Consider the following 288358-nt stretch of genomic DNA (forward strand, 5'->3'; position numbering starts at 1 on the left):
GACTTTGATTCTTCACCATCAAAATAAACCCCAAAGTTTTTGTTTCCTAACTCAACCTTCAGGGCATTTAAGGTGGAAAATGGGAGTTGACAGCCTTGCACATGGACCATGGTTTGACACCATAAGTAAGACATAAGCTTCAATAGGATGGGAAAGATTCACACTGCGTGAATGATATTTCTGTTCCCCATGTTTTTGAACAGAATTCTTCAGAACTAAGCATCTGGAAAAATGAAACCGTCTTTCATCCGAACACCAGACTCAGATTTCAAGAAATGACTTTTCTTGAGGGAATTAAAGAAAGAGAGAGAAAAAAACTTATCTATAGTCATCACATTGAAGGGTTGAAAACCAGGCTGCTGGAGATAAAAAAGAACAATTTAGTGGGCACCATCTTAGAACTGTTCTCTACGCTTGGACTGTCATCAATAAAATATTTTCCATTTTAGCTATAACTAGTTTAAGATACCTCAGCCTGCTCAACAGTAAACACAAGGCGCCAAGAGAATAATTTTTTATATTCATTCATGGGACAGGAGCGTCGCTGGCTGGCCAGCATTTATTCAGGGCTCAGAGCCTCGAAAGCTTGTGTGGCTTTTGCTACCAAATAAACCTGTTGGACTTTAACCTGGTGTTGTTAAACTTCTTACAGCATTTATTGCCCATCCCTAGTTACCTGAGGGCAGTTGAGAGTCAACCACATTGCCGTGGCTCTGGAGTCACATGTAGATCAGACCAGGTAAGGATGACAGATTTCCTTCCCTGAAGGACATTAGTGAACCAGATGGGTTTTTCCGACAATTGACAATGGTTTCATGGCCATCAGTAGGTTCTTATTTCCAGATATATTTTATTGAATTCAAATTCCACCAACTGCCGTGGCGGGATTCGAACCCGGGTCCCCAGAACGTTAGTTGAGTTTCTGGATTAATAGTCTAGCGATAATACCACTAGGAAATCAGCTTTCCTTCTGCAGCAGTTACAGTAGCTCCTTGCAACAATTTTATCCACAGATTAAAGGTCTGCTAATAATGTTTCGAGCCTGATAAACAGTTATTCTAACCAAAAACCAATATCTTTATTGAAATTATATACTGTACCGGGCAGATTGAAGTTCAGGTTCGGTTGATAGGTGCGCCAATGACTGTGTTGAGAGTTATGGCAGCAAAAAGTTCCTATTTTTGAATTTTGGTTGGTTTGAGCTGCATTAGCCCATGAGGCAGCATGGTCTGTTCGAATATAGGAGGGCACTTCTGCAGTTAAATACGTAGAGGCTTTTTATGTTGAATACAGCTCCCTCCAAAACAACCAGAAATGTGCAGGTGTGAGAGCCAGCGGTTCTGCTCACATTCTGGTTATCTTTCAGCATTGGGTCTGACCACAGTTAAACTATACCTTAAAATACATGAATAGGATGGGAATAGAGGGATATGGTCCCCGGAAGGGTAGGGGGTTTTAGTTCAGTTGGGCAGCATGATCTTTGCAGGCTTGGAGGGCCGAAGGGCCTGTTCCCTGTGCTGTAATTTTCTTTGTTCTTTGTAGTAGTGTAAGCTATCAAACACGATTCCCATTGTCCCAAACCCAAGATGGATGTGATTACCATGGAGACTGTCTGGGGGGCACTTTAACCTGGAGGATGGGTGGGGTGGCTGTTAAAACAGGCAAAAATATGAGTTGGTCTGAGAAACAGCTTCTCCGTAAACATTTATGGATGACACAGTGGTAAGCACTTACTTTAAAATTTAATGACCAAATCCACCAGTTTTCTGGGCCTACTGAAACTCGCCAGTGACACCAATGTAAGAATACAATATCATTAGAGAGAGAATGAAACTCTGGAAACATGACAATAGTCAATAATCACAGCTGATTTCTTATCTGTTGTTCGTAAAGGATTTGTTCACAGTGATTTTGCCGAGAGCGTTCTTTTTTTACACTTTGGAGTTTTCTTGAATCTCAGCAGGATGTGCGGCTCTTCAGCTGTCTTCGGTTGGATTTCAGACTTGTCCAATGTATCCAGCACTAGATGCTATTCAGCTGTCTGTAAGTGGTCAGCATAGGGCAGCTGAATGGGAACCTGTGAAGGGGGCAGCAGCAGAGAGGTACACCTCACAGCAGGCATCACGGACACTGTTGTAGGGAAAAATTCCTTGTACCAGTGCATTCAAGGAGGTCGAGTCGCAAGGCAAGGTTCAAAGCGTTTTTCTTTATTGTACAATTACTGGGATCCCAGGGAGACCCCCGTAGCCAGCTCAGAAACAGTGGCTTGGCCACGATGATCTCAGTAGTTACACATTTGCTCTGGATATTTATAGGAATCCAAATTCGAGCGGGAACATTTGCTCATACATTTTTACAATACCTAAAAAGTGGCCTATCTGGTCAGGAAGTTCCCTGGTAGACTTTGTCAATTTGCATCTGTATGGTGTGTGTCCGTGTTAATGGGACTGCCTGTTCTTGCCCCGGTGTTTTAATGTGTTTCCCATTATCCTCTCGATGTGTCCCCTTATCTAAATCGACCTCTGATGTTTTGTGTCTGTATTCTATGCTTGCGAGATTAGGTGTTAATGTCATTTTGTCCTGCTGGGTGTAGGGAGGGGGATTTAATCTAATCTTTTATTCTTTTTATCCTGGTTTAGTAACTTTCTTTGCCTGCCTTGGCCATTTTATTCCCATAATATTTTATTTACAGTACAGTTATGCCATATATCCCACTGCCAGGTCTTGACTCGCAGATAACCCGATCTTCTGGCCAAGGGCCATTTTAAAATGCAGCTTCGTGCTGTTGCTGGGCAGAATAAGGATCTTTTGTCGACTTTGAAATTAAAGGTCTCTCAGCTGTGCAGAGCTTCGTGCTGTTGCTGGGCAGAATAAGGATCTTCCATCAAACTTGAATTAAAGGTTTCTCAGCTGTGCAGAGGGGGATTTAAACAAATGTCCATTCGGGTGTTCCCCTCTGCATTGTGGGCACATTATGAATGGTGCCAATCAGTCCAATAAATGAATATGTTTAATGAGGTGAATATTGATGAGATAATAAAAATATGGCTTTGGAAAATGGCCTACTTCAGGCACTGACTAAGTTTCCTTGATGCATTAAGTTTAAAGTTTATTTACTAGTGTCGCAAGCAGGTTTACATTAACACTGCAATGAAGTTACTGTGAAAATCCCCTAGTCGCCACACTCCGGCGCCTGTTCAGGTACACTGAGGGAGAATTTAGCATGACCAATGCACCTAACTAGTATCGCGGACAGTCGGAGGAAACCGGAACACCCGTAGGAAACCCACGCGGACATGGGGAGAATGTGCAGACTCCGCACAGACAGCGACCCAAGCCGGGAATCGAACCTGGATCCCTGGCGAGGTGAGGCAGCAGTGCTAACCACTGTGCCACTATATCTGGGCACTGGTGTCTCAGGAAGGTCAGCACAATACATCAGGTGGCTGCAGGATTGTGCAGCCTTGTAGAAAAAGACTCGGGGTGGGATTCTCCTGCCATTCATGCCAGCAGGATTCTACCGTCCTGCTGTAGTGAACGGAGATCTGGCTGAGCACCAAATCCTCTGCCCTCTTTGGCAGTGGCGGCGGGACGTGAATGGCTAGAGAATTCCGGCCACGCTGTCTGCTCGAGCTGGAGGCTTCAAGTTACCAGTGACTGTCAAAGTCACCACCAACCCCAACATTTTAGCTTCCAGATCCTTCCCATAATTCTATGTGGCAGGGCATGGACGGATTGTTTGCCAGCAATTTGGTCAACTTTGCCGACTCTGGTGCCAGTCAGAATGGATAGGCTCTTGGATTCATGTCTTTGACTGGTTTCCCTTGGGTACAGGACATTATTGACTGAACATACATGGCAATCTGCGTGGCCAACCCCTGCCTCCTAATCAATAGGAAATATTCATCAACCACCCAGGCTTCCAACCCATTGATGTGTAGCTTGTGTTCCTCACAGAAATTACACTTATACAGATGTGTGCAAGAATCCCAGAGAGCTGTTATGACGCGCTCATCTGTGGTGGTCCAGGTTCCCTGATGTCTTAAGAGATGGCCATTAAGAGAGAATTTCCAGAAGGCATTCAACAAGGTGCCGCACAAAAGGCTGTTACATAAGATAAAGGCGCACAGTGTTACGGGTAATGTATTAGCATGCATGGAGGATTGGTTAACTACCAGAAAACAATGAGTGGGGACAAATGGGTGTTTTTCTGGTTGGTGATCAGTGACTAGTGGTGTGCCTCAGCGGTCAGCGTTGGGACCGCAATTGCTTACTATTTACATAGATGATTTGGAGTTAGGACCAAGTGTAGTGTGTCAAAATTCGCAGATGACACTAAGATGAGTGGCAGAGCAAAGTGTGCAGAGGGTATTGAATGTCTACAAAGGAGCATAGATAGTCTAAGTGAGTGGGCAAGGGTCTGGCAGATGGAGTAGAATGTTGGTAAATGTGAGGTCATCCATTTTGCTAGGAATAACAACAAAGTAGACTATTATTTAAATGGTAAAAAATTGCAGCATGCTGCTGTGCAGAGGGACCTGGGTGTCCTCGTGTGTGAATTGCAAAAAGTTGGTTTGCAGGTGCAGCAGGTAATTAAGAAGGCAAATGGAATTTTGTCCTTCATTGCTAGTGGGATAGAGTTTAAAAACAGCGAGGTTATATTCCAGCTGTATAAGGTGCTGGTGAGGCCACACCTGGAGTACTGTGTACAATTTTGGTCTCCTTACTTGAGAAAGGATATACTGGCATGGAGGGGGTGCAGAGGAGATTCACTAGGTTGATTCCGGAGTTGAGAGGGTTGGCTTATGAGGAGAAACTGAGTAGACTGGGGCTATACTCATTGGAATTCAGAAGAATGAAGGGAGGTCTTATGGAAAGACATAAAATTATGAAGGGAATAGATAAGATAGAAGCAAGGAGGTTGTTTCCACTGGCAGGTGAAACTAGAACTAGGCGGCATAGCCTCAAAATAAGGGGAGCAGATTGAGGACTGAGTTGAGGAGGAACCTCTTCACACAAAGGGTTGTGAATCTGTGGAATTCCCTGCCCAGTGAAGCAGTTGAGGCTACCTCATTGAATGTTTTTAAGGCAAAGATAGATACATTTTTGAACAGTAAAGGAATTAAGGGTTATGGTGAGCAGGTGGGTAAGTGGAGCTGAGTCCACGAAAAGATCAGCCATGATCTTATTGAATGGTGGAGCAGGCTCGAGTGGCTGGATGGCCTTCTTCTGCACTCTAGGGATTCTGTGGATTCTTCTATGAGAAGGGATAACCACTTTCAACTTGCTGATCACGCCAGAAACCAGACTAATGAAGCCCAGAACTACAATGAATGATATATCAGCACCAGATTTTATTTATTCATTCGTGGGACATGGGCATTGCTGGCTAGGCCAGCATTTATTGCCCATCTCTAGCCGCCCTTGAGAAGGTGGTGGTGAGCTGCCTTTTTGAATCACTGCAGTCCTTGTGGGTTGACCCATGATACCGCTAGGGAGGGAATTCCAAGATTTTGACCCAGCGACTGCAAAGGAACGGCGATATATTTCCAAGTCAAAAGGGTGAGTGGCTTGGAGAGGAACTTGCAGATGGTGGTGTTCCCATGAAAATGCTCTTTCCAGGTGGATGAAGTTGCATATTTGGTTTTCAGGATAGAAGCTAAAGGTTTACAGCCATTGGAAGATAAAGTTGAAGCCATTAAGGAAATTCCACAGCCGAAAAATGATTCAGATTAAAGTCATTCCTCGGAATGTATCTGCCACCTAAACCCCACTTCACCAGCTATTTAAAGAAATCATAGAAATCATAGAAACCCTACAGTGCAGAAGGAGGCCATTCGGCCCATCGAGTCTGCACCGACCACAATCCCACCCAGGCCCCACCCCCACACATTTACCCGCTAATCCCTCTAACCTACGCATCCCAGGACTCTAAGGGGCAATTTTTAACCTGGCCAATCAACCTAACCCGCACATCTTTGGACTGTGGGAGGAAACCGGAGCACCCGGAGAAAACCCACGCAGACACGAGGAGAATGTGCAAACTCCACACAGACAGTGACCCGAGCCGGGAATCGAACCTGGGACCCTGGAGCTGTGAAGCAGCAGTGCTAACCACTGTGCTACCGTGTCATACTTGCCCGGATTAAACGCCATCTGCCATTTCTCTGTCCATATCTGCAGCTGATTGACATCCCGCTGTATCCTTTGACAATCTTCTATACTATCCACAACTCTACCTACCTTTGCGTCATCTGCAAACTTACTAACACACCCATTATGTTTTCATCCAAGTAATTTCTATATATCACAAACCGCAGAGGTTCAACATTGGAGCTAAAGATAGGAACAAAATGTGTTTGCAAAAATTAAGCAACTTCTGCAGTCTTGGCAATTTTGGTGCTCTTCAATCCAACCAAGCCATTGGTAATTACCTGCAATGCTTCCACCATATGGAGTGGGAGCAGTTTTGTCCCACAGGGTGCCTGATGGAGTGGAGAGTTTTCCTAGTTGATGTTCTGGTCAGAAACTTTGAAGCAGGACTAACATAGGCGGCTGGAATCATTGTGGAAAGCACGGGACCGGTTTCCTGTGTTGTAGGGAACCGTAGCTACAGAGGAGACAGCGGCTACAGAGGAGACAGTGGCTACAGAGGAGACAGCGACTACAGAGGAGACAGCGACTACAGAGGAGACAGTAGCTACAGAGGAGACAGTGACTACAGAGGCGACAGCAGCTACAGAGGAGACAGCGGCTACAGAGGAGACAGCAGCTACAGAGAAGACAGCAGCTACAGAGGAGTCAGTGGTTACAGAGGAGACAGCGGCTACAGAGGAGACAGCAGCTACAGAGGAGACAGTGGCTACAGAGGAGACAGCGACTACAGAGGAGACAGCGGCTACAGAGGAGACAGCGGCTACAGAGGAGACAGCGACTACAGAGGAGACAGCGACTACAGAGGAGACAGCGGCTACAGAGGAGACAGCGGTTACAGAGGAGACAGTGGCTACAGAGGAGACAGCGACTACAGAGGAGACAGCGACTACAGAGGAGACAGTAGCTACAGAGGAGACAGTGACTACAGAGGCGACAGCAGCTACAGAGGAGACAGCGGCTACAGAGGAGACAGCAGCTACAGAGAAGACAGCAGCTACAGAGGAGTCAGTGGTTACAGAGGAGACAGCGGCTACAGAGGAGACAGCAGCTACAGAGGAGACAGTGGCTACAGAGGAGACAGCGACTACAGAGGAGACAGCGGCTACAGAGGAGACAGCGGCTACAGAGGAGACAGCGACTACAGAGGAGACAGCGACTACAGAGGAGACAGCGGCTACAGAGGAGACAGCGGTTACAGAGGAGACAGCGACTACAGAGGAGACAGCGGCTACAGAGGAGACAGCGGTTACAGAGGAGACAGCGACTACAGAGGAGACAGTGGCTACAGAGGAGACAGCGACTACAGAGGAGACAGCGGCTACAGAGGAGACAGTGGTTACAGAGGAGACAGCGACTACAGAGGAGACAGTGGCTACAGAGGAGACAGCGACTACAGAGGAGACAGCGGTTACAGAGGAGACAGCGACTACAGAGGAGACAGTGGCTACAGAGGAGACAGTGGCTACAGAGGAGACAGCGGCTACAGAGGAGACAGCGACTACAGAGGAGACAGTGGCTACAGAGGAGACAGCGGTTACAGAGGAGACAGTGGCTACAGAGGAGACAGCGGCTACAGAGGAGACAGCGACTACAGAGGAGACAGCGGCTACAGAGGAGACAGCGGCTACAGAGGAGACAGCGGCTACAGAGGAGACAGCGGCTACAGAGGAGACAGCGACTACAGAGGAGACAGCGGCTACAGAGGAGACAGCGGCTACAGAGGAGACAGTGGCTACAGAGGAGACAGCGACTACAGAGGAGACAGCGGCTACAGAGGAGACAGCGACCACAGAGGAGACAGCGACTACAGAGGAGACAGCGGCTACAGAGGAGACAGCGACCACAGAGGAGACAGCGACTACAGAGGAGACAGCGGCTACAGAGGAGACAGCGACCACAGAGGAGACAGCGACTACAGAGGAGACAGCGGCTACAGAGGAGACAGCGACTACAGAGGAGACAGCGACCACAGAGGAGACAGCGACTACAGAGGAGACAGCGACTACAGAGGAGACAGCAGCTACAGAGGAGACAGCGGCTACAGAGGAGACAGCGACTACAGAGGAGACAGTAGCTACAGAAGGGAATATCGACCCTGGGTTGATGAGTTTGACTTTCGCACCCATCCATTCAGATTCTTCATTTCCAGAAGAGTACAAGAATTGAGACGTTGTACCAAAGCCCAGAAATCCCCAGACCGACTTCACTGAGGATGAGTTTTCCTGGGTTATTCCCGATGTCTATTGTAATTTGCATGTCCACGTTAATGATGTTCTTTTTGTTTCATTCATAGGTGAACTAAGGAGTTGGGGGAATAAGTGTGGTAGAGTGGCCCTTTTAAGGAGGCAATCCCTGAGGGCCACATGATCGGGCTGGACCCTATGGAGTATCAGCATGGGAAGCTGAGCCAATCGGTGCAAGGTCACATGTCCCGGGTCGGGGAAGATTAATTGGAGCCAGGTGGGGGCGGGGAGGGGGAGGGGGTGTGAGGGGGGGGAACTAGGGGGCGGGGGGGGGGGGTGGAAGAGGAGAACCGTTGTGCATTTAATTCTGTCAGATCTTTGTATGTAAATATTTATCATTAGTAATAAACCTTTTGTACCTTGAGCCACAACCAGTTGCCTTCAATCTATTACACAAATGTACTCGCCTTGTCTTGGATGTCTCATTAATGCATTTTCTGCACTGAATGTACGAGTCTGGCAGTAGTCTCCTGCTCATCCCTTTGCCCATCTCCAGCCATGCCTTCCTGATTCCTTCATCCCATTGCTCAGACAGGCCATCACTCTCTGACTCTTCATCAACTCCAGCAGCTCATCAAGAGAGGAATGAATGAAGCAGGGCACAGCCTCACCATTCTAGTATCCAAACTTAAACTTTCACCTGGACTGTTTACAATTCCTCCAAATTTTATCTTCAAATTGGCCCTTTAAAAATTTGATGGTGCAGAGAGGATGTTCCCAATGGTGGGGGGAGTCCAGAACCAGGGGCCACAGTCTGAGGATTCGGGGTAGGCCATTTAGGACAGAGATGAGGAGATGAGGACGGTACGGTGGCACAGTGGTTAGCATTGCTGTCTCACAGCGCCAGGGAGCCAGGTTCGATTCCTGGCTTGGGTCAACTGTCTGTGTGGAGTTTGCACGTTCTCCCCGTGTCTGTGCAGGTTTCCTCTGGGTGCTCTGGTTTCCTCCTACCGTCCAAAGATGTGCTGATTAGGTGAATTGGCTGTGCTAAATTCTCCCTCAGTGTACCTGAACAGGCGCCGGAATGTGGCAACTAGGGGATTTTCACAGTAACTTCATTGCAGTGTGAATGGTCTACTTGTGACAAATAAATAGGAGACATTTCTTCACTCAAAGAGTAGTGAGCCTGTGGAATTCATTACCACAAGAAGTAGTTGATGGCAAAACATTGAATGTATTCAAGAGGCGGCTAGATATAGCACTTGGGGCAAATGGGGTCATAGGCTATGGGGAGAATGCAGGATTAGGCTATTGAGTTGGACGATCAGCCATGATTGTGATGAATGGCGGAGCAGGCTCGAAGGGACAAATGGCCTCCTCCTGCTCCTATGTTTGAGTACTGTCATTCTGATGGTGCCATGTGGGCACTCATCATGTTCGCTGTCACACATTGGGCGCCAAACCCAGAATTAAAATGCTAATGGAGTAAAAAAAGGTCACCGACAGACTGGTATTAGGATTGGAACTCATCTGAGGCCTATATGGGGTAAACAGAAGATATCCGTTTAAACCCTTTGGAACCCATTTTATTCATAGTTACTTTTGAAAAGATCCTATTAAAATGATGAATATATGGTTTAGCAGGTGCGTCGCGTCATTACAAGACTCATTTGCCCACTTGGGCTGTATTGCTTTATTGACTTAAATCATTCCGAGGGAGCGCAGTGGAGGTTTAGTGCATGAACAATGAATTCAGCTATTTATAATCTCCAGGAGCAAGCATTTCTGTGCAGTAGATACAGCATATTTCGATTAATAATCTGTCACAATCAGTATTAACTTGCGACATTTCATTCCGATAAAGCAATATTCCCAGCTTTGCGCAATTCACACAGCACGGCCCTGGGATCAGCCAGCTTTGACCAGACAGTTTGATTACTGGCAATGCAAAGTGATTGACTGCTGGGATGAGGAAGGAGAAATTGCAGAAGATGGCTTTGGAAGACTGATGAATACACCCGGCAACAGTGAAAAAAAATTGATTGAGCGATCGAGGTACGAGGGGCGTGGGGGAATTTTGCCTAACTGTCACGATTCAGATAGTGGAATCTGCTCGCCAGATGTGTAAACGGGAAGAATTAAAGGTTGGACCGAGGATGGATTTTCCTCAAAAATAACACTGCGTGATAGACAGGTGCAGTCTGACGACAAGAAACACAGCCTTCAGGCCAAAATTGAAGGCTGGTAAACTCATTTATAAATTCACTTACTTAAACTCATTTCCATTCCATCTGACGAAGGAGCAGCGCTCCGAAAGCTTATGGTATTTGCTACCAAATAAACCTGTTGGACTTTAACCTGGTGTTGTGAGACTTCTTACCAAACTCACTTAGCAACAGAGCTTTCCACGGTGAGTTTTAAATGAAGACACGTTGTGACGACTTCTCACAATCGCATTGTTGGTGTGAATTGCGGCCAGGTTGCTGGTTAAACCTTTATCTTCAGGGACAGAAAGAAAAATCAGCTTCTATGAGGTGAACGTCTGATAAAAGAAATGATTTTGCTGTTGTCAGGACCATGTGAAATTTATTTTATTTATCGAGAGCAATTTGAAAGAGCAGTTGTACGGGAAAGCACATTGGAATCACATCGGTCAACTCGTGGCTATTATGGGAGCCATTGTCTGAAGACAGTTTAAAACTTGCAAGAACGTAAAAGTCACCTCAATTTTATATGTTCCTCACTGGACAAGCAGGTGATTTATATCTTTAATAAAAGCAGAAAATGCTGAAAACTCTCTGCAGGTCAACTGCAGCGAGAGATAAGAAAGTCAACAAGTTAATCAGAACTTTACTTCCAGTGAGGTACCAGCTAAATTCTGATTAGCAATATTCTGATGTGAGACATGAGGAATTCTGAGAAAATTGCCCTCAATAGCAATGCAAAATCAGTGACAAAGAACAAAGAAAATTACAGCACAGGAACAGGCCCTTCGGCCCTCCAAGCCCGTGCTGATCATGATGCCCTAACCAAACAAAAAACAAAAGCTTCTGCCCTTCAGTCCGTATCCCTCTATTCCCTCCCTATCCATGTATCCATCCAGATGCCTCTTAAATGTTGCTAATGTGCCTGCTTCCACCACCTCCTCTGGCAGCGCGTTCCAGGCACCCACCACTCTCTGCATGAAAAACTTCCCCCGCACATCTCCCTTAAACTTTCCCCCTCTCACCTTGAACTTGTGTTCCCTTTTAATTGACACTTCCACCTTGGGAAAAGGCCTCTGACTATCCACCCTGTCTATGCTTCATAATTTTGTAGACCTCTATCAGGTCTCTCCTCAGCTTCTGTCTTTCCAATGAAAACAATCCTAGTTTATTCAACCGCTCCTCATAGCCAACGCCCTCGAGACCATCCTGGTGAACCTTCTTTGCACTCTCTCCAAAGCTTCCACATGCTTCTGGTAGTATGGTGACCAGAACTGCACACAATACTCCAAATGCGGCCTAACCAAGGTTTTATATAGCTGCGACATGATTTCCCAACTCTTGTACTCAATGCCCCAGCCGATAAAGGCAAGCATGCCGTATGCCTTCTTAATCACCTTGACCACCCATGTTGCCACTTTTAAGGAACTGTGGACCTGCACACCCAGATCGCTCTGTGTGTTAACACACATACAGTATAACATACATAATATTATACAAACATGCCATTATTCTCATTGCTGACATGATCATTTTTCCTCTAAATAAATACCTTTTTCAGAACAGTCTTCCAGGTACAATATGTGCTTCAGGTCATGGTGACCTCATGCATGACTGTTTCCTGATGCTTATGCAGCTTAAATGAACTGGAATCCACTGTAGATGATAGTTGCTGGACTGGCCTTGTGACAGATGAGGAGAGAATGAATAAAAGGGAAAACCTATTTGAACTTTCCCTCACCAATCCACTTGTTGCAAAAGCATCTACCCACGACGGTATTGGGAAGTGACCACTTCGGTGACCACCACACAAGTCTGGTTTTCACACTGAGAACACCTACCATTACCTTGTGTGGCACAACCACAGTGCAAAATGTGATAGATTCAGAACAGATCAAACAGCTCCAAACTAGGCGTCTGTAAATTGCTGTGTGTTAAATCCTGTTGTCCTGAGGCTTCCTCAATAACTATTCCACAGACAGGTGTCAGGGAACACAACTCTTTATTATGTATACTTGCGCCACACTTCAAACGTCAATTGCCCAATCTGGTGGATTCCAACAGTTCACGCAAACCCGAGGTTACATGGCTCGTTCCCTTAAAGGAGTTATGCTCCAACATCAATAACCATAACACTGGGATGCCATTATCAGAAGAATTGTATTCCATCACAATCTATAATCTCATATCCTTCACTCTACCACAACCAAACTAGAGGGTCAACTTTGGTTCAATGAGGAGAATAGAAGAGAATGCCTGAAACAGCATCCCTAAATGTAAAGCATCAACCTGGTGAGGCTATAACACAGGACTACATGAATGTTAAACAGTGGAAGCGACATGCTATAGACAGAGTTATGCTCTCACGTGTCTCGTCTAAATAAATGAACACACAAAATGTTTACGTAATCACCTATGAGTGATTGGTGCCTTTATATCATTATAAACACACAATATGGTGCACAGTGATGGTCAGACAGCGTGGCAGCAAAGTTGGGTGTAGGATGAACAGCCTTCGATCATGCTACATGGCACAAGATGAACCTCGATGTTCTGGTCAGACTGCATGGAGTTTGCAGCATTAGTGGCTGCACTGAAAAGCGTTGAAGACACAGACTGGGATAACGCTCCAGTCAAGAACTGATAAGCAGCTCTGACTCCCCCTTCCAATCCTACCCCCTACTCAGCCCACCCAATCACATCACCTATTTACCACCCTAACTATTTGCCATCTCACCCACCTGCCATCCTATCCACCCACCACCTCACCCACCTGTCATCTGACCCATCCTACCTACCTGCCCACTTGCCTGTAAGATCCCTGTTGATGCTATAACTGGACAGGAATTCCCAGAATACATCCTTGGCTCAAAGGACAATAACTTTTATGCTTTTTCAGAGTCAGGGACCTCTAATTAGTTTTAACAACAAGAAAAAAACATGAAATAATTGAAAGGTGATACAATATTCCTTTACCACCTCACCACTGCCTCCACCACCGCACCCCCTCCTCCACCTCCCCCCCCCCCCCCCCCCACCACCCACAGCTTAACAAATACACACAGATTTTAGGATTAATGTAGATTACAAAAAGTATCTTAAACTACAACGGTCACAGTGATGGCCGTGGTCAAATACACTTTACACTCTGAACCTCAAGTGAATGTCAGTGGATTTCTTCTCAGAATCCCCCCAGATGATTGGCACGTGAGAACTCCTCTCCCAAGAAAATCTGCCTGAAAATATTTTCACAATGAATCTTTCCATTAGCGGTTTGCAGTCCAAAATCCAGTCCGGGTTTTCCAAATGATACTTTTAAGCAAAGCTTCACTCCACTGTTACCAGCAAATCTAGTCTATGTTTTGCACCAGCCCCCTTCTTTGTCTTGACTGCTGTACAAACTGAACAAAAACTTTAACTCTCGATTTCAAGGCTTTAATAAATGGCATCAAAAGTTTGATTAATCTCTGAAGTCTGCTGTCCCACTTTATACCTGATTGTTGTAATTGTCTCTTTAACTCTGAATCCTTTGTTTATTCTTCCTTAATTTCTTCTGAGCAATACCTTGGTCTCTGTTCTCTAAACTCATTTTAAGACGTTCTTTCTCTTCCATTTTCCTGGTTCTCTGAATTGTAACTTGTTCCTCAGGAAACCTGCAACATTGCAATTGCCTTGACCAGCAGAGTTGAGAAATATTCACTCCCAGGTGTCCTGTCTCCAACCGCAATATATCCAGCTAAAACTAAGAACAAAGGGCCTTAAAAGAGCCTCCAGTGCTAAGAAATGCCCACATACTTCTGTTGACCTATTTACTCTTTACACCATAGCTCTCTCTAAGCACAATAGAATCACAGTGGGAATTGAAACCAACCCCCACACATGCAAACACCGTTGTCTGGTATGAATCTAACTATAGAGTTTTACCCTTCAGGACGCAGAAACATTAAGTGAGACCACTTAAAACTATGGGCCCAATTTTACCAGATGCGAAAACATGGTAAAGTCGGGCCATTAACGTGATCTGCGCCCGCGTCCGCACAGATGCCCACTTTACCGAGGCCGGGAATGGGCGCAATCCAATTCACACCTGAAACGGGTGCAACAGCGATTTAAATGTATGTGCATGCATTTAAATTGAATTAGTGAACTGCCCGCCCAACTTTATCAGCATTTCCCCCTTTACCACTGCCTTCGCCAATCGGGGAATCGGGCCGAAATGGACATGCTAAATAAAAGTTTGCTTCGGGCGCTCCAGCTGCTGAAGAGGTGCGTTCAGTGCTTCCAACAGCTCTCTGACTCAGATCGGTGGTGAGGGAGGGAGGGGCAGGTGGCCCACATCATCTTCTGGTTGGGGGGGGTGGGGTGGAAGGTGGCGGGCCTGATCTTTCTCTGGTTGGGGGGTGGATGGAGGGAGGAGGAGGTGGGTCAGATGTACCTCTGGGGGGACGGGAGGAAGGCAGGATCGTTCTTGGGGTGAAGGGGAGTGAGGCCAGATCGTTCTCTGGGGAGTGGGGGGGGGGGGGGGGGGCGGGGGGGGCGGGGGGGGAGTGTCATAGAGGTCATAGAGCGATAGAGGTTTACAGCATGGAAACAGGCCCTTCAGCCCAACTCACCCATGCTACCCTTTTTCTTTAAAAAACCCCTGAGCTAATCCCAATTGCCCACATTTGGCCCATATCCCTCTATACCCATCGTACCCATGTAACTGTCTAAATGCTTTTTCAAAGACAAAATTGTACCCACCTCTACTACTACCTCTAGCAGCTTGTTCTGGACACTCACCACCCTCTGTGAAAAAATTGCCCCTCTGGACACTTTTGTATCTCTCCCCTCTCACCTTAAACCTATGCCCTCTAGTTTTAGACTCCCCTACCTTTGGGAAAAAATATTGACCATCTAGCTGATCTGTGCCTCTCATTATTTTATAGACCTCTATAAGATCACCCCTCAGCCTCCTATGCTCCAGAGAAAAAAATTTCCAGTCTATCCAGCCTCCCCTTATAACTCAATCCATCAATCCCGGTAGCATCCTAGTAAATCTTTTCTGCACTCTTTCCAGTTTAATAATATCCTTTCTATAATAGGGTGACCAGAATTGGACACAGTATTCCAAGTGTGGCCTTATCAATGTCTTGTACAACTTCAACAAGACGTCCCAACTCTTGTATTCAATGTTCTGACCAATGAAACCAAGCATGCCGAATGCTTTCTTCACCACTCTGTCCACCTGTGACTCCACTTTCAAGGAGCTATGAACATGTACACCGAGATCTCTTTGTTCTGTAACTCTCCCCAATGCCCTACCATTAACTGAGTAAGTCCTGCCCTGGTTCAATCTACCAAAATGCATCACCTCGCATTTGTCTAAACTAAATTCCATCTGCCATTCGTCAGCCCACTGGCCCAATTGATCAAGATCCCATTGCAATTGGGGATTACTTTCTTCACTGTCCACGATGCCACCAATCTTGGTGTCATCTGCAAACTTACTAACCATGCCTACTAAATTCTCATCCAAATCATTAATAGAAATGACAAATTACAGTGGACCCAGCACTGATCCCTGAGACACACCATTGGCACAGGCCTCCAGTTTGAAAAACAACTCTCTACAACCACACTCTGGCTTCTGTCAAGAAGCCAATTTTGTATACATTTAGATAGCTCACCCTGAATCCTGTGAGATTTAACCTTATGCAACAACCTACCATGCGGTACCTTGTCAAAGGCCTTGCTAAAGTCCATGTAGACAACATCAACTGCACTGCCCTCATCTTCCTTCTTAGTTATTCTTTCAAAAAACTCAATCAAATTTGTGAGGCATGATTTTCCACTCACAAAGCCATGCTGACTGTCCCTAATCAGGACTTGCGTCTCTAAATGCCTGTAGATCCTGTCTCTCAAAATACCTTCCAACAATTTACCCACCACAGATGTGAGGCTCACTGGTCTGTAGTTCCCAGGCTTTTCCCTGCAGCCCTTTTTAAACAAAGGCACAATATTTGCCACTCTCCAATCTCCAGGCACCTCACCCGTGACTATCGATGATTCAAATATTTCGGCTAGGGGACCTGCAATTTCCTCCCTTGCCTCCCACAATGTCCTGGGATATACCTCATCAGATCCTGCAGATTTAACTACTTGATGCGCTTTAAGACCTCCAGCACCTCCTTCTCTGTAATATGTACACTCCTTAAGACATCACTATTTATTTCCCCAAGTTCCCTAACATCCATGCTTTTCTCAGCAGTAAATACTGATGAGAAATATTCATTTAGGATCTCACCCATCTCTTCTGGATCCACACTTGGATGACCTTGTTGATCCTTAAGAGGCCCTACTCTCTCCCTTGTTACTCTTTTGCTCTTTATGTATTTGTAGAGGCTCTTTGTATTCTCCTTTGCCTTATCTGCCCTCCTGATTTCTCTCTTAACTCTACTCCTACACCCCCTATACTCTTCAAGGGATTCTCTTGAGTGAGGCCGGATCGTTCTCTGGCGGGGGAGGGGGGGGAGGCAGGTAAGATGTATCTCTGATTGGGGGGGGAGGCCAGATGGATCTCTGGTGGGGGGGGGGGGGGGGGGGGTGCGGGGGAGAGAGGCCAGATGGATCTCTGGTGGGGACGACGTGGGGGGGGCCAGGGGGTGTCCGCTGCCACTCTCTGCGGGCGATCGGTGGGGGGAAGGAGGCAGGGGGTTGTGATCAGCCTGGGTAGCAGGGGTGGGGTGGGTGGATAAGGGGGACAGTGATGTCTGTGGGGGCCATCGCTCCCGCTTTTCGCTCCCGGGCCGCTTTCTCCGCTTTCTGCGGCCCGGGAGCGATCTGACACGGGCGCGCTTTTTCAAATTTTTTTCTAACTGCGCATGTGCAGTTCAGAGCTCCGATCGTTTCGGGCGTGCTAAGCCCCACCCACAGCGCGATTCAGACCCGCAATTTTCTTTTCAGACTGAGTGCGTATGTGGGCGCCTGAAAGCAGATTTCCAAGTCGGATCTGAATTGTGCCCGGATTCAGCACTTAGAAAGAAAACAGTAAAATCGGGCCCAATATCTTATTTCTAATGTTTACCAGTAAAAATATCAATTCCTTAAAACCATTTTTGTTTTCCTCACATTTGTTTACCTCAACCATCTTCCACATTTACTCACTCACCTAAGACTTCACCCACCATCCGTCTTACCCACCTGCCAGCATACTCAGCTGATACCTCACCCACCTACCTCTTCACCCACTTACCACCTCACTCACTTTATGTACACCTACCCACTTACCAATTTACCTCAGCCACCTTTACCACTCACTCATTCAACCTTTCTCTCACAATCACACTGCAGCTTTACACTTATCGTACTGCACCGAGTGCCATAAAAAGAGGACATGTCCTGTCTTCCCCTGGCTGTACTGAGATCCAGTGGCATTCTCCGAGGGATGGACAATGCTGGACTTCTGGAAAATCTGCAGTTTGACACCAAGGATTAAAGGGACTGTATCAGCACGGATAAGAAATTGGTTAAGGGACTGAAAACACAGAATAGGAATAAAACTATACCAGGATTTTTTTTAAATCATAGAATAACTACAGTGCAAAAGGTGGTCATTCAGCCCATTGAGGCTACACTGGCAACCATCCCACCCAGGCCCTATCCCGTAACACATGTATTTAACCTGTTAATCTCCCTGACACTAAGGGACAATTTAGCCTGGCCAATCAACCTAACCGCCACATCTTTGAACTTAAAATATTGAAGAAAGGAACTATTACATTCTCAAATGCTATCTAATTGGACTGATATACAGACAATTTGATGTTTGTGATTATGTAAATATGTTTGACTGGGAACTTGAACCATTAAATCAAATTTGAAAAGCAGCTCAATTTTGAGTGCACTTTGCACTCAGATGGCTGATTGCGCAACAAGGCAGAAACTGTACCATTTAAAAAAGGCAAAACGCCTGAAGTATGAGACTCCTTTTCCCCAGCAATCAGTTTGTTAAATCATTAGAACAAGTTTCTCTTGCAGCCCTTTTAGTTTTGTGGTTCTGTACTTTTTTTCTCATTATTGGCTCACTTCCTGTCGATGCGCCTTACTTCAACCTTTGTTTTGTTTCAAGATTTCCATGGATTTGACCGAAAGATCATTAGAATCCCGACAGTACCCTGGAGTTTGACCGATTAAAGGGAGAGTATCAGAACGGATAGGAAATTGATGAAGGGAATGAACGTACAGAATAGTGATAAAGCTGTATCAGGAATATTTATTTAAAATCATTGAATCACTATTGAAGGAGGCCATTCAGCCCATCAAGACTACACCCACAAGAATCCCACCCAGGCCCTATCTATCCCTGCAACGCCATGTATTTACCCTGTTAATAGCCCGGACACTAAGGGCCCAATTATACCATCAAGTTGTGCCCATTTTCGGGCGCGAAAACTTGGTAAAGTTGGGCATGAGGCGATCCGCGCCTGCCTCCGCATCGGTTCCCCCTTCACCAAGGGACGAAAATGGCCGCCGTCGGAACCGCGCCCGACAGCGGCCATACCGCAGACATACTCTCTTTGGGCTGCAAGCCCAAACTTACCGGCACTTCCCCCTTTACCACCCCGTTCGCCCGTCCAGATTCGACACGAAACAGACATGGTCTGCAAAGGTCTTATTCGAGCGCTCCAGCTTCTGAGGAGGTAAGTTCAGAGCTTCCGGTGGCTCTCTGACTCAGATCAGTGGTGGTGGGGGAGGGGGGTGAAGGTGGGTCAGATGACTCTCTGGTGGTAGGAGAGGAGGGAGGCGGGTCAGATTGCTCTCTGATGGAGCGGAGGGGGGTGGGTCAGATGGCTCTCTGGTGGGGGGGGAGGGAGGCGGGTCAGATGGTTCTCTGGTGGGGGGGGATGGAGGCGGGTCAGATGCTTCTCTGGTGGGAGGGGTGGAGGTGGGTCAGATGACTCTCTGGTGGGGGGGGTGGAGGCGGGTCAGATGGTTCTCTGGTGGGGGGATGGAGGTGGGTCAGATGGTTCTCTGGTGGAGGGGTGGAGGTGGGTCAGATGGTTCTCTGGTGGGGGGATGGAGGTGGGTCAGATGGTTCTCTGGTGGAGGGATGGAGGTGGGTCAGATGGTTCTCTGGTGGGGGGATGGAGGTGGGTCAGATGGTTCTCTGGTGGGGGGATGGAGGTAGGTCAGATGGTTCTCTGGTGGAGGGATGGAGGTGGGTCAGATGGTTCTCTGGTGGGGGGGAGGGAGGCGGGCCAGTTGGCTCTCTGATGGGGGGGAGGGAGGCGGGTCAGATGGCTCTCTGATGGGGGGGAGGGAGGCGGGCCAGATGGCTCTCTGATGGGGGGGAGGGAGGCAGATCTGGTGGCTCTTTGACTCAGATCGGGGTCTGCTGCTACTCTGTGTGTGATCGGTGGGGGGAAGGGGGGGAGGGGCCCACGATCAGTCTGGGTGGAGGGGGGTGTGGGGGATAAGGGGGTCAGTTATGTTGTTGGGGTGGGGCAATATCTGTGGGGCCCAAGGGGAGGCATTATCCGGCCCGGGATCGATGTGGAAGGGGAGCGCTTCTCTATCTTTTTTTTCTGCACATGCGCAGTTGGAGGTGCTGATCGGCAGCTGCAGGATTTTGACTGTGTTAAGCCCCGCCCACAGGCTTCTGCAGCGCGATTCGCAATCGCTGCTATATTTTCAGGCAGAGTGCAAATGGGGGCCTGAGAATGGGTCTAAAAGTCAGATCTGAAACACTCCCAGTTTCAAGTCTGCCCAGCACTTAGAATCAAAATGGTAAAATAGGGCCCTAAGGGGCAATTTCGCATGGCCAATCAATCTAATTTTGCCAGCCTAATTCCTCAACATCCCGAGGATGTCAGTAACATGTCTGTTACTGGTATAATAAATAAGTTGAAATATGTGGGCAAGGGTCCTTTGTGTAGTGATCCTTCATGGCAGTTAAAAATCTAATATGATTGGTGTGCTGCCCTCCTGCTAACTCCAGATCAATACAGACAACTGGTGCACCATTGACTGGCTGTACATCCTGATACCTGGCAAAAGATGACACAGAATTTGAAGACCGAGATTGAGATAAAATAGACTTCATCTGTATTATAAGTGACAGTTACAGAAATAATGTATGAATCATCAGCAGTTAAGTCTGAAGTTATGGCTCGCAGACTTAAAAGGGTGTGCTGGAACAAATGAAGTTAGATTTTAAAATACATGCACTAACTCATAGATAATAACCGCCTTCAGATATGTGAATATTTCAGTTCCTTCATTTTCTCGACTGAAAACCTTGCCCTGAATTCAGTCCCTGCCCTATTTGGAGGGCCGAAGGGCCTGATCTTGTGTTGTACTTTTCTTTTCCTAGCGAGAAAGTCACTTCCTACCGATTGCTTTTGCTGTTCTTGATGCAATTTTTAAAAGAATGTTCCGGAAGTCTGGCCATCCATCGTCTATGGGGTGGAGGATATCCACCTTAGCTGAGATTTGCAAATCATGAAGATTCCAGTGCAGCATAGAAGTCCACCTCACTGGACCCTCAATGTGGTCGAAGAGATGATGCTGTTGTTCTATTTCGGAGTTAGAAGCTCCAAAACGACAAAACGCAAGTTAAGAAAGTCCACCAATCCCTCTACTTTCTCAAGAGGTTAAGGAAATTTGGCATGTCCACTATAACTCTCAGCAATCTTTTACAAATGCACCATAGAAAGCATCTTTTCCTGATGTATCACAGCTTGGTATGGCTCCTGCGTAGCCCAATCCATCACGCAAACCAGCCTCCCGCCTATTGACTCTGTCTACACTTCCCGCTACCTTGGAAAAGCAGCCAGTATAACCAAGGACCTCACGCACCCCGGACATACTCTCTTCCACCTTTTTGTATCAGGAAAAAGGTACAAAAGTCTGAGAATATGTACCAACCGACTCAAGAACAGCTTCTTTCCGCTGCCATCAGACCTTTGAATGGACCTGCCATATATAAAGCAGATCTTTCTCGACACCATAGCTATGACTGTAACACTATATTCTGCACGCTCTCCTTTCCTTCTTCCCCACGTATTCTATGAACGGTATGCTTTGTCTATATAGCGCGCAAGAAACACTATTTTTCACTGTATCCCTACACATGTGACAATAATAAATCAAATCAAAACATGGAATTCCAACAGTGTCACAGAGGTTGGTTTTCACCAACAGCACTGGGAGGAAGTCCCTTATCCTGGTGCTAAATCCTGTGGCGGGGACTGGAACGTTGAGTGTTTCATGCTGCGGAGGCCGGCGGGATAGCACGCCAAAATTTCCTCTTATTATAAAGCCGGGAGGGGGTGGTTTTTGCCATATTAAGTGATGAGGCAGGCATGGGTGGTTCGCACTTCTCCATCCTACACGCCATATTGAAAAGATATCCAACATCACTGCCCCACTATTGAAGAAAGAAGGTAGACCTCCTGAGAAAGACGATGGATCTCCAGGGACATTCTAAAGTTGGAATATGGACCCCATCCTGGACACCAAATCTGGAATGTCCACCTGGAGATGATGTCCTCACCGACTGTTGTGGTTCTCTGAGTTCCAGTTTATTGGCGGCCTCCATCTTGCGCTCCAGAGGCAGCCCCAAGCATTGGTCAGGTCAGTCCTGACATTCACTTGCCACACTGTTCCGAACATGTTTTGCACTGGCGTGTTTTCCCGCTGGTGCTGCAGAGAATCGGGAGCAAATGGTAGGGCCTTCATCTGCATCCCATTAACGGGATGCAGATGAATTTCCCACCAGCCTCCAGTGGGTTTCCCAACACACCAGGCGGGCACCAGTGGGAGATCCTGTGGGAAATTCATGCCAGTGTGAAACCGATTTTCGGGTCCCATCCTGAATTCTCCTCAACCACCCCCCCCCCTTTGAACTCACGAAGCAGACATGGAAGCATTCCAGTCATTATATCCTTACAGTATTCCAAAATTAAAGTTCAGTTAACAGATTCTAAAATTGGAGGAAGGAGCACTCTGGGTCATTTATACAGCTGCACTCTGGGTCATTTATGCGCAGCATGGATTCATGAGAGGAAAGTCGTGCAGCATGGATTCATGAGAGGAAAGTCGTGTTTGACGAACTTACTGGATTTTTATGAAGATGTGACTAGTGCGGTTGACGGAGGGGAACCGGTGGATGCGGTGTTTTTGGATATCCAAAAGGCATTCAATAAGGTGCCTCACAAAAGGTTGCTGCAGAAGATTGGGGCACTCGGAGTTGGGGGTAGGGTGTTAGCATGGAGTGGGGATTGGCTATCCAACAGGAAGCAGAGTGTTGGAATAAATGGGTGCTTTTCTGGTTGGCAGATGGTGACTAGTGGTGTGCCGCAGTGATCGGTACTGGGGCCTCAACTGTTTACTATTTACATAGATGATCTGGAGGAGGGGACTGAGTGTAGGGTAACAAAGTTTGCTGATGACACAAAGATAAGTGGGAAAGTGAATTGTGTGGAGGAAGCGGAAGGTCTGCAGAGAGATTTGAATAGGCTGAGTGAGTGGGCGAGGATCTGGCAGATGGAGTATAATGTTGGCAAATGCGAGGTTATTCACTTTGGAAGAAATAATAGCAAATTGGATTACTATTTAAATGGAAAAAAATTACAACATGCTACTGTGCAAAGGGACCTGGGGGTCCTTGTGCATGAGTCTCAAAAACTCAGTCTGCAAGTAGAACAGGTGATCAAGAAGGCAAATGGGATGTTGGCATTTATCGCGAGGGGGATAGAATATAAAAGCAGAGAAGTCTTGCTGCATCTGTACAAGGCATTGGTAAGGCCGCAGCTGGAATACTGTGTGCAGTTTTGGTCCCCTTACTTGCGAAAGGATATATTGGCCTTGGAGGGAGTGCAGAGAAGGTTCACCAGGTTGATACCGGAGATGAGGGGTGTAGATTATGAGGAGAGATTGAGCAGATTAGGTTTGTACTCGTTGGAGTTTAGAAGGCTGAGGGGTGATCTTATAGAGGCATATAAGATAATGAAGGGGCTGGATAGGGTAGAAGTGGAGAGATTCTTTCCACTTAAAAAGGAAACCAGAACTAGAGGGCACAGCCTCAAAATAAAGGGGGGTCAGTTTAGGACAGAGTTGAGGAGGAATTTCTTCTCTCAGAGAGTGGTGAATCTCTGGAATTCTCTGCCCACTGAAGTGGTGGAGGCTACCTCGTTGAATATGTTTAAGCCATGGATAGATGGATTTCTGATCGGTCGGGGAATTAAGAGTTATGGGGAGCAGGCGGGTAAGTGGAACTGATTCACTCCAGATCAGCCATGATCTTATTGAATGGCGGGGCAGGCTCGAGGGGCTAGATGGCCTACTCCTGCTCCTATTTCTTATGTGCTTATGTTCTTATGTTTTTGGCTGTCAGCTTTTACCCTTGAACTGAGTGACTTGCTGGGCCCTTTCAGAGGGCAGTTAAGAGTGAACCATATTGCTGTGGGTCTGGAGTCACATGTAGGCCAGATCGGGTAAGGAAGGTAGGTAGTAGTTTCAGAAGCAGGAATCCTGGCGGGCGATTCTCCCAAAAAAAACTAAGTGCTCAATGGATGGAAATATGGGAGTTCTTCCCCATCCGGTCTTTGGGTGAGCTGAATGGAATGAATCTCCGGGACTCTGTGCTGAATTCTAAAATCCTTGCAATCCTATACTTTGGGAATGGTTATAAGCTGTTTCCTTCTGTCAAAAATTACATTTAACTTTTCTTGTTAGCCAGAGTTGTGTGATATGGTACAAACTAATAATGGCATGATGGGAAAAGTGGCTACTTGCTCGAGGTGATACTAACAAAAAAACCACAGAACAAAGCAGTTGCTAAACCATTTGACCCTCGCCCAAACTAGTAAGGTCAAACTGAGGCTAACTCTGCTTATCTTAGGGAAGGGAAGTAATAAAACATAAAACAAGGCCAACTGGCCTTGTCTCAGGGTGTTTTGACAAGTACCCTAGATCTACATGTATAAACAAGATAAGGTCGTAGGTGAGGGAGTCACCGAACCATTTTGTTCCTTCCAAAGACAGGATAATGTTACTATTGATAAGACCGAGGGGCCTCGGAAGTCACGGTGAGATGCCACTCGTATTGATATTGCCACTAATTGTTTTATTGCTCATTTTCCCACGTAAGCCCTTGTCACAAATCCTGATACTGATTTTGTAGAAATTGTGGACTGTTTCTGGGGCTATGTGCGGACTTGGTGGAGGAACTAGCAGCTGTATCAACTGCTCTCTGACCTCAAGTCTTAGCCACCTTCTGCATGCAGAGCTTCGTTATTAAATGCTTGTTATTTTGACGAGAACGAATTTGTAGAGTCTGTCTTTTACAAGTAATTTGCAGAAAAAAAGTTACACTTCAACAGTTGGATCCCTTTTTTCTGTGGAGATTTTGTTCCTGAAGATGAATTATATTTATTTCAAATGATAAATCAATTCTTTACATGATTGTTATTGCTTATCTATTTAACATAGTTGCCCAATCTTCCCGAACCAACTTCCCCCTCACTGCTACATAGTTTGTTTTGCTCAGATTTGAGAACATAACTTCTGACTTAAATAAAAGGCTTAGGGCGCGACCTTACCGGTCGTTGACACCATGCTCCCCTTGCATCGAGTTTGGTGAACTTGGCGTCCTGCCAAATCTCTGTTCCCTGCAGCGGGTTGGGAAAATCCTGCCGGTGTGAATGGTGGTAACATTCCAGCCTTTCAATCTCAATATAAATTCTATCTGAATGTGATATGTATTCTCCCCTTTACTACAAGATTATTAATTAACCCCTTCTCTTCGCCAAAAGTTTGATCCAAAATATTCGCTTCACTATTTGGCTCCTTTAAAATAAGAACATAAGAATTAGGAAAAGAAGTAGGCCATTTGGCCCCTCAAGCCTGTTCCGCCATTCAATAAGATCGTGGTTGATCTTTTCATGCACTCAGCTCCACTTACTGCCCGCTCACCATAACCCTTAATTCCTTTACTGTTAAAAAATGTATCTATCCTTGCCTTAAAAACATTCAATGAGGCAGCTTCAACTGCTTCACTGGGCAGACAATTCCACAGATTTACAACCCTTTGGGTGAAGAAGTTCCTCCTCAACTCAACCCTATATCTGCTCCCCCTTATTTTGAACCCATGCCCCCTAGTTCTAGTTTCACCTGCCAGTTGAGACAACCTCCCTGCTTCTATCTTATCTATTCCCTTCATAATTCAACATGTTTCTATAAGATCTCCCCTCATTCTTCTGAATTCCAATGAGTATAATCCCAGTCTACTCAGTCTGTCCTCATAAGCCAACCTTCTCAAATCTGGAATCAACCTAATGAATCTCCTCTGCACCTTTAGATGCTTTTAGATCTTTAGATGCTGATTTAGAAAACTGTCTTGTGTATATTCCACAAGCTGATCTTCCACACCTGCAAAGTGACAGAAAGATAAAGGGAAAAAAAAAACTCCTGGAGAAGGTGAAAATGCAGAACAAAGGTTAAACATTTTGCTCTGCTGTATTGAGAAAGGAGCATGCGTAATCTTAAGAGATACTCATGCATCTTAAATGGCAGAAGGCATTGGCTATTTTTAACCTGGAAGCAATGAGACTGATATCACATGATCTTGGGTCATATGAGTCACTATTATTTCTATGTGTTAAATAATTAATTGCACAGATACGATTATGAACTTGAGTGAAAGCGAGCATCAAAAATCATTAATTAATGGTGCTATGAAGTACACAGTGCTCTCTTCCATCTCCAGTCACTTCATGTCAATACTTGTGTTCATGTAAGATGGAACTGGATACTTTAGAAATGAATGGCATTCAGCATTAGTAGAGAATGCTTTCCCTTTCACTGCCTTCTTCTCAAAGTCACACTGGAGACGAAAAGAAGTGTGAATATTCATGGGGTTTGAATAGCGTTATGAGTGAACACTTTTCCTATCAACAGATGTTTTACACTCATTTAAAATTGTTATCCTTCGATAACCAAATGATTATTTCAGCATTTTCAGAGTACACTTTGAACATAATAATGATATTGCCAGCCAATCAGGTCTTGCCTCATGGGCATCAGACGATGGCTGTTTTGATAGCACCATCCAATTGCCTTTAATACATAAATATCTTGAGCTCAGTAATCCCTTCAGAAATATGAAATTTGCCTCTGAAAGCAACAGCTCAAGTGGGGAACAATTAATGGAACAAAGCCAATTCTTCTGACTTTGACAATGCCAGACTTGTATCGCAAAATAGAGGTGTAAAGTCTGATAATTGGGAGCACTTGCAGCAAGGAAATCAACACCTCCACAGAAAATGAGTGAATAATTCCTCATTAATAGCCAGAGATACAGCAGCTTTTTTTAAAGTAGTCAGCTGTGCTACACAACATTTCCAGTCAGTAATTCCTTTGAATACGCAATGGTCCCTCTGCAATTTTGCCTCCCTCTTCTCCAGAAGGGAGTTGGATGGGTACGGCTATATTGCTAGCAGCCTCCACACCATCATACCAGCCCGGAGTGTCATTTCCTTATTTGTGAATCTATCTTTTTCTCAGGGTTGGGGAATCGAGAACTGGGTTTAAGTTAAGAGAGGAAAGAATTAATGGGAACCTGAGGAACAACGATTTTTTTACACAGAGGGTTGTATGTATATGGAATGAGCTGCCGGAGGAAGTGGTTGAGGCAGGGACATTAGCAACATTTAAAAGGCATTTGGACAGAAACATGGATTGGAAAGGTTTAGAGGGGTATGGGCCAAATGGGGTTAGCTTAGATGGTCTTTTTGGTTGGCATGGACCAGTTTGGGCCGAAGGGCCTGTCTCCGTGCCATAGATTCTATGATCCCAGTGAGCCTAACCCTAACCCTAATGCAAAAGTCAGGTCTATTTGAACATGCTTCGTCACCTCAGCTTGGTTAAACTCCGCCCTTTCCTGATGCCCATGTATCCAGTATTGGACAGCCATTTGGAGTGGTAATCCTGTCTAGATAGCCAAGTGTTCGTTGCTGAATCGCCACCAAGGGAAGGGGTGAAATCAACAGCTGCAGAGCAAGAGGAAGGTGGTGGCATAGTGGTATGTCACTGGACTAGTAATTCAGAGACCCAGGCCAATGATCTGAGGACCTGGGTTCAAGTCCCACCATAGATTGGTGACATTTGAACTCAATTAAAATGAAATTACCATGAAACCATTGTTGAAAAAAATCTAACTGGTTGACCAATATCCTTTACTCTTCCACCTTTACCTACATGTGACTCCAGATCAAAAGCAACATGGTTGACTCTTAACTGCCCTCTGAAATGGCTCAGCAAGCCACTCAGTTCAAGGGCAATTAGAGATGGCCACATCTGTTCTGTGTAATCTGTAAATTCCTGTGTGAGAAATTGAGGATTTCAGGGTTACTGAACCTTGAACATTTAGTTTCTCGATGGTTAGGTCGGCTGAATTGGACCACAGTAATGCCACCTCCAGCCATTTGGAATAACCAGCAACATCAGATCCTCTAACGGGCCAGCAGAATCACTATGGACATGTTACCACAGCATCTTGGGCCATTCCCAGGGGTTTAACTGACAGTGGCGGTGCTTTCCTGATTTTGGCGCAAGCTCGGCACGAACTGACTTTTTCCTCAATCTGCGCATCCAAACCTGGCCACCAAAATAGCCCCTGGTGAGCTCCTTCACCCTCACCACCCCTGGATGGCCCTAGTGCTATTGCACCTGTATCTTAAGTTCGGAGGAATCATCACCCATGTCCCTCATAGTAAGCAGCCATTCAAATGACAACTCCCGCCTCCAGGACATATATGGCTTCAATTTCAGATGGTTCCTAGCAGCCCTTCCTTTGGGACCAGGTCCATCACCTGGCTCAGAACAGAATCCTTTTTGGTATCATTCTTCACTTGTGCCACTGTCACATTTTCAGACTGGGAGAAGTAGAGAATCTTGAACCCACACTGGGTCACCTTCCGCTCAAGGACAGCGGCAGCCTGGACAATCCATCCACGTTTGAATTTTGCTTCAACTGCCAATATTTGATATTGTGCGAGTGAGCCTGGAGAAGTGGGGCCACTGCTGAAGCCTGGTGGTCACCATTGAGGGGATCCCTGATTACGGGTCAAAGGTGGACCTGAGTGGATAATGGTCTATGAGCAGCACCAAGTGTTGGCTATTAAAGTCGTGGTAAAATTTCCACACACCGAAAGTGATGCTGAAGGTCTCCTTCCCTCGAGCGTATCTCGTCTTTGCACTAGTTACAGAGCACAAATCAAAGGTAGTCGGCCTCCCCTCACCACTGGTTAGGGTGTGCGACAGCACTGCATCAGTTCTGTAGAGTGAGGCATGATGGCACAGTGGTTAGCACTGCTGCCTCACAGCATCAGGGATCCCCTGCTTGGGTCACTGTCTGTGAGGAGTTTGCACGTTCTCCCCGTGTCTGCGTGGGTTTTCTCCGGGTGCTCCGGTTTCCTCCCACAGTCCGAAAGATGTGCTGCTTAGGTGCATTGGCCAAGCTAAATTCTCCCTCAGCGTACCTGAACAGGCGCCAGAGTGTGGCGACTAGGGGATTTTCACTCCGGCGCCTGTTTGGGTACACTGAGGGAGAATTTAGCATGGCCAGTGCATCTAACCAGAATGTCTTTCGGACTGTGGGAGGAAACCGGAGCACCCGGAGGAAACCCATGCAGACATGGGGAGAATGTGCAGACTCCACACAGACAGCCACCCAAGCTGGGAATTGAATCCAGCTCCCCAGCGCTGTGAGGCAACAGTGCTAACCATTCTGCCACCATGCTGCCCCTATAATACGTAACATAATTAATTTATCCAACGAGAGAGATCGGCTGCAAGTTTGCAAAATTTGAACTGCTTATGTCTGACCTGATATGGTTTGAACATTAAAAATAACTCCCAAATTGCTAAAAATGCAGCTTTGCCTAATGTTGATCATCCTCAGACTCACCAAACAACATGATCAATTAATATTTAACTTTTTAAAGCATCATATTCACAATGATCCTCATGCTGCACCCAGTTCTGTTCAATGATCTGGTTTAAATAAGACCAATCATGACATTAATTCCGACAGAATAATTAATTCTCTACTGGAATCTGAATGAAGTTGAGGTGAGTATGGATCAAACTAACCAGTTTCTGGACAATTGGTGCATTGTCTTAAGTATTAGAGAAAGGAATTCTATATCTCTATTAAGATAAAGTGATTACGTCAATCTCCCCCTCCTATCCTCTTCCCTTATCACTTGCCAAAGTAAGATAACTCCCTCCATCCATTAAGATCAACAATGAGATCCTGGAAAATATGAACCATTTCCATACCTTTGGAGCCTCCTCTTCATAAAGGTAGACAAAGGTAATGAAACTCATCATCATCTCCAATGTTCCAGCCCTACTGATTGAGGAAAAGAGTATTTGAGGAACAGGATTTCAAACCCGAGATTAAGGTCATAGTTTACTTCATACACTTCAGAGACTTGATTACTTGACCACCACACCCTTTACAAGCAATGGTGTTATCATCACTCAATTCCCCTACGTCAACATCCTTGGGGTTACCATTAACCAGAAACTCAACTGGACTCACCACACAAACATAGTGGCCACAATTCCAATCACACCACAGGCTAAACGACTTCCAGCATTTCCTGTTTGAGTGCTCTCCTCATCTCCACCTTTTCCCAAGAGCAGGTCAGAGGCTAGGAATACTGCAGCGAGTAACTCACTTCCTGACTCCCCAAAGCCTATCCACCATCTACAAGGCCCAAGTCAGGAGTGTGATGGAATACTCCCCATTTTCCTGGATGGGTGCAGCTCCAATAACACTCAAGAAGCTTGAAACTACTTAGGACAAAGCAGCCCGCTCGATTGGCACCACATCTACAAACATCCACTCCCTCCACCGACGCTCAGTAGCAGCAGTGTATACTATCTACAAGATGTACTGCAGCAATTCAAAGATCCTTAAACAGCACCGTCCAAACCCACAACCACTTCCATCTAGAAGGACAAGGGCAGCAGATACATGGGAACATCACCACCTGCAAGTTCCCTCCCCAAGCCACTCACCATCCTGACTTGGAAATATATTGCCGTTTCTTCACAGTCGCTGGGTCAAAATCCTGGCAGTCCCACCCTAATGGCATTGTGGGTCAACCCACAGCATGTGGACTGCAGCGATTCAAGAAGGCAGCTCACCACCACCTTCTCATGGGCAACTCGGGATGGGCAATATGCTGGCCAGCCAGCGGTACCATTGTCCCACGAATGAATTTTAAAAAATACAGAGGAGAATGCCATCTTTGCAAGATCTTCCACATCCAGTGACATGAAAGGCAGTATCGTTGCCCAAGCCAATATGCCCAACATCGAGGCACTAATCACTCAAAGCCAGCTATGCATGCTATTTGTATGCCTGACACAGTTGCCTTAACTGCAACCTGATTATCCCAGCTGTTACTGCGGGAACACTGTGAGATATAAAAATCTCTGTGCATGGAGCTCAGAAACTTATGTCACAAACCTTTAGAATAGGATCTTACATGAATTACATTATTAATACATGACCCATTTGACCTATCATGTTTGTCCTGGCTCTCTGAAAGAACTTAATCCTTCCCTCCTCACATTTCAAATACTTACTTAATTCTCTTTTAAAAGCTATTGTGAATTCTGCTTATAAAGTGGCCCCCAGTCAACTGCGGCTTAGTTTGCTGCACCCTCAGCTCTGAGCCATAAGGGTTTCTGCTCCAGGACTTAAGTACAAAAATCAAGGCTGATAATCCACTGCAGTATTGAGGGAGTGCTGTACTGTTGAAGGTACTGACTGGGATATTCTGGGCCCATTCGGTGTAGGCACAAATCCCATTATGGCCGGCAACTCTCGCAAGAGGGACAGAACGGGATTTGCACCAGGAAGATCTCAGGATGGGATCTTCTCTGCCACCCATCAATGATGTAATCAGCCTCACAGTCATCGAGGGCGTGAACCTGGTACCATCAATTTAAAAGGATAAAAGTTAAAGTAACCGTTGTCCCAGATGACCATAGGCTGCCCTCCTTTGAGGGAAAGAACAGGCTGGTGGTGATTTTAACCTGAGGATCACCACACCTGGGGCAAGAGGCAAGGTTAATTTTGAAGGTGTATCCTTCATAATTAACCTCAGCCGGTACGAGAATTGAATCCATGCTGTTGGCGTCGCTTTGCATCATAAACCAGGTGCTCAGTGAACTCAGCAATCCGCTCCCATAACATGCCTAAGTGGCATAATGCCATATTTGCCAAAGACGTCAGATGTTCCCCTGTGCTGGTGTGACATCACATATGTAGGAATCACCACTGTCTCCAGCCACGATGTTAACTATGGTTGACTCATCCATAATATTCATGCTAAGGGAGCCTCACTCTTCTTTATCTGCGTATACTTACACGTCGCCCGAGGACTGCACAATGGCTCCTATCTTAACAAAGAAACATGAAACATTAGCGCAATTTTCCTATTTCTATTAATAGCAACAGCTTTCATTGGCTATGTTCTCCCATGAGGACAAATATCCTTCTGAGGCAATACAGTTATTACTAACCTTTTGTCCGCATTTCCCCACGTTGGGAATATATTAGTACAATGAATCTGAGGGTGCTTCTCAGTAGATAACGCCACCCTCAAACACTTCTTAGCCTTCCACTTCCTCCTCCCATTCCTCATCCTCACAATAACAGTCATTCACCTTCTATTTCTTCATGAAATCTGCTCCAACAACCCTCTAGGCATTAATTCTGACGCAGACAAAATCTCCTTCCCCCCCTACTTCTCATACAAAGACCTTGTTGGCTTCTTTGTTATAATCTTTTTCTTAACCATATTAGCCTTATTCCTACCTACCTTCTAGGAGACGCTGAAAACTTTATCCCAGCCAATCCTCTCAATGTAGACCCCTCCCCATGCCCCCCCCCACTGATGGTCAGAGACATGGGAGGGCTCCTAGCACCTTGGTAGTGCCAACTTGGCAGTGCCAGGGCAGAGACATGGTTGGGGCCAGGTCAGAGACAGATTCAAAGGGCAGGGCAGTGATGAGGGGGCGGGGGGGGGGAATCTGCCAGCAACAATGAATGGGTGGAAGGGGTGATTGCTAGTGACAATAACGTATGGTGACAATGGTGGGGAGGGGGCTCCTGATGTCCATTGCGGGGATGTCAGTGGGCCTGTTTCTTAGTGTTGTGATCATGGTGGCCTTCCGATCTCTGTGGAGCTGGTCTTGCAGCATCTTTAGGCCGCTTTCTGCACTGTAAGGATTCTATGATTCTATGGCTGCAATTAATGGTATGAAGATGAATTTGCAAATTCCAGCAGCTGATTGGTACAGCAGGGTTTTGAATTGAGAACATTGAACTGGTTAATGATTGGACAGATTCAATGACCTTTGAGTACGCAACATATTCCACACCATTTGATGGCATAAGTTACACTCAATGTACATTAATCCACAAGATTGATGCACTGGTCATCATTTTGTTTGACTTTGCTTCCAAATTCTATGCATTTAAATGAATATATGGATTATACTGCTGCATTATGGAGACATTGTGCTTTATTTAGTGACAAGGTATGTGCAATGGACAAATTATATTAACACATATTCTGGGGGCATGCAAGACGTTATAGAATTTACTGTGCAATAGGAGGCCACTCTAGCCTGTGCAAAATAAAGTGAAGAAAATAATCCCTCTCTTACATCCAGCACAAGACAAGATAGTCTCCATATGACTGTACTGATAGCCGGGTTCACTGGAGGAAAAGACTGTCACCTGCGAGGGAACAATACAGGAGCAGCTTGATGTCAGCTCCATTTTGCATGCAGTTTGAGTCTGGAAGACTGGCCCACAGCGAGAAAAGAATATCTCCTTTTGATGTGATTTGATTTATTATTGTCACATGTATTAGTATACAATGAAAAGTATTGTTTCTTGCACGCTGTACAGACAAAGCATACCATTCATAGAGAAGGAAACGAGAGGGTGCACAATGTAGTGTTACAGTCATAACCAGGATGTAGAGAAAGATCAACTTAATGCAAGGTAGGTCCATTCAAAAGTCTGATGGCAGCAGGGAAGAAGCTGTTCTTGAGTCGGTTGGTATGTGTCCTCAGACTTTTGTACCTTTTTCCCGACGGAAGAAGGTAGAAGAGAGGACGTTTCGTGAGTGATGCAAATGTATTCAGCACTTCTCACTTATCCCTGCACCGGCCCAGAATGAGAAAAAAATATCAATGATTTTCTGCAATGGAAAACGAGGCTGATACCAGGCAGTAAGAAGCCCCCTGGATTTCTCTCCGAAGGCTTTGCCTTTCAAACTCAAATTGTATGTAGAGTGGAAATTTCCATCATGCTGGCTGCTTTCTCTCCTGGGTGTAAATGCAAGAGTTCCTGTATTGTTCACTCATATGTGACACTTTCATTCTGCGCCTCCTGCTGTCAATGTATTCAACAAAAAAAAGATGGACTGAAATGAAACAATTCTAAACTGAGTTTTTACTGGTTGATTGCAAGACAACGACAAATTGCAATATGTAAATTTGTGTAACCGGGGGCAAGATTTTTTTTTCTTTGCTCTTTCACTTGTCAGTAACAAACAAATATTGGCAGCCTGAAATCACATTTGGAGACCATACAACCCCTGATGCTGATCTGAGCACAGGAGTTAGCAATTACTTACTATATTTCCTAACTGAATTGGAAAGATAAAGTCATGTTGCTGCGAGCAAGACATCAGCTGAAGGAAATTGTGGTACAAATATCATGCAGAGTTTGTGTGTGTGTATTTGTATGTGTATGTGTGCGCATGTGTGTACGTGTGATTGATTTGATCTATTATTGTCACATGTATTGGTATATATGTATTGTTTCTTGCGCACTATACAGACAAAGCATACCGTATATAGAGAAGGAAAAGAGAGAGTGCAGAATGTAGTGTTATAGTCATAGTTAGGGTGAAAAGAAAGATCAACTTAGTGCGAAGGTAGGTCCATTCAATACCCTTATGGCAGCAGGAAAGAAACTATTTGAGATGGTTGATATGTGTCCTCAGACTTTAGTATCTTTTTCTGGAAGGAAGAAAGTGGAAGAGGGTACGTCTGGGGTGAGTGTGGCCCTTGATTATGCTGGCTGCTTTTCCGAGGCAGTGGAAAGTTTAGGCTGTGTCAATGAATGGGAGTCTGGTTTGTGTGATGGACTGGGCTTCGTTCATGACCCTTTGTAGTTTATTGCAGTCTTGAACAGATCAGGAACCATACCAAGCTGTGATACAACCAGAAAGAATGCTTTTTATGGTGCACCTGTAAAAGTTGGAGAGAGTCGTAGCTGACATGCCAAATTTCCTTAGCCTCCTGAGAAAGCAGAGGCACCGGTGGGCTTTCTTAACGGTAACGTCGGCAAGCAGCGATGAGGACAGGTTGTTGGTGATGTGGACACCAAAAAACGAAGTTCTCAACCATTTCTACTTCGACCCTATTGATATAGACAGGGTCATGTCTTCCACTATGCTTCCTGTATTCGATGACTATCTCCTTCATTTTGTTGACATTGTGGGAGAGGTTACTGTTGTCGCACCAGTTTCTCTCTCTCTTTCCTGTACTCCATCTCATCATTGTTTGAGATCCAACCCACTATGGTGGTGTCATCAGCAAACTTGAAAATCGAGTTGGAGGGGAATTTGGCCACACAGTCATAGTTGTCTAAGGAGCATAGTAAGGGGCTGAGGACACAGCCTTGTGGGGCACCCCCAGTGTTGAGGATGATCGTGGAGGAGGTGTTGTTGCCCACTCTTGCTGACTGCGGTCTGTGGTTTAGGAAGTTCAGGATCCAGTCGCAGAGGGAGGAGCCAAGCCCCAGGCCATGAAGTTTGGAGATGAGTTTCGCAGGGATAATGGTGTTGAAGGCTGAGCTGTTGCCGATAAATAGGAGTCTGACATAGGTGTCTTTGTTATTTAGGTGTTCCAGGGTTGAGGGTAAGACCAGGGAGATGGCGCCTGCTGTGGACCTGTTGCGGCAGTAGACAAACTGTAGTGGATTTAGGTAATCTGGGAGGCCGGAATTTATTCGTGCCATGACTAACCTTTTGAAGAACTTCATAATGATGGATGTCAGAGCCACCGGACGATAGTCATTAAGGCACGCTGCCTGGCTTTTCTTTGGAACCGGGATGATGGTCGACTTCTTGAAATAGATAGGGACAAAGTGAGGTTGAAAATGTCTGCGAATATCCCTGCGAGCTGGTCCGCGCAGGATCTGACTGCTTGTCTGCATGCCCTATCCGGGCCAGTCGCTTTCCATGGGTTCACTTTCGAGAAGGCTGCTCTGACGTCTGCAATGATGACCTCGGGTACAGGTTCGTCCAAGGCTCCCAGGGTGGAGGGCATGCTCTCGCTGACCTCTTGCTCAAAACGGGCATAGAATGCATTGAGCTCATCAGGGAGCCGGCGATTTTACATGCCTTCATCTTGTAGCCTGTTATATCTTGCAGACCTTGCCATAGTCGATGGGATTCTGTGTGGCTAGTCTGGGACTCTAGCTTGGTCTGGTACTGTCTTTTGGCATCTTTGATGGATCTCCATAGGTCATATCTGGCTTTCGTGTATAGTAAGAAGTTTAACAACACCAGGTTAAAGTCCAACAGGTTTATTTGGTAGCAAAAGCCACACAAGCTTTCGAGGCTCTGAGCCCCTTCTTCAGGTGAGTGGGAATTCTGTTCACAAACAGAACTTATAAGACACAGACTCAATTTACATGAATAATGGTTGGAATGCGAATACTTACAACTAATCCAGTCTTTAAGAAACAAAACAATGGGAGTGGAGAGAGCATCAAGACAGGCTAAAAAGATGTGTATTGTCTCCAGACAAGACAGCCAGTGAAACTCTGCAGGTCCACGCAACTGTGGGAGTTACAAATAGTGTGACATAAATTCTGATTCTAGGATCGCATGATAAAGACTCAGGAGGAAAAAAGCAGAAATATTTATGTGAAATAGTGTGACATAAACCCAATATCCCGGTTGAGGCCGTCCTTGTGTGTGCGGAACCTGGCTATCAGTTTCTGCTCCGCGACTCTGCGCTGTCGTGTGTCGCGAAGGCCGCCTTGGAGAACGCTTACCCGAATATCAGAGGCCGAATGCCCGTGACCGCTGAAGTGCTCCCCAACAGGAAGAGAACAGTCTTGCCTGGTGATTGTCGAGCGGTGTTCATTCATCCGTTGTCGCAGCGTCTGCATAGTTTCCCCAATGTACCATGTCGCAGCGTCTGCATAGTTTCCCCAATGTACCATGCGAGAACCTCTCCGGCTATGTCGAGGGCATCCTGAAACCCATTGTACAAAGAACCCCCAGCTTTTGTCGCGACACGACGGACTTCCTACAGAAACTCGGCACACATGGAGCAGTTGAACCAGGAGCGCTCCTCGTCACAATGGATGTCTCAGCACTCTACACCAGCATCCCCCATGACGATGGCATTGCTGCAACGGCCTCAGTGCTCAGCGCCAACAACTGCCAGTTTCCAGATGCAATTTTACATCTCATCCGCTTCATCCTGGACCACAATATCTTCACCTTCAACAACCAGTTCTTCATCCAGACACACGGAACAGCCATGGGGACCAAATTTGCACCTCAATATGCCAACATCTTCATGCACAGGTTCGAACAAGACTTCTTCACCGCACGGGACCTTCAACCGGTGCTATACACTAGATACATCGATGACATTTTCTTCCTTTGGACTCATGGTGAACAATCACTGAAACAACTCTATGATGACATCAACAAGTTCCATCCCACCATCAGGCTCACCATAGACTACTCTCCGGAATCGGTTGCATTCTTGGACACGCGCATCTCCATTAAGGACGGTCACCTCAGCACCTCACTGTACCGCAAGCCCACGGATAACCTCACGATGCTCCACTTCTCCAGCTTCCACCCTAAACACGTTAAAGAAGCCATCCCCTACGGACAAGCCCTCCGTATACACAGGATCTGCTCGGATGAGGAGGATCGCAACAGACACCTCCAGACGCTGAAAGATGCCCTCATAAGAACAGGATATGGCGCTAGACTCATTGATCAACAGTTCCAACGCGCCACAGCGAAAAACCGCACCGACCTCCTCAGAAGACAAACACGGGACACAGTGGACAGAGTACCCTTCGTTGTCCAGTACTTCCCCGGAGCGGAGAAGCTACGGCATCTCCTCCGGAGCCTTCAACATGTCATTGATGAAGACGAACATCTCGCCAAGGCCATCCCCACACCCCCACTTCTTGCCTTCAAACAACCGCACAACCTCAAACAGACCATTGTCCGCAGCAAACTACCCAGCCTTCAGGAGAACAGTGACCAAGACACCACACAACCCTGCCACAGCAACCTCTGCAAGACGTGCCGGATCATCGACACAGATGCCATCATCTCACGTGAGAACACCATCCACCAGGTACACGGTACATACTCTTGCAACTCGGCCAACGTTGTCTACCTGATACGCTGCAAGAAAGGATGTCCCGAGGCATGGTACATTGGGGAAACTATGCAGACGCTGCGACAACGGATGAATGAACACCGCTCGACAATCACCAGGCAAGACTGTTCTCTTCCTGTTGGGGAGCACTTCAGCGGTCACGGGCATTCGGCCTCTGATATTCGGGTAAGCGTTCTCCAAGGCGGCCTTCGCGACACACGACAGCGCAGAGTCGCGGAGCAGAAACTGATAGCCAGGTTCCGCACACACAAGGACGGCCTCAACCGGGATATTGGGTTTATGTCACACTATTTCACATAAATATTTCTGCTTTTTTCCTCCTGAGTCTTTATCATGCGATCCTAGAATCAGAATTTATGTCACACTATTTGTAACTCCCACAGTTGCGTGGACCTGCAGAGTTTCACTGGCTGTCTTGTCTGGAGACAATACACATCTTTTTAGCCTGTCTTGATGCTCTCTCCACTCCCATTGTTTTGTTTCTTAAAGACTGGATTAGTTGTAAGTATTCGCATTCCAACCATTATTCATGTAAATTGAGTCTGTGTCTTATAAGTTCTGTTTGTGAACAGAATTCCCACTCACCTGAAGAAGGGGCTCAGAGCCTCGAAAGCTTGTGTGGCTTTTGCTACCAAATAAACCTGTTGGACTTTAACCTGGTGTTGTTAAACTTCTTACTGTGTTTACCCCAGTCCAACGCCGGCATCTCCACATCATTTCGTGTATAGGTCAGGGTCGCCTGACTTGAATGCCTCAGATCTGGACTTCAGCAAGCAGTGGATATCCCTGTTCATCCATGGTTTCCAGTTGGGAAACACATGGATTTGCTTTTTTGGTACACAGTCTTCTATACACTTACTAATGAAGTCAGTTACTGTAGTGTGTGTGTGTGTGTGTGAGATGAGTCACATGAGAGGTTCCTAACAGATATCCTATCAAATGCTGCCTTATGTGTGGGAATCCCAGACCATCTGTCCTGTTGGGCCTTACAGATCATTTGTTTTTACACTGGGGTCCCCAGAGTTAAGGTGGTGCTGGAGAGCATCCCAGAGGTTCTTTCAGTTTACTAAATGATATTTTCTGCCTGCCGTTGGATTTCTCTATTTATTGACATATTCGCATATAATTTCTGCTGTCGTATGCTAATCATAGATCATAGAATCCCTACAGTGCAGAAGGAGGCCATTCGGCCCATTGAACCTGCACCAACAATCCCACCCAAGCCCTATCCCTGTAACCCCAGGTATTTACCCAGCTAATCTCCCTGACATTAAGGGAAAAATTGGTGTGGCCAATCCACCTAATCTCTAATGTACAGTGACAGTGTTGCTTTACTTTGTACAGCTCACATTTCATTTCTATATTTCCAAAGAAAAATCATTGAAATAGCAGAGAAATTCAGGTAACTTCATAGGAACACGATCAAAGAAATGTATGCCATGCCTCATGAGGAGATAGTCAGTGAAGCAATAGGTTTTATGGTTCACCTTGAAAGATGAGACTGACAAGGAGAGAAGGAGAGGACTAGAAAACAAGTTTCAGATCTTCGGACCTAGGCAACTAAAGGCGTGGGCTGGAATTTTACCACCCCACCTGCCACGGGAATCGGAGTGGGCGAGGGGCGGACAATGGAAAGGTCCGTTGACCTCGGGTGGGATTTTACCGTTTCAGGATGAGCGAGGCCATAAAATCTCACCCATGATGTTCACGATGATGAGGTTTAATAATTGCATGCAGCTATTTTAAATTTTGCACAAGAGGTTCCGTTTTTAGAGAAGGCGCTGAATATATCAAGAAAATAATATAATTGATCTTCTGTTGCAAACTCAGCCTGTTAATCTCTAAGTGGATTAAAGATGTAGAATCATAAAATCCCTATAGTGCAGAAGGAGGCTATTCAGCCCATCGAGTCAGCCCTGACCACAATCCCATCCAGCCCTATCTCCAGAACCCCATGCATTTACCCTAGCTAGTCCACCTGACACTAAGGGGCAATTTACCATGGCCAATCCACCTAACCCACACATCTTTGGACTGTGGGATGAAACCAGAGCCCCCAGAGGAAACCCACGCAGAAAGGTGGAGAACGTGCAAACTCCGCACAGGTACTGACCCAAGCCGGGAATCCAACCCACTCCCTGGCACTGTGAGGCAGCAGTGCTAACCACTGTGTCGCCGTGCTGCCCCATGCATTGTAAAACAGTTCTTAAAGAGGCAGAGGTATTTTCAATGATTTGTTTTCTATTTTCACAGTAATTATTTTGCGTTTTTCTGTGTTTCTCAGTTCTTGTCCTCTTGGCTAAGTTTACTTCATGTGGACTTACTTTGGAATCTTCTGCTAGACTTAGCTTCTCTCTGCTTCACCTCTCTCTTGTCCATGAGATCTTTCTCTTGTCCTCTTTGAGGCAAATTTATTGAACTGCTGACCACTCAAATACCTTTCCTGACTATTAAATTCCCTCACCTCAGGTACTGTTATCTTCTTTTTCAAAACCGTCTTCACCATCATCTCCCCACCCATTACCCACCTCGCTTCGTAGTGACTCTCTCATCCGGTCTGTCCTTGCAAACTCCTGCGCCATCTCCAACCTTTCTTCCCCAAACCCTTGAATGCACTGTCGCCACCTAAATAAATACAATGCATCTTCCTCACAGTTCCAATCAACTTTCCACTCTCACCTCAGCTCTCAAAAGGTACAAAGTACATCTCTCTGACCGTAAACACGATGCTCTATCGCTCTTCATTCTTGTCGACCTCTCTGCATCCTTTGATATGATCCTTCTTCAGCCCTTCTGCAATGCAAGGTTCAATGGGACCACCTTTAGCTTTTTTCAACACTTCCGTTTCAAAGGATAGTCAATAGTTTCTCTTCCAACCTTCATGTCGTTACTGCTGTATTTCTTCCATCTTTCAATCAATGTTGTAGTCTCTTCACCCATTTAATCACCACCTCCTCATCCACTGCCTCAAATTAAAATCAGCTGTTTTCAACCTTCTTGTCCAGTTTCTTTTACCAAGCTTTTGGCAACATTGCCGAATATCATAGAATCCATACAGTGCAGAAGGAGAACATTCGGCCCATCGAGTCTGCACCAACCACAATCCCACCCAGGCCCTATCCCCATACCCCATGCATTTACCCTAGATAGTCCCCCCTGACACTAAGGGGCAATTTAACATGCCCAATCCACCTAACCCTGCACACCTTTGAACTTCATATCTTTCTCTTTGGCTCTGTTTCTGTCTGATTGTTTTAAATCAGGTTCGGTGTATTGGCCATGCTAAATTCTCCCTCAGTGTACCCGACCAGGCGCCGGAGTGCGGCGACTCAAGGATTTTCACAGTCACTTCATTGCAGTGTTAATGTAAGCCTACTTATGACACTAATAAATAAAGTTTAAACATGATGTGACAGTTACCAGAGCTTTCCTTTCATTTCTTCATGGAATATAGGGACTGTTAGCAAGGCTAACATTCATTACCCATCTCTAGTCACCAGTAAGAGTGGCATTCTGGACCATTTCATGGAGTAGTTAGGGGCTATCCCCTTCGCGAGGGTCTGGAGTTAATCCAGACCAGGTAAGAGCAGCAGATTTCCTCTCCTAAATGGTTATTTGTGAACCAGATGGATCCTCACGAGTCTGGCAGTTAGATGGTCAGCACAGCTAATGCCAGTTTTATTTATTCCCGAGTTATTAATTGAATTTAAATTCCCCCATCTGCCATGGTGGGACTTACCATGCCTTTGGATAATTTGTCCTGGCCTCTGGATTACTGGTGTAGTGACAGCACCAGTATGCCAGTGCACCCTGGACTACACAACTTGGTGTTGCTATTTCACAACATTTTTCAAATATTTATTTCTAAATGGATTTCCTGGCTGCAAAAGCCCCAGAAACCTAACTGTAATTGAATCTTTCATATGTGTTCAGTACATAAAGGGATATTAAATTCCAAAAATTTATTCCTGTTCAGAGTGAAACAAGCAAGAATCCATGCTGGTTAACGCAACAATTTCAGGTTATGATAGGAATTATTAGTAAAGCATTCCGATTTCATTACTTTCTCAGGTCAAAGAGTAGCAAAAAAGAAAATACATGTTATGGAAACCAAATGGCAGAAGAATCAGATCTCCTTCCCCTGGTTGGAAAACCAACCTGATAACATTGATGGTGACAGATTTCATAAGCTTTGTATCATCACGGCACATATATGTGAACAACTCTATTCGGGTTGGTTATCATAGAATCATAGAAACCCTACAATGCAGAAGGAGACCATTCGGCCCATTGAGTCTGCACCAATATCAATCCCACCCAGGCCCTATCCACGTAACCCCACATATTCATCCCACTAATCCCTCTAACCTACGCATCCCGGGCAACTAAGGGGCAATTTAGCATGGCCAATGCAACTAACCCGCACATCTTTGGACTGTGGGAGGGAACCGGAGCACCCGGAGGAAGCCCACGCAGACACAGGGAGAACATGCAAACTCCACACAGACAGTGACCCAAGTCGGGAATCAAACCTGGGTCCCTGGTGCTGTGAGGCAGAAGTGCCAACCACTGTCTTGAAGTCACTTTTATGATCAAGCTTACTATTTGAACCCCCCCTTCTAGGTTGATATGTGCAATCCCCTCATAGCTTAGCTCCACCATGTCTATGCAACCTCCTGCAGGGCTGCAACAAATACTGAAAGGCCGAGATAGAGTGGGGAAGATGTTTCCATTAGTAGGAGAGACAAGGATCTGAAGGCACAGCCTCAGAATAAGGGAACAACCCTTTAGAACTGATTTGAGGAGGAATTTCTTCAGCCAGAGGGTGGTGATTCTATGGAATTCATCGCCACAGAAGAGTGTGGAAACCAGGTCATTGAGTATACTTAAGACAGAGATAGATAGGTTCATGATTGGTAAGGGGATCAAAGGTTACGGAAAAAGGCAGGAGAATGGACTTGAGAAACTTATGATGTGGAGATGCCGGCGTTGGACTGGGCTGGGCACAGTAAGAAGTCTCACAACGCTAGGTCAAAGTCCAACAGGTTTATTTGGAATCACGAGTTTTCGGAGCGTTGCTCCTTTATCAGGTGAGTGGAGTCCCCAAATAAACCTGTTGGACTTTAACTTGGTGTTGTGAGACTTCTTACTGAGAAACTTATTAGCCATGATTGAATGGCGGCGCAGACACGATGGGCCGAATGGCCTAATTTTTCTCCTATATCTTATGGTCTGATGTTCTTAACACCCCACATCCTGATACCCCTCCTGTTCTGCCTTCTTCCCCACTTTTCATCAGTATTGATGACCGTGCTTCCAGGTTCCTAAGCCCCAAAATCTGGAATTCTCCCCCTAAACTTTTCCCCTTTTTGCCTCTCATTTCTTCTTTAAGACACTCCTTAAAACCTTGCCTCTTTGAGCAAGCTTTTGGTTGCCTTCCTCGTGTCTCCTTGGTGTCAACTTTTGTTTGATAACAATTCTGTGAAGTACTTTGGGCCATTTCAAAACAGTAATGGTATCCCACAAATTCACATTGTTGTTGTTCCACCCAGTGGGGTGACTACACATCACACATTTAAGAAAACAAGCAGTTGGCACATTACTTTGGATAATCAGCTCTTTCATTTGTATACTCACCGTGCAGCAGCAAAACATTGAAGTTTCCCATAAGGAGGGGGTCAATGCAGCCATGTGCTCATTTTAAGCCTCAGTTTGCTGATCCTTATGGTACCACCTCTTGCTTGCTACCCCTCAACAGTGAGCTGTGTTACTTATGCAGCTCAGGGGGATTGTGCCAGGGGAAATCAACCAGGGGGATTGTGCAGCAATGTTGTTACTTTCTCCAATGGTCAGAAGTTAATTTTCTTTTTTATTCATTCATGGAATGTGGGTGTCACTAGCTGGGCCAGTATTTATTGTCCATCTCTGAGGGCATTTAAGTGTCAACCACTGCTGTGGATCTGGAGTCTCTGCAGTCGCATGGAGGCCAGACCGGGTAAGAACGGCAGATATTAGTGAACCAGATGGGTTGCGACAATTCACAGCAATAACGTGGTCATCATTAGACTTTTATTTCCAGATATTTTTTATTGAATTCAAATTTCACCATCTGCTATGGTGGGATTTGAACTTGGGTCCCCAGAACATTACTCTGGGTCTCTGGATTACTAGCCCAGTGACAATACCACAATGCCACCACCTCCCCTAACATGGTTTGCAAGATACTGCCTTGACCAGAGCCTTTATAACTGCTTGTTGCTCCTGCTTTAAGCCTATAATTGAAGCAAAGGAACAAATGATAGAAGCCTGCTTCCAAATATACCTTCCAACATAGCCAACATGCCAATCTTTTAACAGCGGGACATTTGTGAACTCTTATCCTTGCTTTTATGGTAAGTGAGTTTGAAGAGGAACAAGGTACAAGAACTAACTTGTATGTAGCCTGCTCGTGGAGAAGGTCCATGACTTTGACTTTGCCCATGTAAGACTATCCAGGGTGCCTCTTTCAAAGAATTAAAAGATTAATAATCTCAATCCTCCACCAATTTGAGCCTGGCTGTGGGTATTCCCTATCACCTCATCAGGTAATCATTATAGTAATTATGAGGGGTCAAAAGTTAAAGGACACCTGCATTGTCAAAGTCAAATCCAACCTGCAGTTCATCTTCTGTGTCAGTCAGTGACTGTGCATCATGCTGCTTGATTCAGTGATAATGAAGACGTGTGTGCCAAGGCTGATTCACAGCATGCTGTATATTGAAGTGAAGCAAATCTACTAGCAGAGGGCAGCTGCTGGCCACAGCATATCTTATTGTGTCTGTAATAACTCAGGATGGATGCTGAATTTCATTTCCTATGTTCTTATTTCACTATTGCAGTGATCCAGCCTGCTGCCTTACCCTGAGATGAACCAATTGTTGACTGGGCCACTTTTCTCAGGAGACTTAGGAAATTCGGCATGTCCACTATGACTCTCACCAATGTTTGCAGATGCACCATCAAAAGCAACTTGGTATGGCTCCTGCTCTGACCGACATCACAAGAAACTCCAATAACTTGTGAACACAGCCCAGCCCATCACGCAAACCAGCCTCCCATCCATTCACTCTGTCTACACTTCCCACTGCCTTAGAAAAGCAGCCAGCATAATCAAGGACCCCATGCACCACGGACATTCTCTCTTCCAACTTCTTCCATCAGGAAAAAGATACAAAAGTCTGAAAACTCATACCAACCGAGTCAAGAACAGTTTCTTCCCTACTGCCATCAGACTTCTGAATGGCCTTATCACATATTAAGTAGATCTTTCTCTTCACCCTATCAGCAACTGCAACACTGTGGTAAACCACTGTTAGCTTATTACCTGTATATGGAAGCCCAAATGACCTCTGTCTTGGGAACCTTCATTGCACGTGTACCTGAGTTCCATTGTAGTCATCAGCATAGTGAACTGTAACCAAAATTGCGGACCACTCAAGTCAACATCTGCAGCATGCTGCTTTGCATGGTTTATGATGATTGGACTAACATCTGGTGCTCGGAGAGCAATTTTCTTTCACAGTCAGGGTTCGTGGGTTTTAAATCCTCTTGCCAATTGATTGATGTGTATTAAATGGTGCTGTGGACAACAGGCTCCTTTTTGTCCTTTGCTGACAAGCTCTTGCTTGCTCACAATGAGTGTTCACTGTCTAAGTCTCTGGGTGGATGTATCGGAATTGTTGCTTGGAAAGGATAGTGTGAGTGAGTGACAGCGTGTGCTGTGAAGAACTGCCATACTTAGATATGTTTGTGCATAAATTGGCTCCATATGGCCCATTAAGGTTATAGAAATCATAGAATCATAGAAACCCTACAGTACAGAAAGAGGCCATTCGGCCCATCGAGTCTGCACCGATCACAATCCCACCCAGGCCCTACCCCCATATCCCTACATATTTTACCCGCTAATCCCTCTAATCTACACACCTCAGGACACTAAGGGGCAATTTTAGCATGGCCAATCAACCTAACCCGCACATCTTTGGACGGTGGGAGGAAACCGGAGCACCCGGAGGAAACCCACGCAGACATGAGGAGAATGTGCAAACTCCACACAGACAGTGACCCAAGCCGGGAATCGAACCCAGGTCCCTGGAGCTGTGAAGCAGCAATGCTAACCACTGCGCTACCGTGCCGCTTTGGTAGCTTTGGTTATCCACTTTGGGAGCAATAATGGGATAATATGCAGATTATTATTTGAATGGTGTAAATTAAGAGAGGTGGTTACTCAGCAAGACCTTGGTGTCCTCATGCATCAGTCACTGAAAGTAAGCACGCAAGTACAGCAGGTAGTAAAGAAGGCGAATGGAATGTTGGCCTTATTGCAAGAGGATGACTATAGGAAAAGAGATGATTTACTATCAATTGTATAGGGTGTTGGTGAGGCTACAGCGGGAGTATTGTGTGCAGTTTTGGCGTCATTATCTGAGGAAGGATGCCCTTGCTATCAGGGAGTGCAGTGAAGGTTTACCAGGCTGATTCCTGGGATGGCAGGTCTGTCACATGAGGAGAGACTAAGTCGGTCCGGATTATATTCATTGGAGTTTAGAAGAGTGGGAGGGGATCTCATGGAAACAAATTCTAATATGATCAGACAGGGTAGATTCAGAAAGAATGTTCCCGATGGTGGGGGAGTCCAGACTAGGGGTCACAGTTTGAGGATAAGGGGTAAATCTTTTAGAACTGGGGTGAGGATAAATGTCTTCACCCAGAGAGTGGTAAATATGTGGAATTCACTACCAGAGAAAGTAGTTGAGCCCAAAATGTTGTGCGATTTTAGTAAAGCGTTTGACAAAGTCCCTCATGGTAGGCTAGTGAAAAAGGTTGGATCCCATGGGATAAAGGGGGAGGTGGCTAGATGGGTGGAGAACTGGCTTGGTCATAGAAGACAGAGGGTGGTAGTGGAAGGGTCTTTTTCCGGCTGGAGGCCTGTGACTAGTGGTGTACCGCAGGGCTCTGTATTGGGACCTCTGCTGTTTGTGATTTATATAAATGATCTGGAAGAAGGAGTAACTGGGGTGATCAGTAAGTTTGCGGACGACACAAAACTGGCAGGACTTGCAGATAGTGAGGAACATTGTCAGAGGCTACAGAAGGATATAGATAGGCTGGAAATTTGGGCAAGGAAATGGCAGATGGAGTTCAATCCTGATAAATGCGAAGTGATGCATTTTGGTGGGAATAATGTAGGGAGGAGCTACACGATAAATGGAAGAACCATAAAGGGTGTAGAGACGCAGAGGGACCTGGGTGTGCAAGTCCACAGATCTTTGAAGGTGACGTCACAGGTGGAGAAGGTGGTGAAGAAGGCATATGGCATGCTTGCCTTTATAGGACGGGGCATAGAGTATAAAAGTTGGGGTCTGATGTTGCAGATGTATAGAATGTTGGTTCGGCCGCATTTGGAATACTGCGTCCAGTTCTGGTCGCCACACTACCAGAAGGACGTGGAGGCTTTGGAGAGAGTACAGAGGAGGTTTACCAGGATGTTGCCTGGTATGGAGGGGCTTGGTTATGAGGAGAGATTGGGGAAACTGGGGTTGTTCTCCTTGGAAAGACGGAGGATGAGGGGAGACTTAATAGAGGTGTATAAAATTATGAAAGGCATAGATAGGGTGAACGGTGGGAAGCTTTTCCCCGGGTCGGTGGTGACGTTCACGAGGGGTCATAGGTTCAAGGTGAAGGGGGGGAGGTTTAACACAGATATCAGAAGGACATATTTCACACAGAGGGTCGTGGGGGCCTGGAATGTGTTGCCGGGCAAGGTGGTGGAGGCGGACACACTGGGAACGTTTAAGACTTATCTAGACAGCTATATGAACGGAGTGGGAATGGAGGGATACAAAAGAGTGATCTAGTTTGGACCAGGGAGCGGCGCGGGCTAATTGTTCCTGGTTTCTCGTTTCAAGGCTTCATTCTACGATCATCTTGCTGGTGCCAGTACAGAGTGAGACTGCGGATAGTTGGGAACCTGTCTTGGGGGCAGGGGATTCATATGGTGTTCGTGGAAGTGGAAATGACTCGGGTTGGGAAGCATTTTCCGATCGGGGCCATTGTGATCTCCTGGACTCGTTTTGATCGCCTCAGGGGGTCGGAGAGGAATTTCCCAGATTTTTTTTTCCCCATATTGGCCCTGGGGTTTTTCACTCTGGGTTTTCGCCTCTCCCTGGAGATCACATGGTCTGGAATGGGGGGGTGGGGGTAAGTTAATAGGTTGTAATGAACAAAGCATCGTAGCTGTGAGGGACAGCTCGGTGGATAGGATATTGGTATGTAGATAGGCTGGAAAATTGGGCGGGGATCCTGGATTCAGGATTCAATCCTGGACCGGGGAGCGGCGCGGGCTTGGAGGGCCGAAGGGCCTGTTCCTGTGCTGTATTGTTCTTTGTTCTTTGTTCTTTGATTTCAAGAAGGAATCAGATATAGCTCTTGGGGTTAAATGGAACAGAGAATACAAGGACAATCTGGGGATTGAATCATCCATGATCATAATGAATTGAGGAGGACACTCAAATGACCGACTGGCCTATTCCTGTGTCTATTGTCTATGTATGTTTTTATATCGGAGAGATTACAGTCATTGTGAGCAACATTCATATATAACTTTCAGTGGAAGGAGTGACTTCATAGAATCCCTATGGTGCAGAAGAAGTCCATTCGGTCCATTGAACCTGCACAATCCCAACCAACCCTTATCCCTGTATTTACCCTGCTAAATCCCCTAACCTACACATCTTGGGACACTAAGGGACAAATTAGCATGACCAATCCACCTAACACGCACATCTTTGGACTGTGGGAGGAAAATGGAGCGCCCGGAGGAAACTCATGCAGACACGGCGGGGGGAATGTGCAAACTCCACACAGACAGTCATCCGAGGTTGGACTAGAACCCGGGTCTCTGGCATAGTGAGGCATCAGTGCTAACCACAGTGCCACCTGCTGCCCACTTGGTGAAGTGTTTCAATATGTGTTTCATTACTCGGAAAGGAATTAGAGTATAAACTGAGAAGAAGAACACAAGCTGTAGCCTTCCTACTCCCGTGTTCAGCACCCTCAATAGCCTGCCTCTCCAGTCTGTGTACCATTTCCTTTTCGCATGGGGCGAGAAGATGAGTACTAGAGAATCCATCTCCTTTAATCACTTTGCTTTTATCTTCTCCTTAAACAGAGTCGAAGAAATGAGAAATTCCAACTGTCAAAGTGACATGCAAGAACATCAAATTGTCAGCACGCAGCATTACTGATTGTTTCACGTAACAACCCTCACATTCAGCCAAATCAGATGAGAAGTTTATTTATGCAGTGAATGCAAACTGTTACATAATAGGCATTTATGGTAAAAATTGACAGCAGCTTAAGTGAATGCGGAGGGGTAATTATAAGTATCATGCAGGTTTAATATTCTGCATTAGTGTAAGATATTAGTAAATTCTCACTGATGGAATGGTGAGTTCTTTCATCATTGTTTCCTGATGTATTAAGTCATAATTCCTCCATTCTGCCTTTACTACTCCCAGTGGAGTCATTTAACCCTCACTGCTAGAAAGGCTGGAATTTTACTGTTCCGCCCGCCACGGGAATCGGAGCGTGCGAGGCGCGGACAATGGGAAGGTCCGTTGACCTTGGGTGGGATTTTACAGTTTCAGTTGCGCCCACCATCCTGAGAGTTGGCACTGGTCACATCACCAGTGACTTTGACAGGCCTGTTGCCATTTTAAGTTCAATTGAGCATAGATTGACAACAGATGGGACTTCTATTCGTCCTTGGACGGAAGTCTTGCTTTGGAGAGCTGTTAGCCAATCAGATTGACTGACAGTTCTCCAACCCCACCCACAATGCTGTAGTGGCCAGAAGAGGTATTTCAGTGCTCTGCCTGAGCCTCAGTTCCAGAACTGCACTTCAGGTTAGTACCTTGGATCCCAGGGACGGGAGGTAGTGAATGCCCTGGGGGTTCAAGAGGGAGATGATCTCAGTGTCAAGGGGCAGGTCAGGGGTGGAGGGAGGGCTGGAGCTACCAGGCCCTTGAGAGAGCGCTGTCCAAAATCTGAAAGGGCCTTCAGACTGAGGCGCCCCTTCCTTCTCGCCTGAGGTCGAGAAAGTTCACTTTTTCTATTCGGTGCCTGATACAACCAGCATACGGCAGCTTAAAGATTGAGGCTGGTGGGAAAAGGCCACTTAAGAGCTTTGATAGGGGCATGGGTGGCCTTACTGTCTGAGGCCGTGTCTGCCCTACTGTAGTTCTGGAGTCACATGTAGGCCAAACCAGGTAATGACGGCAGATTTGCTTCCCTTAAGGGTATTAGTGAACCAGACGGGTTTTTACGGCAGTCTATAATGGTTCCATGTTCATCAGTAAATTCTTAATTCCAGACATTTTTTTAAAATTCAAATTCCACCATCTGCCGTGGCAGGATTTGAACCTGGGTCTCCAGAACATTAGCTGAGTTCTTGGATTTATAGTCAAGCGGTACTACCACTAGGCCAGTGGTTCCCAAACTTTTTTCACTGAGCCGCACTTTCGGAATAAAAATTTGCTTGTGCCTCACCAAATCTTTTATTGATACATTCAAAAAACAAAAAAAAACAATTCCTAGCAGTGCTTGATTCATAACATAGAACACAACTACTTTATAATATGATCATGGGATATCCAGAAAGTATAAAACAATGCTTGTTTAAACCATGTTTAAATATTTCTTTGATTGTCCTTGAATTTTCCCGCCACACTTGCCATCCTCTCTCGCCGCACCAGTGTGGCGCGCCGCACCCCGTGGGAGCCACTGCACTAGGCCATTACCTCCACATAAATATGCTGCCTGAGAGTGGGGTGGAGGCAGTTTCAATTGAGGCATTCAAATGAGAAGTAGATTTTTCTTTGAAAGGAGGAACGTGGAAGGCGGCAGGGAAAAAGTGGGGTACTGGCGCTAGGTATAATCTCTGAGGAAGAGGCGGCGCAGACATTACGGGCTGAATAGTCCCTTTCTGTGTTATAGCAATTCTGGGCAATGCTACTGCAGTGCAGGGAACCTAAAGGGTGCACAGCAGCAACTCACCAAGCCTGCTATAGCCACCCACCAAGCAACGTAGCACCTATCAGCAAAAGAACAAAGTAAGAAGTCTCACAATACCAGGTTAAAGTTCAACAGGTTTATTTGGAATCATGAGATTTTGGAGCGCTGCTTTTTATCAGATGAGTGCCTGATGAAAGAGCAGCGCTCCGAAAGCTCATGATTCCAAATAAACCTATTGGATTTTAAACTGGTGTTGTGAGACTTCTGACTGTGCACACCCCAGTCCAACGCCGGAATCTCCACATCAAAGGAACAAAAACAAAATTGAAAGGCATTACTGCCTGCAAGCTCCCCCCTGAGACACAAATCATCTGAAACGAGACATGTGCTGTCTTTGTTGCATTAAAATTTGGCAATTCCTTACCCATTGTTACCATGAGAACACCAATACCACAAATACTGGAGAGGCTCAAAGAAAGGCACACCATTACTTATTATGGTTAATCTGTATTGGCAATAAATGCCATTGTGCCAGTATCACCCATGCTTTGTTTTTATTAAGAATTTGATTTGATTTGATTTATTATTGTCACATGTATTAACATACAATGAAAAGTATTGTTTCTTGCGTGCTATAGACAAAACATACCGTTCATAGAGAAGGAAATGAGAGATTGCAGAATGTAGTGTTACAGTCATAGCTAGGGGTGTAGGGAAAGATCAACTTAATGCAAGGTAAGTCCATTCAAAAGTCTGACAGCAGCAGGGAAGAAGCTGTTTTTGAGTTGGTTGGTATGTGACCTCAGACTTTTGTATCTTTTTCCTGATGAAAGAAGGTGGAAGAGAGAATGTCCGGGGTGCGTGGGGTCCTTAATTATGCTGGTTGCTTTGCCGAGGCAGCGGGACGTGTAGACAGAGTCAATGGATGGGAGGCTGGTTTGCGTGATGGATTGAGCTACATTCATGACCTATTGTAGTTCCTTGCGGTCTTGGGCAGAGCAGGAGCCATACCAAGCTGTGATACAACCAGAAAGAATGCTATCTATGGTGCATCTGTAAAAGTTGGTGAGAGTCGTAACTGACATGCCAAATTTCCTTAGTCTTCTGAGAAAGTAGAGGCATTGGTGGCTTTCTTAACTATAGTGTCAGCATGGGGGGACCAGGACAGGTTGTTGGTGATCTGGGCACCTAAAACCTTGAAGCTCTCAACCCTATCTACTTCATCCCCATTGATGTAGACAGGAGCATGTCCTTCTTTATACTTCCTGAAGTTGATGACAATCTCCTTCGTTTTGTTGATATGAGGGAGAGACTATTGTCTTTGCACCCAGTTCACCAGATTCTCAATCTCATTCCTGTACTCTGTCTCATCATTGTTTGAGATCTGACCCACTATGGTGGTGTCGTCAGCAAACTTAAAAATCAAATTGGAGGGGAATTTGGCTGCACAGTCATAGGTGTATAAGGAGTATAGTAGGGGACTGAGAACACAGCCTTGTTGGGCACCGGTGTTGAGGATGATCGTGGAGGAGGTGTTGTTGCCTATCCTTACTGACTGTGGCCTGTGAGTTCGGAAGTTCAGGATCCAGTCTCAGAGGGAGGTGCTAAGGCCCAGGCCACGGAGTTTGGAGATGAGTTTCATGGGAATAATAGTGTTGAAGGCTGAGCTGTAGTCAATAAATAGGAGTCTGACATAGGTGTCCTTATTATCTAGGTGTTCCAGGGTTGAGTGCAGGGCCAGGGAGATGGCGTCTGCTGTGGACCTTTTGTGGCGGTAGGCAAACTGTAATGGATTCAGGTAGTCCAGGAGAATTGTCTTCAATGTTACAAACTGTCTCTCGGCGAGGACTTCAATTTGTTATGATTCAGGATGTGATACCCCGACTTGGTTATGCTCCTGGGTGAGCTAAGATGAATTGGCTTCCCGTCTTTATTTGACCCCCTTGGTTTGTCACAAGGTTAATTTAAAAATAATCCATTTTCTTATAGACACCTTCTCCCAGTCTAAAATATATTTACATTTTAAAAGGAGCCTGTGGTGAACCATAGAAGGTTACCACTATGGGTACTTGTATATATGTTACTCTCATTGCTGTTGGGGTTAGGGTTGTTGGGTGTTCCACCTGTTATTACTGTTTATGTGGTACACTCCGTTCGGCTCCGCCTAGGACTCCGCCTTCTTACAGGAGTATAAAGGTCACTGCTACTTCCTAGTAGTCTTTAGTCTGGGATAATATTGTTGAGTAGTGTGCTCCTATTTGTAGTGAATAAAAGCCTTTATTCCCGGGTACGTTCGAGCCTCCCGTGTGAATCAATCGCGCATCAGAGCCCATTCAACCAGGTGTTTTTATGTTCTAGAAAGAGTGAATTTATTAGTAACTAAAAAGTGAGAAAAATAAAAACACTCTCACATAAACACAGATTAGAAATGAGAAGTGAGTCCAAAAATAAAAAAAGTTATACAATATGTATGATTCGATCTTTGGCTCACCCATGAGGACTAGTTGGTGAAATGTTGCAGCTGTTAAGTTGGGTGATTCTGCTAGTTTTGACTTTGGCAGCAGAGCAATTGGTTTGGAGATTTTGGGTTCTGCAGGTGGAAGAGGTTGGTCTGTTAGTCTCTTTTCGACTGTGACATTGCTGGCTCGTGATTTGCTTTCAGTAATTACAGAGAGAGCGAGGGACTTTATTATCTGCCAGTGCAGGGATGTTCTATGCAAGATAGTAGGTGTTCTTCAGCTGTGGCCTTCACAGCACACACTAGTACAGTAGAACTAGAACCCTAGGCGAGCACACAGAGGCCATTGTTTTTTAGCCAATTTTCTTGTGCATTCTTGGAAGTGAAAAACACAAACAAGAACTGTTTTCTTTCAACACACATCATGTTCACAGTCTGAGATATAACTCACAGGAGCTGGTTTCTGCTGAGTTGGTAATTAACTTCCAAAATGAGAATATGGCATTGAGATAGAGAATCAGCCATCATCATATTGAATGGCAGAGCAGGCTTGAAGGGCTGAATGGCATACCCCTGATCCTAGTGTCAATTTCTATCCCTGCAAGAGATTACAGTTCTGTTTTTGTATTGCATTTCTTCCTTTGAAGTGTCTCTGTCTGAAATTGAGTGCAACATTCTGCTGTTTCTCTCAGGACTGTATAATCCACACAGTCAGTAAACTACATTCCAGACAGTCAATGAATTATACTCTCAGAATATATATTCACAGGCAACTTTGGCTCGTATGTCCTTTTTAAAAAACACATGTCTTGCTGAGAAGTTCACCATATCCGTAAGTAATTTGAGGTCATGACCAGTTGTCATGACAATAAATAGAATTTTTTGATTTGCTCATCCAATCCAATCAATCTATTTCATCGTTTGGAGGGTTCAGTCTTCCAGCGCTTGCAACTGCATTTCAGATAGACACTGATGGACAAGATGAAAATGATGTTTGCAATCCTGTCAATAAAGTCATATTCAGTTTTGGTAGAGATATTTCATAATCAGTGTTCCTCTTCGATTCCAGCTGGCAAGACAAGTAGACATTAATAAAAATAATAACAAAATGTCCTTACTTTGTTTGCACTTCACTTTAAGAACGCACTTCTCCAAATATAATAGTATCCACTCTAATCATTTAGGTGCAGATGGGAGAGGATGTTTTAACAATCACCTCTTAAAGGCATAAGGTTAATTTTAATCATTATCAGTATAAATATTGCAAATATGCATTCCATTTGCATGCAGTTTAATGGGAACTTGGACAGGTTCTACATCTGCCTGAAATGGAAGCTTTGTCACGGTAAATCTGAGAATCAGAACTCTGGAACGATAAAGCAGAGAAAGTGGGCATTTGGCCTACCATACTACTACTAGCTCTTTGGTAGAATTATCAAAAATAATTCCCACTCCTCTGTGGAACTTCTGGCCACCCACGCCCCAAGACCAGAAATTCCCGCCCGAGGTCAACAGATCTTTAAATGGTCCGCCAAATTTTCGTCCCGCCCAAGACGATTCCCAAAGCAGTCGAGATGGGAAAATTCCACCCTGTGTTAATTCAATTATTTACCTAATTCCCTTTGAATGATGTTATTAAATATGCTTCCACAGTTCATCCGGCAGTAAGGATACTTAAGTTGCGAGCAATAAAAGAATTAACTTCACAAAGTGAATCAAAGAAAAGGGTTTAATAAAGAAAGCTTCATTACACCAGCACGCACAGTGGTTAGCAGCAGTGCTAACCACTGTGCTACCTTGGGCGGCACAGTGGTTAGCACTGCTGCTTCACAGTTCCAGGGACTCGGGTTCGATTCCTGGCTTGGGTCACTGTCTGTGTGGAGTTTGCACATTCTCCCTGTGTCTGCGTGGGTTTCCTCTGGGTGCTCTGGTTTCCTCCCACAGTAAAAAGTCTCACAACATCAGGTTAAAGTCCAACAGGTTTATTTGGTAGCAAAAGCCAAAGTGGCTTTTGCTGCCAAATAAACCTGTTGGACTTTAACCTGGTGTTGTGTGGTGAACCATCGTTGGTTCCCACTGTGGGATTGTTCTAATGTTGTTGTTGGGCTAGGGTGGGATTGATACACCTGTGGTTGTTACTGTTGTGGCACATCCCAGTCGGGCTCCGCCTCCTGGGAGAGGTATAAGACCCCCTGCTCGGGCGGGACCTCTTCAGTCTGGGATAGTGTGTTAAAGTTCTGATAGTTCCATTGTTAGTTAATAAAAGCCTTCTTTTACCGAAGCTTTGTGCCTCGTGTCCAATTGATGTGCATCAATTTTATTAACTAACATTAAACTCTCGACGGAAGAAAAAAAAGAAAGGAGAGTATGGAGCAAATCCTAAAGCCAGAACGTCTGACGCTAGATCCACGTGCGGTGGGCGTTTCTAACACCTTCGACCACTGGCTGAAGTGTTTTGAAGATTACCTGGCAGCCTCCGCAGCGGTCACCACAGATGATGACAGACTCCGGGTCCTCCATGCGAGGGTAAGCGACACAGTCTACCTCGCGATCCGTGCGGCCACCACTTACCCGAGGGCCCTCGAGCTTTTAAAAAAGCACTATACGAAACCTCCTAACGAGATCCACGCTCATTACCTCCTCGCTACACGACGTCGGCAGTCGGGCGAAACCATGGAGGATTACGCCAATGAGCTCTTGCAGCTAGCCAGGGGCTGTGACTGCAAAGCTGTGTCGGCTGAGCAGTACATGTACGACCTCGCCCGAGATGCGTTTGTGGCAGGGGTAGGGTCTTCGTACATCCGTCTCAAGCTGCTAGAAAAGGGAAATCTCAACCTGACCCAAGCTATGGAATTAGCTGAAATGCTTGAGGTGGCTTCGAAGAGCTTGGTCCTGTATCCGGAGGACCACGTGGCGACAACGTGGCAGGAGCAGTCGCAAATCCCTCCTCGCCCCACGGGCTCGAAGTGCAGTGTTATGGCGTGCTCCCATGTGGACCAGACGATGGCTGCAGCCCCATGCGGCCCGCGGTGCTACTTCTGCGGAGGAGCCAAGCATCCACGACAAAAGTGTCCCGCTAAAGCGGTAGTCTGTACTTTATGCGGTAAAAAGGGGCATTATGCGAAGGTGTGCAGATCGAAGCCCAAGAACGGCAGTGCAGCCTGTGACCCTTCGGAACGGGGATCATCACCATCGTCGTCGAAGTGCTCACGGGGTTCGTCCACGTGCGAGCCCAGGACGACGCCATTGAGGTCGACGGAGTCGGAGGAGGATGACCACCAGGAGTCGCTACGTTTGGCGCCCTCACCCATGTGCGATTCATGGGGGCGACCATTTTGGTCGACGATGACCATGAGCGACCAGCAGGGGTCCTCAGCATCGACCTCAGCTGCCTGCAGTGACGTTCACGGACCAACGGTGGCGTCGATCACCCTGGACCAGGCTAAGCATCACAGGCTTGATTGTTCGATGATGGATATGCAGGTAAATGGTCGTGCAATTTATTGTCTGTTTGACAGCAGGAGCACTGAGAGCTTTATTCACCCTGACACTGTGAAGAGGTGTGGACTCCAGATTCAACCTGCCAAACAGACAATCTCTATGGCATCAAGGTCCCGGTCTGTCCCTGTGCTAGGACGTTGTGTGGTAACTTTGAAAGTGCAAGGCACAATTTACGAGCGATTCAGGCTCCTTGTGTTGCCGCATCTTTGCGCACCAATTCTCCTCGGACTAAACTTTATGGTCCACATGAAGAGTGTGATCCTACAGTACGGTGGGCCACTCCCTTCGCTGACAGTGGGGAACAGCTGCAGTCTCCAAATTGTCCAAAGCGCCCCGCCTGCAATCTTTCTACGTTAAAGATCACCACACCCTCTTTATTTCAGAATCTGGTACCAGGCTGCAAGCCCATCGCTACTAAAAGTAGGCGTTACAGCACTGAAGATCGGATCTTCATCAGATCTGAGGTTCAGCGACTCCTCAAAGAAGGGATCATACAGCCCAGTGTTAGTCCGTGGAGAGCACAGGTTGTGGTGGTCAAGAGCGGGAACAAACCCCGGATGGTCATTGATTACAGTCAGACCATTAATCGATATACGCAGCTGGATGCGTATCCCCTCCCGCGCATATCTGATATGGTCAATCAGATTGCGCAGTACCGGGTGTTCTCCACCATAGACCTTAAGTCTGCCTACTGCCAACTCCCCATTCGCCCAGAGGACTGATACTACACGGCCTTTGAGGCGGATGGTCGTCTGTATCAGTTCCTTAGGATTCCATTTGGTGTCACCAATGGGGTCTCGGTCTTCCAGCGTGCTATGGACTGAATGGTGGACCAGAACAGGCTGCGGGCTACCTTCCCGTACCTGGATAATGTCACCATCTGCGGCCGTGATCAGCAGGACCATGACACAAATCTCCAGAACTTTTTACGCACTGCATCTCGCCTGAATTTGACCTACAACAGGGAGAAGTGTGTATTCCGTACGCGCCGGTTAGCCATCCTGGGATACGTGGTGGAAAACGGGGTCATTGGCCCTGATCCAGACCGTATGCGCCCCCTTGCTGAACTTCCCTTGCCCGCTAGCGCAAAAGCACTGAGAAGGTGCCTAGGCTTCTTCTCCTATTATGCGCAGTGGGTCCCCAACTACGCGGACAAAGCCCGTCCGCTTATTAAGTCCACGACTTTTCCACTCACGCCAGAGGCCCAATTGGCCTTCAAGGAATTGAAACACGACATCGCGAAAGCCACGATGCACGCGGTAGACGAATCCATCCCTTTTCAGGTGGAAAGCGATGCATCTGATTTCGCCCTGGCTGCCACACTAAACCAGGCGGGCAGGCCCATCGCGTTTTTTTCCCGCACCCTCCAAGGCCCCGAAATTCGGCATTCAGCGGTGGAGAAGGAGGCCCAGGCCATTGTGGAGGCCGTCAGACACTGGCGCCATTACCTGGCGGGAAAGCGGTTCACCCTGATCATGGACCAGCGGTCCGTGGCGTTCATGTTCAACAACACGCAGAGGGGCAAGATCAAGAATGATAAGATCTTGCGGTGGAGAATTGAACTCTCCACCTATAACTACGATATCATGTATCGTCCAGGGAAACTCAATGAGCCCTCGGATGCCCTCTCGCGCGGAACATGCGCTACTACGCAGGAGGATCGCTTGAACGCCCTCCATAATGACCTGTGCCATCCTGGGGTCACTCGGCTCTACCACTTTGTCAAAGCCCGCAACCTGCCTTACTCGGTGGAGGACGTCAGGTCGGTGACAAGGACAAGGATTTGCGCGGAATGCAAACCGCACTTTTACCGACCTGACCGGGCACATTTGTTCAAGGCCACTCGCCCCTTCGAGAGGCTGAGTGTGGATTTTAAGGGCCCCCTTCCCTCAACAGATCGGAACGTGTACTTTCTGAACATAATAGATGAGTACTCCCGGTTCCCGTTTGTTGTCCCCTGCGCGGACACGTCGGCTGCCACGGTGATCAAGGCATTCCGTGATCTTTTTACCCTGTTCGGGTACCCCAGCTATATCCATAACGACAGGGGCTCGTCGTTCATGAGTAATGACTTGAGGCAATTCCTGCTCTCATACGGGATTGCCTCTAGTAGGACCACGAGTTACAACCTTAGGGGTAATGGACAGGTGGAACGAGAGAATGCTACAGTCTGGAAGGCTGTCCTATTGGCGCTGAAGTCCAAAGGCCTTCCAGTCTCCTGTTGGCAGGAGGTCCTCCCTGATGCGCTTCACTCCATTCGCTCCCTCCTGTGTACGGCAACCAATGCTACTCCCTACGAGAGGATGTTCTCATTCCCTCGGAAGTCGTCCTCGGGGATCTCTTTACCAGCCTGGTTGACGTACCCGGACCCGTCCTCCTGCGGCGACATGTACGGGCCCGCAAGTCCGACCCCTTGGTCGAATAGGTCCACCTCCTCCACGTCAACCCTCAGTATGCCTATGTGGCATATCCTGACGGGCGAGAGGACACAGTCTCGATCCGAGACCTGGCGCCCGCAGGGGACGTAGCAACTCCTGTCGCTCCCATACCCCCAGTGACGAATCCCTTATCCCTTATTTCTCCCCCGGACGTGGCGCGGACAGCATCGGGACCTATGCTTAACAGTCTTACCCCAATGCACAGCTTGCCTGAGCCCCGAAGATCGTCGCCATCGCAGAATGTATCGGGATCCCCTGCGCTACCGTTTCATCAGGGTCAACCGGCCTGTGAGTCCGTGGGAGAACAGCTGGACGCTGTTTTGGGGAGAACGCCACCGCAAGTGCCTACTCCGGTGTCACCACCGGTATTGAGGAGGTCACAACGACGGTGCGGTCCTCCAGACCGTCTGAACTTATAATCTGTTGACATTTTAGTCTGTTTTCGTACCCCGCCGGCCTTTGTTCTCAAAGGAGGGGTGAATGTGGTGGACCATCGTTGGTTCCCACTGTGGGACTGTTCGAATGTTGTTGTTGGGCTAGGGTGTTCCCACTGTGGGATTGTTCTAATGTTGTTGTTGGGCTAGGGTGGGATTGATACACCTGTGGTTGTTACTGTTGTGGCACATCCCAGTCGGGCTCCGCCTCCTGGGAGAGGTATAAGACCCCCTGCTCGGGCGGGACCTCTTCAGTCTGGGATAGTGTGTTAAAGTTCTGATAGTTCCATTGTTAGTTAATAAAAGCCTTCTTTTACCGAAGCTTTGTGCCTCGTGTCCAATTGATGCGCATCATGTTGTGAGACTTCTTACTGTATTTACCCCAGTCCAACACCGGCATCTCCACATCACTCCTCCCACAGTCCAAAGATGTGCGGGTTAGGTTGATTGGCTATGCTAACTTGCCCCTTAGTGTCCCAAGATGCGTAGCTTAGAGGGATTAGCGGGTAAATATGTACGGATACGGGGATAGGGCCCAGGTGGGATTGTGGTCGGTGCAGACTCGATGAACTGAATGGCCTCTTTCTGCACTGTAGGGTTTCTATGATTTAGGCCACAACCTGGGCCACACAAGCTCCTCATAATCCCCCTCTGCTTTCTATTTATACCGGGTCAGCTGATCAGCTGTTCACCACATCATTTTGCCATTGGTTACGTTGTCTACTGGGTCAGCTGACCTGCACAGCATGCTACCATTGGTCACATTATAATAGCTGCCATCCTTTCAGTTAATGCATTCCAGATCATAAATGGCTGTGTGAAAACAAATCCTCATGTCGCCTCTTTTACCAGTCACCCGAAGTCTGTGTCCTATAGTTACGAGCATTTCTGTCAGTGGAAGCAGTTTTCGCTTTTGTTACTCTGGCAAAAACATTCCTGATTTTGAGCACCTCAATCAAATATCCTCTTAACCTTCTTGACTTTAAGGAGAACAATCACAGTTTCTGCAATCTCTCGGTGTAACTGAAGTCCCTCATCCTTGGTAGTATTCCAATAAATCTCGTCTGCAATCTTTCTGAGGCCTTGACATCCTTTCTGAACTGTGGCACCTCAAAAATGAACACAATGTTTTGTAAAGGTGCAACATACCTTCCTTGCTTTTATATTGAATTCTTCTATTGATTAAGTCAGGGGTCACAATCTGAGGATACAGGATGGACCATTTAGGAGAGAGATGAGGAGAAATTTCTTCACCCAAGGAGTAGTCAGTTGTGGAATTTGATACCACAGAAAGTGTTTGAACACCGCTCGACAATCACCAGGCAAGACTGTTCTCTTCCTGTTGGGGAGCACTTCAGCGGTCACGGGCATTCGGCCTCTGATATTCGGGTAAGCGTTCTCCAAGGCGGCCTTCGCGACACACGACAGCGCAGAGTCGCTGAGCAGAAACTGATAGCCAAGTTCCGCACACACAAGGACGGCCTCAACCGGGATATTGGGTTCATGTCACACTATTTGTAACTCCCACAGTTGCGTGGACCTGCAGAGTTTCACTGGCTGTCTTGTCTGGAGACAATACACATCTTTTTAGCCTGTCTTGATGCTCTCTCCACTCCCATTGTTTTGTTTCTTAAAGACTGGATTAAATAAAACAAATCTCACAAATATACTAAACATTAAAGAGAATTGTAAGATTTCAAGGGGGAATAGACAGACTGGTGAAATAGGTAGACATATGGCAGATTAAATTATAGTAAGAAGTTTAACAACACCAGGTTAAAGTCCAACAGGTTTATTTGGTAGCAAAAGCCACACAAGCTTTCGAGGCTCTGAGCCCCTTCTTCAGGTGAGTGGGAATTCTGTTCACAAACAGAACTTATAAAGACACAGACACAATTTACATGAATAATGGTTGGAATGCGAATACTTACAACTAATCCAGTCTTTAAGAAACAATGGGAGTGGAGAGAGCATCAAGACAGGCTAAAAAGATGTGTATTGTCTCCAGACAAGACAGCCAGTGAAACTCTGCAGGTCCACGCAACTGTGTGCTGGCCAAAAACAAACTAGCCACTAATCCCACGTTCTAACACTTGGTCTTACAGGATCCAGCACTTCAGCTGCATGTATAGATACCTTTTAAATTAGGTGAGCATTTCAACCAACTTAAGCCATGAATTCCAGATGTTCACTGCCCTCTGGGTTAAAAGGCTTTTCCTTACGTCCCTTCAAATCCTTCTATCAATCACCTTAAAAATATGCCCCCTGATAATTGACCCCTCAGTTAAGGGAGACAAGTCTTTCCTGTCTACTCTATCTAGGCGCCTCATATTTTTGTACCCCTCAATTAGGTCGCCGCTTAGCCTCCTTCATTCCATGGAAAACAACCCTACCCAATCCGATCTCTCCTCATTGCGGCAATTTTCAAGCCCGGGCAAGATTCCTGTAAATCTCCTCTGCACTCTCTCCAGAGCAATGATACCCTTCCCGTAATGTGGTGACCAGAACAGTACACAAGATTTCAGCTGTGGCCGAACCGTTGTTTTATACAGTTCCAACATTACATCTCTGTTTTTTGTATGTAATGCCTTGCGCAATAAAGGAAAGCATTCCATCGGCTTATCTACCTGTCCGGCCAATTTCAAGGACTTATGAACATGTTTTAAAGTTTATCTATTAGTGTCACAAATAGGCTTACATTAACACTGTAATGAAGTTACTGTGAAAATCCCCTCGTCACCACACTCTGGCAGCTGTTCGGGTACACTGAGGAAGAATTTAGCATGGCCAATGCACCTAACCAGCACGTCTTTCAGACTGTGGGAGGAAACCAGAGTACCCGGAGGAAACCCACGCAGACACTGGGAGAACATGCGGACTCTGCACAGACAGTAACCCAAGCCGGGAATCAAACCCTGGTCCCTAACGCTGTGAGGCAGCGGTGCTAACCACTGTGCCACAGTGCCGCCCCAAGGTTATGTTTGGACATGCTGTCCAAGGTCGCTCACTTCTTCAACCCCATTCAACAGCTTCCCGTTTATTAAGTATTCCCTTGCTTTGTTTGCCTTCCCCAAATACATTACCTTACATTTTTCTGGATTGATTTGCACTTGCCACTTCTCTGTCCACTCAACCAAACCACTGATATCATTCTTGAGTTGATAGTTATCCTCTTCATTGTCAACTGAATGGTCAATTTTTGTCATTTGCAAATTTTCCAATCATGCAGCCCACATTTAAGTCTGAAGCATTAATATTATACAAAAAACAGCCAGAGTCCAAACACTAAGCCCCATCAAACTCTACTGCAAACGGTTTTCCATTTGCAAAATACATTCATTGCATTGAGTGTGGGTAGAAGGGGGGCTGTGGTGAGAGAGTCACAGTGAAGGGGAAGTGGGTCAGAATCAAGGGCATGGGGGTGGCTTCTTGGGCATGGATGGGAGGGGAAGTGTAGCCCCTTCCCGATGTCAGGTCCTATGATCAGGTGCGGAGTGCCCATGAGTAAGATACCCTCCCATCCCTCATTAAGTCTACAACAAAACTAGACATGATGTAAGGAAAACTTTGGTAGCTTTGAGAACCATAGATGCAAAGTCACCAATTCCTTGCAAGCATGCCATAGTTACCACTCAACATGCCTTAAAGAACTCATACATTGTATACCAAAATGTTATTTTCACTGGGAAAACTCCCGGTTCCTTGTCAAAAGAATGTTATGGGATCTTTTAAACTACCTGAATAAACACGTGTAACCTCGGCTCAACACTTCATCCAAAAGATGGGCTGTAACAAACATGGTCAACCTACAGCACGTGGACTGCAGCGATTCAAGAAGGCGGTTCACCATCACCTTCCCAAGGGCAACTAGGGGTGGGCAATAAATGTTGGCCAGCCAGCGACGCCCATGTCCCACAAATGAATGAATTAAAAGATTGCAAATGAAGAGACATTGAAAACCGTGGAGTTTATCCAGTGGAATGGCGATAATTAGTGAAGTGTTCAAAGTTTCGAAAGGATTCGAGAGAGTAAATGGTGAAAAGTTATTTCGACTAGTTGGCGAATGTGCAGTGTTAATTCAGGATTTTGAGCATTGCAGCCCAGTTTTAATAAAAGACTTGAACTGTCAGGATTTGAGGAGTAAGCTGTTTGCCGAGGGATTTGTTTAAAAAGGGGAATTATCTCCAGCAGCTCAATATAGTAATGAAAAGAAGATTATAAGGTAACCACTCAGGACTAACACTGAGGCACCTGTCATGCCACATAACAGTTCTCTGTGATTTGAGATCATGATTACTGAAATGTAGAGATAGTTTCTTAATAACTTTTATATTAAACATTATGCACAGTGGAGGCGTATTACATTACCGCATGTGTAGAAGATTCAAGTTCCTATATTGAAGATCTTGTAGCACCTTAAATAATGCGTTAATTCTTTTTCTGTCTTTGTTGACAATTTTCTCCACTTCCTGCTCTTGAAGGTGTTGCTGAGGCAGAGTCTTTGGAGTGGGATTTGAACCTTTGCTTTTCTGACTTAGAGACAAGAGTGCTTCCCACTGGATGACTATAACTGTGCCACAGGACTAAATTGCAATATGCCTGATCTTGGCCGAGCTAAGGTAAACTAATTTAATGCAGACTGGGAGCTGAAGCTAGTCATATTGCTGGATCTCATGGTCTAATCACATGGGTTTTTAATGAAGACTTTTAATAAGAAGTCTTAAAAACATTACTGTCAGTTCGTATCTAAACAATTACCTTGTATTACAATTTCCAACTGGACCTCAGGTATTTTTAATATTAGTGAAGGTTAATTGTTGGGTCTTCTTTGGTGGATTATTGAATTTATAAGGGGGTCGGTTAGCTCAGTTGGCTGAACAGCTGGCTTGTGATGCAAAACAACCGCATGGGTTCGATTCCTGTACCGGCTAAAGTTAAAGTTAAGTTTCTTTATTAGTCACTAGTAAGGCTTACATTAACACTGCAATGAAGTTACTGTGAAATTCCCCTAGTCGCCTCAGTCCAGCGCCTGTTCGGGTGAATGCACCTAACCAGCATGTCTTTCAGAATGTGGGAGGAAACCGGAGCACCTGGAGGAAGCCCACGCAGACACAGGGAGAACTTGCAAACTCCATACAGAGAGTGACCCAAGCCGGGAATCGAACCCGGGTCCCTGGTGCTGTGAAGCAGCAGTGCCAACCACTGTACTACCGTGCCGCCCCTGAGGTTATTCATGCAGTTCCCACCTTCTCAATCCTCCCATTGCCTGAGGTGTGGCGATCCTCAGGTTAAATCACCATCAGTCAACTCTCCCCCTCAAAGTGGGGAACGGCATCTGGGACTATGGCGACTTTACTTCACTTCATTGAATCTGATTGGTTCCATGTCCAGTCTCTGAGTGAATTATAGCCTGGGAAATGGTAGGAGCAGATCAAATGCCTTGATATATTTGGGTTTGGAAAGAGAAAATTCCTCAAGGTTCCTACAACTGGTATTCATCCGGTGACTTCTGTGCAAAAAGACATGAGTGCGCAGGGGGAAACTTATCAGGCTCTGCAATGTCCCCTAAAATATTGGGTAGCCTGCCATCACTTAGTCATGGCAAGTAACATCAAGGAAGTGGAATCTCAGAATAAAAATAGAAATTAGCAAAAAGAAATTCATAAATGCCAGAAAAAAACTCCTTGGCCAGAATTCTCCGATCTCATTGACCACCACTGCCAGTGAGGATGGAGAACTTGATGCTCAGCCAAATCCCCATTCACTGCAGTGGGACTGGAGAATGGGCAAAGTCGGAGAATCCCAGCCCTTTACTGAACAGAGGGTGGAATTTCTCCAGTCGGTAAATGAACTGAGAAAAGTCAGTGCAGTGCGGAGTTTGCACATTCTCCCGTGTCTGCGTGGGCTTCCGTCAGGTGCTCCATCTGGTCCCACAGTCCAAAGATGTGCGGGTTAGGTTGATTGGCCATGCTAACTTGTTGCTTAGTGTCAGGGGGATTAGCAGGATAAATACTTGGGGTTATGGGCCCTGATGGGATTGTGGTCAGCGCAGCCTCGATGGGCTGAATGGCCTCCTTCTGCGCTGGAGGGATTCTACGATTCTAAGTACTATCCTCTCTTTTGAAAAAATAAAATCAAAGGGACCTGTCCATCTGTGACTTTGACAGTCACAGAATGTAAACAGTTCAATGCTCACTTAATCAGCAAGCATATTCTTTTTAAAAGTAAACCTGTTGTAAACAAGAAAGGGGGAAAAAGTGAAGCTGTTTGACCTCTCCCCATCTCATTGTAGCAGTTTGGGCTAATCACAGAGAAAAGCAGCGGAGGAAAAAACATTTATGTTAATCCAAATATAAAGCTATACAGGTGGAATTAATGCAATCGAGAGTTGAGCTTCAATGGGTTGATTGTTTTTTTATTCTCCTTGCGCCTGACCTTCTTCTCAGCTGAATGTTTATGATTCAATTCACAAATATTGAAAATGAAAGATTATGAGGGAAGGAAAATTCAAACTCGGGAGTTCACTTTATCCCATAAATCCTGATTCGTGTGAGAAGGATAGGTTCATGTTTCAAATGTGCGTTTCCAATGCAGACATTATATAGCAGGAACAGAAGCTCGGAGTGCACAGGTGCTCTGACTCCTCATCTGGCTGTGGGCCAGATCTGTGATGTGTTTTCTTACTCTGCCGGTAAAATTGTCTCGGGAAAGAGGTTATATTTAAAACCGTCCTTGTTTACAGACAGGGTCAGTACTTCCAGCTGACTGACTACAAGCCAATCAATATTTCATTTTATATAATTGGCACATTCAATTTGACAGCACAATAAGTCCATAAGCCCCTTTCTGACGCAGTGGTTGAAAGCAGAAAAGAAAAACAGCTTCTGCAACGAAAAAGAATTGGAGCAAGGAAATTCTGATTTACACAGATGCTATCTGCCGTTTTTGGCTTTCGCGGGGCGTGGGTGTTGCTGACGGGTCAGCGTTTACTGCCCATTGCTAATTATCCTTGAGGAGATGGTGGCGAGCCGCCTGCTGTCGTGTCATCCCTGTGGTGGAGGTACACCCACCGCGCTGGTTGGAGTTCCAGGGTTCTGAGTTAGTGCTGGTGAAAGATTGGCAATATTTGGGTATATTTCCAAGTCAGGATGGTGCATGGCTTGCAGGGGAACTTGCAGGTGGAGACTGCCCTTGCTGCCCTTGTCTTTTGAGCTGTTAGAGGTCGCGGGTTTGACAGGTATGGTATGCTTGGATGAGGCACTTCACCTTTGCCCCAATTCATTGTGGTTTGTTTTCAAAGTTATTCTGCAGATTTGTGACGCGGGGTCCTTAAAAGTACAAGAACAGGGACCTCCTCAGAATGAGTAGTGCCAACATCTTCTGATCATGAGTGTTCTCTTTTACTGGACGAAGCTCTGTATAGTTCAAAGCGGGAGCAATATGGCAAGGTGCCTCTAACTTCTCTTAGCTAGATTGCAATGTACCACCCACAGCTACTACATATTGGAATGAGATGCCCTGAGCAGCTTATACTTTCTTTATAGCGGTCTAGAAATAATAGGTCACTCATACTCAGCAGGAAGTGAAGATTGCTGGCAATAACACTTCTCCCTCGACCTGCTGAAATTTCATTTCGATTCTTTCAAAGATGAAATCCACACAATTAATTCAGAGGATGACTACATGCCCTGAACTTACAACCCTGTAAACAACAGGAGACTTTTCTTTTGCTACTTTGTAATGAGGGTTTGGTGTTTGTGTGTGTGTGTGTGTGTTCAACTGTAATCACAATGTATCATTTAACAATTGACCGGAGCACCTAGATTTTCTGTGTATCGTGAAGGAGTTGTTAGCTATTTGTACCAATCTCAAGAGGACTTGAATACCAAAGGAATGTCGTACTGAGCCTTGGAGAGACCCCCCAACTGGAGTATTGTGTTCACTTCAATAACCTATCTAAACCAAGTTGATGCTAAGACTTGCAGAATGGTAGCAAACTTTTTAGTCCAATGCAGCAACATCACTTTCATTTATGCGGTGCCACTAAAGTAATAAAATGTCTCAAGGTAACAGAAGTATGAGGGAATTTATTAAAGTCTTGCTTGCTGACAGTTTCAGGGAAATTGCTATCCCCCTTGGCAAGCAATTTTGTGAACTTTTATCCCAAGTGAATACAGAAGCAAAGGCCAATTTTATAGAAATAAAGCTAGCCAGTGATCACGAGTCAAGATTAGAAGCTCAATTTTGGTTGAAACCATACTATTGTTATGCCCAGTACATCCACCACCGAAGTACAGTCACAGTCGTGCCATCTACAAGAGGCACGACAGCAACTCACCAAAGCTTCTTCGACAGTACCTTCCAAACCTGCAACACCTACCACCTCAAAGGACAAGGGCAGTAACTGCATGGGAACACCAGCACCTGCAGGTTCCCCTCAAAGCCACTCACCATCTTGACTTGGAAATATATCGCTGTTCCTTGACTGTTGCTGGGTCAAAATCCTGGAACCCCCTCCTAAACAGTAATATGGTGTGTACCTACACCACATGGATTTAAGTGGCTCAAGAAGGCAGCTAACAACTACCTTCTCAAGGGAAATTAGGGAAAAAACTAGCCTAGCCAGTAACATCCGATGAACAGATAGTCCTGGAATTTCCTTCCTAAACTTTATCCCCACTCTACCTCTCTCTCTCTCTCCCATTTATTATTCCTTTAAGATCTAATCTGACCTTGCTCTACACCCTATCTGTAACTGCAACATAATATTCTGCACCCTCTCCTTTCCTTCTCCACTATGTACTCTATCAATAGTGTGTTTTCTCAGTATAGCGCACAAGAAACAAAACTTTTCACTGTATCCCAATCCCAATATATGTAACAATAATAAATCATATCAAATCTATCTCTTTGATCAAGCTTTGCGTTACCACTGCTAATATCTCCATGTTGGTTGGTGTCAAATTTAGACTTTAAAGCTCGTATGATACATCTTGAAATATAAAAGATTTACTCAGGGTTGGCACTCTGGTCTCTGACTGGAGCAGCACTGAGAGATTTCACACTGGAGAAAAGCGTTGCTCTCATCCAACATAATTTATTCATTTCCTTCCTTCTTTCCTTCCTGCCTCCCTTCCTTCCTTCTCTGTCTCTCTCCCTTCCATCCTTCTCGCTCTCTCTCTCTCCCTTCCTTTCCTCTCTCCCCCTCTCCCTCTACCTCTTCCACACTTCTCTCTCTCCCTCCCTCTCCTCCTTCCTTCCTTCGCTCTCTCACTTTCTTCTCTCTCTCTCTTCCTTCTCTTTCTCTCTTCTCTGGGTGGGATTTTACGGTCTCACTTATCCCGAAACCGGAAAATCCCACACGAGATCAACGGACCTTTCCATGGTCTGCCCCTCACCTGCTCCGATTCCTGTAGCAGGCGGAACGGGACATTTCTGGCCTCTTTCTCTCTTTCTTTCTTCTCTTTCTCTATCCCTCTATTCTGCTTGTTGATGGGAGGTCTGCAGTCAATGTTCCAATCACAAACACATCAAGCTCAGTAAAGTTGTCAAAATGAATGATTTCAATTCCTCCCCCAGCACTGCACCTGACCGCAAATGTCCAGAAAAATGACAGGGTTAATCTGGACCTGACAAGAGTTCAGTGTGCAGGTTAGGTATATGAATTAACACGGAGCAAGATTTGATAAGCGAGAGATCAGTCAGGATGTGAAACTAGAGAGTGTGAGAGTTATGCAGGATGTCAGCGGTAATGAATACAAGTTGTCAAAGCAGCCAAATGTTAATGTGGCTATAAATGCAGAATTTACGTTCAAATATCAAGGGGAATACTCGACAGAAAAATGTTGAAGATTATTATTCCACGTAATTCTGGAGTGATAGTCTTCAATCAGTGCCTGTACACCTCCTTCACAAGAGCAATAAACTGTAATCAGGCAGCATGGGAAATCCAGCGACTAAAAAATAAGCTTTTCAAGGGGGAGAGGCACCGCAGCAGGTGGAGGGGGTTGAAGCGAGCATGTGGACTGGTAGCAAGTGGGAGATTTCTAAGAGACCAGAAGCAGCAATACATTTCCTTCCCATCTTCGATTTCCTTCCAATATAATCAAAACCAACATGATTTTGAGACAGGGAAATTGTGCTTGACAAATTTACTGGAGCACTTTGAGGATGTAACAAACAGGGTGGATACAGTGGAACCAGTGGATGTAGTATACTTAGATCAAAGGGTATTTGATAAGGTGCCACTTAAAGGTTACTGAACCAGACAGGAGCTCATGGTGTTTGGGGCGACTTATTAGCATGGGTAAAGGATTGGCTCACTAACAGAAGGCAGGGTTTAAAGTTTATTTATTAGTGTCACAAGTAGGCTTACATTAACACTGCAATGAAGTTACTGCGAAAATCCCCCAGTCGCCACACTCCAGCGCCTGTTTGGGTACACCGAGGGAGAATTTAGCATGGCCAATGCACCGAAGCAATATGTCTTTCAGACTGTGGGAGGAAACCGGAGTACCTGGAGGAAACCCACACAGACACGGAGAGAATGTGCAGACTCCGCAAAGGCAGTGACCCAAGCCTGGAATCGAACCCGGGTCCCCCTGGCGCTGTGAGGCAGCAGTGCTAACCACTGTGCCCCGTGCAGAGAATCAAGCAGGAGACCCAAAATGGCTTTTACACCAGCGAGATTTCCCTGCGGAAATCTAAAACTCGGGGACAGAGTTTAAAAGTAAGTGATTTTCCATTTGAGACGGAGATGAAGAAGAATTTCTTCTCTCAGAGGGTCAGTCATCGTTGGAATTCTCTTCCACAGAGCACAGTGGAGGCTGGGTCATTGGTTATATTCAAGACTGAGTTAGATTTTTGATTGGAAAGGGAGTTAAGTATTATAGGGGAGAGAGGTGGGGGCAGGAAGCAGACAGCAAAGTGGAGTTAAGGCCACAATTAGATGAGCCATTATCTTAACGAATGGTGGAGCAGGCTTGACGGGCTGAATGGCCTTTTCCTATTCCTATTTATAATGATATTACAATCTCTATTTAATGTGGGCTAGTTTTAGCATCAATTTAGTGAATGGAAAAGATGGGAGATTATTACAACACTCTTCTGGGGGAATAGATACTCAAAACATGGGTGATTCTGCAAATCCTCCTGAAAGCTCAGTCTCATATCTTATCTACAGCTTTGTTACCTTAAGAGAGGCTCTTTGGTCAACTCCAGGGATCAACAAGAGATCAACTCTCAAATCAGAATTCAGGCCTGTGTTTAGTTCTCAGTTCTTGCAATTTTCCATCTGTTTACATAAGTGGAAAATAGTCCAGATCCCAACCTGAATTCCAGACCTGCGCTCTCGATGCAGGATACCTTCTTCATTTGAGTGCGGAATTTTACAGACCCTCCTGCCAGTGGGATCCTCCAGTCCCACCAAGCCAATGGGCTTTTGAATAGCTCACTGCATTTTCAGGTCCCATTCCCCAGCAACCCAAGAAGAAACCTTCAAAGAGGTTGCTTGAGTTGCCTGCCCTCTACAGGAATGTAACTGACACAGCAGGAGCTGCTGTCATTGGAACCAGGCCAACTAGTTTCATTTATATTTATTTATGATTGTCACAAGTAGGCTTACATTAACAGTGCAATGAAGTTACTGTGGAAATCCCGTAGTCGCCACACTTCGGCATCTGTTCAGGAACAGTGAGGGAGAATTTAGCATGGCCATTGCTAAATGGACAGTGGGAGGGAACCAGAGCACCCCGAGGAAAACCCACGCAGATATGCGGAAAACATACAAACGCCACATAGACAGTGACCCAAGTTGGGAATCGAACCCAAGTCTCTGGTGCTGTGAGAACAAAGGACAAAGAACAAAGATAAATAAAGCACAGGAACAGGCCCTTCAGCCCTCCAAGCCTGCACCGACCATGCAGCCCAACTGAATTAAACCCCCTCCCCTTCCAGGGACCATATCCCTCTATTCCCATCCTATTCATATATTTGTCAAGATGCCCCTTAAAAATCACTATCGTATCTGCTTCCACTACCTCCCCTGGCAGCGATTTCCAGGCACCCACACCCTCTGTCTAAAAAACTTGCCTCGTACATCTCTTTTAAACCTTGCCCCTCGCACTTTAAACCTATGCCCCCTAGTAATTGAATCTTCCATCCTGGGAAAAAGCTTCTGACTATCCACTCTGTCCATGCCCCTCAATCTTGTAGACTTTTATCAGGTTGCCTCTCAATTTCCGTCGTTCCAGTGAGAACAAATCAAGTTTCTCCAACCTCTCCTCATACCTAATGCCCTCCATACCAGACAACATCCTGGTAATCTTTTCTGTATCCTCGCCAAAGCCTTCTCATCCTTCTGGTAGTGCGGCGACCAGGATTGAACACTATGGGCCCTATTTCACCATATTAATTCTAAGTGCTGGGCGGACTTGAAACTGCGAGTGTTTCAGATCCGACTTTTATTCCCGTTCTCAGGCGCCCCCAAACGCACTCTGCCTAAAAAAAATCAGCGATTCCGAATCATGCTGTCGAAGCCTGTGGGCGGGGCTTAACATGCCCAAAATCCTGCAGCTCCGATCGACACCTCCAAGCCTGAGCATGTGCAGAAAAAATAAATGATAGAATGCGGCTCCCCTGCCACATCGCTCCCGGATGATTGCCCCACCCCCCCAACATTACTGACCCCCTTATCCCCCCACCTGCCCCGCCACCCAAACCGATTGCAGGTCCCTCCCCCCCTTCCCCCTCACGGATCTCAGGCAGAGCGGCAGCAGACCAACCCCTCCCCCACCGATCTCAAGCAGAGAACCTTCAGCACTTACCTCCTCACTAACTAGAGCGCCCGAATTGGACTTTAGTGGAGCATATCTGCTTCACGCCGATTCTGGATGGACGAACGCGGTGGTAAAAGGCAAAGTGCCGGGAAGGTTGGGTGTGCAGCCCATTAAGTCAATCTAATTGCATGCAAATGCATTTAAATGGCTGTCACACCTGTTTTGGGCGTGGCCCGAATCGCGGCCATTTTCGGGCCTTGGTAAAGGGGGAACTGGCACGGAGGCGGGCGTGAATCATGCTACTCGCCTCATGCCCAACTTTACCACGTTTTTGCGCCCGAACACGGGTGCACCGCGATGGTAAAATCGGGCCCTATATTCCAAAGTGCAGCCTAACTAAGGTTTTATAAAGTTGCAACTTGACTTGCCAACTTTTAAACTCAATGCCGCGGCCAATGAAGGCAAGCATTCCGTATGCCTTCTTGACTACCTTCTCCACATGCGTAGCCTTCCCCCAATTTATCACCTTTACTTGAGGACTACACTTATCTTTATCCATCAGTACCTTAAAGCTGACTGAATTGTGGTCACTTGAGGCACCAGTGCTAACCACTGTGCCACCTATCTTTAAGCTGCTGCATATCTCCGTGTATTAAGCAACTGCTTCTCGGCCTTTTGGCTAAGATCAAGTGTAGTATGGGTTGCCTGCGCTTGATCGAGGTCATTAGGTCACATTATAAACTTCATTTTCATATGAAGCAATTTTTATCAAGCGACATCTCGGCCTTTTGGCTAAGATGCAAATAAAATCAAGCCTTGGAGAAGGAAGACCTGCGCCTCCTCCAATCAGCTTGGCTCATGTAGATCAGGCCCAGGACAGGGTAAAGGGTCGCTTGCCCTGTCTTGTCAGCCTGGATCGGAAATGTCTCAACTTGTTGAGACTCTGAATTGGACTTGATTTGATTGAATTGGAAAAGTATAAAAGAAAAACTGCAAAATACTTCCAGAGCACCAGCAGCAGGGAAAGAAAAATCGGAAAATAACTCTGCCTGGCTGTAAAGATCTTTTGTTATCTGGAATGTTGTCACTGAGTGCTGCAATCCGTACACACAATTAATAATCATTTACTGAAGCATAGTTGCTGCAACTTGTGGCCAACATTGGGAAACGTGTGGTTTGGTCTCTAGATAGTAATAAAAAGGACCCATCTTACTCCATCATCTTTAGTACAATTTCTCCAAGCTTGTCTTTTCTTTCAAGTAGGCTGTGGGGAACATGTGAGTCCAGGACAAGGGGGAATAAATGTAACAGATCAAATAAATAATTTAGATGGAATTACTTTAGACAGAGAATGCAGACGTTGCTACCACATGGAGGGGCTGAAACGGATGGTACTGAAACATTTAGGAGGCTTGACGTACACAGGTGGGAGAAGGGTATATTTTGGGTTGGGGAGTGGCAAGTTGGAAAGAGTCAGTGAGGGTGGGTGTCGACTTATCCATAGAATGCCTACAGTGCAGAAGGAGGCCATTCAGCCCGTCGAGTCTGCACCGACCACAATCCCACCCAGGCCCTATTCCGATAACCCGCATTTACCCTGCTAATCCCCCTGACACATGGGTCAATTTAGCATGCCAATCCAACCTAACGTGCACATCTTTGGACTGTGGGAGGAAACCCACACAGACACGGAGAGAACATGCAAATTCTCTACTTGTGTCGAGAATTATCTCCATCGGGGACGATTTGGGTTGAATGACATGCTCCTGTGTTGCAGATTCAAAGTCATTTTCTTTATCTTTTTCTCAATAGTTTCCTACTGCACACTGTTCTTACAGAACAGTGTAGGCCGAAGCACAACTGTTTCCCCTCCCCTGGGGTGGCACTGTGGTTGGCACTGCTGCTTCATAGCGCCAGGGACCCGGGTTCAATTCCCAGCTTGGGTCACCGTCTGAGCGGAGTTTGCACGTTCTGCCTGTGTCTGCACGGGTTTCCTCTGGGTGCTCTGGTTTCCTCCCACAGTCTAAAAGATGTGCAGTTTACGTACATTGGCCTTTCTAAATTCCCCCTCAGTGTACCCAAACAGGCGTCAGAGTGTGACGACTAGGGGATTTTTCACAGTAACTTCATTGCAGTGTTAATGGAAGCCTACTTGTGACACTAATAAATAAACTCCTTGTTTTCTTCAGAGGCTTTCATTTCTTCCTTTCTCACTCTGTCTTGTCATTCACTTCATTTCCAGTCCACTTTCCCCATCTCTTCTTCCTTTTTTTCCGTTATTACCTCTATCTTTTGGTCCTCAGTTAGTTTCTGACATATTGCTGACTCGGGGCTACAATATCTAGAGGAAGGTCAAAGGCTTTTTTAACATTGGTCTACAATGAACTCATTAGACACACCATCTGAATACTTATCAGCCTCTTTGCAACACAGAGAATAGTTTCAGATGAATGAGAATTGATAGCGGCATCCTTAAATTAATAATGATATGCAGAAGGCCCAGGGAATTCTTTTTAATGAGTAGACCATCACAAAAACTTATAGTCTTGAATATCTGTGGAATTTATAATGTTGTCTTTGATACCTAATTTGTGGTTTGGCCATTTTTATGCAAATTACACTCCTGTATAGCTAAAGGGCAGACAGAGGATACAAGGGAGAGAGAGATAAAGTAAAAGTAAAGTTTATTTATTAGTCACAAGTAAGACTTACATTAACACTGCAATGAAGGTACTGTGAAATTCCCCTAGTCGCCACACTCCAGCACCTTTTCGGGTCAATGCACCTAACCAGCACATCTTTCAGACTGTGGGAGGAAACCGGAGCACCCAGAAGAAACCCACGCAGACATGGGGAGAATGTGCAACTCCACATAAACAGTGACCCAAGCCGGGAATCAAACCCAGGTCCCTGGTGCTGTGAGGCAGCAGTGCTAACCACTGTATCACCGTGCGATGGACTGAGAGAGGGAATAGAAAAGAGGAATAAAGCCACAAAAAATAAAGATCAATGCATTTCTACATCATCGTTCATCAGTTCAGCAAGTCCCAAAGTGTTTTATAGCCAATGAAGTACTTTTGTCATGTGGTGTGCACAGCAAGATCCCATAAACAACAATGCAACAATGAGCCCATACTCTGTTTTGAATGATGTTGGCTGAGGGCTGAATCATACAATTCCTGCAGCACAGAAGGAGACCTTTTGGCCCATCGAGTCTGCACCGTCTCTCCAAAAGAGCACCTTACACAGGTCCACCCCCCGCCACCCCCATAACCCTACACATTTACCACAGCTAATCCACAATACTATGGATACTAAGGGGCAACTTAGCATGGTCAATTCCCCTAACGTGGACATTGATGGGCTGTGGGAGGAAACTGGAGCACCCGGAGAAAACCCAGACAGACACAGGAAGAAGGTGTAAAAACCACACAGACAGTCACCCAAGGCTGGAATCGAACCTCGGGTCCCTGACGCAGTGAGGCAGCAGTGCTAACTATTGTGCCACCGTGCCATCCTGGATGGGGAGAACTCCCCTTTGGAATGGTGCCGAGGGACCTTATATGCCTGCTTAGGGGGAACACGTGAGGCCTCCATTCAATGTCTCGTTTGAAAGATGAATTCTTCAGTGGTGTAGCACTCTCTCAATAATGTATTAAAGTGTCTGGGTAGGTTTAGTGCACAAGTTTCTCAGATGGGGCTTGAACCAACAACCTTCTGACTCAGATATGAGTGTTATTCCTCAGGACACCCATGTTAAATATGTTTCTCAACAAAATCACTGGGTAATCTCCTCTTTCGATTATTACGCGTAAAGCTCCCTATTTTTCCTTTGAACCTCGCCTGCTTTACATTTTTTATTTCTCTTCTTTTTCCCGCTTTCTGCAATAAATGAATGCTTCGTAAATAGTGGGGGAGAATCACTCTTTTCATCTTTTTTTTAACAACGATTTGTCAGGGTGCTTTTGGAGGTCTTTGGACTTGGTCCAAATCAGCTCTGACCCACGGCGGAAATAATCCCATCAATCAAAAAATCTATCCTAACAATCTAAGTGAGGTCTGACCAGCGCATTATAGAGCATAATCTCTGTTGATTTATATGATTCAATGCTGGCTATGTATTCTGGAATTCAATTTGCTTCTTAATTCCTTCTCCATATACCGTGACATTAAATCTTCCTCTGCTAATTATTTTTGCAGCATCCCTGTGTCACTCTGTTTTTCATTCAGTGTAATCGTTTACCATTGCTCTGAAATTTAGATTGCCATTTCAACTTCCGATTGCAGCACTGATCCAACTCCATTTGCGATGTTTTCAATTGCATCCTCTGCCCACACTGCTCAAACTATTTGAATGATTTGTGTTAATTTCACAAGGTTGCAAACTCATTTCTTCACCTAGACTGTTGAATGTAGATAAATGTAGATAGACTGGGGCGGCACGGTGGCACAGTGGTTAGCACTGCTGCCTCACAGCGCCAGGGACCCGGGTTCAATTCCAGCCTCCGGGAGTCACTGTCTGTGCGGAGTCTCACGTTTTCTCCGTGTCTGCGTGGATTTCCTCTGGGTGCTCTGGTTTCCTCCCACAGTCCAAAGATGTGTGGGTTAGGTAGATTGGCCATGCTAAATTGACCCTTGTGTTAGGGGGATTAACAGGATAGATGTGTCGGGTTATGGGAATAGGGCCTGGATGGGATTCGATGGGCCAAATGGCCTTCTTCTGCACTGTAGGGATTCTACGACAACAGACTACGAGTGGCCAAGCATTGTGATATTTCTCGAGGTGCCTCACCAGATCTGTCCTTCGACAGATACGGGCGGCACGGTAGCTCAGTGGTTAGCACTGTTGCTTCACAGCTCCAGGGACCTGGGTTCGATTCCCGGCTTGGGTCACTGTCTGTGTGGAGTTTGCACATTCTCCTCGTGTCCGCATGGGTTTCCTCCGGGTGCTCCGGTTTCCTCCCACAGTCCAAAGATGTGCAGGTTAGGTCGATTGGCAATGCTAAAATTGCCCCTTAGTGTCCTGAGATGTGTAGGTTAGAGGGATTAACGGGTAATATATGTAGGGATATGGGGGTAGGGCCTGGGTGGGATTGTGGCCGGTGCAGACTCGATGGGCCGAATGGCCTCTTTCTGCACTGTAGGGTTTCTATGATTCTATGATTCTATGACCTCTCAAGAGCATTCTTGTAATTCCTGTTTTCATTTGGTAGTAAACACACTGTTTTTACTGCAAACTCTGTTTACCCCAGTCCAACGCCGGCATCTCCACCTCATTTGGTAGGACAGAACTTGAGTATTGCTGAATAAAGAGACTTGATTAGCACTGCTACCTCACAGCGCCAGGGCCCCATGTTCGATTCTCGGCTTGGGTCACTGTCTGTGCGAAGTGTGCATGTTCTCCTCATGTCTGCATGGGTTTCCTCTGGGTGCTCCGGTTTCCTCCCACAGTCCAAAAGACGTGCTGGTTAGGTGCTAAATTCTCCTTTGGCGTACCTGGACAGGCACCAGAGTGTGGCGACTAGGTGACTTTCACAACAACTTCATTGCAGTGTTAATGTAAGCCTACTTGTGACACCAATAAATGAAGTTAAACTTTTTTTGTTGAACCTTTTCAGTCTTGCGTTCACCAAGACATTTGCAAGAATACAATGTAAAGTAAAATTAACCAAATTATTTAAACTAATTATTTAATTTATATTAATTATATATCTAATATATATTAGATATTCATAATATTTTATTTTTATTTTATAAAAATATTTTATAATACATATATAATAAAAACATACAATTATAATTGATTATAAATATAATAATTAAAAAATAACAAACAAAAAACTATGAGATTTCCCTTACATTGTGTTCTGATGAGTGCAAGATGAAAAACTTTGACAAAAAGTATCTTTTTCAGCAATCCATGTTTTGATACATTTACTTTCTCTTATGTTTTGAGAAGGATTCCCTTGCGGATCAGGGTCACAGAGCTAACACTATACTAGCCTCTGGCACAAAATATTAATGCTTTTACATACTGTGTCTTTAAAGAGTTTGCATATTTACCATTTAAATGATTCAGTGGAGAAAATAAATCTTTCTTAACTATTAATAAAGTGTTTTATAACTTCTAATTCCTAAATAGACATTAATGCACCAATGACAGAGTTAAATTAGATTTATGAATCTCTCGTTCCCTGCAATGTTGGGAAATTGGCCTTCTGGGTTTTCTTTATCTCATTGATTAAATACGTCATGTGCCTTGGCTTAATCTAGTCTTCAGACTTCAGTATTTCCCAAATCTTTCCTCATAGTTTATCCTCCTTGCATTTATCGTTGACTCATGGAGTACATCTTTGTCTTCACTGTCTGGTGGAGTGAAGCAGCTACCCCTTCCAGAGTCTTACCTGATTTCCTGTCCCTTATATTGAAATTGATGGATTGGAAATCAGATGGATTCGCTGAAGGGTGACAGATACACTCCGTTAGAATTAAATTTTAATCCATCTGTATGTCACAAAAAGAGCTTTCCAGCAAACTCACATCTCAGTTGTAGCACAGATTAAATGCAGCAAAACAAATCTCCTCAACTCTATTTTAATGTCCTACTCTTAGAAGAACACTACCTACTGCCCCATTCTCCATTTCTTACTGATTTTGAGAATATTTGCATTTTTTCTTAATTAATTCATGGGACATGGGCATTGCTGGCTGGCCAGCATTTATTGTGTGGAGATGCCGGCGTTGGACTGGGGTAAACACAGTAAGAAGTTTAACAACACCAGGTTAAAGTCCAACAGGTTTATTTGGTAGCAAAAGCCACACAAGCTTTCGAGGCTCTAAGCCCCTTCTTCAGGTGAGTGGGAATTCTGTTCACAAACAGAACTTATAAAGACACAGACTCAATTTACATGAATAATGGTTGGAATGCGAATACTTACAACTAATCCAGTCTTTAAGAAACAAAACAATGGGAGTGGAGAGAGCATCAAGACAGGCTAAAAAGATGTGTATTGTCTCCAGACAAGACAGCCAGTGAAACTCTGCAGGTCCACGCAACTGTGGGGGTTACAGATAGTGTGACATGAACCCAATATCCCGGTTGAGGCCGTCCTTGTGTGTGCGGAACTTGGCTATCAGTTTCTGCTCAGCAACTCTGCGCTGTCGTGTGTCGCGAAGGCCGCCTTGGAGAACGCTTACCCGAATATCAGAGGCCGAATGCCCGTGACCGCTGAAGTGTTCCCCAACAGGAAGAGAACAGTCTTGCCTGGTGATTGTCGAGCGCTGTTCATTCATCCGTTGTCGCAGTGTCTTTATAAGTTCTGTTTGTGAACAGAATTCCCACTCACCTGAAGAAGGGGCTTAGAGCCTCGAAAGCTTGTGTGGCTTTTGCTACCAAATAAACCTGTTGGACTTTAACCTGGTGTTGTTAAACTTCTTACAGCATTTATTGCCCATCCTTCATTACCCTTGAACTGCTAAGCCATTTCAGAAGGCAGTTGAGAGTCAACCACATTGCTGTGGCTCCGGATTCACATGTAAGCCAGACCAGGTAAGGATGGTAGATTTCCTTCCCTAAAGGACGACAGTGAACCAGATTGGTTTTTCTGACAATTCGTGATCATCAGTAGATTTTCAATTCCAGATTTTTTTTATTGAATTCAAGTTCTACCATCTGCCATGGCAGGATTCAAACCCTGGTCCCCAGAACACTTGCTGAGTTTCTGGATTAATAGTCTAGCGATAATACCATTAGGCCATTACCTCCACGTGGACCCATGTCATCAAGAAACTAGATTGGTGTTGCCTAAAGCTGGTGAAGGGGATGATAATTTGAAGTTTAGAATTGCAAAGGCAATGGGACATTTTCCTAAGGTGTGAAACCCACCCAACAGCTGTAAGTCTCTGAAAAATGCCAATTTGTAAATACAGTTAGGTCAGTCCAGTGAAATAATGAGTCCTGCAAGGGGATAAATCTCTTCAAAGCTAAGCTTTGACTGTCAGCACAGACTCAGTTAGTAGCATTCATGCCTCTGAGTTACTAAGTACCAGGCTCAAATTCCTCTCCAGGGCTTCAAAACAAAATTCAACAATGACACTCTAGTGCAGCACTGATAGAGTGGCAAAAAAATAAAAAGCTCACTGTTTATGAGCCGCCACTGTTAGAATCCATAGAATCCCTACAGTGCAAAAGGAGGCCCATTTGGCCCATCAAGTCTGCACCAACCACAATCCCACCCAGGCCCTATTCCCATAACCCCACATATTTACTCTGCTAATCCCCTGACACCAGAGTCAATTTAGCATGACCAATCAACCTAACCCCGCACGTCTTTGGACTGTGGGAGGAAACTGGAGCACCCAGCGGAAACCCAAGTCAACACGGGGAGAATGTGCAAACTCCACGCAGACAGTGACCCAAGGCCGGAAGTGAACCTGGGTCCCTGGTGCTGTGAGGCAGCAGTGCTAACCACTGTGCCACCGTGTCACCATTGGCGGTTGAGGCAGTCCTTTGTGGTCCTTGTTTTTTTCCTGAAAATGCTACTTTGGAATTTTGAAGTGTCCCTTACAACAACTTTGTCTGTTGCCCCACTATGATGTCATCAGGCCAAGTTCCTTTAGATAGAATTTCTCTACATCAATGATGTATTCCAATAAGTAACAGTGATAGGACTCTGGACTTAAGATAGCAAGGAGAAAGATAGGGTCACAGCTCCATTTTCAGACTTCTTCTTCTTATACAGTAGCCCAAAGAGAAACCTTATATCATAGCTTTTCATAAAGGGGTTTTGGTCATGTGACATCTGCCTTTCATGCACAATGTGGGGGGGGGGGGGTGATCCATGTTAACAAAATGAGCTTTGATCTCCCATTGTCAAAGTTATCAAGATGCCATCAAAACAGGTAGGTGTCCTTCTCATCCTCCATGTATGATAGCTTTATTAGTTCTCCATTGTTCTTGGTAGTTTCTATCGTCAGAAAGTGTAGTCATTGCCTTTACATTTTGTAATGAGTGCAGACAATGTCAGGTACAAAGTCCATCATCCGGACTGCCTGTAGCCATGTCTCCTGACAAATCCAAGGTAGATTCCAGACTTGGCCAATTTGTAGGTCAGGTGACTTCTGCAGCCAGCCTAAATTCAGTGTCTTTGCTTGGCAGAAATCCTTTCAAAGATGTGCAATGTGGGTGGAATTCTCCAGCCATTCACGGCCACGATATTCTCCCACCCTGCTGCAGTGAATGGCTGGAGATTACCAGCCTCTTTATCTCGCCAACCAACAAAATTAAAGATTAGCATTCCACATACACGCGTCACATCTTCATGACAAGCCCATTGAGATATCCTGTGGTCATGAAAAATGCTTCTTTAATGCAAGTCTTTCTTTCCTACCTTTTTAGAGTCAAGGGTGTAGATACAACAACGTTTAAACATTAGACTTTAAAAAGAAATAGGCATAAAAAGACAAATAGGATTTTTTTTACACATAGTCGGCATTGAGTATAAATTCATCAATGTAATGTTAAACGTCTAAAAGATGTTGATTAGATCAAAGTTGAAGTACTGTGTGTAACTCTGAACAGTTCACTTTAATATGATGTCTGATCTATGAACAAGTCATGATGTAGAGATGCCGGCGTTGGACTGGGGTAAGCACAGTAAGAAGTCTCACAACACCAGGTTAAAGTCCAACAGGTTTATTTGGTAGCAAATAGCTTATGGTAGACAAAGCTTATGGTATTTGCTACCAAATAAACCTGTTGGACTTTAACCTGGTGTTGTGAGACTTTTTACTATGAACAAGTCACAGAGATTATGCACTGGAATGTCTCAAGATGCATGAGGGGGTTATCACTGTGAAAAAAGGTGCAACAATTGAGTCTTAGAGAAGGTTGAGAAGTGACTGTAACATCACATCGAAAAAAAGTGAGCATTTGCAAAGAAAGCAGACAGAGAAAGGGTAAAGAATTGGTATTCGGACAGGTATGGGGTGGCAGTGTGGCACAGTGATTAGCACTGCTGCCTCACAGCGCCAGAGACTCTGGTTTGATTCTCGGCTTGGGTCACTGTTTATGCAGAGTCTAAACATTCACCCGGTGTCTGCATGGGTTTCCTCCGGGCGCTCTGCTTTCCTCCCACAGTCCAAAAGATGCGCTGGTTAGGTGCATTGGCCATGCTAAATTCTCCTTCAATGTACCCGAACAGGCACCGGAGTGTGGCGACAGGGGGATTTTCACAGTAACTCCATTGCAGTGTTAATGTAAGCGTACTTGTGACACTAATAAAGAAAATTAAAACTTCAAGAGATTTTTCCAATCACAGGCGTCACAGACCGAGTGACCTGCGTGTTTTATGATGCAGAAAAATTTCAGGCACAGAGTAGCAATTACAAAGGACAGAAATTTGAAGCAAAAACCAAGAACAATAGAAATACAAAGCAGTGATTTTAGCCCCTTAACATTTCGCAATTCCTCAGAAACATTTGTTTGCCTTTTGTGTTGAGTATTCCCTGCCTGGTGTAAGTGCTATTTAATATGCTTCACTCAAACCAGCCAAGGATATCGAACAGTATTGAACATCTTGCTTCCAGTCACTGTATTGACAGTGGCATTTGAGTGAAATGTAAAATAATATAAAAAGATAGAATATGGGCTCAACACCGAACAAATGAAGAGCGCTATTACCAACTGTCATAAAACAGAATATATTTCATTCATCAGACTCAACCTGTTGGATTTTAAATGAGGCACCTCAGAGTTGAATGGGTTTACCTTTTTGCCATCTTTACATACTGAAACTCACGTGAACATAGCAAAATGTGAAGGGCAAACCTCTTTGTAGAAGGCCATGTTGTAAAGATCAAGGTAAATTTATAAACACTATTAGAGCAAACCCCCCCCCCCCCCCAAAATATGTTCTGAAGCCCGACTAGACCCCAGCAGTTTTTCTATTTTTGGCATGTGTGTGAGGATAAGGGGTTGGGGAGGGGAGTGGGGGGGAGGGGGTGATTCTCCCAGCCTGCTGCACTGCTCGGGTAGCGCAGCAGACCGGGAGACATCAGTGGGGGGCCTGTAGCGAGACTGGCAAGAACTCGTTTAATTTGATTTGATTTAATATTGTCACATGTATTAGCATACAGTGAAAAGTATTGTTTCTCGCGCGCTATACAGACAAAACATACCATTCATAGAGAAGGAAATGAGAGAATGTAGAATGTAGTGTTACAGTCATAGCTAGGGTGCAGAGAAAGATCAGCTTAATGCAAGGTTGGTCCATTCAAAAGTCTGACAGCAGCAGCGGGGGAAGAAGCTGTTCTTGAGTCAGTTGGTACATGACCTCAGACTTTTGTATCTTTTTCCCGACGGAAGAAGGTGGAAGAGAGAATGTCCGGGGTGCGTGGGTTCCTTAATTATGCTGGCTGCTTTGTCGAGGCAGCGGGAAGTGTAGACAGAGTCAATGGATGGGAGGCTGGTTTGCATGATGGATTGGGCTACATTCATGACCTTTTGTAGTTTCTTGCAGTCTTGAGCAGAGCAGGAGCCATACCAAGCTGTGAGACAACCAGAAAAAATGCTTTCTATGGTGCATCTGTAATGGTTGGTGAGAGTCGTAGCTGACATGCCAAATTTTCTTAGTCTTATGAGAAAATAGAGGCGTTGGTGGGCTTTCTTAACTATAGTGTCGGCATGGGGGGATGTGGACTGGTTGTTGGTGATCTGGACACCTAAAAACTTGAAGCTCTCGATCCTTTCTACTTCGTCCCTGTTGATGTAGACAGGGGCACTACGCTTCATCTCCTTCATTTTGTTGACATTGAGGGAGAGATTTTTGTCACCTCACCAGTTCACCAGATTCTCTATCTCATTCCTGTACTCTGTCTCATAATTGTTTGAGATTTGTCGCAGTGTTGTGCTGGAGTCATCACAGACAACAGGGCATAGAAGTCAGCAGATTGTTTCTATCAGTGCTGTGGATGACAGGGAAGAAGCAAGCTGTAGTGACAGGGTTAGGAGGGTCAGGAAATAATAGGAGTGTGATAATGACACAAGTGTTCATCGCATGCATATGCGTTCCACCCATTAAATATAATTGCACCCATTCCACATCTCTTGTGTATACCTCCTCTGCATACTGGATTGTGTTGTGGTCCATCAGGGGGTCACACCACATTCCCTCCCCCCTGATTATCGCTGATCTTGCATCATGTACGGGCAGCATGGGGGCACAGTGGTTAGCACTGCTGCCTCAGAGCGCCAGGGACCCGGGTTTGATTCCCAGCTTGAGGCACTCTCTGTGCGGAGTCTGCACATTCTCCCCACGTCTACGTGGGTTTCCTCCCACAGTCCGAAAGACGTGCTGGTTAGGTGCATTGGCCATGCTAAAGTCTCCCTCAGTGTACCCGAACAGGCACCGGAGTGTGGCGACAGGGGGATTTTCACAGTAACTCCATTGCAGTGTTAATGTAAGCCTACTTGTGACATTAATAAATAAGCTAAACTAAACTAAACCTCTGTTGTGTGAAGCCATCTATGTCACAGTGTGACCCTTCCCATCTCTTTTCCGACAGCAGTGAGCCGTCAACCTCGACATAAAAAATGGCTGTGTGAGACATCCTCTTGAGCAGTGCGGGTACAAATAATAATCATTCATAGCTATGTAATCATAGAATCGCTACAGTGCAGAAGGAGGCCATTTGGCCTATTGAGCCTACACCAACCACAAGCTCACTCAGGTCCTATCCTCTTAACCCCATCTATTCACCCTGCTAGTCCTCCTGATACTAGGGGAGAATTTAGCATGGCCAATCCACCTAACCCGCACATCTTTGGAGTGTGAGAGGAAATCGGAGCACCCGGAGGAAACCCACACAGACATGGGGGAGAACGTACAAACTCCACACATACAGTCACCCGAGGCCGGAATTGAACCCGGGTCCCTGGCACTCTGAAGCAGCAGTGCTAACCACTGTGCCACCCATTAAGATGCAAAATGGAACTTATGCATTCCCCCAACTCATCTGCATGGTGGAAAACTGAAGGTGTCATGTAGATGGGGAGATGTCGATGAACGTGAAGAGGGGTAACCTCTTCTTTATCTCTGTGTACTCTCTGCCATTCCTGAGTGTCTTCAATCTAAATGGCCAGAGATTGTGTATGCGCCTGTCTGCCTTGCGATGATGTGGAGATGCCGGCATTGGACTGGGGTAAACACAGTAAGAAGTCTCACAACACCAGGTTAAAGTCCAACAGGTTTATTCGGTAGCAAAAGTCACTAGCTTTCGAAGCGCTGCTCCTTCATCAGGTGATGAAGGAGCGATGATGCAGGCAATATGAAATTTAGCTTTCAGTTTCCTCACGTTCTCCTCTCTATTGGATCATAGGGATAAAAGCATAAGTTACCAGCAGTCTCCAAAAGTTATTTTTATGCTACTGACAAGTGAATGGCTGTGGTTTTCAGAGATTGCTGACTCACCCCTACCAGCCAATGCAATCGTCGCCATAGCTATGGATGCTCTCAGTTTCACAGTATCCTTTGCCCGCAACAAACCCCACCTTCCCTCCTTGCCCAACCTCAGTGGATGCCCTGCTATGAGATGGACATGGGCAGGCATTTGCATGGTCTGCATTTATTCCTGTTTGCACATTATTTATTCAGTAAACTGAGTGACTACATACTTTGCAATGCACAGGAGGGATGATGGTCTGTGAGGGCAGGAGATTCTTTTTGGGGACGGGAGTGGGAGTGGGGGGCGGGGGGGGGGGGGGTAGGGGGCTGGAATTCTCATCTCTGAGCCTGGCAACTAAAGTTTAAAGTTTATTTATTAGTCACAAGTGGGCATACATTAACATTGCAATGAAGTTACTGTGAAAATCCCCTCGTCGCCACACTCCGGCACCTATTCGGGTACACGGAGGGAGAATTTAGCACGGCCAATCCACCTAAACAGCACACCTTTCAGACTGTAGGAAGCAACCGGAGCACCCGGAGGAAACCCACACAGACACGGGGAGAATGTGCAGACTCTGCACAGACAGTGACCCAAAGCCGGGAATCGAACCCGGGTTCCTGGCGCTGTGAGGCAGTAAGGTTCTGAGTTGTTGTTTTCAAAAGGCTTCCCCTGCTTGACCACATTCCACCTTGTGTTTTTGGAGTCACCATGACAGAGGGGAATGATGCACGTCAATCGAACTCAAGACACAAGGCTTCGGTAACTGAAGGCTTTTATTGCCTAACAATGGAACTACTAGAACGTAAGTACACCACCCCAGACTTACGAGGTCCCGCCCGAGCAGGGGGTCTTATACCTCTCCCAGGAGGCGGAGCCCGACTGGGATGTGCCACAACAGTAACAACCACAGGTGTATTAATCCCACAGTGTGAACACCCTAGCCCAACAACAACATTAGAACAATCCCACAGTGTGAACACCCTAGCCCAACAATAACATTAGAACAACCCCACAGTGGGAACCAACGATGGTTCACCACAGGGAATAACCACAATGGTAGTAAAAGGTCACTTCACAGAGATCAATAATTGGAATGAATGAATCATATAAATGCTTTTTTACATTGCTGGCTCATTATTACCTCTTGGGGCAGGGATGCGCCTCACATGCCTCAGTTGTTATTCCTCATCATTTGGGAATACAGATTTTAATTGGCTGTCCTTTTAATCATCCCCCCCCCCCCCCCCCGGCTCCTCACTCCAATGCTCCTCCCAGAAGCTCGAACAGCCCTCTCCAACAGCACTGTTTTTGGTTTCACTTTCCACTACCCAAAAGGAAAAATAAAAACTGGGAATAAGAAGACTGGTCCAAACTGTTTATTTCCTGTTGGGTGCCCCATCGCTTCAGGTTCCAAGATGGTGGTCCTCAGGTTTTATGAGCAGACCAACTTGGACCCTCCCCGTTTGATTGGGGAAATCCCACCCATTGTCCTGGGGGTAGACAACATTCAGATTTCTCTCCCTTCTGTTATTCTCAGATTCCATTGCTGTAGTGGTTCATATCCCTGTGTTGTCCCTTGAGTCATTCAAAGTGGATGTTCCAATGCCCTGTGTAGACCTTATCCCTCCCCATTATTGATTCCCACATCCTTCCATGAGTTCCTGTCCCTGCACTCCCTGTTCCCAATCTACAGGCTGGAGATGCAGCCAAGTACAATGTCACAAACCCCCTAGACTGCACTGTGTGGAGTGCTGACCATGTCATAGAATCCCTACAGTGCAGAAGGAGGCCATTCATCCCATCGAGTCTGCATTGACCACAATTCCACCCAGACCCTTTTCCCGTAACCCCAATATTTACCCTGCTAATCCTCCTGACATGAAGGTCAGTTTAGCATGGCCCATCAACCTAATCCGCACATCTTTGGACTGTGGGAGGAAACTGGAGCACCCAGAGGAAATCCACGCAGACACAGGGAGAATGTGCAAACTCCACACAGACAGTGACCCGAGGCCGGAATTGAACCCGGGTCCCTGGCGCTGTGGGGCAGCAGTGCTAACCACTGTACCACTGTGCGGTCCCGTGTCCACTATGCAACATATTGGGCATTACTGAATGGACTGACATCCCTCTCCCTCCCTGACTGGAACAAATGTCCCTTCAAGCTCAAATCATTACTTACGAGCTTCTTTAATCGGCTGTCTTACTATTCTGCCTGGGACCTCCTTTGGACTGCTGCCTATAACTCTCTTTACTAGTTGACCATGAGATGGCTTTGCCGTGGCCTTCTCCACAACTGAAAATTATTGCAACCTTGACCTGAGGTAAATATAACCCGCTGGAGGCCCCAAACCCCCAATAAGAAGCTGCGGCCATCTTTGAAGAAGAGTGGGCGGGGCTTCAGTGTCCCCATGACCAGGAGACAAAATTATTGATTAATTGATTTTTGGAGTCAAGATAAATGAATATTCCGGAGACCCTTCTCTGAGATCCTGTATATACACTTAGATAAAATGTTTCCTCTCAATTAATTACAAATCAAATCAGTTGTTCATTGAATTTGTGGTTTCAATCCTTGCATTTTGTTCGAGATAGGCCCTCACTGGAAGTGAACCAGAAACCTCAGCTTAATTGAAAGAATAACTGGAGCTTTAGAAACAGATTTATGGTTTCTGGGGTAACTGACCCTGGGTGAAACTGGGTAAAAGAACACAAGGGCGGCACGGTAGCACAGTGGTTAGCACTGCTGCTTCACAGCTCCAGGGACCTTGGTTCAATTCCCGGCTTGGGTCACTGTCTGTGTGGAGTTTGCACATTCTTCCTGTGTCTGCGTGGGTTTCCTCCGGGTGTTCTGATTTCCTCCCACAGTCCAAAGATGTGCAGGTTAGGTTAATTGGCCATGCTAAATTGCCCCTTAGTGTCCCGGGATGCGTAGGTTAGAGGGATTAGCGGGCAAAATGTAGGGATATGGGGATAGGGCCTGGGTGGGATTGTGGTCGGTGCAGACTCGATGGGCCGAATGGCCTCTTTCTGCACTGTAGGGTTTCTATGATGCTGGAATTTTACCGCCTCGCCAGCCCGAGGCTCGCAAGATCCCGCCTGATGCCAATGGAGAATGCTGTTCTGTGACCCTCGCCCACCCCGATTCTGGGGCTGGCGAGACGGTAAAATTCTGGCCACAGAGTCATTCAAGCACAAGTGCAGGTGGTGCAGCACAGGTAGGCTGACCAAGGTGGAGGCTGGGTTCAGGAACAGAGAATAGGCAAACACTCATTTACCGCAGCTGCTCTGTTACTTGCGGATAACATTAGTGCATTTGCACCATCCGGAATACTGGGGCCAGAGCTGAGGAGGTTCTACAGAAACGTACCACTTTGATGCAGAATGTGCAGACCCTGGAATTCGGGTTGGTTGGGTGCTGCTGTCGGCTGGAGATCAGGATGAATTCTTGAAGCAAAGGAGCAGGAATTCTGTCAGAGAATGTTCAGAGCTTTGAAGGGTCTTGTGGCTGAAATTATACACTGAATGGACTGCCCAGTAAACCAGTGAGATTGATCTATTTTGTATCTGCTATTTATTGTGTAATTTATAGTTTATGTTCAGTAAGAAGTCTCACAACACCAGGTTAAATTCCAACAGGTTTATCTGGTAGCACAAGCTTTCAGAGCGTTGCCCCTTCATCAGGTGAGTGAAGAGTTCGGTTCACAAACAGGGCATATACAGACACAAACTCATTTTATAAGATAATGGTTGGAATGTGAGTCTTTACAGGTAATCAAGTCTTTTCAGGTGCACACAATGTGAGTGGAGAGAGGGTTAAGCACAGGTTAAAGAGTTGTGAATTGTCTCCAGCCAGGACAGTTAGTGAGATTTTGCAAGCCCGGGCAAGTCATGGAGGTTACAGATAGTGTGACATGAACCCAAGATCCGGGTTGAGGCCGTCCTCATGTGTGCGGAGCTTGGCTATCAGTTTCTGCTCAGCGATTCTGAGCTGTCGTGTGTCATGAAGGCCGCCTTGGAGAACGCTTACCTGAAGATCAGAGGCTGAATGCCCCTGACTGCTGAAGTGTTCCCCAACAGGAAGAGAACACTCCTGCCTGGTGATTGTTGAGCGGTGTTCATTCATACACTGTTGTAGCATCTGCGTGGTCTCCCCAATGTGCCATGCCTCGGGACATCCTTTCCTGCAGCGTAACAGGTTGACAATGTTGGCCGAGTCACAAGAGTATGTACCATGTACCTGGTGGATGATGTTCTCATGTGAGATGATGGCATCCGTGTCGATGATCCGGCACGTCTTGCAGAGGTTGCTGTGGCAGGGTTGTGTGGTGTTGTGGTCACTGTTCTCCTGAAGGCTGGGTAGTTTGCTGCGTACAATGGTCTGTTTGAGGTTGCGCGGTTGTTTGAAGGGAAGTAGTAGAGGTGGGGGGATGGCCTTGGGAAAATGTTCGTCTTTATCGATGACATGTTGGAGGCTCCGGAGAAGGTGTAGTAGCTTCTGTGCTCCGGGGAATACTGGACGACGAAGGGTACTCTGTACGCCATGTCCCCTGTTTGTCTTCTTCGGAGGTGTGGTGAACCATCGTTGGTTCCCACTGGATAGTACTGAGCCAGGGCTGGCCAGTACTACAAGGATGTACATATGTTACTGTTGGATTGTACTACTGTTGCTGTTGGGTTAGGGTGGGGTTGTTACACCTGTGTTTGTTACTGTTGTGGCACATCCCAGTCGGGCTCCGCCTCCTGGGAGAGGTATAAGAGTCCCTGCTCTGGCCGGGACCCCTTCAGTCTGGGATAGTGTACTAAAGTTCTGATAGCTTCATTATTAGTTAATAAAAGCCTTCATTTGCTGAAGCTTCGAGCCTCGTGTCTAAATTGATGTGCATCAGGAGGTCTGTGTGATTTTACACTGTGGCACGTCGGAACTGTCGATTGATGAGTTGAGCGCCATATCCTGTTCTTACGAGGGCGTCTTTCAGCATCTGTAGGTGTCTGTTGCGATCCTCCTCATCCGAGCAGATCCTGTGTATACGGAGGGCTTGTCCATAGGAGATGGCTCCTTTAACGTGTTTAGGGTGGAAGCTGGAGAAGTGGAGCATCATAAGGTTATCCATGGGCTTGCAGTATAGTGAAGTGCTGAGGTGACCGTCCTTGATGGAGATGTGTGTGTCCAAGAATGCAACCGATTCCGGAGAGTAGTCCATGGTGAATCTGATGATGGGATGTCATCATGTAGTTGTTTCAGCTCCAAAAGTTCGTGCCACCAAATAAAGCTGTTGGACTTTAGCCTAGTGTTGTGAGACTACTTACTGTGCCTACCCCAGTCTAACGCCGGTAACTCCTCATTATAGTTTATGTTGACAGCACTTTGCTTGTTAATTTATGTTTGGGTTATTTTGTTCATTACAGTAAGGTTATAAAAGTGAATTTTTTCTTTCTTTTCATATTAGGGTTATTTGACAAATTTGGTAAGGGTATAAAAGCATAGAATCCTACAGTGTAGAAGAAGGCCATTCAGCCCATCAAGTCTGCACCGACCACAATCCCACCCACGCCCTATTCCCGTAATCCCATGCATTTACCCCAGCCAGTCCCCCTGACGCTAAGGAGCAATTTAGCATGGCTAATCCACCTAATCCGAAGGGTACGTCGTCCACCGTGTCCCATGTTTGTCTTCCAAGGAGGTCTCCGTGGTTTTTCACTGTGGCGCGTCGGAACTGTCGATCGATGAGTTGAGCGCCATATCCTGTTCTTACGAGGGCGTCTTTCAGCATCTGTAGGTGTCTGTTGTGATCCTCCTCATCTGAGCTGGACTTTGGACTGTGGGAGGAAACTGGAGCACCCAGAGAAAACCCAGGCAGACACGGGGAGAATGTGCAAACTCCACACAGTCACCCAAGCCAATAATTGAACCCGGGTCCCCGGCGCTGTGAGGCAGCAGGGCTAACCACTGTGCCACTATATATAACAGACATTGATATAATGCCATGAGTTTATTCCCCACTGACCAACAGCAACAAAAAATATATTTATATAGCATCTTTAGCAGAATAAAATGTCCCAAAGTGCTTCAGGGAACATTACAATGCAAAATTTCACACTTCAAATTAAATACGTTATGAAAATCATTAATATTAATTGCAACAATAGTATAATGCAGTGTTCATTTATATATGTCCTATAGGTGATCCCAGCTTGACCATTAAACAATCAGAAAGTACACATTTTACTCTTATAGGGTCATGCAACATTGTTTAAGTTGATCGAAAAAATATACCATTAGTTAATTATAATTATGTGGAGATAACTCTGCCTTTACCCTCATTATTATGTTCTGCACTTTGCAGCATATGGGCATGGAGACAGTCCATTCATATTTGGGGGAAAGATTCAATCCTTGCAACCCAGGAAACCTCTCAAGGTCTTTTTTGTTCCGCCAAAATGGAAGAAGACCTTCTCCTGCCTGGGCGCCTGATATTATTCAAAATAATGATTGCATACAAAGGGTGTAATTTGATTCTATTTAGTCAGTAATCTCTCAGTTTATACAGATCAAATGATTCATGAAAGTGGGATGATTAACAACATAGGTTTTCACTGTCAGTGAGAAGTGTTGGAGCCCTCAGGTGTCTGTGTGCGACATGATATTTAAGAAGTCAAAGGACAAAATGATTCACAATTGTTTCTGTGCTTTCATCATCAGCATGTCTAAAGACTCTTAGAATCATAGAATCCTACAATGCAGAAGGAGGCCATTCGGCCCATTGGGTCTGCACCGACCACAATCCCACATAGACCCTATCCCCATATTCCCATGCATTTACCCCAGCTAGTTCCCCCTAACACTAAGGGGTAATTTAGCATGGCCAATCAACCTAACCTGCACATCTTTGGACTGTGGGAGGAAACTGGAGCACCCGGAGGAAACCCACGCAGACACGGGGAGAACATGCAAACTCCACACAGACAGTGACCTAAGCCGGAATTGAACCCAGGTCCTTGGCGCTGTGAGGCAGCAGTGCAAACCAGTGTGCCATCATGCTGCTTCTCACTACAATATATTTTCAATATCTACTGTGCAACACAACTTTATCTTGATATTTCAATGCCTCAAAAAAAGTAATACAATCACAAAGATAGAATGGGATAAGAGGTACGTAGACAAAAGGACAAGATTGAAGTCAATAGAACAATGCTCATGAGAAATTATGTGCAGTGTAAGCCAGGTTACTGATTCATTCTGAGCCTATGACACAGTTCTGTCCTGGTATGTTCACCCCACAAATCCTGGTCAATAAATTTTCATTTGCAATGGAATAAATAGAACCCCAGCCATGATTCCACTCTTTGTTCACAAGATAACTTTGGATGCCAAAGGACATCCAGAATGACACACAAATATATAGGGTGGTATTTTACGAGATTTTTTCTAAGTGTCCAGCCAGTGTGAGTTCCTGATCCATTTTTCGGGTGAGTTTTCACGCACAATCCTATGCACTCAGTCTTTGAAAGTATGGGCTAGACCATTTCTAGCTGATAGAGGCAGTGGGCGGGGCCTAATTCACCAGACAGCCAGCAACTCAGATTGGAGCCACAAACTGCGCATGCGCAGGAAAAGCGGAAAAACCCCCCAACTCTGCTGGCAGAGACCCCCCCCCACCCCCGGGCCAGATACAGCCTCCCCCTCCCCCATGGACATTGGAGACCCCCCTCCCAATATCACTGACCCCTTTATGCACCCCCCCACCCCTCCTCCCGGACCCCCTTGTATATGGCCCCCTCATCACACCCCCCTAGCCCCATTGCTGACTGACATGACCCTTTCTCTCTCTTGCTCCCGATCATCACAAATCCGAAACAACGGGCGCGTGACTCACCCAAACTGCCTGCAGCTGATCTGCTCTAACAAGGGAAAACTCCATAAAAACCCCAAGGATGGACAGGCAGGCAGTGCAGGAAGAAATGGCCTGACAGCTCTCTGTTTTTCGGATGCAGGGGTGTGGCTAGGTTGCCGGGGGCAGTGGAGGCAAGTTGGGACACTCTTTTCCCCCCAGCAGGATGCCGTCCCAGAGGAAGGGATGGAAACGCAGCCTGGGAGGAGGTGGCAGCATGCGTTAGTGCCAGGGCACTGGCCAGGAGAACTGGGAAGCAGTGCTGCAAGAAACTGAATGACCTAACCCAGGCAGCAAAGGTGAGTGTTTAACCTCATCTAGCATCTTCCCCCTAAATGACCCCCAGAACCCTGCATGCATCCAGCCTCTGACCCCCAAGCACCTCCCTCCTCCTCCCAAGAGTATCACAACCCTTGGCCTCTGAGAGCCAACCCCCTCTTACCCTTCAGGACTTGTTTCATCAGATTTTACGTTGCTCCTTCGGTCCCCACAGGAGAGAGGATGAAGACACGGGGTGGTGTGCCTGAGATTTGGGTCCTCAGCCACTTTGAGGAGTGGGTACTGGAGCTTGCGCAAGAGGAGGTTATAGCGACAGTATGGTCGGGCTGGAGCATAGAAGTGGGCACCTGCCAGCCCTCCATTTGTTGGAGAAATCTCAAGTAAGTTGCATGCCTATCATAGGCGGTGACTCAGCTGACCCCAGGCTACATGGCGGGTCTCTGAGATCACTTTTCTCTCAGCTGCTGGAGATGCAGCAACAGAGCCAAGGAATGTAGATGGGGCTGACAGCAACACTGGACTGACTGAGAGTCCCAAAGCTTTCAGATGGACCAGCTATTGCCTGCCTTGTGTGGTTTCCAGGTCAACACTGCAAGTGTGGGGCAGGAAATCCTCAAGTCTATCAATACCATGAGTAGCAGGTTCCAAGCGATGGCCGAGTCACAGCAGGCCACAGCTGAGGGCCTCAATAGTCTTTGAGATTCTGCAGCCCATGGCTGAGAAGCTTGAGAGCTTGAAGGAGACCCAGCAGGCTATGACTACAGCACTTGAGAACATGGCCCAGTTGCAGAAGGTCATGGTTGAGAGGCTGCAGAGCATGGCTCAGTCTTTCAGGGCACTTGCTGCTATCATTGACAGGTAGGCCCCAACTCAGAGGGCCATCGCTGAGGGCTCAATCACCATGGCAAGAACGCAGGTGGCCCCCCAGGACTGGCAGGGCCAGGTGATACCGGAGCTTTTGGAGCTCACTGCAGAAGCTGCGCCATCCCATGGAGTGACCCGGGGCCCACAGAAACCCCAAGGGAGGCGGAAGGGCTCAAGCCCATGCCAGAGCCTTACACCCAGGGGAGTGCAGCTCTGGCTACACCTACTGACTCCTCCCTTCCTGACACCAAGGCATCTTAGAAGCAGCGGGATGAAGAAGGTATCATGGATACGCCCCTGACACCTGGAAGCCGACCAGGGCCCTCAAGGTCCAGGCCCTCCAGAGAACAATCGCCAAGGGCATCACAGGCCACAGTGCATGGCAGACAGCAGGCTACTTCCACCTCCAACGTACATCCTGGAGAGACACTGAAAGGTAGTTGTAGGGCACATAAGGTTAAGAAGTTGTAGCGACTCTAAACTGGCACGCGTGAAGGGCAACACTAGGTAGATAGTGACAAGGCGTCATGGCAGGTGTCATTAGCCAAGTCGGAAGCGGGTACCCCATGCACTCCACGATCCATCCCTGCACCCTGGGCTCCTCCTCAAAGACCTCCAGGATATCAAAACTCCTCAATTTGAGGCTATCATGCACACTGCCGGGGTGCCTGGTGCAGACATGCATGATATTCAGCTGATGGTCACGCACCAATTGCACATTTATTGAATGGAAGCCCTTTATGTTCATGAATTTTCCTGGATTCTTCACCATGAGGGTGACGTGGGTGCAGTCTATAGCCCCCTGCACATTTTGCATTCCCACGATGGCCGCAAATCCTGCAGCCCGGGCTTCCTGCTGGGTCTGGTCCAGGTCAAGTTTAATATATCGGCCAGCCTGGGCATACAGGGATCATGACCTCATTGACACACTTGTGGACGGATGGTTGGGAAATGCCACAAAGGTCTCCACTGGCAGTCTGGAATGACCTGGTGGCATAGAAATTAAAGGCGGCCGTCACTTTCATAGCCACCGGGAGTGGGTGCCACCGCTTCCCCCCGCTCCTCCCCATGCCCCAAGGTGCCACATCCTGCAATAAATGGGACAGGTGTCACACTGTCTTATTTTGGAGCCAGAGCCATCGGCGGCACAGTTGCTCGAAGGACATCTGTGTGTGGAACGGCTGGGGTCTCTGCTCCTTCTTTCTCCTGCCTCCCCCCCCCCCCCCCCCCCCGCCCGGCGAATGGCGGCCACATCCTGCTTCCAGTGGCCATCTCATTCTACTCCTTCGAGTGGTAAGGCCTGGGCCTCCTCTGCCTGCAATTTATCCTCCAGCTCCGCCTCCTCAGCTCCAGCAGCAATTAAAAGAACAGCAAGATCAATGGGTTACATTGCAAAAGCCATCTCGTCAGTCTGAAGTTCGGGGGTTATTTCGAGAAGGGGAGAGATAGATGAAGAGGTTAAAGAACTCTGCTCACCCTCAGCCCAGCAACACACACTCCCCATTCCCCCCCTCCCACAGACCCCCAGCAACACCCACTCCCCATAGCCCCCCCACAAACCCCCAGCAATGCCCACTCCCCATTCCCCCCCTCCCACAGACCCCCAGCAACACACACTCCCCATTCCACCCCCACAGACCCCGCAGCAACACCCACTCCCCATAGCCCCCCCACAGACCCCCAGCAACGCCCACTCCCCATTCCCCCCCAGAGACTCCCAGCAACACACACTCCCCATAGCCCCCCACAGACCCCCAGCAACGCCCACTCCCCATTCCCCCCACACAAACCTCCAGCAACTCACACTCCTCATATCTCCCCCCCACAGACCTCCAGCAACACACACTCCCCATACCCCCCCACAGACACCCAGCAATACACATTCCCCATACCCCCCCACAGACATCCAGCAACACACACTCCCCATAGCCCCCCCACAGATCCCAGAATGGCAACACAGCACCCCCATTCCCCCAGTCACAGACACCCTGAACCCATGCAGTAGTGGCCACAGACAGTGCTGCTTGACAGGTCCTGAGGCTGCAGCACTGCCATTTCAGAGAGTTTCCAACCCATCCCTCACCTACCACAGTGCTTGCTGCTGCCAGCACTAGGACCCAGAGTCAGCGCTAAGACCCGAGGTCAACGCTCTGACCCGGGTCCGTGCTGAGAGTCTAAGGTTGCACTCTGTGGGCAACAGCAGCACCCCCCACCCCCCCCCCCCCCCACACACACACACACACACACACTCGCTGGCTCTCCCCCAACCCGAAATACAACATGACCACCACAAAATGTCAGAATTAACCGATGATAACATTGGATCTGTTGTGGTGTGACCAATGGTATCAAGCTGTAAGGGTCAGCTGACCCAATAAACTATGTAACCAATGACAAAATGATGTGATGATCAGCTGACTCAGTATAAATAAGAAGCTGTTGGGAATTGATAGATTGTTGGGAATGGCCCAGGGTGAGCCCTCAAGTGTTGGAGCAATAATGTTTTTTTATTAAACCTTTTTCTTTGAGTTATCAGTTGGAGTAAGTTTTGTATTATTTAATTGCCTACACCCAAAGAGTTCTCACTATTTTCCCATAAACATTCCAGAAGGAAAAACACAGTAAAATAGGGAAATACGAATACTGCTCTGAACTGGTCATGTAAGCTTGAAAATGGAACCCCAGTCGAACGGGTAATGAGAATACTGGTCTGAATTGGTCATAGAGTCATAGAGGTTTACAGCATGACCCAAATTATCCATGCCGTCCTTTTTTTTTAGTGACTAAGCTAGTCCCAATTGCCCGCGTTTGGCCAATATCCCTCGATAGCCATCTTACTCATGTAACTGTCCAAACGTTTTTTAAAAGACAAAATTTCTTATGGGGGACTTGAAAATTGAACCCCAGTAAAACAAGAAAATAGGAATATCAGTCTGAACTGCTTTTACCTTCTGGGATTGCATTTATGGCCAATGCTTTGCTAAACTCTCCTTTCAGAGATAAATCATAAACTGAATAAAATGGCTAATTCTATGAATTCAACGTTCTTTTCTGAGTTCTTCCTCATAACCAATCAACAAAAGCTCATTAAAGGTGAACTGCTTCATGTTGTAGAGTTTATCAAGTGTCCCGTATTGGGACTCCAGTGATTTGCAAATTCTGTCACTGAAGAAAAATACTGTGCTAAGGAAGAGTTACGTGAAATTTTGAAAATCCCTTCTTGCAGTACATTATTTTTCTTTACATAGACATCTGGGGCATTTTTTCAGGTTATGTAACTTCTTCAATTCCACTAGTCAGTGTTGTATATTTTATATATCTCAGATGGCACCGGCTGGTATCAGGTTTATTCACGAGTATTTTAAAATGGTGTTTGTTTACGTTACTGAGTTCACACAGGCTGAAACAATCAACTACCATGAGCATGGATCAGTTATCAGACTCGCATAATCAAACACAGAACAAACAAACGATTGAACTTTGCAGTCAAGTCCTCAGAATTTTCACCTGTGTGTTGGGTTTATCTATGTCTTCCTGCCATGTTACTAATTCTTTATGAAGTTAGGACAATTCTCCCCATCAAGATTCTACTCAAGTTACTGCATGGCATTAGTTACCGGTGCATTAAGGTCTGTTAATCAGGTTATTTGCTGCAAGACTCTTTCTCTTCTTCAAATTACATACTTCGCAGCATTTTCTGACATTTAAAACAATTAATTACCAGTTTGCTGCCTGACTTTGACAGTGTTTTGATGGAGGACTATCAGCATTTGTTGACATTCCCCCTCCTACGCTAACTGCAACTTCAGGCAGAGGCAACATAACATGGGAATGCTGAAGTTATGGGTCTGTCACTAACTGCTCCACTACAGCCTGCACTGTGAACCTGACCTCCTCCCCCACTGACCCTATGGACCCAGTAATCATTGGAATATTGCTGTTAGAAACCCGATTTAAAAAGTTACACCTTGTTCATCCCACCATGGAAGATGGAATTTGAATTCAACAAAATCATCTGGAATTAATGGTCTAATGACCAAGGAAATAAGAATACTGGCCCGAACTGCTTTTTCCTTCTGGGATTGCACCCATGGAGAGTGCTTTGCTAAACCCGCCTCTTTTCAGAGATAAATCATAAACTGAATAAAAAGGCCAATACTATGAATTCAGCATTCTTCTGAGTTCTTCCTCAGAACCGATCAACAAAGGCTCATAAGAGAAACCCATCTGGCTCCTTCGTGACCGTTAGGGAAGTGTTAAATCCATTTCACTGAGGCTTCTTCTCAATAACTACTCCACTGCCAGGGAGCACAGCTCTTTATGATGTCCACTCGCTCCACACTTCAAACTTTGACTGCTCAAGTTGGGCGGTTCCCAACTGCTCACCCCACACCTGATGTCACATGACCTGTTCCCTTAAAGGGACTATGTCCCTACATACATAACAGGAAGGAAATCTGCCATCCTTAACTGGTCTGGCCTACATGTGACTATAAACCGACAGCAATGCCCTCTGAAATGGGGCAGCATGGTAACACAGAGGTTAGCACTGCTGCCTCAGTGGGTTTGATGCCAACCTTGGGTAACTGTCTGTGTGAAGTTTGCACATTCTCCCTGTGCCTGCGTGGGTTTCCTCCGGGTGCTCCAGTTTCCTCCCACAGTCCAAAGATGTGCAGGTTAGGTTGATTGGCCATGCTAAATTGCCCCTTAGTGTCCAAATATGTGTAGGTTCGGTGGATTAACAGGGTAAATATGTGGAGTTACATGGGATAGGATGGCGGGGGGAGTAAGATGCTCTGTTGGAGAGTCAGTGCAGATTTGATGGGCTGAATGACCTCCTTCTGCACTGTAGGGATTCTATGAGCGGTATGTTACAACTGTGTCGCGTCCTTATTTGGGCGTGATGCAGTTGTAAAGTGGGGCGTAAAGCGATTAGCGCAATTGGCACCAGTTTTCGTGACCAGCACCGTTTTACGGTAACAGGATTTCTGGCACGGTCAGCCTCTCACTGAAAATGGACGAGAGGCAGGTTAATTTATTGAAATATATTGAAATAAGCATTTAAATGTCATTCGTGAGCCCGGCACCCAATCATCCGGGCTTGCCTGCCTTTTTGATCTCACCGGGAGAGGTTCTTGCCGGCGAGGAATAGACACACTCCCCATGAACAGGGAGCAGTCGACGTGGCCTCACCGGTGGAACCAGAGACCATTGAGGCCTCCCAGGGAGGCTGAGGGCAATGGGGGGGCCCTTGGGCAGTGCCACCCTAGCACCTGGGCAATACCGCCAGGCACCTGGGCAATGCCCACTGGGCATTGCCAAGGGGCGGGGCCAATGGGGGAGGACAGTGGGGGTGGGGCTAATCGGGAAGGGGGCTCGCTGCTACACTGCAGCGATCGGTGGTGGGAGGGCAGCAGAGCCATGATCGGCGGGGTGAGTGAGGGAGAGGGGGCCCGCTGCCTCTCTCCAGCAATCGGTGGGGGGAGGGTAGCGGGGCAGTGATCGGTGGGGGAAGGAGCATCTGCGATCGGTCTGGGCGGTGGGGGAGGGTCGACGGGGGCTGCATCTGCAGCCACGGACCCCCGCAATCGCGCAATGGGGATGGAGCTGCTTCAGCCTGCCTGCAGTAGCAGGGGTCTGACAGCTCCCTCTTTATCTGTCAGGCCCCTGCAACTGCTAATGTGCATGTGCAGCATCAGAGGTTTGCACATGAGCACTACCCCCGTCTGCAGGCTTTTGGGTGCGTTAAGCCCCTCCCAGGGGCTTTTGCAGTGAGCAACAGGCTTGCTCAGAATTTTGCAGGCATATGGGGGGGGCGGGGGGGGGGGGGGGGCAGCTTGAAAACACGCCCAAAAGATGGATTTGGAACTCTCCCAGTTTTACGCCTGCCCGGCACTTCGGCTATCTATGGTAAAATACCAGCCTTTGTCTCTATGTCTTAAGTGACCTAGCAAGCCACTCAGTTGTGGGTGCATTCTGGGTCATGTGCTGAATTCACTAATGAGATTGAAATGCAGTGAATCTCATGCTAATCAGCCTCACGTCCTTTCTGGACGTGAATCGGTTCACACCTTTAGAAAAGGGAGTGGGAGAATTGCAAACTGTTTGGCGCCGGACGTGAAACAGAATTTTAGGCTCGCACGCTATTCTCTGCTATCAGTGCAATCTAATAAAGGACAGAAAGGTCAGAGAACCCCCCCTACCCCCCAATTAAAGAATGTTACCATTGATTGCACAGCAAGAGGGGTAAAAAGTTTTCAGCATAGATGTTGCTGGAAAATGCGACTTTCTTCAAGGTTGGTGGCAAACGGCCTTCCTTTACCGTGACTGTAAACTCCAGGGCCTTCATTATAGGGAGGACTGCGATTCGCTGATTTTCTTTCTCGCACCAGCTAACACAATGGACCTCCATAGAATGAGTACACTTTCAAAGCTCAGGTTATTACAAGCACATTAGCGGATTGTTAATTTCAATTAAAAATCCGTATTCAACAAAAGCAACTCTAAAGATGCGAGGGTTAGGTGAATTGGCCACGCTAAATTGCCCCTTGGTGTCTGGGGGATTAGCAGGATAAATATGTGGGGTTACGGGGATAGGGCCTGAGTGGGATTGTTGTCAGTGCAGGATCGATGGGCCGAATAGCCTCCTTCTGCACTGTAAGTATAGCATGGTACGGTACAATCAAGGTTGCACTGTTGGCAAAATACTGATTGACTAAATAAGAACAATCTGAGCAGAAGCAGATGCTTTGATACAGTCAGGGCTTTGCTTTGTTCGTGTTTTATCTGTAACACTGTAAGAGCCAAAACCCTGACAGCCAATGTCGTAACCCGGACATTTACTGATGAAGTGAGGTGGCAGCAAAATCTTTTTAAAATCTATACAGCTGTTTAAAACTTGTTCCATAAGCAATCGCCCAGTAAATGGCTTGTGCCATCACACAAAGGTGGAGGGTTCAGGGGATAATGGTACTACATCAATAATACATCCTGTCATAATTTGTCAAGCTGCTAAACTCATCAAGGCCAAGAAAAGTTCATTATCATAAATCCACTCACCATTGCAGTCAATGGTTTTCATGCCTTAATTATTATAGATTTTTAAAAATTATAGAATCCCTACAGAGCAGAAGGAAGACATTAGACCCAACAACAATGCCACCAGGCCCTATCCACCTATTACCCCAGGTTTTGACTTTTGAATGGACCTTCCTTGCATTAAGTTGATTTTTCTCTACACCCCAGCTATGACTGTAACACTACATTCTGCACTCTCTCATTTCCTTCTCTATGAACAGTATGCTCTGTCTGTATAGCGCTTAAGAAACAATACTTATCTCTGTGTGCTCATACATGTGACAATAATAAATCAAATCAAATCAAATATTTACCCTGCAAATCCCCCTGACACTAAGGGGCCATTTAGTTTGGCCAATCAACCTAACCCGCACATCTTTGGACTGTGGGAAGAAACTGGAGCACCCGGAGGAAACCCATGCAGACACAGGGAGAATGTGCAAACTCCACACAGACAGTAATCCAAGCCAGAAATTAAACCCAGGTCCCTGGCGCTGTGAGGCAGCAGTGCTAACCACTGTGCCACCATGCTGCCCTCATTTACAACCATTTAATGTCACAGTCAGTTAGACTGAAAAATAATGGTGCAGGTTGCCTAGCGTTGGAATAATTTATGACGCTCACATCACTCACAGCTAGAGGGTCAACAATTAAGGGCAGGTGGTAGGTGTTGTCACTGGATTAGTTATCCAGGGAATGGTCTAGAGACCCGGGTTTGAATCCAATTGGAATTAGAATTCAACCGAAATGAAATTGGTAAAAATTAAGAGTCTAATGATGACTATGAGACCATACTCAATTGTCACAAAAGTCAATTTGGTTCTCAAATATGAAATCTGCCATCCTTATCTGGTCTGGCCTATGTGAGCCTCTCAGCAATGTGGTTAACTCTGAAGGGTGGCACAGTGGTGAGCACTGCTGCCTCACAGCATTCGGGACCTGGATTCAATTCCGGCCCAGGTCACTGTCCGGGTGGAGTTTGCATATTCTCCCCGTGTCAGCGTGGATTTCCTCCGGGGTGCTCCGGTTTCCTCCAGCAGTCCAAAGATGTGTGTGTTAAGTTGATTGGCTATGCTAAATTGCTCTTTAGTGTCAGGGGGCTAGAAAGGTAAATACATGAGGTTAAGAGGATAGAGCCTGGTTGGGATTGTGGTCGGTGTGGGCTTGATGGGCCGATTGGCCTCCTTCTGTACTGTAGGGATCCTATGATTCTATTTAGATTTCAAGACCTTCATTCTTTCTGATGCGCGATTGATTCACACGGGAGGCTAGGACGTACCCGGGAATAAAGGCTTTTATTCACAACAAGATTGGAGCACACTACTTAACAATACTATCCCAGACTAAGGGCTACTAGGAAGTAGCAGTGACCTTTATACTCCTGTAAGAAGGCGGAGCCGAACGGAGTGTACCACATAAACAATAATAACAGGTGGAACACCCAAACCCTAACCCCAACAGTAACAAGAGTAACATATGTACAAGTACCCATAGTGGTAACCATCTATGGTTCACCACACTTTCTATGCATTACGATGAGCATTGCAATGGCCTATGTAATAATTTGGCTCCTCCAGTTATGAACGAAATATAAAAGTTTATTAACAACAACAACTTTTTACAGGGTGATTCAATTCTTCCAAACTTGACTGCAGGATCTAACTGAGCAAAATCCAGTGCTCTGATTGGGTAATCCCATGCGTTAGATACCAATTGGACGAGTGGAAGACATGCCACTGCCTACATCAACAGGGACGAGGTGGGAATGGTCAAGGGCTTCAAGTTTTTAGGCATCCAGATCACCAATAACCTGTCCTGGTCCCCCCATGCTGATGCTATAGTTAAGGAAGCCCACCAATGCCTCTACTTTCTCAGGAGACTAAGGAAATTTGGCATGTCTACTACGACTCTCACCAACTTTTACAGATGCACCATAGAAAGCATTCTCTTTTGGTTGAATCACAGCTTGGTATGGCTCCTGCTCTGTCCAAGACCGCAAGAATCTACAGAGGGTCGTGAATGAAGCCCAAACAATCACGCAAACCAGCCTTTCATCCATTGACTTTGTCGACACTTCACGCTGCCTCGGAAAAGAAGCCAGCATAATCAAAGACCCCACGCACTCCAGACATTCTCTCTTCCACCTTCTTCCATCAGGAAAATGATACAAAAATCTGAGGTCACATGCCAACCAACTCAAGAACAGCTTCTACCCTCCCATCAGACTTTTGAATGGACCTACGTCATATTAAGTTGATCTTTCTCTACACCCTCGCTATGACTGTAACACTACATTCTGCGCCCTCTCCTTTCCTTCCCTACGTACAGTATGCTTTGTCTGTATAACGCGCAAGAAACAATACTTTTCACTGTACATCAATACATGTGACAATAATAAATCAAATCAAAACTGACACTCCAGAAGATTGCCTCCTGAAGGGACCGGCCTAGCACAGCCTTTCTAGACAAAGGGCGGAATTTTCCAAAACCTCCCGCCACGGGAATTGTAGCGGGCAGGACACAGTTCATGCAAAGGTCCTTTGACCTTGTGGAGGGGTGGGGGGGGGGGGGGGGGGGGGGGGGTGGGGGGGGGGGGGTGGGGGGGGGGGGTGGCGGGGGGGAGGGGTGGCGGGGGGATGGTTTCCGGTCTTGGGGTGAGTTGGCCAGAAAAATTCCATCCAAAGTGTCTAGGGAACCAGAGCAGACTAGTTCAAGAAGAAGGATAACCACCATCTTCTCAAGGTAAACCTAGGGATAGGCAGGAAGTAAATGGCGGCACTGATAGGAACACCCTGAAAATTAACTTACTGACAAGTTTAGCATCATATATAGTTCTTAATTGCTTTGTATTCTTTCCTCGTCCTTCGAACGTTGAAGCTGGAATGGCCTATTCCTGCTTCTGTTTTCTATGTTTCTGTGCTATTCTGTGCTCCTTGCACAATGCAAAACACCTCATTGTCACTTTCATGTCATTTCAATTCTCTTACACTTCAAGGGACATGAAAAGGCTCCTAAGAAGGGGGTTTTGTCAAACCATAAATTCTGCAAATCATTTGCGATTGTCACAGTTTATCGATTGCTTTCAGCTCTCCCAGTCCCAAGAGGAAACACAAGTAACACATGAAAGGAGAAGACGCAAACTAACACAATAATAACAATAAAAAGGAGCCCTGAGGTGTAAGCCGTTTTCCTAATTTCCCTGTCCATGCCTTTGCTGCAGTGCATTCACATGTAAATCCTTACATTCATGTGCTTTTCCATTTATCCAGTCAATGGGTAATCTAATTAAAATCTTCACAGCACGAGAGCACACACTGGCCCCCATTGCAAAAGTTGACTTGTTTCCATCAGATGATACAGCAAAGAGGCTCATGTTCATGTTTGCTGAGAGAAAAGCTGCTGCAATATCATACTGACGGAACATTGTGTACTTGTCAACTTCTGATTATTTATTAACTATTATTAATGCAGATCAAGATTAGAATGGGGGTTGCTTGCCAATGGAGCACTCTATTTCTGCACCGTAGGGTGTAAGTCATAACATTCGTAATGAAACCCTTTCATTCTCCATTTTTAACAAAGGTTTCAATACCTATAAATTAACTTGTTTGTTGAAAAAGCAATTTGGTAGGAATCTCACTGACATTCCACTCCCTACCCATGTGTTAGAATTAAGAACTGCAAATACAAACTATTTGTTAAATTCAACTGTGGGACACATGGGCATCACTGGTTGGCCAGCATTTATTGCCCATCTCCAGTTGCCCTTGAGAAGATGGTGGTGAGCTGTCTTCTTGAAATGTTGCATTCCATGTATTGTGGGTTGACCCACAATTAAGTTAGGGAGGGAATTCCAGGATTTTGACCCAGCCACTGCGAAGGAACGATGATATATTTCCAAATCTGGATGGTGAGAGGCTTGGAGAGGAACTTGCAGGAGTGGTGGTCCCATGGATCTGTTGCCATTTTCCATCTCGATGGAAGTGGTCGTGGGTTTGGAAGGTGCTGTCTAAAGATCTTTGGTGAATTCCTGCAGTGCATCTTGTAGATAGTACACACTGCTGCTACTGAGCGTCGGTGGTGGAGGAAGTGGATGTTTGAAGGTGTGGTGCCAATCAATTGGGCTGCTTTGTTCTGGATGGTATCAAGTCTCTTGAGTGTTGTTGTAGCCGCACTCATCCAGGCAAGTGGGGAGAATTCCATCACACTCCTGACTTGTGCTTTGTAAATGGTGGACAGGCTTTGGGGATTCAGGAGGTGAGTTATTCGCTGCAGTACTCTTAGCCTCTGACCTGGTCTTGTAGCCACTGTGATTATGTGGCGAGTCCAGTTGAGTTTCTAAAGTAAAGTTAAAGTTTATTTATTTATTAGTCACAAGTAAGGCTTACGTTAACACTGCAATGAAGTTACTGTGAAAATCCTCTAGTCGCCACAGTCCGGCGCCTGTTCGGGTCAATGCACCCTAACCAGCACTTCTTTCAGAATGTAGGAGGAAACCGGAGCATCCGGGGGAAACCCACGCAGACACGGGGAGAACATTCAAACACCACACAGACAGTGACCCAGGCTAGGAATCAAACCCGGGTGCCTGGCGCTGTGAAGCAGCAGTGCTAACCACTGTGCTACCGTGCCGCCCAGCTGGTCAAACCCCCAGGATGTTGACAGTGGAGGAGTCAGTGATGGTAACACCATTGAATGTCAAGGAGCGATAGTTAGATTGTCTCTTATTGGTGATGGCCACTGCCTGGCAAACTGAAAAAAAGAAGAATGGGAGGGACATTAGGAGCAATACCAAGAATTGGGAAGATGGAGGGAAGGAGTTTAATGCAGATTTAAAAGCATTTGGAGAGGACAGTTACCCTTATGTCATTCATTCCAAACGGTTGTTCCTGTTTCAGAAGATGCACCTTCTAATCTGCCACAACTTGTCTTACCCCTAAGATCAAAAGACCACACTAGATCAGTGTGTACCACATGGAGTTCTGTGGTGATTATGTTACTTAACTAATAATCCAGAGAATATAAATTCAAATCCCGCAATGGTAGTTGACATTTTGTATTCGGTTTATAAATTGGGAAATTTTGAAACAAGCTGGAGGGAGATCCACAATGATGGGTGAGTTGGGGATTAGGTGGATTGATTTTCGCATTCTGATTGCAACCTGGCTCCAGTCAGAAAACTTTTGAGTTTAACAGAGGCTTATTTGGATATCTGAGTAATCTACTCACCACAGTCAGGACTTTAATTAGTGCAGGATAATTATTGGGGCAGTTAATGTCTTTTTAAATCCAATACCACTAAACTCTGAAGTTAATCTCTCCAGACTGTTTCCCAGAGTTGAGGAAAGCCAGCAGCTGAATTAGAGAAATTAGGAATATCTGGATGAAATTGTTAAGTTGCTTCCCCAAAGCCACGAGCCAACCCGAAACCCCTTCCCTCTCCTCCTCCTCCTCCTTCCCTTCCCTTCCCTCCCTTCCTCCTCCTCGCTCCTTCTCCTCCCCTAAGCCTTGTGAACCAGCCCACAATTTGAATTCCTCCAGCAGTCAAAAATCCTCTGCAATCAAGCCTCTGCTATTCTTCTCACTCAAACTCCATTGTCCAACTTACCTCTCGGGTTTGTGGGATCTGGGGAAAGGGTCTCTCATTCAAAGGCACATAGTGTCTGATTGAGGGGTCCTGCCAAGAACCAGCCCCGTGCCCTTTCTGCCAACCCCATCAACCCTGCGACCTCCTTCACACCTCTGGTTTGGGATTCAGCAACAATCCTAGGCCTCATGTGGGTGCCATACCAGCAGCAGCCACTGCCTTCCCACTGGTGCTGTGAATTGGCGAGTTTACCACAGTGAAAAATCCATCCCCAGCGGTGGAGAGAAAGCTGTTCATGCAGGGAGGAGTGTCAGACACAGAGTGTGAATAATTGATTAAAATCTTTAGATCTGACTGAGCAGTAAGCACAACTGACGCAGTCATCAATGTAGTGAAAATAGGTTCAGACGAAGATCTGAAGAGTGTGGGGCAAAGGGTGTTCAGTGGATCTGACTAACAACCGGGTATATGGCTGGGTGCCATGTGAGTTCCCATGAGGAAACCTTTTATTTGGAGGAAGTGCGTGAGTTTGCTTCAACTTTGAACTGTGTAAAGACAGACAATTGGAGAGTGTGATAAAGCCCAGGGCTTGCATTAGGAATCATTGATTGACCTCCCTGTAGGACTCATTGAATACAAGCTCCCTGGGGACTGGTAATTAACTCAGCAGTTGGAGCTCGTATACCAAGCCTTACATAAAGCAGGCCCCTGAGTGGGTCAATTGATGTATTGTCCTGGTTAAGTCCTGTTTGTGTTCATCACAGGCTTGTGGTTTTACTTTATTTTGTGCAATAAAGCACTGTCCCTTTACAGCCGACTCCTGGAGTTATTATAGAGAGACTGCAAGACAGTGGGTGAAGATGGCAGAGTCAGGGCATCTTGGGAGCAGAGTAGGCCTCTAAAGAACCCTTGGTTTAAGAGGGGAGAGAGGCTGTTGCTAGGAAGCTCTCAGGATTCGTAAGACTAAGCAATTGCTCCTTCAGTTCCTATGCTGAATTTCTCCTAAAATTATTTCTGCTTGAATCGTTATTTCCTGAAAGGAATCTCTTCTGAAATTACTTGATGTTAGCTTAACTTTGCTGTCCTTTTACTCTTGAACATAGAATCCCTACAGTGCAGAAGGAGGCCATTCAGCCCATCAAGTCTGCACCAACTCTCTGACAGAGTACCTTGCCCACCCTATCCCCATAACCCCATGGGGCAATTCTACTATGGCCAATCCGCCTAACCCACACATCTTTGGACTGTTGGAGGAAACGGCAGCACCTGGAGGAAACCCACGCAGACACAGAGAAAATGTTCAGACTCCATACATACAGTCACCTGAGGCCAGAATTGAACCCGGATCCATGGCACTGTGAGGCAACAGTGCTAACCACTGTGCCACCTTGCTGCCCTTGCCCTAAAGGAGAGCTTCTATATTGTCACCCTAATTGGCCTGTAGGGACGAGGTAGCGAATTCCTTGATCCACATTTCTGAGGCAAATGTCTGTGGAGATTTGCAATCGTTTCATTATGACCTCCCACCACTTGAAGCACTGCAGCACCTTCACCAAGGAAGAGTGCAAATACAATGAGCGGGGTTTTCCGGCCTCCACACCAGCAGGAATCATTGCGAAAATCCTGGCTCGTATGTGCAGACCAGATGAGTAGAAGGTGAACTGACTCCTCTCTTTTCCCATTCCCTGGTTGGTCCTGACAGAGGTTTAAATTTTTAAAAAAGGATGAGATATTGCCAACAGTATATGTACCTGACTGTGTGCAGACCTGTGAGAAATGAGCTATGATGTGGAGATGTCGGCGTTGGACTGGGGTAAACACAGTAAGAGTTTTAACAACACCAGGTTAAAGTCCAACAGGTTTATTTGGTAGCAAATGCCATTAGCTTTCGGAGCCCTGCTCCTTCGTCAGATGGAGTGGAAATCTGCTCACAAACAAATGAGCTGGACAGGTATCCCTGAGTTAAATGTATAAGGAGTTAGTTTAATTGCTGAAACTCATCCAGGTTTAAAATATTTAAAATATATGCAATTATGTCGTACTTCGCACTAACACACGCAAACACACATTCAAACACAAAGCATACAGCAAAAGTACAACTTCACAGAGTGTCAGATGTTAAATTTGGCCAAGTAAAATGCAAATAATAAAGCAAAATAAATGAAGTTTCGCTGATCGTATCCAGACTCTGGTTCTTTGCTGAAGCACTTTATTTTCGGTTGTGGCTGATAGATCCCCTTTATCCCTGGAATCATTGTTGTGGATAATCCAGAGCTTTTCAACAGAGAGTCCGTTTGCTGCAGGGGTGTAGACATTTTTCCTCAGGCAAAAAAGATGTAGGCTGAGATGAAATGTTGTGGAAGGAGAGAGGAAGACCCCTGCTGCCTTCCTGATCTCTGTTTCCATCCCAATTCATAGAAATCATAGAAACCCTACAGTGCAGAAAGAGGCCATCTGGCCCATCGAGTCTGCACCGACCACAATCCCACCCAGGCCCTACCCCATATCCCTACACATTTACCCACTAATCCACGCACCTCAGGACACTAAGGGGCAATTTTGGCATAGCCAATCAACCTAACCCGCACATCTTTGGACTGTGGGAGGAAACCGGAGCACCTGGAGACACGAGGAGAATGTGCAAACCAGGGACACCAGGGACATGTCTTGACATCATCACACACTCGTGTAATATTTCAGTCGACCGGTACAAGAGTTGGAAGTGCACCACTGACAATCAAGCAGGCAATTTAGCCCATGGATGGGCCAATTCTAGCATGCACACTCAGAGGTTGTATCACATGACCCTCCTCTCCTTGTTGGTGGTGTATCCCAAAGTCTACAGAGGATTAGATCGCATCTTGCATCGTATCCCTTTAGCCATTGCTTCATGGCCGAAGTAATCAACTTTCTTAATGTCCCAGCCACTAACTCCCAAATGATCCACCCACAAGCCTGTTGAGATCGGAAGGAGCTGTTTCTAGGGGAGCCATTATCTTTGTTGGGGGTCTCCCATTGTCCATGCATCTCCATGGAATGGATTGTAATATTAGTGATGCAAATTGGCAGCTTCTAATTGGTGTTCTTTAGTGTGGGTGGCACAGTGGTTAGCACTGCCGCCTCACAGCGCCAGGGACCCTGGTTCACTGCCTGTGTGGAGTTTGCACATTCTCCCCGTGTCTGCATGGGTTTCCTCCAGTACTCCAGTTTCCTCCCCCAGTCCAAAGATGTGCGAGTTAGGTGGATTGGCCATGCTAAATTTCTCCTTAGTGTACAAAGGTGTGTAGGTTTGAGAGATTAGCCATGATAAAAGTTAGGTTGAGGGAGAGGGTCTCAGTAAGATACTTAGCCAGAGAGTAGGTGTAGACTTGTTGGCCCAAATGGCCTCTTCTGCACTGTAGGAATTCTGTGATTATTCTATGATTTAGTGAAAGTGTCCTTTTTAAAAAAGAAACTCATCAACTAGATGAGCAGCTGATGAAATTCGCAAATTAACACTGTCGTCATAACGATTATGTATGTGCACATAGGTCATCATTTTATGTTGCTCAGGCAGCCGTGTGCCCGACCTGAAGACACGCAAAATTGCATGAAAAGACACCAGGGACATGTCTTGACATCATCACACACTTGTGTAATATTTCAGTCGACCAGTACAAGAGTTGGAAGTGCACCACGACAATCAAGCAGGCAATTTAGCCCATGGATGGGCCAATTGAACACAATTTTATGCGGCCCATCTGTTGTTATGGTTGGCAAGTGGGCCGATTGTCCAGGCAGCCTTTACGTTTTAGATGCAACCTTGATCCAGGCGGGATGAACTGTTAGGGCTGAATTGAATTTAAAATCGTATCTGGGGACTGATGTTTGTGTTTGTATTTGGGGCCTCGACACTCTGCAGCATCTTTCGATTGCAATTTTTTTTTGTACAGGCCATTAGCTCCCAGAGACAGCTCCCCCATTGGCTGTCTACCTGAGGGAGCACGTTAGTAGCGCCAGCCCGCACACTCCTTTTCCTCGGTACCCAGCCTCTTCCCACCCTCCCCAGCATGGATGCAGCGATTCAAGAAGGCAGCTCACCACCACCTTTTCAAGGGCAACTAAGGTTGGGCAATAAATGCTGACCAGCCAGCGCACCCATGTCCCACAAATTAATTTTAAAAAGCACCAAATCTTTCCCAGTGCAAGCTTCACAGTGGCTGCCCGTTAATTGGCCAACCCAGCATAAAATCGCGTTCCAGGGCCTCTTGTGGCTGGAAATAAGTTTTGCGCCCACTTCCATGCCTGCCAAAAGCACTTGCTTGACGGGCAAAAACTTAGGTTGTAGTGACTGATAATGAAAAAAACTGACAGAAAGATGTAACAGCTGCAGGTGTGACACTTTAATATCTTACAGAAATTATAGATATGGATTGTATTAACAATTTTCCTTGGATTGCACTAAATATATTGAGACCCGGTGGCTTTTAGGAGCAAAAGGGGCTGAAACTGGAATATCTAAAGCAAAGTGAATCTTAGAGAGAAATAACTCCACTTGTTCCTATTGAAATAATCTTGGGAACTGTGGCAAAAACATTTTATTTTGCTTTTCAGTCCACTTACCCCAAGTTGGCCAAGTGTTTTGGGGATGTATTATTAATTGGTGTCTTGTATGAGTCACTGAAATACAAAATACAGCAATCAAACCGGTATTTGTGCTTAATATTCAGCAAGACTTCAGCGTTTTGGGGGCTTGCTCAGCCGAATCCATTTTGCCTTCAGCAACCAACTGGAGAATCTAAGAGCTTTGGCTCCGGATGATAATTACGGCATTCCCTCAGCTATCAAGTGTTTTATTAGGGATGGGAATTTCCAGCTCTTCACTACCAACTGAGCTCCAAAGCTCCAGCTATGAAACCAAGCCAAGCGTATAGCCAAAGGCACAACTAAGCTGCCTAAATGTATGTCTGTGTCGGCTGAAAGGTTCCAGATACTTTGCTGAGCAGAGATCCTCATGAAGCAGTTCGTGGAAGAATGTAGGCCTAGTAAAATGGAGCCACTATTTCGAGCGCAGGTGAAGGAGACGGAGAGATTTTAAACCATTGCAAACATTAGCAACTCATTGGATGGGATTTCCTGATCTCATTCATTCCCGCCCCACTGCTAGTGAGAATTTGGCACCCACAGCAGCACTGCAGCATCCCAGCCGCGGACGAGGTCGGAGGCTTCCAGCGATTGTCTGTGACTACCCCATAATTCCATTTCTTAGTCACCCTTTCCATCCCCTTTCCTGGGTGCTCAAATCAGCCTTGGTGCTTTGTTTGACTCAGAGCCAAGCTTCCCATCTCTCCGTTTTCAAGACTATCCACTTCCATCTCCATAATGTTAGCTGTCGCCAGCCCTGCCTAAGCTGCAGGAAGCCTTAAGTGGTATGCTCGGATTTTATTATAGTGCCTGCTCCCCAACCCCCCAAACCGTCTTCCACCCACCATGACCTGGAGATCATCTAAAACTCAGTTGACCTTCTCCTAACTTGCACCAAGTTCCATTCGCCCATCACTCCTGTGCTCATTCACCTACACTGGCATCCAGCACACTAACACCTCAATTTAAAATGTTCATCTTTCAAATCTCACTGTTTTTGTAATCCCCATGTGGAGATGCCGGCGTTGGACTGGGGTAAGCACAGTAAGAAGTCTCACAACACCAGGTTAAAGTCCAACAGGTTTATTTGGTGCACTCCATCTGACGAAGGAGCAGCGCTCCGAAAGCTTATGGTATTTGCTACCAACTAAACCTGTTGGACTTTAACCTGGTGTTGTGAGACTTCTTACTTTGTAATCCCCTCCAGACTTACCAACTTTCCAAGAACTCTTTCTTTTAACTCTGGTCTCTTGTCCATCCCTGCATCATTGACCCACTGTTAGCAGCTGTGCTTTCAGCCATCTAGATCCTAAACTCTGGAATTCATCTTCTGAATTTTGTATTTGAGCCTCACTCCCTGAATGCGTGATTTCCACATTCCCACTGTTCTCAGGGTCAGTTTCTGGTGAATTCCCTGTTTGATTTCTTAGTCATGTTGTGGAGATGCCGGTGTTGGACTAAGGTGGGCACATAAGAAGTCTAACAACACCAGGTTAAAGTCCAACAGGTTTATTTGGAATCACAAGCTTTCGGAACTCTGTTCCTTCATCAGGTGAGTGGAGAAGCAGGTTTCACAAACACGGCATATACAGGCAGAGACACAATTGCAAGATAATGGTTGGAATGCGAGTTTTTCAGGTAATTAAGTCTTTACAGGTGCAGACAATGCAAGTGGAGAGGGATAAGCACAGGTTAAAGAGGTGTGAATTGTCTCAAGCCAGAAAAGTTAGTAGGATTTTGCAAGCCCAGGCCAAATTATGGGGATTACATGTAGTGTGACATGAACCCAAGATCCCGGTTGAGGCCGTCCTCATGTGTGCAGAACTTGGCTGTCAGTTTCTGCTCAACAATTCTGCGTTGTTGTGTGTCTTGAAGGCTGCCTCAGAGAACGCTTGCCCGAAATTTGGAGGCTGAATGCCCTTGATTGCTGAAGTGTTCCCCGACTGGAAAGGAATGCTCCTGCCGATTATCGCGTGGTGTCCTTTCATGCATTGTCATGGCGTCTGCATAGTCTCACCGATGTACCGTGCCCTCGGGACATTCTTTCCTGCAGCATATCAGGCAGACAACATTAGCCAAATCGCATGAGTATGCACCGTGCACCTGATTTCTAAGTGACTGTTCATTACTGATAGGTGGATAATTTTATAATTCCACAAATCTTTAGGGTTTGTAACATATTTGGATTTTGTTCTTAAATGGTTCCGTTTGAATTTCTGCTGCTTGTAATTCTTTACAGACACACAGTTGTTTGTGAAAATCAGTATTGTTTTGCAACTTTAAGTTCTGAAGCAGACCAGCTGTATGTCCACGTTACAATTAGGTGGAGGTAGTTTTTAAAAAAAATCAATTTAAAGGATAGGCTAAAACCCTCTGAATTTAGGATGACATTTTATCTTTAAACAACCCATACATTGCTTTGAGTGATCTGTGCCTGAAGGAAACTTTTATTTTCCAATATCTGTGATACTTGCGTTAAAATATGTTGACAAGAGAATATGACTTTATTCATGACTATTCTGTATTTAAAGGAAATGTGACGTTTGCCTGTAGTAGAATCTCAGCTTCTAAGGAAGTAAGAGAGAACTTCATCTCAACTTACAACCCAGCAAGCAGGGGAAAAGAGCTGAATACTTGTCTTTAGTCTATATGGCTCGAGTTACAGAGGTGGGTTGGCACAAACTGATTTGCATCCTATAGCCAAAAGAAGGAATAATGAGAAATTAAGGGATAAAAGTTGGCAAAATATAGTATTTTTTGGCCAAGTGATATCATGGCTTCTGGAGTAAGAATCTTCTGGGCACAATTCAACATCACTTAAAGACAGGCCATTGCCTGTGCTGGCAACATGAAGAACCCTATGATCTTGACTGATGAGAAACCTCTATGTTGTCTTCACTGCTTCTTGTTAAGTGCAGATAAAATATTGCTTGATAAATTCTACTTGATTCATTAACGCTAGTTATTCATACCTTGGAGGTCAAACACAACTGAAGACCCGAGTGTTAGAAGTTAAGGGGGGAATTTTCCCACCCTACCTGCCATGGGAATAATAGCGGGTGGGGGGAGGACCATGCTAATGTCCGTTGACCTCGGGCAAGATTTTCGGGTTTTGGGGGTGAGCGCAGACGGAAAATCCCGCCCTAAGAATTTGAAGAGTTTTTTTTAAATTAGAAGGATTTTATATCTCCAAACCCTAAGCCTTACATGTCCTCTAGTTTATCTCTTCCTCACAAGTGGAAACATTCTCTCTGTGTCTATTCTATCATACCCTTTCATAATTTTGAAGACTTATGTGGCATCACCCCTCATCCTTCCATTTTCAAGATGTTTCCTAATAGGTATTACCCTGTAGTTCTGATACTGTTCTTACAAATATTTTTAAACCCTCCCAGCCCTCTTCAATATTTTTTTAATAATACAGTGAATATAATCCATGGATACTTCAATTGTGATCTAACTAATGTTCAGTGAATGTTCCATGTAACCTCTCTATTTTTCAAATTTCTCCCTGAAGAAATAAATCCTAATACTTGTTTATTTATGGCCTCATGAACCTGCATTGCAACTTTTTGTAATTTGTCTATTTCTGCTCCTATTTCCCTTTGCTTTTCACTGCAATTAGATTCTTATTTCCAAGTATAACATGAACTCATTATTTTTCTTTCCAAAATGTAATACCTCACATTTATCTCTGTTAGAATTCATTTGCAAATTATATGCCCATTCTACAAGTTTATTAATGTCTTCTTTTAACATATTACAGTCCACCTCAGTATCGACTAATTGTGGGCTGAATTTCCCAGGGCCTGGGGAGACGGGTTTTGAAGCGGAATAGGGGGGATGAGGTTGCCCGGGGATATGGTGGAGAGCTGCATCAGGATGTCTCCCCAATGCATCCCCATCTCCAGGGAGACTTTCTCTGAGGCAGCCTGAGAACTGGGTCGCCAGACTGGGAATCAGGCCAGCTGCTGACTCCATAGAGACAATTCCCCATTAAGGCCCCATTTTGGGTCTATTTTGCACTGGCAGTGGTACTATACTTGTTAATATCCTAACTAGGTTAGGGGTTGCGGGTTTAACGCAAAGGAAAGAACGTGGTTTGCACGCGTCAATTCAAACTAACAACAGCATGGTTCATTCATTCCCGCCCCACTGCTAGTGAGAATTTGGCACCCACAGCAGCTCTGCAGCATCCCAGCTCTGCAGTGCAGAAGGAGGCCATTCAGCCCATCGAGTTTGCACTGAAAATAATCCCACCCGGGTCCTATCCCTGTAATCTCATACATTTACTCTACTAATACCCCTGACACTAAGGGTCAATTTATCATGGCCAATCAACCTAACCCACACTTTGGAGTGTCGGAGGAAACCCACGCAGACGCGGGGTGAATGTGAAAACTCCATACAGACAATCACCAAGGCTGCAAATGAACGTGAGTCCCTGGTGCTGGGAAGCAGCAGCGCTAGCCATTATGCCAGGACCTCTTGCCTGTACAGAGTCCAAACTGAAACCATCAGCCTGTGAAACACCCTAATGCCATCACCATCGAATCATGTGATCAGCTCTTTTTAAAGTTTATTTATTAGTCACAAGTTGGCTTACATTAACACTGCAATGAAGTTACTGTGAAGATTCCCCAGTCACCACACTCCGGCACCTGTTCGGATACACTGAGGGAGAATTTAGCATGGCCAACCCACCTAACCAGCACATCTTTGGACTGTGGGAGGAAACCAGAGCACCCGGAGGATATCCATGAAGACACGGGGAAAACATGCAAACTCCAGACAGTGACCTAATTGAACCCGGGTCCCTGGCACTGTGAAGCAGCAGTGCGAACAACTGTGCCACCGTGCCGCTTAGAGCAGTGTGCAGCCTTTAAAATATATAACAACACTAACAGCCTCCCACCCCACTGCTCCCCCGCCGATATGAATCTGACATCAAGATCTTTTCTGGGCAACAGGTGGCACAGTGGTTAGCACTGCTGCCCAACAGCTCCAGGGATCCTGGTTTGATTCTCAGCTTGGGTCACTGTTTGTATGGAGTTTGCACGTCCACCCTGTGTCTGCGTGAGTTTCCTCCGGGTGCTCCGGTTTTCTCCCACAACCTGAAAGACATGCTGGTTAGGTTGATTGGCCATGCTAAACTGCCCCTTAATGTTAGGGGGATTAGCAGGGTAAATATGTGTGGATAGAGGGAAAGGGCCTGGTGGGATTGTTGTTGGTCCAGACTCGATCGGCTGAATGGCCTCCTTCTGCACTGATTCCATGTTTCTATAATCCCTCCACGCACCAGAAAAGTCAATCTTGTGGTTTTGATTCCAAAGTCTAAATCATGAATATAAATTATAAATAGCATTGGTCCCATCACTGAGCCTTGTGTGACCTCACTTTCCACCTTCTGCCATTCTGATTAGCTACCTTTTCCCTCTACTCATAGAATCATAGAAACCCTACAGTACAGAAAGAGGCCATTCGGCCCATCGAGTCTGCACCGACCACAATCCCACCCAGGCCCTACCCCCATATCCCTGCATATTTTACCCACTAATCCCTCTAACCTATGCATCTCAGGACACTAAGGGGCAATTTTAGCATGGCCAATCAACCTAACCCGCACATCTTTGGACTGTGGGAGGAAACCGGAGCACCCGGAGGAAACCCACGCAGACACGAGGAGAATGTGCAAACTCCACACAGACAGTGACCCAAGCCGGGAATCGAACCCAGATCCCTGGAGCTGTGAAGCAGCAGTGCTAACCACTGTGCTACCGTGCCGCCCACTCACTACATTCAGTCTCAAATCCAATTAGCTATCTGTCCTCTACTCATGCCGTGACTCCACTCCCTTCAACCTATTGCATGGCCCCTTATCAAAAAGCCATTTGGAAATCATAAATAAAACATCTATTGCATCACACTTCTTTACATTTTCAATGACTTCCAAGATTTCAATACATTTGGGTCGCTCAAGAATTTGCCTTTTGAAAAACATGCTGACTCCCTTATTCTAATTTTGGCTTTTTAAAAAACATTTTCTCCATTAATCGGGATTCCCTGCTGCCTCGGAAATGCAGCCAGTATAATCAAGGACTCCACACACCCCAGACATTCTTTCTTCCACCTTCTTCCATTGGAAAAAAGATACAAAAGTCTGTGATCACGTACCAATTGACTCAAGAACAGTTACTTCCTTGCTGCCCTCAGACTTTTGAATGGACTTACCATATGTTAAGCTGATCTTTCGCTGCGCCCGATCTGTAACTGCAACATTACATTCTGCACCGTCTCCTGTCCTTCTCCCCTATGTACTCTATGAGCAGTATGCTTTGTCTGTTTAGCGCGCAAGAAACAATACTATTCATTGTATCCCACCACACATGACAATAATAAATCAAATCAAATCAAATTTTGATATCTTTCCAATCACAGATGTTAGGCTGACTGGTCTGTAGGTCCCGGGACATGTTCCATTTGGTGAAACATAGGCATATGATGTAATCAAATGGCACTTTTAGATATTGTGCTTTTTCCTGTCTAGAGGGTGTAAAGTGGTTTGGAAGACGCTTCATAGGAACATTCACAGATTCCTTCCAAATTCAGGATCTGCTATTTTTTTTCTTCCTACTTCATCTCCTGCATCTGGGTGGGAATTCTGGCTGTGATGGTTGTTGGCACAAATCCCAGTGTTGGATGGGGTTATGTTTATATTTGAAACAATTGTCCTGGGCTGATGATGTGCCAGAGATGAGCCCAGCAAGACACAGCAGCAGCAACCACACACACTAATGGGAGCCAGAGGCCCTAATCAGGTTGTGGAGGAGGACTTAATATATTTTCCTCTCCAAAAGGTCTGCAATCATTGAAACATAGAAAATAGGAGCAGGAGTAGGAGGGGGTAGGGCCTACTGGGGGTGGGGCCAATTGTGGGTGATTGGTGGTGGGGAGACCCACTGCCATTCTGCAATCAGGATCGGTGGGGGAATGAGGGCAATTGGGGCTGGTCATCTGGGTGGGAGGAGGGGTGGGGACTGCCGGAGGTGGGTCGGGGATGGTTATCGGGAGTGGGGAGATTGGGACTGTCAAGGGGGCTGTTGGAACTGATGGGAGGGGGTGGGGGGGGGGGGGGATCAGGGCCATTCGGATTAGGAGGGGTGGTGGGGGGGGGGGAGCAGTCGGGACTGCTGGATGGTCAGGGAGATCAGGGCTGGCCGGGGTGGGGGTTACATACGGGCTGGCCTGGGGAAGTCCGGGAGGCCAGCGATTGGTGGCTGGGGTGGTCAGAAAGGCCAGCAATTGGGGGTTGCGGGTTGGCCAGCACTCGCGGTGACCAGCGATTTGAAGGCTGGCAACCGGGCGCCAGTGCGCATGCGCCAGTCTTGGCACTGACAGATCAGCGCATGCACGGTGGCCTGCTCAGTGCTATGCTGCCAGCCTCTCGGGTCAGAATAGGCTCCGCCCATAGATTTCCAGAGTGAATCCTGCCAGGGCACTCTGATGCACAGATTGTGAGAGATTCATTCTGGAAACCTCGCTTAAAAAAAACAATGGGATTTACTCCAGTTTTCCCGCACATTAGGAATTCAGAATTTTTGGGGGAAATCCCTGTTTGGTTCCCTCATCTAAATCATTGATGTATTTTGTGAATAGCTGGGGCCTAAGCACTGATCCCTGTGGGACCCACTAGTCATCACCTGCCACGTCAAAAAATGACCGATTTATTCCTACTCTCTGTTTCCTATTGCCAACCAATCCTCAATTCAGGCCAATATATTACTGCCAATCCCATGCAGTTTAATTTTGTACACCAAACTCTTATGTGGAACTTTATCAAAAGCTTTCTGAAAATCCATGTTGACTTTGTCTAATCCAATTGATATTTTCTACATGTCCTGTTATTGTATCCTTTATAATAGACTCGAGCATTTTCCCCACTACTGACATTAGGCTAATGGTCTGTAATTTCCTGTTTTTGCCCTCTCTCCTTTTTTATGATGTGGAGATGCTGGCATTGGACTGGGGTGGGCACTGTAAGAAGTCTCACAATGCCCAGGTTAAAATCCAACAGGTTTATTTGGAATCACGAGCTGGAGCAGCGCACCGAGAGCTCGTGATTCCAAATAAATTGTCTCCTTTTTTAAACAGTGAGGTTACATTTGTGGCCCTCCAATCTGGCAGGAGTGTTCTAGAACCTACATCATTTTGGCAAATGACAAGCAATGCATGTATTATTTCCATTGCCATTTCCTTTAGTACCTTGCGTTGTAAATGATCAGGCCCTGACCAGTACTGCATGCAATATTCCAAATGCGGCCTAGCCAAGGTTTTATATAGCTGCAACATGATTTTCCAACTCTTGTACTCAATGTTGTCGATGAAGATCAGTTGTTATCACATTGAAGGAGCAACTTCCTGCTCTGGGATTAATTACTATAGTTCCGTTGTGCTTACATCATTGGGTAAACCAGCAGGAAATCCATACTTGTTCCCAGAATGTGTTGAAATGATTGGGCCTAAGCACGGGGCACTAAGTAGAATTGTTGGGATGATCATTGGCATTTAACCAAACTGTAGGACACAGAGCAAATGAATTGGCAAACTGGCAGATCTGGGTTATTTTCCAGCACTCCCATGGTTGGTTTTCCTGCAGCAGATGTGGCAAGCCTTCAGCTCTGCCAGTCCCACCAAAGCCCCAAGGCTTTTGCATGGCTCACCCACCCAGCCGCTGGGGAACCCGTTGCAAGAGGTCGTCCTTGGTGGCACCAGAAGATCCCGCTGGTGAGAGGAGGCAGAAAATCCAGCCCATTATTCCCTGGAGAATCTCGAACATGGGAACACAACCTCAGGATAAGCAACCGATCATTTATGAGATGATGAAAAACTTCTTCACTGAAAGGCTTGTGAATCTTTGGAATTTTTGACTCAAGAAGGTTATGGATGCTCCATTCTGTTGAAAATGTTTAAGGCTGAGATGGACATACGTTTGGTCTCTGATGGTCTGAAGGTTGATGGGCAGAAAAGTGGTGTAAAGAACAAAGAAAATTTCAGCACATGAACAGGTGCTTTGGCTCTTCTAGCCCATGTCGATCATGATGCCCCAACTAAACTAAAAAAAAACCTTCTGCCCTTGCTCGGTCTGCATGCCTCTATTCCCTCCCTATTTGTGTACCCATCCAGATGCCTCTTAAATGTTGCTAATGTGCCTGCTTCCACCACCTCCTCTGGCAGCGCATTCCAACTTCCCCTGTACATCTCCCTTAAGCTTTCCCCATCTCACCTTGAGCATGTGCCCCCTTGTAACTGACACTTCCACCATGGGAAAAACCTCTGACTATCCACCTTATCTATGCCTCTCATAATTTTGTAGACCTCTATCAGGTCTCCCCTCAGCCTCTGTCTTTCCAATGAAAACAATCCTAGTGCATCCAACCTCTCTTCATAGCCAACACCCTCGAGACCAGGTAACATCCTGGTGAACCTTCTCACTCTCTCCAAAGCTTCCACATCCTTGCGGTAGTGTGTCAACCAGTACTGCATGCCATACTCCAGATGTGGCCTAACCAAGGTTTTGTATATCTGCAACATGATTTCCCAACTCTTGTACTCAATGAAGATCAGTTGTTATCACATTGAAGGAGCAACTTCCTGCTCCTATTTCTTGTGTTTTTATATCCATAGATTCACAGAATCCCTACAGTAAAGAAGGAAGCCATTTGGCCCATTGAGTCTATACTGACCACAATCCCACCCAGGCCCTATTCCTATAACCCTCATTTACCCTGCTAATCACGTTGAGATTAGGGTCAATTTAGCATGGCCAATCAACCTAACCCGCACATCTTTGGACCGTGGGAGGAAACCAGAGTGCCCTGAGGAAAGCCATGCCAATATGGGGAGAAAGTGCAAACTCCACACAGACGCTGACCCGAGGCCAGAATTGAACCTGGGTCCCTGGCACTGTGAGGCAGCAATGCTAACCACTGTGCCACCATGCTGCCCTATTATGTGAGCTCTCATTGGATAATGGCCAGGATTAGATTCTCTAATGAGATCAATTAATTTAGTAGGCTTTTCCACACTAAGTTAAATACTTGGTAAGTGAAGTGTGCCATTACGGGAACACCAATACCCTTTCATAAATAATCAATATTAAAAATGTACTCCATCAATAATTCGGTATTTTTCTATAGTTGTATTTTTTTGTTGAATAGATCTCTTTAGTGAGTGCTAATGATGTCCTGAGGGCTGAGGTGGCTCGGAGAGTTAGTGAGCCTTACAGAGGAGGGAAATTAAATTAAATGAACATTTTAATGAGTAACATTTTTTGGGGAATAAGCCTTTGCATTAAACAGGATATTGCCAATGATAAGCTCTAACCTGCAGAATTCATGAATAAATAAGAACAAAGAGGAGGTTTTACAACAAGATGGTGTATGTTGTTCCATTAATAATACAGGAATTTCATTGAAGTTTAATCTGTTGTTGCTTGTCACTGCAAAAGAGGAAGATTTGCAATTAAAAATCACTTTTCATAATATTAAGATGCCCCGAAGCATTTTACTGCCAATTAAGTGCTTTAGAAGTGAATTCCCTGTTGTAATGCATAAGAAACATGGCAGCTAATTTCCACACAGCAAGTTTCCACAAATGGCAATGGGATAAATGATCAGGTCATCTGTTTTAGTATATCTGGTGGCCCATAGCTTCCGTGTTCCCCAGCATCGCATTTTGGGGGGTACCTCACTGATGCGCTGGAGAATCCCTCCAGGAAGTTCCCATGTAAGGGTTTATCCGACAACTGCCCCGAAGACTTAACTCCTCCTGGACAATTGTGCTGGGCTGGGAACCATCCGACAGGAACAATTTAAATCTCTAACTTCAGTTGGTTCTGCCAGTTGTACGCTGATAATTATTCCGAAAGAGTTAAAAGGGGAAAAGAAAACTTCTAACTCCAGAGTAACTATCGAAGCACGCAGACCCAGCCTCACACAGGATACCCTGCGCACACAGGACCTGACAGGAGACCCACAAAAACACCCTCAACCCCACGCCTGATTCGACCCACTCCTCCCGGTCCGATGTCCCCTTTAGGATCATACAAACCAGAGCTCCCTCTGCTCCAACCCAGCCTGCTGGCCCACGCTAGCGAACCCCGTCCCTCCGCCCTGGTCCACCACCCCCCAACCCCCCCCCCCCCCCCCCCCGCCCCCCTCCACCCATCTCCTCTGCACAGCCCCCCCCGCCCTTTGTTCCGACCCCTCTCCATTCAACTCTGACCACCCTCCTCTCTGCTCCGAACCCCCACCCTGCGCTTCGGCCCACCCTCCCTCTGCTCCAAACCCCCTCCTCTGCTCAAAGCCCCCCCGCCTCACTCCAACATCCCCTTCTGCTCCGAACCCCAATCAATTCCGACCAACTTTCTGCTCCAACCCCCCCACTCCACTCCGACTCTTCCCTCCACTCCAACCCCCTCTCTGCTCCGAACCCTCTTCACTCTAACCCACGCCCACTTCTGCACTGCATACCCCCTTCATTTTGCCCCCCCCCATTCTGCACTGAACACTCACTCTGCTATGACCCACTCCCCTTCCACTTCCACTCCCCCATTTGAGTCTGACCCACGCCCCCCCCGCCACTTTCTGACACACTCCCCTCTGCTCCAGCTCCCCCCACCCCATGTGCTCTGACCCACCCTCCCTGGTTGACCCCCTCTTCACTGATTCAGGACATTTCCTCCAGTCCACCTTGCCTTCCCCCCCCCTCCCCTCCTGGTCACCCCCTTCCTCCTCCTGGTCTCCCAGTCTCCCCCTGCTTCCACCTCTCAGTCTCTCCCCACCCTCCTGGTAAACCACTTACTTGTCAAACCTACCCCCTTTAAACTGTCCCCTGTAAACATCCCTTTCACAGCAGCTACTGGACTTGCCTCTCTGTGCCCCAGTCACTCGACGCCAATGCTGCCAGGGGGCGGTTCACCTGAGTGGGGAAGGTTGGGGTGGGACAGGAACTTTGGAATCCCAGTGAAGCTCAGTTCATTCAGAGCGGCAATCTGACAGAGATTGCCACTCTGAGAAAGTTACAGGCCGTACTGGGTCAGGACACAGAAGACCAGTCATGGTCACAGAAGACCTGTCCTTCGAACAGTATCAGGGAAACTTTTACTTCCACTTGATAGGGAAGATGGAGAGTTTCTCTTGCAACATGCTGTAGAAGACCTGGATGCAAAATACAATCATGCAAGCATTGACAACAGCAGCACATTTATTCTTACCCTTAACAGAGAATCATAGATTCCCCGCAGTGTGGAAGGAGGACATTTGGCTCATCGAGCACCAACAACAATCCCAACCAGATCCTATCCCCGCACTCCCACACATTTACCCTCCCAATCCCCACTAAGGAGCAATTTAGCATGGCCAATCAACCTAACCCACACATCTTTGGACTGTGGGAAGAAACTGGAGCACCCGGAGGAAAGCCACACAGGCATGGGGAGAATGTGCAAACTCCACACAGACAGTGACCCGAGGCTGGAATTGAACCCGGGTCCCTGGCTCTGTGAGGCAGCAGTGCTAACCATTGTGCCATCATGCCGCCCAGAGACTCCAGTTGAAATCCTGATAATCATTGCTGAAGCAAAGTTGCAGCGTGTGCTACATCATGCGTTCAGAGAGAAAACATGTAAATAATAAAATTATATAGAACTAACAAGCAATTCTGCTTTATGGAGATGTGAACTTTTAACATCTGCAGCTGACATCAAATCACACGCCTGCAATAATTGAAAGCGCGTAAAAGCATTTTGCGGTTGTTTAACTTGCAATGACTCATTTCAGTTTGGAAGGATACAATTAAAAGGGACTGCATTCAATGCACGTGTGGCAGAGTGGTTAGCATTGCAGCCTCACAGAGCCAAGGACTCAGATTCAATTCCGGCTTTGGGTGACTGCCTGTGCGGAGCCTGCACATTCCCCCTGTGTCTGCGTGGGTTACCTTTAGGTGCTCCAGTTTCCTCACACACTCCAAAGATGTGTGGGTTAGGTGGATTGGCCATGCTAAATTGTCCCTTGGTGTCCCAAGATGTGTAGGTTAGGGGAATTAGTGGGGTAAACATGTGGGGTTACAGGGATAAGATGCTCTGTCGGAGAGTTGGTGCAGACCTGATTGGTTAAAAGGCCTCCTTCTGCACTGTATGGTTCTATGAAATAATAGTCCAATGATGTGCGAGTTAGGTGGATTGGCCATAACAAATTGACCCGAGTGTAAGGGGATTAGCAGGGTAAATATGTGGGGTTTAGCATTTATGTTGAGAGGGCTAGAATACAAGAGCAGGGATGTACTTCTGAGGCTGTATAAGGTTCTGGTCAGATCCCATTTGGAGTATTGTGAGCAGTTTTGGACCCCATATCTAAGGAAGGATGTGTTGGCCTTGGAAAGGGTCCAGAGGAGGTTCACAAGAATGATCCCTGGAATGAAGAGCTTGTCGTATGAGGAATGGTTGAGGACTCTGCATCTGTATTCGTTGGAGTTTAGAAGGATGAGGGGGGATCTTATTAAAACATATAGGATACTGCGAGGCCTGGATAGAGTGGACGTGGAGAGGATGTTTCCACGAGTAGGAAAAACTAGAATCTGAGGGCACAACCTCAGGCTAAAGGAACGATCCTTTGAAACAGAGATGAGGAGGAATTTCTTCAACCAGAGCTTGGTGAATCTGTGGAACTCGTTGACGCAGAAGGCTGTGGAGGCCAGGTCATTGAGTATCTTTAAGACAGAGATAGATAGGTTCTTGATTAATAAGGGGATCAGGGGTTATGGGGAAAAGGCAGGAGAATGGGGATGAGAAAAATATCAGCCATGATTGAATGGTGGAGCAGACTCGATGGGCCGAGTGGCCTAATTCTGCTCCTATGTCTTATGGTCTTATGGAAATAGGGCCTGGGTGGGATTATGGTTGATGCACTCTCGATGGGCCTCATGGCCTCATTCTGCACTGGGGGGATTCTATGATTCTATGAAATGATACTCAGGTATGGAATCAATGGAGGCTCTGGGTTTCCACATAAGAATAGGAGAAAACCATTTAGCTCCTTGAACATCCATGCCCCACTCAATTAGATCATGGTTCTGTCAGGCTGTTCAATTGTAACATTTTAGTGTTAAAAGGGAGTCTTTTAAGGAACAGTTGTTAGGGCTGCAGGACAGGCATGTGCCTGTAAAAAAGGATAGGAAGGGTAGGATTCGAGAACTGTGGATAACCAGGGAAATTGAGGGACTGGTCAAAAAGAAAAGAGAGGCGTATGTTAGGTCCAGGCAGCTAAAAACGGAGGGAGCTCTGGAGGAGTACAAAGAAAGTAGGAAAGAACTCAAACGGGGAATTAGAAGGGCAAAAAGGGGTCACGAAATGTCCTTGGCGGACAGGATTAAGGAGAATCCCAAGGCATTTTATTCATACCTTAGGAACAAAAGTGTTGTCAGGGAAAAAAATCGGACCTCTCAGGGACAAAAGTGGGGAATTATGCTTGGAGCCCAAAGAAGTAGGGGAGATCCTAAATGAATACTTTGCGTCGGTATTCACAAAGGAGAGGGATGTGTTGACTGGGAGTGTCTTGGAGGGGAGTGTTGAACCGTTGGAGAAAATCTCCATTACAAGGGAGGAAGTGTTAGGTTTGTTAGAGAATATAAAGACTGACAAATCCCCAGGGCCTGATGGAATCTATCCAAGGCTGCTCAGGGAGACGAGAGATGAAATCGCTGGGCCTCTGATGCAAATCTTTGTCTCGTCACTGGACGTAGGTGAGGTCCCAGAGGATTGGAGGATAGCTCGTGTGGTCCCGTTATTTAAGAAGGGTAGGAAGGATAACTCGGGTAATTATAGGCCGGTGAGCTTGACGTCCGTGGTGAGGAAGTAGTTGGAGAAGATTCTTAGAGATAGGATGTATGCGCATTTAGAAAGGAATAAACTCATTAACGATAGTCAGCATGGTTTTGTGAGAGGGAGGTCATGCCTCACTAACCTGGTGGAGTTTTTTGAAGAAGTGACCAGAATGGTTGACGAGGGAAGGGCCGTGGATGTCATCTATATGGACTTTAGTAAAGCGTTTGACAAAGTCCCTCATGGTAGGCTGGTGAAAAAGATTGGATCTCATGGGATAAAGGGGGAGGTGGCTAGATGGGTGGAGAACTGGCTTGGTCACAGAAGACAGAGGGTGGTAGTGGAAGGGTCTTTTTCCGGCTGGAGGCCTGTGACTAGTGGTGTTCCGCAGGGCTCTGTATTGGGACCTCTGCTGTTTGTGATTTATATAAACGATCTGGAAGAAGGTGTAACTGGAGTGATCAGTAAGTTTGCGGACGACACAAAATTGGCTGGACTTGCAGATAGTGAGGAGCATTGTCAGAAGCTACAGAAGGATATAGATAGGCTGGAAATTTGGGCAAAGAAATGGCAGATGGAGTTCAATCCTGATAAATGCGAAGTGATGCATTTTGTTAGGAATAATGTCGGGAGGAGCTACACGATAAATGGCAGAACCATAAAGGGTGTAGATACGCAGAGGGACCGGGTGTGCAAATCCACAGATCCTTGAAGGTGACGTCACAGGTGGAGAAGGTGGTGAAGAAGGCATATGGCATGCTTGCCTTTATAGGGCGGGGCATAGAGTATAAAAGTTGGGGTCTGATGTTGCAGATGTATAGAACATTGGTTCGGCCGCTTTTGGAATACTGCGTCCAGTTCTGGTCACCACACTACCAGAAGGACGTGGAGGCTTTGGAGAGAGTACAGAGGAGGTTTACCAGGATGTTGCCTGGTATGGACGGGCTTAGTTATGAGGAGATATTGGGTAAACTGGGGTTGTTCTCCCTGGAAAGACGGAGGATGAGGGGAGACTTAATAGAGGTGTATAAAATTATGAAAGGCATAGATAGGGTGAACGGTGGGAAGCTTTTCCCCAGGTCGGTGGTGACGTTCACGAGGGGTCATAGGTTCAAGGTGAAGGGGGGGAGGTTTAACACAGATATCAGAAGGACATATTTTACACAGAGGGTGGTGGGGGCCTGGAATGCGCTGCCGGGCAAGGTGGTGGAGGTGCCCACACTGGGAACGTCTAAGACTTATCTAGACAGCCATATGAACGGAATGGGAATGGAGGGATACAAAAGAATGGTCTAGTTTGGACCAGGGAGCGGCACGGGCTTGGAGGGCCGAAGGGCCTGTTCCTGTGCTGTATTGTTCTTTGTTCTTTGTTCTAGTCAACAGCCTTTCCTCACCAGAAGCCATACATGGATCAGTGGATAATAACTAGAAGCTCTGATCCTGGCTGAATCTTACCCTCTGCAATTGCAGCACCATTATTGTCACCTTGTGATCAGTTTACTTCGCAAAGGCAAAGAATCAAAACTATGGACAGATCCTAGGCTTGTTCAAGTGGTGATGAAAATCTATCCAGCACAAAGACATCGCAAGACCCAAAAATCAAGAGGGAGACGATCAATGCCTCAGCCTAAAGCAACCTGACGGAAGTGAGGAAATTCCAAATGAAGTTCACGATCAATTTGGAAAATTTTTACACGTTCAATTGAATTCCAGAATGTAGGAGCACATAAAGTCAGCTGTACCAAACTCCTGTGCCCAGACCATTGGGTTCAAGCATTAAAGTTTATTTATTAGTGTCACAAGTAGGCTTACATGAACACTGCAATGTAGTTACTGTGAAAATCCCCTAATTGTCACACTTAGGTGCTTGTTCGGGTACACTGAAGGAGAATTTAGCATGGCCAATGCATCTAACCACCACGTCTTTCTGACTGTGGGAGGAAACCAGAGCACTGGGAGGAAACCCACGCAGACACAGGGAGAATGTGCAGACTCTGCTCAGGCAGTGACCCAGGCCGGGAATCGAACCCGGGTCCCTGCTGCTGTGAGTCAGTAGTGCTAACCACTGTGTCACTGTGTTTTCACTTGGGCTGGTTTAATGGCAGCAATGCTGAAATATGTGACCTCCGAGAACAAAAGTGACAGCATTATGGGCGGCACGGTAGCACAGTGGTCAGCACTGCTGCTTCACAGCTCCAGGCTCCCGGGTTCGATTCCTGGCTCGGGTCACTGTCTGTGTGGAGTTTGCACATTCTCCTCGTGTCTGCGTGGGTTTCCTCCGGGTGCTCCGGTTTCCTCCCACAGTCCAAAGATGTGTGGGTTAGGTTGATTGGCCAGGTTAAAAATTGTCCCTGAGATGTGTAGTTAGAGGGATTAGCGGGTAAATATGTGGGGGTAGGGCTTGGGTGGGATTGTGGTCGGTGCAGACTCGACGGGCCAAATGGCCTCCTTCTGCACTGTAGGGTTTCTATGTTTCTATGTTTCATTCATTGTCTGGCAGAACCCAAGGCCATAATTCAAGAAGGCAACATTCCAACAGCTCAAGACTGACACCCAAGGACATGTCTGAAAGATAAGGGGCACTTGGTGGGAAGAGAAAATGTGGAAGATCCAACAACTAGCTTACCATCATGATATGCAAAGCTTTTTCAAAACCACTAGGGTCGTTGATAGAGCAAGAGCAAATGGACACATCCATTTCACTCATGGGGTGGTGTTTCTCTACCTTGACAGCCACCTCACTCAAGAAGCCACTGGCAATTTAATCTTTAACCCTGATGCTGCTTCTCCCAGCCTTCTAATATGCAAAGTGTGAGGACCCACAATTTTTTTCTTCTTAGAATCTTTCTTCGATGTTCATGAGGAATGAAAATCCCATCCTTGTCGCCAATTTTCTTTCTGTAATGTCCTAACTATATTAGGGGTTGTGGGTTTGAACAGGAAAAGGAAACATGTGGCTTGCAAATGTGGATTCAAAGTAACAACAACAGATTTATTTTGGGAGCTTTTTGCCTGTACAGGGTGAAAATGAAACTAAAACAGCAGTCTTTGCAAGTACTCTAATGACATCACCACCAGGTCATGTGATCAGCTCTTAAAGCAACCTGCAAACCTTTTAAATAAAGAATAAGGCTGACATAATTTCCCGCTGATGTTGAATTGGACAGCCTGATGAGAGTAGATGTTTTAATGAGTATTCATGAGATGCAAATGAATACAAATGGCATGCACACCACCAGGTAGTGGGAAAACTTCTCTGCCTTTAACCCATAATTGGGAGAATTTCAAACTGTTTTTCGGAAAGTCAGCAAGCTTCTGACTTTTTCTCTCTCTCTAGATTCTCTGCTCCTTCCAATCCACCAAACCTGCTGCAGGCGGGATGGGAGAATTCCACCCTTAGGGCCCGATTTTACCATTTTGATTCTAAGTGCTGAATCTGGGCGCGATTCTGATCCGACTTGGAAATCTGCTTTCATACACACTTAGCCTGAAAAAAAAATTTGCGAGTCTGAATCACGCTGTGGGCGGGGCTTATCACGCCTGAAATGCTTCAGCTCCGATTGGAGCTTTGAACTGTGCATGCGCAGTGAAAAAAATTTGAAAAATGCACCCCTGTCACATCACTCCCAGGCTGCAAAAAGCAGAAGAAGCGGCTCAGGAGCGAAAAGTGGGAGCGATGGTCTCCACAGACATCACTCCACCTCCCACAACATAACTGTCCCCCGTATCCACCCACTTCCCCCCCGCTACTCTGACCGATCACGACCCTCTGCTCCTCTCACCACAACTGATCGTCAGCAGAGTGGCAGTGGTCCCCGTTCCCTTCGCCGATCGCCCCAGAATGGCAGCGGTCCCTCTGCCCCTCCGCCCACCCCACCAAAGATCCATCTGGCCTCCCTCCCCCCCCGCCCCCCCACCAGAAAATGATCTGGCCGCCCTCCTGCAAACCGCCCCCCCCCCGCCACCAGAGAGCGATCGGGTCTCCTTCCTCCCACCCCCTGCCCCTATCAGAGAGTGATTGGGCCTCCCTCCTCTCCCCCCCCCCACCAGAAAACCATCTGGCCTCCCTCCCCCACCCCCCCCCAACCAGAGAGCGATCTGGCCCCTCTCCTCCTTTCCCCCCACCAGAGAATGATTGGGCCTCCCTCTTCGCCCCTCCTTCACCCATCCCCTCCACGCAGAGAGCGATCTGGCCCCTCTCCTCCTTTCCCCCCACCAGAGAATGATTGGGCCACCCTCTTCGCCCCTCCTTCACCCATCCCCTCCACGCAGAGAGCGATCTGGCCTCCTTCCTCCCTCCACCCCCCACCAGAGATACATCTGACCCGCCCCACCTCCTCCCTTCCTCCCACCAGAGAATGATTGGGCCTCCCTCCCCCCGCCACCAGAGAATGATCTGGCCCCATCTCCCCCCCCCCCTCCCCCCCAACACCGACCTGAGTCAGAGAGCCGTTGGAAGCTCTGAACGTACCTCTTCAGAAGCTGGAGCGCCCAAAACAGACCTTAGCCGAGCATGTCTGTTTTGCGCCGAATCTGGATGCAATGGTAAAGAGGGAAATGCTGATAAAGTTGGGCGGGCAGCCCATTAATTCAATTTAAATGCATGCGGATCACGCTAATCACCTCACACCCGACTTCACCAAGTTTTCGGGCGTGATGCAATGGTAAAACCAGGCCCTTAGTGTCAGTTTTTCCCAATTAAGTCATCAGTTTAACCACTGACAATGGTTAACAATCCGGCTGGAATATTTTGAGATGCTACAGCAATTTTCTTTCTATGTATATTTTAATTTTGGATAGGGAATGCAAAATTACACCTAAATTAGCTGTGGTGGCCCTGTATACAATAAATGTAACCACAAATGTAAAAGAATTCCTGTATTTGCTGTTCTGTGCTGCCTGCAGATATTAATCTGTTCACTGGTCAATAGTTAAGATTGGAGATGAAAGAATTTCAACACAATTTTTGCTTTACTTAAATATTGCATAGCATGATTTCAATCTAAATATTTAAAAATTCTTGATGCCATTAATTATGAATATATCCTTTTATATACATGTAGGCATCAATTTTTAAGAAGGTTTTGGTCATTGACCCGAACTTACTGAATCCTATTTGTGTGACTTACAGGAACTTGAGAGAGCAGACGCCGGAATTCAAGCAGCTATGGCTGACTCATTTAAGTAATTTATGTAAGAATCCTTTGCACATTATTTTAATGCATGTCATTGAATCTACTTATTTTATGAAGGTGTAGAGAAGATTGTCACTCCCTTACATGAGACAGTTATGATCCATTACCATCACCATTACCATTTAGATCTCCAAGAGTTCAACTCAAGACCTGAGAAGCATATTGAGGTATTATTCCATGATTCTGCCATGTCGTTACTTTGTTGTACATGACGTTGCATACATCTATGCTGTCAAACCTGTCCAGATACAATCTGAGGATACATGATATTTCTTCTATATCTAAGGAAGGATCTGATCTGCTGGCTTTGGAGTGGGTCCAGAGGAGGTTCACAAGAATTATCCAAGGAATGAAGGGTTTGTCACATGAGGAGAAGTTGAGGAGTCTGAGTCTATACTCGATGGAGTTGAGAAGGATGAGGGGGGATCCAATTGAAACTTACAGAGTACTGAGAGGCCTAGGTAGAGTGGACTTGGAGCGCATGTTTCCATGAGTGGGAGAGACTAGAACTCGAGGGTACAACCTCAGAGTGAAGGCACGCTCCTTTAAAACTGAGATGAAGAGGAATTTCTTCAGCCAGAGGGTGGTGAATCTGTGGAACTCATTGCCACGGGGGGCTGTAGAGGTCAGGTCATTGAGTGTCTTTAAGACAGAGACAGATAGTTCTTGGTCAATAAGGGGATCAAGGGTTATGGGGAGAAGGTAGGAGAATAGGGATGAGAATCATATCAGCCATGATTGAATGGTGGAGCAGATTCGATGGGCCGAATGGCCTATTCTTCTCCTATATCTTAGAGTCTTATTTGCAAAGTTTCAATGGAAGGGGATCATATTGCTCCTTCAGAGGTTCCCTGTTTTAAATTTGTATTCACTGTTCAAAGTATAAAATTATGATTTTGCATGACTCCAGATCACATTACTTTCACACGAAATCTAATTTACTACAAGCATAAATATTTGAATTGATATATTTTCTCTGGCTAACAGTGATTTATTGAATAGAACTTCATGTAACTTTTAATCAGTGTCAAATATTTTGCATGCAATTTTATTTTGTTGCTTCTTAGCAATGAAGTTCCTGCGCTCCCTGACGTATTTCATTTATTGGGTCCTGGGGGTGTTTAGTTATGTTTGGACTCAACCTTTGCGAACAGTGCAAAACTTGCCCACTCATGAGTTTTTGTGTATTGTATACTTTTGTTATCAGCTTTTGTTATCTGGAGGATAAGATCAGGCCATGGCCCTTTTGTTCTTTACCAACCTACTTCACCCAGACACTGCCACCAAACACCACGAGGGAGTAATTTTTCGTAGTTTTGTCTTCAACAAACAATCTACATAAGTTACCCCTCCCTCAGCCACAGGATCCAGCTGCATCCCAGTCTCCCATTCACTTTTGCTCCACATCATGGCCGGGAGTCTCCGGCCTCATCAGCAGCTGGGATTCTTTGGTCCTGCTGCTGTGAATGGAGATTTGGCTGAGCACCATATTCTCTGTTCTCACTAGAGGCAGCGATGGGGTGTATGACACTAGAGAATTCTAGTCCATGTCTCTTTGAGGTTTTTCCATCTTCATCCGTTCAAATTGCCTGTGAAACTGTCTTGCATCTGGCCTGTGTGGGAATGATAGCCAGACATGGATAAATCACGCTTTCCTCCAGCTTGACATTAGAAAAACAAAAACCATTGTCCTCAGCTTTCCTTTTGATGTTTTCACACTCCCCGGCCAGGATATTAGGCTCAGCTAGGATATTTGACATCCTGTTAGACCCTGAGCTTAGCTTCAGTACAAAGATCTTCATCAAGACTTCCTCCTATTCCGTCTCTGTGACATTCCATCAAATCTACTTATGGCCCCCTGCTGCCGTTAGGGTTTCATTGTGTATACATCAATGGCAGCTACCCTACCTAGGTGTGCCTCGATATGTTCCATTTGCCTTACGCCCTATCCTTGCTCACTCACATTAACTCTGTCCTCAGGTGCTTAATATTATAGATCATTTTTAACCTCCTTCATCATGTGGCCCATCCAAAATCTTCCTGCATTATATCCGCCATCTGGAATATTGTTCTAAGGGCTCCTACTTGAGCATCCATTCTGTAGCTCCGGCCGTTGCCTCTGAGGGCCATAATCCCAGGAATTCTTTCCTCAAATCTCTTCTCTTTATGAAGCAATTTAGGATGGTCTTATGTTAAAACAATTTATTTTTTATTCATTCATGAGATGTCGGCATCAGTGGAAAATCCAGCAATTGTTGCCCATCCCTAATTTGCCTTTCGAAGGTGGTGACGAACCACTACAGTTTGTATGGTAGCGACACTCTGACAGTGTGATTAGGTCGGAAGTTTCAGGACTTTGACTCGACAATGCTAAAGGCACGACAATATGTTGTGTCCAAGTTAGGATGATGTGGAGCATGGAGGGGAACTTGCTGCTGGTAGTGCCCCAGTGCAGCTGGTAGTGCCCCAATGCAGCTGGTAGTGCCCCAGTGCAGCTGCTGTACCTGTCCTTCTAGAACGCTAAAGTCACAGGTATGAACGATGCAACAAAAGAAGGCATGGCGAGTTCATGCTACGCACTTTGGGGGCAATTCTCCCATCCCGCAGTGCTAATCTTTCAGCATGGTGGACTGAGAGAATTGTGTGTCTGCCGATTCATGGGGTTCGCGCATACATTCCCGCCGCATGCTCATCTCCCAGCGCTGGATATCCTGCGCCGTCTGAACCGAGCTGGAAACTGGTGGGAACACCAGGTAAGTGATTTAAATCTGCTTTTAATGGACTTTAAATTTGATTAGCAGGCCTGGGACTGAATTGCGATCGATGGGACAGGAGGGAGGCCAACGATCAGGGCGGGCTGGGGGGTGTGGTCTGCTGGGGGAGGGTCTGCCTCCCCAGGGAGGAGGGTGGCTCTGCCGGGGGGGGGGGGAGAGGGGAGGATGGTTCTGCCGGGGTCGGGGAGAGGTGGGATGAATCGTCACTGCTGGGGGGGTGGGGGTGGGGGGGGGGTGGGGGGTGGCGGGATGGAGATCAGGTGTTCAGGGCTGGCCCACAAGAGGCCGGGGCCAGCAATCGAGCTTGCCAGCAAACTGCAGACTGACAGATGGGGGCACTGCGCATGCGCAGAGGCTCAGAACTGTCAGCCTCCAGCGTGAATAGGTCCCGCACCCCGAGCTTTTAATGATATTCCCGATTATGACCTCTGCATTTGCACAGAATGTGGGAGATTCTTGTCTGAAGTCTCACTGAAAAAACCAACGTGATTTACACCATTTTTCCCACGAATCCGACACTTAGAACCTTTTTGGGAGAATCGCAGCCTTTATATCTTGTACACACGGCTATTGCTGTGAACATGTGTTAGCGGGATTGAGGGTTGTAAAGGGATGTAGGGGGTGGAGATCAACTGGGTTGCTTTGTCCCAGATGGTGCTAAGTTTCTTGAAGTCAATCATCGCGATCCTGGGACATCACTACAGGAGTTCCTCAGGATAATATCCCAGGCCCAACCAACTTCAGCTGCTTCATCAGTGATCTTCCTTCCAGCATGAGGGGACGTTTGCAGATGACTGCACAGTGTTCAGCCCCATTCGCAACTCCTCAGACATTGGAGTAGTCCACCGCTGCAGGGCTGGGGTTACCAACTTTGCTTGGATATACAGTAGGAACGGTCATCAGAGAACATCCTGTTTCCACCTGCTCTGTGCCCACACTCCATACTCATGTGGCACTGCTTTCCATCAGCCAGTTGTAAAGCAAATTGACACATCATTACTTGATTGGTTGATTCTGACCTTTTATAATTCTTTCATGGGATATGGGCGTCATTGGCTAGGCCAGCATTTATTGCCCATCATAATTACCCTGGAGAACGTGATGGCAAGACACTTCCCTGAAATACTGCAGTCCATGTGGAAGGAGTAATTTGACAAGGAAGTATTCAATGAATGGCATGACACCAGGAAGTTCTGTGGAACAAAAAGATCTTGGCGTGTTTGTCCACAGATCTTTGAAAATGGAAGGGCATGTTAGTAGGGTAGTGAAATAGGCGCATGGGATACTTTTCTTTATCAATCGAGTAAGAAGTTTAACAACACCAGGTTAAAGTCCAACAGGTTTATTTGGTAGCAAAAGCCACACAATCTTTCGGAGCCCCAAGCCCCTTCTTCAGGTGAGTGGGAATTCTGTTCACAAACAGGGCATATAAAGACACAAACTCAATTTACATGAATAATGGTTGGAATGCAAATACTTACAGCTAACCAAGTCTTTAAGATACAAACAATGTGAGTGGAGGGTCTGGAATGCGCTACCTGGGAGGGTGGTAGAAGCAGGTTGTCTCACATCCTTTAAAAAGTACCTGGATGAGCACTTGGCACGCCATAACATTCAAGGCTCTGGGTCAAGTGCTGGTCGATGGGATTAGGTTGGAGGTCAGGTCTTTTGGTGCAGACTCGGTGGGCAAAGGGCCTCTTTTGCATGATTCTATGGTGCACTCATGGTGCCGTTATCTTAATAACCAATAAAGAGTGTGCAAAGAAAATTGCAAGTAAGCACTATTTTAAAAATGACCTTCAAATTTCCCCCTGAGATTACCCCTTCATTGTGGAGAGACCAGGGCAATCTTCGAGGGTTGGTAACCATTGGGAGGAAGGTTAAAGACTTTCATGTCTCCCCATTGGCAAGACCCCAAATCCCATTCCCATGAACAGTCCAAGTTGCAATAGTGCCCCACCCAGGTGTTGGGAGTTGCTGTTTAACAGCGAGATATGTAATTACTTTATTCAAGCAGAATGAGTTATTGTCATACCTAATGAAGAGATTCGACTGGGGTTCTGCCTGAAGTGTTAAAAAATTTTCATTCATTAAATCAAAGAAACTTCTATTATTTCTGCAAGAGGAGCTAATATGACAGCTGTAACCAAGCTAATAACTGCTCTGGCACGCATTGCAGACTTCAAATAGCTCTGAAGCCAATTGACTCGAAAGCACCATTAGAATAATTACCTTACGCATTGTTCCATTAAGAAGGAATTCATAGGGTTGTAATACATGCAATGTCACACAAGCTCCTAAAATAATGCTTCCAAACTACAAAAAGCTATATAATGCAAGCTTCTGAGTTATGTGTGACTTGTACGGGTTCTTCACTAATGGTCGCACTGGGTGAGATATTCTGTTGCTCGTTGTGTTGGGCTGTTTCGGCACAAGTCAGCTGAAAATAATCCTTTGAACTCCATTTGTGGGAAGAAGTTGCAGCTCCCGTTTCTCCTGCGCCATTCACCCAATTCTTAACTGCCTTGTCAAGGCATCAAGCAGGCATATTTCTCAAGGAACATGCACATTACAGGTGGCTTTCTGAATTTTATGAGGATTTTTAATAGAACTATCATGTTTTCAAAAAAAAACTTTTTCAGTCACTAATTTGTCATTTGGCACCTTTAAAAAGAAAATTCAATCCCCGCAATTTTGCTTAGGGAATGTGGAAAACACAGGGTAGGAGGGATCATATGGATGGCATGGTGGTACAATGGTTAACACTGCTCCCTCACAGCGCCAGGGACCTGGATTCAGTTCCAGTCTTTGGTCACTGCCTGTGTGGAGTTTGCACATTCTCCCTGTGTCTGCGTGGGTTTCTTCCGGGTGCTCCAGTTTCTTTGCGCGCTCCAAAGATGTGCAGGTTGGTGGATTTTCCATGCTAAATTGCCCCTTAGTGTCAGAGAGATTAGCAGGGTAAATACGAGGGGTTACGTGGATAGGGCCTGGGTGGGATTGTTGTCGGTACAGTCTCAAAGGGCTGAATGGCCTCCTTCCGCACTGTATGGTTCTATGATTCTATGATCGCAGCAGTTAATCTCACGGACTGTAAAGGGAATGCATCAGCACATCACTTGTGCCGCTACTAGGCAGCTAAACCACTGGCATACCACACTCTCATAGCCAACTGGGGGTTACATCCGCAGAAGTCCATGAAAGGGTTATCCATGCGTTCTTTCAGCGAGTGGCCCGATTTGCTGAAGTCACTGTGGGAATTGGCAAAAAGGAGAAAATGACAAAAGGGATTTTGTACCCTCAAAACAAAATGCTCACCAGTCAAGGTAACTTGCATCAGGTTCCTGCAAGAATCTTATTTTTTGATTTGATTTGATTTATTATTGTCACATGTATTAGTATAGAGTGAAAAGTATTGTTTCTTGCACACTATACAGTCAAAGCATACTGTTCATAGAGAAGGAAACGAGAGAGTGCAGAATGTAGTGTTACAGTCATAGCTAGGGTGTAGAGAAAAATCAACTTAATGCAAGGTAAGTCCATTCAGAAGTCTGACAGCAACAGGGAAGAAGCTCTCCTTGAGTTGGTTGGTGTGTGACCTCAGACTTTTGTATCTTTTTCCCGACGAAAGAAGGTGGAAGAGAGAATGTCCGGGGACCTTAATTATGCTGGCTGCTTTTCCCGAGGCAGCAGGAAGTGTAGACAGAGTCAATGGATGGGAGGCTGATTTGTGTGATGGACTGAGCTACACTCACAACTTTTTGTAGTTTCTTGCGGTCTTGGGCAGAGCAGGAGCCATACCAAGCTGTGATACAATCAGAAAGAATACTTACAAATGCAAGAAGTCTTTTGGAATGTCACCAAATTACAGAATAATGACCATAAAAATTACTGGAGGAAAGAGCCAATCTTCAGCATGCGATATTATGTGCTCTCATTGTCGATCTCATTTGATAATAGTGCAAAAGTCAGTGCCTGCCTGTTACAATACAACTGGTATCAGCCATCAGGTGACTGATGAAATATGTATGAAGGGAAAGGGAGCTTGAGGCATCTTGGAATAAACAATAGAACGTGAGGTGGAGTGCTGTGTGTGTCCTAAAATAATAAAGTAAAACGCACCTAAAACTAACTGCGCTGTTTTCTGAGACATTACACTGACTGTCTGAGAGGATTCTTGGTCACCTGGAGATTCTTGGTCACCTGGAGGGAGAGCTAGCAAAAATGTAGTTGGAAGAAAAATAAAGAGGAATAGAAGCAGAAGAGAAAGGGTGAGGAAAAGGAGGTGGAGTAGGAGAGGAAGAAAGCAAAGGACTTTTCACTCAAAGTATTCCCAGAGAAATTGTTGTGACCGTATGGAGATACCAACAAGCAGTGAGAAACAGTTTTAAACGTTGTTGAACCCTCAAACAAAATGTCCCCAGGTTCTCTGAACAATTAACTAATGAAATGCAGAAACAATAATTGAACTGTTCCAGGAACAATTAAACTGTTCCTAAGGAATATAAATGAGTGAATGTACCTAGAAATGGAGAGGGAAATGAACCAGAAAGAAGGGAAGAATAATTTTCATTTATTATAATGATCTCAGGATGTTCCAAAGTTCTTTTAATTTAAACTTTGTTGTTTGGCCATGTTTGTAATGTAGGAAAGAGCAAGATCCCCAAAAAATGACAATGTAATAGTGAGCAGACAATCTATTTTGTTCCGGGCACAAATGGTATTCATGACACTGGGGAGGACTCTATTGCACCTGGATTTTCAGGTGGATAGTGAGAGCTGGGAAAATTCTCGGCTCAGTCCTCCCACCTCAAGCAAATGTGCCGGCAGGAATGGGATTTTCGTTTAAGGGTGTTGGCTTCAGTTGGGCCAGCTGACCCGGAAGGAGTGCGGAGACAGCCACAGGATCTCCCGGATGCAGAGCTAGGCTGATGGAATGTCACACATTGGTGTTGTGGGGTTTTGTCCTACTTAAAATAAAACAGGCCCAGAACCCCTCCCTACGTACCATCTATGCCACCTCATGCCCCCCCCACCCATCTTCCATAGCCGAAGAGCCTGTTCCTGTGCTGTATTGTACTTTGTTCTTTGTTCCTCAATGTACCTGAACAGGTGCTGGAGTGTGACGACTAGGGGACTTTTAGAGTAACTTCATTGCAGTGTTAATGTAAGCCTATTTGTGATGGATAAATAAATAGGGGGAATTTTCCCGTTCTGCCCACCACCTGAATCATAGTGGGCAGGGGCAGCCTACACAATGCCCCATTGAAAAGCGTGAGGTTATGCATATGACTGTATCCCACAGTCCAAACGTTGTGCTGGGTAGGTGCATTGGCCATGCTAAATTCTTCTTAGGGACCTCTGCTGTTTGTGATTTATATAAACGATCTGGAAGAAGGTGTAACTGGGGTGATCAGTAAGTTTGCAGACGACATGAAATTGGCTGGACTTGCAGGTAGTGAGGAACATTGTCAGAGGCTACAGATGGATATAGATAGGCTGGAAATTTGGGCAAAGAAATGGCAGATGGATTTCAATCCAGATAAATGCGAAGTGATGCATTTTGGAAGAGCTAATGTAGGGGGGAGCTATACGATAAATAGCAGAACCATAAAGGGTGTAGATACGCAGAGGGACCTGGGTGTGCAAGTCCACAGACCCCTGAAGGTGACGTCACAGGTGGTGAAGAAGGCATATGGCATGCTTGCCTTTATAGGACGGGGCATAGAGTATAAAAGTTGGGGTCTGATGTTGCAGATGTATAGAACGTTGGTTTGGCCGCATTTGGAATACTGCGTCCAGTTCTGGTTGCCACACTACCAGAAGGACATGGAGGCTTTAGAGAGAGTGCAGAGGAGGTTTACCAGGATGTTGCCTGGTATGGAGGGGCTTAGTTACGAGGAGAGATTGGGTAAACTGGGGTTGTTCTCACTGGAAAGACGGAGGATGAGAGGAGACCTAATAGAGGTGTATAAAAGTATGAAAGGTTATGCACTTTGAAGGAGAAATGGAAGCATAGACTATTTTCTAAATGGGGAAATGCTTAGGAAATCAGAAACACAAAGGGACTTGGGAGTCCTTGTTCAAGATTCTCTTAAGGTTAATGTGCAGGTTCAGTCGGCAGTTAGGAAGGCAAATGCAATGTTAGCATTCATATCGAGAGGGCTAGAATACAAGAGCAGGGATGTACTTCTGAGACTATAAGGTTCAGGTCAAACCCCATTTGGAGTATTGTGAGCAGTTTTGGGCCCCGTATCTAAGGAAGGATTGTGCTGGCCTTGGAAAGGGCCCAGAGGAGGTTCACAAGAATGATTCCTGGAATGAAGAGCTTGTCGAATGAGGAACACTTGAGGACTCTGGGTCTCTACTCGTTGGAGTTTAGAAGGATGAGGGGGGTATCTTATTGAAACTTACAGAATACTGCGAGGCCTGGATAAAGTGGAAGTGGAGAGGATGTTTCCACTAGTAGGAAAAACTAGAACCAGAGGGCACAACCTCAGGCTAAAGGGATGATCCTTTGAAATGGAGATGAGGAGGAATTTCTTCAGCCAGAGAGTGATGAATCTCTGGAACTCTTTGCCACAAAATGCTGTGGAGGCCAGGTCATTGACTGCCTTTAAGACAGAGATATATATGTTCTTGATTAATAAGGGGATCAGGGGTTATGGGGAAAAGGCTGGAGAATGGGATGAGAAAAATATCGGCCATGATTGAATGGTGGAGCAGACTCGATGGGCCGAGTGGCCTAATTCCGCTCCTATGTCTTATGGTCTTATAGATCTTGGGTGGGATTCTCCAATTTTGAGCTGAGCCTGTCCTGAGAATCCCACCCATAAACTTTAAAACTTTTAAAATAAATAAACTTTAAAGATATGGCCAGGGGTGTACTGTTCCTCCTCAATGTCTCTGCAACATTCGACTCGACACAGCTGACCACAACATTCTCCTCGACTGCCTTGCACTCATTGTCCTGCGCAGTGGCACCACCCACAGTTAGTTCCATTCCAACCTGCCTAACTGGATCCTCAGCAATGATTTTTCTATCTGCCCACCATTGTTGCCCCTGGGGTCCTCAACGATCTATCCTTGGCCCTACCTCTTCTACATCTCTGATTACGCTTAATACTAAAGTAACTGGAGCATTATTTTCCATTATATCCATTATATAACTACATGTTGTTGTCATGTTAAATATATATTTCCCAATAACTGACATTAATAGCCCAGAATTTTACTCAGTTTGTCATAATGATGCCACATGGCTATCAACATTGACAGTACAAACAGGCCATCATATCTTTTGTGCTACAATCCAAAATTAATCCTACTGCCTTACTCGCTCTTTCTCTCTAAGCCTATATAAGTCTTCTGCTTCAAATAAAGTTCCATTCATCCTTAAAATATGTAATGTACGCTGTCCTGACTGAAAAAATATATAATGTTGTATCAAAACCACTCACAATTATCAGAAATGGAATCTGTGGTTTACTTATTGAAAAACCTTATGGCTTTATATGTATGTTATAAATTTTAACACAAGAGTTGACTACATGTTTCAATCCATTCTTCATCTTGACAGCTTAAGAGTTGGAAAACCCTTAGCAATATTGATCCATACATCAGATAGACATTCTATAGTGGCCTTAATGTTCCTGAATGCAGCTTTTCTAGTCCCAGTGCACACCAACAAGATAGTTTGCTCAACACTACACAAATGGGATACATCAACGGCCTTCCTTTCTGCAGTATTTGTATTATGTTCAATATATGTCAAGCCTCCAAGATGGATGATGCTAAGACTGGTTCTTACCAAAAAAACTCCCCAGTCAGCAAATGCATGATCTCATTGCAATGCTTCACTTTGAACACACACATCATGTTCAGCTTAATTCTTGCTGCAGTTCACCACCAAGTTGTTTCAACATCCCAGAACACAACTTGCAGATATCCTCTGAAATACAGTGACCAGGCCCGGGTTATTTAGAATAATCCTGCTTCATAGCATTCTACACCTGTCTTGGTCCCCCCATGCCGTCACTATAGTTAAGAAAGCCCACTAATGCCTCTCCTTTCTCAGAAGACTAAGGAAATTTGGCATGGCTGCTATGACTCTCACCAATTTTTACAGATGCACCATAGAAAGCATTCTTTCTGGTTGTATCACAGCTTGGTATGGCTCCTGCTCTGCCCAAGATCAAGAAACTACAAAAGGTCATGAATGTAGCCCAATCCATCATGCAAATCAGCTCCCATCCATTGACTCTGCCTACACTTCCCGCTGCCTCAGAAAAGCAGCCAGCATAATTAAGGACCCCATGTGCCCCGGGCATACTCACTTCCACCTTCTTCCTTCGGGAAAAAAATACAAAAGTCTGAGGTCACGTACCAACCGACTCAAGATCAGCTTCTTCCCTGCTGCCATCAGACTTTTGAATGGACCTACCTCACACTAAGTTGATCTTTCTCTGCACCCTAGCTATGACTGTAACACTACATTCTGCACTCTCTCCTTTCCTTCTCTATGTACGGTATGCTTTGTCTGTATAGCGTGCAAGAAACAATACTTTTCACTGTATACTAATACATGTGACAATAATAAATCAAATCAAATCAATCTAACTGTGAACAGTTACTGTAAATCATACTCATCACTCAAACTTCATCTCCCAAAGATCTGAATCTTAGGCATTGTCTGCATGTTCACCACAACGTTTTTTTACTCACCCAATGATCTATGTGGGTATCCTTTGATTGAAATGTGCTCAGTTGGTTGGGCAGCTGTTCCATGATGCAGAGAGATACCAACAGCATGGGTTCAATTCCCATACCAGCTGAGATTATTCATGAAGGCCCGACCTTCTTAACCTTGCCCTTCATTGGAGGTGTGGCAATCGTCAGGTTGAATCACTGCCAGTCAACCCTTCCCCTCAAAGGGGAGAGCAGCCTATGGTCACCTGGGACTTTGGCGACTTTACTAACCAGAGGGAGATGAAAATGTGGGTTCTGCTCATTCAGTGTAACACTTGAATCACTATAACTTTTCCTAATTCTCCTGACCCTTTCAATTTAATCTTTAACTGCGCAACTCCAGCATCGCAAGGGGGCACGGTGGTTAGCACTGCTGCTTTACAGTTCCAAAGATCCGGATTCAATTCCGGCCTTGAGTGACTGTGTAGAGTTTGCACATTCTCCCCGCGCCTGTGTGGGTTTCCTCTGGGTGTTCCGGTTTCCTCCTACACTCCAAAGATGTGCTGGTTAGGTGGATTGGCCATGGTAAATGCGTGAGGTTATAGGGATAGAGTCTGGATGGGATGCTCTTTCGGAGAGTTGGTGCAGATCTGGATGGCCTCTTTCTGCACTGTAGGGATTCTATGTTAACAAACTGCGTTTATATAGTACCTTTGAAGTAAAATGACCACCAACCGCTTCACGGGATCATTGTGGAACGAAGTTTGACACTGTAGAAGGATGGAAGAATGGTAGAAAGGTGGAGAAGTTGAGCCCGGGTTTTCAGGAGGTGAGGCTGAGGCAGGTGATAGGCACAGGCACTGATCATCGGGTGTTAAAAGTCAGGGATGCTCAAGAGGTCAGAGTTGGAGGAGGACACTGATGTCAGGGGGCTGGAGGAGTATAAATTAGAGAGGGACCAAGGCCAAGGAGTGGGTTGCAAACAAGGCTTAAAATTTGGAAAATTGAGGTGTTGCTGGCAGCTAATATAGGTCAGTGAACATAAAAATTATTTTGTGCAAGTTAGCACACTGGCAGCAAAGTTTTGGATGAGCTCAACTTTCGGGAATGTACAAGCGAGGAGGCTGACCAGGAGGGTGTTACAATAGTCATTTTAGCAAGACTTAGAGAAAACTATTACAAAAATCTCTATTTTTGAAGAAATATTTTAAAATGTTTATGGCAGTTCGTAGAATCTCTGCTGGAAAGAAGGAGGCTATTTGGCCCATCGGGTCTGCACTGATTCTCTGACAAAGCATCTTATCCAGGTCCACCCGTGTCCTATCCCCATGCATTTACCTTGGCTAATCCCACTAACCTACACATCTTTGGAGTTGAAGTAGTACATTGTGGCGTTACTAATAAACCATTAATATCTTTGTATAAAATTCTTCTGTTGTTTTATCAATGGTTTAAATTCCAAGGCATGACTTCTTTATTAAGATAGTGGACATTGGATATTTTGAAAAATGTTAAAAATAATAATGAACAATTCTGTTTAATTTGTGGATTAATTGACTGTAGCTGCACTAATTTAACATCGTCTGAACAGAAAACTGATGTGTTGGGGCAAAATTACTGCTTCGTTATTGAGAACCATCCTCCTTTCTCTGGCCAGTACCATATGGATTGTGACAGCGCCAACTCTTTTCAGTTTGAAATGAGATGCAATTGGTAGAAGCATCGGAACGTACAGAACCAGTGATGACCAGTCTAATCCATCTATCTGGTCACAGTATCTAAGAGATGACATATCCATTGATAAATTCCATGGCCCTGCATTAATCATTCTGTCCAATAGTTCTTCACCTCTCTCACAAATTGTCTGATGCAGTCAATCCCTGTTACCGTCCTTTATGTCCCATTCCATCAGTTCATTATCCCTTGTGTTGTTAAATCTAAAATTTCACTCTGTGTATCCTAAGTTTGAGGCTATGTCTGCTTGTAAATGATGAATTGGTATATTATGTCTTCCTGGTATTTTCATTGAAGTTGCGTTGGAAGTGATGAATGAGCCCATCGAGACGTGACAAAGAGTTTTTCAAAGTTTGTCAGCATACCAAAACTACTAAAACCCAAACATCTGTGAAAACATTACTCCTGGCAACATATTGAATTGAAATTCAAAGCCAGATGGACACAAGGAATGTGGCACAAATAGAAACAGCCTAAGCCACCCTGGACATGTAATCTCAGGTCTAGCACATGCTTCAGACATGCGGATGGCCAACTACAATAATATATCGCTGTTACTTTTGCATACGGATCATGGTTGGTCAGCACGGCAGCATAGTGATTAGCCCACTGCCTCACAGCGCCAGGGACTCCGGTTCAATTCCAGCCTTGGCTGACTGTCTGTGTGAAGTTTGCATGTCCTCCCCATGTCTGTATGTGTTTCCTCCAGGTGCTCCGGTTTCCTCCCACAATCTAAAGGTGTGCAGGTTAGGTATATTGTCCCTTAGTGTCAGGGTGATTAGCAGACTAAATACGTGAGGTTATGAGAATAGTGCCTGGGTGGGATTGTTGTTGGTGCAGGCTCAATGGCTGAATGCCCTCTTTCTGCACTGCAGGGATTCTATGATTCCTCATGATCCACTTAGGCCTCCTTCCACCCCTTCTTTATCTGATCCTTGAAGCTGGAACCTATGCTCAGAGCTTGCAACTGATTGAAACTTAAGCATCCTGACTTCACGATGGTTGGTCGTGAGTCTGTTGCTGGGAGAAAAGATGAAGGTTTTTCAGAAAAGGCAACTAAAGGTCAATTGTTGCAAGACAGGTGAAGGGTGATTAATCTACCAGAAAAACATTCACCCCACACGTACACCGAGACGTGTCCATACGCATATCTTTTCTGTTTTCTTGCAGCCCATTTTATGCATTGTTTTAAAGTTGATTAATTCTTTCAGAAGCAAGTGTATCCAATCCTTCACATTTTGCCATGCCATAAATAATAAAATGGAAGTGTAGCTTTGAGAAATCAGCAGAGTGTTTCTGAAGTTCAGCTGATTGCTGTCTGACTGCAAATTCATTTTTTAAAATTTGATCTTTGTATTTTGTTGTAAATTTATGCGTGTTATTTGGCTTAAAATATTGAAGAGATATTAGCACCTTGGAGATGCACTCTCTTTTTCATCCTTAAACTAAAAATGGGTAACATGAAAGAAACCCTTGTTTCAATTCTTCCCTGTTTTTAATATAGGTTCAGTTTGTAAATAGAAATTTTCAACGTTTCCTTCTTGGCCCCTTTTATTTTAATGTTATTTTGCCTGTGTAAAATCCTTTCCCATGTCCAATAATCCCTGGTGCAAAGGGCAACCAAGCTCCTAAGAATGCCACTGGGTGCTCAGTTGTCATTGGTGGTTTGTCAGGGAACAACATGCTGCCTCTATTCGCCATCTTCTCTAACCTCTTGCCAGCTGAGCTGAAGATAGCAAGAGACCCTGGGGGTTTAAATCGACTGGCATTCTAGTATTGCCACTGTTAACTGAGCCAAATATTTGAGGCCTCTTTCCATTGGCGAAGAATGCAACAAGAAACCAGGGAAGTTTGCAGGACTCTCAGGTTAATTCTAGATGGTAAACAAACAAAACAGATCTGTGACTTTTTTTGCCTTGGATATAGATTTATAATGACCAAAATAATCAAAAAGAATCTGATGATTCAGAAAACAAAATCGTTCAATAAAATAACATGAAGCATTTAAACATTGTAATTTTTAGAAACAGAAAAATACTTCCTTTCTTAATGACACCACCTTCTAATCAAACACATAATCAGAGCATTGGTGCAGTTCAGAAGGAGGCCATTCAACCCATCATGTCTGCACCAGCTCTCCAAATGAGCATCATAACCTAGTGCCATCCCCATGCCTTCCTGAGCACATTTGTGACCTATGCCTCAGTAATACTGTCAATGCCAACCTCAGATTTTACATTACAGATGGGGTTGCCCACTGTGGTTAAATGTATTCCTGAAGGTTTCATCACATGACTTGTACCAAGAAAGATCCTTTATATCTTTTTATGCCCTCACAACACCCTGAAGAATTTTACAATCAATTAAGTACTTGGCAGTTATCAGACAATCAGTTTTAGTGAGTGATAAATGACCAAGAAACCAGGGAATACTCACCAGCTCTTCTTAGGAATCTTGTCATAAAACCTTTGACATAATTGGTTAGATGGAGCCTTGGTTCAACATCTCTTCCAAAGGCCTGCACCTTTAACACTGCAAAAAACTCTCCATAATGCATGGAAGTGTCAGCATAGATTAGGTAATGAAGTCTCAGGAGTTTGACTCAGAGCAAAAGTTCTACTAAGTTTAAGTTTATTTATTAGTGTCACAAGTAGGCTTACATTGCAATGAAGTTACTGTGAAAATCCCCTAATCGTCACACTCTGGCACCTGTTCGGGTACAGTGAGGGAGAATTCAGCGTGGCCAATTCGCCCAACCAGCACGTCTTTCAGACTGTGGGAGGAAACCGGAGCACCCGGAGAAGACACATGCAGACACAGGGAGAACACGCAGACTCCACACAGACAGCGACCCAAGGAGGGAACTGAACCCAGGTCCCCAGCCTATAGTGGACATGACTACCTGTTTCAACTCTGATTGATTCTTACTGCTGAACAAGGATTGGGGTGGCGGGGGGGGGGGGGGGGGGGGGGGGGTGGCGGGGGCAGTGGGCAACGCGAAATTGCCTTCTGCATAAAGGAATCCATTCTTTGAAGACCACATGTGGGAACACATTTTATGCAGCGAATCGTTAGGATCTGGAATGCCTGAGAGTGTGCTGCTGGCAAATTCAATGGTAGTTTTCAACGGAGAATTGGATAATTATTTGGAGAGGAAAGATTTACAGGGCTATGGGGAATATGTGAGGGGGTGGGACTAGCTACTGAAAGCCGCCATGTGTACGACTGGTCAAATACCATGTGCTGTAACCATTCTATGATGTTATGAATCATTGTCCCCAGTTGTGGATTTACGAACATGATGATCCATTTATGTGAGGTTCATAGAATCATAGAATCCTTACAGTACTGAAGGAGGCCATTCAACCATCAAGTCTGTACCGGCCACCATCCCACCCAGGCCCTATTCTCAGAACCCTCATTTACCCTGCTAATCCCCCTGGCACTAGGGGCAATTTAGCATGGCCAATCAACCTAACCCGCACATCTTTGGACTGTGGGAGGAAACCAGAACACCTGGAGGAAACCCACGCAGGCACGGGGAGAACGCGCAAACTCCACACAGACAGTGACGCGAGGCTGGGTTCCTGGCACAGTGAGGCAGCAGTGCTAACCACTGCTAGTTTGTTACACTACACTCTCTGTGTTGGAATCCTATTCAATATCCTGTCCAGATCCACATTCTTCAACTCTTCACATACCTTTCAAATACGCAAAATATTTTACTGCATCACTCACCATCCAATGCTATAAATCCTGACTAAAAGTTTTGATTGTTTCACCAAATTATTAAAAGCCTTTAGCGAATTGCTTCTGCTTGACTTGCTCTGCATTCACAGAATGGTACTTGCAAAGTTTTAATGACTACATGTGGAAAGAAATGTGTCAGCCAAAACCATATTGCAAATAAATGTCATCGTGGAGGTTCTTTATTCAGTTTCCTTGACAGATTATGAATAGATTGAGACTCTTCAGATTAAGAAACAATTAGCAATAGCACACCACCATAAAAAAAAGCTTCTGAACGTTGCGATACTCTCCGGACCAAGATTTCATTTTTCCATTACCTGCAAGGAAATAATTAATGCATTTGCAACTTTGCCACAAATTGACAGAGAAAGTCTTTGCTGAGCCATTGGATCAATTAATGGGAAACAAACCAGAAAACGCAGTCAATATGATAAATGTATGTCTATCCACATCATTAGAAAGAAAAGACAAGTTAATGTCTGTCTTAATGTCTGACTTTTTCAGTCATGGATGTCGACAGAGTTGCTGTGTTTTCCCATCACTTTGTCTTTCACTTTTTAAGCATTCACATTTTATTGCAGCTAAATTTTTCCTTACAGCTTAAAAACCTCCCTTCAAATTATTTCATCTATATATGTACCACATAAGGAGATGTAGATGCAGGTTGTTACTGACAGCATATACAACATCATTCAATTATATCCAACCTGTGGTAATTTTGTTTGCCTTAGAATCAGAAAGTAAAGGGTTTCAGGCCCACTCCTGACACTCTTGCTAAGATGAAGACTAGAATATGGTCTTTTAATACTAACAAGTTGCCACATAAAAGACTGGTCCAGAAGATGAGATCGCAGGGGACTAGGGGTAGAGTACTGGATTGGATTGAGGATTGGCTGACTGACAGAAAGCAGAGGGCCAGGAGAAATGGGTCCTTCTCTGGCTGGCGAAGTGTAACTAGGGGAGTGCCGCAGTGGTCAGTCCTTGGACCTCAAATGTTAACCATCTATATCGATGACCTGCAAACAGGGACAGATTGTAACATAGCAAAATTTGCATGTGATACTAAAATAGGTGGGAAAGCAGGCAGTGAAGAGGATATAAAGATTTAATAGACAGAGATAGATAGGCTAGGAGAATAGACTAAAATTTGGCAGATGGAGTTTAATGTGGATAAGTGTGGGGTTGTCCATTTTGGCTGAAAAAATAGAAAGGCAAATTATCATCTAAATGGAAAGCAGATTCAAAATGCATCCAGGCAGAGGGATCTGGGTGTCTTTGTTCATGAATCATAGAAAGTCGGTATGCAGGTGCAGTATGTCATAAAAAAGACAAATGGAATGTTAGCACTTGTTGTAAAAGGACTGGAATATAAAATAGAGAAGTGTGGTTGCAATTGTACAGGGTGTTGGTGAGACCACATCTGGAGTATTGTGTCCAGTTTTGGTCTCCTTATTTGGGGAAGGATGTGGTGGCATTGGAGGCACTTCAGAGGAGGTTCACCAGATTGATTCTGGGGGTGAAAGGGTTGATGTAGAAGGAGGGATTAAACAGTTAGGGCTTGTACTTGCTGGAGTTTAGAAGGATGAGAGGGGATCAGACTGAGGTATATAAAATTTTAAAAGGGATTGATGAAGTAATTTTATCAGCCAATCCTCAATCCAATCCAGTACTCTACCCCAAGTCCCCTGCAATCTCATCTTCTGGATTGATAAAGTGAATTTGTGGAACTTGTTGCTCCATAGCATGGTGAATTCTGAATCGTTGAATGGTTTCAAGAGGGAGATAGATATTTTTTGAATAAAAAAAGGGATAAGGGAATATGAGAAACAGGTGGGGAGGTGGATTTGAGACCAGGGAGAGATCAGCCATAAACTGATTGAATGGCAGAGCAGGCTCGAATTTGGGTTGAATTTGCCTACATCTGTTCCTAATTCCTATATTCCTATGACCTGATATCCAGCAGGGTTTCACATCTGCATGCAATGACCACAAGCTCACTGGCAGAATTACTGATTCTAACTCAGCAACTTTGGGTTCATCCTCCACTTCAGACAGACCCAGTAAAGATCTGAACCCTGGTGGTGAATAATAGATTGACATCCAGTTGCGGATACTTGCATCTCTTCAGCTTTGGTTGCTGCTCATCTAGAAAGGGTCCTGTTAGCAACAGGAGAGAGGCAAACGGAACTTCTTTATCCTCTCCCATTCATCTGTTTGTCATTTTTGTACTTTTTTAATGATTAACTCAGAAGGTTAGTGCATTCACATTCATAAGAACATAAGAACATAAGAAATAGGAGCAGGAGTAGGCCATCTAGCCCCTCGAGCCTGCCCCGCCATTCAATAAGATCATGGCTGATCTGACGTGGATCAGTACCACTTACCCGCCTGATCCCCATAACCCTTAATTCCCTTACCGATCAGGAATCCATCCATCCGCGCTTTAAACATATTCAGCGAGGTAGCCTCCACCACCTCAGTGGGCAGAGAATTCCAGAGATTCACCACCCTCTGGGAGAAGAAGTTCCTCCTCAACTCTGTCTTAAACCGACCCCCCTTTATTTTGAGGCTGTGTCCTCTAGTTTTAACTTCCTTACTAAGTGGAAAGAATCTCTCCGCCTCCACCCTATCCAGCCCCCGCATTATCTTATAAGTCTCCATAAGATCCCCCCTCATCCTTCTAAACTCCAACGAGTACAAACCCAATCTCCTCAGCCTCTCCTCATAATCCAAACCCCTCATCTCCGGTATCAACCTGGTGAACCTTCTCTGCACTCCCTCCAATGCCAATATATCCTTCCTCATATAAGGGGACCAATACTGCACACAGTATTCCAGCTGCGGCCTCACCAATGCCCTGTACAGGTGCATCAAGACATCCCTGCTTTTATATTCTATCCCCTTCGCAATATAGGCCAACATCCCATTTGCCTTCTTGGGGGGTGAGTGTGGGGGCTGGGGAGTGGGGGGGGTGGATGGTGGTTAATGTTCGCAACCTTGTACACATGCATATGCAGTACAACACAGGAACAGACCTTTTGGCCCACATTGTTGTGCTGGACATGATGCCAAATTAAACTAATCCCTTCAGCCTGCTCTTGTCCATATCCTTCTCTTCCTTGCATATTCATGTGCTTATCTAAAAGTTCCTTAAACACCCCTATTGTATCTGCCTCCACCACCACCCCGGTAGCGTGTTCCAGACACCTACCACTCTCTGTGTAAAAAACTTGCCCCTCACAACACCTTTGAACTTTCCCCTTCTCACCTTAAGTACATGCCCCCTCATATTAGACATTTCAACTCTGGGAAAAAGATTTTGACTTTCAACCCTATCTATGCCTCTCATAATTTTATAGACTTCTATCAAGTCTCCCCTCAGCCTCCACCACTCTAGAGAAAACAACCCTAGTTTGTCGAGCCTCTCCTTATAGCTCATACCCTCTCATCCAGGCAGCATCCTGGTAAACCTCTTCTGCACCCTCTCCAAAGTCTCACATCCTTCCTGTCATTCGGCGACCAGAATTGAACGCAATACTCTTAATATGATGGTTATTAACACCTCCTCATGTATAATGAGTTTCAACGGGCAGAATTTTCTGGCGACATCGTGGCAGGGGTGGGGCCACAAAATGTGGCCACCATTGATTTTTAGCAGGACCTAAAGATCCCGCTGGTGGGAGGGGTGATAAAATTCCTCCCAATTTGTTATTACCATGACTGAGTGAGTTAGTTTGTCTGTCAGTCATTCAGCATTTTGATTACAATGTGGGCTTACAATGGGGTGTGAGATTCCACAAGGTTGAAAATAGAACACTTTTGTAATCTCTGTTGGAAAATTCCAGGACAGATGGCTAATCCTATGACTCATGTGACCTAATGTGGAGATGCCGGCGTTGGACTGGGGTAAACACAGTAAGAAGTTTAACAACACCAGGTTAAAGTCCAACAGGTTTATTTGGTAGCAAAAACCACACAAGTCATGTGACCTATAGCAGCCATCTTGTGGTTCAGCAAAGGTCCATCTTAAAAGTAGCAAAAAATAATTAAGTTTTGATACACAATTTTATTTCCATGTCTTATTGACATGACAGTATGTATTTAGAAAGCATGCAGAAGTCAATGGGAAACTATTTCAGCCATTTGTCCTTAATAAGTGCCTCAGGAATCTCATGTTAAGAGAGAACACAATAGATGGACTGATACAATTGATCCAGTTTCACACTCATGGAACATAACAGAAACAGTGGATATTAAAGTGACCGACCAACTCACCCAGTTATTCCACCACACTGAGTACAATTTGTAGCAGAATAGACTTCCCAATGGTTTAGTTAGCCAAGGAGAAACCACCACAATGAGAAACCCCTGAAATTATCCTTCCCACTGACAGTAATGAAGTATAGGCTTCAAAGGGATAAGATTCTGTCTAATTGTGGTGAAAATGGACAGATATGCAGGAAGTCCAGTGCAAGGGGAGTGTTCATTTTGGTTCCTATTTTCTGACCTATAGAAATAGACAGAAAGCGAATACTGTTCACAGAGAAACCTTGCGAAGTTTAAACTCTGGTCTCTACTCACCAGAGGGCATGTCCACTGTTTTACCTGGAGAGAATGTAACAAATCAAGCCAAGGCCAGATCAATTGGTGCTTCGATGGTGAAGCTAATAATGAAGTAAAAATGCATCGGTGAGCCCCACCCCTTGGCAATGCTTGGTGCCCAGTGGGCAGTGCCAGGGTGCCCGGTAGACAGTGCCAGGGTGTCAGGCTGGCACTACCACATGCTCCCGCAGACACAGGGAAAACAAGCAGACTCCGCACAGACAGTGACCAAAACCAAGAATAAAACCCGGGTCCCTGGTGCCGTGGGGCAACAATGCTAACCACTGTGCCACACGTTGAATGGTTATCTTGCTGAAAGATACACTATGTCACTCAGGTAGATCAATGGATATCAGCACATAGAGATTTATGAGGATTCTATTTAAGGAGCTCCACGTACATTTTAAAATAGTTTCTAAATAACCATTTCATCGGGCAGGATACAAAAAGTATAATGGGATTGCATTTGTCCTATTTGTGGACTGGCCACACCTTGGAAATGTTGCAATTTGCTGGATAAATGCCAGTTCACTGGATGGTTATAATGGAAGAATTTGGACAGCGCTGTGATTAATTCTGGAGCACAAGTCTTCGACTACAGGTAGGATATTGGTGAGACTCACAGTCCTTAATGTAGCCAGTGAGTTCATCCATTTCTGAATACAATGTGGAGTGAACCAGGAATTGGCTAAAGACTGGCAATTGTGATGGTGAGGACCAGAGGTGATGGCCAAGATGGACCATCCAATTGATACTTCTGGCTGAAGATGGCTATGGATGATTCAGCTTTGTGTTTTGCACTCACTAACTGGATTCTTCCATTGTTGAGGAGAGGTTAGCCATGGCGCATCCCCTCCTATTAGTTATTTAATTGTCCACTATCACGCACGACTGATTATGACAAGATTTTGGAGTTTTGATCTGGTCCATTGAATCTGTAGAATTCTGTTTTTATCGTTTCGAATGAATGGGCTGGATTCTCCAACCTCACCCACAGCTGGGATTCTCCAGTAAAAAATTGAGAGGAGTACTTACGATCGTGTTTGCGATGCAGCTTTCCAATCCCTCATACAACAGAGAAAGAGATATAGAATAAGTGGAATGCTCAGACTACTGGCACGGTGGTACAGTGGTTGGCACTGCTCCCTCACAGTGCCAGGGAACAAGATTCGATTCCCGGCTTGGGTCATTGTCTGTGTGGAGTCTGCACATTCTCGCCGTGTCTGGGGGGGGGGTTTCCTTCGGGTGTTCCAGTTTCCTCCCACAGTCCGAAAGATATGCTGGTTAGGTGCGTTGGCCATGCTAAATTCTCCCTCAGCGTACCCGGAAAGGCTCCGGGGTGTGGCGACTGGGGGATTTTCTCAGCAACTTCATTGCAGTTTTAATGTAAACCTATTTGTGACACTAGTGAAAAAAATAAACTATTCTTTAGGCATTATGAGCTCGGCACTGCGATCTAATCCCGTGTATTGATGTGGGAGGACAGTGCACCAAAGCAGTGCGATTCCTACCTGCGGAACTACTTAAAAAAATCACATTGAGCTAATACTTGGCCTCATGATTGTCTAAACTTTGTACATTTGAAACTGATTCAGAAGCTGAGTACTTCAGAAAATCAAATTTCAGCCTTGCTAATTAGGCCTCATTTATAATGCAAATGAAGATGATTAAGGAATATGTTTTTAAGCTGTGGGACAAGATCTCAATTCTGTCATTAAGATACTTTGATGATATAATTATTATGCTAATGCACAGACCCCATTACTGCCATGTTCTAAATGAATGAAATTTATATTTGTAGATTAGGCTGATTTGCAAAATGTTTTTTTCATTTAATTCGAGCACTTTAAATCCCTCTGATACTGGCAATGTGCATTAAGAGTGCGTTTAATCTCCAAAGCAGCAAGTTGTACCGTGATATTAAATAAGTACATGTATCTGAGGGTAAGTTCAACACCCACTTGAACATTGCCAGGTTTACAGCTCAGTTGTTGCCTCCCACAATCATCATCTCAAATAAAATGATGTGGCTTTGGCCAGGATTTTCTTTTCCCGTTGGGCGGGTTCAGTGATGGGAATGGAAAATATCCTGGGAAGTACAAAGTCATGTATTACATTGGTGTGAAAGCTTGCTGCGATCGTCCCCTCCCCATTTCAGTGGCAGGTCGCGATTCCCGTCTTTGAATGTCTGGAAGCTTGTTTTAATTTGTTAGCTTTTCTTTGTCAGGCCCATACGCCGGAATCACAACCGCCCCCCATCAAAAAATCCATCATGGTGGCGTGGTGTCAGAACGGAGCAAAGCACAACAAAGCAAAAGGCATGCACCTGGCAAACCATCACTCAAACCAGCCTCCCATCTATTGGCTCTGCCTACGAGCTCACAGTCTTTCACACAGTTAGGAAACTCACGCAAGCCAGCCTCCATCCATTGACTCTGTCTACACTTCCCGCTGCCTCGGAAAAGCAGCCAGCATAATCAAGGACCCCACGCACTCCGGACATACTCTCTTCCATTTCCTTCCGTTGGAAAAAAGATACAAAAGTCTGAGGACACGTACCAACCAACTCAAGAACAGCTTCTTCCCTGCTGCCATCAGACTTTTGAATGGACCTGCCTCGCATTAAGTTGATGTTTCTCTACACCATAGCTATGACTGCAACACTACAGTCTGCACTCTCTCCTATCCTTCTCTATGAACGGTATGCTTTGTATACTGTACGAGAAACAATACTTTTCATTGCATACCAATACACGTGACAATAATAAATCAAATCAAAAGCACACTTCTGAGGGGAGGTGAGGGTAGCACTTGCATTTCAGCTCCGTATATTCAGGGGTGAAGGGGGAACTAGAAAGGTATCAGGCTAACACTGGAAGGGTACTGGGGGCTTGTCGGGTGAGAGTGAAGGGTTGACTCTGAAGGAGAGCAGATGGGGAGGGGGAGGATTGACCCCAGAGGGAAAAATGGGGTTGACTCAGATGGGTGGGGGGAGGAGGCTACCAGCAGTTTGACTTGGTGAGCTACCTGGGGGTGGACTTGGGATGGACCAGTGGGTTGACTCAGGAGAGACTGAGAGAAGGTCTCAGCAGAAGCAGGGATCAAATGTGAAAAGCAATGATCTTGAGAATACCGTTTGCTGCTGGGCCATGGACTTCTTAGAAGGGCCTCCCAAAGGGAAGGGAAGCCTGGGGCAGTGCAGTTGGAGAGTGAGGAGTCATCACAGACTGACGATTCCACTCAGATCTTGGGGAAGGGGGGACTTCTGGAGGTGGAATGTTGCCAAGAGCAAGACTACTTGAAAAACTTGTCAGTCGTCAGTACCCTGCTGCAGCTGAGACTGCTTAACTCAAACTCAATTGACATGCCTGGAGTCAAACTACTCACGCAATTATACTCACTCAAACACCACTTACGTAAGTGAGTGCCACTGATTGCAGCTCAGCATTTAAGCCTTAGCACACTGACTTCCAAAATTGATGACCACCATGGTGTCCTTGTTCAATTAACCAACTGGGCAAGCAAATATATCCCCCGAGAGAATTGGCACTGACATACTGTCCAAGAAGAGCGTTCTTAGGGTGTGATTTTCTGGCCACGCTCGCCCGAAACCGAAAAATCCCACCTGAGGTGAACAGACCTTTCCACGGACCGCCCCTTGCCCGCTACGATTCCTGTGACGGGTAGAATGAGAAAATTTGCCCCTTAATCTTTGGCTTTGTGCATATTGACAAATGCCACACCCCCCCCCCCCCCCCCCCCCCCCCCCCCCCCATGGACCGGGTGGAGGGCAAGGCCTTGGGGAGCGAAGCTTGGGACAGTGCCTGCGCCTGAGATGAGAGCTCTGGATGTAGTAGAGTGGACAAAGCTGTGGCCACTTGGTCATGTGTTGTGGGGCAAGGGTGGTATGCGGTCTTGCAAAAGCAGAATATGAAGTACAGACTGGACATCAATACGGTGAAACGACACACGACGGCGCAGAGTCGCTGAGCAGAGACTGATAGCCAAGTTCCGCACACATGAGGACGGCCTCAACCGGGATCTTGGGTTCATGTCACACTATCTGTAACCCCCACGACTTACCTGGACTTGCAAAATCTCACTAACTATCCTGGCTGGAGACAATACACATCTCTTTAACCTGTGCTTAACCCTCCCTCCACTCACATTGTCTGTACTTTTAAGACTTGATTACCTGTAAAGACTCGCATTCCAACCATTATTTTGTAATTTGAGTTTGTGTCTTTATATGCCCTATTTGTGAACAGAACTCCCACTTACCTGATGAAGGGGCAGCGCTCCGAAAGCTAGTGGCTTGTGCTACCAAATGAACCTATTGGACTTTAACCTGGTGTTGCGAAACTTCTCACTGTGTTTACCCCAGTCCAACGCCGGCATCTCCACATCATCAATATGATGGCTAGGACATGAGTCGGTGGGCTTTGACGGGTAGCTTCAGATGATGAATGGGAAAAGAGGGGACAGAGGTTAACCATCAAGTCTCTCTCTTTGATACTGGAGTGAAGAGAACGCATGAAACATGGGGCCTGATAATCTTGCTGTCATTCTTGTTCATAGGCACCAGAGAAGAAGACATATATGGAGGCATCAGGCTCACCAAAGGCAGCAGCAGAATGATGCCGAGGATGGTGTGGCACGGCCCACTCCACATATGGAGAACTGTCACTCAGAACCATCTCACTAGACTCAAGATCCATAGATGGTACCTAACATACCTGCATTACCAGCATAAGCAGCAAGTAACAGACGGCACTAAGCAATTCCTCAACCAATGGATCAGATTTAAGTTCTGTTGTGCTGCCACATCCAGAAGTCTCACAACACCAGGTTAAAGTCCAACAGATTTATTTGGTAGCACAAGCTTTCGGAGTGTCACTCCTTCTTCAGGAGAGTGAGCAGTTGTTCATCCAAGGTACTGTCAAGGACATTAACCTGAGGAACTCCATGAATGGTTGTGAACAATTGAACAACTCACTGGAGGAGAAGGCTCCACAGATATCCCCATCCTCAGCGACGGAGGAGCCTAACACCTCAGTGCAAAAGATAAAGCTGAAGAATTCACAGAAATCTTCTGCCAGAAATCCAGATTGGATGATCCATCTCGGCCTCCTCCAAAGGTTCCAGCATCGCAGATGTCAGTCTCCAGCCAATTCGATTCACTCCACATGATATCAAGTAATTGTTGACAGCACTGGATACTGCAAAGACTAAGGGCCCTGATAATATTCCATCAATTGTATTGAAGACTTGTGTTCCAGAACTTTCCGCCCAACTCGTCAAACTGTACCAGTACAACTACAAGACTGGCATTTACTCCGCAATGTGGAAAATTGTCCAAGTATGTCCTGTACACGAGAAACAGGACAAATCCAATCACGCCAAATACTGCCCATCAGTCTGGATCATCAGTAAAGTGATGGAAGGGGGTTCAAGCAGCATTTACTCAGCAATAACCTGCTCATGGATGCTCAGTTTGGGTTGCACCAGGGTCACTCACCTCCTGACCACATGATAGCCTTGGTTCAAACATGGATAAAAGAATTGAATGCCAGAGATAAGTTGAGCGTGACAACCTTTGCCATTAAGGCAGCATTTGTCCAACTATGGTACCAAGAAGCCTAGCAAAACTGGAGTCAATGGAAATCAGGGGGAATATCCTCCACTGGTTGGAGTCATACCTGGCACAGAGGAAGATGCTTCTTGTGGCTGGAGGTCAATTATCTCAGCTCCAGGACACACTTTAGAAGTTCCTCAGGTTAATGTCCTAGGCCCAGCCATCTTCAGATGCTTCATCAATGACCTGCCTTCCATTATATGGTCAGAAGTGGGAATGTTCACTGATGATTGAATAATGTTCACCATCATTTGCCACTCCTCTGATACTGAAGCACTTAAGTCCAAATGCAGTAAGACCAGCCTTTTCTGATAAGTGTCAAGTAATATTAGCATCACACAAGTGCTAGGCACTGACCATCTCCAACAAAAGGGGATCTGACCATTGCTCCTTGACAGAATCATCGCTGAATCTCCCACAATCAATATCCTGGTGGTCAACATTGACCAGGAACTTAGCAAGACTAGCCATATAAATAATGTGGCTACCAGAACAGGTCAAAGTCTTGGAATCCTGCAGCAAGCAACTCAGCTCCTGACTCTCCAAAGCCTGTCCACTATCTAAAAGGAACAAGTCAGGAGTGCAATGAAGAACTCTCCGATTGCCTGACTGAGTGCAGCTCCAACAATACTCAAGAAGCTCGACAACATCCAAGACAAAGCAGCCCACCTGATTGTTACCTATTCAATCCATCCACCACCAATGAAAGTGACTGCCATGTATACCTTCTACAAGATGCGCTGCAGGAACTCACCAAGGTTCCTTAGGCAGCACCTTTCAAATCCATGACCATGAGCATCGAGATTCTAGAAGGACAAGAGCAGTAGATACCTGGGAACACCATCACCTTGAGGTTCCTCTCTCAGTCACTCATCATCCTGACTTGGAAATATATCCCTGCTCCTTCACTGCCGCTGGGTCACAATCCTGGCACTCCCTCCCTAACAGCACTGTGGGTGTGTCTACACTGCGGGGACTGCAGCAGTTCGAAAAGGCAGCTCACCACCAGCTTTTGGTAGGCGGCTAACAATGGGCAATAAATGCTGGCCGAGCCAGTGATGCCCTGTATGTAAATGAAATAAATTGTCCGAGGACCAGTGTCACTGAACATAAGAACATAAGAAGCAAGAGCAGGAGGAGGCCATCTGGCCCCTCGAGCCTGCTCCGCCTGATCTTTTCATGGACTCAGCTCCTCTTGCCCGCCCGCTCACCATAACCCTTAATTCCTTTACTGTTCAAAAATGTATCTATCTTTGCCTTAAAAACATTTAATGAGGGAGCCTCAACTGCTTCACTGGGGAGGGAATTCCACAGATTCACAACCCTTTGTGTGAAGAAGTTCTTCCTCAACTCAGTCCTAAATCTGCTTCCCCTTATTCTGAGACCATGCCCCCTAGTTCTAGTTTCACCTGCTAGTGGAAACAACTTCCCTGCTTCTATCTTATCTATTCCCTTCATAATCTTACATGTTTCTATAAGATCTCCCCTCATTCTTCTGAATTCCAATGAGTATAGCCCAATCTACTCAGTCTCTCCTCATAAGCCAACCCTCTCAACTCCAGAATCAACCTAGTGAATCTCCTCTGCACCCCTTCCAGTGCCAGTATATCCTTTCTCAAGCAAGGAGACCAAAACTGTGCACAGTACTCCAGGTGTGACCTCACCAGCACCTTATACATCTGCAACATATCCTCCCTGTTTTTAAACTCCATCCCTCTAGTAATGAAGGACAAAATTACATTTGTCTTCTTAATTATCTACTGTACCTGCAAACCAACTCCTTATGATTCTTGCACAAGGACACCCAGATCCCTCTGCACAGCAGCATGCTGCAATTTTTTACCACTTAAATAATAGTCCATTTTGCTGTTATTCCTACCAAAATTGATGAACTTACATTTACCCACATTGTACTCCATCTGCTAAACCCTCGCCCACTCACTGGAGACTACGCATGTCCAGGGAATGGGCCATGGGAAATGTGTGGGGTTACAAGGATAGGGAGGTGGAGAGAGCCTGGGTAAGACACTCTGTCCGCGAGTTATTCTGTCAGATTCGATGGGCTGAATGGCCTCTTCTGCACCTTAGGGATTCTATGATTCTATGGACTGGTTGGTCACATCTGCCACCCTCTGCAAGATTTGGCACCATGGGGACTTGGAGGACATCCACTGCCTGTGTCACTGAAACTTAGTGCGGCACTCAATTTTGACGCGTATGTCTCCTTCCAGGGCTCCACAGGTGATGTGTGAAGGAATTCACAAGCCTCACAGGTGCATCCAGGAGGTGACAGATGCAATCTTCATGAGGGCACACATTTTGACTGCAATCAGGCAAACAAGGATACAAGAGCAATGGGATTTGTGCAAATCTCAGGTTTTCCACAAGCGGAGGGAGCCATCGACTGCACTCATGTGGCAGCCAGATCTCAACACCAAGCAGTAAACTGTGTGAACACAGCAAGGGCTTTCACTCATTGAATGTTCCGTTGGTCTGTGACCACACCAAATGCATCCTCGAGGTGCGTGTTCAATTCCCAGAGAGTGCGTATGACTCCTACAATCTGAGTTGCTCTCAGATCCCTGACATGTTTCAGAATCGTTTCGGAAACACGGGACACGGTGGACAGAGTACCCTTCGTCGTCCAGTACTTCCCCGGAGCGGAGAAGCTACGGCATCTCCTCCGGAGCCTTCAACATGTCATTGATGAAGATGAACATCTCGCCAAAGCCATCCCCACACCCCCACTTCTTGCCTTCAAACAACCGCACAACCTCAAATGGACCATTGTCCACAGCAAACTACTCAGCCTTCAGGAGAACAGTGACCATGACACCACACAACCCTGCCACAGCAACCTCTGCAAGACATGCCAAATCATCGACATGGATGCCATCATCTCACGTGAGAACATCATCTACCAGGTACATGGTACCTACTCTTGCAACTCGGCCAACATTGTCTACCTGATACGCTGCAGGAAAGGATGTCCCGAGGCATGGTACATTGGGGAAACCATGCAGACGCTACGACAACGGATGAATGAACACTGCTCAACAATCACCAGGCAAGACTGTTCCCTTCCTGTGGGGGAGCGCTTCAGCGGTCACGGGCATTCAGCCTCTGATCTTCGGGTAAGCGTTCTCCAAGGCGGCCTTCACGACACACGACAGCACAGAGTCGCTGAGCAGAAACTGATAGCCACGTTCCGCACACATGAGGATGGCCTAAACCGGGATGTTGGGTTCATATCACACTATCAGTAACCCCCACAGCTTGCCTCCTGGACTTGCTGGCTGTCCTGTCTGAAGACAATACACATCTCTTTAACCTGTGCTTAATGCTGCCTCCACTCACATTGTCTGTATCTTTAAGACCTGGTTAGCTGTAGAGATTTGCATTCTAATCAGTATTCTGTAACTTGATTTTGTGTCTCTGTGCCCTGTTTGAGAGCACATTTCCACTCCATCTGACGAAGGAGCAGCGCTCCGAAAGCTAATGGTATTTGCCACCAAATAAACCTGTTGGACTTTAACCTGGTGTTGTTAAAACTCTTACTATGTTTCAGAATCCACAGAGGCTGCTGAGTTGGCTCATCAGGGACAAGGGAGGAGGGGGCTGATGAGGCCTGTGTGGAGGCCACAGAGATTAACTGAGACATTGGTCCAATGATGCTCATGCTGCAACTCACACTTTGGTGGAGCAGACCATAGGGATGCTGCAGGTGAGCTGCTGATGCTGGGACCGGCCCTCCAGTACAATCCGCAGAGGGTGTCATGCATCGTGGTCACTTGCTGCACTCTGCATAACCTGACGTTGCAGTGTGACGGGGTGGGGCCTGAGGAGGAGATGGCAAGTTTCCTCTGATGAGGCAGTTATCGATGGGGATGAGGCTGCAGAGGTCCTCGAGGGAGAGGATGTCAGCCAAGAGACAATGGTGATGTTTAGATGAGCTTTTGATGTGTGCATTGCTGCTAGATTCATGGAGGGTGCTGAAGACATCCAGTGAGAACATCTCATTATCTTCACATGGCCTCTGTGACCATTGCCCTCCCTTCTGATAGATGGAAGAACGCACCCTCTCAGATAAGGCTCCTGTCTTGGGGAGGGAGCCAATGCCTATAGTTCCTACACGATGATGATGAGAGCTTGAGGTGGACAGTGCATAGATCCTCACAGAGCTTCTGTAAATGTCTGACTCCTGCCTGGCTGATGGCAGCTTGCTTGTTCTCAATGATGGGGTCATATCTATGCAGCAGGGAAGGTTTCACCTCTCCTGATCTTACAACATCTTTCGCAAGATGAACCCTTGAGGTTCAGTGTCACCAGAGACTGAGGCTTATGGGATGAGGAACCAGCTGCACCTCAAAGGTTCAAAGCGCATGCATTGGCAATGAGTGGAATGGGTGATGTGAGCCCTGTACATTATGGGAAACATTCCCTATGAGAAACAGCCATGGCTGGTGTGTTCAGTCACTGCGAAGGGACGCTATCTGTGTGGTGGGAACCTTGCACAAAGCACATGGAGGAATCCCTGGACTGAGCACCCTGCCTTTGTCTTGTGCAGAAATCCAGTTTTCAGCTCAGAATTATAGGAACACAGTTCATCAGAATAAAGAGCTTTAGAAAGGGTGCAATTATTGGGAGTTTATTTATAGAGGTGAACCTTATGTTCACAGGTGCTTAACACCAGTGCCCACGCTGTGCAACTATAGCTTCTTAACCTTTCTAACCCTGTCGCTATGTCTGCCATGCCCTGTTGTCCATGATGCACCACAGATAGCATTCTTTCCGGTTGTATCACAGCTTGGACTGGCACCTGCTCTGTCCAATACCGCAATAAATCACAAAGGATCATGAACACAGCCCAGTCCATCACTCAAACCAGTCTCCCATCCATTGACTCGATCTACAATTCCTGCTTCCTCAGAAAAGCAGCCAGCATAATTAAGGACCACAAACACCGCGGACGTTCTCCCTTCCACCTTCTTCCGCCGGGAAAAAGATACAAAAGCCTGAGGGCATGTACCAACCGACTCAAAAACAGCTTCTTCCCTTCTGCCGTCAGACTTTTGAATGGACCTATCTTGGATTAAGTTGATCTTTCTCTACGCCCTAACTATGACTGCAACACTACATTCTGCACTCTCTCCTTTCCTTCCCTATGAACGGTATGCTCTGTCTGTATAGCGCACAAGAAACAATACTTTTCATTGCATACTAATACATGTGACAATAATAAATCAAATCAAAAATCAAATCGAGTGTTATTATTGAAATCTATCTGCCTTGCGCTTTCAGTTGTTCCCTGAGCAAGGTTTCCCTGAGCCACCTTGCAAGAATTGGTCATTTTTGTATTAACATTTGTGTCTGGAATTTTCGTCCTTATCACATGGAGGGATTTTCATGCAAGTGCATCAAACACTTTCTATTTTTTTTAATTAATTTGTGGGACGTGGGCGTCACTGCCTGGCCAGCATTCATTGCCCCAGTTGGCCATGGAGGGCAGTTGAGAGTCAACCACATTGCTGTGGCCCTGGAGTCACATGTAGGCCAGACCAGGTAAGGGCGGCAGAATTCCTTCCCTAAAGGACATTAGTGAACCAGATGGGTTTTTCTGACAATCGACAATGGTTTCATGGTCATCAGTAGATTCTTAATTCGACAAATTTTATTTTTATTGAATTCACGTTCACCATCTGCCATGGCAGGATTTGAACCCAGGTTCCCAAAATATTTGCTGAGTTTCTGGATTAGTAGCCTGACAATAATACCACTAGGCCATCACCTCCCCTGTATAGGATTCAAGTACCCTTAAGTTCAATAAAGCACAGTTTAATCATATATCAGTAATATGCCTCAATGCCAATATCACAAAATGCCTTAGCACTGCATTGATGTGGCAGTCTTCTATTTTCCACATCCTAAAGCCTCTCTGAATTAATCTGACAATTTAATATCAGCTTGGAGCTATTTCTGGTGCTGCACCCATAACTGGGTTAAGACCACTCAAGTTCATTTCATGTAATATCTTAAAACCGAGCGACAGAGAAAATTTATTCTGGGTTGGATTTCAAGCCGACATCTCCAGCTGTCCGTCTCAGATTCCACCATTTTAAACGCTTCTGTCAGGTTCTCATGGCGTGAATGAAAATTAAAGTATTTCCTTCAGTGGAATGCTCAGAGAAAATCTAAATACTGTAATTTGGTTAAAAATAGTAAAACTGCTTTCTAATTATTTAAATTGACCTAAGTGCTATTGAGTTAACGTCCAGAGGTCATTGTAGAATCATTGTAATCTCCGGGAATCTGGACAAAAGTTCTTTCAATCTAAAATGGTGCTCTGAGAATGTTCCAGTTCCATCGTTGGAGCTGCTTATTTTACAAGCCCATAGAGACCGGAGGATATATTTTGTAAATATGTAATGTCCCCTGTAGGTGTTGTACATGATCACTGAGAAGTTGTGCTGTTGAAAGAACTGGAGGGAGTTATGCCGAGCATGGGAGTGGATGAATGAACACATTTGATCTCTTCATGTACATTAATGTATAAGCCATAGCATATCCTACATAGTTTATCTTTACTGTGTCTACTTTTTGAGTTTTGCAATGAGGACCAAGAGATATGTAAAATGAATGGACATACACATTTATGGGTACCCACCAGCAGGCTTGCAAGTTATGGGGCCCATTATATTCCCCAGGTGTCCCTACTGCTGGTCTCCCAACCACCTCTGATGGGTTTGCAGTTTTAATTGGCTGTGGACAAGGCCTAGGGTGAGCTGCCCATTGTCATCCCAAAACAGGCCCCTTAGTAGCAAAATAATTGTTCAGGGATGGTCGGGATGGGGGTAGAAGGGCGGAGGGGGTGTGGTGTGGAGAGGTGGGGTGGATGCCTAACTAGTCACCCTCCTTAGGGTAGGAGAGGTGACTCCCTCAGCTGCAGGCCAACAGATTGTCTTCAGCTACCTGGGATGGGACTACCTGTGGCAGAACACTCACCTCCAGATAATTAACACCTCTCAGAGCATTAAGTGGCGGAGGGCCAGCGCAGATCAGCTGGCAAGCATTCCCTGAAGACTTGTCGCATAGGGGAGCAGGAAATGCCACCACCTGTGAAGTTCTGCTCCGAAATAGAAGATTACCACATCAGAGGTAGTATGTGGTAGTATAAGGAGCATCTTAAAAGAGCTGAGAGGTCAAAAGAGACAGAGAAAGTAAGGGTGCGAAATCCAAAGCTTAGGGTTGGAATGTTACCACCGTTCATGCCAGCGGGATTTTGCCATCCCGCTGCAGTGAACGGAGATTTGGATGGGCCTTGCTGCAATGGGATCGTGGCGTGAATGGCCGGTAAGATCACGCTCGAGGACATCGGCACCTGAAGGTATGGTGCCAAAATTCATTGTGCCAGGGGCCAGAATTGAGAGAGCCTAGTCACCTCGGAGAGCGGAGGGCTGGAGGAAGTCAAAGAGGAAGGGAGGAGTTTCATAACATTTTCCTTCTTTATCAAATAGTTGTGCTACCGCACCTTGTGTTACTAAAAGGCTTTACTTGGTCAGAAATAAGAATATTTTAATTTAAGGACTTGATTTAAATCCAGCTGTCAAGTTTGAATAATGGTGCAGTCCTTCTAGGATTTCTGTTGTTTGCTGTTTGGCTCTGAATCCAGAAAGAACATATATGAAAGAAATTCAACTGATTTGAATACATTAGATGAGGACATTTCTTATCTGCTCTGAGTGATTCATTATAGCTGGATGAAGAATTTGCATGAGTTTCAAAGTCTGATGCTTGAGTGTGACATTGAAGTGTGATGCCAAAGTGCATCAGGCCCAACGCGCACCAGACACAATCTATTTAAAAATAATATATTTGCATGCAGTTCCTGTCAACGCTTCTCATTATAAATTCCTATGTTCATATTAATAATGGAGAACTGCCTAAGCAAACTTGTCACACTGTAATTGCAGCCTTCTTCCCAATGAAACTGTAAGGTCATCTGAGAAACTAGCTGAGGGTGCTGGTCAGGATGTGACTGCGGCACAGTGGTTAGCACTGCTGCCTCACAGTGGTTAGCACTGCTGCCTCACAGTGCCAGGGACCCAGGTTCAATTCTGGGTTTGGGTGACTGTGTGGAGTCTGCACGTTCTCCCCGTGTCTGTGTGGGTTTACTCTGAGTGCTCCAGTTTCCTACCACAATCCAAAGATGAGCAGATTAGGTTGATTGGCCATGCTAAATTGCCCTTTAGTGTCAGGGGGATTAGGAGGGTAAATATGTAAGGTTATGGAGATAGGGCCTGGGTGGGATTGTTGTCAGTGCAGGCTCAATAGGCTGATTGGCCTCCTTATATGATTCTAGTAAAGCAAATGTGGATGAGATTGACTTGGACTGGAAAAGTTCAGTTACAAAGCAAGATTGGATAGGTTGGGTATGTTTTCTTTGGAACAGAAAAGGTTAGTTTCATTGAGGTTATAGGATCATTAGGAGCCTCAGTAGAGAGAATGGTGAGGATCAATAAACAGGTCACTAAGGCGTAAATTAAGATAATTGTTAAAATGGTTTGGAGAGGAGTTTGAAGAGTATCTTTATCCAGAGGGTGGTGAGAGTCTGGAACTCATTGGGGGCGATCTTACTTTCTCACCCCATCGGTCAATGGGCGAGTGAGCCAGTAAGATCTCGAGAGAGCCAAAAAATAGGGTTTGCGAGCAATGTTTTGCCTCTCACAATCTTACCGGCACCGGATGTCCGGCGAGATCAGCCTCGCACCCGAAAAGATTCTTTCCCATTTCTCTCTCATTCATTAGAATTTTTTTGGTAAGATTGCTCCCACGGTCTTTAAGAGTGGTAGAGACAGCAATCATCACTTTTAACTTCAATATGTAGGTATTATGAGTTACAGTTCAAGAGCTGGACAGTGCAATTAGCCTGGAATGCTCTTTTACAGCCAGTCTAGACACAATGGATCAAATGACCCCCATTTGTGTTGTCATTTTTTATGACTGTCTGATTATAAATTGAATTACAACTTTGGCCTCATTATTCCCTAGCCTTTAGGCCCAATCCTACTGAGGAGTGTACTCAAAGCATCCCTGAAGAGGTCAAACATCCATTCCAAATCAAGGGAGTCTCAGGTTTGTGACAGACTAAAATGGAGAATGTTCATCTGGGAAGACACTGAATACATCGAGAGACTTCATCAGGAATGTGCAGAGGCTGATATCGAGGCATCAGGCGGAGCTTGCAAACCTCCAACCATCCCGTCTAGCCTACACTTCAAGTCCTAATTACCCCACATATGGCAGAGTCTGAATAGTTTAGATAAGGAATTCATAGAATGTTTTCAGGAGTGTTTCTTTGAACAACACATTCACACACTGAGTAAAAACAGGCTGTAGTAGACATGATATTGTGCAATGAGATAGAATTAATTCATGAGCTCAGAGTGAAGGCACCCCTAGGTAGCAATGATCATAATATAACTGAATTTGAAGGAGAGAGGAATGGGTCCAAGACTCCTATTTGAAACTTAAATAAGAGAAATTATGAGGGCATGAAATTACAGCTAGCTAAAGTGAGCAAGCAAATTAGATTAAAGGATCAATCAATAGTGATGTAGTGGCAGATATTTAAGGAGATATTTCAAAGAAAGAAAAATTCCAAGGGCAAGTCCAACCATCAATAATTAACTAAAAAAAAGTCAAACTTAAGGAAAAGTATATAATTGTGCCAAGATGGCTGGCAGCTCAGAAGATTGGACAGAATATCAAAAACAGCAAACAATGACCAAAAGGTTGATAAGGAACAATTAGAGTGCAAGTTAAAGCTAGCGAGAAAGATTAAGATAGGTCGTAAGAGTTCCTATCGGTATTTTAAAAAGAAAAGAGTTAAAAAAGTGAATGTTCCTCTTATGGAAGTATCTAGTATGGCCATTGTTTAAAGGCAAGGAGTTACCCATTTGGGATAAAGATGAGTAGAACTTTTTTTTCTCAGAAAGTCCTGAGTATTTGGAATTCTCTTCCTCAAAAGGTGAAGGAAGCATTCTTTGAATATTTTGAAGGCCGAGGTAGATAGATTCTTGAGAAGCAAAGGAGGGAAAGATTATCAGGGTTGGCGGGAATGTGAACTTGAGGTTACAATCAGATCAGCCATGATCTCTTCGAATAGCGGAGCAGGTTCTAAAGGCCGAGTGACCAACTCCTTCTCCTAATCCATATGCATGTTTATATGTATGTATGCATCACGCATTGGACTCATTAGCCATCTCAGATACTGGTGAACAGAGTGGAAGCAAGTCATCCTTGATTGCGAGGCACTGCCTCAGAAGGAAGGGACTCTTGTTCCTGATTTCCTGTGAGCACAAACACTATAATGGAATTTTACCGTTGTTATTTTATAAGGAGAGTGGCTTGGTTGTGCAGTGGTTAGCATTGCTGCCTCACAGCACCAGGGACCCAGGTACAATTCCAACCTTGGATGAATGTGTGGAGTCTACATGTTCTCCCCGAATCTGTGCAGGTTTCCTTTGGGTGCTCCAGTTTCCTCCCACAATCCATAGATGTGCGGATTAGGTGGAATGGCCATGATAAATTGGCCCTTAGTTTGTATGTGTGAGTGTGGCAATGCTTGATGTGGTGCAGTGCCCCTCAAGCTATAAACTGCTGGTGATAGATTCGCGACCTATTCCAGGAATAACTAGCTACAGAAACAGATGAAAATCTGACCTATGCACCGTTAGGGTGCGGAAAGATTGAGAGAGATATAACAAGGCAATTTACTGAATAAAGTCAAAAAGAATTCAAATTTACTGCAAATGTTGCTTTGTTGATTCACTAAACAATGTACTGTTTATTGATTTATGTTGACCTTATCTCACTCAAGTGTGAATCAGTTCACAATTCCGATGCTCAGAGAAGCAAAGTTTGAAGTTTATTTATTCGTGTCACAAGTAGGTTTACATTAACACTGCAATGAAGTGAAAATCCCCTCGTCACCACACTCTGGTGCCTGTTCGGGTACACTGAGGGAGAATTTAGCATGGCTAATGTGCCTAACCAGCACATTTTTTGGACTGTGGGAGGAAACTGGAGCACCCGGAGGAAACCCATGCGGATGCAGGGAGAACATGCAGACTCCTCACAGATAGTGACCCAAGCCAGGAATCGAACCTCGGACCCTGGCACTGTGAGGCAGTCGTGCTAACCACTGTGCCACCCAAAGTTGAGAGACAAGTGAGATGAGGACTAAAGACAATAGAGTCCACCTTGCTGCAAACTGGAAAACCTTCACATTTTGTAATTGGTGTGCAAATTTTTAGATCTTGTGAATTTGAAACTAAAAACTTTTTTGGTGGCTCTGAAGGAATCCTTCCCCCTTGCTGAAAGGAGGGAAGGTGTGTTTGTTCAATCTTCACCCACCTCTTTTTATTTCTTTGAGATATAGTGGGAAGGAATGACAGGCTGATTATCAACCTGAACAGAAAATGCTGGAAAATCTCAGCGGGTTTGACGGCATCTGTGGAGAGAGAACAGCACCAATCTTCCGAGTCTGGATGCCTCTTCGAGAGAACACACACTTGAAACCTGCTGAGCCACACCATGAATGCTCCTTCAATGACCAACAAGTTCTGGGACTTCTGGCTCAATGCAGGGGCACTAGCTAGTGAGCCATGAGCCTCCATATATGGGGGGAGGGCAGGGGTGGGGGGGGGGGGAAGGTGATAGGTTACGCCAATGTAAGTGACATATCTATGCTTCTCTGAGGTCATCTATCCAGACAATCTTTCCAGAGGGATGTAGGGGCGAGGGGTATGAGATAATAATTGCTTCCATGATTCGTCCCTGCTTTGTAAATCCTGTGGATGCACAGCAGCTGTTAAAACATATTCTTGAGATTTAATCATTTGGCATGGATCTTACAAAAAATCAACAACATGTTGGTAATTGGTGCCATATCTGCCCCCCAAAAAATAAATCTTGGTTAACTACAATGTTCCATGTCTGTTGTAAAGTGGTTGCTTTAGTTTGGTAAGATTTTCCCCACTCAGTTACTTTGATAACTTTACTTGCTATGCTGCAGCAGTAAGGCAGGAATTTTATGTTATAATTTTCAAAGGCTTCACTCAAAGGTTTTTGATCTTTTTGTCAGTTTTGCGGCATTTCTCTATTCCTTTTGCTTCTGTGTAATTATAATTTTGAAAGTAAACTTGTCACTGGTTTTAGCCTGAATGATAGAGATGTGACCAATTGGTGTTGAAGTTTAGAGGTAGAGGGATTGAGTTTCGGAGCCAGGAGGTCATGTTGCAGTTGTACAAAACTCTGGAGCGGCCGCACTTGGAGTATTGCGTACAGTTCTGGTCGCTGCATTATAGGAAGGATGTGGAAGCATTGGAAAGGGTGCAGAGGAGATTTACCAGGATGTTGCCTGGTATGGTGGGAAGGTCTTATGAGGAAAGGCTGAGGGACTTGAGGTTGTTTTTGTTACAGAGAAGAAGGTTAAGAGGTAACTTAATAGAGGCATAAAAGATGATCAGAGGATTAGACAGGGTGGATAGTAGGAGCCCTTTTCCTCGGATGGTGATAGCTAGCACGAGGGGACATACCTTCAAACTGAGGGGTGATAGATATAGGACAGATGTCAGAGGTAGGTTCTTCACTCAGCGAGTAGTAAGGGCATGGAATGCCCTGCCTGCAGCAATAGTGGGCTCGCCAACATTAAGGGTATTTAAATGGTCATTGGATAAACATATGGATGATATTGGAATAGTGTAGGTTAGATGGGCTTTCGATTGGTTTCACTGGTCGGCGCAACATCGAGGGCCGAAGAGCCTGTGCTGCGCTGTAACGTTCTATGTTCTAAGTTTTAAGTTTATTTATTAGAGTCACAAGTAGGCTTACATTAACACTGCAATGAAGTTACTGTGAAAATCCCCCTAGTCGCCACACTCCGGCGCCTGTTCGGGTACACTGAGGGAGAATTTAGCATGGCCAATACACCTAACCAGCACGTCTTTCATACTGTGGGAGGAAACCGGAGCACCCAGAGGAAACCCACGCCGATACGGGGAAAACGTGCAGGCTCCACACAGACAGTGACCCAAGCCGGGAATTGAACCCAGGTCCCTCGCGCTGTGAGGCAGAGCGCTAACCACTGTGCCACCGTGCTGGGGTCATTCCACGCAACTTTCAGTGAAATTATCTTGGTAGCTGTTGATGCTGCGACATATTATTCTCATTGATGATTAGTTTCAGGTTGTGGGATGTGCAGACCTGCCTACGGAAGCTGCATTTTTCTACAATAAAGAGAGTTAAGAGAAGATATGATATTCAACATCCGTACAGTTAAAGCACAGTCATACTGAGTGCATACTCAGTATAAAGCTGATTTTTAGTCACCTGTGTCACACACATGGCGGATAAAACATGTTCCACATGAAAGAGGCCCTGAAGGTGCAGTAAATTATACAATTTAAACTCCTTTTTTTATAATTGGTCATGAACAGAGTTACAGAAATGTATTATTTACTCATTGTTGTAAAGATCGGGGGTCCGGTTTCACACATTTGCCAATTTAACCACCCAATCTTTCCCACCCAATATCGGAGGATTAAAATTATAATTCCTCAGGTTTTCTTATTAGGGCTAATTCTATACTCGCTATGGGGAGATGCTGTCATTGGGAGTGTGGGTCACAGACCGGGAGCACAATGTTCTGATTCTATTTGCAACTAGCCCTCTCTCTGAGTATACCCCCTTGCTGGCAACACAACAGACTGGAATTAGCACTATTCTATTTTACTTTGTACCTAAATCAGCTTGAATTTGTCATAGTCATGGAACGGGTGCAGCACAGAAGGAGGCCATTTGGTCTGTGGTACTGGGTCTCCACGAGAGCAACTCAGTAGGTCTCACTTACTCTCCTTTTCTCTGCAGCCTGACAATTTTTGTGTCTTCAGATGGGTATCCAATTGGCTTTTGAAAGTCCGCGATTGAACTTGCTTCCTCCATACTCTCAGGCAGTGCTTGCTGCATCCTGACCACTCAAAAGGCACCTTCTCATATCACCAAACTAACTTTATTGAGTTGAATTGAGGAAAGACATATCAGAAGGCTTGAAAATATGGGAGGAAATGACAATGTCATCCTCAGTACGATAGCAGATAAACAAAATGGAAAATAGACCAAATGGAGAGTAACCAAGCGGCGGCTGGGAGGAATTCACCTTGGGAGTTAAATTTTTACTCATTTCAGAAACAACTAAAACTTGCCATGATGTTTTACGACATAACCTTTCCAATTTGATCAGCCGCTCTGATATTTAGAAAACAAACAAAAAATATGATGTTTCTCCGAGTCCCAAATGGAGTGCAGCTCTTTATTGATGTGATAGTGCAGGGTTCATAAACTCCATATTGAAGGAAAGGATCAAATACTCTGCCTCGGGCCTACTACCTCTCTCTAGAGCCTGTATGCTTCTTGTGCACTGCAACCATCAGGAACAGTTCAGTCTCCTGGCCCCTTCACCGATGTTATGTCACCAGTGGATGAAATATGATTTTAGCTGATGTTTTTCCCATTTTCTCTTTCTTGTGCGGAGGAACGCATCAGTAAAAGTACAGAACAAATGTTTCAATGTTTGAACTGCATACCTCCCCAGGTCAGAAACTCCAAGGTGTTTATGAATATAGCCTCGACTCTGGGTGGGACTTTCCAGCCGCACACACCCCGAAATCAGGAAATCCGGCCCGAGGTCTACAGACCTTTGCATGGTCTGTGTCAGACCTGCTACAATTCCTGTGGCGGGCGGGATGGGAAAATTTCCCCCTAAGTTTTTACTTCTGAATTTGCCACAGGTGATAAGATAAGATAAGATATATAAGGCATAAGATGTTTCACTCCAGGTATGATTCAAGTCATCCACTCGGAAGCTTTTGTTAAACAAAATTTATTTAAGAACACTATTAAAATATAATTAAAAGATTTAGCATAACATTTACCAATGACAAGAATCAAACATGAGATAGTATAACCTTAACAGCTAGCTTTCTATGTTGTTCCAAGTCAACCACCATCCTACAGACATACACCCCTTTCCAGACTGGGCACAAAAAGCAAGTATGCTCACGTGATGCTGGATTTTGCAGCTTTTTTAACACCTGCTATGAATTGGTCCTTTGAATATTGAATTAAATCTCTGAGGCTTCCCAGTCCTGGAACTTTCAGCATGCTTCTGGAGCAAGAGAGAGAAATAGAAATGCACTGCCTTCTTCTACCAGCTTTTAACAGCAACTCGTAGACAGCAAAATCTCCCAACTCCAGAGAGGTGAAAACAAGAGACACTGCTTTCTGTCTCAACTCCAACCAGCATCTGAGAAAATAAGACTAAAGATTCCATCTTCAGAGAGAGGGGAAAAGCACTGCTGCTGCTCTTCACTTCAGGCTGCTACTGAAAAGCAAAACTAAAAACTTGGACTTTTGTGTGGAAAAAAAACTGTCCCCAGGCATCATCTGACTAGTCAATCATGTTCCACTCATTAATTCCAAGGGATCATTAATAATCATGGGACCCTGCCTGCATTAGGCCAGATTAAACATAAACATGATGTCATTTATACTGCCTCAGTAACAATACTGGATACTGGTTACAGACAAAACAGTGCCAATAAAATGCTAGGAGCTGCTTGAAAAACCAGCAAAGAAACATGATTAAAATACATTTCTTTAAGGCGCAGTATCGTCACAACCTACCCCCACCCAGATTTTAAAACTGGTGATCATATGTAATGAGACCACAAGGGACCATTCTCATCTCTCTCTATTAGAGAGAGACAATTTGGGGGAGGCAGTGACATAGTGGTATTGTCACTAGGTTAATAATCCGGAGACCCACAGTAACGTTCTGGGGGATCCGGGTTCAAATCCCACATTGGCAGATGGTGAATTCATTAAAAATCTGAAATGGAAAGTCTAATGATGACCTTGAAACTGATCATTGTAACAACCCACCCAGCTCACTTTTTAGAGAAGGAAATCTGCCCATCATTACCTACATGTGACTCCAGATCCACTTAAATGTTTTGAAAGCCCTTTGAAATGTCCTAGCAAACTACTCAGTTCAAGGGCAATTATCCCATGGATGATTTTTTTTGACAAATGGTTTTCTAGTTTGAGGGACACCATTCTGTAAACATGGGGTGAGATGAGAAAATGGACCTCCATCAACTTCTAGAATGTTACATGGATTAATTCTATACCAGTGGCATAATTCTGCATCATGCTCCAACCACCTAGACAACTGCGCTAACCATTGGGTGAGCGTGGAGTGTTTATATTGCGATGCATATGGTATCATGATTCTGTGGGACAATGTGAGTGGATCAGGGAGTCCTTCCTTGTCTGACATTGTTTATATCTTTGTACATTTGTACACCTGAATAAAACATTAATTAAGGATGAAGACCCACCCTTTCCTGATTGTTATTGCTCAATAGCTATATGTCAACTTTCCTATATCTGTTTACAGGTTATTCAGCGTTCCCCCTGGAACCCCGTCTTCACTCCTCTTCTTTTGTAGATGGTTGGGTTGAAGGTGCTACCTTTACAGCTGCTCCATCAAAGACATTCCCTCCATCATAGGGTCAGAAGGGTAGATGTTCACTGATGATTGCATGATGTTCGGCACCATTTTGTGACTCCTGAGATACAGAAGTGGTCCATGCCCATGTGTAGGAATACCTGGACAATGTTCAGGCTTGGTCTGATAAGTGGCAGGTAACGTTTGTGCCACACAAATGCCAGGTGAGAACTATCTCCAACAAGAGATAATCTAATCATCTCCCATCTAACCATCTCTGACCTCCATGTAATGTAGCAATTCTGTAAAACCCCGTCTTTATTTTTAAAAGGTTGACCACTAACATGTGGCAGTGGAAATCTTCTGAGCACTGAGTTTCTTTTACCATCCATGATACGAGCTTTACTAACTGGGCCAGCATTTATTGCCCATCCCTAATTGTCCTTGAAAAGTCGGTATTGACCTGACTTCTTGAACTATTCATAGAATCATAGAACCCCGACAGTGCAGTAGGAGGCCATTCAGCCCATCATGTCTACACCGACCACAATCCCACCCAGGCCCCATTCCCATAACCTCACATATTTACCCTGCTAATCCCCTGACATTAGGGTCAATTTAGCCTGGCCAATCAACCTAACCACACATCTTTGGACTGTGAGAGGAAACCGGAGCACCCAGAAGAAACCCACACAGACATGTGGAGAACATGCAAACTCCACACAGACAGTGACCCGAGGCTGGAATTGAACCTGCGTCCCTGGTGCTGTGAGGAAGTAATGCTAACCACTGTGCCACCATGCCGCCTATTGCAGACTGTTTGGTGAAGGTGCTCATATGGAACTGTTAAGTAAGGAGCTTCAAATTTTGACCCAAAGTCAACGGAGGAATGGAAACTCCACAGGCGGGATTTTCCACCTTTTGCCGCAAGCGGGATTTTCCGCTCCTGCCAAAGATGACACCCGCCCCCCCCACCCCCCAACCCTCCACAGCGGGATCTCTTCCAGTGGAATGGATGAGCAATGCGAAACATCATTGACATTGGCAGGACTGGAGGATTCCATCTGCAGCCAATGACAATCTGCCTCTGCCACTGAAAATCATGCCATGGAGGGTAGCAGGGAAGGGGGCAAGGTGGGAGAGTGGAGGGTGGGCAAAGTTGGGTAGGGGATGGACTGGAAAATCCCACCTAAGGTCTAAGTCAGGATGGCATGTGAATTGGAGGAGAACTTGGTCATGATAGTGTTAACATGCACCAGCTGTCCTTCTCCTCCTGGTATTTGGGAATGGTGTGCACAAAGGCATCATAGCAATAATTTTATGCCATTAGTTTACAAAAGAGTTAACTTCTTTTTAAAGTCAAGAAAGGCGAGTGCCTCTTTATGTTAAATCATTTGAATAGTTAGGCTGGTGGACATGCTTTTAGCTCAGTAAACAATCCCTGTTTAATGTCCAGGTGATGAATTCTCATTGGCAGTCAGATTTTCAATGGATAATGCATTACGTTTGTAAGTCCAATGCAAGTGAGATGTGGAAAGACTGTTTCCATGCAGAAAAGAGCCTTGAGGGTAATTCCAAACACAAAAGGCTTGACCTCAGAGGAAAGGTTAATATAGCTCAAAATCTGCAGGCAAAGAAGAAAGTGGTTAAGAGGGGAGGGAGATCGAGCTGAAGTACATAAAATATTAAAGCAGTTTGGATAAAGTAATTCCTGAATATTGCTTTAAAAGAAGGATAATAGGAGCAGAAATCAATGAATATAAACTTATAAAGGATATATTTAGAATGGGTACCGTAAGGAATATCTTCATGCAATGGATAAGAAATGTCTGGAATAATCTATAAGGAAGGGCTGTACTGCTGGAGACTTCAGAGACAGTCAAAGCCCAGTTGAATGCTGACTCCGAGAGTCAGAGTGCTAGATTATAAGCTCTGGTGAGCTAAATGTTTTTTTCTCATCCTTAGCTTCTCTTACATTTTTAATGTTCATGTGCTTGATGTGGAAGTCATAGATATTCTTCGTCAAAGGAGGCCCGTAAGCCTAATATGTCAGTCTTAGCAAAGTTATCTCTGTTATTTCTGTACCAATTGCAGGCGACTGATGGCCAATTTGGTGAGGAGGGGCTCCCAGTACAGGGAGGGAGACGGGAGTGTCAGTCGGAGTGAGTACACCACAGGGCCAATTCTGCAGCAGTTCAGAGCAGGAGGGCATAGATAAAAGATTGGAATATTAGACTGGGAACAGAGAACATGAGAAACCTTTTACACAGCAGGCTGAGGCTGTGGATTGTACAGCCAGAGTTCGTGACTGGAAATTCCCACTGGGCTGCTCTGGCTTTGTCAATGCAATTAACCCAGATGTGGAAGGAACCTTATTACTGCGTGCGATTGGGATTTCTATCACACATCTGGCAGTGCAATGGCAGTGGAGCAATGCATATTTAAGAATGGGTTTGATAGATGCCTGAATGACAATGGCTTAAAGGATACGGGCATATATATAATAGACGGGCAGAGGGAATATCCTGAGGATTAGGATTATCCTTATTATGCAGTTTGAACACTAACCCTAACCAGTTGGGCTAAACAACTTGTCTTGTTGTTCTTGAATTGATCTGATTTATTATTGTCACATGCATTAATATACAGTGAAAAATATTGTTTCTTGTGCATAATACAGACAAAGCATACCATTCATAGAGTACATATGGGGAGAAGGGAAGGAGAGGGTGCAGAATAAAGTGTCACATTCATAGCTAGGGTACCGAGAAAGATCATCTTAATGTGTGATAAGACCATTCAAAAGTCTGATGACAGCAGGGAAGAAGCTGTTCTTGAATCAGTTGGTACGTGATCTCACAACTTCTGTATCTTTTTCCCAACGGAAGAAGGTGGAAGAGAGAATGTGCTGTGGTGTAATTGACATCTGTCTGTTAAAGCTTTGTGCTGGGAGCAGAAATATGCAAAATTAACTCAATTTTAAATGATCAAAAAAGCATTTGTAGTTGGAAAAAGAAATGGGGACACTGCTTAGATGTATTTTTAAATGACTCAAATAATTTTGATAACTCAAAATGCACTTCTCATTGGAGTGGGGGAAAGCTTAAACTGCATTCTCCAGGCCACTGCTTTTCTTGAAAAATATTAATAACTTTGACTTGGGTGCATGTTGCAAAATGTCAAAATTTGCAGATGGCAACAACACTTGGAAGCAGAGTAAACAGTGACAGTGGTAAACTTCAGGAGGCTGAAGACAGGTTGACAGAATGGGCAGACACAGCAGGTGAAATTTAATGCAGAGAAGTGATATTTTGGCAGGAGAACAGAGGAAAGTGCAGAATTAAAGAGATCTGGGAGTATACGTGCACTAATGATTGACGGTGGCATCATAGCTTGAGAAAGTGGTTAAAAAAGGCATAGTGGATCTCACACTTTATAAAAATAAAAATGGGCCAGAATTTTCCCATTGAATGCTGGAATTGGGAGTAATCAACTCCCGATCCCATCCCTATTCCAGCAGTGCCAGCAGACAAAATTTTCATCACTTGGAGGGCTGGATAGCCTGGGGTCAGGCCTACCGTCAGAAGGCATATGGAATGCCTTCCTTCATTGACAGAGGTATAGAATATAAAACTAAGGATATAATGTTGGAATTGTATAAAACACTGGAGTATTGTGTGCAGTTCTGGTACCACATCACAGGAAGGACGGAATTGATCTGGGGAGAGTCCAGAGCAGATTTACAAGAATGTTGCCATGGCTAGAAAAATGTAGCTATGAGGAGAGACAGGATAGGTTGGGGGTTATTTTTCTTGGAACAAAGAAGGCTGAAGGGTGACTTCATAGAGGTGTACACAATTATGAGGGGAAGAGAGAGAGTGGACAGAATAAAATTGATTCCCTTGGTGGAGAATTCTAAAACCAGGAGACATAGATTCAAGTATCAGTAGGTGTAGAGGGGACATGAGGTAGAATTTATTTTAAGCAAAGTGTAGTGGGTGTCTGGAATTCACTGCCCAAGTTTGTGGTGGAGGCAGAGATCCTAAACTCTTTTAGAAAGTACCTGGATCTGCACCATAAGTGCTGTAAAGCTACAAGGCTATGGGCCAGGTGCAGGAAGGTGGGATTAGAAATGGCACCTGGGTGTCCTTGGGCTGGCATGGACAAGATGAACCAAATGGTCTCCATCTGTGCTCTAAATTTTCTGTGGTTCTAAGTGGGCCAGTGCTGAAATGGCCCTTCTTCACAGGCTGATGATTACATCACTGTGTAATTGGTTCCATGGTCTACTGGGTCAGCTGACCCTTAAATCTTGTTCCCATTGGTTACATTACATCCAATACAAAGTTGTCACCTGTTACATTCTAACAAGGTAACTGAATATGCAAACTCTGCACTACAAAATCCACTAGCGCTTTTGAAGGCAGCCAAAAGCGTATAAGCTTTCAAACAGCCAAACATATGGCTGAGGTATTTTGCAAAGAATGAACAAAAGGAATGGGGAGAGTTTAAACAATTACCATTGAATTTCACATTGGGTTAGCCTCTCAATATTGCACAAGATTCTCAATATTTCAGAATAGTACTTTATTCAGTGGATAAACTATTCTCATGCATGTGAAGACTTTTCCACATTTACAATGCTTTCTTTTAGACTTGTCAGAAGTAACAACTTGGCAACAACATTGTTGAATGTTCACTTAGCTTTTCCAAACACAACACTGTCATCACTCTCTTAGTAAACAGAGATATACTGGTTACTGCATTTCGTGCAAAGGAAGCAACACCATATTCACTGACCTGTTGTACTCTGACTGACTACAATCCATGTTCTATGTCTCCACTCTGTAGGTATGATATAGGAGGCCTTCCAAAGCCCATGAAATTTCCAGAAGTTTGAAATGTTCACTACTAGAATGAACCAACACCTAGATTGCAGCATGAGGGGTTCATGTTCTGCCCATTGTTCACAATGCAGAAAATAGCCAGAATATAAAAACAGGGGCAGAAATTCCACCTTAACCACACGACAGACATTTCTTTCTTTATCTCAACTCAAAATTGGACTGGAAAATCTCAGCCGTGGAGTACAAAAGCAAGGAAGCTATGATGAACCTTTACAAAACACTGATTTGTCCTTAACTGAGTATTATGTTCATTTGCATTATGTTAATATGCTCACCGACTGTTATTTTCTCCCCTATTTTTATTCTACCGAGTTCCCATCAATTGTACACTTGATCATTCAAAATTATTTACATCCTAAAAATAGTGGAACATTTGATAATTCAAATTAAGCAACATGAATAAACAAGAAACATGGAGCTAGTGAACCACCAAATAGGGTGAATGGAATAACTTATCATTAAGAATAGATTGTACTCAGAAACATCCTCCAGTTTACTCCTCACACTGTTGTTTAACAGATGTAGGACAGAAACCTTTGTCGTCGTTTGTGGCTGGGACTCTCCAGTGCCACTGAAAGTGAATGGAGTTTTGTCTGGAATGCGGACAGTCATGAACGAGATCGGAAAATCCCACCCATAGATTTTGAGATAGTAACGTGAAACTTCTTTCATAATACCATTTAGTATTTCAACTTTAAATTGCTTGTATCGTATATTGTTTTGGTTTATTATTTCATGGGATGTGGGTGTCACTGACTCGGCCTACATTTGTTGCCCATCCCTAACTGTCCTAGAAGAAGTGTTGGTGTGCCACCTTCTCGAACCAATGCAGTCGGTATGGTGTAGTTACATCCAGGGTGCTTTTAGGAAGGGAGTTCCAGGGGTTTGACTCAGCAACAGTGTTTCAAGATGGGGTGATGTGTGGCTTGGAAGGGAATTTGCAGTTGGTGGTGGTGATGATGTTCCCATGCACCTGCTGCTATTAACCTTATGCGAGGTGAAAGTTACATGTTTGGAAGGCGCTGTTGAATGAACCTTGGTGAGTTGCTTCAGTGTATCATGTAGATGGTGCATACTGCTGTCACTATGCATCAGTGGTGGAAGAAGTGAATCTTTAAGGTGGTGAATGGGATGCTTTGTCCTATATGGTGTCAGACCTGTTGAGCGTTGCTGGAATGGCACTCATCCAGGCAAATAGAGAATATTCCTACAGACTCCAGACCAGATAGATGGTGAACAGTCTGTGAGGAGTCAGGATGTCAGTTACTCACTGCAGCCTGTTCTTTTAGCTACAGTTTGTACATGGTTGGTCCCGTTCAGTTTCTGGTCAACAGTAACATGCAGGATGTTGATAATGGGTAATTCAGTGCTGGTAATGTCATTGAATGTCAAGGTTCGATTCTGTCTTGTTGAATGGCACGGTGGCACTGTGGTTAGCACTGCTGCCTCACAGCGCCAGGGATCTGGGTTCAATTTTGGCCTTGGGTCACTGTCTGTGTGGAGTTTGCACATTCTCCCCGTGTCTGCGTGGTTTTCCTTCGGGTGCTCCGGTTTCCTCCCACAGTCCAAAAATGTGCTGGATAAGTGGATTGGGCATGCTAAATTGTCCCCAAGTGTCAAGTGGACTAGCAGGGTAAATACATGGGGTTACGGGGATAGAGTCTGGGTCGGATTGTTGTTGGTGCAGGTTCGGTAGGCCGAATGGCCTCCTTCTGCACTGTAGGGATTCTATGATTCTATGAGATGGTCATTGTCTGGCACTTGTTTGGCACATAAAAACTAGGCCTGCTCCGCCATTCATTTTGATCATGGCTGATCACAGAATTCAATATCCTGATCCCTCCTTTCCCCCCATATCCCTTGAGCCCTTTAGCCCCAAGAGCTGCATCTAATTTCTTCTTGAAATCAGGCAATGTTTTGGCCTCAACTATTTTCTGTGGTAGTGAATTCCACACATTCACTACCCCCTGAGTGAAGAAATTTCTCCTCACCTCAGTTCTAAAAGGTTTACTCCTTATCCTCAAACTATGACCCTTGGTTCTGGACTCCCCCACCATTGGGAGCATTCTTTCTGAATCTACCCTGTCGAACCCTGTTAGAATTTTATAAGTTTCTATGCGATCCCCTCCCACTCTTCTGAACTCCAGTGAATAAAATCCTAACCGACTCAGTCTCTCCTCGTATGACAGACCTGCCATCCCAGGAATCAGCCTGGTAAACCTTTGCTGTGCTCTCTCTATAGCAAGAACATCCTTCCTCAGATAAGGACATCCGAACTGCACACAATGCTCCAGATGTGGCCTCACCAACGCCCTATACAATTGTAGCAAAACATCCCTCTCCCTCTACCCAACTCCTCTCGCTATGAAGGTCAACATAGCAATTGGCTTCTTTATTGACTGCTGTGTCTATGTTACGAATGTTACTTGCCACTTTTGTCTCTATCTGTGATTTCCTACACTCTATTTACCTTTGCAAACATTCCCAATGCTTTTTACATCAGTCTAGCAATGGTTAAAACTAATTTTCTCCCTCCGAATCTGTTTTGTGGTGTAAGCACTTATCTTGCTGTCTACATCTCTAATTATTTCCATCTCTCCAAACTCCATGCTCACATTCATACCTGCTGATTAACATCTTTAGAGGGATCATTTGGTTAATGGTTGCATTATTTAATCAATAAATATTCGCTCGACTGTTTTAAAATCCCTAACTGGATTGTTTGCATACTTTTTTAAATTAGTGTCACAAGTAGGCTTACATTAACACTGCAATGAAGTTACTGTGAAAGTTACAGGTACTAAAATATAATTGATGAGTATCGATCTGAAAATTGTGTAAAATTAGGTTTGCAACGCTATCCGTGAATTCTTGGACTGTGATTACTTTTCATAGAATCCCGACAGTGCAGAAGGCGGCCATTTGGCCCATCGAGTCTGCACCAACATCAATCCCACCCAGTAACCGTACATATTTACCCTGCTAATCCCCCTGATACAAGGGGCAATTTAGCATGGCCAATCAACCCATCTTTGGACTGTAGGAGAAAACTGGAGCGCCCAGAGGAAACCCACACAGACACGGGGAGAATGTGCAAACCCCACACAGAAAGTGACCCAAGACCAGAATTGAACCCAGGACCCTGATGCTGTGAGGCAGCAGTGCTGACCACTGTGCCACCGTGTCACACTTTTACCTCCGACCATCTTGTTCAGTCAAGCAGGCTTTCTTTCTTTTCTCTGGTCCAATGTTTTTGGAACCAACATATTCAAAGTAGTTGGGGGAAAAGAAAGCACAATTTTGACATGCCCCTGAGATTTCTCCTCTGGGTTGCTTCAGGCAGTATCTATGAGATTGCTTTTTTTATTCCTATACTCCAGGGAAAGCCTGAAGGGATTTCAACCTACTTAGCAAATGTAGCTTGTGTTTTTTTTTAAACATTATACAATTATTTCAACACAATGGTCAAAGATTTAGGCTTTTAGTTGGATTGTGGCAATCTCCTAGTGAGTTTAATTGTAGCAAGGAATTACAGAGCGCATGCAAACTTGACTCAGTGCAAATTTTATTTGATTCTTGTTGAGTAACCTCCGAGAGAGCATAATCAAAACAGAAGTGTCTGTGGTGAAGCATTGCCTTCAGATGTACCATTTCTTCCTTGAATATTGATACCTTTGCATACATTCTAGTATCCCTTCAATTTTCACCCTTCTTCTCAAGAAAGAAGCCATTGCCTGGGGTATGATCCCCAGAGGAGCAGCAACTGTTGTTCACCAAATAACTCACTAAATGAGTCACTAAATGACTGCCTCCTCTGCCCCTGTCATGTGTGTAGGATCCATTCATTCCTTTGAATAGACAGAAGCCACTTGGTACGGTTTTAAAGATGACTTATTGAATATAACTTGAAATTCAGGAAAAAGTCTGGAAAAAGGTACAAAAGTCTGAGATCACGTACCAACCGACTCAAAAACAGCTTCTTCCCTGCTGCCATCAGACTTTTGAATGGACCTACCTCGCATTAAGTTTGATCTTTCTCTACACCCTAGCTCCTACTATAACATAACATTCTGCACTCTCTCGTTTCCTTCTCTATGAACGGTATGCTTTGTCTGTATAATGCGCAAGAAATAATGCTTTTCACTGTATCCTGATACATATGGGCAGTACGGTGGTTAGTACTGCTGTCTCACAGCGCCAGGATTCTGGGTTCAATTCCCGGCCTCTGTGTGGAGTTTGCACATTCTCCCCGTGTCTGCGTGGGTTTCCTCCGGGTGCTCCGGTTTCCTCCCACACTCCAAAGATGTGCGGGTTAGGTGCATTGGCCTTGCTAATTCCCTCTTAGTGTCTCAGGATGCGTAGGTTAGGGGGATTAGTGGGGTAAATATATAGGGTTACGGGGATGGGGCCTGGATGGGGTAGTGGTCGGTTCAGACTCGATGGGCTGAATGGCTTCCTTCTGCGCTGTAGGGTTTCTATGTTTCTATGTGACAATAATAAATCAAATCAAATTTTAAAAATTACAGAAAGTGGAAGACAGAGAAAGAGAGCAGGCAGTTGGGCCCGATTACAGACTTGAAAAACCTTGCAGCATTTTACTGAGCACAACAACAACTGAGCTGAACTGACTGCCAAACAGATAGCTGTTACTAACAATATATGAGCTTGGTTATCTTTATTCTGAAATTACCAGGTACAAGCAGTCTTCAACTAACACAAACAATTGACAGCTGTGACCAGCAAAGCTTCTGTTTATGAAAAGAACCATTTCTGCTAAACATTGCACTTTCAAATGTGGCCAATTTCTAAGCAAAACCCAGAATTCCCAAGCTGAGTTAATAAATTTTGGCCAAACTAGCTAAAGTTAGCTTGAAAGCATGGCATAATGAGTCACATAGGCAGAAATACCTTAAAATGAAGTCTTTTAACTAATGCATCCTGAGGATTCTACATCATGCTAGTTCTGGTTACGTAACTTAAAGCTGCGGCCTTCCTGTTACCGAGGACCACATGTTTTGTGATATAATTCACCATTAACCCCTAAGGGGATCAAAGAATGGCAACTTATATTTTTGAATCATTTGTGATCAAAAATCCTGGCCCACATCAAGGACAGGAAATGAATGGATCAGCAGTCAAGAGGAGAAATGTGAGTGAAGTCTTGTTCCCCATTTTCTTTTTCTATGTAGCCATTTATGGCAAGAGGTGACATGGATCATGTCAGCATATAAACATATCAGCATGTTTAGAAGATTGGCTGGCTGGAAGAAAACTGAGATTATGCATAAATGGGTTTTTATCTGGTTGACAGGATGTGACAAGTGGATCCCTGCAGGATCTGTCCTCAATCTTTTACATCTTACATCCATGACTTAGATGAAAGGAGCAAAAGCATGGTAGCTAAATTTCCAGATGTCACAAAGTTAGGTAGGTAAGTATGTTGTGAAGAGAACATAAGGGACGGGATTGTATGGCCTCGCTTGTCCCGAAACCATAAAATCCCACCCGAGGTCAGCGGACCTTTCCATGGTCCGCCCTCACCTGCTATGACTCCTGTGGCAGGCGGAATGGGAAAGTTCACCCCAAGGAGTTTGCTGACTGATATAGACAGGTTGAGTGAGTGGGCAAATATCTGGCAGATGGAGTATAATGTGGGAAAGTGTGAAGTTGTTCAATTTGGCAGGGATCATGAAAAAAAGAATACTACTTAAATGGAGAACAACTGCAGAATAACAAGATGCCCAGAGATCTAGGTGTTTTCATGCATGAGTCACAAAATGTTAGTATGCAGGTACAACATGGAGGCTAATGGATTGCTATCCTTTATTGTGAGAGGAACCGGATATAAGGTGAGGATGTTTTGCTTCAGTTATTCAGGGCATTGGTAAGACTCCATCTCCAATACTATGTGCAGTTTTGATCTTCTTATTTAAGGAAGGGTGTAATTGTATTGGAGGTGGTTCAGAGCAGGTTTCCGAGATTGATACCCGGAATAAACAAGTTGTCTTATGAGGGAAGGTTGGAAAGGCAGAGTAGAGAAGAGTGAGGGATGACTTGATTGAGGGTTGTAAGATCCTGAATGGTCTTTTGACAAAGTAAGAATGGAAAGGATGTTTCCTCTCGTGGGTGAGTCCAGAACTAGGGGTCACCCTTGTAGGACAGTGATGAGAAGATTTTTTTTTCCCTCAGAGTTTTGTGCGACTTTGGAACTTTCTCCCTCAGATGTTACTGGGAGCGGAGTCACTGAATGTTTTTAAGGCAGGGGTAGATAGATTTTTATTGAGCAAGAGAATCAAAGATTATCACGTGTTTATGGGAATGTTGAACTTGAAATACAAGCTGATCAGCCATGATCCTATTGAATGGCAGAGCAGGCTTGATGGACCAAATGCCCTACTTCTGCTCCTATTTTGTGCATTTGTACGATTTTTAGCCTACCTCCCACATCCAGGGGCTTTGTTTGGATAAGTCCCTAGCCTCCTCCACTTTTTTCCTGCACTACCTTAAGGCCTTGATTCAATCCTCATTTGCAAACAAATGCTGTGAGGTTTATTTAGGCCTTTTGAAAAACTTTGGAAGGAATCGATCCTTGTGGAGATCAATGACTTTCCTGAGGTATGAGAAAGATTCCTTTCAGAACTGATGATAGCTTTTTAAAATGCTTCATTAAAATGCTATGAGCTGGTACAAAAAATAATCAAACAGGCTAATGAAATGCTGGCCTTTATTCCGTGAGGAATAGAATGGGAGGCAGAAGTCTGGTTTCAGCCAGAAAAAGCCCTGGTTCTCCTAAATTTGGAATACTGCGTACAGTTATTAGCAAATTATACCTTAGAAAGTGTACATTGGCCATTTTTATATCATTTTTGAGGATGATACCTAGGCTCTAAGGGTTAAACTATAAGGAAAAATTAAACATGCTAAGCTTGTATTCTCTTCGTGGGGTGACTCAGTGGCACAGTGGTTAGCACTGCTGCCTCACAGCACCAGGAACCCGGGTTCAATTCTGGCCTTGGGTGACTGTATGTTCAGAGTTTGCACATTCTCCCTGTCTCTGCGTGGGTTTCCTCCGGGTGCTCCGGTTTCCTTCCACAGTTTAAAGATGTGCGGGTTAGGTTGATTGGCCGTGATAAATTGGCTGTACGATATAAGGAGAAAACTCATGTTGCCGGCAAGTTCAATGCTGCTTTTCCTGCCCAATTAGGGTCTTCGTCGAAATTGAAGAAAATTTCACCCAATGTCTCTGAGTTTGAACCCCAACAATGAGAGCCAGGCAGAAAGCAATTCACCCTAAGTAGCTTTAAAGTACTCGTGTACTATCCCATTGTGTAGTCATGGTTTCAGATTTCCAAATCATTCTGAGTCGGAAATGGATGTGACCAAAACTGACTTCAGATGAAGAATTGTATGTATCTAATGACCCAATGTGAAACCCACGCAGTTTACACAATGCCAAGTGCAGGACATCAGCTGCAGAAAAGGCACTAGAATCATGCTTTTCAAATCTGGAGACCATTGCATCTAAAACATCTCCTCACCTGATTCCTATTCCAAGCCCACGTGTATAGAAACTTTATATTCTGATAAGATGAAACTATAAAAAACCATAGAGTGCAGAAGGAGGCCATTCGGCCCATTGAGTCTGCACTGACAACAATTAGGCCCTATCCTTATAACCCCACATATTTACCCCACTAATCCTTCTAATTTTCACATACCTTGACACTAAGGGTCAATTTAGCATGGACAGTGCACCTAAATCTTTGGACTGTGGGAGGAAACCGGAGCACCTGGAGAAACCCAACATGCAGACACGTGGAGAATGTACAAACTCGATACAGACAGTGACTCAAGCCAGGATTCGAACCCAGGTCTGTGAAGCTGTGAGGCAGCAGTGCTAACCACTGTGCCACCCAGAAATTAAGAAATTAACTTTGTGGCCTGCTGAACATCCATCTCTGCAAGGAAATCCTACAATAGTTCCTGATCTAGGACTACAGTTATTAAAACCACTAAACTATCATTTGGAGCATAAAACATCAGGTGGGAATTTTCGACCTCCCATGGTATGTTTTCCAATGGTGGAGGCGGTTAACCATTGGCCAATGGCAGGATTGTCTGGTCCCTTAGAATCGTAGAATCCCTCCAGCGTAAAAAGAGGCCATTCGGCCGATCGAGCCTGCACCGACAACAACCCCACCAAAGCCCTATCCCTGTAACCCCACATATTTACCTTGCCAATCCCCCTGACAGGAGGGAGCAATTTTATCAAGGTCAATAAACTTAACCCACACATCGTTGTGGTGTGGGATGAAACTGGAGCACCTAAAAGAAACCCACGCAGACACGGGGAGAATGTAAAACTCCACACAGTGACCCAAGGCTGGAATTGAACCATAGCACTGTGAGGCAGCAGTGCTAACAACTGTGCCACCATGGTCCCACTGATGTATATGGAGTTTTGCATGACTTGTCCATCCTGCCACCAGAGAACCCTCTCTGGAAGGGGGGAGTTTGCCTTCAGTGGGAGAGGAAATTCCTGTTGGCGGGAAGGGTCCCAGCCATAATCTTCACCAGGCCTCAATGCCTGTTTTTCCTATGACGAGGCAAACATGTGAACAATGGACTATTCTTTTGTTTCTAACTTCTAAAAATGCACTATTCTCTTGAATTGTATCATTCTTATGTGTATGTGTGCGTGAGTGATGTACTATTTAGACTTTCGGGGTGAATGTATGAATTCATAATCCTCTTTATTTTAACACATGAAAGCTTTTTGCTGTTATTTAATTTGACCCCATATCCTGGGGGCTAAGAAACACACTAATTTTCCTCTTGAAAACGACACTGAATACAGACAATAAGGGGAATGTTAAAAAGGGCTTCAATTCTCTTCTGACCCTGTCTGTGACAATACAAATTATTCTGCACCCAAAAATTTTCAGTAAAGTCAACAACCTTCAATGAACTTAGGTCCGGTTCCTGTTCATATTCATTGGCAGAATGGCTGAATTTCAGTCCCTTTGTGTTCATGCTATGCTGAAGTGACCAGCTCACTGAATATGTCTGGCCCTCTATTTTTTAAAAATTCATTCCTGGGCCATGGGCGTCACTGGTGGACCAGCATTTATTGTCCATCTCTCGTTGCTCTTGTTCAGAGAGCAGTTGAGAGTAAACCACATTGCTGTGGCTCTGAAGTCACATGTAGGTCAGACCAGGTACGGACAGCAGATTTCCTTCCCTAAAGGACAATAGTGAGTCAGGTGGGTTTTTCCGACAATCCACAATGGTTTCATGGTCATCAATAGATTCTTAATTCCAGATATTTTTATTGAATTCAAATTCCACCATCTGCCGTGGCGGAATTTGAACCCGGGTCCCCAGAACATTAGGATTAATAGTCGAGCAATAATATCACTAGGCCATTGCCTCTCCCTCTAATTGGTAAGATATGATCTGTCTTCAGCAGTCGCAGTAGGATGGATTTGGATTGCTGTTGGTCGCTAAAAATAGCTTTATTAAAGAGTTGTGTTCATCAGACTGGCAATATGCAGGCGATACAATGACATTTCAGGAAACTTTTTTACATGATTTCTTTCATTACATTGCAATACTTGACAAACATAGGGAAGTGGTGTGGAAAACATTTGTCATAAAAGACAATTCTATTCAGATTAATGTCTGCAGTCTGGTTGTTGTGTGGCCTTTGCAGGTTTGAGTTATTGATGCAGGAACTAAGCTGGGACAGAAATCCTTTCTACTCATTCAGTACAAGAGAATTGCACAAATTAATTAATATTTGGTCACATTGGGTGGAATTCAAAACATTTGGAAAACTTTCAGGTGTCAAGACCATTTGCAGACCCTGATCCAGAACAGATCAAAGGTACGTCAATGGAATCTTCCAGATGACCGAATCACAGCCTGCCCTGACTTTTGTTGTCCAATTAAAGATGGTAAGTGGGTTCCTGAGGCTCAAGGCATGGCTCACAGCAGTGGAACAGTTGGAAGCCCCACCAGCAGGGGTGAACATTGTTGAGGCAGATAGGGGTAGTGTGAGGGCACCTCAAAAAGATACTATCTCAGAAGCCTGAATACAAAATGTATATTATTTTAATTTTTTGTGGGCATTGTTGACAAGACAATGTGGGCATTGTTGACAAGACCAACAGTTCTTGCTCACCCCTAAATGCCCTCAAGAATGTGCTGGTGAGCTGCCTTCTTGGTGGCACAGTGGTTAGCACTGCTACCTCACAGTGCCAAGGACCCGGGTTCCATTCCCTATCCGTACGGAGTTTGCACGTTCTCCCTGTTCTGCATGGGTTTCCTTCGGGTGCTCCAGTTTCCTCACACAGTCCGGTTAGGTGCATTGGCCATGCTAAGTTCTCCCTCAGTGTACCCGAACAGGCGCCGGAGTGTGGTGACTCGGAGATTTTCACAGTAACTTAATTGCAGTGTTAATATAAGCCTACTTGTGACACTAATAAATGAACTTAAAAACTTCTTGACCCGTTGCAAGCTCTGTGATGTTGGTACGCCCACAGTGCTGTTGAGAGGGAGGTTCATGGACACGAAGTAACAGCAATATGCTTTCAAGTCAGGAGGGAAACTTGCAGGTGGTTGTGCTTCCATCTATCTGCTGCCCGTATCCTTTTAGATGGTAGAGTTTGTGTGTTTGGAATGTTCTGTTGAAGGAGCCTTGGTGAGTTGCTGCAGTACATCTTGTAGCTCATGTGCACTGCTGCCACTGCATATTGGTGGTGAGGGAGTGAATTTTTAAGGCGGTGGTTGGGGTGCCAATCAAATGAGCTGTTTTGTCCTGGATGTTGTTGAGTTTCTTTAGTGTTTTGAAGCTGCACTCATGGAGGCGAGTAAAGATTATTTCACCAGACTTCAGACTTGTGCCTTGTAGATGGTGGACAGGCTTTGGGGAGTCAGGAGATGAGTTACTCGCCCATAAAATGGAGCTATGATCGAGGCTGCAGCCTTTGCACTGCTATGACACACTGATGGGACCATTGACAGGAGGACTCACTCCAATGGTCCTCCCAGCTGCCACAAAGAGACCAGCTCTAAGCTGTTGGCAACCTCCCAACTCAATGAAGTGCCAGTGCAATGCCAGGAAACTCCCTGCTCCCTGAATGATCAGCATTGAGCCCCCAATGAGTCCCTTATTTAGGATAATTGGCTAAGTGTTGCTGCCGGCTGGTGGGAGAAAATCCAAGGGCTGATACACTGCAGAAATCCCAAATTTGCTCTCATTCGCGCTTCCAAATATTAAAAAAAAAATTTTTTTAAAACCCTACAGTGCAGGAGGAGGCCATTCGGCCCATCGAGTCTGCACCGACCACAATCCCACCCAGGCCCTACCCCCACATATTTACCCACTAATCCCTCTAACCTACGCATCTCAGGACTCCAAGGGGCAATTTTTAACCTGACCAATCAACCTAACCCGCACATCTTTGGACTGTGGGAGGAAACCGGAGCACCCGGAGGAAACCCACACAGACACAAGGAGAATGTGCAAACTCCACACAGACAGTGACCCGAGCATCGAACTCGGGACCCTGGAGCTGTGCAGCAGCAGTGCTAGCCACTGTGCTACCCTGCCGCCAGGTAGATTCTTCCCATTGTTTCCAAAGACTAATCAGCCAATTGGAAATTGACACTCAGGCCAATCATGTCATGCTTGTTTTATAAGACAGATCTTCTCTTGTTTGTGGCAGAATTACAAACCTCAATAGTAAGCGCACACCCCATCATGGATGCCTAAAATGATGTCTCCACGTAAGAAGTGATGGTTGGCATTTCTTCATCGACTGGTATGCAGGCAACAGCAACTTACATTTATACAGCATCTTTAATGTAGCAAAATATATCTATGTTCTTTGCAAGATGGTTATCAATGGAAATTTGACGCCAAGCCACAGGTGGTTTGACAGGAATTCTGTGAATTTGATAAGGGCCACTTCCGTAATCTGGTGGAAATGGAAACCTGGCTGAGGGAAATCAAACACAGAGTTGCATGAAAAGTGGGCATGAATTTGGCAAAGATGCTTTCAAGAAGATTGGTGAAGAAACGGAGATGGGAGTTGGATATGGAAGTTTGCAAGGTTGGAGGGGATCAAGGTTGTTTTTTATTGAGGGGGTGATGATGGCAGATTTGACAGAGTGGGGGATGGGTACCTGGCGAGATGGAACCATGGGGTTCAGGAAGGGACATTGCGGGGTTGGTAGTTTGATGGGAACAGTGTCAAGGAAGCAAGAAGTCAGGCTCATGGACTAGACAAACTAGAAAAGTGGGCGGCACAGTGGCACAGTGGTTAGCACTGCTGCCTCAAGGGACCCAGGTTTGATTCCCGGCTTGGGCCACTGTTTGTGCGGAGTTTGCACATTCTCTCCGTGTCTGCGTGAGTTTTCTCCTGTTTCCTCCCACAGCCCAAAGATGTGCAGGTTAGGTGGATTGGCCATGCTAAATTGCCCCATAGTGTCAGGGGGACTAGATATGGTAGATACATGGGATTATGGGGATAGGGCCTGGGTGGGATTGTGGTCGGTGTAGATTTGATGAGCCGAATGGCCTCCTTCTGCACAGTAGGATTCTATGATTTTATGATTCTGTGATAACTCAGAGAAGGTACAATATCAGATAAAAGAGAAGTCAGAAAGAGACACTAAAGCAGGGGAGACACAAGTTTTCCCCAATGGATTTAGGGAAGGGATGGAAGTGGCAGAGGCAGCCGAAGGAATGGCCAAAACCTTTGTGGCAAAGAAGTCCATGAGATCATTGCACTTCTTAGAGATGAAGGTGGAAGAGGTGGGGCGGCTGTGTATATAACAGGGTAGCGATTTGTTCAAGGGCACAATGCGGAGAAGCTGGATGAAAGAACAGTCGTGAGGCTGTCTGCAAAACCGATCATGATCCCTTTTTTCACTTTGGATTATTTTTTAATTAATGTTGAGATCAGCCTGCAAAGCTGGGGAAAGGGCTGAAAACGATTATTTTGTAAAGAAAGCATTAATTTTACTGAGCGGAATTGGGTGCACATTGAAAAGCCTCCAAGCGTGAAGAGGAGGCGCGGCAGGCTAAATCAAGTCAATAAAGGCTCCTTTAAGAGCGAGGTGTAGCTGTACAAGCGGCAGATAATCTGCTGAGAATTTCTATCTGAATCCCATTCTGTTGAGAGGTAACCTTTCTTCGTATCAAGCATGTAGAATACAGATACATTTATTCAATTACCCAAACATAGGTAATTTCGACTCATTGCTGCAATGCATTATTGATTATGATTAATGCCTTGGCAGAGTGCACTGAACCTTTTAACAATAACCTATCTCAGGAGAGTAATTGATCATTGAGAAAATCCATGAAAGTTGCGGCTGAAAAGCGGAATTAATAACATCTTAATATTCTTTAATGATTCGCTTGTCTACAAAGTTTATGAATTATAAAATCTTTAACGAACTCCATTCGAACACCAGCTTCTTATTCTCCATCTAAAGTGCTTCTTTTTTGGATTGAACTAATGGAATTATTCTTCATTCCTTTAAGCACACAGAAATTGAAAATTGCACAACATAAAGCTTTCAAATACCAGAATATGAATAACAGAGAATGCTTCAGTGTTTGTATTTACACTTCCTACAATTAGAATGTGTTCTTTGCTTTTCCTGAAACCCCCTGGGGCATACTGATCGCACTGTTATTGGAAATTGCAGCCTTCTTGTTGTGCAGATAGAGGAACTATAAAGTTCCTCTATGACGCCACGTGTATGGAACACAAGGGAAATTAATTGCAACAGACACAGGAAACAGAGTTGGATTTACAAATGGGGCAGAGCAAGTTGACCGGATAAACACAAGTTACGACTTCCACCAACGTTTACAGATGCACCATAGAAAGCATTCTTTCTGGTTGTATCACAGCTTGGTATGGCTCCTGCTCTGCCCAAGACCGCAAGAAACTACAAAAGGTTGTGAGTGTAGCCCAATCCATCAAGCAAACCAGCCTCACATCCATTGACTCTATCTACACCTCCCTCTGCCTCCGTAAAGCAGCCAGCATAATAAAGGACCCCCCATCCAATTAAGTTGATCTGTCTCTACACCCTAGCTATGACTGCAACACTACATTCTGCACTCTCTCCCTTCCTTCTCTATGAACGGTATGTTTTGGCTGTATAGCTTGCAAGAAACAATACTTTTCACTGTATGTTAATACATGTGCAACAATCAATCAAATCAAATCAAGTCGAGTAACAAAGTTGGGTACACAAATCGGATCAGACCTGGATCCATGTGAGGTTCCGATGCAGTGCAGAATGATTGATGAAACCGAAGGAAAATAAACTAAGGCTCCAGGGGAGGTGGTGTAGTATTGTAGCTGTACTTGTAATCCTGAAATCCAAGGTAACGGTCCGGCAGCCCAGGTTTGAATCCCACCACAGCAGGTAAGGGAATTTGAATTCAGTAAAAAAAAATTTGGAAAACGCATCTGGTTCATTAATGCCCTTTAGGGAAGTTAATCTGGGTCCTCACCTGATCTGGCCTACCTGTAACTCTTCACTACCCACTGAAATGGCCACTCGGCTGTATCAAACAGTTAAAAATTCTCAAAGGAATGAAACTGGACAGGCCACCTGGCATCGATCTAGGCACTGGAAAAAACAATAGCAAACTCAGCCTTGTTGATCTTGCAAAATCTTCCTCACTAACATCTGGAGGATTGTGCAAACATTGGGAGAGCTACCTCACAGAATAGTCAAGGAACTGCCTGACTTAGTCATTCACACACTGATGGAATCATACCTTGCCCTGGGAGCCCTCAACATAGACTCCAGACCCCATTAAATCTCATGACATCAGGTCAAACATGGGCAAGGAAATTCCTGCTGATTACCTGATACCCCTCCATCCTCTCAGCTGATCAATGAGCACTTCTCCATGCTGAACACCAAGTGGATGCAGTGTTGCTTTGGCAAAGGTGTAGAATATACTGCGGATGTCCGTGAAGAAGAATGGCTGGAAACACCCTGACTGATGAGCTGGCCAAGTCTACAGGACATAGCTGCGAGACTGGGTCTGTGGCAGGTGGTGAAGGGACCAAGAGTGAAAAATATACTTGACCTCATCCTCAAAAATCTGCCTGCCACAGGTATCTCTGCCCATGACCAATCTACCTCTGTTGATGGACATGTAGAATGCATTCTGCTTCCTTGACAACTCAATATTTCCTCCAACTGGTAGGATGTGTACACCATACCATCCTTGGAGAAGAAACATTCCATCTTCATACTGAGGATACTTCCCATCATGTTGTGTGTAGTGCAACCACACTGCCAAATGGGATAGATTTCAAACAGATCTAGGAACTCAAGGCCGGACATCCATGATGTGCTATTGGCCTCATCAGTAGCAGTAGAATTGTACTCAACCATAATCTGTAGCCTCTTGGCCCAGCATATCCCCCACGCCACCGGTTCAACCCTGGTTCAATGAAGAGTGCAGGAGGGCATGCCAGGAGCAACACCAGGCATACCTAAAAATGAGGGGTCAGCCTGGAGAAGCTACAACACAGGACTACTTGCATGCCAATCAGCATAAGCAGCAAGTTAAAGATGGAACTAAGTGATCCCACAACCAACGGACCAGATCTAAGCTTAGCAGTCCTGACACATCCAGTCATGAATAGTGGTGGACAATGAAATAACACACTGGAGGAGGAGGCTCCACAAATATCCCCATCCTCATAGATGGAGAGGCCCAACATATCAATGCAAAAGATAAGGCTGAAGCAATTGCAACAATCCTCATCCTCACCTGCCAAGTGGATAATCCATGTTGGCCTCTTCCGGAGGTCCCCAGCATCACAGATGACAACAGTCTTCAGTCAGTTTGATTCAATCCACAGTATCAAGCAATGGCTGGAGGCACTGGATACTGCCAAGTCTATGGGCTCTGAGAATAATCTGGCAATAGTATGAATACTTGGTCTCCAGAACTTGCTGCATCCTTAACCAATCTGTTCCAGTATAGCTACAACACTGGAATCAACCCGGCAATGTGGAAAATTGCCCAGATATGTCCTGTACACAAAAAGCAGGACAAATCCAAGGTGGCCAATTACCGCTCCATCAGTAAAGTGATGGAAGGAGTCATTAACGGTTTTACCAAGTCGCACTTACTAAGCAATAACCTGCTCACCGACACTCAGTTTGGGGTCTGTCAGGGCCACTCAGCTCCTGAACTCATTACAGTCTTGGTTCAAGCATTGATAAAAGAGCTGAATTCCAGAGGTGAGGTGAGGCCTCAAATGTGACCTTGACATCAAGATCACACTTGACCAAGTCTGGCATCAAAGAGCCCGAGCAAAACAGGAGTCAAAGGGAATCTGGAAGAAGAAGCTGGGGAGGAACATAGAACATAGAACATAGAACATTACAGCGCAGAACAGGCCCTTCGGCCCACGATGTTGCACCGACCAGTTAAAAAAAAAAACTGTGACCCTCCAACCTAAACCAATTTCTTTTCGTCCATGAACCTATCTACGGATCTCTTAAACGCCCCCAAACTAGGCGCATTTACTACTGATGCTGGCAGGGCATTCCAATCCCTCACCACCCTCTGGGTAAAGAACCTACCCCTGACATCGGTTCTATAACTACCCCCCCTCAATTTAAAGCCATGCCCCCTCGTGCTGGATTTCTCCATCAGAGGAAAAAGGCTATCACTATCCACCCTATCTAAACCTCTAATCATCTTATATGTTTCAATAAGATCCCCTCTTAGCCGCCGCCTTTCCAGCGAAAACAATCCCAAATCCCTCAGCCTCTCCTCATAGGATCTCCCCTCCATACCAGGCAACATCCTGGTAAACCTCCTCTGCACCCTCTCCAAAGCCTCCACATCCTTCCTGTAATGTGGGGACCAGAACTGCACACAGTACTCCAAGTGCGGCCGCACCAGAGTTGTGTACAGTTGCAACATAACGCTACGACTCCTAAATTCAATCCCCCTACCAATAAACGCCAAGACACCATATGCCTTCTTAACAACCTTATCTACTTGATTCCCAACTTTCAGGGATCTATGCACACATACACCTAGATCCCTCTGCTCCTCCACACTATTCAAAGTCCTCCCGTTAGCCCTATACTCAACACATCTGTTATTCCTACCAAAGTGAATTACCTCACACTTCTCCGCATTAAACTCCATCCGCCACCTCTCGGCCCAACTTTGCAACCTGTCTAAGTCTTCCTGCAAACTACGACACCCTTCCTCACTGTCTACCACACCACCGACTTTGGTGTCATCAGCAAATTTGCTAATCCACCCAACTATACCCTCATCCAGATCATTAATAAATATTACAAACAGCAGTGGCCCCAAAACAGATCCCTGAGGTATAGGTACAGGATAATAAGTAATTAAAACTCATAGTTGGGCTGACTTCTCTGCTGAGCTGGACCCAGCCAGGATCAGAAGGGGAGGAGTGAGTTCGTGGACATAAAATAAATATGAAAAAAAACAGAAGATGCTGAAAAATCTCAGCAGGTCTGGCAGCATCTATGGGGAGAGTATAGAGCCAACGTTTTGAGTCTCGATGCCCCTTTGTCAGAGATTTTTTAAAATAAACTTGGCTGGACCCAAAGAGCAGGGGGTCAGTGTGCTAGATACACAGTGTACCAGGATTATCTTTCCACCACCAGAGCTTCACACAAAATAAATCTTTTAAATTTAAAAATAAATAGTAAAGAATTAACAAATGGAGTGGGGGTGATTGCATTTGGAGTCCTCAATGGAATGCAGTAAATGGATTCTTAGTTCACAAAAGACACAATTAGCGGCAATACTTGAAGGAGAATGGGCAGTAATTTCAGGGAGGGAGTGTTGCCAACTTCAAGTACAGCTGATTTTTGATTCTTTCCAGATTTTGGGACACTGATTGGAGGGTCCGGTCCCTATATAGTGATTATATTATCAAGACATGGCACGGTGGTTAGCACTGCTGCCTCACAGGATTGGGGGCCTGGCTTGGGTCACTGTCTGCGCAGAGTTTGCACATTCTTCGCATGTCTGCATGGGTTTCCTCCGGGCGCTCCGGTTTCCTCCGGGTGCTCCAGTTTCCTCCCACAGTCTGAAAGGTATGCAGGTTAGAGTGATTGGCCAAGCTGAATTGCCCGTTGATGTCCCAAGATGTTAGGTTAGGGGGATCAGCCATGGCAAATGTGTGGTGTTATGGGGATAGGACGGGAGAAAGGCTCTGGGTAAGCTATTGGGTAAGAGAGTCGGTGCAGACTCAATGGGACGAATGGCCTCCTTTTGCACTGTAGGGACTCTATGATTCTATGGTCTGCTCAATTATTTTGACACTAATGAAATTAAGGCATTTTGGGGATAGCTTGGGAAGGTAGAATTGAGGCCCAATTCCTTTAAAGTTTATTTATTAGTGTCACAAGTAGGCTTACATTAACAAGGCAATGAACTTACTGTGAAAATCCCCTAGTCGCCACACTCTGGTGCCTGTTCGAGTACACTGAGGGAGAATTTAGCATGGCCAATGCACGAACCAGCACATCACAGTGCAAACCACTGTGCCACCGTGCCAGTAATTAGGGATGAGCAATAATTCACTGCTGCCTCACAGCACCAGGGACCCGGGTTCGAATCCCGGCTTGGGTCACTGTGCAGAGTCTGCACATTCTCCTTATGTTTGTGGGTTTCTTCCGGGTGCTCCGGTTTCCTCCCACAGTCCGAAAGACGTGCCGGTTAGGTGCATTGTCCACGCTAAAATTCTCCCTCAAGTGTACCCGAACAGGTGCTGGAGTGTGGCGACCAGGAGATTTTCACAGTAACTTCATTGCAGTGTTAATGTAAGCCTACTTGTGACATTAATAAATAAAGTTAAGAATCTGCTCTTATCGAACAGTGAAGTAGGAACAGGCTCAAAGGGCTGAATGGCCCCTCTTCTAATTCGATTTCTTGCTGCTCTCTGTATTTCAGACTGCTTATTTAACAGCAACATCGCATCATCATGCTTGTTCGGCACTTGACAACAAATTTGGTTAAGATAATTTACAACTGTGGTTTAACATCATCAGCTACTTGGAGAAATGTTCCCCAGATGCCTGTCCATCTGCTTCTAATTAAACTGGTATTAATACAGGGAAGAGCACAAGCTAACAAGTGAAACAAAAGCGTAGATAAACTGGAATGTAAGGATGGAACAAGAAATTAGGGAAAATATCAAGTGAAAGTTGAAGATGAGTAGAGGAGAGATTTAGAAACAGCAGCACCGAGGGGGAAATTAATAAAAGGATGATTGTATTGTAAAAGTAAATTAGAGCAATTTCTTTTCAGAACAAGGGTGCAACATTTACAATTCTCTACTGCTCCGACATCACCCATGTATCTAAAGGGGATTGAAAGATTAAACAAGTCCCTCTGCAATTTCCTGCTTTGCTTCCATTAGCATTCACAATGCATCCCATCTGGTCCTGGTGACTTATCAACTTTAAGTACAGCCAGCCTTTCAAATCGCTCCTCTTTATCAATGCTAGCACATCCAGTATCTCAACCATCTCTTCTTTCAATATAATTTGGGCAGTAGAAACAACTTCCTTGCTTCTATCTTATCTATTCCCTTCATAATCTTGTATGTTTCTATAAGATCTCCCCTCATTCTTCTGAATTCCAATGAGTATGCTCAATCTCTCCTCAGAAGCCAACACTCTCAACTCTGGAATTAACCAAGTGAACCTCCTCTGCATCCCTTCCAGTGCCAGTATATCCTTTCGCAAGTAAGGAGACCAAAACTGTACACAGTACTCCAGGTGTGGCCTCGCCAGCACCTTACACAGCTGCAACATAACCTCACTGTTTTAAACTCCATCCCTCTAGCAATGAAGGACAAAATTCCGTTTGCCTTCTTAATTACCTGCTGCACCTGCAAACCAACTGCTTGTGATTTTTGCACAAGGATACCCAGATCCCTCTGCACAGCAGGATGCTGAAATTTTTTACCATTTAAATAATAGTCCATTTTGCTGTTATTCCTACCAAAATGGATGATCTCACATTTACCAACTTTGTACTCCATCTACCAGAAACCGGTGTCGACACAATGGGCCAAATGCCTTTTTGTGTCAAAACAATTCTGTAATTCCGCGACTTTGTGACTGCTGTTTCCTGTAGGGTAATGTTGCTTCATTGTAAAGATCTGAGATATCGGTTCTGTAAATGAGCAACATGACTCAGTGCCATTCCCTTGCCTTTCCCCATTGTTTCTGCGCTTTCTACTCAGGGAACTGTGACAGTCGAGGATTACCAGAGTTCATCTTCTCGGCGGAGATTCACTATTTTGTACTTTTCCTTATCACTGTCGCCACGGGTTTGTGACTGTTAGCATTCCTTCCCAGTTGCCTCCTCCTCTGTTAGCACACTCTCTGATTCACGGAAAGCAGCAACTTTAGATATTTATCTTTCCCCAGTCTAACACTTTAGGCTTTGTTGTTTTGATCAATAGTTTATCACCCAGAGCATACTTGTGTGTGGCTTAGTAAGTCATCCATCACTGGGAATGTGGCAGCCCCAATCTCCCTTAATTGTGTAAATTGATTGGTTCGTTGAGGGATTTTGAGGTACTCTTCAAACTGAAGTGACCTGTCACTAAGCATATTTGGGTGGTGAGGCAGTTTTAGTTCCCTGCAAACAATAGATGGGTTTTGAATAAGTTAAGATCTCGCCCAGAGTCTCTTGTGATCTGATCTGGGCCCTTTGTACATTTTTCGGAATTCTTGGGACCAGTTTCAAAGGCCTCAAACTGAAGTGTTTACCCCAAATAACCAGCTTTAAAAAGTGAAGGATGAGTTTCTGAGGTATTACGAAGCTATATCAGAGAATGTAGCCAACTAAGTTACCCCTTAGTGTCCAAAGATGTGCAGGTTAGGTGGATTGGCCATGGTAAATTGCCCCTTAGTGTACAAAGATGTGTAGAGTCATAGAATCACAGAACCATACAGTGCAGGAGAGGCCCTCCTGTCCATCGGGTCCACACCGACACATTAGAATCAACTGAACTCCCACCTAATCCCATCTACCAGCACTTGGCCCATAGGCCTGAATGTTACGCTGTGCAAAGGATGTGAGGCAACCCGCCTCTACCACCCTCCCAGGCAGTGCATTCCAGACCATCACCAGCCCCTGGACAAAAAGGTTTTTCCTCACATCCCCTCTAACCCTCCTGCCCCTCACTTTGAACCTATGTCCCCTTGTGACTGTTCCTTCAACTAAGGGAAACAGCTACTCCTTATGCACTCTGTTCATGTCTCTCATAATCTTGTACACCTCGATCAGGTCACCCTTCAGTCTTCTCTGCTCCAACGAAAACAATCCAAGCCTATCCAACCTCTGTTCATAACTTAAATGTTCCATCCCAGGCAGCATCCTGATGAATCTCCTCTGCACCCCCTCCAGTGCAACCACATCCTTCCAATATTGTGCCGACCAGAACTGCACACAGTACTCCAGCTGTGGCCTCACCAAAGTTCGATACAACTCCAATATGACTTCCCTATTTTTGTAATCTATACCTCGATTGATAAAGTCAAGTAGCCCATATGCCTTTTTCACCACTCTACTAACATGCCCTTCTGCCTTCAGAGATCTATGGACAAGCATGCCAAGGTCCCTTTGTTCCACAGAACTTCCTAGTGTCCTACCATTCATTGAATACTTTCTTGTCAAATTACTCCTTCTAAAGTGTATCACCTCACACTTTTCGGGGTTAAATTCCATCTGCCACTTATCTGCCCAGTTGACCATTCCATCTATATCTTCTTGTAGCCCAAGACACTCTGTCTCGCTGCTAAACACCCGTCCAATCTTTGTGTCATCCACAAACTTACTAATCCTACCCCTCACATAGTCATCAATGTCAATTATATAAATGATGAATAATAGGGGGCCCAACACAGATCCCTGTGGTACGCCACTGGACACTGGCTTCCAGTCATTAAGTGGTGTTGTGAGACTTCTTACTGTGTTCATTCCAGTCATTAAAGCAGCCTTCTGTCATCACCCTGTGTCTCCTACAACTGAGCCAATTTTGAATCCACTTTATCAAGGTTAGGGGGTTTAGCATAAATACTTGGGGCCTGGGTGAGATGCTCTGTCACAGAATCGGTGCAGTCCAAGATGGACCAAGTAGCTACCTTCTGCATTGTATGGATTCTAAGATTCTGCATGGGTGATACAGTTGCACAGTGGTTAGCCCTGCTGCCTCACAGCAGGAGGGACTTGGGTTCAATTCTGGCCTCGGGTCACTGTCTGTGTGGAGCTTCCATGTTCTCCCTGTGTCTGCATGGGTTTGCTCTGGGTGCCTCAGTTTCCTCCCACAGTCCAAAGATGTGCATGTTAGGTTGATTGGCCATGCTAAAGTGTCAGGGGGTTCAGCAGGGTAAATACATGGGGTTATGTGGATAGGGCCTGGGTGAGATTGTTATTGGTACAGGCTTGCTGGGCCGAATGGCACTGTAGGGGAGGGGAGCTAGAAGAGTTGACTAGGATCAAGGAACTAATTGATGGGGGGGAGGATGCAGGGGTAAGGGGAATTACAAAATTAATGGTAGAGGAGAGGGTGCAAGTGAATGAAGGCGGTAATTTAGATAAGGGAGTAGAGGGAGAGGGTGTTCGCGACTCATCAAAGCGGGTCCAGATAAAAGCTGGAATAAGGACACTTTGCCTGAATGCACGAAGCATTCGGAACAAGGTGAATGAGTTGATGGTGCAAATCAGCACAAGTGGGTACGATCTAGTGGCCATTACAGAAACGTGGCTGAAAGGTGACCAGGACTGGGAGATGAATATCCAGGGGTATCAGGCGTTTAGGAAGAATAGACAGGAAGGAAAAGGTGGTGGGGTCGCGCTATTAATAAGAGATAATATCAGGGTAGTACTGAGGGATGACATAGGCTCTGAGGAACAAAACGTGGAATCATTATGGGTAGAGATGAGGAATAGTAGAGGGAGAAAGACACTAGTAGGTGTGGTATATAGGCCCCCAAATAATAATGTTGAGGTAGGGAGGGCTGTAAACAAGCAGATAAGGGATGCATGTAAAAACGGAACGGCAATAATCATGGGGGACTTCAACATGCACATTGACTGGCAGACTCAAGTCGGTAAGGGTGGAATGGAGGAAGAGTTCTTAGAATGCTGTCGGGATAGTTTCCTTGAACAGCATGTTACGGAACCGATGAGGGAACGAGCTATTTTGGATCTGGTATTGTGTAACGAGGTAGGTAGAATTAAGGATCTTATTGTGAAGGACCCTCTTGGGTCTAGTGACCACAATATGGTCGAATTTCTGATTCAGATGGAAGAGGAGAAAGTTTGGTCCCAAACCAGTGTCCTCTGTTTGAACAGAGGGAAATATGATAGGATGAGGGATGAATTGGCTAAGGTAGACTGGGAGAGCAGGCTGGCAGGTAGGATAGCTGAGGAACAGTGGAGGATTTTTAAGGAGATCCTTTTCAGTTCTCAGCAAAAATATATTCCAGCAAAAAACAAGGATTGTAAGAAAAGGGAGAACCAGCCGTGGATAACGAAGGAAATAAAGGAGAGTATTAAAATAAAAACAGCTGCGTACAGAGTGGCCAAAAATAGTGGAGAAACAAGTGATTGGGAAAAATTTAAGAAACAACAAAGAGAGACTAAGAAAGCGATAAAGAAAGGAAGGATAGACTATGAAGCTAGGCTAGCAATTAATATAAAAAATGATAGTAAAAGTTTTTATAAATATATAAAAAGGAATAGAGTGGCTAGAGTGAATGTTGGACCCTTGGAGGACGAGAGGGGGGAGTTAATAGTGGGAAATGAGGATATGGCTGAGTCTTTAAATACGTTTTTTGTGTCGGTCTTCACGGTGGAGGACACAAATAGTTTGCCAAATATTAACGATAGAGGGTTGGCAGCAGGAGAAATACTTAATACGATTAATGTTACCAGAGAGGCAGTGCTGGGTAGACTAATGGGACTGAAGGTGGACAAGTCCCCGGGTCCGGATGGAATGCATCCCAGGGTATTGAAAGAAATGTCAGAGGTAATAGTGGATGCGTTAGTGATTATTTATCAAAACTCGTTGCATTCTGGGGTAGTGCCGGTTGATTGGAAAACGGCTAATGTTACGCCGCTGTTTAAAAAAGGAAGGAGACAAAAGGCGGGTAACTATAGGCCGGTCAGCTTAACGTCTGTAGTAGGGAAAATGCTGGAATCCATTATTAAAGAGGAGATAGCAGGGCATCTGGATAGAAATGGTTCGATCAATCAGACGCAGCATGGATTCATGAGGGGAAAGTCGTGCTTGACGAACATGTTGGATTTTTATGAAGATGTGACTAGGGCGGTTGATGGAGGAGAACCGGTGGATGCGGTGTTTTTGGATTTCCAAAAGGCGTTTGATAAGGTGCCCCATAAAAGGCTGCTGAAGAAGATTAGGGCACACGGAGTTGGGGGTAGTGTGTTAAAGTGGATTGGGGACTGGCTATCCGACAGGAAGCAAAGAGTCGGAATAAATGGGTGTTTTTCCGGTTGGAGGAAGGTAACTAGTGGCGTGCCGCAGGGATCGGTACTCGGGCCGCAACTGTTTACCATTTATATAGATGATCTGGAGGAGGGGACGGAGTGTAGGGTAACGAAGTTTGCAGACGACACAAAGATAAGTGGAAAAGTGAATCGTGTGGAGGACGGAGAAGATCTGCAGAGAGATTTGGACAGGCTGAGTGAGTGGGCGAGGATATGGCAAATGGAGTATAACGTTGAGAAATGCGAGGTTATACACTTTGGAGGAAATAATAACAAATGGGATTACTATCTCAATGGAAACAAATTAAAACATGCTACCGTGCAAAGGGACCTGGGGGTCCTTGTGCATGAGACGCAAAAGCCCAGTCTGCAGGTACAACAGGTGATCAAGAAGGCAAATGGGATGTTGGCCTATATTGCGAGGGGGATAGAATATAAAAGCAGGGATGTCTTGATGCACCTGTACAGGGCATTGGTGAGGCCGCAGCTGGAATACTGTGTGCAGTATTGGTCCCCTTATATGAGGAAGGATATATTGGCATTGGAGGGAGTGCAGAGAAGGTTCACCAGGTTGATACCGGAGATGAGGGGTTTGGATTATGAGGAGAGGCTGAGGAGATTGGGTTTGTACTCGTTGGAGTTTAGAAGGATGAGGGGGGATCTTATGGAGACTTATAAGATAATGCGGGGGCTGGATAGAGTGGAGGCGGAGAGATTCTTTCCACTTAGTAAGGAAGTTAAAACTAGAGGACACAGCCTCAAAATAAAGGGGGGTCGGTTTAAGACAGAGTTGAGGAGGAACTTCTTCTCCCAGAGGGTGGTGAATCTCTGGAATTCTCTGCCCACTGAGGTGGTGGAGGCTACCTCACTGAATATGTTTAAGGCGCGGATGGATGGATTCCTGATCGGTAAGGGAATTAAGGGTTATGGGGATCAGGCGGGTAAGTGGTACTGATCCACGTCAGATCAGCCATGATCTTATTGAATGGCGGGGCAGGCTCGAGGGGCTAGATGGCCTACTCCTGCTCCTATTTCTTATGTTCTTATGTTCTTATGTAGGGATTCTATGATTCTGGGATATAACCCAGAATAATTGTGCCAGGTTCAGTTTATCTCTGAGACTTGGTTAATATATCACTTTGATGTTCATTTGGCATTTGTTTCGTACACAATGTTTGTGATTTTACAATGAACCTCATCAGCAGAATGGGAAGGTGTTTGTCAGCAGTACCCTTTCGTTGTCTGTTGACAGGTGGGTAAGAACATCTGGCTTTGTGGAGTGTCTATCAGCCTGTAGGAATCCCCTCCCAATCAGGAATATAAAACAGCTAACACGTGCAATCCCAAAGCAGCAGAAGCTAGCCAGCTATCACTCACGAGGAGATTATTTTTTGATTTTCCAAAGCAACCACAAAGCCAATCCGACTTAGCAGCATTGTTGGTAGGTATTAACGCTGTTATCTCACAGGAGAACTCACTTTATTAAAATGACCAAAATTGAGAACTCACAGAGACTGCAGAATCATGATGGTCAATCATTGACCAGTCCAAAATTAGGAAAATGTATTTTACACGGAATTGATGACCTTAATTTTCTGGCCATTTACATTCCACCTCCACTGCCAGCGAGAATGGAGAATTTTGGCGCTCAGCCAAATCTCCGTTTACAGCAGCGGGACCGGAGAATCCCACTGGTGTGAACGGCCGGAAAATTCCGGTCTATATTCCGGGGGTCAGAGTTCACCAGCTCACCACCACCTTCTCAAGGGCAACAAGGGATGGGCAATAAATGTTGTAAGAGTTTTAACAACACCAGGTTAAAGTCCTGGTGTTGAATAAATAAATGTTGGCCAGCCAGCGACGCCCATGTCCCACGAATGAATTTTTTAAAAGTTAATGTTAGGTGACGGGTGATTATCTTAACCCAATTAGTTTATCACCTGTGATTAATTATTTCCTCTTTGCTTTATTCTTTATTTATCTTGTGATCAGGTGGCGAATCCATGCATTCGCATATTCTGTGAGAAAGGGTTTGAACCTAGTTCTTGCTGGACTAGTGATGCCTACATCCCAATATAAATGCTTTGGACAAATTCTTCCCCTCCACTGGGACATGAAGACTGAGGTGCACAATCTTTAGGCTCAGTTTTCCTGGAGGCAGGATGTGGGTGCATGTGCCAAAGCTATACCACCCACAAGTGGTGCGTAGCCAAGTTAGGCCAATTAAGACCTGAGGTGGAATTCTCCCATTTTCAGGCTAAATGCCTGAGAGTGTTTCCACTGGTGCTGGCAGTGTCTATCAGATAGGATTCACCTACCTGAAAGATGCAAATGAGGCCATGTTGGGGAACCCGCTGGCGAGACCCACTGTTCAGTGATCGGGGCGCCCGATATAAGGATACCCTGATCTCTGTGCTTGGAGACAGTCATTCCACCCCCCATCCCAAAAGAAATCCTCCTCTTTTGTAGACCACTTATTCCCTTTGAAAAACCATAGCTGTCAATCAGGCTCAGTGTCTATGTCAACATTGCTGTTAGGAATAATGGAGGGACTTGAGATGCATTCAAGCATGAGGGGAAATATAAATTAACACAACTGACTGGAGGCTCAGTAGAAATCCATTAAACTGTCAATGGAAGCCATGTTAAAGAACTGTATTTTGAAATCGATAGAGATCAAAGGTTTCCAAAGGAATAGAGAGAGTTTCAAAGGTTTCAGCTTGCTAGGAAGGCTCAGAGGCTTCAACTCAAAACTGTGTGAATATACTGGGGATTAATGCACAGCTATGGAGAATTTACCCCCTCCCCCCAACCCCCCGACAACCCTCCCACCGCAGCCCAAGTGAAATTGATATCGCCTCTCTGTCAGAGAATTTTAAATGGGTCTGCTCGTACCTGCAGCTTCTGACAGGGAGAAACAAAAATCTCTGCTGCAGATAGAGTGCTGCAATGTTTTAAAATCCTGCCAGGTGACCAGGGGCCATGGAGGATAAAATGACCTTCAGAATTTGCACAGCTGACAGGCAGGAATACAGATGTTGATCACAGGACTGCCTGAAATCGCCATGCCAGAGGTCTGCCAGGGCTAGAAGGGGCAGTCCAACCATAGGTCCCCCATCGCAGAGGAGAATGAGAAGATCAACCCCCTGGCTCCAACCTAAGTACACCAAATTCCCCCTTTCCTCACAGCCTAGCTGGGGCAAAGGGGCAAACAGTCACTGGACGTACCTCCTTGACCACCCGCAGAGCCCAAGATGGCAGGCCAGAGTGCCAGTGCAGTAAATCATTGGCACTGCCAAGGCGCATGGACTGATGGGGACTGAGTGAGGGTCAGAGGGGAGGGGGGGGGGGTGAGTGGTTTCATGAGTGAGGGTCTGAAGGGAAGGGAGATGAATAGCAGTCTGAGTGGGGAGGGGGTTGAGGGTGGCCTGAGTGGGGGTCTGAGGTGGGAAGGGGCTGATTGAGGGTCTGAGGGGGGAGGGGGCTGGCTGAGGGTCTGAGGGGGGAGGGGGCTGATTGAGGGTCTGAGGGGGAGTCACGTGGGTCACCTTCATGCCTGAGTGGTGTGGGAGCTGCAGCCACTTATTTGAGTGATGAGGGGGAGGATGCCCATCTTTGCTGAGATGGCCATGTCAAATGGCCTCTTAGTGTCAGGGAGACTAGCTAGGGTAAAATGCATCGAGTTATGGGGATAAGGCCTGGGTAGGATCGTGGTCGGTGCAGACTTGATGGGCTGAATGGCCTCCTTCTGCACTGTATGATTTTATTCTATGATATTTTATTGGTGAATGGTTCCTGGTTTTGTTTCCAAGTTTAAAAATGGCAAAACCTTCCAGTAAATTAACATTGACTAGTTCACCAGCAATAATGTGCTATTTTGATCCACATAAGTGGGTTTTGTTAACAAAAACATTACATTTTGCATTGAGTAACAAATATTTTGTCATCTTAAATTGAAACAAACAGCACTTTTACGTGCCCAGCATGGAGCATCGTATTGTCAATGCTGGAAATCTAAAACATAAACAGAAAATTCGAGAAATACTCAGCTGGCCAAACAGCATCTGGGGTGAGAGAAACAAACTCAAACAGTTAGGGCTAAAATGCAATGACACTGACAAAGCTTCACTGACCTCTGATGCTCACTCCACAGATTCACATTCCTACTGGAGCAAAAATAACTCTTTTTGTCAGCACCCCACAAAAAGCAATCAGACCTTTGTGTGAGCCTTTCATTTCCCTTTCTGGAGTTCAGACGAATGAGGGGGGGATCCCATAGAGACTTATAAAATTCTAACAGGACTAGACAGGGTAGATGCAGGGAGGATATTCCCGATGATGGGGGGAGTCCAGAATGGGGGGGGGGGCGGGGGGGGGGGGGGGGGGGGGTCAGAGCCTGAGGATTCAGAGTAGACCATTTAGGACGGAGGTGAGGAGACATTTCTTCACCCAAAGAGTGGTGAGCCTGTGGAATTCATTACCACAGGAAGTAGTTGATGCCAAAACATTGAATGTATTCAAGAGGCGGCTGGATATTGCACTTGGGGCGAATGGGATCAAAGGTTATGGGGAGAAAGCAGGATTAGGCTATTGAGTTGGACGATCAGCCATGATCGTGGTGAAAGGCGGAGCAGGCTCGAAGGGCCGAATGGCCTCCTCCTGCTCCTATCTTCTATGTTTCCATACCCATCAGCAGCTGCCTGAGGTTTAGTTTGGCACAACATTAGATATGAATTTCAAAAGGAAAGTTAAGACAATAAACAAAACATACATGTTTTGTCGAGCAGATAAAAAACAATGTCGAAGCAATAAATTGCTAATTTTAAAAAATAGTAAATCGTTAAAAAGTGCCAAGCAGCAGATCTAACTAATAAAACCTTTGTTTTGCTCCTTTAATTAAGAATCAGAGCTAGAAAGAGACAGACCAGGCCCCAATATTTGTTCACCATGGAATGGGGAGGGAACCGTGACCAAGCTAAAGAGTTGGGTTGAACTGACACTGATCTTGCATTTGCCCCCAGTGATACAGACTCTAAGCCGGCCTCCGTGGAATTCATGTGAGTGTATGGTTGGCTTTCAGCCTGGGTTTTTCCCCTCTCCCAAGCTGGTGTGCATAGGTTTTTTGGGAGGGAGGAGGAGGAAGGGGAGGGGCAGGGCCTGTGTATGTCCCCACAAGAAGCAGCGTGTGTGTGTGAACATGTACGTGTGTCTGGTTCACTCCCAACCTCGGCATGGAGCATATAGCAGGAGTGCATCGTATTGCCAATGCTGGAAATCTAAAACATAAACAGAAAATTCGAGAAATACTCAGCTGGCCAAACAGCATCTGGGGTGAGAGACTCAATTTTGAGAGAGGACTGATCAGGAAGGATTGTCCTCACTACTGGAATAGCAGCTCATGTTGTCAAAGGCCCACATCACAGCCCTGAGCAGAGGCAAAACCAGAAATAGAGTGCATCTCCAAGGTCTCATGATCAGAGAATTAAGAAATGGCAGGTTGTGCCATGGCAGGGTGTGCTACGATGTGGAGATGCCGGCGTTGGACTGGGGTAAACACAGTCAGAAGTTTAACAACACCAGGTTAAAGTCCAACAGGTTTATTTGGTAGCAAAAGCCATACCTTTCGCTTTTGCTACCAAATAAACCTGTTGGACTTTAACCTGGTGTCGTTAAACTTCTTAGGGTGTGCCACCACAGGGCCCCATGCAAAGTCACAGTGAAAATAAGCCGGGGACAACAGAAAATGACATCCTATTCAATACCCAGATAGTCATTAACTATTTGTTGGGAACCTGCCTCTTCTGTTGAGGAGCTTAAAAACTTTTCACAGGATGTGATGGAACTCTGTCGTGGCTGGAAGAGGTTGGGAAGGGCCTAGTACAGGAGGAAGGGCTCACACAACATCAAGGGAGGCGTGTCAGGGAGGGCTGGATGGGTGAGGAGCGAGGCCCTTTATCTCTTCCAGAAGCGAAGGCCTTACCGTACTCCTGGAAATGTTCGTTCCCATTTCTATTTTGAAAAACAACCATCCCAGTAATTACGAGAGCTTTCATAACTTCTTTGAACTTTGATGCCAACCTTTTGTAACTGTTAATGGGTTTCAACAACTGCCCTCACGACCTACACATTTACATATTTTATCCAAAATCCTGCTGGACTGCCCTGTCCAATATTGAAATTCTACTCCGTTTCTCAGTAGCCAAGTCTACAGCATTGTTTTTCCTGGCCTTTCTTTTGCATGCAAAGTACCTGCAGTAGAATTGGTGCCAAATTAAATTCTCATCAAACAGCTGGAAGAAAGACTTGCTGACATAGCCAGCACACAGTAAGGATGAGACATCCAGGTAGGAAGTTCTCAAAAGTGATCAGACTTCCAATCTCAACTTACCACCTCTTTTTCTCCCTAACTGGAAGGACCTTGTAGGCAGACTCAAATTTCCATTTATTTTTGATTTGATTTGTTTTATTATTGTCACATGTATATTAGCATACAGTGAAAAATATTGTTTCTTGCGCGCTATACAGACAAAGCCTACCGTACATAGAGTACATAGGGGAGAAGGAAAGGACAAGGTGCAGAATATAATGTTACAGTCACAGATAGGGTGTCGAGAAAGATCAGCTTAATACATGGTAGGTCCATTCAAAAGTCTGATGGCAGCAGGGAAGAAGCTGTTCTTGAGTCGCTTGGTACGTGCTCTCAGACTTTTGTATCTTTTTCCCGACGGAAAAAGGTGAAAGAGAGAATGTCTGGGGTGCGTGGGGTCCGTGATTATGCTGGCTGCTTTTATGAGGCAGGGAGAAGTGTAGACGGAGTCAATGAATGGGAGGCTGGTTTGCATGATGGACTGGGCTATGTTCAGAACCAGTAGGGCCAAATCTGGTGGCATCAGGCTTCCTGGGCCAGCTGCCTTAGATTGGTTGCCGAATTGGTTGTTTTGGACAGTGACCATCCAGATTGATAGGTCACCTGGCCAATGAGCTGAGGGGACACAGATAGCACGGTGTGGGGGGGCTATGGCACCCATTATATCCTGAATTTCAGAGTCCCAACCCAAAACCCAGCAGTCCAATTATAAAATTCTCTCCCATGTCTGAGATTCTAATATCAATTTTAATGGGTGTGAATGCAGTACATGATTATTACAGCTCTCCTTTATGATAGATACTGGTCATTTTTCACTTCGAACTTGAATGGTTTCAATATTCTGAATCTTTGAAAATAATGACTTGACTTTCATGGCATCTCAAAGTGAACAATGAAGTGCAGTCACTATTGGCATATAGGTTGAGCTTAAGTTATGTTTCAGTTTATTTATTAGTGTTTACATTAACACTGCAATTAAGTTACTGTGAAAATCCCTAGTTGTCACACTTGGGCACCTGTTCAGGTACACTGAGGGAGAATTTAGCATGGCCAATGAAAGATGACCAGCGTGTCTTTCGGACCGTGGAAGGAAACCGGAGCACCCAGAGGAAACCCACACAGACACGGGGAGAATGTGCAGACTCCACACAGACAGTGACCCAAGCCGGGAATCAAACCTGGGTCCCTGGCGCTGTGAGGCAGCAGTGCTAATCACCGTGCCACCATTTCCTTTACCTGACATCCTTCAGGATGACCACATTTCGAACATCTGACAAGTTTGGTTTCCGGGTATCACATATAAACTTGCAATACAATGGCCTCTGTCTAGGCTAGCTATAGTCTAAATTATTTTTAAAATGCTGGAAAAGAAAGATGTGTCGCTGAATAATAAATAAACGGTATCTACGATGAGTTTCTTTTTGACATGTTCACCAGAGAAATCTGAAGGTAAATAGTGCAGACAAACAACTAGACTACCCACGCTAAAGGTCGGTGAGGTAAAAATAAAATGCAGTTTTGTCTGTGCTCAATATTTGGATTTTGGATCAAGGATACGTGACCTGCAGAGGAAACAGGTGAGTCAATTTATGCATGGCATGATCCCACCAATAGCAATAATGACCAGATAAACTGTTTTTAGTGATGTTGGGATACATTTGGAATCTTCTGAGATAACTTAGGGGGTGGATGGGGGGTGCAATAAAGACCTTGGTTTAGCACCTTACCCGAAAGACAGCACTTGCAACCCCCTCTCAGTACTGCATTGGAGTATCAGCTCGAATTATTGATTCAAGTGGGATATCGACTCACGTACTGTCTGACTCAGAAGCAAGAATGCTGCAGTCTGACGGCCGAAGAGATTAGATATTCATTTGGGGCTAAAGGTGAGATATTAAAGAGTTCATGTCCACTGTAGAGGGCAAGGTGAACTATTGGGCTTGCAAGAACGGCAGAGAAACAGCTCATGGGAGCAAACTGACAAAACAAGATAACCACAGGCTCCAGCTTGCTGGGCACGGCTGGGGTGCGAGTTGAGCTAAGTACATGACAATGTTCTCTTTTGCACTAACAGAGAGCGTATCTTAAAGACATTATGCTTATGTTCCGATGGGTGGGGGTTATTACGAGTAAATGCGTATTTGAACAGACTGTTCTTTCTTATGCAGCAATTCCTGTAACTACTCATTTTTGATTGAATCGGGTGATGTATGCGTAAGTTTTGTTTGAAATCACATCTACCTGATGCAGCAGTAAAACTGTATAAAAGGGGTCAGCCTTGTTACTCCAGTGCTTTTTTTGCTAACTGACTTCCAGCACTGAGTGGGAGTTAAGTAGCAAAGATTAACCAGCCGACATATGCTGGACAAATAAAGAACTTTGATTCTGACAACGGTTGATGTTTGCCTTTGTATCAAGGACGGAAGGGTCTCGTGGAAACCGAACATAACAATGGGATCAAGGGATATGGGGGAAAGGCAAGACGCGCAGGATATTGGGCGAGGTTTTCCTGCCACGCTCTCCCCAAAACCAGAAAATCCCACCCGAGATCAATGGACCTTTACATAGTCTGCCTCCCCCTCACCTGTTACGATCCCTGTGTCAGGCAGGACAGGAAAATTCGCCCCATTGAATTTGATGATCAGCCATGATCAAAATGAATGGCGGAGCAGGGCCGGATGGCCTACTCCTGCTTCTAGTTTGTACGTTTCTATGTTTCTAGAATGCTTATGTGATGAGTCAGGTTCTCTCATCAACTTATAGGGGCTTAGCACTCTATACCGCATTAGGGAAGGAAATATGACTGCATATACTGATCATAAAAAAAGCATTGTGGATATTATAATTGAAATGATTCATCATCCCTGACGCTGGCAGACATTGAGCTCAATTATAATCCGGACAAGATTTTGTCTGCAAGCTGCTGACACAATATTGTTCTTGCCTACCTGAAATGAAACAGCTTGCCTTTGTCACAGCGCCAAGTGAAAACTGAATCTTTTTCACCTATTCTGGGAGTGAGGTCTGACTTCTTTTATAGAATCCCGACAGTGCAGAAGGAGGCCATTCGGCCCATCGAGTCTGCGCCAACTATCCGAAAGAGCATCTTATCCACGCCCTGTGCCACCCACCATGCCTTCAATATCGGTGCAAATCAGAAAGCTGAATCTGTGTTCGACGTGAATTTCAGACCAAATTATCTTTCCAACAAGCCCGCCTCCCCGCCAGCCTTGGGGAAAGTTAACCTCCCACGCTTCAGTAATATAATAAAAAGCTATTCCACAAAGATGTTGTGTGGATCGACATGATCTGCAAAAAAGATTCTGTCCTGGAAACACAACACAATGAGTGTTAGCTTTTGTTAATGTCCTTACTCGAGAAACACACAAATCCTCAGAGGAAATGCTTGAAGCCCAACTGCTTGCACTTGTAGCAATGCAATAAAGCTGCAAATTGTTGGTGCGACAATAGAGGAACAGCAAATACGAGCACAACAAAACATGCAATGAATTGTTTCTTATTGAAACATTAGAAAGGAATCAGACTTTAAAAAACAAAGCACAAAGGAAAGTACTAAAAATACAATTACTCAATTTCACTTTGATCTTGAAGCTTTCATAGAGTCATATAATCCCTGCAGTGCATTAGGCCCATCGAGTTTGCATCGACCCAGGCCTATTCACCCATCACCCTGTCCCCGTAACCCCACTCATTTGCCAGGACTAATCCATCTAACCTATGCATATTGGGACACTAAGGGGCAATTTAACATGGTCAATCCACCTAACCTGCACATCTTTGGGTTCATTCAGATAAGGCCTAAAAGCAACAACAACTTATGTCTATATCGCATCTTTTTTGTAATAAAATGTCCCAAGCACCTTCAAGAGGAGTGCTATGCAGCAAAATTAGACACTGAACCAGCTGTGGTGAAATTAGGGAATTTGACCAAAATTTTGGGACAGAATCTTATGACCTTGTGTTGATGGGGGTGGGGCCATAAAATGAGGCAAGCCGCTCGTAAGTCCATTTCCTTCAGTGGGATCGTAACATCCTGCTGACAGAAGATCCTACCCTCGGTCAAAAGAGTAAGTTTGAATGAGTATCTGAAAGGAGGAAAGAAAGAAACGAGAGATGGTGAAGTTTAAGGGTGGTATTCTGGAGTTCAGATGTGCTCAAGCAGCTGAAGGGACAGTCACCGATGATGGAGAAATTAAAATTGGGGATGCTCAAGAGGCCTGAATTAGATGAGCACAGGTAACTCGGAGGGTTGTAGGGCTGGAGGAGGTTACATGGATTGGGAGGGTGAGAACATAGAGGGATTTGAAAACATGGATGAGAATTTTTAAAAACCAAGATCATGACTGGGAGCCAATTTGAAGTGAGTAAGATCGTGGTCTGCAGTGATTTGAATAACCTGAGGTTCAGGGAGTGTATAATGTGGGTGGTGTCATGTCCTAACAATGTTACGGGATGTGGGTTTTAACAAAAAGAAAGAGACTATAACCCGGATTGCTCATAACCTTGGTGTCATATTTGACCTTGAGATAAGCTTGGTTTTCACATATTGATTCAAGCTAACAATAATGGATTTATTTCAGGAGGTCTTGCCTGTAGAGATTACAAACTGAAAGTAAAACAGCAACCTCTGTAAGCACCCTAATGACATCACCATCAAATCATGTGATCAGCTCTTAAAGCAACCTGTAACCCTTTTAAATATATAACAGGCAGTTGGCCAGGAATGGATTGGAATAGTCATATAGCAAATGGCTGGCACTGCTGCCTCACAGCGCCAAGGACTCAGGTTCAATTCCAGCCTCGGCTGACTGTCTGTGTGGAGTTTGCACATTCTCCCTGTGTCTGCATAGATTTCCTCTGGGTGCTCTGGTTTCCTCCCACACTCCAAAGATGTGCAGATTAAGTGGATTGGCCATGATAAATTGCTCCTGAGCATCAGAGGGAATAGCAGGGTAAATGCGTTAGGGTTACAGGGATAGGGATTAGGTGGGATTGTTGTCAGTGCAGGCTCGATAGGCCAAATGGCCACTTTCTGCACTGTAAGGATTCGATGATTCTACGATTCAAATATATGAACAGGGGCCTCATCAGCAGATGAGCTGAGGTAAGGATGAAGTGGTGTGATTTTACAGAGGTGAAAATAGGTAGTCTTAATAATGGCATAAATTTGGAAGCTTATCTCGAGGTCAAATATGACACCAAGGTTATGAGCAATCCGGGTTATAGTCTCAAATTGTGGACAAGGAAAGGTAGGAGTCAATAGGTGGGGAAGAGAGTTCGGAGTGGGTTTTGAAGAAAATGTCTTCAGTCTTCCCAATATTTGATTTAAAATTTCTGCTCATCCAGTATTGGATGCTAGATAAGGAGTCAAATAATTTAGCAACAGAGAGGGAGAGTGTTGGAAGAGAAGGTGGTGAGATAGCTAGCTGTGACATCAGCATTCATGCAAAAACTAACTAAAGTTAGCTTTAATCTCTGGGCAGAATTTCCGAGTCCGACTGAGGTTGGGAACAAAGGTGGAAAGGGCCCAAAGATTCTAGCGCTGGCTACCATAACAGTTTTATTTTAATTTGTTCATGGAATGTGGGCGTCACTGGCTGGCCAGCATTTATTGCCCATCCCTGAGGGCATTTAAGAGTCAATTACATTACATTGGATCTGGAATCACATGTAGGCCAGACCAGGTAAGGATGGCAGATTTCCTTCCCAAAAGGATGTTAGTGAACTAGGCAGGTTGTTGCAAAATTAACAATGGTTTCATGATCATCGTTAGACTTTTAATTCCAGATTTTGTATTGAATTCAAATTTCATCATCTGCCATGGTTGGATTTGAATCAGGTCCCCATGGTATTACTCCAGGTCTCCGAATTACTAGGTCCAGCAACAATACCACAATGCCACCACCTCCGCTCAGCCATGTTCTTGGTTCCGACTATTTTAGGGGAAGTAGATTTAATGCTTTGCAGGCCTGCCCACCCCTAGGTGCAGAGGGGAGCGGGGGGCAACAAATTAGGATGATTAGGAGCTTTGTTAAGGGCACTGACAGGAAGCTGACTGGGATTTTCCAGTTCAACCTCCAGTTTCCCGAATTGACTCGGCTGTTCAACTGGCGGCGATGTGCATGCTGCACTCGTCCTCTCCCAACTCTTCCTACCAAAATTGATCATGTCTCAGTTCTCCATATTTCATCTTCCGCAGTTCTGTCTATATCCCCAGCCTGTCTTTGTGCTCCTGAAGCTGGTTACTCTCATCCTAATTCTTTACTTCCTTTCCAGGTTTTATGCTATCAGCAATCTCTGAGACGCTGCCTCCATGTCCAAATTTAAAGTCATAGAAAGTCATAGAAACAGTACAGTACAGAAAGAGGCCCTTCGGCCCATCAAGTCTGCACCGACCACAATCCCACCCAGGCCCTACCCCCATATCCCTACATATTTTACCCGCTAATCCCTCTAATCTACGCATCCCAGGACACTAAGGGGCAATTTTAGCATGGCCAATCAACCTAACCCACACATCTTTGGACTGTGGGAGGAAACCGGAGCACCCGGAGGAAACCCACACAGACACGAGGAGAGTGTGCAAACTCAACACAGACAGTGACCCAAGCCGGGAATCGAACCCAGGTCCCTGGAGCTGTGAAGCAGCAGTGCTAACCACTGTGCTACCGTGCCGCCCGCGGTCATTAATACGGATCAAAGTGGGTGGTGATCTTAACACTGACCCCTGGACAAGACCACTGAATACTTTCCCTCCAGTCACTTGATCAATACTACTCTCTATGTTCTCTTAACCAATTTTATGTTAAATTTTATAATTTTAGTCCCATGAGAGTCAATTTTGCTGGCATTTCTATCATGTGGTATTTTTGCTTCATGATATCCAGATAGACACCAATCACTTGTCCTCGTCAATCCTCTCCTACTTTAAATAACTTGATTAAGTCAGTCAAATGCAATTTATTTTTTAAAAATCCATGCTGACAGTCATTTATTAGCCAATGCAAAGAACAAAGAACAATACAGCACAGGAACAGGCCCTTTGGCCCTCCAAGCCCGTGCCGCTCCCTGATCCAAACTAGACCATTCTTTTGTATCCCTCCATTCCCACTCCATTCATGTGGCTATCTAGATAAGTCTTAAACGTTCCCAGTGTGTCCGCCTCCACCACCTTGCCTGGCAGCGCATTCCAGGCCCCCACCACCCTCTGTGTAAAATATGTCCTTCTGATATCTGTGTTAAACCTCCCCCCCATGCTTTTCCAAATGTTGATTAAGATCTCTTGAAATTTGTCTGTAAGTTACCCAACCACTTGCATTTGCTAACTGGCCAATAGTTGTTGAATTTATCCCTTCCTTTCTTTCAAATAGGGTTGTGTTATGTATCCCTTAAAGTGGCATGCCCCTTTAAGACAATGGGTCAGGTGACTTGGGACTCAAGCTCCACCCTGGGTGGAGCTTACGTAGCCAGTTTTATGCTGACTGTGCGAGGATTAAGTCTTATTAATAAACTATTCCAGTTAGTTACTGTGGTGAACCATCGTTGGTTCCCACTGGATAGTACTGAGCCAGGGTCTGGCCAGTACTACAAGTATGTACATATGTTGCTGTTGGGTTAGGGATGGGTTGTTCTACTTGTTGCTGTTGGGGTTAGGGTGGGGTTGTTACACCTTTGTATTGTAGTGTTGGGGTACATCCCAGTCGGGCTCCGCCTCCTGGGAGAGGTATAAAGGTCCCTGCTCTGGCTGGGACCCCTCAGTCTGGGATTGTGTATATAATTGGTAGCTGCTTTGTTACAGCAAATAAAAGCCTTTATTTCCTGAGCATCAAGCCTCGTGTATGATAACGCGCATCAATTTTATTTGCTGTAAATAAACTCTCGTCGAAGAAAAAAAAAGAGAGTATGGAGCAGATACTGAAGCCTGAACGCCTTACACTAGATCCACGTGCGGTGGGCGCCTCTAACACCTTCGACCACTTACTGAAGTGTTTCGAAGACTACCTGGCAGCCTCCGCAGCGGTCACCACAGATGATGACAGACTCCGGGTCCTCCATGCGAGGGTAAGCGACACTGTCTACCTCGCGATCCGTGTGGCCACTGATTACACAAAGGCCATCGAGCTTCTGAAGAAGCGTTATATCAAACCGCCCAACGAAATACACGCTCGTTACCTCTTAGCCACTCGACGACGGCAGGTCTGGCGAAACGATGGAGGAATACGCGAACGAGCTCCTACAGCTAGCCAGGGGCTGTAACTGCAAAGCTGTGTCGGCTGAGCAGAGTATGAACGACCTCGCCCGAGATGCGTTTGTGGCGGGAGTTGGATCGTCGTACATTCGACTCAAACTACTGGAGAAAGGTAACCTTGACCTTACCCAGGCAATAGAGCTAGTGGAGATGCTGGAGACGGCCTCCAAAAGCCTAGTATTGCATCCTGAAGACCACGTGGAGACAACGTGGCAGGAACAGTCGCCAATCCCTCCTCGTCCCTCGGGTTCGAAATGCTGCGTAATGGCGTGTTCACACTCGGGCCAGACGACGGCAGCAGCTCCGGGCGGCCCGCGGTGTTACTTCTGTGGGGGAGCGAAGCATACTTGGCAACGGTGTCCCGCTAAAGCTGTGTTGAGCTCTGCCTGCGGTAAGAAGGGGCACTATTCGAAAGTATGCCGATCCAAATCTAGGAACAGCAGTGCGGCCTGCGATTCCTCAGAGCCCGGTTCTTCGTCGTCGAAATCGTCGAGGGTTTCGTCCACGTGCGAGGCCAGGACGACGCCATTACGGTTGACGGAGTCGGAGATGTGTGACCACCAGGGGTCGCTGAGTTTGGCGCCATCACCCACGTGCGACCTATGGGAGCGGCCATGTTGGTCGGCACCGACCGCGAACGACCAGCAGGGGTCATCCTCGTCAATTTCAGCTGCCTGCAGTGGCGCTCATGAACCAACGGTGGCGTCGATCATCCTGGACCAGGCCAAGCCTCATAGACTTGACAAATCTATGATGGACATTAAGGTAAATGACCACTTGATTTATTGTCTGTTTGACAGCGGGAGCACTGAGAGCTTTATCCACCCAGACGCTGTGAAGCGGTGTGGACTCCGGATTCAACCTGTCAAACAGACAATCTCTATGGCATCGAGGTCCTGGTCTGTCACTGTGCTAGGGAGTTGCGTGGTAACTTTAACGGTGCAAGGCACAGTTTACGAGCGTTTCAAGCTCCTAGTGTTGCCGCACCTTTGCGCGCCAATACTTCTCGGACTAAACTTCATGGTCCACTTGAGGAGTGTAATCTTACAGTACGGTGGGCCACTCCCTTCGCTTTCAGTGGGAGAACAGCAGCCTCCAAATTGCCTGTAGCCTCTCGATGCTGAAGATCACCACACCCTCCCTGTTCCAGAATCTTGTGCCAGGCTGCAAGCCCATTGTGACTAAGAGTAGGCGTTACAGCGCTGAGGATCGGATCTTCATTCGATCTGAGGTTCAGCGGCTCCTCAAAGAAAGGATCATACAACCCAGCGCTAGTCCGTGGAGAGTGCAGGTCATGGTGGTCAAGAGTGGGAACAAACCCCGGATGGTCATTGACTATAGTCAGACCATTAATCGATACACGCAGCTGGATGCGTATCCCCTCCCGCGCATATCTGACATGGTCAATCAGATTGCGCAGTACCGGGTGTTCTCCACCATAGACCTCAAGTCTGCCTACCACCAACTCCCCATTCGCCCAGAGAACTGACAATACACGGCTTTTGAGACGGATGGTCGCTTGTATCACTTTCTCAGGGTTCCCTTTGGTGTCACCAATGGGGTCTCGGTCTTCCAGCGTGCTATGGACCGAATGGTGGACCAAAACGGGCTGCGGGCTACCTTCCTGTACCTGGATAATGTCACCATCTGCGGCCATGACCAGCAGAACCACGACACGAATCTCCTGAAATTCCTACGCACTGCATCTCGCCTGAACCTGACCTACAACAGGGAGAAGTGTGTGTTTCGTACGCGCCGTTTAGCCATCCTAGGATACGTGGTGGAAAACGGGGTCACTGGCCCTGATCCAGACCGTATGCGCCCCCTTTCTGAACTTCCCCTGCCCATTAGTGCAAAAGCACTGAGAAGATGCTTAGGCTTCTTCTCTTATTATGCGCAGTGGGTTCCCAACTACGCGGACAAAGCCCGTCCGCTCATTAATTCCACTACTTTTCCCCTAACGCCAGAGGCCGGATTGGCCTTTGATAAATTGAAAGCTGACATCGCGAAAGCTACGATGCACGCTGTTGATGAGTTCATCCCCTTTCAGGTGGAGAGCGATGCATCTGATTTCGCCCTGGCTGCCACACTCGCATTTTTTTCCCGCACCCTCCAAGGCCCCGAAATTCGGCATTCAGCGGTGGAAAAGGAAGCCCAGGCCATTGTGGAGGCCGTCAGGCACTGGCACCATTACTTGGTGGGAAAACGGTTCACCCTGATCACGGACCAGCGGTCCGTGGCGTTCATGTTCAATAACACGCAGAGGGGCAAGATCAAGAATGACAAGATCTTGCGGTGGAGAATTGAACTCTCCACCTATAACTACGACATCATGTACCGTCCAGGGAAACTCAATGAGCCTTCGGATGCCCTCTCGCGTGGAACATGCGCCAGTATACAGGAGGACCATTTGCAGGCTCTCCATAATGACCTATGCCATCCTGGGGTCACTCGGCTCTACCACTTTATAAAAGCCCGCAATCTGCCCCACTCGGTGGAGGACGTCAGGTCCATAACAAGAAGCTGTCGGGTATGCGCGGAATGCAAACCACACTTTTACCGACCTGACCGGGCACATTTAGTCAAAGCCACTCGTCCCTTCGAGAGACTGAGTGTCGATTTTAAGGGCCCCCTTCCCTCAACAGATCGGAATGTGTACTTCCTCAACATCATTGACGAGTACTCTAGATTCCCTTTTGTTGTTCCCTGCTCTGATACATCCACTGCCACGGTTATCAAGGCATTCCGTGATCTTTTTACCCTGTTCGGGTACCCCGGCTACATTCACAGCGACAGGGGTTCGTCGTTCATGAGCGATGACTTGAGGCAATACCTGCTCTCATACGGGATTGCCTCTTGTAGGACCACGAGCTACAACCCTTGGGGTAACGGACAGGTGGAACATGAGAATGCTACAGTCTGGAAGGCTGTCTTACTGGCGTTGAAGTCAAAAAGCCTTCCAGTCTCCCGTTGGCAAGAGGTGCTCCCTGATGCGCTCCATTCTATTCGCTCACTCCTGTGTACGGCAACCAACGCTACTCCCCATGAGAGGATGTTTTCATTCCCTCGGAAGTCTTCCTCGGGGACCTCATTACCGTCTTGGTTGACGTACTCAGGACCTGTCCTCCTGCGGCGACATGTAAGAGCCTGCAAGTCCGACCCGTTGGTCAAACAGGTCCATCTCCTCCACGCCAACCCTCAGTATGCCTATGTGGCATACCCTGACGGGCGAGAGGACACGGTCTCGATCCGAGACCTGGCGCCAGCAGGGGACGTAGCAACCCCTGTCGCTCCCATACCCCCTGTTACAAACCCCATAACTCTTGTTTCCCCCCCGGACACGGCGCGGGCAGCATCGGGACCATTACTTAACCCTTTTACTCCCGTGTACAGCTTGCCTGAGTCCAGAGGATGGTTGCCACTTCAGGGCGTGTCGGGACTCCATGGATTACCGTCACCTCAGGGTCAACTGGCCTGTGAGTCTGTGGAGGAACAGCTGGACATCGCCTTGGGGAGAACGCCACCGCAAGTGCCTACTCCGGTGTCACCGCCGGTATTGAGGAGGTCACAACGACGGTGCGGTCCCCCTGACCGTCTGAACTTATAGACTGATGACAAATTATTCTGTTTTTCTACCCCACCAGCCTTTGTTTTCAAAGGAGGGGTGAATGTGGTGAACCATCGTTGGTTCCCACTGGATAGTACTGAGCCAGGGTCTGGCCAGTACTACAAGTATGTACATATGTTGCTGTTGGGTTAGGGATGGGTTGTTCTACTTGTTGCTGTTGGGGTTAGGGTGGGGTTGTTACACCTTTGTATTGTAGAGCTGTGGTACATCCCAGTCGGGCTCCGCCTCCTGGGAGAGATATAAAGGTCCCTGCTCTGGCTGGGACCCCTCAGTCTGGGATTGTGTATATAATTGGTAGCTGCTTTGTTACAGCAAATAAAAGCCTTTATTTCCTGAGCATCAAGCCTCGTGTATGATAACGCGCATCAGTTACTACCACTGACCTTGTGGTTTATTATTAGTCTCAATATCAGACCTTAAATATAACTGTGTGTAACATTTGCAAACCTCCAGTCCTCTTGCACTGCCCCTACAATCAAGGAAGATTGGAAGATCGAGGCCTGAGCCTTAACAATATCCAACCTTTCTTCCCTTCGTTACCCAGCGTGCAACATATCCGGATGGGATGACTTTGCTGGTTTTGAGGTTTTTAACTACCATTTATTTATCTATTTTTATCCTATCCAATATAAAAATGGCCACATCCCATTACTGCTACATTGGCAGCATTCTCTCCTCCAGTGAAGACACAATATTCAGTTCGTACCTCAGCTATACACTCTACCTAAAAAAGATTTCCTTCATCCTCCCTAACCTGCCTCAACCTTCTTTTGACTGTTCTTTGACAATTTCATAGAAATCATAGAATCCCTAACAGTTCAGAAGGAGGCCATTCGGCCCATCAAGCCTGCACCAACAACAATTCCACACAGGCCCTATCCCCGTAAGATATTGTAGTATGCTTGGAATCACTTTCATGTTAGCTGTTCATCTATTCTTAGCCTCTACCCTTCTTTATTTATCCTTTCTCTGGATCTCCTCAAGACTATCTCTATCTGTAGGATTATCAGATTTATTGGACTCACTCAAGTATCTCTCAAGGTAAAGACATTGCTGCTATAGGGTAGTGATGATAGTTTTCCCCGTAATTGGGATGGAGGTACCTTACTAGACTTAGTACCTTTCTACTATGGTTTAACATGAATAATACTTTAAATATTGATGGCTATCTTAAATATCTTTCTGTAACATTAATATGACCTGGATTCGCGAATAGAACACACAATTATATTTACTTTTCCTAAAACTATCAATATTGCGATTACCATTGAAAGAGACTTGAATGTTTTGTTCTTTAATAAGCTTTTTATATAATTTAGTAAATATATGGTTTGTTATAATTTTTTTTATAAGCAAACTCGAAAACCCATTTCCGTACACTTTTCAGTGGAGAGGTATATTTTTGAGCTTGGACCCTTCTGGTTGTTATAAGCTGGCTAACACTTGGTTAAAAGGCTATCTCGAGAATAGGGATGTTCTTTCTGGTTCCTTTCCTCATGGAAGAGTTAGATCGTTCTTCAGACCCACTTAAGTGACTGTGAGGCCTGGCTTTCTCAACCTTAACTGGGAGTGAGTATCCGAGGAGTAAGTTTGATCGGGAATAGCCCCCAAAAAGTGGGGAGGTTTAGAATCCACTTGAACATCAGTCCATTTACCAGCTCTGTGCAAACAGGGCTCTGTACAAATCAATCTGATAATATTTCATTCAGTCACATATTTAATGGGCTAATGGGATTATTGCCTGTAAAAATGGAAATCTGCAATATACAGAGTGTTAATCAGCTGAATAATACCCGCACACACTACTTTCTAGCTGAGCTCAGTCTTTTGATGATAATGCGGACTATGTCTGGAGCTACAGCAAACACTGTAAACAGATAACATGGACATATTGTGGATAAATATATTAATGGCATGAAATCTGTGGGCTTGGATCCAAAGTAACTGCCTGGATAAGCCCACTGACAGCCTTCAGCACTGATAGTTGGTGCATGTGTCAGGTGCCTCTCTGGAGTTGGGGGATGGGGGGGTTTGCTACTGTGGCTCAGGGGCAACCATTTGCTAAAATTTCCACAGCCGGCAATTATTCTATCCTCAGACCTCCAGGTAAATGTAAATTTTTAATAGAAGAATCTCATTTTGCATACTGTTATTGCTTCTCAGAGCAGCACAGTGGCACAGTGGTTAGCACTGCTGTCTCACACTGCCAGGGGCCTGGGTTTGATTCCTTGCTTGGGTCACTGTCTGTGCAGAGTCCGCACATTCTCCCCGTGTCTGTGTGGGTTTCCACCGGGTGCTCCGGTTTCCTCCCACAGTCCAAAAGACGTGCTGGTTAGGTGCATTGGCCATGCTAAATTCTCCCTCAGTGTACCCGAACAGGTGCCGGAGTGTAGCGACTAGGAGATTTTCACAGTAACTTCATTGCAGTGTGAATGTAAGCCTACTTGTGAACTACTTACTAAACTTTAAAAAGTCCAAAGATGTGCGGGTTAGGTTAATTGGCCATGGTAAATTGACCCTAGTTTCGGGGGGGAATAACAGGGTAAATATGTGGGGTTACGGGGATAGGGTGGGATTGTTGTCGGTGCAGGCTCGATGGGCTGAATGGCCTCCTTCTGCACTGTAGGGATTCTATGATTCTATAAAAGTAAAAGAGAAATGCATATTAAAGTAATTGTGTGAGTGATAACTAGACCTTCCAGTCCTCTGTTGAATCTGCAGTGTTTGGTCTCCTCTCATTATGTCACACACTGCCTCGGAATTGGGTCAGGTTAGAAGTGGGTGGAATCCATCAGGTTAATTTTTGGGGCCTTCCCCGAAAGGGAAAGAAAGGGGAAGCCTCGAGAATACTGGTGTGGGTTGGCACGTCAACTTCAAGGCATTGAATCCGGCAGTGGCAATAATCCGCAGCACAAAGTGGGTAGGTGGGACAGGAAGGCCACTTTCCACTTCAGGTCAATTAAGCTAATTTCAACGCTTGTTAAGAACGTTTAAGGAGTTGTATTTCTGATTTTTAAATTGCTGGGTGGTTTACCTGCACCAGACCAGCTCAAGGAAGGTGGGCGCAGTGCCTCAAAACAAGGTCAGTAGAGCATAAGGAGACTGGCTATTTGGTTAGGGGGGGTACCTTGGCATTCAAAAGGGCGAGTGGGCACTCAGCAGTCAGACTTTAACCAAGTTTGGCACTGAGCAGGCATGGCAGGGGCAGAAGTGAGGGGGCAAAGCTGCCAAGGACAACTGGGCAGCTATTGGCCCAGAAGGAAGACTTCAGCTGACAAGGGGGGCTTGACTGTCAGATTTTGGGCCCCGTGACAATCACCCTTGGCAGGAGAGGCAGGACCCTGAGCATCAGGAGGGCATGGAGAAGAAAGAAGCACAGGAAGGCAACAAGAGCAAAACGTTAAACACAGAATTAATGGCCACAGGGCTATCTGGAAATCAAAGCTGCAGTTGACTGCAATTTTCCAAGCAAGTGGACATCGACATCTGTAATCTCGTCGCTGAAGACCTTGCACCACGCAGTACTAGTCACCACACACTGCCAGTGGCTGCCAAAGTCACCGAGGCCTTGAGCGCCTTCCCTTCTGGCTCTTCCAAGGATCAGCTGTGGACCTTAATGGCATCTCAAAAATGGAGCACACCCACAGTACCTCACTGGTCATTGATGCCATCATTGCAGAGTTGGACAGCACATTTAACAACAGGCATGTCGCAGTGACAGAAGGCATTGGGTTTCACCACCATCGCTAGATTCCCACGAGTTCAGGGCACCATTAACTGCACCTACATGGTCATCAAGGTACTCAGTGATTGGACAGTCAGATTCATCAACTGGAAAGACTTCCACTCTCTCAACTACTAAATGTACCAACCGACTCAAGAACAGCTTCTTACCTACTGCCATCAGTCTTCTGAATGGTCCTATCACACATTAAGCTGACCTTTCTCTTCACCTTATTGGAAACTGCAACACTATATTCTACATCCTGTCTTTCCTTCTCCCCTCTGTACTCCATGAACAGTATGTTTTGTTTGTATAGCTCGTAAAAAACAATATTTTTCACTTTATCCCAATGCAGATGACAATGATAAATCAATTCAATTCAAATGGTCTGCGATCATAACAGGAAATTTCTCCATGCATCTGCTTGCTTTTGTGGCAGTTGCCATGACTCCTTCATCCTTCATGCTTCCTGGGATCATCTCAACCCCCCCCAGAGTGGATGGATCCAAGAAGACATCTTGAAGAGTTGGATACAGACATCTCTACGGGAGCCCCAGAGACCAGAGACGATTCAACCAATGCCTTCTGCTCAGTAGGACAGCCATTGAGTAGGCCACCAGGTTTCTGACAATGTGATTCTGGTGTCTGTAGCGGTCAGGTCGTGCCATCCAAAACCCTTCTGCATGAGTCTTGGTCATTGTGGTGGTCTCTCCATAACATGGTCCTCCTGAAAGCTGTGGACCTTTGAGGATGCTGAGGTTGTACAAAGAAGTTACATGGATAAGATGGGTATAGAGGGATATGGGCCAAATGCGGGCAATTGGGACTAGTTTAGTGGTAAAAACTGGGCGGCATGGACAAGTTGGGCCGAAGGACCTGTTTCCATGCTGTAAACATCTATGATTCTATGTGGCCTCCTCCTGCCACACTCAGTGCAGGGGACCGCCCTCCCCTCCCTCACAGCCTCAGCATTAAATCCTGGTTGGCATCGGTGAAGGAAGGGTCAGCCCTGTCCCAGGTGCCAGGCCTCCAGCACCCCTCTAACATCTCTGGTGAGGTGAAAGGCTTTGGAATAAACCTCAAATATTTCCCTCAGGAAAACCAGCAGCCTCAGTGCTGACTGCTGTGGAGAGTCTAAATGCGTCCCATACGGAATCTGACTCAGCTCCAATCCCGACCCCAATGGCTCTCAGTGGACAGGAAACCCATTTTCCTATCAAGTAAGGCCATGACGTGGAGATGCTGGTCTTGGAACTGGGGTGGACAAGTTGAAAGTTCACACGACATCAGGTTACAGTCCAACAGGTTTATTTGAAATCACAAGCTTTCGGAGCACTGCTTCACCCGATGATGTGATTTCGTGTGACCCCCTCATCATATCAATTAAGGGTTTCCCACTACGAAAATCTAAACTTTGATCAGTTTCCCCACCAGAAACGTGTTACCGAGCCAAAAAGAGATCCAACTCCTGTTTCCAGCCTCTGTGTTGAAAATTCAGTCCATATCTCTTCCGATAGACTATGGATTGAATTCTGTAACTGTAAATATATGTGGCAGAGGGTGTTAGCCATGGCAGGCATGCTGTTTGTTTGATAATCTCTGAACTGAGATACATGTGGTCAACAGTATGTTGTTGATGCAATGACCAATGCCACTTCTTCAAGGCAACTGACCACAGTTGTGCAGTCTGAAGGATGATAAATTGATCTTGTGAAAGGAACAGTAATTGTTTGGCTTAATTCAGATCCTTGTTCTGCCTTGGATGCTGACCAACAAAAGAATTTATGCTCTCATGAGAATACTGCAATTATCTCTTTAATTAGTTTATCCGCCTACAGCATTAATCGTAAAAACAAAACTGCAAAATAAGTTTATTAGTTCTCTGAGGCTTTACATTTGGACATGCCAACCTATAAAATACGAAAAATCTGATGAATTAAGTCTGGACAAGCCTTGGTAAACTAACAACTTATAAAGTAACAGTGCAGCTCAGTTTTAATCCAAAATGAAAGCCAGTGATCAAAGGCACTTCTTCAAGGCCTTAATCAATTTCTTGGTCCTCCTCGAGTGGTTTTGCCGGGTAGTTACTGAATCTAGTTGATACATTATCCTCAATTTTAAGACTCCGAACTAAGCTAGCATTTAAAGCTCTCTCAGCGAGAGCAAAGTGGTCCATTCCATTTGGTCTCCTGGTTTGGTAATTTGGTTGATTTCCTGTGGAGAAGAGATTATTTATTAAGGCCGTAATTCTCCGGAATGAAAACCAAGTGCTGCTGCCAACGGGATGAAGATTATCAGGCCCTGGAGATTTAACCACCTTCAATCCCATCAATTACCACAAAACCACTTCTCTACTAATACTGATTTCCTTCAAGTCCTCACTAAAACAAGTCTTTCTTTATGAAGATTGAAGCAAAGTATGAATTTAGTTCCTCAGCCATTCCATTGTTCCCATTATAAAATCTCCTGTTATTGACTTTAAGGGGCCGACATTTGCTTTTGTCAATCTTTTTCTCTTTACACACCTATAAATACATTTATAGTTAGTCTTTATGTTCCCCACCATCTTACTTTCATACTCTATTTTCCCTTTCTTAATCAATTCCTAGGTCCTCCTTTGCTGAATTTTGAACTCCTCCCAATCCTCAGGATCATTATTGCTCACAGTTTAAATAGTTAAATACATGTTGATTCAGAAAAGGCTTATCTTTGTGGGAAAAAAAAGCTTAAATCTTTGTTGTACTAACTGAGGAAGCTGAAGGTGGTGAGAGCCAGTCCATTCCTTCTCAGAACAAGGAATACATAAACCTACTTATTAAATTTTGAGTTAGCGATGAATTGAAAGGTTTTTTTATGTCATGAGGAATTGGGGGCGTTTGGGGCGTATTCCTAATTGGCCTCGAGAAGTTGATGAGCTGCATTCTTGAACCGTTGCACTACCTGGTGCATGTACACCCACACCCAGAGAAGGATTTTCCAGAATTTGTTATATATCTGTTATTCGATACGATACCATGACAGTGAAGAAACACCTAGGTAGTTCCAAGTCAGGATAATGTGTGGCTTGGAGGGGAATTTACAACTGGTGATATTCTTATGAGTCTGCTGCCCTTGTCCTTACAGGTGGTAGATGTTATGAGTTTGGCAGGTGCTACTGAAGGAGCCTTAAATGCGTTGCTACTGTGCAATTTGCGTATTAGTATACACTGCTGCCACTGCGTGTTGGTGATAAAAGGAGTTTGTGTTTAGAATTGGTGGACAGGGTACTCATCAAACATTATCCTTGATGGTGTTGAGTTTCTTGAGTGGAGCTGCGCTCATCCAAGCAAGGGCAACAGATGCATGGGAACACCACCATCTAGAACCATAGAATCCCTACAGTGCAGAAGGGGGTCATTTGGCCCATCGTGTCTGCACTGACTTTCCAACAGATTATCCCACCCAGGTCCTATCCCCGTAGCCCCATGAATTTACCCCACTAATCCCCCAATCTACACATCTTGGGTCACTGAGGGGCAATTTAGCATGGCCAATCCACCTAACCTACACAACTTTGGATGTGCAATTTCCCCTCCAAACCACACACCATCATGACTTGGAATTATTTTGTTGTCGTTGAGTCAAAATCTTGGAACTCTCCCTATTAGTACTATGGGCATATCTACACCACATAAGAACATAAGAAATAGGAGCAGGAGTAGGCCATCTAGCCCCTCGAGCCTGCCCCACCATTCAATAAGATCATGGCTGATCTGACGTGGATCAGTACCACTTACCCGCCTGATCCCCATAACCCTTAATTCCCTTACCGATCAGGAATCCATCCATCCGCGCTTTAAACATATTCAGCGAGGTAGCCTCCACCACCTCAGTGGGCAGAGAATTCCAGAGATTCACCACCCTCTGGGAGAAGAAGTTCCTCCTCAACTCTGTCTTAAACCGACCCCCCTTTATTTTGAGGCTGTGTCCTCTAGTTTTAACTTCCTCACTAAGTGGAAAGAATCTCTCCGCCTCCACCCTATCCAGCCCCCGCATTATCTTATAAGTCTCCATAAGATCCCCCCTCATCCTTCTAAACTCCAACGAGTACAAACCCAATCTCCTCAGCCTCTCCTCATAATCCAAACCCCTCATCTCCGGTATCAACCTGGTGAACCTTCTCTGCACTCCCTCCAATGCCAATATATCCTTCCTCATATAAGGGGACCAATACTGCACACAGTATTCCAGCTGCGGCCTCACCAATGCCCTGTACAGGTGCATCAAGACATCCCTGCTTTTATATTCTATCCCCTTCGCAATATAGGCCAACATCCCATTTGCCTTCTTGATCACCTGTTGTACCTGCAGACTGGGCTTTTGCGTCTCATGCACAAGGACCCCCAGGTCCCTTTGCACGGTAGCATGTTTTAATTTGTTTCCATTGAGATAGTAATCCCATTTGTTATTATTTCCTCCAAAGTGTATAACCTCGCATTTCTCAACGTTATACTCCATTTGCCATATCCTCGCCCACTCACTCAGCCTGTCCAAATCTCTCTGCAGATCTTCTCCGTCCTCCACACGATTCACTTTTCCACTTATCTTTGTGTCGTCTGCAAACTTCGTTACCCTACACTCCGTCCCCTCCTCCAGATCATCTATATAAATGGTAAACAGTTGCGGCCCGAGTACCGATCCCTGCGGCACGCCACTAGTTACCTTCCTCCAACCGGAAAAACACCCATTTATTCCGACTCTTTGCTTCCTGTCGGATAGCCAGTCCCCAATCCACTTTAACACACTACCCCCAACTCCGTGTGCCCTAATCTTCTTCAGCAGCCTTTTATGGGGCACCTTATCAAACGCCTTTTGGAAATCCAAAAACACCGCATCCACCGGTTCTCCTCCATCAACCGCCCTAGTCACATCTTCATAAAAATCCAACATGTTCGTCAAGCACGACTTTCCCCTCATGAATCCATGCTGCGTCTGATTGATCGAACCATTTCTATCCAGATGCCCTGCTATCTTCTCTTTAATAATGGATTCCAGCATTTTCCCTACTACAGACGTTAAGCTGACCGGCCTATAGTTACCCGCCTTTTGTCTCCTTCCTTTTTTAAACAGCGGCGTAACATTAGCCGTTTTCCAATCAACCGGCACTACCCCAGAATGCAACGAGTTTTGATAAATAATCACTAACGCATCCACTATTACCTCTGACATTTCTTTCAATACCCTGGGATGCATTCCATCCGGACCCGGGGACTTGTCCACCTTCAGTCCCATTAGTCTACCCAGCACTGCCTCTCTGGTAACATTAATCGTATTAAGTATTTCTCCTGCTGCCAACCCTCTATCGTTAATATTTGGCAAACTATTTGTGTCCTCCACCGTGAAGACCGACACAAAAAACTTATTTAAAGACTCAGCCATATCCTCATTTCCCACTATTAACTCCCCCCTCTCGTCCTCCAAGGGTCCAACATTCACTCTAGCCACTCTATTCCTTTTTATATATTTATAAAAACTTTTACTATCATTTTTTATATTAATTGCTAGCCTAGCTTCATAGTCTATCCTTCCTTTCTTTATCGCTTTCTTAGTCTCTCTTTGTTGTTTCTTAAATTTTTCCCAATCACTTGTTTCTCCACTATTTTTGGCCACTCTGTACGCAGCTGTTTTTATTTTAATACTCTCCTTTATTTCCTTCGTTATCCACAGCTGGTTCTCCCTTTTCTTACAATCCTTGTTTTTTGCTGGAACATATTTTTGCTGAGAACTGAAAAGGATCTCCTTAAAAATCCTCCACTGTTCCTCAGCTATCCTACCTGCCAGCCTGCTCTCCCAGTCTACCTTAGCCAATTCATCCCTCATCCTATCATATTTCCCTCTGTTCAAACAGAGGACACTGGTTTGGGACCAAACTTTCTCCTCTTCCATCTGAATCAGAAATTCGACCATATTGTGGTCACTAGACCCAAGAGGGTCCTTCACAATAAGATCCTTAATTCTACCTACCTCGTTACACAATACCAGATCCAAAATAGCTCGTTCCCTCGTCGGTTCCGTAACATGCTGTTCAAGGAAACTATCCCGACAGCATTCTAAGAACTCTTCCTCCATTCCACCCTTACCGACTTGAGTCTGCCAGTCAATGTGCATGTTGAAGTCCCCCATGATTATTGCCGTTCCGTTTTTACACGCATCCCTTATCTGCTTGTTTATAGCCCTCCCTACCTCAACATTATTATTTGGGGGCCTATATACCACACCTACTAGTGTCTTTCTCCCTCTACTATTCCTCATCTCTACCCATAATGATTCCACGTTTTGTTCCTCAGAGCCTATGTCATCCCTCAGTACTACCCTGATATTATCTCTTATTAATAGCGCGACCCCACCACCTTTTCCTTCCTGTCTATTCTTCCTAAACGCCTGATACCCCTGGATATTCAACTCCCAGTCCTGGTCACCTTTCAGCCACGTTTCTGTAATGGCCACTAGATCGTACCCACTTGTGCTGATTTGCACCATCAACTCATTTACCTTGTTCCGAATGCTTCGTGCATTCAGGCAAAGTGTCCTTATTCCAGCTTTTATCTGGATGCAACAGCTCAAGAAGGTGGCTCACCACATCTTCTCACCCACATCTTGTGAAAGAATAAAAAAAACTCCAGACAGGAAGTGAGTAGTGACTATTCTTGACGTCAAAGCGGCACTTGACCAAGTGTGGCTATTGGCTGGAACACAAGCTCTTCTTCCAGAGGATATTTTGCATCTACTGAAGATGACAGATGAGGGGTGGGATTTTACGGCCTCGGACGGGCGAGACCGGAAATTCCCGCCTGAGGTCAATGGAGATTTCCGTTGTCGGACCCTCGTCCGCTCCAATTCCATGGCGGACAAGGTGGTAGAGTTCCGGCTGGGATCTCAGGTTAGCATTTCATCTGTAGAATGACATTTCCAATATTACCCCTGTACTGCACTGGAGTGTCAAACCTGGATTTTGTACTCAAGTGCCTGGAGTTGTGTCTGGACCTTTGGACACAGAGGCAAGTGTTCCCCAGTGAACCACAGGGCACATGCTTGAGCGGTGAAAGAGTAGTTGAAAGGCTGACACAAATTAAGAAATGATTTATTTCGCTACAGATCCAAAAGAACGCAGGAATTTCCCACTCTTTCCACTGGCGAGGTCTTCTGGCCCATGCAAAGTCAAGCAAGCCAAGCAAATTGCCAGATATCTCTGTCGCTGAAAAACCTGCCATGGTGGTGTTGGGGGGAGGGATCTTGAAAATTCATAGAATCATAGAATCCCTACAGTGCAGAAGAGGCCATTCAGCCCATTGATCATGCATTGACTCTCTGTGTATCTTACCCAGGCCCTCTCCCCCTCCCTATCTCCATAGCCCCATGTATTTATCCCACTAATCCATCTAACCTACACATCTTGTGACACTAGGGAGCAATTTGGGGTGGCACAGTCGCACAGTGGTTAGCACTGCTGCCTCACAGCACCAGGTACCTGGGTTCGATTCCCAGCTTGGGTCACTGTCTGTGTGGAGTTTGCACCTTCTCCCCATGTCTGCATGGGTTTCCTCCGGATGCTCCTGTTTCTTCCCCCAGTCTGAAAGACGTGCTGGTTAGGTGCATTGACCCGAACAGGCACCGGAATGTGGCGACTAGGGGAATTTCACAGGAACTTCATTGCCGTGTTAATGTAATTGTGACTAATAAATAAACTTCAACTTCAATTTAGCATGGCCAATCCACCTAACCTGCACACCTTTGAACTGTGGGAGGAAACCGGAGTACCTGGAGAAGAACCCCACAGGTGCAGGGAGAACGTGTAAACTTCACACAAGACAGTCACCCAAGGTTGGAATTGAACCCAAGTCACTGCAGCTGTGGGGCAGCAGTGCTAACCATTGTGCCACCGTGCCGCCCTTCAGGCCAGAGAGTTATAGCTTACTGAGCTTTTTAATAAGAATGACAGTCAGGAACAGATCAGTTGCACAATGCAAAAGTAGGAATTCACCTCAAAAAGAATCTTTTACATCAGATTTACAAAGTATTGAGAGGAAATAGCTATCAGGAAAGAGAAAAAACTGGGACTCTTTTCTCTGGAATAGAGAAGACAAAGTGATGGTCTATGAGTGGTCTTCATAATTAGAAATGGGTTTGAAGTGTAGATGGGGAGCAAATGTTTCTATTTTAGTGTGCGTTGGGGAGGGGAGGGGGAAATCAAAACTATGGACCATAATTATAAGACAGTCACCAATAAATCTAATAAGGAATTAAGGTCAAACTTCTTTACCCAGAAAGTGATTAGAATGTATGAACTTCCAATCACATGGAACTGTTGAGGCAAATGGCATGTGTGACTTTGAGGGGAATTGAGGTAAGTACATGTGGAAAAAAGAACAGAAAAAGGAACAGGGATTTTCACGGTAACTTCATTGCAGTGTTAATGTAAGCCTACTTGTGACACTAATAAATAATCTTTAAAAAAAGAATAGTCTGATATAGTTCATAGAGTCACAGAATCATAGAATCCCTACAGTGCAGAAGGAGGCATTTGGCCCATTGAGTCTGCACCGACCGTAATCAAACCCAGTAACCCCACTTATTTACCTGCTAATCCGCCTGACATAAGGGGCAATTTATCATGGCAAATCAACCTAACTCACATATCTTTGGTGTGTGGGTGGAAACCGGAGCACCCGGAGGAAACCCACGCTTACACGGGGAGAATGTGCAAACTCTACACAGTCACCCGAGGATGGAATTGAACCCGTGTCCCTGGCACTGTGAAGCAAAAGCCACACAAGCTTTCGAAGCTCTAAGCCCCTTCTTCAGGTGAGTGGGAATTCTGTTCACAAACAGAGTTTATAAAGACACAGACTCAATTTACATGAATAATGGTTAGAATGCGAATACTTACAACTAATCAAGTCTTTAAGAAACAAAACAATGGGAGTGGAGAGAGCATCAAGACAGGCTAAAAAGATGTGTATTGTCTCCAGACAAGACAGCCACTAGCTGTCTTGTCTGGAGACAATACACATCTTTTTAGCCTGTCTTGATGCTCTCTCCACTCCCATTGTTTTGTTTCTTAAAGACTGGATTAGTTGTAAGCATTCGCATTCCAACCATTATTCATGTAAATTGAGTCTGTGTCTTTATAAGTTCTGTTTGTGAACAGAATTCCCACTCACCTGAAGAAGGGGCTTAGAGCCTCGAAAGCTTGTGTGGCTTTTGCTACCAAATAAACCTGTTGGACTTTAACCTGGTGTTGTTAAACTTCTTACTGTGTTTACCCCAGTCCAATGCCGGCATCTCCACACTGTGAAGCAGCAGTGCTAAGCAATTGGATGAAATAATGTAGAAAGAAGATAACGCTGATTGCAAATTCTGGCAAACATCATTTAGGTTGAGTAACCAGCTTGTACGCAATATGTTCTATGTAATATATTAGTTCACATCATCTGATTTGAGAAACATTGCTCTGAAATTCCACTCAGTCCTCTTGCAGGGTGTCCACAGCTTTTAACAAGAGTTCATGCTGGTTTTAATTCCATAGCTTGCATTCTTTCGCGACCACAATTGGTGGTCTCAAGTGCGAACAGCAAGAAATCTGCACCATTTGAAATCAACTTTAATTTCAAGACCTTAAATAACCATGTGAATTTCAAGTGTGACATTTGCTAGAGCAATTTTCCTGGGGAGTACAGTGCTAATGATTTGAAATGAGGTGAGAGATTTCAACTCCACACCATGAGTGGAAGGGATCCACCCTGCAATTAATATACATTCACATGTCAGAAACTTGGCACAAGTGCCCTCAGCATCGAACATTTGATTTGATTATTGTTGCAGGTAAAGTATTGTTTCTTGTATGCAACGCGGACAAAGCATACTGTTCATACAGAAGGAAAGGAGAGGGTGCACAATGTAGTGTTACAGTCATAGCTAGGGTTTGATTTGACTTGATTTATTATTGTCACATGTATTAACATACAGTGAAAAGTATTGTTTCTTGCGCGCTATACAGACAGAGCATACTGTTCATACAGAAGGAAACGAGAGAATGCAGAATGTAGTGTTACAGTCATAGCTAGGGTGTAGAGAAAGAACAACTTAATGCAAGGTAAATCTGACAGCAGCAGGAAAGAAGCTGTTCTTGAGTCAGTTGGTACATGACCTCAGACTTTTGTATCTTTTTTCCGAAGGAAGAAGGTGGAAGAGAGAATGTCCGGGATGCGTGGGGTCCTTAATTATGCTGGCTGCTTTGCTGAGTCAGCGGCAAGTGTAGATGGAAGGGAGGCTGGTTTGCATGATGGGTTGGGCTACATTCACGACCTTTTGTAGTTCCTTGCGGTCTTGGGCAGAGCAGGAGCCATACCAAGCTGTGATATAATGAGAAAGAATGCTTTCGATGGTGCATCTGTAAAAGTTGGTGAGAGTCGTAGCCGTCATGCCAAATTTCCTTAATCTTCTGAGAAGGTAGAGGTGTTGGTGGGCTTTCTTAACTATAGTGTCAGCATGGGGGGACCAGGACAGGTTGTTAGGTGTAAAGAAAGATCAACTCAGTGCGAGGTCGGTCCATTCAAAAGTCTAACAGCAGCAGGGAAGAAGCTGTTCTTGAGTCGGTTGGTATGCGTCCTCAGACTTTTGTATCTTTTTCCCGACAGAAGAAGGTGGAAGTGAGTATGTCCAGGATGCGTGGTGTCCTTGATTATGCTGGCTGCTTTTCCGAGGCAGCGGGAAGTGTAGACAGAGTCAATGGATGGGAGTTTCCTAACTGTGTGAAAGACTGTTCTTGGGATGAAAATCGGACCACTCGGCATTGGACACTTTCCATTATTAAATTCTGGAGAGAATGGACTTGTATTTCTACAGAATCTCATACAACAGCAGGCTGTCTCTAAGAACGTATTGTAGCAGTGCAGACATTACTGTAAAATAAGAGGTAACAACAGTCACAGGAGCATATCATAAAAACCATTGGCACAATGATTGGAAAATTATGTAATAGATTGTATATTGTAAAGTGGTGTTAGTTAAAGCTTTTGCAATATGGATTGAGGATAAATATTGACCAGTCTGCATCTTGTGCCCAAATCATAAAGTTGTGGCCTTTGATCCATAAACTATCAGATAATGAGAACCGTTTTTCCTTATCTATCTTTTCCAAACCTTTTGTAGCCTTGTATGCTGCTAGAAAATCTCCCCTTAATCTTATTTGCCCCAGTTTATTTGCCTCACTTGCCAATCAGCCAATCTCATTACAACCCTGGCCATGTTGAGGTGGCACAGTGGTTAGCACCACTGACTCACAGCGCCAGGGACCCGGGTTCGATTCCTGGCTTGGGTTACTGTCATTGTTCCACAGGAGCAGGCTGAGAGTAAGGGAGTGTGTTCCTGCATGTGATTTATTTGGGGCGGCACAGTAGCACAGTGGTTAGCACTGCTGCTTCACAGCTCCAGGGACCTGGGTTCGATTCCCGGCTTGGGTCACTGTCTGTGTGGAGTTTGCACATTCTCCTCGTGTCTGCGTGGGTTTCCTCCGGGTGCTCCGGTTTCCTCCCACAGTCCAAAGATGTGCAGGTTAGGTTGATTGGCCAGGTTAAAAATTGCCCCTTAGAGTCCTGAGATGCATAGGTTAGAGGGATTAGCGGGTAAATATGTGGGGGTAGGGCCTGGGTGGGATTGTGGTCGGTGTAGACTCGATGGGCCGAATGGCCTCCTTCTGCACTGTAGGGTTTCTATGATTTCTATAAAGTACTCTTCTGGCTGACATCAGCCTCACGAAGATTAAACCTGAGGACGTGCTGATACCACATCGGGAAGTCAAAAGGATCAACACAACATCTAACAAATCACCAAACATAACCCCAATCATCTCCATGCTCATCCAGAAGTCTTCCATTAGGGTGGCATGGTGGCACAATGGTTAGCACTGCTGCCTCACAGCGCCAGGGACCCAGATTCGATTCCCAGCTTGGGTCGTTGTCTATGCAGAGTCGGAACATTCTCCCTGTATCTGCATGGGTTTCCTCCGGGTGCTCCGGTTCCCCCCACAGTCCGAAAGATGTGCTGGTTAGGTGCATTTTCCATGCTAAATTCTCCTTCAGTGGACCCAACAGGCGCTGGGGTGTGGTGACAGGAAGATTTTTACAGTAACTTCATTGCAGTGTTAAAGTAAGCCTACTTGTGACACTGATAAATAAACTTTAAACTTCATTACTGCTTAAGGTAGTGCAAACAAATACAATTGAATCGTCTGTGCCAAATGGAAAAAAAAGTATCTGTACTGCACTTTGAGAAGTTTGCTACTTCAAGCAGAAATTATGCAAACTAAAAATCATTAAAGACAAAGTCTATTTACGTAGACGATCATTGATTTATAGCCAGCCCTGTGATATATCTATAAAATATGTATTGATCGTCAGCTTAAACCCCTTCCCTGTGAGCATCTTTCCCCTGCCAACTGCATCAAAAGAGGCAAAGCATAGCTATGAACAACAGAAGCCACCATCTGCAAATTAAAAGAGAAAGCATTCAGACAACAGCAGCATTATCAATGAGAAGCTTGTTTATCACTGGTTGCAGCTTTGGCTCAGATCATATTCTAATTATCGATTGCATGCAGCATCATTGAAACTCTTGCTGAAGCTATTAGTGTTGATTTGCTCGTCAGCTGAAGATGCTTCTTTTCAAGATGCTTCCAAGGTTGGAGGTTTAAAGTTTGTTTATTAGTGTCAATGCAATGAAGTTACTGTGAAAATCCCCCTAGACGCCACACTCCGGCGCCTGTTCGGGTACACTGAGGGAGAATTTAGAATGGCCAATGCACCTAACCAACACATCTTTTGGGCTGTGGGAGGAAAACGGAGCACCCGGAGGAAACCCACGGAGACCACAGGGAGAACGTACAGACTCCGTACAGACAGTGACACAAGCTGGGAATCGCACCCGGGTCTCTGCCGCTGTAAGGCATCAGTGCTAACCACTGTGCCACCATGCTGCCCCGTACAATGCCATTTAAAATAAGAACTGACATGAGTTGAATTTGGCTGAAACTTAAGTGTGATTAGCTAAGTTCATAACTTTCATTAATTCAGATCTGAAATGCTGACTGAAACAGACAGGAAACAAGATTTGTCAATTTTGGAGGGATTCTCTCAGCCTCACCACACCATCTCCCTGGCCCTACACTCAACCCTGGCACACCTAGATAACAAAGACACCTATGTCAGACTCCTATTCATAGATTAGAGTTCAGCCTTTAACACCATTATTCCTAGGAGACGCATCTCCAAACTTTGTGGCCTGGGGCTCAACTCTTCCCTCTACAACTGGATCCTAGACTTCCTAACCCACAGCAATCAGTAAGGATATGCAACAACAACTCCTCCACGATCATCCTCAACACTGGTACTCCACAAGGCTCTGCCCTCAGCCCCTTACTATACTCTCTATACAGCTCTGACCATATGGCCAAATTCCCCTCCAACTCGATTTTCAACTTTGCAGATGACACCACCGTTGTGAATCGGATCTCAAACAATGATGAAACGGAGTACAGAAAAGGGATACAGAATCTGATGAACTGGTGTAACAACAATAATCTTTCCCTCAATGCCAACAAAATAAAAGAGATAGTCATCGACTTCAGGAAGCGTAGTGGAGGGCATGCCCCTGGCTACATTAATGGGGATGAAGTAGAAATGGTCAAGAGTTTCAAGTTTTTAGGTGTCCAGTTCACCAACAACCTGTCCTGGTCCCTCCATGCCGACGCCTCTACTTTCTCAGGAGACTAAGGAAATTTGGCATGTCCACTATAACTCTCACCAACTTCTACAGATGCACCATAGAAAGTATTCTTTCCGGATGTATCACAGGTTGGTATGGCTCCTTGCTCTGTCCAAGACCACAAAGGCTCGTGAACAAAACCCAATCAATCACACAAACCAGCCTCCCATCCATTGACTCTGTCTAAACTTCCCTGTGCCTCGGAAAAGCAACCAGCATAATTAAGGACCCCATGTACCCTGGACATTCTCTCTTCCACCTTCTTCCGTCAGGAGAAAGATATAAAAGTCTGAGGATATGTACCAACCGACTCAAAAACAGCTTCTTTCCTGCTGCCATCAGACCTTTGAATGGACCTACCTCGCATTAAGTTGATCTTTCTCTACACCTTAGCTATGACCGTAAGACTACATTCTGCACTCTCTCCTTTCCTTCCCTAAGTACAGTATGCTTTGTCTGTATAACACGCAAGAAACAATACTTTTCACTATATAACTAACAAATGTAACAATAATAAATCAAATCAAATCAAAGGTTGACCACATAGCCAAACTACCATCCAACATGAGTCACTTTAACAGGTTCTCTGTGTGTCTTTGGCATCATGGATCAGGCTGAGAAGGGTCAGGTATCATTGTGATGCCACATATAGTGGAATATTTTGTAATGCCAATTACATCAAGGTCAATCGACAAAGCAGAACTCCCCAGAATTTCATTGGATTGACTTCCCTTCTCTCCTGCTTCCTTGGATTCTTGCTGTCACTTGGCTCCATTTGCAACAATAGCTGTTCAGAATCTTCTCACCTAGTCTCCATCATTCACTATCATCTGGGCAGACTCCAGAAGTGCACTTAATGGATGCATAGCAGTTACTTTACTCAGGTTTTCAGTTGATTGTCTATGTGTATGCACTTTATCAAGATCCCTCCTTAGGTTGGAATGGGTTTGAGGTCTGCTACCTGCAGTACCCAGGGAGCCCATTAACTGTGGCAGCACTCACAGTAGGTTTTAGATTTTGGGCAGGCATTTGAAGTTAGATTTTCTGTTTCTCAAATTTTCCAACCTTCTCTTCAGTAAAGCATCACTCACAAGTGGCGTATCGTTCCATGGGCACTGGCAATAACTGACACTGGGGATGCAGTGGCATAGCAGTATTATCACTGGACTTGTAGTCCAGAGACACAGGGTAATGCTTTGGGGACCCGGGTTCGAATCCCACCACAGCAGATGGTGAAATTTGAATTCAATCAAAAATCTGGAATTTTAAAAATCTAATGACGACCATGAAACCATTGTCAATTGCTGTAAAAGCCCATTTGGTTCACTAATGTCCTTGAGGGAAGGAAATCTGCCATCCTTACCCGATCTGGCCTACATGTGACTCCAGACTCACAGCAATGTGGTTGAACTTTAACTGCCTTCTGAAATGGCCTAGCAAGTCACTCAATTCAAGGGGCAATTAGGAATGGGCAACAACTGCTGGCCCAGCCAGCGACATCCACATCTCATGAAAGAATGAAAAACAGCTCAACTCCCAAATCTCACCTCTTGTTTGAAGAGATAGAAGCTGAGTATTGGGATATTAAGTCTATATTGAAGTGGCACTGTAGCCAAGAATGTCGATGTCAATCACATTTCACAATATCATTCAATGTCCACTATATTTAAGCTGAAGTCATTTGATTGTGATTATGAACCTGGCTGATTGTTACATATCTTAGCCCAAAGGCACTGACGCAAATTGAAGTATTCCAATAGCAAACTGCAAACTCGGAGCAGCTTTAGGATTTTCCTGGAAGCTTCACAGTCATTACGCCTCAGTTTCAGAGTGGACAGGCAACCGACTTCACTATTACATACACAGAATGTTAGTTTAGTTACTTTAAACATCTATAACTAGTATAACTTCATTACTCACTGCCCAGATGATAGTGGCACTCAGAATCTTACCTGGCTCTTCATGTGGGGAGCACTCTCACTTAGAAAGTTGTGGGTTCAAGTTCAACTCCAAAGTTTCTCCAGCACCAAGCTTTAGACCGACGGTCCAGTGCAGTACTGAGGGGCTGCCGCACTCTCAAAGGTGCTGTTTTTTCAGTTGAGATGTTGGGCGAGATTCTCTAACCTCCCAGCCGCATGTTTCCCATCGGCGCGAGTTCTTTGCTAGCGGTGGGATTCTCTGGTCCAGCCGCTATCAATGGAAATTCCCATTGACATCACCCCACGCCGGCAGGAAACCCGTGGGCAGGGGTGCACTGCCGGTTGGACTGGAGAATCTCGCCGGTGCGAATGGCTGGAGAACCCTAACCGTTAGGTCAAAGCCCTGCTTGCCCACTTATGTATATGTCAACGATCCACTGGTAACATTTTGATGCAGACTGAAACAACAAGTCATTAAGTCTTTGCTTCACTTTAGGTTACAGACTAGGAAGATTTTCTGAATATTTTTTTCCATGTGAGAGAGTGCCTTGGGTTGGTGGGAATTGATTGGCTCAGTCCCCATTATGTTTCTAAACGACAACACTTACAACTGAAAGCTGAGAGCGTTTTGTGCTATAGGACCCAGTCTTTTGGTGAAAGTTAACCTTTCATTTTCATGGAGGGTGGCTTGTCTTGTTCACAGTCAGCACAAAGAAATTGCTTTCCGTATGTAGATGCTTTCCCTTGTATACATTAAAATGGTATGCACTCACATTGTGAACGAGTGTATAATGCAATGCAGAAAGGTCCTTTGGACAGATTTATTGAGTGGGAGGAACACGTCAACCTTATCGTATGATGTCTTTACATGCAGTGGAGGCAGGCTTTCTGTATCAGTCAATTGTAGGGAAGCAAATATCAGTCGCAGCACATTTGAAATGTTAAACAAATTGCATTCATACAGAGACCATCAACATTATATTGTTCCTCTTTTCAATTTGAATGTACCAATCAGACACAAAGGGCTGAATTCTTTAGCTCTTCCCGCTGGCGGGATGTTCCAATCTTACTGATGGTGACCCGGGATGCCCGGTAGTGTGGCTGGTTTGGAAATACTGAGGTCCAGAAACATAGCAATACATCTTGTCAGAAAAATATAAGATGCCTTTTGATTGAGTGTTGGAAATATTGTGGTCTTCATTTAGCTTTTTGTTTCGTTTTTAATGTTGTCTGGAAGAAGTTACATCAATTCAAGCTGTTTTGACAACTCTTTGAAAGTGAATTGAACTCTGAGTTGATGTACCTGTAGTGGCCACTGCCTTCACCGTTTCTCAGTTGCTTCTTTGGCTGCAATGGTGGCACTGTTGAGCCTTTCTGATTTTTTCCAGCTTTCCCTCTAAGGTACAGTGATTTGGGTGGGAAAATGATTGCTGGATCCCAAAAATGAAAGCAAATAGCAAAATGGCATTTTACAGGTTTTTCTAACTGCTATTACTGATAGATTCTATTTCCCAGACCTCCCTGTTGTATTTAGCTTCATAGAGTCATAGAGGTTTACCGCATGGAAACAGGCCCTTTGCCCCAACTTGTCCATGCCGCCCCTTTTTTAAAATCACTAAGCTAGACCCAATTGCCCATGTTTGGCCCATATCCCTTTGTAGCCATTTTACCCATGTAACTGTCTAAATGCTTTTTAAGAGACAAAATTGTACTACTACCTCTGACAGCTTGTCACGGACCTATGTGTGAAAAAATTGCCCCTCTGGACACTTTTGTAACTCTCCCCTCTCACCTTAAACCTATACCCCCTAGTTTTAGATTCCCCTACCTTTGGGAAAAGATATTGACTACCTAGCTGATCTATGCCACTAATTATTTTATAGACCTCTGTAAGATCACCCCTAAGCCTCCTACGCTCCAAAGAAAAAAGTCCCAGTCTATTCAGCCTCTCCTTATAACTCAAACCATCAAGTCCCAGTAGCATCCTTGTAAATCTTTTCTGAACTGTTTCTAGTTTAATAATATCCTTTCTATAATAGGGTGACCAGAACTGTACACAATAATCCAAGCGTGGCCTTACCAATGTCTTGTACAACTTCAACAAGATGTCCCAAATTTGGGACGTCTTGTTGAAGTTGTACAAGACATTGGTAAGGCCACGCTTGGAATACTGTGTACAGTTCTGATCACCCTATTATAGAAAGGATATTATTCAATGTTCTACCTGTTCTATTCTATGTTCTATTCTATTTTAATTACTTCTTCAGAAGTAATTAATTCCTCTGCCTATGGGATTCTACCTTAAGGTGTGACCACTTGCAGGCTGCTGTTTTGTTTCTGTTCCTGCTTAGACTATTCTGCTGTTCAACTTTTACTATTTAACCTCTTCCAACCTTTAGCAATCCTACCAGGACCTGGTGCTTCCTGCCTGGAGTGAGATGCCACCCGTGAACAAATGTAGAGTGGGTTATACGTAGAATTCCAGCAGTACTGTAGAATCACTTACGTACAGTGAGGCATGATGGTTGTTTCACTTTTATGTCAGTTGTATGTTGTTTCTGCTCAGTCAAATCTTCAGTAACCATGCTGCCACCATGTTGTGTTCTTCTTTTCAATGTAAAAGTATCAGTTTGACTCTGTGATTAGTGAAACGATAATGTGAATTATTTTTTTGAAGATGAGACTACATACAGATAATGTCCATAGGCAAACAGTGAGGCACATGTCTGACCTTGACCATTGATGGTTACAAGCTGCCTCCAATTCATGTGACTTTGTATTCTACAAATACATAAAGGGCAAAAGAATAGGGCCTCTTAAAGATCAACAAAGTCAGCTATGTGGGGAGCCACAAGAGATGGATGAGATCCTAAATGAATATTTCTCAACAATATTTACTATTGAGAAAGGCATGGATGTTAAGGAACTTAGAGAATTAAATAGTAATGTCTTGACAAATGTACATTTACCAGAGAAGGAGGTGCTGGACATCTTAAAGTGCATCAAGGTAGATAAATCCCCGGGACCATCCTGTATCCCAGGGTGTTATGGGAGGCTAGGGAGGAAATTGAGGGACCACTAGCAGAGATATTTGAATCATCAACAGCCACAGGTGAGATGCCTGAAGATTGGAGGATGGCAAATGTTGTGCCTTTGTTTAAGAAGGGCTGCAGGGAAAAGCCTGAGAATGACAGGCCAGTGAGCCTAATGTCTGTAGTGGGTAAGGTGTTAGAAGGTATTCTGAGAGACAGGATCTACAGGCATTTGGAGAGGCAAGGACTGATTAGGGACAGTCAGCATGGCGTTGTGAGTGGAAAATCGTGTGTCACGAATTTGATTGAATTTTTTGAAGGGGGAACCAAGGAGATAAATGAGGGCAGTGCAGTTGACATAGTCTACATGGACTTTAGTAAGGCCTTTAATAGGGTACCACATGGTAGGTTGTTGCATAAAATTAAATCTCACGGGACCCAAGGTGAGGTAGCCAATTGGATATAAAATTGGCTTGATGACAGAAGACAGAGGGTGGTTGTGGAGAGCTGTTTTTCAAACTGGAGGCCTGTGACCAGTGGTGTGCCTCAGGGATCAGTGCTGGGTCCGCTTTTATTTGTCATTTATATGAGTGATTATTTAGGAGGCATGGTTAGTAAGTTTGCAGATGACAACAAGGTTGGTGGCACAGTGGACAGTGAAAAAGGTTATCTAGGATTGCAATGGGATCTTGATAAATTGGGCCAGTGGGCTGATGAATGGCAGATGAAGTTTAATTTAGATAAATGCGAGGTGATGCATTTTAGTAGATCGAACCAGGGCAGGACTTACTCAGTTAATGGTAGGGCATTGGGGAGAGTTACAGAACAAAGAGATCTAGGGGTACATGTCCATAGTTCCTTGAAAGTGGAGTCACAGGTAGACAGAGTGGTGAAGAAGGTATTTGGCAAGCTTGGTTTCATTGGTCAGAACATTGAATACAGGAGTTGGGACGTACTGTTGAAGTTGTACAAGACATTGGTAAGGCCACACTTGGAATACTGTGTACAGTTCTGGTCACCCTAGTATAGAAAGGATATTATTAAACTAGAAAATGTGCAGAAAAGATTTACTAGGATGCTACCAGGACTTGATGGTTTGAGTTATAAGGAGAGGCTGGATAGACTGGGACTTTTTTCTTTGGAGCGTAGGAGGCTTGGAGTAGTCTTATAGAGGTCTATAAAATAATGAGGGGCATAGATCAGGGAGATAGTTAACATCTTTTCCCAAAGGTAGGGGAGTATAAAACTAGAGGGCATAGGTTTAAGGTGAGAGGGGAGAGATACAAAAGGGTCCAGAAAAGCAATTTTTTCACACAGAGGGTGGTGAGTGTCTGGAACAAGCTGCCAGAGGCAGTAGTAGAGGCGGGTACAATTTTGTCTTTTGAAAAGCATTTAGACAGTTACGTGTGTAAGATTGGTATGGAGGGATATGGGCCAAACGCGGGCAATTGGGACTAGCTTCATGGTAAAATCTGGGTGGCATGGACAAGTTGGGCCGAAGGGTCGGTTTCCATGCTGTAACCTCTATGACTCGATGATTGAGACATCATATCCTGTTGAGGTGGCAATATTTGACAGTAGTTTAAGGTCTACTCCCTTAAAGGCACGTCATAATGAACAATCATATAAAGGAGCTTTTTAAATGGAGCAGACTTGAAGTTAGAGCCTCAGCCTGAGGTTAGAGAAAGGGTCATTATGGGAGGAGAATGGATTGGATGCATTCAATTGGTCACATTGCAAGTATTATTAGATTGAACCCATATTTACAGGTTCAAACTGGTAATAATATTGGCCAAGGTAGTCTGCTCCTTTCCAGCCCGTTTTGCACCTTGATAAATTGGAGCCATAATACCTAGGGTGGCACAGTAGTAGAGTGGTTAGCACTGCTGCCTCATGGTGCCAGGGACCCAGGTTCGGTTCCCGGCTTGGGTGATTGTGCAGAGTCTGCATATTCTCCGTGGCTGCCAGGGTTTCCTCCGGGTGCTCCGGTTTCCTCCCACAGTCCGAAAGACCTGCTGGTTAGGTGCTTTGGCCATGCTAAATTCTCCCTCAGTGCACCCGAACAGGCGCCGGCGTGTGGCGACTAGAGGATTTTCACAGTAACGTCATTGCAGTGTTAATGTAAGCCTACTTGTGACACGAATAAATAAACTTAAAAAAGAACAATGTAACCATACCCCACTGCTGTTATCACCACTTAGCCTTTACTTTGTGTAAATAATGCATGAATAAACCTGTTTCGCCTGCCCAGAAACAGTAGGGAAAACAATAGAATGCAGCACTGACATGATTGAGAGTGGTCACAGATTGCCATCTGCAACAGAACATTACCAGTGGAGTGAGGCAGCTGCAGACTCTTGCCATAGCAATATGACCATTATCTTTTCCCCATATGAGCAGTAACTGATTGAACATTCTCGGATTAATCCCACCTTGCAATCGAGACTGACATCTTACAGAAGTGCGTAGCTTATTTTCTAAATGATTAAGTGTTTAGGAATGTCTGAATATTAATGATTGTGCTCTCCAATTTAGTTGGATCATAAAATGTTGAGCTGTTTTTAATACAAGCCATAAATTTGAAAATCTTCATTTCTCGGGTGGGGAATAACACTTGAAGATATGTTTATGGTGCAGATAGACCATCTCTGACACACATTGATCAATTAATGGGAACTTTGCAGCATTCATTATTACTTAAGTACCGCACACGACTCAACCCCTCAGTTAGTTCCCTCATTACCTTTCCATTCAGGGTGAGGATTGATAAATCATATTAATTTTTCACGGTTCATTTGGGACCCAATGATACAAACGAGGTTTTACTGAATGGTGTTCACTCCAATGCATTTTCCCATTAAACATTGGATTTGAAGACGGATTCTCTGAACTCTAACCTCTCTGGCAGTATATTCTGATGAAAACGAGAAGAGTTGATTTCTCATTCATTTAATGGGAATGGGGTTATGACCATTAGACTAAATGGAAATGTGAAAAACCGTTCTGGAGTGTTGGACTATACTGCCCAAATAAATTATGTTAAAAGTTGAGGTAACCATAACTTTCAGCAAAAGTTCGAAAGGAATTGTCCAATTTACTTGCAGCTATCTTGATTGATGGAAAGAAATGTTTCCTCGTTTCTGTCTCTTCTGTAATAGAGCAATTTATCCTCAAACCATTCGAAACCTATCCAGTCACCGCACTATATCACTCACTCCCATTGACTCAAATGCAACATTGCAATATAGGCTATACCGAACTAAAACACAGTCAAGCAATGTGCACTGTACCCAATTAACTTATATCCAGCACAGCAATGTACACTGTACCCAATTAACTTATATCCAGCACAGCAATGTACACTGTACCTTATCAACTTATATCCAGCTCGGGGTGGCACAGTGGTCAGCACTGCTGCCTCACAGCACCAGGGACACGGGTTCGATTCCCGGCTTGGGTCACTGTCTGTGTGGAGTTTGCACGTTCTCCCCGTGTCTGCATGGGTTTCCTCCCACAGTTTGAAAGAGGGCATTGACCCTAACAGGAGTGGGGCGACTAGAGAAATTTCACAGTAACTTCATTGCAGTGTTAATGTAAGCCTTCTGATGACTAATAAATAAACTTTACTTTAGCTCAGCAATGTGCAATGTACACTGTATCCTATTAACTTGTATCTAGCACAGCAATGTACACTGTACCCTATTAACTTATATCCAGCACAGCAATGTACACTGTACTCTATTAACTCAAACACAACACTGACATATATTATTTGCCCTCCCTTAACTCATGCAAAACATTGAAATTGTTACAATCTCCATAGGGACCAACAATGTTGAAAAAGATTTTTGAATTCCCCATGACCGACTTGAAGGAATTTCACATAAAGATTAAAAGTTTTAAGATTTTAACTGTAACAAATGAACCAAAAGCAACAACAACTAAACGTTACCTGTAGGTAATCTAACACTGAAAACTATAGAAAATATAACTCTTGTTAATGTTTTAACATTATCGATAACCCCATGTCACATAAAATGTATTTAAGCATGCTCTCACAAGATTACATTGTTTATCGGAATGGTCCACAGTTACTCCCAGCTTCTAGTGGGTCCCTGCTTTGCTGAGTAATATCAAGTGATCATCAAAAGGTGCTGCCTTCTATTCTCAGGGAATTCCCAAACTGACTACCAGCAGTTAGGTTCACTCCAGCGATTTCTTTTCCTGGCCTCACCAGTGCAAATCTTCCAGATTCTTTAGATTTCCATTGGGGGTATCTCTTCCTCAAGACCATTCTTCTACTTATGTTTTTCCTCATAGCTCGTAGCCTTCTCCTCACTGCTGACAATGCCAGCAGCAGCTTTTTGTCTCTGTGAGATCTCTGTCTTTCTCTTCCTGTCCAAAACCTCAGAGACCAAAAGCATGTCCACAGTTAGCCTGGCCGTTCGTCCCTTTGATTACAGCTGTGAAGTATGGCAGGTGCAGTACACTAGCCCCCTCTCCCGATGGTAACCAAGCACCTCAGTCTTGTTGTCAGGCACGATTTGGAGAAGATCATGTGACCCTCTTCATTCCTTCATTTAACATTGAATTAAGATTTAATCTATAGTTAAGAAAGCCCACCAATGCCTCTACTTTCTCAGAAGGCTAAGAAAAGTTGGCATGTCAGCTACGACTCTCACCAACTTTTACAGATGCACAATAGAAAACATTCTTTCTGGTTGTATCACAGCTTGGTATGGCACCTGCTCTGCCCAAGACCGCAAGGATCTACAAAAGGTTGTGAATGTAGCCCAATCCATCAGGCAAACCAGCCTCCCATCCATTGACTCTGTCTACACTTCCCGCTGCCTCGGCAAAGCAGCCAGCATAATCAAGGACCCTACACACCCCGGACATTCTCTCTTTCACCTTCTTCCTTCGGGAAAAAGATACAAAAGTCTGAGGTCACGTACCAGCCGTCTCAAGAACAGCTACTTCCCTACTGCAGTCAGACTTTTGAATGGACCTACCTTGCATTAAGTTGCTCTTTCTCTACACCCTAGCTATGACTGTAACACTACATTCTGCACTCTCTCGTTTCCTTCTCTACAAGCGGTATGTTTTGTCTGCATAGCGCGCAAGAAACAATACTTTTCACTCTATATGTGACAATAATAAATCAACTCAAAAATAAAGAGACAGTCCAAAACATAATCGTATAAAACCTTGCATTCATAACAAAGTATTTAGAACTGTAGCTTCCCCTACACCATTGCAACGAATACTCTACTCTTTTTAGTCAACCCATAGTAATGAGGTAGTTTCCTCATCCATTCTATGTGAAATATTATGAAGCATCTTTCCTACCCATGGCACATTAATGCATCTTATACCCTTCATTCTTAGTACTATGATGGGTAATCCACATGCTTTGACCTAGCGAAAGCTGGGTGGCACAGTGGTTAGCACTGCTGCCTCACAGTACCAGGGACCTGGGTTCGATTCCCGGCTTGGGTCACTATCTGTGCGAAGTCTGCACATTCTCCGTGTCTGCGTGGGTTTCCTCCGGCTGTTCCAGTTTTCCCCCACAGTTGGAAAGATGTGCTGGTTAGGTGCATTGGCCATGCTAAATTCTCCCTCAGTGTACCTGAACAGGCACCGGAGTGTGGCAACTGGGGGATTTTCACAGTAACCTCATTGCTGTGTTAATGTAAGCCTACTTATGACAATAATAAACTTTAAAACTATCCTCACTACAATTATTCATTACAAAAAATGATCATGGTCCCACCTGTAACCCCAGCTGACAAGCCCTATTGGAAATATAGCATGGATACTGATTGAGGACAGGATCAAGTAATCTTATGTCAACTACTCTGAAAACTTACAGATGAATGATCATAGGCATTTTATCAAGGTTCTGGGTGGGGGGAGGAGAGCTGGTGAGGGTGTAACAATATTGAAGGCTTAGATAAAGCAGAGAAGAGGCAAAACATTGATGAGAAATGGACTGTCGTTGAATGTCTGGATTGGTACTAACGCCACAGTCAGTATCCTCAATACCTCAGTGACAGTATCCTCTTTGGACCAGAGTGGAATCAGACAACTCCACAATATTGCTGGGAGAAAACAAGTTTCAAGAGGTTTTTGGAACAGATAACATTGTTTCAAGTGTATATTAATGGCTCAATGAGTGCAATTCAGGGAGGCGATGGCCTTGTGGCATTATCACTAAACTATTAATCCTGAAACTCAGCTAATGTTCTGGGGACCCAGGTTCAAATCCCGCCACGGCAGCTGGTGAAATTTGAATTCAATTGAAAAAAAATCAGAAATTAAGAATCTACTGATGACCATGAAACCATTGCTGATTGTTGGAAAAATCCATCTGGTTCATAGTGTCCTTTAGGGAAGGAAATCTGCCATCGTTACCTGGTCTGGCCTACATGCGACCCCAGAGCTACAGCAATGTGGTTGACTCTCAACTGCCCTCTGAAATGGCATAGCAAGTCACTTAGATCAAGTGCAACTGGGGATGGGCAATAAATGCTGGCCAGCCAGCAAAGTCCATGTCCCATGAATGAAAAAACATATGATGAGCTGCTTTCTCAACATCGAAATGCATTTTAGAAACATAGAAAATAGTTCAGGACTAGGCTATTTGGCCCTTCAAGCCTGCACGCCCATTCAATATGATCACGGCTGATCACTTTCTGATCCTTCTCAATGGTGCAATGGATCTGGATGTGTGATGTATTTGCAGGACAGTCATTATACCATTTTTCTCAGGCTGTACTTTGCACAGTGTCTGTGGCAGCCTCTACCACAGCCTAAGACATCTCCACTCTAGATACATTGTTCTTTTATTCCCAATTTTTCTCCCACTTGTTCTCAGATTCTTTTGCCTCTTGCAGTGGTTGGTTGGATGCTGGCAACCTGCCAATGCTTTACTTGAGTCAGCATTCTTTGTGCAAATGTACAGGCACTAAGTACACATAGACTGTTCAATCCCAGCAGCAATCATATCCAACCAAAATTTATCCTCACCTTAATGCATTCTTGCCAACAGGAGTCCATGGATGGCAAACAAAGTGAGACCCTGTTCCAATGCTCCAGGGCACTGATGTTAATTATATTGTCCTTACTGTTGCCCTTGGCAAGATCAACTCATTAAACACATAGACCAAAACTAGGATCCCCTTGTTCCTTATGGATGAGCACCTCACCAGATGAAGATCCTAAACAAGATGAACATTTTGTGAAAGGGAAACCACATGGAGATCTTTGAAGGAGTCACATGTGCTGTGGATAAAGGGGAACTGATGGAGGTACTGTACTTAGATTTCCAGAAGGCATTTGATCAAGTGCTACATCAGGGGTTGTCGTGTAAAATAAATGATCATGGTGTAGAGGGTAGCATATTGAAATGGATTGAAGATTGGCTAGTTAACAGGAAACAGAGTTGGCATCAATGGGTCTTTTTCTGATTGGCAGAACGTGATGCATGGTGTGCCACAGGGATCAGTGCTGAGGCCTCAACATTTTACAATTTGTATGAATACTTGAATAAAGGGACTGAAGGTATGGTTGCTAAATTTGCAGATGGCACAAAGATAGGTAGGAAAATAAATGGTGAAGAGGATGTAAGGAGGCTATAAAGGAACATCAACAGGTTAAGTGAGACGGTAAAACTTTGGTAAATGGAGTGTAACGTGGGCAAATGTGAAATTGTCCATTTTGGCAGGAAGAATAAAAAAGAAACTCATTGTCTAAATGATGAGAGATTGCAGAGCTCTGAGATGCAGAGGGATCTGGGTATCATAGTGGATGAATCATAGCATATTTTTACAGCAAGTAATTAGGAAAGCTAATAGAATGTTATCATTTATTGTGGGGGGAATTGATTACAAGAGTAGGGTGGCTATGCTTCAGTTGTGAAGGGACTTGGTGAGACCACTGTGTATATTATTGGTCCCCTTATTTAAGTAAAGATATAAATACATTAGAACCAGTTCAGAGAAGGTTTAATAGATGAATACCAGAAATGAACGGGTTATCTTATGAAGAAATGTTGGAGAGGTTAGGTCTGTTTCCACTAGAGTTTAGAAGAGTAGGAGGCAACTTGATCGAGCCTTTAAGATCCTGAAGCTTATTGATGGGGTGGATGTGCAGAGGATGTTTCCTCTTGTCAGACAATCAAGAACTAGAAGTCACTGTTTAAAAATGGGGATCGCTCATTTAGGACACCTGAAGAGAAATTTCTTCTCTTGGGGGACTGAAAGTCTCTGGAACGCTCTTCCTCAAAAGGCAGTGAAGGCAGAGTCTTTAAATATTTTTTTTAAGGCTGAACTTGGTAGATTAACAAGGGGGTGAAAGGTTATTGAGGGTAGTCGGGAATGTGGGGTTGAAGTTACAATCAGATCAGCCATGATCTTATTGAAGATCAATTGAGCAGGCTCGAGGGGCTGAATGGCCTACTCCTGCTCCTAATTCATATGGTCGTATGTTCATATTGGTAATTATGATAGCCATAATCAATCGTTGTTTAAAAAACAATCTGGTTCATTAATGCCCTTTAGAGAAGGGAATCTGGCCTTCTTGCCAAGTCTACCAGGGCAGCACAGTGGCACACTGGTTAGCACTGCTGCCACACAATGCCAGGGATCTGGGTTCAATTCCTGACTTGGGTCACTGTCTGTGTGGAGTTTGCACGTTCTCCCTTTGTCTGCATGAATTTCCTCCGGGTGCTCCTGTTTCCTCCCACAGTTCGAAAGACGTGCTGGTTAGGTGCATTGGCCATGCTAAATTCTCCCTCAGTGTACCCGAACAAGTGCCGGAGTGCGGCCACTAGGGGATTTGCACAGTAACTTCATTGCAGTGTTCATGTAAGCATACTTGTGACATTAATAAATAAACTTTAAACTTATACCTGTGAATCCAGATACACAGCATTGTGGTTGACTCTTTAAGTACTGTTTGAAACGGTTTGGCAACTCACTCAGTTCAAAGGCAATTAGGGATGGGCAATTAGGCCTGGCCTGTCATGCCTGCATCCAATGAAAGCATAAACAAAAGACAAACAGACTAATAGAGCTGAAAACACTACTTCTGCCCACCTTCAGTCGTAGAGGTAAAAATGATCATCCAAAGTCTATCTTTCCGCTAAGTCCTGAGTGGCTCACACCCCATGGTAAAACTAGAATGATCTTTCATGTACTTTGATACATCGAACTCAGGAACTGTTGACACAGGCTGTTATATTATCTGGCACAACCCAACTCATCAAAAGCTCAATATTAAAGTATCAAGGTTACCTTCAGTATTTGACTTTGAGTAGCAACAAGTAACAAAATAGGTGTGTTCAAATCCAGAATTAATGGATTGATTACTGCCTGATTTAAAGAGCTCTCAATTTGGAGTAAATTTCACTCAACACCTGGCCTTTCGGCTTAGTTCTGGTGCTGGAATGGTTAAATATCTCTAGTCTGGCCCCATGTGAGAACATAATCAATGCAACCATACTGTAGTTTAGCCGGCAAGTCGTCTGTGAGAAGAACAACAAAAAAACCCTTCATGTAACTAATAGACTTGGCTACAGTTCACCAGCGTTGGAGGTTCATCATTTATCAGTGTCACCTGCAAAACCGAGCTGAGAATATGGTGTCATCATCTGCACCATTGGAAGATAGACACTAGCTGAAATGTTATTGAGACGCTGATGAAGTTGAACTGAGTAGAGTAGTGAAGTACTTTTTCATCCAAGACTCCCATGTGGATTGAGTTTACTCGTGTGCATCCATCCTCAATGCTTTCAACAATTTCCATCATATTCTATGCAGCATCATTTCACATTTTGGCACTTCTTTAGTAGAAAAAAGTTAGTAAACTCCAAAGGATCTAAGATGCGTTCTTGAGGAAAGATTGCTGATAATTGGGGCTCATCCACGAAAGTAAAATCAGGAATCAAAGGAGAGGCCAATAAATAACATGTGGATGGCTTTTCTCAGCAGGAGAGGTGGTGGCCTAGTAATATTATTGCTAGACTATTAATCCAAAAACTCAGCCAATGTTCTGGGGACTCGGATTCAAATCCGGCCACGGCAGATGATGGAATTTGAATTCAATAAAAAATATCTGGAAGTAAGAATCTACTGATGACCATGAAACCATGTTATCATCTTAGGGAAGGCGATGGCCTAGTGATATTATCATTAGACTGTTAATCCAGAAACTCAGTTAATGTTCTGGGGACCTGGGTTCGAATCACACTAAATGGTGGAATTTGATTTCAATTAAAAAAATTTGGATTTAAGAATCTATTGATGACAATGAAACCGTTGTCGATTGTCGGAAAAACCCATCTGGTTCACTAATGTCCTTTAGCGAAGGAAATTTGCTGTCCTTACCTGATTTGACCTACATGTGAATCCAGAGCCATAGTGATGTGGTTCAATCTCAACTGCCCTCCGAAATGGCCTAGCAAGCCACTCAGCTCAAGGGTGACCAGGGATAGGCAATAAATGCTGGTCCAGTCAGCAATGCCCATGTCCAACGAATGACTGAAAAAAAAGCAGATGAGTTAGGAGTTAGTTAAGGGAATCAGTCAAACCCCTTGGGTTCAGTATTTCTGACGTGGTCTGTTGTCAGGGACGGAAGGGTGTGAGCGTGAGCGAGGCAGATAAGGGCGTCCACAAGATAACAATGGAGGAGACTCAGACATTGTGATTATCCAACGAGTTTGAAGTTCTTGCAACTTGCAAGAAGAGTTGAGAGCTGGGACTGCAGGGTGCATGAGTAAAGTAACCTCTTCTATATTCTGGGGCCATTCAAGTGGGAGTAGTAAAAAGGAATGTAGCTGTAATAGAGAACAGTATATTTAGGCAGATAGATACCATTCTTTGTAGCTGACAGCATGAGTCCGAGGGCCATATTGTCCATTCAGTGTCAGGGTTAAGCACATCACCAGGCTGGAGAGCAACTTTGTGTGGGTGGAGCAGGATCCAATTGTCATGGTGCAAGTGGGTACCAAATACAGAGGTAGGACTAGGAGAGAGGCCCTGCTGAGAGAGGCTAAATTAACAAGCAGCTACTCAAAGGGAGTTAACTTTGGAATCACTGCCTAACCCACAAGCACATTTTCAGAAGGTAAATGAGATCAGATAGTGGCTCAAAGATTGATGTGGGATGAATGGGTTGCAATTTACGGAACACTGCATCGGTCGTGGGAAAAGGTGGAGGTGTATCTTTGGGATAGTTTTCACCTGGACCATGCAGTAAATTGGTGAGCCATATAATTAGGGCTGTAGAGAGGGTTTTAAATTAAATAATGGTGTGGGAGAGGGGGGATATGGTAAGTTAAAGCAAAATGACAAGGCAGTGTAGGATAGCACTATGAATGGCACGATGACACAGTGGTTAGCACTACTGCCTCACAGTGCCAGGGACCCGGGTTCAATTCCTGCCTTGGGTCACTGTCTCTATGGAGTTTGCACATGCTTTCTGTGTCTGTGTGGGTTTCCCCCGGAGCTCCGATTTCTTCCCACAGTCCAAAGATGTGCGGGTTAGGTGGATTGGCCATGCTAAATTGCCCCTTAGTGTCAGGGGGATTAACAGGATAAATGCATGGGGTTACAGGGATAGGACCTGAGTGAGATTGTTGTCGATGGGCCAAATGGCCTCCTTCTGCACAGTAAGGATCCTATGATTCTATGTAACCAGGAAGTGACAGAGTGTATAAAGAGTGCACCAACAAATGTGGTCAGAGTATGTAAAAGTTGCTTTAAGTTATCGAAGAGAAATGAGTTTTCAAGTGAAGGAGAAGTCAGAAATCCAAAGGTAAGAGCTGAGGCAACAGAAACATATATTGATGTGGATAAAGGCAATGTGAGCGGGACAGGAAGGGACAGAGAGTTTAACAGAAACAGCGCACCAAAGAGAAACGCCCATGCAGGGAATAACAGTAAGAAAATAAAATTGATGTCACTTTATCTAAATGTGTGGAGCGTCAACAATAAGATAGGTGAACTGCCAGAGAAAGGAAGAACTTGTATTTTACAGCATTTTGTCACATCGGAACCTCACACCCAATCAATTATTTTTGATGTGCAGTGTTATGCAGGCAAATGTGACAACCAATTATTTTTCGCCTGCCTCTCACTAAGGAAAATCAGTCTGAGATTTTTATTTTTCATGGTGAATATTCTTAACAGTGGTGTATCCGGAAGCTTATTTTTCTTTTCCATTTGTTATCTAAACGGCACTGGTGTTGGACTGGAGTCACACAGAGACCAAACCAGGTAAGAATTATAAGTTTCCTTCCCTCAGAATATTAGTGGATTATAACTACAATCCAATAACCATTGATTGTGGGTACAATGGTACAGATGTTCACTTTCCCTCCACCTAATAAACATAAGGGAACCAGTGCCACTTGCTCCAACGTCTGTCAAAGATGCCAAACCTCATAAACACCAATTCAGATACTTCCAGCTTATTGGAAGTAGATGGGGGTGTGTGGATGTGTGAATGGTGGGGTTAGGTGTTGTAATGTCAGCCTCAGGGAAGCAAAAGATGAGCAGGAGTAAATGGAAGTAAGCAAACAGCAACAAGAGGAATTGATGATTTGAACCAGTTGATGGGAAGTCCAGTTCAAACCTTGCATGGGCTGCTGGGTTTTGTTTATTTGTCCGTAGAAACCCTTCATGCTACTCTTACGATCAGGTGAAGAGAGTTGGAATGACTTTCTTAAGGATATACTTGCCAACTCAGTTAATGTTTCACCGTTTATGTAGTGTGATTGTATAAGACACGATGTGGAGATGCCGGTGTTGGACTGGGGTAAACACAGTAAGAAGTTTAACAACACCAGGTTAAAGTCCAACAGGTTTATTTGGTAGCAAAAGCCACTAGCTTTCGGAGCCTTAAGCCCCTTCTTCACAAGCAGGCAGGTTCAGTTTTTATTGCACTTAGCCCAGTGAAAGACGAATAAGAAAATGCTTCAACTTACACACACACATGCACAGACACACACACACAAACACACATCACACACCAAATAATATGTACCCCCCACACAAACAACACACCCACACATACACAAGCACACACAGTTTCTACACTGTCTTGTTTCTCTCTGGCTCTTGAAGTGAATAAGATTTGTTATATGAAGTCCGTTTCAGTTATTCACCCACCAGACACTACATTCTGCACCTCTCCTTTCCTTCTCTATGAACAATATACTCTGTCTGTATAGCGTGCAAGAAACAATACTTTTCACTGTATGCTAATACATGTGACAATAATAAATCAAATCAAATCAAATCATTCTGGTCTTTGTGTATCACCAATTTCAAGATGGTGCCGGAGAATGGCCACTTCTTGTGGACTGTTCCCAGCCTACCGTCTAATTCAATCTTTTACTCTCATTCTATGCTTTTCTCTATGAACGGTACGCTTTGTCTATATAGCGCAAGAAACAAGACTTTTCAATGTATCCCAATACATGTGACAATAATAAATCAAATCAAAAATCAATACTTCCACTGTCCACAAAACTGATTAAAAGTTAGGAGTCATTGCTACATGATGGGGAATGGATGGTGGCCATTCACACCTACTTATGCTGAAATGGTTCCTCTGCCGCTCCCTTTGTTAAATGTTGCTCACAGACATTGGGGGGGGGGGGGCGATCGTACTTTCTCGTCCTGCCAGTCGATGAACTGGAAAAATTGTGCAAGAGGCAAAAAATCGGGTTGGCGTCTGATTTCTCACCTCTCGCAATCTTACCAGACCCAGATTTCTGGTGAGATCAGCCTGGAAATGAGGATTTGTATATTATTAGTGAGCCCGGGATGCAATCATCCAAGCTCACTTGCCTTCGTGCCCTCACCGGTGAAGGTCCTCACCAGCGAGGATCATGTATGGTCCCCATCAACAGGGACTTGACATGATGGTCTTGCCATTAGGAACAGAGGGCATTGAGGCCCCCCAGGAGGTCAGGGGCAAGAAGGCAATGCTAACCTGGCACATCCAGCCGATATCCGTGGGGGGGGGGGGGGGGGGCGGTGTTGACTGAGAGATATCTCTGTTCTGTGCAACCATTATTGCGCCCTCTGTTGTGCGCTGCTGGCTTTCCTGCAAGCTTCAGCCCTACCTCCTCCCCCTACTGGCGGGAAACAGATTGTGCAAAATATTTTGCAAGAGTGGCATAAGATTGGATTTGTGACCTCACCAGAAAAAAAACAGATCCAAAACTCCCATTTCCACACTAGTTTGGGACTTTGATTTTTTTGTTAATTGTGTGTGGACTTTGAGATCGGTTAAGTGCAAAGCCAATAAGAAGTGTAAATTCGGCAAATGGTTTTTTCTTAGCATATCCATTCAAGGGACGGCATGCCACCCAGGGTCATTTAATTAAGAACATTCCAGATGCTTGAGGTAATTCTGAGACTATTCAGTCCAAAGATGGGCGGCACGGTAGCACAGTGGTTAGCACTGCTGCTCCACAGCTCCAGGGACCTGGGTTCGATTCCCGGCTCGGGTCACTGTCTGTGTGGAGTTTGCACATTCTCCTCGTGTCTGCGTGGGTTTCCTCAGGGTGCTCCGGTTTCCACCCACAGTCCAAAGATGTGCGGGTTAGATTGATTGGCCATGCTAAAATTGCCCCTCACTGTCCTGGGATGCGTGGATTAGCGGGTAAAATATGTAGGGATATGGGGGTAGGGCCTGGGTGGGATTGTGGTCGGTGCAGACTCGATGGGCCGAATGGCCTCTTTCTGTACTGTAGGATTTCTATGTGCGGGTTAGGTTGATTGGTCATGCCAACATTGCCCCTTAGTGTCCTGAGATGCGTAGGTTAGAGGGATTAGCGGGTAAATATGTAGGGATATGGGGTTAGGGCCTGGGTGAGATTCTGGTCGGTGCAGACCCGATGGGCCAAATGGCCTCTTTCTGCACTGTGGGGTTTCTATGATTCTATGGTTCAGAAATTTCAAAAGGCCCCTGAAGCCTGGTACCCACTTTTACAGCTTGTTACTTTAGTCCTTTTTAAAACTTAGACACTGACTTTCAGCCAGTGAATACATAAAGTCATTTTTATAAAGCTTGGCTTCACAACATTACCCTATGAGAATCTACAGCGATCTCTGCATGGAATAATAAAAAAGCCTTCTTCTGAGTTGCTTTGATGTCTGTAAAGGCTAGTGAAAGAGGTTGGGGAGCCTGCAGAGCACAATAGAGCTATTGAAAGCTTGAGGATGTGTTACAAGGAGCCCCCAAGGACTGAGTCTCCCAGCACTGATGTGGTTTTACTCATTAATGTTGTATATGCTTCTGTTGAACCTTTAACTCTGATTTATGTAAGGCCCTTCTTCTGGTCTTGAAAGCTGAGGAAATTGAAAGTACCTTCATGACAGACTTCAAGACGTGTGGTACTGAATTCCACATAGATGCCTGGTCAGCTGTAAAGGGGGAACCAACGGGTGTGGTGCGGTAAGAGAGACAGGGGCAAGGACACCTATCAGGCTCAGATCTCAGATTAACCCTTCTGCTAATCAGTGATGTTGCTGAGGTGCTGCCACTAATGTTGTGATGTAACCAGTGAGAATCAGCATATTTGGCCCTTCCACTGAGCTGACACTTAGAAGGAGCAGAAGATTAGGATGCAGACGACACACACTAAAATACGATTGAGACTAATCACTAAGGAAGCAAGATGTATTGCCGGAATGTACACACTGAACAGTGGTGGGGGGGAGCGGGGGGGGGGGGGGGGGGGGGCGCGGGGGCAGACAATAACTGATTGTGCCTCCTTTAGTTGAGCTTGATTTTGATTAGTTGGCAGAAAGGACAAGGATTTGTAACTAATGTATAGGTAGAGTAGTGATGGTAGGGGGCATTTGGCCAATATGTTGGAACAGGGTGAGTGAGGGTGGTTACTCACACAAGGGAAATTCACACATTACAACAGTAACTACACTTAGAAGTTCTTTTTTGGCTACAAAGCACTTTGGGATTTTCTGAAAGCATGACAAGCATGGGTCTATTTTTCTTTTGAACCTGGAACCACTTTGCATGAGTGTACATGTTTGTGTAGGGTCTATACAGACAAGCCTATACACACAGCGTGGCCTCAAAACCTTTAAAACCTTTTCCTGCTGCAGAATTAGCCAAAGTCCTCCCTGGAAGAAGTCGAGCTGGGCACCATACTGGCAAAAAAAATAAATCCCTGAGAATATTCCTACCAACACTCCCAATCGCAGCCATCACTCCCAGTTTGTTTTAAGTGTATCTTCACAGATACATTTTGCTTCTCCCTTTGGGGAATAGTGTGGAAGTAATGGAAGGATTCCCAAGCTTAGTATCAGCCCAATGATCTGCGTTATGAACACTCCTTCCATAGCCAATAAGTTCTGGTGTTGGATTTGAACCCAAAGCTTCAGGTCCAGAAGTTGGAGCACAACCGCCCTTCCAGAATATCTCCTCTCACTACTAATCACTTCCAGTCACGACCAATCGCCCCCAGTCATGACCAATCACTCCCAGTCACTATCGATCACTCCCAGTCATGACCAATCACTCCCAGTCACTATCGATCACTCCCAGTCACTATCAATCACTCCCAGTCATGGCCAATCACTCCCAGTCACTATCAATCACTCCCAGTCATGACCAAACACTCCCAGTCACCATCAATCACTCCCAGTCACAACTAATCGCTCCCAGTCATGACCAAACACTCCCAGTCACTATCAATCACTCCCAGTCATGACCAATCACTCCCAGTCACTATCAATCTCTGCTAATCATTAGCATAGTAAGAAGTTTAACAACACCAGGTTAATCATTAGCATCATTAGCAATCATTAGCATCATTAGCAATCATTAGCATCACAGCCAATCAGTTTGAGTACTATTTCACCCCTTCTAACTATGAAAATTTCACTTCATCCTCTTTGCCACTTTAACTGTTTGTGCTGCTATCGGTTCAATAAGTATAATTCAACTTGGAATTATCCTTCTTTGGCATGGCTTTGTCAGTAATGGAATGAAACATACAGATGGGTGAATAGAGCATGGATGAGCTACATTTTCACTAGTCAGGGGATAGTCACTGTTCCGGTCACTTTCAAACCAGACTCTTTGAACTTATTTTCCTGGCTGTCAATAGTGCAAAAAGCAAACACCAGTCACGCTGGCACAGGTATTACTTTCACAGTGACAGACAGTTTGGGGTTATTATTTAGAGTAATGCTTCGAGGATGTGGTAATGAGCTGTCAGTAAGTTTTTATACAGATAGAAAATTGCTTTCCAATTGCCAGAGGCTGAAAGAAGACAGATTGGGGGTAATTTTAACTTTGTGAGGCTGTGTAAAACGGATACCAGCAAATCCACTTCAATGAAAATAAAAATCAGAGTTAATGTAAATCGGGCTGCCCAATTGCTGCCTACCCTTTTACACAATTGCAGAAACTCAAAATTACCCCCCTGAGTTTTAAAACATCCAGCTATACTTGTGCGATTAAGAGCAGCACGGTGGCACAGTTGTTAGCACTGCTGCCTCACAGCGCCAGGGACCCGGGTGCAAATCCAGCCTCGGGTGACTGTGTGGAGTCTGCACGTTCTCCCCGTGTCCACATGGGTTTCCTCTGGGTGCTCCAGTTTCCTCCCACGGTGGCACAGTGGTTAGCACTGCTGCCTCACAGCGCCAGGGACCTGGGTTTGATTCCCGCCTTGGGTCACCGTCTGTATATAGTCTGCACGTTCTCCTTGTGTCTGCATGGATTGAAAGGCGTGCTGGCTAGGTGTATTGACCATGCTAAATTCTCCGTCAGTGCACCCGAACAGTGTAGCGACAGGAGGATTTTCACAGTAACTTCATTGTGGTGTTAATGTAAGCCTGCTTGTTACACTAATAAATTAACTTAAAAATTTAGATATGAAGGTGAGGTTGATTGGCCATACTAAATTGCCGCTAAGTGTCTGGGGAATTAACGGTGTTGTCAGTGTAGGCGCGATGGGCCAAATGGCCTCCTTTCGCACTGCAGGGATTCTGTGATATGATTCCTCAGAATTATAGCTGAGATTGCTGTCCTTATTTACTCCTCGAGCCTCTTCAACCGCTTATGGCGTGTGCAGTAAACCTCCTGCAAATACTTATTTATTGAGTAAATCAATGGATTTATTACAGCAAATTCATCACTACAGATGTAATGCAAACATATACTGTAATTATCGGGGCTAGGTTGAGTAATGTAATTGAAGATTATTGGATGAATAGTAAGTAAATTACTTCAGTTTCTGTCAAGCAGTACGCTGTTATTTGCACAGAATTAACACCAGTACCACTATCGCACTCAGAATGAAATATAAACGTGGGCATCCTATTTACTTGGTTTTGAAATTACAGCAGTTCATAATGCCTGTCATACTTAGTAATATTTTTTCTTTCTCTTGGCAAGTTTTTCTTTGTCCCTTGTTAATTCTTTGCTCTCTTTCCTGTAGCCATTACTGTCCCGTTGGAATTTAATTCTGTGTATGCTTTTAGGCCCCAGCTTCCTCTGTGACAGGACACCATTGACATGTGAGCTACTAAAAGCGAGTGTCTCGAGGCTATTGGAAGGAGGGCAGCTTTCACAGCTGAGTCCAATTCTGATGTGCAAATTGGGCTGCAGGACATTGATTTGGTAATTAAGTCAGTAACTTTTAGTCCTTCCCAAGTTTAGGGGACAGTAAGAAGTCTCACAACACCAGCTTGAAGCCCAACAGGTTTATTCAGATGCTCCAAAACCTCCTGATTCCAAATAAACCTGTTGGACTTTCACCTGGTGTTGTGAGACTTCTTACTGTGCCCACCCCAGTCCAACGCCGGCATCTCCACCTCAAGTTTAGGAGAGGCGATGGCCTAGTGGTATTATGAATCCAGAAACTCAGCTCATGTCCTGGGGACCCAGGTTCAAATCCCACCATGGCAGATGGTGGAATTTGAATTCAATAAAAAAACAATATCTGGAATTAAGAATCTACTGATGACCATGAAACCAATTTTGATTGCCGGAAAAGCCCATCTGGTTCACTAATGTCCTTTAGGGAAGGAAATCTGCAGTCCTTACCTGGTCTGGCCTATATGTGACTCCAGAGCCACAGCAATGTGGTTGACTCTCAACTGCCCCCTGAATTGGCCTATCAAGCCACTCAGCTCAAGGGCAACAAGGGATGGGCAATAAATGCTGGCCAGCCACCTCCCATGAATGAATAAAAGAAAATTTCGGAAGACTGAGCGTAACTTTCACATTGTTATTGTTTGCTCATGTCAGATAACTGACTCAATATGAATTAGGGATTAAACATTGAACCTTTCCAGGCTGCATGTCTTAGTTATTTTCCCGATCAGCCCTGTGTGACATTGGAGGAAGCTTCCATTTCCAATTCAGAAAACACTATGAGTAGAGGCAGATCCTGGTCAGAATTGTCTGGCTATTCATGCCAGCAGGATTCTCTGGTCCCTCTGCAGTGAACAGAGATTTGGCTGGGCGCAAAGTTTTCCATCCTCACTTGCAGCAGCGGTGGGACATGAACAGCTAGAAAATTCCGGACCATGTAAAGCACAACAAAATGTAAAATTACCCATTTTTCTCTCTATTTTTGCATGATTGTTCCCAAATGGTACAATTTATTTCAGTATAGTCTGTTTGTTGGCCTTCCTTTTTGTCTTTGTAATAATGATAGACTTTAATTTCATCTGTTTGAGAAGTGAGAACATATCATGCTTGTATTTTCTATGGTGCCTGCCACAAATCAGCGCATCACAAAGTACAAAGAACAATACAGCACAGGAACAGGCCCTTCGGCCCTCCAAGCCCGCGCCGCTCCCTGATCCAAACTAGACCATTCTTTTGTATCCCTCCATTCCCACTCCGTTCATATGGCTGTCTAGATAAGTCTTAAACATTCCCAGTGTGTCCGCCTCCACCACCTTGCCTGGCAGCGCATTCCAGGCCCCCCACCACCCTCTGTGTAAAATATGTCCTTCTGATATCTGTGTTAAACCTCCCCCCCTTCACCTTGAACCTATGACCCCTCGTGAACGTCACCACCGACCTGGGGAAAAGCTTCCCACCGTTCACCCTATCTATGCCTTTCATAATTTTATACACCTCTATCAAGTCTCCCCTCATCCTCCGTCTTTCCAGGGAGAACAACCCCAGTTTACCCAATCTCTCCTCATAACTAAGCCCCTCCATACCAGGCAACATCCTGGTAAACCTCCTCTGTACTCTCTCCAAAGCCTCCACGTCCTTCTGGTAGTGTGGCGACCAGAACTGGACGCAGTATTCCAAATGCGGCCAAACCAACGTTCTATACATCTGCAACATCAGACCCCAACTTTTATACTCTATGCCCCGCCCTATAAAGGCAAGCATGCCATATGCCTTCTTCACCACCTTCTCCACCTGTGACGTCACTTTCAAGGATCTGTGGACTTGCACACCCAGGTCCCTCTGCGTATCTACACCCTTTATGGTTCTGCCATTTATCGTATAGCTCCTCCCTACATTATTTCTACCAAAATGCATCACTTCGCATTTATCAGGATTGAACTCCATCTGCCATTTCTTTGCCCAAATTTCCAGCCCATCTATATCCTTCTGTAGCTTCTGACAATGCTCCTCACTATCTGCAAGTCCTGCCAATTTTGTGTCGTCCGCAAACTTACTGATCACAACAAGCTTCACAATCAAGCACTTATTGGCATGTGGGAAATATGGGGAAACATGACAGCAAAGTTGCACACAAAGTCCCACAACAGTAATGAGGTCAAAGAACAGAAAACATTCCATAAGACCATAAGACATAGGAGCAGAATTAGGCCACTTGGCCCATCGAGTCTGCTCCACCATTCAATCATGGCTGATTTTTTTCTCATCCCCATTCTCCTGCCTTTTCCCCATAATCCCTGATCCCCTTATTAATTAAGAACCTATCTACCTCTATCTTAAAGACACTCAATGAGCTGGCCTTCACAGTCTTCTGCCGCAAAGAGTTCCACAGATTCACCACTCTTGGCTGACGAAATTCCTCCTCATCTCTGTTTTAAAGGATTGTCCCTTTAGCCTGAGGTTGTGCCTCTGGTTCTAGTTTTTCCCACTCGTGGAAACATCCTCTCCACGTCCACTCTATCCAGGCCTCGCAGTATCCTGTAAGTTTCAATAAGATCCCCCCTCATCCTTCTAAACTCCAACGAGTACAGACACAGAGTCCTCAACCGTTCCTCATAAGACAATTATTCCAGGATAAACTGTGTCTAGGACAACAGGAAAACTTTCCCAGTAAAGACAGAAAATACCAGGAATACTCAACAGGTCAGACTAGAGAGAGAAACAGAGTTAATGTGTCCGAAATCATTCTCAATGCCCCCGATCCCCCTCCCACTGCATCTTCCCATGCAAATGTAGGAGACGTAACATCTATCCTTTTACCTTTTCTCGCCTCACCACCCAAGGCCCTAAACAATCCTGCCAGGTGAGGACATGAGGGGGAATTCTCCAGCCATTCACACTGGTGGGATTCTCTGGTCCCGCCACTGTGATTGGGATTTCCCATTGATGTCACCCCCATGCTGCCATGAAACCCACGGGAGAAGGTACGCTGCCAGCGGAAACACCTCGTTGTTTCTTTAATTGCTCTCTCATCATTCTCTTTGGCCCTGGAAGAATTACTCTTCTCTCATTCGATTTCTTCCGTCTTCCACCCGATCACAGGCTTTCCTTCTAACTTGTTCCACCCCGTTCTGAAGAAGAGTCAGATTAGACGAGAAACATTGGGCGGAATTTCCGGTGGCACCTGCCTTCGAGACCGGACATTCCCACTCGAGGTCAATAGACCTTTAACCTCCATCGTTGGGTGGCACAGTAGTTAGCACTGCTGCCTCACAGCCCCAGGGACCTGGGTTCGATTCCTGCCTTGGGTCACTGTCTGTGTGGAGTTTGCACGTTCTCCCTGTGTCTGCGTGGGTGATGCGCGACAATCAAGCACGTGGAACAAGGCTTCGGTATTGAAGGCTTTTATTGTGTAACAATGGAACTACTAACACGAATACACCAGTTCAGACTGAAGGGGTCCTGCCGGAGCAGAGGGTCTTATACCTCGCCACCGGAGGCGGGGCCCCACCGGGATGTGCCATGATAACACTTATAACAGGTAAACACCCTAACCCAACAACATTGTACAACCCCCACAGTAACAACACCCTAGCCCAACAGTAACATAATAACAACCCCCAGTGGTAACCAATGATGGTTCACCACATTCACCCCTCCTTTAAAAACAAAAGGCGGCGGGGTGCAAGAAAAAAAACAGGTCATATATACAGAATTCACAAGTCCAGACGGTCTGGAGGACCGCACCGACGCTGTGATCTCCTCAACACCGGTTGCGAAACCGGAGCAGGTGCTTGCGGTGGCGTTCTCTCCAAAACAACGTCCGGCTGTCCCCTCAAGGACTCCCGGGCCGGTTGGCCCTGGTGAGGCGATGGTGCAGGGGATCCTGGAACCTTCGGTGGTGGAGCCGATCTCCGAGTCTCAGGCAAGCTGTACATGGGAGTAGAACTGTTATGCACTGGTCTCGGTGCTGACCGCGCCACGTCTGGGGAAGCAATGAGGCGTAGTGGATTTGTGACAGGGGGAATAGGAGCGACAGGAGTTGGTACGTCCCCTGCGGGCGCCAGGTCTCTAATGGAGACAGTGTCCTCTCGCCCGTCATGATATGCCACATAGGCATACTGAGGGTTGGCGTGGAGGAGTTGGACCGGTTCGACCAAGGGGTCGGACCTGCGAGCCCTCACATGTCGCCGCAGAAGGACGGGTCCTGGGTACGTCAACCAGGCTGGCAATGAGGTTCCCGAGGACGACTTCCGAGGGAATGAGAACATCCTCTCGTGGGGAGTAGCATTGGTTGCCGTACACAGGAGGGAGCGGATAGAATGGAGCGCATTTGGAAGGACCTCCTGCCAACGGGAGACTGGAAGGCCCCTGGATTTCAGTGCCAGTAGGACAGCCTTCCAGACTGTAGCATTCTCCCTTTCCACCTGTCCGTTACCCCTAGGGTTGTAGCTCGTGGTTCTACTAGAGGCAATCCCGAATGAGAGCAGGAATTGCCTCAAGTCGTTGCTCATGAACGACGAGCCCCTGTCGCTATGAATGTAGCAGGGGTACCCGAACAGGGTAAAAAGCTCACTGAATGCCTTGATGACGGTGGCAGTCGACGTGTCCGCACAGGGGACAACAAACGGGAACCGGGAGTACTCGTCTATTATGTTGAGGAAATAGACGTTCCGGTCCGTTGAGGGAAGGGGGCCCTTAAAATCCACACTCAGCCTCTCAAAAGGGCGAGTGGCCTTGACCAATTGTGCCCGGTCTGGTCGATAAAAGTGTGGTTTGCATTCTGCGCAAATCCGACAGCTTCTCGTCACTGACCTGACATCCTCCACCGAGTAGGGCAGGTTGCCGGCTTTGACGAAATGGTAGAGTCTGGTGACTCCAGGATGACACAGGTCATTGTGGAGGGCCTTCAAGCGGTCCTCCTGCATGATGGCGCATGTTCCGTGCGAGAGGGCATCCGAGGGCTCATTGAGCTTCCCTGGACGATACATAATATCGTAATTATAGGTGGAGAGCTCAATTCTCCACCGCAAGATCTTATCGTTCTTGAACTTGCCCCTCTGCGTGTTGCTGAACATAAACGCCACGGATCGTTGATCCGTGATCAGAGTGAACCGCTTCCCTGCCAGGTAATGGCGCCAGTGTCTGACTGCCTCCACAATGGCCTGAGCCTCCTTCTCCACCGCTGAGTGCCGAATTTCGGGGCCTTGAAGGGTGCGGGAAAAGAACGCGACGGGCCTGCCTGCCTGGTTTAGTGTGGCGGCTAGGGCGAAATCAGATGCATCACTCTCCACCTGGAAAGGGATGGATTCATCCACCGCGTGCATCGTGGCTTTCGAGATGTCGCTTTTCAAAGCCTTGAAGGCCAATTGGGCCTCCGGCGTAAGTGGGAAGGTCGTGGACTTGATGAGCGGACGAGCTTTGTCCGCGTAGTTGGGGATCCACTGCGCATAGTACGAAAAGAACCCGAGGCATCTCCTCAGTGCTTTCGTGCTAGCGGGCAAGGGAAATTCAGTAAGGGGGCGCATACGGTCTGGATCAGGGCCAATGACCCCGTTTTCCACCACGTAACCGAGGATGGCTAACCTGCGCGTACGGAATACGCACTTCTCCCTGTTATAGGTCAGGTTCAGGCGAGATGCGGTGCGCAGAAAGTGTTGGAGATTCGTGTCATGGTCCTGCTGGTCATGGCCGCAGATGGTGACGTTATCCAGGTACGGGAAGGTAGCCCGCAACCCGTTCTGGTCCACCATTCGGTCCATAGCACGCTGGAAGACCGAGACCCCATTGGTGACACCAAATGGAACCCTGAGGAATTGGTATAGACGACCATCCGCCTCAAAAGCCGTGTATTGTCGGTCCTCTGGGCGGATGGGGAGTTGATGGTAGGCGGACTTAAGGTCTATGGTAGAGAACACTCGGTACTGCGCAATCTGATTGACCATATCAGAAATGCGCGGGAGAGGATACGCATCCAGCTGCATATAACGATTAATGGTCTGACTGTAGTCGATGACCATCCGAGGTTTGTTCCCGCTTTTGACTACCACGACCTGCGCTCTCCACGGACTAGCACTGGCCTGTATGATCCCTTCCTTGAGGAGCCGCTGAACCTCAGATCTAATAAAGATCCGGTCCTCAGCGCTGTAACGCCTACTTTTAGTAGCGATGGGCTTGCAGCCTGGTACCAGATTCTTAAATAGGGATGGTGTAGTGATTTTCAGAGTGGAAAGATTGCATGCGGGGCGCTTTGGGCAATTTGGAGGCTGCGGCTGATTCCCTACTGCCAGTGAAGGGAGTGGCCCACCGTACTGTAGGATCACACTCTTCATGTGGACCATAAAATTTAGTCCGAGGAGAATTGGGGCACAAAGGTGAGGTAACACAAGGAGCCTGTATTGCTCGTAAATTGTGCCCTGTACCTCAAGAGTTACCATACATCGTCCTTGGATCGGTACAGACCGGGACCGTGATGCCATGGAAATTGTCTGCTTGGCAGGGAGAACCCGGAGTCCACACCTTTTAGCAGTTTCAGGGTGTATGAAACTTTCGGTGCTCCCACTGTCAAACAGACAATTCACAGTTCGACCATTTACCTTTATATCCATCATTGAATTCTCAAGCCTGTGGTGCTTAGTCTGGTCCAGGGAGATCGACGCCACCGTTGGCCCCTGGGCGTCACTGCATGCCGCCGATGTTGATGCTGAGGACCCCTGCTGGTCGCTCCTAGTCGTCGTGGACCATGATGGCCGCCCCCATGAATCGCACGTGGGCGATGGCGCCAAACGCAGCAACTCCTGGTGGTCTTCCTCCTCCTCCGTCAGCCACGATGGCGCCGTCCTGGGTTCGCACGTGGTCGGACCTCGTGGGTACTGCGACGCCGAAGGAGATTGTCTCCGTTCTGGAGGGTTACAAGCTGCACTGCCGTTTTTAGACTTCGACCTGCAGACTTTACCGTAGTGGCCTTTTTTACCGCACTGGCTGCAGATAGCCGTTCTTGCCGGACACTGTTGCCGTGGATGCTTGGCCCCACCGCAAAAATAGCATCGCTGGCCACCTGGAGCTGCCGCCGTCGTCGGATCGATCTGGGAGCGCGGGTTTGCGGGGCGAGGAGGGAGCTGAGCTTGCTCCTGCCACGTTGACTGCACGTGGTCCTCAGGGTACAGCGCCAAGCTCTTCGACGCCGCTTCCAGCATCTCAGCCATCTCCATCGCTTGAGTCAAGTCGAGGTTCCCCTTTTCCAGCAATTTAAGCCTGATGTACGAGGACCCTACCCCTGCTACGAACGCGTCTCGGGCGAGGTCGTACATATATTGTTCGGCTGATACGTCTTTACAATCGCAACCCCTGGCAAGCTGCAGGAGCTCATTGGCGTAGTCCTCCATGGTTTCGCCCGACTGCCGACGTCGTGTAGCGAGGAGGTAACGAGCGTGTATCTCGTTGGGTGGTTTCGTGTATCGTTTCTTCAGGAGCTCGACGGCCCTCGGGTAAGTGGGAGCCGCACAAATCGCGAGATAAATCGTGTCGCTTACCCTTGCGTGGAGGACTTGGAGTTTGTCACTGTCTGTAGTAATAGCTACAGAGGCAGCCAGGTAGTCTTCGAAACACTTCCACCAGTGGTCGAAGGTGTTAGCGGCACCGACCGCACGTGGGTCCAGCGCCAGATGATCTGGTTTTAAGATCTGTTCCATACTCTTTTTTTTTGTACAGCTGAGAGTTTTCTGTTACACAATAAAATTGATGCGCGACAATCAAGCACGTGGAACAAGGCTTCGGTATTGAAGGCTTTTATTGTGTAACAATGGAACTACTAACACGAATACACCAGTTCAGACTGAAGGGGTCCTGCCGGAGCAGAGGGTCTTATACCTCGCCACCGGAGGCGGGGCCCCACCGGGATGTGCCATGATAACACTTATAACAGGTAAACACCCTAACCCAACAACATTGTACAACCCCCACAGTAACAACACCCTAGCCCAACAGTAACATAATAACAACCCCCAGTGGTAACCAACGATGGTTCACCACAGTGGGGTTCCTCCGGGTGCTCTGGTTTCCTCCCACAGTCTGAAAGACGTGCTGGTTAGGTGCATTGACCCGAACAGGTGCCAGACTGTGGCGAGTAGGGGAATTTCACAGTAACTTCATTGCAGTGTTAATGTAAGCCTTACTTGTGACTAATAAATAAATAAATTAAATTAATAAATGATCCGTCAATTGTCCATCCCACATTCGATAATTCCCACAATGCAACATTTAGCCAATTAACTTTCTTTCTGTCTCCACAGATACTGCCAGACCTGCTGAGCATTTCCAGCACTTTCTGTTTTTCTTTCAGATCTCCAGTAACAGCAGAATTTTGGTTTGATTTTATGTCTCTAGCCTTTCCCAGTTCCGATGAAATGTCATCAACCTGAAACGTTAGCTCCATTTCTCTCTCTGCCGGGAGTTTAGAGGAATGAGAGGGGATCTCATCAAAATGTACACATTTCTGGCGAGGCTAGAGACACTGGATGCAGGGGTGATGTTTGCCTTAGTTGGGGGAGGTCCAGAACAAGGGATCACAGTCTCAGGATACTGGGTGGGGCATTTGGGACTGAGACGAGGAGAAACTTCTTCATGTAGATGATGGTAAACCTGTCGAATTCTCTACCACAGAAGGAATTCAATAGATTTCTAAACACTAAGGTGTCAAGGGGTATGGGGAGAGCATGAGTATGGCTTTGAGATGGACAATCATATTGAATAGCCAAGCTGGTTCGAGGGGCCGAATGGCCTACTCCTGCTCCTATTTTCTATATTTCTCGTCACAAGCTATTGAAGACAATTTCAAACTTGGGTCATTGGGCAATCAAAAGCCAATGTTGATCAGTGAGAATAGAGGCATTAGTTGAGCAGGATTATGGGCAACGGAGTTTTAGGTGAACGGAAGTTTATTTAGGGTGGGAGATGGGAGACCAGCTGAGGTGAAGCTTTGAGGTGACAAAACACAGTCCAGTAGCAGATGGGGTGAGGTAGGGATGCAGATGGGCAACTTTATGAAATTGGTAATAAGTGATCTTTATGATGGAGAACACATGCGATTGGAAGCTTAACTTGGGTTCAAACAAGAAACTGGGGTTTTGTGGTGCAGTGGGTAGCATCCAGGCCTCTGACTCAAAAGCTCTGGGTGCGAATCCCACCCAAGTATCAATGGCAAAGGAAGGTACGTTCATAACGTGTATAGAGACACTTAGTCATTCACACATGATGTGGAGTAGCATACCTCAAGCTATAAGCCCCTAGCAACAGACTAGTGACTTGTCCCAGGAATAACTAACTATGGAAACAGACAAAAGTCTGCCTTAGTGCACCATAAGGTTTGGGAAGGGAATCGGAAACAAATGTCAGAAAGTCAGCCACTTATTTAAGGGTTGACTTGCTCGATTATATCTCACAAGGAAACATTGGCTGGAATCTTACCACCGTTCATGCTGGCGAGATTTTCCCATCCCGCCGCAATGAATGGGCATTTGGCCGCCAAATTCTCCAGCCTCGCTTCAGCGGGAGCATGGCGTGAATGGCAGGTAAGATCACACCCATTATACATGCAATTGTTTTTGAATTTATCACTTTTAGTTGAAACGTTTCATCTTGAACATTTTGACTTACGAAAAAATGCGGGCAGAGTCCTAGTAAATAAATCCAACTTGATACGATCAATGCAAACACAGGACATTTGGCAGGTATGTGACATCTAACTAAGCAATATAACCATCGGGCTGCTGACTGTGATCATCGATGTGAACGGGACACCCTTTAAAAATAAGACACGTTGGAACCTCGAAATATGGAGCGCTCTGCAAATTTCTCTCTGTGACCTTATTCCTGGAGGGGTGAGATACAATGGCCCTTGTGGAATTTTATTCTATGCATTGTGATTGAAAAATGTCCAGGCAGATTTCTACTTCAAAGAAGTCAAATGAAAGAGAACTGTCAGTTATCAGCTGATTGAGAGAGACGGACATTTGAGTTCAATCCATTTGAGACATTATTAAGCGAATGTCAGAGAGCAACATCAATATACAAAAGCAGCAGCCTGTTAAGCAAATTGGTACTCTGACAGACTGTGGTAAGTTGTGATATGACTTATAAAGCTCGTGAAGGCTTCATGACATACAAGTCTGGATTGTAGCTTGCGACAGCTGATCCTTATTAATTAGCCCATTTCAGCTGGATGTTACAAGTGAGAGACAAAGAAGCTGAAACCTCTTTTGAAAGGATTGGGTTCGAGTTTCCGCTTTGGGCATGATCAGCAATTCATATGCAAATTGCATCCAAAACTGTGCCATTTTGGAACATGTTCCCCCCCCCCGCCCTCCCCACCAACCTCCATCCCCTCTGCTAAACTCATTTGCATATCATCAAATGTAAAACCTGTCATGAACCGACACATCTGGGCAGCATTTTAAAATGTGCTGTGAAACAAAATGTACTTTCAAAAATCATACTAGGTACATTTAAGAGTGATTAATGCAGTTGGAAGTGAGTTTATTAGGAAAATAGACATTTAAATTCATTGTCAATCTCACCAGTTGTTTAGAAGTAACCTGATTTTAGCTTCACCCCATGCTATTCAAAATTGTGCAGGGGAGTGGGATCAATAGGATGGTCTTTGGGTTTATTGAGTCCTTAAGTGGACAATTAATGGCCACGTCAGTCTCGAGTTCCATTTCTGCTGGTAACTGACCTACCGCATCGGGGGAGGCACAGCATAGATTATGATAAGAGGAACATGTACCTATAAGAGGGCATATCTTAAACTGTTAATAGTCACGGCTTTCTCATCAGGATGTGAAGTATTAAAAACTAAAAAACAGCTTCTTCCCCGCTACCATCAGACTTTCGAATGGACCTATCTTGCATTAAGTTGATCTTTCTCTACACCCTAGCTATGACTGTAACACTACATTCTGCACTCTCTCATTTCCTTCTCAATGAATGGTATGCTTTGTCTGTATAGCGTGCAAGAACCAATACTTTTCACTGTATACTAATACATGTGACAATAATAAATCAAATCAACACTTGTTAGGGTTATAGGCAGCAGCAGTGGAAGTTAAATATACCATGCACAATCTCCAGTTATCTGTATATGGTCTTACCTTCAGAACCCATATTATGTTTGTACTGGTCATGATTGGTGCATTTATGTCAAAGAGGATAACATAACATGGTGACAGCATGATTTTTGAAGATTTGACTGATAACCAAAGAAGCCTCAACTGGTCACATGCAGCAGAAGAAAAGAATTGGATTGAAGGTGAAAACATATCAAGCCTCACTGTGTGTAATTCTGCAGAACTGTGCAAATTCTACACACTGCACCTTTGTTCTGGTATCAGGGCTGGAACTCTAACCTGGGCCCAACAATGAAAATGTCTATTGACCTCAGCTGGGAATTTCTAGTCTCGCTCGAGCGAGGCCATAAAGTCCCACCCAATGTCTCAATAAGATTGTTTGAATTTGGGAGATCTTAATCAGTATAAGTACAGTTGCTATGAAATTTAAGCAAGAACAGAGATTAAATGGAAAACTCTGCAGAGTCTAACATTAAGCAGAACTCACAGACGGAAAAGACTCCATTACTGCTGCTTACTGTCCCTCCAGGAGGTCTGGGGAAGTTAAAATCCAGCAGTCTAGACTGGCAAGAAGAATCTACCCAGTAACAGCCAGAAGAGGCTTGCAAAACAAAAAAATCACGATTATTTTAATTTTGAAGACTGGAGTTCCTATTCCTGCCTAAATCACAGCCTTGTGGAAGAGCTCAGAATTAACCCCGGAAAAAAGCAGAGAGAGCTCAACAATACAACTATTGCAGTCAAGCATAACCTATGGTCAGCTAAGGCTGCAGCCACTAAAGATAGTGCATCTCAAGAAGCCAACAGCCTGGACAGCTGTCCTGTTCCAGTTAAGGTCCTAAAAACTGGATTAAAGAGGCAAACATCCTTCAACTTACACACTGAAATCTATATTTCCCCAGGCATGGCAAGTAATGATTCAACTAAGCAATGCCAAACACCATGTACAATGGTTCAGAGATTCTGTTCCTGGATCCATTAAATTCAAGTGTTGCAAAACTCACCATGTTTGCTGCAGATATCTTATACTGGAGACACGATGGGTTCAGTCATTGAAAGTCTAGTAGCATGTAGGGATCTATCCGAAGTCACCAGACACAGCATCTACAACCCAACGATGAAGGCAACACAACACAAGGACACACCAATCATCTCAGTAGCTGATCTAACATCCCTATAGCTGGAGAAGTTCGGTAGGCTTGGATGTTTCAAGGTTGATGCAGTATTACATCTATGTGCAGATGCAACTCAATCCATTGATCTGCTGCATAAGTGTGCCATCCACATCCAGAACAAGATGAAAGCAAAACAGGATAGGATGGAGAGAGATGGTTTGAAATGTTCAACACCACATAGATTGGTGTAGTTTCATTACAAACATCATCATTCGTTTGGACTCACTGCTGCTGAAGCAAGCTCTAAAACGATATCCTCTTAAAATTCCAGAACTTGAGGAACCGAACCCCAAGTTTGTGAACATCAAATTCTTCTATAAACTTGATGCTAAGAATGACTACTAGTTGGTGGACCTGGAGAAGACATCTGAGCAGCTAATGACATTCCGTACTCGTTTTGCGAGGCACTGTTATCAATGATTACTCTTCAGGCTGTCTGTAAGCCAGGATTTGCCAACAACATGAGAGCCTCAATTGTGAGTTCCCAGGATGCATGTTCTTAGAATACAACGTCACCATTGTTAGCTCAACAAACAGGAGCATATGTCTGTGTGAGTTTCCTCCGGGTGCTCTGGTTTCCTTCCACAGTCCATAGATGTGCAGGTTATGTGAATTGGCCATGGTAAATGCGTGAGGTTATGGGGATAGGGCGGGGAGAGGAAGTGGTGCTCTTTGGGAGACTTGGTGCAGACTCAATGGGCCAAATGGGTTCCTTCTGCACTGTAGGGATTCTATGATTCTATGAGAAGTCAACCATATGACTTTATTACCTCAGATCCAATGCGATGGTGGAACATACGTTTCGAGCCGTGAAACGCTTAATCATGAAACACTGTCAAACGAAACACAAGCTAGAAGTGGCCCTGTTGCATCTGGTTGACATACATGGTTGACACCACTCAGTTCTTTCACTTACGGAACAGTTATTCTGCAGGCAAGTACAGACAACCCTTCCCAATCACTCATTGATACTTCCAGGAGTAGGTGATGCATTACTTGTAAAACAGGGGAGGGCGTAAGAAGCCCATGACCAGCATACAGATAACAAATGACACAACCTCAACTCCAGACAGAGTACAACATTCAACTAATGGCACTGGAATGCAGTAGATATCGCCAGCATGTGCCCAGAACCAAAATTGTATCAAATACGAAGACCAAATGGTGTAAGAGTGTGACAAAAAGAATACCAAATCAGAATACAAGCAAGTAATATGATTGTGAACAAAACATGATCTACGATGCAACGCAAACATATCACCTCTATGATAACTAGTGGCGTGCCACAGGGATTGGTACTGGGGCCTCAACTATTTACCATTTATATAGAAGATCTGGAGGAGGGGACTGAGTGTAGGGTAACAAAGTTTGCAGACGACACAATGATAAGTGGAAAAGTGAATCGTGTGGAGGGCGTAGAAGGTCTGCAGAGAGATTTGGACAGGCTGAGTGAGTGGGCAAGGATCTGGCAGATGGAGTATAACGTTGACAAATGCGAGGTTATTCACTTTAGAGGAAATAATAGCAAATTGGATTATTATCTAAATGGAAAAAAATTACAACATGCTACTGTGCAAAGGGATCTGGGGGTCCTTGTGCATGAGACGCAAAAACCCAGTCTGCAGGTGCAACAGGTGATCAAGAAGGCAAATGGGATGTTGGCCTATATCGCAAGGGGGATAGAATATAAAAGCAGAAATGTCTTGCTGCATCTGTACAGGGCATTGGTGAGGCCGCAGCTGGAATACTGTGTGCAGTATTGGTCCCCTTATTTGCGGAAGGATATATTGGCCTTGGAGGGAGTGCAGAGAAGGTTCACCAGGTTGATACCAGAGATGAGGGGTGTTGATTATGAGGAGAGACTGAGCAGATTGGGTTTGTACTCGTTGGGATTTAGAAGGCTGAGGGGGGATCTTATAGAGACCTATAAGATAATGAAGGGGCTGGATAGGGTAGAGGTGGAGAGATTCTTTCCACTTAGAAAGGAAGCTAGAACTAGAGGGCACAGCCTCAAAATAAAGGGGGGGTCAGTTTAGGACAGAGTTGAGGAGAAACTTCTTCTCTCAGAGGGTGGTGAATCTCTGGAATTCTCTGCCCACTGAAGTGGTGGAGGCTACCTCGTTGAATATGTTTAACTCACGGATAGATGGATTCCTGATCGGTAAGGGAATTAGGGGTTATAGGGATCAGGCGGGTAAGTGGAACTGATCCACTTCAGATCAGCCATGATCTTATTGAATGGCGGGGCAGGCTCGCGGGGCTAGATGGCCTACTCCTGCTCCTATTTCTTATGTTCTTATGTTCTTATGTTCTAACACGCGGCTGGGAAGCCAGAGAATCTCACCCACGATCAATTTACTTTGCTTTCATGTAAATAGTTTGGTTTTCCAACAGTGAGTCTTTAATTAGAAAAAGGCCTGTGTTGCAGGATGATGATATACGCATACCTTCCAGAGGATATGTCTCAAACAACTGTCATCACGAACACGTCAACAGGATTAGCCCCATACCTTACTATCAGTTTGCAAGAAGCAGTAGTAGGCATTGGATGTGTCATACACAGAACATCTCCTCGTCAATTGATTTGTCTGTTGTCTTATCTCTAGATAACAAATCCACGTTATTGTTTCACAAATCCTTGTTGTATGATTGGTATGTTTACGTTGAAGAGAGGAACACGACGGAAGGTTAACTCTGATTCACTCTCCATTTTTGCCGCCAGTCATACAGAGTATTTCCAGCACTTTCTGTTTTCATTATAGGCTAGAGTCCTGAGTTGAAAGAAGGTAATTTGAAGTGAATGATAGGGTGAAATATGTGTTACTCATTCTGGGTATTTGCAGATTTTATGATCGCAAATCTTCGATCAATTACTTGCCGTACCCTGTTTTCTATCCTTTCTCATTCTAGGACAGTTGATTGAGAAGTCGTGGAAGTCAGAGTTGTTTTTATGTCCATGTTGTTATGGTTCAGGCGATCTAGTCTGTTTTGGCTTCATTTCATAACCACTGAATAGCTCTGTATTTGTAAAAACTCTAAAGAATTTGTGTTGTTCGTTGAAATGTCCTAATGCTGATTTAAAACCAAAGATTCTAGAGCCTTCCTCACCTCCTATAGATTATTTTATTAGATAATAAAATCATAGAATCTCTGCAATACAGAAGGAGGCCATTCAGCCCATCGAGTCTGCACCGACTCTCTGACAGAGTATCTCACCCAGGCCCACCACCCCACCCTATCCCATGTCTAATCCATCTAATCTAGACATCTTGGGAAACTAAGGGGCAATTTACCATGGCCAATCGGCCTAAACTGCACATCTTTGGAGGAAACTGGAGCACCTGGAGGAAACCCACGCAGACACCTGTAAGAATATGCAAACTCCACACAGACAGTCACCTCAGGTGGTAATTGAACCCGGGTCCCTGGTGCTGTGAGGCAGCAGTGCTAACCACTGTGCTACCATGCATTGACTCCACGCTGCTAGTTTTGAACAATTGTCCACTGGTTAAAGTCTCACTCTTTTACGTCTCAACAACCCCAGATAAGCGACCGTCTCTTGTAAGTTGATAGCTTCTGTAAAGGGATCATATTGTGAGTTCATGAATGTGTATGGCATGCAAAATTGTGGCATGCACATTTCGCAAGTCACTGCTTGTGGCATGCTCCACCGTACTCCCATTGGGGGATGTTGAAATCAGAAGTGTTGTTAATCAGACCCAGTTCAACAATCTTTGCTCCCACAAAGAAAACTCCACACTGGAAACCTAGAATCACAAAATTTATCACATGGGTGAAGTATTTTACTGATTTTGTGAAATTGGCATACACATTGTATAATGCTTAAAATTTTCCAATTCTCTCTGTGGAAAACCAAAAAAAAATATTGTGACAGGTCTTTCAGTGCCATGAGAGAGCCAACATGTGTTGCTTTTATTTGCTTGCTTTAAAACAAAATACTAAAATTTGTTGTTCAGCAAATGTGTCATGGTGGATCTCCCATCATCCATTGCTGTTCTTAAGACCATAAGACGAAAGAGCAGAATTAGGCCATTCAGCCCATCGAGTCTGCTCCACCATTCAATCATGGCTGATAATTTTCTCATTCCTATTTTCCTGCCTTTTCCCCATAACCCCTGATCCCCTTATCAATCAAGAAGCTATCTATCTCTATCTTAAAGACACTCAATGACCTGGCCTCCACAGCCTTCTGCGGCAAAGAGTTCCACAGATTCACCACTCTCTGGTTGAAGAAATTCCTCCTCATCTCTGTTTTAAAGGATCGTCCCTTTAGCCTGAGGTTGTGCCCTCTGGTTCTAGTTTTTCCTGCTAGTGGAAACACCCTCTCCATGTCCACTCTATCCAGGCCTCGCAGTATCCTTTAAGTTTCAATGAGACCCCCCCCTCATCCTTCTAAACTCCAACGAGTACAGACCCAGAGTACTCAACCGTTCCTCACACGACAAGCTCTTCATTCCAGGGATCATTCTTGTGAACCTCCTCTGGACCCTTTCCAAGGCCAGCACATCCTTCCTTAGATATGGGGCCCAAAACTGCTCACAATACTCCAAATGAGGTCTGACCAGAGCCTTATACAACCTCAGAAGTACATCCTTGCTCTTGTATTCTAGCCCTCTCGACATTAATGCGAACATTGAATTTGCCCCCCCTAACTGCCGACTGAACCTGCACATTAACCTTAAGAGAATCTTGAACAAGGACTCCCAAGTCCCTTTGTGTTTCTGATTTCCGAAGCATTTTCCCATTTAGAAAATAATCTATGCCTCCATTCCTCCTTCCAAAGTGCATAACCTCACACTTTTCCACATTGTATTCCATCTGCCACTTCTTTGCCCACTCTCCTAACCTGTCCAAGTCCGTCTGCAGCCCCCCTGCTTCCTCAATACTACCTGTCCCTCTACATATCTTTGTATCATCTACAAACTTAGCAAAAGTGCCTTCAGTTCCTTCCTCCAAATCGTTAATGTATATTGTGAAAAGTTGTGGTCCCAGCACTGACCCCTGAGGCACATCACTAGTCACCAGCTGCCATCCTGAAAAAGATCCCTTTATCCCCACTCTCTGCCTTCTGCCAGTCAGCCAATCCTCTATCCATGCCAGGATCTTACCCTGAACACCATGGGCTCTTAATTTATTTGACAATCTGCTTACACTTGAATTCACTGATGTCTGAGAGAGAACTAACACTGAAAGGATTGGCATCCATGACAATTACAATTGGACACATTAAAGGCTCTACAGGGGAATGCACAAGACAAACACTGGCCTGAATCTCGGCTCCATTTGAGTCACCTCCTACCCTATTCCATCTTGCCCTATTAGCGTGACTTTCTATTCCTTTCTCCCCATGTACTTATCTAGCTTCCCTTAAATACATCAGTGCTATTCACCTCCATGTGTAGTGGGATCCACAATCTGCATTGTGCGAAGGCTCAACAGAGGTTGTACACAAAGGCTCCTGAGATTAAGATTCCCACACTCTATGACTGGAATATTCTCAATTCTGTGTTGCGCCGCTGCTGGGTTGGCAAGTGGTCATGATCCCACATGGTGGTGGGATGCTGAGTTGCATTTTGCCAGTGGCAGCCGCTAAACTGGCCATTTCTGAGACTGAATCATGGAATCATAGAATCCTTACAGTGCAGAAGGAAGCCATTCGGCCCATCGAGCCTGCACCGACATTAATCCCACCGAGACCCTATCCCTGTAACCCCATGTATTTATCCTGCTTGTCCCCCTGAGGGGCAATTTAGCATGGCCAGTCAACCTAATCCACACATCTTTGGAGTGCGATAGGAAACTGGAGCACCTGGAGGAAACACATTTATACATAGGGAGAATGTGCAAACTCCACACAGTCACCCAAGGCCAGAATTGAACCTGGGTCCCTGGTGCTGTGACGCAGCAGTGCTAACCACCGTGCCACTGTGCTCCCTGAGGATCGCGGACTGTTTTTCAGAGCAACTAGTCCAATCAGAAGGTGCCGAATGAAATGACCACAAGGAAGGAAAAGAGGGCACTCCAAAGTGGAGACACCCTTGAAGGCCAGGTCAATTTCTTTTTAATTTCCTGTGGCAGGGCCAGGCAGGCAAACCCTGGTGATCTGAGGGGTGATCCATCCCACAGGGTTACATCTCATCCACCATGTGCTGACCTGTCCTGTGGCAGCTAAAATGCAGGCAAGGCAGGAAGTGTCCATTAATTGGCCACTTAATTGGTTTAACTGGCCACCCTCTTCCTGTTGGCATAAGGCCATATCACTGTTGTTCCCTCTCTTGGGAATAACTTGTTGTGACAGGAAGACACCAGGCTACCCTCTGATCCCATCATTATTTAACAAGCCATCATAGAAACCATGGAAACCTTACAGTGCAGAAGGAAATCATTCGGCCCATCAAGTCTGCATCGACAACAATCCCACCTAGGCCCTATCCCTGTAATCCCCACATATTTACCCCGCTAATCACTCTAACCTATGCATCCCAGGACATGAAGGGGCAATTTAGCATGGCCAATGCACCTAACCCGCACATCTTTGAACTGTGGCACTGCTGCCTCACAGCGCCAGGGACCCGGGTTCAATTCCGGCTTTGGGTCACTGTCTGTGTGGAGTCTGCACGTTCTCCCCGTGTCTACATAGGTTTCCTCCGGGTGCTCCGGTTTCCTCCCACAGTCCAAAGATGTGCAGGTTGGTTGGATTGGCCATGCTGAATTGTCCCTTAGTGTTCAGGTGCAGGCTTGGAGGGCCGAAGGGCCTGTTCCTGTGCTGTATTGCTCTTTGTTCTTTGAAACTGGAGACCCCAGAGGAAACACATGCAGACACGGGGAGAACGTGAAAACTCCACATGGACGGTGACCCAAGCCAGGAATCGAACCCATGCCTCTGGAGTTGTGAGGCAGCAGTGCTAACCACTGTGCCATCATGTCCCCCTCCCCACCCATCTCCAGAGACCTGATAATATCCTACTCTACATAATTAATTTATTAGCCCTTTCTGAATATCAATATGTCTGCTCAATGACCTTTGCATCTGTTTATGCATTTAGTGCATTGCCTGTAATTTAAATTGCTGCTAAGCTTCACTATTTATTCTCTACCTTACTGCTTGAGTTTTATTTATGTTTTCATTCATATGTATTGCATTAATAACCTGTCTGGAATGTTGGGAGTATTTTAACTGTTGTAAACAGTTGTACATGATTTGCAGAATCAGTTTGAATTATAAATCACACTGCGGTACAAACATGAAATTATATTGCAAAAGAAAGTTGCTCTTATGTTTACACTGAAATTTCTACTTAAAGACTCTGGCTAGACTCCAACAGATGGATAATCAGTTAACAGATTAGCATTTACAATGGTAGCAGTCAGGGTGTAGGCAGAAAGAATTGTACACTGGAACAAAAGGATCCATCATTTATATGGAAATTGATGGGAGATAGTCAACACTTTCCACTGTCTGCATAGAGGATTTACGCTTAAAATTGCACTTACTCATTGTGCGCTCTTCCTTCCTCTAGGTACCTTCCTTCCCTCTTGATTCCTTGCCACATCATGGATAACAAGGCTCGCTGTATCTTGTCTTTCCTTATGTGTGTGCCAAGACAACAGCCAGAATTTTACATTGCTTAGAAGCGTGTGAAATCGTGAGACAGGACAGGCGGCACAGTGGTTAGCACTGCTGCCTCACAGCGCCAGGGACCCGGGTTCAATTCCAGCTTTGGGTCACTGTCTGTGTGGAGTCTTCTCATGTCTACATAGGTTTCCTCCGGGTGATCCGGTTTCCTCCCACAGTCCAAAGATGTGCAGGTTGGGTGGATTGGCCATGCTGAATTGCCCCTTAGTGTTCAGGATGTATAGGTTAGGGGGAATTAGTGGGGTAAATATGTGGGTTTACGGGGATAGGGTAGGGGAGTGTACCTGGGTAAGATGCTCTGACAGAGAGTCGGTGCGGACTCGATGGGCCAAATGGCCTCCTTCTGCACTGTAGGGATTTTATGAAACAAGGGTGCTCAATGGCCTCACTCCTTCCAGGCTGTGTAACCTCCTCCAGCTTTACAACTCTCCCACAATGCGATGTTCCTCCACTTTGAATACATGTGTATCACCCATTCACCAAGTCCACCAGTGATGAGTGTGTCTTCAGCCACTGAGGTCAAAAGGTCTGGAATTACTTCCCTAAACATTCCTCCCTCTCCAACTTTTCTCTTCTCCTTCAGAATGCATCTTTCTCTCAAACCATAAATCTGCTCTTTGACCAAGAGTTTGGACAGCTATCACACGTTTCCTTCTTAGGAATGGTGGCAACTTTTATTTCACAATGCTCCTGTGACATGTTTTAGACATGTCTAAGACCTTGAGGCACGTACCCCAACATCATCACACACTCGTTAGGTTGACCAGCGTCCGTGAGAGTCGGAAATGCCTGCCGACAACCGAGCAGGTGGCTTTGACAATTAAGAGACAAATTGAAAGCAATTTTACACAGCCCGTCCATTTCTATGGTTGGTGGCTGGGTCTATTAGCCAGGCAAACTTTACATTTTAGCTGCTATCTTGATCCAGGACAAGATGAACTGTCTGGGCTGAAATAAAGTTAACAAATGTATCTGGGGCTGAAGTCTGTGCCTTGGTTATGCTGTCTAGACACTCGCCACCTAGTTTTAACATCATTATTTATTTTTTATGATTCAGAGGTTCCCTGAGACAACTCCCCATTGGGGCAGCATGGTAGCACAGTGGTTAGTACTGCTGCCTCACAGTGCCAGGGAGCCAGGTTTGATTCCTGGCTTGGATCACTGTCTGTGTGGAGTATTCACATTCTCCCCATGTCTGCATGGGTTTCCTTCTATCAGGGGGACAAGCTAGGGTAAATGCCTGGGGTTATGAGGATGGGGCCAGGTTGGATTCGGTGCAAATTCGATGGGCCGAATGGCCTCCTTCTGCACTGTAGGATTCTATGATTGGCTGTCCCCCCAAGGGAGCACATTAGAGGTGCAAACCTCATCCTCCCCTCTCTTCACCTCGTCCCCTTCCTGTCCACCCTGGGATTGGTGTGTCTTTCCCCGTGCGTGTGGATGGCCAGTCATTGGCTGAGCCAGTATGAAATTACATTAGTTAGCACAGCCGCCTCAAAGCGCCAGGGACCCGGGTTCAATTCAATTCCCTATCTGTGTGGAGTTTGAATGTTCTCTCCGTGTCTGCATGGGATTCCTCCGGGTTCCCAGTTTCCTCCCACACTCCAAAGATGTGCGGGTTAGGTGAATTGGCCATGTTAAATTGCCCTTTAGTGTCCCAATATGTGTGGGTGAGATGGATTTGCCATGGGAAAGCGTGGGTTACGGAGATAGAGTGAGGGAGAGGCCTGGGTGAAATACTCTGTCAGAGCGTCGGTGCAGACACAGTGGGGTGAATGACCTCATCTGCTCTGTAGGGATTCTATGATTTTGGATTAGGTTTCCCATAAAGGGAGCAATTTTTATTGGGAAATTGACAGGAGTTCCTTCGAATCTTGATTTTTTGTTGAGAGAAATGATCTGACTCTCAGAGACTTGAAAGATGGTTTACAGGCCACAAGGAAACTTGTGATGGATAACATAAGATCAAAGGCTGAGAGAGATAGAGGAATCATAGAATCATAGAAACCCTACAGTGCAGAAAGAGGCCATTTGGCCCATCGAGTCTGCACCGACCACAATTCCACCCAGGCCCTACCCCCATATCCCTACATATTTACTCGCTAATCCCTCTAACCTACGCATCTCAGGACACTAAGGGGCAATTTTAGCATGGCCAATCAACCTAACTTCGAGGATGCTTGTGCAACTGGCTTGGTAGCTGGGACTTGACCAGTTCCATAAGTCAACCAGAGCAACTGGACAGATTCGAAAAAAGAAATAGAATGAGAAAAAGATTGAATCAGAAAGAGAGAAACCAGTAAAAGAGGAAAAAAAAGCACCATAAGGAAGTCCCGCATTGGCACATTTACAGGATCTTTAAACTTCCCATTGCCAAATTTTATCCTGCCCAGATCAATACATGGCACGGTGGTTAGCACTGCTGCCTCACAGCGCCAGGGACACAGTTTTGATTCCTGGCTTGGGTCACTATCTCTGTGGAGTTTCCACGTTCTCCCCGTGTTTGTGTGGGTTTCCTCCGGGTGCTCTGGTCTCTTTCCTCAGTCTGAAAGATGTGCCGGTTGGGTGCATTGACCCAAAACAGGCACCGGAATGTGGCGACTAGGTGAATTTCGCAGTAACTTCATTGCAGTGTTCATGTAAGCCTTACTTAGAATCATAGAAACCCTACAGTGCAGAAAGAGGCCATTTGGCCCATCGAGTCTGCACCGACCACAATCCCACCCAGGCCCTACCCCCATATCCCGACATATTTACCCGCTAATCCCTCTAACCAACGCATCTCAGGATACTAAGGGGCAATTTTAGCATGGCCAATCAACCTACCCTGCACATCTTTGGACTGTGGGAGAAAACCGGAGCACCTGGAGGAAACCCATGCAGACACGAGGAGAAGGTGCAAACTCCACACAGACAGTGATCCAAGCCGGGAACCGAACCCAGGTCCCTGGAGCTGTGAAGCAGCAGTGCTAACCACTGTGCCACCGAACTTGTGACGAAGAAATAAACTTTAAATAAACTTTACAATTCCTACCACAGTCACAGCAGATGGCCAGAACCATGGAGACTTGGGCTGTTTCCCTACAGTTTTTGAATGGATTTGTAAAGCCTGTTCAGCAGTATATTAACTCAAAGTGAATCACGTGGAGTGTCAAAGCACATGGGCAACCATGGCACTCCTAATAACATTCACCTCCCCCT

General features: G+C 45.4%; 2 pseudogenes; both read left to right on the top strand.

Moving 5' to 3' along the window:
* Positions 1 to 31816: 31816 nt before the first annotated feature.
* LOC144479891 (cytochrome b-like) lies at positions 31817 to 162203 on the top strand (annotated as a pseudogene).
* On the top strand, positions 73397 to 73504 carry LOC144480089 (U2 spliceosomal RNA; annotated as a pseudogene).
* Positions 162204 to 288358: the final 126155 nt, after the last annotated feature.

Source organism: Mustelus asterias, chromosome 27 (genome assembly GCF_964213995.1).
Source record: "Mustelus asterias chromosome 27, sMusAst1.hap1.1, whole genome shotgun sequence".
Lineage (NCBI taxonomy): Eukaryota > Metazoa > Chordata > Chondrichthyes > Carcharhiniformes > Triakidae > Mustelus > Mustelus asterias.